The sequence below is a fragment of the Aotus nancymaae genome, unplaced genomic scaffold (assembly GCF_030222135.1).
Source record: "Aotus nancymaae isolate 86718 unplaced genomic scaffold, 86718_ANA_hifiasm-v0.15.2.pri h1tg000004l, whole genome shotgun sequence".
Classification (NCBI taxonomy): Eukaryota; Metazoa; Chordata; class Mammalia; order Primates; family Aotidae; genus Aotus; species Aotus nancymaae.
The window spans coordinates 15,928,204-16,216,561 of NW_026988415.1; the positions used below are offsets into that span (position 1 = coordinate 15,928,204).

Here is a 288,358-nt window from a genome sequence, read left to right on the forward strand (position 1 = left end):
CAGCACACTCCCGAGGTGTCTGAGGCACTTCTCACCCTAACCTCTTAAAGCAGATTGTAACAATAACAATGATAATGACAAGTTCTCGATCTGCACAGTTCCCTTCATTTAAGGAGCCCTGGGAGCTTCAAAAAACACTCATTAATGGAAACTGACAAAGCTTACAAGATGGGAAGACTCGCCCATTTCCAGTTCTCTGGTGGAAAAGTGGGGATTGAGTCTCAGAGGGGTGTCAGTCTCTCTCAAGGGGCTTGAGGGGTAGGGGATTTGGGGGTCCTGGGCTACCATTATTCCATGAAATTCGGGAGTCAAGAGTCCCGGGTTCTGGACACCCACTTCCCGTGCGTGCTATTAGCAAGTCGCTTCCCTTTTCTGGGCCCCAGTTCCCCCTACCTAATAGAAACAAGGGTTGAACCAAATGGTCTCCAAGATCTCTGCGGTCAACCCTGACTTTGCCGCCTCACCTCGCGGTTGGGGATTTCTCCCGCTTCAGGGTTCGGTTCGATTTGTAGTAGAACCGGGTGGGGGATGGGAGTGGCGTCGAGGGTTGTAGTGTAGCGGATGAGGGAAGAACGCCTGCCGGGGTCCTGGACAATTTAGTATTTCACGAGTACTGTCCGATGGGAAGCAGGTTTGGGAAGACCAGGTGAGGCGCTAAGACGAGCTCGGAGCCCCAAATCCCCCTGCTGCCTGCAGCGAAACAATGCGACTAATGTGGGCGCCTTCCCCGCCCAGCCCCGGAGCTGCGCGGATAGGAACGTCCGCGGGTGCGGGATGGCGGCGGAGAGGCGGATATCGCCGCGGAAGGTCTCCGCACCGCTTTTGCCCGCAGGCGGTGGGTCAGGTGGCCGCGCGCAAGAAGGCCTGCGGCTCAGACGTGGGCTTCGGGACAAGTCCCAGGCCGCCCAGTTCCCCCGGACCTGGGCCCTTCAGCCCGGAGTAGTTGGCGTTCCCTTTGCGGTTGGGGGGCGGTAGGCTGGCTCCCCGCCTCCGAGGAGGAGGGGAGGAAGGAGGAGCCGGGTGGGGCGTGTCGCGCGAAAGAGCGCCGGGCGCCCGGTGCGGCCCCCTAGGAAGTGGATTTGGCCGCTCCGGATCCAACCCCACTTCCAGGTTTTCTCCCGGCCCGGCCCAGCTTGCTCCCGCCTGTCTCCGGCCCCCCCGACGCCCGCCCCCTCCCCCCGCCGAGTGCCGCCCGCTTGGCCAAGTTTGCGAGCGTCGCCGCGCACGCCGGCCAGTCAATCAGCGGCAGAGCTGAGAAGGGCACAGCCGCGCGGCAGAGGGCAGAGGCAGCCAAGCCGAATCCAGCCGAACGAGCGGACCAGCGCAGGGCAGCCGGAGCAGCGCGCAGCGAGCGCCCGCCGCTGCCCACACCCTCCGCGGTCCCCGCGGCGCCTGCTACCTTCTCCTCCTTCCCTGCGTCTCCGCCTCGCCGGCCGGCCAGCTTGCCGGGTTCGCTTCCCCGCGGAACCCCGAGGTCACCGGCCCGCGCCTCTGCTCTCCTGGGCCGTGCGCCGCCTCCACGCCCTCCTTCTCCTCCTTCTCCTCTGGCCAGGCGCCTGGCACGGGGGACCGTTGCCTGACGCGAGGCCCAGCTTCACTTTTCGCCCCACGTCTCCTCCGCCTGCTTGCCTCCTCCACAACTCCAAATCCTTCTCCCTCTAGCTCCACTCGCTAGTCCCTGACTCCGCCAGCCTTCGGCCCGCTGCCGTAGCGACGCTTCCCGTCCCGTCCCAAAGGTGGGAGTGCGTCCGCACCATGGCACGGTTCGGCTTGCCCGCGCTTCTCTGCACCCTGGCGGTGCTCAGCGCCGCGCTGCTGGCTGCCGAGCTCAAGTCGAAAAGTTGCTCGGAAGTGCGACGTCTTTACGTGTCCAAAGGCTTCAACAAGAACGATGCCCCCCTGCACGAGATCAACGGTAGGTGGGCACCCCCGGGAGGTGGGTGCAGAGACCGACACCTCGGGAAAGGGGACCCGACCCCCTTTCCCCGCCCCGCCGCCCCCTGCGCCGGACGCAGGTACACAAGAGAGAGAAATGGGCAGTGGAGAGAGCAGGAGCGAGCGAGCGAGTCGGCCAGCCAGCCAGCCCGGGTGCAGGACGTTCCCCGCGGGCGCGGCGCTCCCCCCTCCCCCAGCACTGCGAGTGGAGGGGCGATGCCGGGTTGCCCGGTGCCACTGTCGCGCTCCACTCCCATCCTCCGCTTCCCCTTCCCCCGCACTGTTCGCGGTCCTGGGAAGCCCCTGAGGACTCTGGCCCTCAAAGTGCGTGTCACCGGCTCCCTCGTCTTTTCCGGGTCCTTACAGGACGCCCCGCTTTGTTGTATGGGTGACGAGAGGCCGAGGGGGGTGAGGGTCGCCAGTGGGGTGTGGTAGATGGAAATCTCCCGGAGCTTGCCAGATTCTGGGGGTCACAAAACGTGGAATTTGATGTTTCATTGATGTTCTTTTAAAACGCTCTCCCCGCCTCTCTTGCACCGCTGACACGGATTAGGAGTTTTAGTAGCTGCAACGGCTTTAGAAGTCGCCTTTAAAAAGCAAACGACTACCCTCACTCTCCACCCCTCCAAACCCTGACTTTTGGGAACTCTCTTACTTTCTGGGAGGTATCGGACCAGAAGGGTATTTTCCCCCTCTTTCTTTTTTCTTACCTCATTTTAGGGTTAATTGCTCTTTCAATTACAGACCTTTGAAAGGACTGATTACAGGAAACCTGAATCTCAGTTTGGAGATGGTTATGCAAATGGAGACGGCTTAGCCTGTGAAAAAGTTCACCGGATTTTGGCGCCAGTGGGGTGGGATGGGGGTGTATGGGGATATTTGTGAAAGCCCCTCTTAGAGCGCTGTGGAGGCAGCGTTCGGCGGGTGTCCGGAGTCCCTCCCGGCAAGGACGCCGGCGATGTTCGGCCGGGTCCCCTCCGAATCGCACTTACTTCTTCGCAACGGCCAACTGTTGCGCGCAGCCCCGCCGGCCGCTCAGGTAGCCCGTTCGCCCTGGAGGTTCAGAAAGCACCACGAATCTAGTTGGCTGGTGGCCAGCGTAATTTAACGGAGGAGTGAGAGATTCGAGCCCGGGAGGCCGAGCCTCCACTCCGAACTTTTCATGGAAGTGAGTGGAGCGCGCCTTTGCCTTGCGGTGCTGGTCGCCGGGTGGGGCGGGCAGGGGGCCGGCAGCCAGCAAAGGAAATACTGTAATTTCAACCAGGCGCTTCCAAAGGCCTAGGAAGAGTTGGGGATCATTTTTTGGAAGGGCTATTAATAACCTTGGAGATTAAGTGCAGTCATCAATTTCATATAAATTACAAAGGTAATTGAGGGAAGTTGCTGGGCACTTTTGGAGTATAACTGGCATCTGTATAGAAATAGAACCGAAGAAATAAATTGTTGGAGCAGCCCAGGTGCCCAGTGCACCTTGGCAGTTACCAAATAACATGCTCACTACTGATTAGACACTGTTTGCCCTTCAGCTGCCTGTCTTTTGGGGAGCTCAAGTACGTCCTCATAGCGGCACGATTTTATTGGTTGTAGAGCCCTGAAAAGCCCTCTTTCTTTCCCTTCCTCCAGCCCCGCCAGAAAAAGTGAAGTGAACCAGCAGCCACTGAAGCTTGGGGGCTCTGCAGGTCAAACCTGGGGCCTTTGTGCCCTGCACAGTTTGGGCCTGGGCACAGCGGAGATGATTGGCGTGAAGGTTACAGTTGTCATTCCCACATTTTGAAGGGGTAGATGCAGCTCTGCACTTAATGGAAATGTGACAAGGTTTCATCTTCTGCTCATGCGAGCAATATGTGCCTTTGATATTGACTGCAGGCATTCAGGGAGTGGGTTGTGAAATTGCCCTCCCCAGTTTCTCCAACTTTGCTCTGGGCAGTCTTTTGCCGTGACAGAGCATCTTCCCCAGCCAACATCTCAGGAAAAAGGAAGCTTGAAGGGTGCTCACAGACTCTGTCCTAGGTGTTCCCTTTGATTGTCATCATCCCCAGAAAACACCTGAGGGATATTTTGCATATATGTCTATCTGGACATTCCCTCATGCCAAAGATAGGGGAGTTATTAGTGACCAGCAGCAGGAAATGGAAGCTAATGTGCTCACACCCAAAACATTTGATTCTTTTTGTCTTGTCCTTCATCTCCCTCCCAGGGCTGCTGCTTTTATTTCCCCTTTTGAATGACCTACTGGACTGCATTCTCCTGAGGAACAAAGGAAGTGCCTTTTTAGCTGGAATCCTTGGAAGACCACCAAGGACTTTAGCTCATGCAGTGCAATTTCGCACCACTTTCAACAATAACAAAAATGCATGACTGAATGGCTCAAAAATGTGGAGTGTTAGAGGCATTCATTTGAGTCTAGGACACTGTCACAACACAGACAGACCCAAGTAAATACCTTTAGACGGCCAGTATAGAAATAGGCGTAATCTTTACCATCACCCTGGCCTCTCCAGATGCATATATTAGCCTTGTCTTCTCTGGGCTACACTAAGATAATTTTGGTCATTTTTTAAGGAGGATAGTCAATATAGTGATTTGTATTCAGCCTAGGTCTGAATGGATTAATTGCCCAGCACTTACCCTGGGATGGGGGATGTGCTTTTTTCAGTGTAAAACACCCAGTATCATTTTCCAGGTGAAGTATCACAAAGTCTGGGTGCCTAGCTCATTGAGCTCCATGCTTAGCCCAAGTTTAATGTTTTATTCCAGATGGCCTTGCACTTGCGTTCTAGAGGTTTGAACAGGCTTTTAGAATGCTCCATGTTCTGAAGGAGTCTCAGTCTTTATAGATCATAATTAGGATAATCTGATGTGCTCTCAAGGGTGTCAGGGAGTACATCATGCTGACAGGAGCTTCCAACTGAGGTTCTGCATTGCCTGTCTGCTTGACCACTGTACTTTTCAAATAATGCCGAGTCCAGCCAGGCACACACAAAATTAGAATGCAACACAGTGTGTAAGTACCATATGAGTGATACAGATGATGAGAAGGGAGTGCCCAGGCATTTCCAAGGGAGAAGGGATTTAGGACTCTAATACTATAGAATATTAACTAGTAATGCTGGTTCACTAGTAAAAATGAAAATGCTAGTGACAGTAAGTTTAAAAATCTAACCATTTTCGTTTTGCCCCCCCCTCCATAAAGACAGAGGGTAAAGGGTGTACAACAATGGGCATTTTATTACTCATCCATGCTGAAATTGTTTTGAAGAGTGAAGTGGTCGGGTGCGGTGGCTTATACCTGTAATCCCAGCACTTTGGGAGGCCCAGGCAGGCAGATCACGAGGTCAAGAGATCGAGACCATCCTGGCCAACATGGTAAAACCCCGTCTGTACTAAAAATACAAAAATTAGCTGGGTGTGGCAGCACGCACCCGTAGTCCCAGCTACTCGGGAGGCTGAGGCAGGAGAATCGCTTGAACCCAGGAGGCAGAGGTTGCAGTGAGCTGAGACTGTGCCATTGCACTCCAGCCTGGTGACAGAGTGAGACTCCATCTCAAAAAAAAGAGTGAGGCAATGGGTTAGAAATGTTCTTGAACTTGCCAAAGGTCCCCTTCACAATGACATTGAATGATACTCAGAACTTTGTGCCTTAGTTGCAATTTTGGAGTTTTTATTTCTTGTTCCCTTTTGCGTTCATGAGCAATGCACTTATGATCATGTGCCCAAACCCACACACTCATATGCATATACACAGAGGATTCCAGGACTCCTATAGGCTGTTAGGATTATATGGAAAAAGGTGTGCGTGTATGTGTGTTAGAGAGGTAGCAATACTTTCTAATAGTGAGTTGATTATATATGACACACACAGTATGTGTCTTTAAGATTTATATTCCCCCTTCCACACCTTAAGTAATGTGTTGGATTTTGCAATGAATTTGTGATTTCCTATTTTGTTGGAATCATCAGTTTGGCTCTGTGTTTCACTTGGAGAGGGTCTAATTGAGCCACAGGGCCTGTCACTATAGAAATTGTCCCAAGTATTTTACAGGAGGTATCCTCTGGGCATGCTCAAAAAAGAATTTAGTAGAAGTTCTGGCTTATGCAGCTCAATCTCTGGTTAGAACATATAAATATAAAATGTCTGATTCAGCATAATTACTGTTTTCCTTTTTTATTTGATTCACGTTGGGTTGCATGCAATTTCAGGATTAACTAGAGACTAGACTGAGGAATGAAAAAGGAAGTTTTTTGTTATCTGTACAAGGGAAACAACATTGGTGTTAATCTGAGGCAGTTGGAAGTGAGTCTCTCTGGCTCCCCAGTGACATTAACTGTTTTAGCACTGAGGTTTTCTTCTCATTTATGTTTTTAAAAAATGTATTTTGGCCTCATGATAAGAGTTCGTAGCTATTGAATATTATCTCTGGGCCTGGCCCCATACCAAGGAACTTACATGATTCTCTCATTTAAAACCCACAACAGCCGTGTGACATCAGAATTATCACCTCCATTTGACAGACAAGAAAATAGATTCAAAGGGATGACGAAATATGTTCACAGTCTTATAGCTAGTGAATAACAGAGGTGGGATTTGAACCAAGGTCTTATCTATTCTAGAGTATAGTTCGTGCTATGCTGTACAGATAGTAAGACAAGAAAGTACCTTCTCTGTTGCCATAGAGTTTGTTGAGATATAAGCTATGGGAGGACCTTCAACTAGTAAGGGACCATCATCAAAACAGCACAGTTTTCACAACATAGTGGAGAGGGTCCAGTCACATCTTTTGTAGACAAAATGTCAAACCCAGATATAGACAATCTAGTATTAATAGTAGAAGGAATATACATTGTATTTCCTGGACAATACAATTGAGGAGCCAATGAGGGTTTCTGAGGGAGGGGAATGTCGTCAGTCAAGCTGTTTTAGGAAGATAATTAGTGGCTCTTTGGGTTAAGGGTTGGTGAGGCAAGAGATAAAGACAAGGAGGTCTGTCAGCAGACTCTTTTAAATAGTTCTTAACTGGTCTACCTGCCTCTTGTCTGTTCTCTCCCCCACCCCACTTCCTGTTCTATCCTGAACATTGCCAGCTTAATTTCCTTACATCACCGCTTTGATTAGAGTCATTCCTGTGCTTTGAGCTTCAGTTGCTCCAAGCATCTCAAATGATACTTCTTTCATTGAGTCACTTCTGAACTCTCCAGGGTTATGTGTCGGCTTCTTCCTGATTCCCTGTTGAAACAAGATCCATGGTCTTTGTACATAACTGCCTTGTATTATAGTTAACTGTGTGTGCAGGCATATGCTTGTCTTCTCTCTTCAACTGGAAGCAACTTGAGGACAAATGTGGCAACTCCTGGTGTTGTCTGTGCCTAGCAGTACCAAGTGTGGGTAGGTCAGTGCAATATTTGTTAAACACGTGGGAGAATGACATAGACAATTCTATTGTGTTCTATGTCAGGATACTAGTGCTATAATGAGATTATATTGCCTTGATGATAGATTGTCATTCCATGGTCTGTTCTGTTGATCTCCTAGGAATCTTTTGGATCTAAACACCTTTTTTTTTTTTTTTTTTTTTTTGACAGGGTCTCACTTTGTCACCCAGACTGGAGTGCAGTGGCATGATCTCAGCTCACTGCAACCTTTACCTCCCAGGCTCAAGCAATTCTCCTGCCTCAGCCTCCAGAGTAGCTGGGATTATAGGCACAAGCCACTACCACCTGGCTAATTTTTTTTTTTTTTTTTTTTGAGATGGAGTCGTGCTCTGTTGCTCAGGCTGGATTGCGGTGACATGATCTCAGCTCTCTGCAGTGTCTCCTGGGTTCAAACAAGTCTCCTGCCTCAGCCTTCTGAGTAGCTGGGATTATAGGCGCGTGCCACCGTGCCCGGCTAATTTTTGTATTTTTAGTAGACACGGGGTTTCACCATGTTGGCCAGGCTGGTCTCGAACTCCTGACCTCAAATGATCCACCCACCTCAGCTTCTCAAAATGCTGGGATTATAGGTATGAACCACCATGCCCAGCCTGGATCTAAATACTTTGAAGTGAACTAAATTTAAAGTAAATCTGCATGATACGTTGGTATAGCTTGGAGAACGTTTTTATTATTTTGGGGGAGTGCTTGTCTTTACCACTTCATTAATAACTGAATGCTTATAGGATTTTTTTTTTTTTTGAGACCGAGTTTCGCTCTTGTTGTGCAGGCTGGAGTGCAGTGGTGCGATCTCAACTCACCACAACCTCTGCCTCCCAGGTTCAAGCGATTCTCCATCCTCAGTATCCCGAGTAGCTGGGATTACAGGCACACATCACCACACCCAGCTATTTTTTGTATTTTTAGTAGAGATGGGGTTTTGCCATGTTGGCCAGGCTGGAACTCCTGACCTTAGGTGATCCACCCACCTCGGCCTCCCAAAGTGCTGAGATTATAGGAGTGAGCCACTGCACCCAGCCAGGAATTTTTCAGAAAGATACAAAATTGTTTTTCCTAATGCCTTAAGATACACTTCTTTAAAGAATGAGCAGTCAAGAGTGTTGTGATTAGGCAATTTAGAGTATTTTTACCACATTAGATTCAGAACATAGAGCTTGTTCAGTGTACATCAGTTACCTTTTAAAACATAAAAAACCTTAAGTTTATTGTCTTTACCAAGAAGAACACAAGCTTTGAAGGGTATCAGAATATTTTATATAAATAAACAGACATACTAAAATACAAACAGGTAAAAACTAGCATTTTCAATTCTACTTGGTTAAACATCTGTTGCTTACTACAGAGAACATGAAAGTGCAGAAAATTCATGGAGCGATTCCATCCTGGAGGTAATTTGAAATATTATGCTTAAGTTCTGATGCATTTAATTCAGCAGTCTGGTGGGAAAGAAAAATCAAAGAGCTCCATCAGCCAGGTATTCAACTTTTGAAAAAGAAACTCTAACAAATGTTAGAAATTAGGGGAAAAAATTGAATGGGAGAGTTAAAAAAGTCAATAACCTCCAGGAAGCCTGGAAACTATGTAAAAACATCTTATTGGAAGCCCAGATAAATGTGTGCCAGACATCAAAAAGACCAACTGCTTGGGGGAGGAAAAAAAGAACCTGGCATGACTAACTGGCAGAGTAAAGAGGCTGCTTCAGGGAAAAAGGCATCTTTCACAAAATAGAAAGAGTTTAGGCCAGAAGAGGGAAGTCCACTAAGTTTGACAAGGCCCAGGTACAAACTAGAAATTAAGTGGGCTGACAGAGAATTGAAATTGAACCTTGCAAGGGATTTTGAAGATGGCCTGTGTGATAATAATGGTGAAAAGGGTAGGTTGAGTCCAACCTATCTGAGGAGAAGCAGTATGGCTTCTTTAAGGGTAAACCTCGTCTGATTGATCTCTTTCGGGTTCCTTGTGAGAGGAAAAAAAGCATGAGGATACAGGGAAACATATACATCATTTAGGTTTTTAAAAATTATGCAATGGGATTCTAACGCAAAGAATATTCAGAAAATATATCTACTTTGAGATAGTTGGGGATGTTGGAGAGAGAGGACGAGTGAGGGAGGGAAGAGACTCCACTTTCGTAGATGGAGTAGTTTACATGGAGAAGACATGGCGTTTTGGAATGAGTAGTTCTAGCCTAACTCTGGCAAATTAGTTGTTTGAACCTTTGGTGAGATTCTTCCCTCTTTGAAAAGCAGGGTGAAATTGAACCACCTGGCACCTGGGGAGCTTTTAAAATATACTAATGCCTGGGTACCACCCAATAGCAATGAAATCATACTTTATTCAGGAGGGAGTACGCCATGGTATTTTTTTTATTTTTGAGATGGAGTCTTGCTCTTGTCACCTAGGATGGAGTGCAGTGGCATGATCTCAGCTCACTGCAGCCTTCACCTCCCAGGTTTAAGCAATCCTTCCTTCTGCCTCAGTCTCCCGAGTAGCTGGGACTACAGGCGTGCACCGCCATGCCTGGCTAATTTTTGTATTTTTAGTAGAGACGGGGTGTCACCATGTTGGCCAGGCTGGTCTTGAACTCCTGGCCTCAAGTGATACCCCCACCTTAACGTCCCAAAGTGCTGGGATTACAGGCGTGAGTCACCATGCCTGGCCCATGGTATTTTTTTTTTTTAAATTTTTAATTTTTGTGTGTACAAGTAGGTGTATATGTCATGGTATTTTTAAAAGGTCTCTAGTTGTACTAATGTGCAGCCACAGTTGAGAGGCACTGCCCTAGATGATTGCCAACGTCCCTTCCATCTCTGAGATTCTGTTATTCTAAATTTTCCAATGAGAGTCATCAAAAAGTGTTGTCTGAGATAAAGGCTTTAGTTTAGACTCAATGCATGCTTATTTTAATTTTGGCTAACTTGGATTTAAGAGAAAGCTGTGTCAAACATGGAGGAAAATATTTTCAATTAAGATATGAATGTGAACCACAACTGGTGATGCTTTGCTGCAGGTAGAGACATAAGGCAAAGACAATGAGAATACTTTGGAAAGAATTAGAAAGGAATCCAGCCTTTCTGTCATTTATTGATTAAGTGTCAACATGCTAGATGATATTTCTTCCCTTTTTCTTTATTGGTGAAATTTTAAAAAAATCTCTTTATCCCTTACTTTAATGTCCCCTTTGCCATGTGTTTATTCTCTTCAAGTATCTTATCAAGAAATAGAAGTACAGTAAATCCCTAGGCTTCTAGCTGGTGCAACCATCCAGAACACAGCTGGGAATGTAAAAGTAAGCAGAAAAGCCAAATGATGGAAACAGCTGTCATAAAGCCCATGCATTCTACGTGGAGAAAAGGCCTTCAGAAGTTTATTATCAGTAATCATTGAATAGCTTCTGTATCCAGAGCACTGTGCTAGGTGCTGGGGATTACAAGAGGTATCAAGCAGGAATCAAGCTTTTGAGGAGCTTGCATTCAAATTAGGTAGATAGGGTTTATACATGAGATGAAGATAAAATGCTTTGGTTATCCAGTTTCCCAGTCTGTGGCAGATTAGAAATAGCAAGCGGTACTGGTTGGGGGCTGATGGGAACTCACAGGAAGGGATCATGTTAGAGGCAGGTAAGACTTGACATCTGGAAGAAGTGAGAGAGGACAATTTGAGGGTGACCAGAAGCTGAACGGGAGACCCAGAACTTGCTGATCTTGGCAGTTCGAGATCTTCTAGGATGGGCGAATGCTCAAAGGCACCTTTGTAACCATAACCATCGAGGGCACTAGTATATTTCATCAGAGTATTAAATAATGGTGTTTGGCTTATTCTGACTTAAAAGTTCAGAAAGTATGTTTTAGAAAGAGTTTCATTGGAAATATTCAAAATATGAAAACTGCCCTTCAAAAGGAGGAAATTTTAGTTAACTTACACATTTACCTATCTAGAACACCCAGTTTCCCAACAGTGCCAGATCAACAAGGAGTCATTCTATATGTCACTTTGTCTTTTTATTTTAAAAAAAGAGTTAAAGATTGTATATTATTAATTCAGTGCCTTTTTCACTTCAGAGTTTATAGTTCATGATTTTGTTCCTCTGCACTTTTTTTTTTTTTTTTTGAGACAGGGTCTTACTCTTGTCCAGGCTGGAGTGCAGTGGCGTGATCTCTGCTCACTGCAATCTCTGCCACCCAGGTTCAAGAGATTATTCTGCCTCAGCCTTCTGAGTAGCTGGGATTGTAGGTGTGTACCAATACACACAAGGCTGATTTTTACTAGAGACGGGCCTTCACCATGTTGGCCAGGCTGGTCCTGAACTCCTGGCCTCAAGTGATCCACCTGCCTTGGCCTCCCAAAGTGCTAGGACAGGCGTAAGCCACCACACCTGGCCCCTCTGCACCTTCTTTTGAAAGCCCTCTAGGACATCCAAGTTTGACTTTGTTCCTGATACTGTACTACCTTCTGTGGCCAGTTTAGGAAACTGACATTTTGACCTGAAGTCAACAACAATTGGTTCCTAGTTAGGGGTGACAAATGTTTACATTTCCTTGTAAACATTTGCCAAACTAGGTAAATGTATAATCATAAGAAATACTAGAAGTTAAGGATAGTCTCTGACTGTGTAGCTATTTGAACCTTAAAAAAGACGTGAAGCTTGGCTGGGCATGGTGGCTCTCACCTTGGGAGAGAGCCACTTTGGGAGGTCTGGGCAGGTGGATCACTTGAACCCAAGAGTTCGAGACCAGCATGGCCAACATGGTGAAACCCCATCTCTACTAAAAATACAAAAATTAGCTGGATGTGGTGGTGTGCACCTGTAATCCCAGCTACTCAGGAGGCTGAGGCAGGAGAATTGCTTGAACCTGGGAGGCGGAGATTGCAGTGAGTGGAGTTCCCACCACTGTACTCCAGCCTGGGCGACAGAGTAAGACTGTGTCTAAAAAACAAAACAAAACAGAAGAAGCTCTTTGTGCCCTATCATGCCAGATCTGAGAAGCCATGTATTCCCAGTTCCTATCGCATTGCATGGCATGTGGTAGGTACTCAAGAACCTTAAGCATGACTTTTTACTTCTGTATTCATTCCAGGAATATATATTTCTATTCATATCTGCTATGGTCTTACTATATTCTTCCAAAATTCATATTTTGAAATCCTAATCCTTAAGGTGAAGGCATTAGGAGGTGGGGCTCATGAATGTGATTAGTACCCTTATAAAAGAGGCCCCAGAGAGATCCCTTGTCACTTGTGTCACATGAAATTACGGTGAGAAGATGGCCCTCTATGAGGAAGCATGCCCTTACCAGAACAGAATCTGCCAGCATCTTGATCTTGTACTTCCTGGCCTCCAGAACTTTGAGCAAAAAATTTCTGTTGTTTAGAAGCCACCCAGTCTATGGTATTTTGTTTTTAGCAGCTCAAACAGGCTAAAACAATCCTTTTTAAATCTAATTATTTTGCCCAGTGCGGTTACTCATGCCTGTAATCCCAGCACTTTGGGAGGCCAAGGCAGGTGGATCACCTGAGGTTGGGAGCCTGACCAACATGGAGAAACCCCGTCTCTACTAAAGTAGCTAGGCATCGTGGTGCATACCTGTAATCCCAGCTACTCGAGAGGCTGAGGCAGGAGAATCGCTTGAACTTGGGAGGCGGAGGTTGCGGTGAGCCAAGGTTGCACCATTACACTCCAGCCTGGGCAACAAGAGCGAAACTCCGTCTCAAAAAAAAAAAACCTATTTTGAGCTATCTCATTTATTTTTAACTTTCACATACATTCAGTACTAGATGCCTAAGTAAGAAAAGGAAAAGGAAAATTCTTTTTTTTTTTTTACCCCTTAACCTAGAATGTGGTACTCTTTCTTGGCTTGCTTGGAGGTGGGTGCTTAGTATTTCATGTGGTTGGTTTTAATCTGGGTAGAAGACAAACAGTTGCTACTTCTTACATTGTTTCAAACATTAGCAGGAACACGTCTGTGCCTGCAGAGGTGCTTTTTCTTTTCTTTTCTTTATTTCCTTTTGAGACATAGTTTTGCTCTTGTTGCCCAGGCTGGAGTGCAATGGCACAATCTTGGCTCCGCCTCCTGGGTTCAAGTGATTCTCCTGCCTCAGCCTCCTGTGTAGCTGGGACTACAGGTGCCTGCCACCATGCTCTGCTAATTTTGGCATTTTTAGTAGAGATGGGTTTCACCCTGTTGGCCAGGCTGGTCTCGAACCCCTGACTTCAGGTGATCTGCCTGCTTCGGCCTCTCAAAGTGCTGGGATCACAGGCATGAGCCACCGTGTCTGGCCTCAGAGATGCTTTTAGAAGAGGCTACCTTTGCTCCTTTTCGTTGCATCAGCCTTTCTACTAGGTGCTCACTTCTGTCGTCTTCTCCTGGAGGTTTGGGTCAAGCTTTGATCTCTGCTTCATCGCAACCATTCTTTTCATGCTAGTTCTTTCTTCACACAGCCACTTTGTCAGTTTGGCTTTTGCAAGCCTCTTAAACCCTGTATTCTTTCTTGCCTGTTCACCTTCTGTCTACCAGAACAGGCTGGAAGTGGTTTCTTTTGGACTGTAGAGGTTTCCTTAGTTCACCAAACTCTTGACGTTGTCATCCCAGCAAGCATTAAGCCAGCAGAATATTTTTTTCCTTCAGTTATTGTTTCTATTTCACCACACATTTGTCTCCATTGAGTTTTCAGTCTGGTGTTTGGTCAGAGATGAAAACAAAGCACTGTGTCCTTGCAAACTGCAGTGTAAAGCGTGTGGTTAGCAGTTACTACTTGCAATGGTCCAGTCTGAGTGGGAGTACCATTTTTCTTGGCAGTGACTTCACAGAAAGTCCTGTTTTTTTGGTGCCAGGATAAGCAGTCATTACATTCCTTACAATTTCTAGTCAAATTATTATCTACTATTGTTTAAATTGCCTTAATTATAGAAGATTTCCCCATGCTAAGATTTTAAAAAGCAAAATAAGACAACTTTTCACCAGTGTACTTTATAAATGGTCCTTAAATATCACCCCCTCACCAGGATGTTGGAGGCTATGATGAGGATTAGTTCTTCGTGTTTATGGGGAGACTTTTTTTAAAGGGGAGTAGTGAAATAAGTTCACTTTAAACTGAATTTGAATTAAATGTCCCCAGCTGGCTGGATGGTTAATATTCTGCCTTGCTGTGTTTACCCCCAGTTTGGAACTAACTTTTCTTTCTGCCCTCTAAGATCTGATGGGCCTGGACACATTCTGGGAGGCTCTTCTGGTAGGAGGTCAATGGATCATTAAGCAGTGAGGCAATCTTAGAAGATGTTCTTGTATTCTTTAGGTTGGAGGGCAAATGATGAAATAACAACCTTCCAAAATAAGGGACTGCATCCATTTTCTTGTAATCTGAATAAAGATTTAGGTGACTGGATGGGATATGTTTCAGCTTAGCTAATATTTCATAATCTCTACCTTTGGGCTCTGCTTTCGAGATGTATTTAGAACTTGTTGTCTTACCATCTCAGTGACTACTATCCTGGTCTCAGTCCTCATTACCTCTTGCCTGCGTTATTGCAGTTGCCCACATCAGTTCTCCTGCTTTTACTCTCTGGCTCTGGCTCTCCCCAGCCTGTGTTCTCAGCATAGCAGCCAGTGTGATGGTATTCTCTTAAACTTAAATAAGATCATATCACTCCTTTGATCAAAATGCTCCAGTGGTTCCCTAGGCCAACCAGAGTGAAAATCAAGGCTTATGAGCCCATCTACCCTCTCCTGTGCCAGCCGACACGGTCTTCTCTTCTCAGGCTTTATCTTTATCTCAGGCCCCATCCCACCCTAGCCATGTTGGTCTCTCTGTTTTCCTTCAAGCACATCAGGCACGTTCAGGGGCCTTTGCACTTCTTATTCTAAGTGCCTTGAACACCCTGTTGCCAGATAGCAGCATGGTTCATTCCCTCACATGTTTCAGGGCTTTGATTACCTATCACCTTAATAGAGAAGCTTTTCCTGGTCTCTGCGTAAAATAGGATACAACCCCCCACCCCTCTGCACGTGCGTGTGCAAGCACACACATGCACGCGCGCGTGCACACACACACACACACTCTCATATACTTTGCCCTTCTTCCCTTCTGCTTTCATCTTCTTAGTTACCACCATCTGACCTGTGGGCAGGGGCTTTGCCTCTTTTATTCACTGCTCTATACCCAACGTCTACCACATTGGTTAACACTCAAAAATATTTGTTGAATGAATACATGAATGAGTACTTCTTGCAAATAGGTTGCTCTTAGGAAAAAAAGCTTTCAGAGGGCATAGTTGACTCTTTAGGGCTTGTGAATATGAGATTATACATATGAACTCCCATCTGTAGAAAGGGGTGCCTAAACTAGAGATTCATTCATTCAGCAGATATTTAGCAAGTGCCTATTAATTACAAGGCACTGGAGATAGAACAATGAACAAAAATGATATAAGCCAGGTCTCTCCCTCATGGAGCTCACAGTCTAAATGGTGAGACAGACATTGACCCAATAATTCTGCAAATTGGTAATTAGCTACAGCTGTGATAACTACTTCCAAGGAGAAGCCCTTGGTCTTGGGTAAGGGGTAAGGGAATGGCAATCAGGGTAAAACATAGTTTTCTTGAACATTATGGGCCTACAAGGCTTTCTCATTTTTCTAGGAGTAGTGCTTTTTGCAGCATCACAAGCTCCCACCCCCAGTGAAAGGCCAGGATTTGTGTTTCTGGCAGTGGATCCTGAGACGAGTCCTAGAGCACTTGTTGCAGTGGTGTAGGGAAGATAGGCCTGAGTTATCTTGGCTTACATGGAACACTTTCTCTTGTTGCATACTGTGAACAAAAGTTCTCTGAAAAGGAGTTTGGAAGAAAAAGACTTCATTCCAGTGAACAGTTTGTAAACTGGGGAGACACATCCTTCAGTGTAAAACAAAAGTGCATATTCTAGAGACCAGAGAGAAGATTCTGGTTTCTGGTTGGTTGTTTTTACTTTGGGACAGAGTCTTGCTCTGTTACCCAGGCTGTAGTGCAGTGGTGCAATCTCGGCTCGCTGCAGCCTCCACCTCCTGGGTTCAAACAATTCTCTGACCTCAGCCTCCCAAGTAGTTGGGACTACAGGCACATACCACTATGCCCAGCTAATTTTTGTAGAGATGGGGTTTTGCCAAGTTGGCCAGGCTGGTCTCAAACTCCTGGCCTCAAGCGATCTGCCCACCTTGGCCTCCCAAAGTGTTGGGATTACAGGCATGAGCCACCAAGTAGATTCTGGTTTTAGGGCAAAAGTTCTCTCCCAAGTTCCTAAGCAAGTCTGATATGCAAATGAAGACTGAAATTTGCTTAATTCCTATTGGTTGACTCAGCTGAGCCCCGATAGATTGATACAGCTGAGCCCTGATTGGTCAATACAGGTGAGCCCTGAAAGTTGGTGCAGGTGAGCTCTGATTGGTTGCTTCAGGGGAGTTCTGAAAGTCCCAAAGTTAAACAGAAGTGGGTGTTTTCTGGAAACTCAGAGTGAGTGCGTCACCTTTAGTTAGCAAATGACCACTTGGTTCTATTTTAAATTTAGGCCCAGTTAGCCACTTGGGATCCACTTTGAAGGATTGGCTCTTTCTGATTCACATTTGTTTACAGTACTGTGACCATCATTTTAAGGATTGGGTTTACAGGATCACTGGCAAATGCCAAGTTAACACTTGTGTCGCTTTGCACTGTTGTTTTCTGTTCTCAAGGTGGTCTGCAGAGGAACCAGACTATGAATGCTAAAGGCTTTAGGTTTTTATGAAAGGTGTGAGTCCACTCTCATTTTCAGAGACCACAGAAATACTGTCATTCGATTGGTGAGTGGCTCAAGATGAAGCCCTCTGGCCCAGCAATGCTAAAACTGTGGTTTAGCAAAATATGGATGGAATGCACCTGTCAATTGGTAACAAGATTCCTTCCCTCCTTTATCAATGGTGACCGAGTGTGCAGGTTGCCTCAAAGAGAGGAGGATCCTGGCTGTGCAGGGAGCAAGTGCAGAGCCTGGCCAGGGAGATTAGGACTATAAGCAAATGCAGCCTGAGTGATAAGTCTTAGCAGTTGTCGTAACAGGGTAAGAAGGAGCCTTCCTTGCCCCATGCTGCTGCTCTGAGAACAGAGTCTTCCGTATCTCGAGAAAGATTGTTTTTCAGAATTTTAGACGAACACTGTGAGAAGGTCCCTATTTATTTTCTTTTTTCTCTTTTTTTCCCTTGAGTTGGAGTCTCACTCTGTCACCCAGGCTGGAGTGCAGTGTCACAATCTTGTTTCACTGCAACCTCCACCTTCCCGGTTCAAGCATTTCTCCTGCTCAGCCTCCCAAGTAACTGTGATTACAGGCGCGTGCCACCACACCTGGCTAATTTTGTATTTTTGGTAGAGACGGGGTTTCACCCTTTTGGCCAGGCTGGTCTTGAACTCCTGACTTCAAGTGATCCACCTGCCTTGGCCTCCCAAAGTGCTGGGATTACGGGTATGAGCCATGGTGCCCAGTTGATAGGTACCTATTTCTTAGTTTGTTCAGAAATTCAAAGTCCTAATGAGGAACCCTGAGGCTGGGGTATGTATAAAGACACTAGCTCGGATGCCTGACAATTTTACCTAGAGGTACATGAGTAGCTGTGACATCCCAGTTTTTCTGGGTTACAAACAAGTGTTTTTAGCCATTTTCTAATGTGGACCCTTCTTCTGAAGGGCAGACTGCATAACCATGACAAAGGCTGAAGCCCCAAGCTCTCCATTTAATGCAGTGAAGTGACTGCATTGTTGTAAATTGGGAGCATAAGTTTGTAGGCAAGTGCCAAGTTGGCTTAAATATGAAGACTAAGGTGGACCATACTTTAAATATGAATTTAAATATAAAGATTATGGTATATTCTTTATTTTAAATACTGTAGGCTTACTATTTTTTGTTTGTTTGAGACTGAGTCTTGCTCTGTTGCCCAGGCCGGAGTGCAGTGGTGCAATCTTGGCTCACAGCAACTTCTGCCTCCCGAGTTCAAGTGATTCTCCTGCCTCAGCCTCCTGAATAGCTGGGATCACAGGCACCCGCCACCACCACACCTGGCTAATTTTTGTAATTTTAGTAGAGACAGAGTTTCACCATGGTGCCCAGGTGAAATAGTCTTGAACTCCTGAACTCAGGTTATCTGTTGGCCTCGGCCTCCCAAAGTGCTGCCATTACAAGTGTGAGCCACTGGGCCCTGTCTCAGCTTACTATTATTATTAGGATAAGTTTTCTGATTAAGAATAGAAGTGTTTCAGTTCTCTTCTAATGGTTCCAATGGTCCATATGCTAGGAGGCACTCAGGGTATGGGCTGAACTCCACAAGTTTATGGTGGGGCAAACCAATCCTTAACTCTCTAAACTTAGCTTTAAGTTTATGGGTATGTGATTAATTGTCCCTGCTTTAGTTTTATTTTTACTTTTTTGTTGTTGTTGAGACAAGGTCTCACTCTGTCACCCTGCCTAGAGTGTAGTGGTGTGATCATGGCTCACTGCAGCCTCAACCTCCCAGCCTTAGATGATTCTCCCATCTCACACTCCCAAGCAGCTGCGATCACAGGCACACACCACCATGCCTGGCTAATTTTTGTATTTTTTCTAGAGATGGGGTTTTGCCATATCACCCAGGCCAGTCTCGAATTCCTGGGCTCAAGTGATCTGCCTGCCTCAGCTTCCCAAAGTGCTGGGACTAGAGGCGTGTGCCACCACACCTGGCTAATTTATTTATTTATTTTTTATTTTTTGTAGAGACGAGGTTTTTGCCATATTGCCCAGGCTGGTCTTGAACTTCTGGGCTTAAGTGATCTGCCTGCCTCAGCCTCCCAAAGTGCTGGGATTACAGGTGTGAGCTGCTGCACCTGGCCTCTGCCAGTAATCTTTTAGTGTTTCTCTCGGAGTCCTAAGATTTTCTTGGTTGCTTCCAAGCTCAATAATTAAGTAATATACAATGAGATTCTGGGGATAAGCATACTTATCTCTCTTCTGGGTCTGTAATAAAAGGTTTGCTAAGAAAATACATGGTGTAAATATTTTAGGAAATGTTTAACACCTACATAAGGAAAGAGACTATTCCCAAACACCTCAGAAACAACCATTTAAATTGAAATCATTGTGTTAATTACAAAAATATCTGTTTATTAAAGTAGGTCTTTAAGTTGCTTTAGTTGTCAGTACTTCCTGGGGTCACTTTATGTTTGAAAGTGCTAAGTTTGTGTTTCTTTAAAAATACTGTATAATTCACACCATATTCCCTCCAATAAGTCAAATTTATAGAAGACATTACTGTAATCGACCATATTAACACGAGAGACTAATGGCCGCTCGGCTGTTAGGACAGGGTATTTGTTTTCCTTCTTGAAGTCCTAGCAGCTGTTGTATCCTTACAGTTTGCAGAAAGGAAAAACAACTAAAAAAAATTGGGATGTGTTTTTAATATGAGAGGAATGCAAGCTGATCACTTAATAAAGGGAAATTATTGCATTTGGCTCAGTTATTGATTTCAGAAATGTCTTTGAATCTGTGTTACGTTCATGAGTGTTATGCCAATGCTTTGTGGCTTCCTAGGGTGACATTTAGGGAATGTGGATTTAGTTCCTACATTTTGCCAAATATAAATTGCCTCAAATATTAAGTAATTTTCTGAACAGTAATTGGTTGTAAAGGAATTTCACCATTTTCAACAGATACTAGATATGTGATCAGAGAATTGTGTCAAATCTTGAATTTTTATGTTATATATTTGGTAGTATATGCTGTTCTTGAAAGTATAACGTCAACTGCAGACGGTTTTCTAGGGACTATTAATTTGTACTTAAAGTATTTCAGTTGTGATAGTCATTTTTTTTAAATGAAGGAAAATTTTGATCATTAAGAATAACAGCATTTTACACTTAGTAAATGTAAAGTATTGGGGATTTCTTCTAATACCATATAACTTAGGTTTCTTAGTTGTGTTGAAGTCTGTCCACTGAAGCAATTGACTTTGTGCCAGTGTTCCTTTTCAAACAATTTATTGTAACCTTGACATGTCCTTTCTCATCTCATATCTCTCTTCTTTTCCTAATATTTGTTTTCTTTTAATCAGTCAATATTGATAATTTTTTTCATTAAAAAATAAGGAGCTAACATGATTTCATCATCCCTCATCAGCTTTAGTAATAGAAGTCTATTGGTCTCTCAAATGGGTGCAGTTTTAAAAAGAGGTGGTAACTGATTCTTGAACCATGTCTTTAATTTTTATAGAAGAATCCAGCAGGGCCTGAAAATTAAAAAAAAAAAAATTCATACCATTCTCTTCCAAGATTAAAAAAACATTGTTTTTTATTTTTGAGATGGAATTTCACTCTTGTTGCCTAGGCTGGAGTGCAATGGCGTGATCTCGGCTCACTGCAACGTCTGCCTCCCGACCGAGTTCAAGCAATTCTCCTCTCTCAGCCTCCCAAGTAGCTGGGATTACAGGCATGCACCACCATGCCCAGCTAATTTTGTATTTTTTAGTAGAGACAGGATTTCACAATGTTGGTCAGGCTGGTCTGGAACTCCTGACCTCAGGTGTTCCACTCGCCTTGGCCTCCCAAAATTCTGGGATTACAGGCATGAGCCACTGTGCCCTGCCAAACATTTTTAATTATAAATCCTGTCTGCTTAAAATTATTTAATCATATTCAGTAGGATTCCTACAAATGTGATAATAATTGTTATTAATTATTATTTTAATAACAATAGGTAACAATTACTGAGCACTCACTATGGGCCTATTTTGAATGCATCATGTAGATTAATCCATTTAATGTAAGCAGAAAATAAAGATGGAGGATTGTGTGGAGAATTTTAAATAGAGTAAAGAATTTTGAAAGGCTATTACAGTGAAAGAATTGTGGGCTTCTGGGTAGCTGGGGTAAAACAGGAACACCAACTGGTTATGATGCATTTCTTTATCTGATAAAAAGAAACAAGAGCTCTTCAGGCAAGGTATTTTCTTGTTGTTGCTCAATCTAGAAAGAATTTATTATGGAGGCTGTTATGTAAACGACAATAAACAGCTTAATAATCAGTGTTGTCAACGTAATTTCACATGACCATTTCTTTTACTGATCTTCCGATAGAAGATCGACCAAAACAACAGGAGACAAAGTCAGGCTTTTGTGTCCATGGTGTTGTCTTGGGTCTTTAAACTGAAGAATCAAACTCTTCCTGTTTTTAGTGGTAACTGCTTCTTTCTTGTGTGTGAGTTCGTATCTCTTAGTCTCTGAGTCAGGGTTCTCCTGATAAGTAGCTACCAACACCATGATGACAATAATAAATACAGCCACCTCCAGGGGTCAGAAACCTGGGAAAAGTTGCACACTGGGGAAGCAAGAACCTGTGTACTGAAGCCACTTTAGATCTTGGAAGTGAAATAATTGGGGTGAGCTAGGCAACATCTTCTTCTTCAGCCCCTCTTTTCTCCTTGCCCTGAACAACTCTGCTCTCAGGACTTTGTACTTGGCACTGGAAATTGTCATACTGTCATTAGGCCTCCAGAGATTATGGTTTATTATAGGTTACATTTTTTCCAATTGAAGAGATGATAGAATAACAATAGTGATTAGAGTAACATCTGTATGCTTTGCATATCATGATGCAATCCTTATTTACCTGCATATATATGCATATATGTATATATGTGTGTACATATATACACATATATCTATATATATATATTTTTTTTTTTTTGAGGCAGAGTCTTACTCTGTCACCCAGGCTGGAGTGAAGTGGCACAATCTTGGCTCACTGTGACTTTCACCTCTTGGGTTCAAGGAATTCTCCTGTCTCAGCATCTCATGTAGCTGGGATTAAGGGCGCCCACTACCATGCCTGGCTAATTTTTGTATTTTTAGTAGAGATGGGGTTTCACCATGTTGGCCAGGCTGGACTCCAACTCCTGACCTCAAGTTATCTGCCACCTCGGTCTCCCAAAGTGTTGGGATTATAGGTGTGAGCCACCATGCTCTGCATGCATATGTTTTTATATGGCTTAAATTGTAGTTTGTACTATTTGATGTATCTGCTGTTTTTAATATAACAAGTATAAAAATGCTTTGTGGTTTTATACAGTTAAAAATGGCAAATGGCTGAATAATATTCCCTTAAGTTAATGTACTGTAATCTATTATATGTACCACAAATGGACATTTAGATTATTTTTGGTGTTTTGAATGTGTGTTTTTTTGTTTTTGTTTTTATATTGGAACACAGCAATGATCGTGTTCATTCCTGTGTGTTTGGCTTCTGTTGAATAACTTCCTTAAGTTCAATTTTATGATTCCTTCCTTCCTTCCTTCCTTCCTACCTTCCTTTTTTCTTTCAGAAGGTTGAAAGGAAGGAAACTTTTCCCTTATGCCTAAAGCCTAGTCTAACACCAGCACATGCCAAATTCCTCTCTTTACAGGTATGTAGGGGAGGGAAGGAAATGTGAAGTTGAACTCTGGACATTAGTTAGTTGTGAGAGTTCAGGGTTTTTTTTTTTTGTTTGGTTTGTTTTGTTTTTCTCTCTCAGCACTTTCCAGCTTCACCCTTTCTTAGTTCTGGACAGGAATCTGCATCTACTCTGATTTCTAAAAACCTAGTTCAGTAATATTCCCAGAAACAGCTAAACTGTTGGCTGGTGGGAGTGTGGGTTAAACCTGAACTACAAATTAGTTGCTTGAAGGGTGGGTAGTGCCTTTTCTTGTGGTTCTTCTGTCCTTTTGATTGGAAGGTTTCCCACATATCTGTGTGTCTCACTTTTAAAAATAAAGAAACCCCAAACAAAACCCTTCCTAAAACATTTGTCATCTGAACAGAACTTCCTAGAAAGCAGTGTCATTGTTTCTAAAAGGAGGAGCTCGTAATAACCCTCCATTCTCCCTCCTCTCCCACTTTTTTACAATGAAATGATTCTATGACTATTAGTTGTGAAATGGCTTAATTCAGTTTCTTATTCTTTATTGAAAATAACTTTGCTATGCCTAGTGTCTGTCTCTGGTCAAAGGGCGTTTCCTGTGTCATTGGCTTCCACGGTTTGTCTGCTTTCAGCTTTGTGATCCGGAGGGTACAGTCTCGCCTTTTAAATTGTCTGCCTCATCTTTTATCTTTCAACGAGTCCTGGAAAGAAATCATCCAGCGGCTTCTTTCCAGCGTCAGTTTTTGAAAGATCCGTGGCTTGCTTTATTTTGACAGGTGGTTGGTGAAAGAGGTGCTCAAAGGGTGAGGTAAAGGAGGAGGGACATATAAGCGGAAGGAGAGGAAAGAGTTTAGCCGCTTCTTTTGGGGCTGTCTGACAAATGGCAAGTGATTATTATGCTCTCCACTTTTTTTTTCTTTTTTGAAAAGGAGTTTGCCAATAAAGCCTGAAGTTGGAAGACAGCTGTATCCTTTGTAGGACCATTTCTGTGTCTTTCTTTCCCTTTTAGGCTGGGGCACCCCCTATGGAAACACAATTGGTACATACAAGATGCAGCTGTATAAATTAATTTCCTGTAATGAACAAGAGTGATGCGTCATTGAAAAGCTAGGTGTCCTTATCAATAGGAGCTGTCTCATTGGATAAGCCACAGAGTCCAGGCCACTGTGGTTATCTCAGATGGTTCCAGGGACCCTGGTGTTTAGGGATATCTCCCAGTAGCCCTGATTTGCTTTAGCCATGCTTTCTTTAGTTTATCCCACTTCTAGGAATAACAGACTGACTGTTGATTGGCTACTGGATATAAGATAGTGCTTCTCTTTATTGTAAGTGAATATTGATTTATTTATTTTGAGATAGAGTCTCACTCTGTCACCCAGGCTGGAGTGCAGTGGTGCAATCTCGGCTCACTGCAACCCCTGCCTCCTGAGTTCAAGCAATTCTTGTGCCTCAGCCTCCCGAGTAGCTGAGATTACTGGCATGTGCCACCACACCTGGCTAATTTTTGTATTTTTAGTAGAGATGGGGTTTCACCATGTTGGCCAGGCTGGTCTTGAACTCCTGACCTCAGGTGATTCGCCTGCCTCGCCCTCCCAAAGTGCTGGGATTACAGGCATGAGCTACCACACCCAACCTATTGTAAGTGAATATAACTCCTCTCCTCTTCTAACCTTTGCTTGGTAGCTTCCCTAGATTGTTGTTTTTAGAGTTATTAGGCCTTTATGATGCCACAGGAGTGAGAATGATGAATGTATCCCTTTAAGTCTTCTTTCCTGCACCAGACTTTTCTCACTTCTTATCCCACCCTTTCCCTGACTCTCCATAATGTCAGCTGCCCTCAGCTGAGCCCTCAGTTCAGCTTATGCCTTGCTTGATGCGCACAGCCCAGAATTATACAATAATGTTCCAGGTGCTTTGCAGAAAGGTAGGAGAATGTATTCTTTTCTGATTCCCATGTCCTGCCTCTGTTCAAGAAGCAATTTTTTGGGGTATTGTTGACTACAGTACATTTAACAGATTAAAGCCTGCTAATAATTAAGAACAATATGTAAGGTCCAAATCGATTTACAAAATTACCCAGAAGAAACCACGGAAGCTCCAGCAATACAGAACTAAAAGGATTTGGAATCCAGGCCACTCTTTTCCAGACCTTCTCTTCTTGTTCTATCTCCGTCCTGGTTTACAAGTGGCCTCTTGGGAGGAAAGGAAGTGATCAGTAAGGGTAGAAACAGGGAGCAAAAAGCAGCCCACATTGCCTTTTTGTACTAGAAGTGTTGTTAACAAAGACTTCTTGGAAAGAGGGCCATCTGCTGAGGCAGAGAAAGCTTTTTGTCATGAAGGGATGTTTGTTGAATGGTCTTTTTAGGAATTCACTGTAACTTATAGAACCCTCATATTAGAGAAGGTGTCTCAAGCTCATAAGTGTTGGCAGATGATATCAACAACAACAATAATAAAAATTTGATTCGGGACGGATTTCTAGAAACTTGACAGTATACACACCTTTTAATTCCTTTTACTGACCTTTTGAGAAGTTCTAAGATACTTCCTTTCTGATTTGATGTTACCAAATTTCAATATTTACACTAGACTCTAGGTTGATTTCTGTTTTCCTATTCTAAGTGGACACAAGCTATAGCATGAACACATAAACATCACTGCTGGGCAGGAGAAAGAGCCTTTGGGAGTCGGGAAGTCTGGATGCTAGTCCCTGCTCTGCTGCTGACCAGCTGGGGCATGGGCATTCAACAAGTGAGCACATCAAGGTCTTGTTCCTGGTATTCATGAAGGAGGGCGTTAAACTTAATTGTATTACTAGGATCCCTTCAAGCTATGATAGTCTGTGTTTCACTGCAAATGCCTTGAGCGCTGATGTGATGATCTGGAAAGATAAGGGGAATAAGAGGAAAGCTCTTTCCTCATTGCATATGTATTCTTGAATATAATAAAACCTTGAAATGAGCAGTTCTGGGTAACTGAGCTTTCTGAATGGTTTTTGTCTCCTTCCTTGCTGTCAGCTGTCATTCTGTACTGCTGTTAGCTTGCTTGCTTTTAGCAACTCCTGTCCCTCCTTCTTGGCTGCTTCCCTTGTGCTCTTTGGAACCATAGCATTAAGCTCATCAAAACTCTATGCCAAGTCAGTGTACATAAAGCTGTGAGGAGAGGGCTTCTCCTATGGCTCTGGTACATAGATTTTGGCTGATGAGACTCTTTGGGGGCTTATATTTAGGTTCCAGATAGGTAATGTGTTACTATGTCCCTACTTGTCTTAGGCTAGACATTAATTAATACGCTAATTCATTATGAAAGATGAGTAGGTGGGTGAGAGGAGGCAAGGGAGGCAAGTTATGTGTACATCAGAAGAGGCCTCATTTTAGAAAAGATCAAAAAAAAAAGTAGCTTTTGAGGTGAAGAGCTAGGCTGTGGAGCTTTTTTTTGAGACAGCTGGAGTTAGAACTGTCACTTAGATCCTAATGAGAACTCTGGCTTGGGTGTGCCTCTCTGACTTCAAGCTTCTCTGCTTGAAGTTGCGTGCTGGGAAGTACATGCTGCCTCAGCCAGTGCCCGGAATGTTGTACATGAACTTCTGAAAGACTGTGGAGACCCTGTTCCCCTTGTGTGAGCACATAGTTGCTGAGTGTGAATTTGAACCTAGCAGTTCTTCCTTCAGAAGGATAAATGTCAAGGCATTAAAATTCAGATATGCTGTCTTACTCGAAATTTGCTTTAGGATGCTCCTGTCCGAAATCTAACTCTCATGAGCACTCATTATGTTCAGAGAGTCTTTCAGACTATCAGGTCCAACAGCAGTATGTACCCGTAGTCTATGGCGCTGACCACACGTATATTTTGTGGTCACAACAGAGCCATCTTGGGTAGAGACTCTGGGTTATTTCCTCCCATCTTTCTACCTTTCCCAGTTTGATGTCCCCCTCTTCCCACTCCCTGTATTCTACATATAGTGAAACCAGATGACTCATTCCCCTGAAACAGCAGCGACTGTCTTCTTGCCCGCAGGCCTTTATACACGTGTTCTTCCTTTAGCCTAAATTTTTCCCTCCCTACGTCTACTGATTAAGAATCCTGCTCATCTCTTCTAGATCTTTGCATCTGTTTTCTCAGATACCCATCATTGGACATTGCTTTTGCCCCGTAGCATTTTGCCATGAATGAATGAATGGACATTAGAATGATTAATTGTTCATTCTGTAAGCATTTATTAAATATCTTCTGTGTGTCCAGCTAAGTGTCAGTTACTAGGAATATGGGAGAGAGTAAGACAAACGCAGTGCCAGTCCTCAAGGGCAATATTCTGCTGTATGTTAAAATTGGCAGCTGGGAATAGTGGTTCATGCCTGTAATCCCTGCAGTTTGGGAGGCCAAGGCAGGTGAATCACTTGAATTCAGGAGTATGAGACCAGCCTGGGCAGCATGGCAAAACCCCAACTCTACTGATAATACAAAAAAATTATTTGGGTATGGTGGCACATACCTGTAGTCCCAGGTATTCAGGAGGCTGAGGTGCAAGGATGGCCCAGGAGGTAGAGGTTGCAGTGAGCTGAGATTGTACCACTCCACTACAGTCTGGGTGACAGACCCAGACCCTGTCTCGATTAAAAAAAAAAAAAAAAAAAAAAAGGCTGTGGTAGCTGTGCTTGTGGTTTGTGCCTGCAGTCCCGGCTACTCAGGAGGCTGAGGCAGAAGGATCACTTGAACCCAGGAGTTTGGGGTTATAGTGTGCTAGGATTGTGCCTATGAATAGCCACTGCACTCTAGCCTGGGCAACATAGTGAGACTCCATCTCTTAAAAAGAGTTGGCTTTTGGTTTTATTAACTCTACAAGGATGTAAGCTCCTTGAAGTCATTAGGCATTATGTCTTGCTCAGTTTTATAATCCCCTATCATGCCTTACATATAGTACAGGGGCTCAATAAGTGTTTATTAACTCGATTTGGAAAATTCCCAGTTTCTTTTCCATTAAGAAAAGTCACACATTTCCAGAAGCCTATTCCAAGGCATCATCTTTGGTGTAGCACTTTGATCTAACAACAGTGGGGATGTTAGGATTTGAAGCATATTTTTCCCTCAACATGAAGTGGACTAAAAACACAGAAGGTTAAGACTGGTCATTGGCAGGTACGTGAAGGGTCTTTTCACTGTGAAGCTTTAAAAGTAAGGACTTCGCCCATTTGTGCTCCTAGGTATTCCAGCCTTCCACTCACCTTATGGCCAGGATTGCTAAAGTCCCTTTAGCAACAAACCTGTGTATCTGTTGAAAAGATTTGATGTCATCTGTGGCATAGAAGAGCCTTGCAGAAGACTTGTCCCATGAAGAATAAGGCTTTTAGACCACACAAAGTTGTGAGGAAAACAGTTCCTGAGCATCTAGTTTTTGAGCTTAAGTCTTAACATGAAAATAATACAGCTAGGAATGATTTACACTGTGCTGGATGGATGCCTCATGTTAGAAACTGAAGAAGTTACTGGGGAACTCAATTCAAGCGTTTGAGCCCTATCAGTGCTGTACTAGAGTTAGGAAAATAAAAAGCTATAACTTCCCAAGTCCGATGTACTGTGCGATTAATAATCAACAAACATTTTGAAGTATGATTATGAATGAAATCCAGCTCTCATCTACAGGAAACATTGCCTCTGTTACAAATGATAGACTTATTAGGTTTATCTGGCATTGCCTGTCCTTTAAGTCCTATATAATTATTCCTAAACCTTTCAGGAAAGAACTTGAGAATAATATTTTAAACTCAAAAGGTGTAATTCACTAACAAGGTTGAAATGAAATGTCATTTAGTCTTCTCTGCACTTTTCTTTCTTTCTTTTCCTTCCTTCTTTTCTTTTTTTCCTTCTGGCCTGCCTCCCTCCCTCCCTTCCTTCTTTCTTTTCTTTTCTCTCTCTTTTCTTTTCTTCCTTTTTCTGTCATTCCTTTTCTTTGGTGAAATGCTTCCAGTTCTCTACTGTTTAATTTCTGGTAGACAACTATAAATAAGAAGGAATTAATATCCCTGTAAAATGCTTTGGGACATTATTCACAGCATATAATTGAAACTTACTGTTGTTTTTCATGCAGCATTACTACAATAATAGGAAATACTGAGAGACCAAAGTAGAGCCTCTAAGCTCACCCCAAGGATAACTGTAGGCCTTTGTCCATAAAACCGTTTTGCTCTTGTGAACTGAGGCCGATATGCTTTAGCCGAGTCAGATTTAGTGGATGTATGTGAAAACAGGATCTCGTCAGGACACAGTTGAATCCTGTGTCAGCACAGATTGAAGCAGCCTGCTCACTAGCGGTGTAGATATTCCTTTTTTTATGTAGTGAAGATTCCAACTTCTTCTGACACCAACATATCAGGTCGTGTGAAACTCCCTGATTGAACACTCAGAGAGAAGAACTAGGGACTTCTGGCTGCCTCTTCCTTCAAGTATTAAGACAGAATCTTCCCTCTAATGGCCATGAGAATTAGCCTGGTGTCCAAAAGCATTGGGTGGATTAGCATGTGGGTTATTTATTTATTTTTCAAAACTCTTAATTCTGAATAAAATTGGCTCTAGTCTCAAAACCATAAAGTAAAGGGACTAGAAACTGGGGGTGGGGCTGTAGTCATTTGTACTCAGAGAATAGATACTTTTGCTTCAAGTATGTAAGAGCGAATTAGGACCATTAATGCTCTAACAACACTGCTAGTTATTGAGATGGTCCTTAAAACAAGGGAGGCGAGGGGGTATCTGAATAGACAGCTCTCTGACTTAATAGCCACCTCTCAGGTTGTTCTTTAGTCTCTGAGAATATGCACCTGCCTCCCATTTCCATTAATATCATTAGGAGCTGCATATCGTATATAATACAGGATCATCAGGGTCTTTATTGCTCTTCTTTGAAAGGGAATAAAATAGTGTCCCTTTCATTCTGTCTGAAACATTTTATATTAAAATTAGAAGCCCCTATGCTTTGCCCAATTACTTTTCAGATAAAGTTTCCTGATAACGTGCCTAGATCAATTTTAATTTAAACAAGCAAATATGTCTTCTTTGTTTAAACATTTTCCTATACCCTTTGTGTCCCTGGTAGAATCATCTGAAAGAACTGCTTAGATTTTTTTTTTTTTTGAGACAGGGTCTCTCTTGCCCAGGCTGGACTGCAGTGGGGCGATCATAGCTCACTGCAACCTCGACCTCCTTGGCTCAAGTGGTCCTCCCACCTCAGCCTCCCAAAGTGCTGAGATTACAGACATGAGCCACTGCGCTGGGCCAGAGGTGGTGGTGGTGGTTGTTTTTCAGTTAAAATGGACTCCAGTGCTTGCTATTAAAGGTATTTAAGAGCCCCCTCCTCCCTACACCCCCACATAGGAAAGCTGCTGCACAGAAAACAAATATCAGCAAAGCCTCAATCCCATTCCTGTCCCCATGCCTAGCTGGTATTTTGGGAATGTCCTTTCATTTTAGCATTAGCCTAATAATATGTACACATGCATAATACACCCACAAATCAAACATGAGTTTTGGCTGCTTCACTGTTGGGTTGGTGATGTGGGGAAGGAGAAAAAGCTCAGCAGTTAGATGACTTGCATTTTAACTAGTATTGGAATGCCTGTTCTGGGTTAAGCTTGGGGCCAGGAACTTTAAGTACTTAATTTTGATGAATCTGTTGCTAACTTGACAAGCATCTCAGAGAGGAGTATTTTTATCTTCATTTTTCTGATCAGACTGAACCATAGTTTCTTTACTGTAAAATAGGATAATGCCTTCACAGGTTATGGTGAAGACAAAATAAAATGATAATATACATGAAAATGCTGTAAGCACCGTATGTATGTGAGGCATTGCCATTATTAGGACAGTTACTTCTATTCTGATGATAAATACTTTCAAGTAAAAATCAGAAGTGAATTAGCCACACCTTTTGACTGTTCCCGATGTTTAACACCTGAATTCTTTGGTGTTTCTGACATTTCTTCTAAGACCATCTAGATTATGAATACTTCTATGCTCTTTTCCCCACCTTCCCCAACCTGACAACCCATAAAAATTGCCTTGAAGAGTATATGGCTTGCAAATATCACTGCAAGTCACCCTGTTTGCAACCCCAAGCGATACTGAGTCCTTGAGCTGAATGCTCTACTACAAGTCAAAAAGGATGCCTTCCTGTGATACAGAGGCTGTGTTGCACTCAAATATACTTACTTTATTCACTCACAGCTGGAAAGTTGCAGGACAGTGATAAAGAGGTAATTTGAGACTCTTGGGGGCATCAGTTAGTTACTGGTATTAAGATGCATTTTAATATTTTTATACAAACAGATATGAGTTCATTATGAGTCATGATATAGGATTCTCTGGCTCTGACCTGAGGCCTGTGGAAATTTCAGAGGGCTTCTACAGAGATCCCAAAGGGCAGTGCTTTCCTGCAGGGTTAGAGACTATGGCAGAGAGAGTATTTAAGCTGAGTCCACCTTGACAGCTATCACAGATATTCCTTCTGTTGTGTTGGGAGCCAGTGGTGGGACAGAAAAGGGAACACTGGCTAGTAAGAGATTTGCAGGAGGGTTAGGGGAAGGGTTTACCTGAGATCCGACATCTGTGCTGGTAGCTTCTTAACACTCCTTTGGTAGCTTCTTAACACTCCTTTTTACTCTTGAGATCTTTGATGACACCCTTGGGGAATGATGCCCGACCTGGGACCTTTCAGGGTTCCTGTTTGTACCTGTCATGCTATAGCCCAGGACCTGAGCCTTCTGGAGCCTTCCGGAAATGCTGCACAGAAATGCTCCACATCTACCAGGACAATGCCCAGTGTCTGCTTTTGGCTTAGACTCTCACTCCTACTCAGGTGCTTGTGTATCCTTACGTAACCTTTCAAACTGAAGACAGACATTTATAGCAACCCTAAAGTTCCTCTCATCTCCTCTTTCCTCTTTCAAAGTTTGAACTTTGAGATTCTCAGGGGGAAAAATGTTTAAAGAAATGACTTTAATTCACTGAAGGCTTTAGCAACAGGGTATGGCCCCACTCCTGTTTTCATCTGAGGGAAATGGCTTTGACAGAGATCCTTAAAACTTATTAACTTTTGAAAAATCAATAGCACTATTCCTTCCAGGAAAAAAGAAAAAGGCCATTATGGCTCCTTTTTACAAAGGAGTCAAAATTGTCAGAATTTGTTAGGCCTTTTAAATTTTTATCTTGCGCATGGCCATTTGATCTGGGTAGTGGGGATTGTCTAGTTCATTTGGACACATTAAAGTGCTGTCTTTGTGCATTTCCAGTTCCCTGAAGAAAATTCTCATGTTGTATTGTTAAAATAGTACAGAGAATTCTCATGTATTTTCCGCCCCAACACATGCGTAGCCTCCCCCATGATTACCATCCCCCACCACAGTGATGCGTTTGTTACAATCAGTGAACCTACATTTGCACATCATCATCACCCAAAGTCTGCAAATTTACAGTAAGGTTCACTCTTTTTTTGAGACAGTCTTGCTCTGTCGCTTAGGCTGGAGTGCAGTGGCGTGATGGCAGCTCACTGCAATCTTCACCTCCCGGGGTCAAGCGGTTCTTCTGCCTCAGCCTCCCAAGTAGCTGGAACTACAGGTGCGCACCACAACACCCGGCTAGTCTTTTTATGTTTTTAGTAGAGACAGGGTTTCATCATGTTGCCCAGGCTGGTCTCAAACCTGTGGCCTCAAGAGATCCACCCACCTCCACCTCCTAAAGTGCTGGTATTACAGGCATGAGCCACTGCACCCAGGCAGTAGTAGGGTTCACATTTGATGTTGTGCATTCTGTGGGCTTGGACAAATGTATAGTGGCATGCATCCATCATTATTGTATCAGACAGGATAGTTTCACTGCCCTAAAATTCCTCTGTGCTCCACCTATTCATCCCTCCCTTCCATCAGCTCCTGGCAACCACTGATCTTTTTAACTGTCTCCATAGTTATGTCCTTTCCAGAATGTCATATAGTTGGAATCTGTATGACATCCCATATGTCATGTAGTTAGAAACAGTATGCAGCCTTTTTGGATTGAGTTCTTTCACTTAGTAATATGCATTTAAGGTTTCTTTATATCTTTTCTTGGCTTGATAGTTCATTTTATTTTAGTACTATATAATAATTGTCTGGATGAACCACAGATTATTTATCCATTCACCTACTAAAGGACATCTTAGTTGCTTCCAAGTTTTGGCAAATTTCTGCAATTAGGAATAAGCTGCTATAAACATCTGTGTGCAAGGTTTTGTATGGATATGTTTTCAGCTCATTTGAGTAAATACCAAGGAGCGCAGTTGCTAGATCATGTGATAAGAGTTTGTTTAGTTTTGTAAGAAACTGCGAAACGGCCTTCCAAAGTGGCCGTACCACGTTACATTCCCACCAACGAGAGTTTCTGTTGCCCTACATCCTTGCCAGCATTTGGTGTTGTGAGATACCATTACATGCCTCACTGTTGTTTTCATTTGCAATTCCCTAATGACATATGATGTTGAGCATATTTTCACATGGTTATTTACCATGTGTATATCTTCAGTGAGGAGTTTGCTGAGACCTTTTGCCTGTTTTGTAATCAAGTTGTTTTCTTATTGATCTTAACACTTTTTCATCCTATGACAAGTGTTAAATTGGTTAGCTGGATATTTTGGTTTTTATTACATATTCCATTTAGATATGTAGGGCTTAAGTCAGATCATGCCTGGTATATGTTCCCTTGGGCTTGCTGAAGGATTCACTTTTATTAACATGATTCTTTAGAAAGGGCATGTAAAAAGTGAGAATGACCAACTAAATGTGCCATTTCACCCACTGAATGCACAAACCTTGCAGGAAAATATAATCAGTTTAGTCAGTTCGCTATAATACAACATATTCATTCCTAAAAATCACCATGCTACGCCAGATTGTATGGTAAAATAACAATAGGGACAATGGGAAAATTGCGGTTAGGGCACAACACTAGCAAACTTCTCCATTGACACATTGAGAAAGTAAAAAGGAACCTAAGAAACTCAAGAGCACAGTTTTACACATGCTAAATGGTTAAGAAATACACAAATATTGCAATAAATATGGCACGTGACCTTGAAGACATCTGAAGTTTGCCTGTGGATGGGGGAGTCAGAAGGGTTCCAGCTTGTGTGAGTTGTTATGAAGTGGTGGTTGGACAGTTATCTGAAATCTGATGGAAAGTTGTAGCACTAACTGTGGAGGAAGGGGGTGGCTCATACCGCTGGACTGAGGGAGCTGATGGATGTTTGTTGTATGTGTTTTGTGTATTTCTACATGGCTGGGTACAGCTGGTTGCAGTTTTCTGCATTCACCTCCTATTTCTGGAAGACAGACTCACACATTAGCGAACGTGAAATTTTCATTATGCCAACTTGTTTCTTAATATATCAACGGCATTGAAACAAATTCACATTTTCAAAATAAATGTGATAGCATAATAAACTGTAATTAATTTCCTTTGTTGCATTCTTGAGCATATGTTCTTTTCATCCTCATAGTAGCTGCTCACATATGATCTCCTTTGTGTGTGCTGCCCAGAAGTGTTGGGATCTGGGGCCCACTAACCACCGGTTCTTTTATTACCTATCCATTTTTTCTACCATGTGTCTCATGTGCTGCTTAGGAGGGCCAGTTAGTATGCAAAGAGTAGACTTCTGGTTCTATATTGAGGGAGGAGTGCTGGGCTGGTAAGAGCTATTGCTTAATAAAAATTGCTGGTGTGGATGAGGCATTGGGCAGGGGTGAGCTCTAGAAGGATGCTTATCTGGAGCTGGTCTAACTAGGGCTCACTGCATATTTGAGCCCTCAAACGGACTGCCTTTATAAACTAATTAAAAGCATATTGGAAGCACATCTTCTTTCTAATATCTGGCATTGGATCTTAGCAGGACTGTATTCAGTTGTGTCTACATCTGTTTTGTGTACAGTCTGCCCCTCGTGGATTATGAAAACCATCTCTTGCTGGAGAAGCTTTCAGTCATGTTAAAGACTCATTTACCAATGGAAAACAACACCTTAGAAAGGAATTTACTTTCAAAAATAGACATTCACATTGCATATAAATATATATAGACAAGTGTTTCAACAACAACAACAAAATGCTGCCCTTCTGTTCCAGGAAATAAATACCTTATCCTTTAGTTTGGCGGGAGGGATTCTTCTCAAACTAAACCATCTTTTTTATGTATATCATTTCCTGTAATCCCCTCACTAAAGATCCTCTGGATTCAGAGGGGCTCTATTATTCTTGGAAAGCTTTGGGGTTTTTCAAAGATTCGTTGAGATAGATTTTTAGCCTTACAACTTCTTGCCATCCAGAACTGCATCACATTTATTTATTTATTTATTTATTGGAGACAGAGTTTCAATCTGTCGCCCAGGCTGGAGTGCAGTTGGGCGATCTTGGCTTATTGCAACCTCTGCCTCCCAGGTTCAAGTGATTCTCCCACCTCAGCCTCCCGAGTAGCTGGGATTACAGGCACGTGCCACCACACCCGGCTAATACTGTATCTTTAGTGGAGGTGGAGTTTTGCCATCTTGGCCAGGCCGGTCTTGAACTCCTGGTCTCAAGTGATCTGCCCGCCTCGGCCTCCCAAAGTGCTGGGATTACAGGCGTGAGCTACCACACCTGGCCAGCATCACATGTATGGGGCTCCCCTGCTTGATTAGGAATGGGACCTTGGAGTTAGGATCTGGTACTTTTGAACTTTTTGTAAAGAAAATTCAGGATTCCCCAGTCTCCAGGTCAAAGCAGTCCTGTTTTCATGTTATTCTGTTATTATTCGCTATTTAGGATTGCTATAGTCTACAGAATGTAACTGTTTCAGGTAGAAAATAGGACATGTGGTATTTTTGCCTAGAGAGTGAGGGCAGTGGTTTTTATTCTTGGCTGACCAATTGTTTCTCTTTCTTAAGCACTTTTTATGTGCCAGCATTGTGATTTTTATGGGTTATCACCTTTAATCCTCACAAAACCCTATAAATGACCCCTCCCCCACTTTCCATATAAGGGAATTGAGACTTCTGTAAGACTTGCACAGGATCAGTCACCATGGATTTGAACCCAGATCTTTCATTTTTAAACTATTTCATTTTTTTTATTGAGGAAAAATTCATATAACATAAAATTCACTTTAATCAACTTAAAGTATCAGTGGCATTTAGCACGTTCATAGTGTCATGCAACCATCAACACTATCTAGTTCTAGAACATTTTCATGACTTCAAAAGTAAAATTCTGTACCTATTAAGACACCACTTCTCATTCCCCCCTCCCCCCAACCCCTGGCAACCACTAGTCTGCTTTCAGTCTCTCTGGATTTGCTTATTCTAGACATTTCATATAAATGGAATCATACAATATACGACTTTTGTGTTAGTTTCTTTCACTTACTGTATTTTACTGACACTTTATTCCCTTCGTGGTAGCTGAAGAATATTGCATTGTCTGGACATACCACAATTTCATCATCTATTCGTCAGTTGATGAGTGCTTGGGTTGCTTCTGCCTTTCGACTGTAGTGAATAGTGCTGCCGTGAACATTTGTATACAGCTTTGTATTTTTTTTGGGGGGAGATGGAGTCCTCTGTTGCTCAGGCTGGAGTGCAGTGGCACAATCTTGGCTCACTGCAACCTCTGCCTCCCAGGTTCAAGCAATTCTCTGCCTCAGCTTCTCGAGCAGCTGGGATTACAGGTGCTCGCCACCATGCCTGGCTAATTTTTGTATTTTCAGTAGAGACGGGGTTTCACCATGTTGGCCAGGCTGGTCTTGAACTCCTGATCTCGTGATCCATCCACATCAACCTCCCAGAGTGCTGGGATTACAGGTGTGAGCCACCATGCCCAGCTGTATACAGCTTTGTATGTGAACACCTGTTTTCAGTTTTCTTAGATTGGAACTATTGGGCCATATGGTAATTCTGTGTTTTGCTTTTTTTGTGCAAATGCGAAAGCATTTTCCATAGTGGCCACTACAGTTTACATTCCTACCAGCAGTGTATGAAGTGAACCCATGTCTTTTGACTCCAGAGTCTGTGCTCATTTTCTTAGGCCATGTCATCTCCTAATTACTCCTCAAGGCCCCCAGCAGTTGCCTGCCAAGCCTCACCTCCAGCCAACAACAGAAGAATGTTTCAGGGTGTCTCATGTTGTGAGGGGATGGTGTTGGTAATAGGACTTTTTGGCTTGGTGAAATAAAAGAAGAACATGTGTTAGAGATTTGTCAGTGGACAACCTCTTCTTCCTATGTGTCAGGTAGGAGTTAAGAGTATGGGCTGTGGAGCACATTTTGTATGATTCCAATTCTTTGAAATATTCAGCATAAGAAAATTCACAGACAGTAGGATCAGTGGCTGTCTAAAATTTAGGCAGTGATAGTTAAGGTGTGAGATTTCTTTTTGGTGTAATAAAAATGTTCTAATAATGCTTGTGGTGATGGCTGAAGAGATGGTTCAACTTTGTTAACACGCTAAAAATCACTGTGTGGACTGGGCATGATGGCTCACACCTGTAATTCCAGCATTTGGGAAGCCGAGATGGGCAGATCGCTTGAGCCCAGGAGTTTGAGACCAGCATGGGCAACATGGAGAAACCCTGTCTCTACAAAAAATGTAAAAATGAGCTGGGTGTGGTGGTGCACACCTGCAGTTCCAGCTACTTTGGAAGCTGAGGTGGGAGGATCGCTTGAACCCGGGAGGTTAAAGCTGCAGTGAGCCATGTTCACACCACTGCACCCCAGCCTGGGTGACAGAGCGAGAGCCTGTCTCAAAACCAAATTTTTAAAAAAAAAAACACCAATGTATGGTACGCTTTAAACAGATGAATTGTATGGTATGTGAATTATATCTCACAAAAGAATTTTTAAAAGTGTAGGCTCTAGAGCCTCACTGCCACTTACTAACTCTGAACTTGGACAAGTTCCTTAGTGACTCTGTTCCAGGATTCATATGTTTAAAGGAGGGGGAGGGTAAGATAATAGTTCTGTGCCTACCTCATTGAGTTGTGAAGATCAAAGGAGTTAATATAGATAATATAGTGCTTGGCATGGTGCCTGACATATAACAAATGCTCAATGCATGTTGTTAACTATTAATATAAGCATCATAAAATATTTTTTTGAAGTTCCAATTGATGGATGGTGTTCATGATAGGGCAGCAAAGACTGGAAACCCATAGCATTCCTCTTAAAATTTAAATTCTTTGTTCATCCCTGCTGCCAAGGGAAATGAGCACTACAGCACAATGTAATGGGACAATAATTTGGATAGTACTGGGAGATGAGGTCATGTTGGGTACACCTAAGGGCCGAAAAAAGAACTGGTGCTGATGCATGTGAGGAAATTGCATTAAAAAGGCTGCTCTGCCCTCACTGACAACAGATGTTGGGAGGTCTTAGGCTCTGGGCTCCAGGGCCTCTGACCCCCTCGAAATTCTCTCCAGGTCCTTTGGAGGTCATGATCCCACAGTCAGCGGAGCCCTGGTGTAGATTAACTTCCTTGGATATGTTTTCCTCTCTCTTTCCCTAATGCCTCCCATCCTGAGGGTCTCGAGGAACTAGAGGTAGGTGCTTATGTTAGTTAAACAAACTAGCAGCTTTTCAAGGGGAGTGGAGGAAAAAGCTGGGGCAGGATGAAAGGCAGGAGTCTGACGCGTGGATCTAGGAGTGAAAAAAGAACAAAATACCAAGCTGTTCTGCTTGTCCAGTTGCTCTCAGGTTGAAGGCTTTTCAGGAGAAGCGTCCTCACACTTGTCTGTGTCCATGTTTGCAGGCCGTAGACATTGAGTATCTGCCCGGTGCCTCCCTGTCAGTGTTCCATGTTTGGGAGAGACAAAAGCAAAGACAGCCAGCCTTCCCAGCTCCTCCAGGAGACAGAACCCAAAAGCCAACACATGAAGGCATGGAGGAACACTTCCAGAGAACCACCTCACAAGTGCAAGGGGATGGGGTTGTCAACCCCGTGTGTATAATGCCGAGGCAATATGGGTCACAGTTATAGAGTGCTTTACTGCCATTTTTATTGCCTCCTTTCAGTAAACCACTGCAGTGCATGAACTGGTTATGTTTTACAGCTGGGAAAACCCTGAGCTACCAACACGTTAAGTCACTGGACACTGAGAGAACCCTCAACATGAATATCTTGTATCTTCAAGGATATTTGTGTTAGATTCCATCATGAAGGTAGGAATGCTATGTCAGCCAAAGATGCATGTGCACACATGCACACATGAACACAGATGCATGCACACATGCCAGGGGATAATCATGTCAGATATGGGAACTTAAATACTGGAAATGAATTTAAAATGCCATTGGTGAAGGCTGGGGGACAGATAGAACAGCCCTGTGACACTGGGTGGCAGGAGAGAGCCCGGGGTGGGTTGTGTGCCCCCCTGTTCAACATACACACTGCCCTTCTCATCCTGCCTTCTGTCCATCAGTTGCACGGCTGCTGGCCTGAGCACATGGGCTCTTCTTGGCTTTGAGCCAGTGGCGAGCTGGGAGCCTGTGACTTTGAGACTTGGCCCTTTTCAGTTTTCTTTGTTCAGAAAAAAGTTTCATCCTGGCTCTCTTCAGTGGCTGCCGAGGATTAGGAGAACCCTGGGGAGACTTGGCTATAGGACAGCTCTCAAAGCTTTGCTGGGAAATTTGAAGAGGGCCCATTTCTCTCTGTCTTATTTCAAGTTACATTCTTCTCTCCCTTCCTAAACGAGTTTTTACTGTTGCAAACCCTACTGCATAATCCCCTAGTGCACTTTTGTGATTCTGCTGCCATGGAGGGGATTAGACCAGTATCAGGACCAATAAAATATTTTAAGGGCTGTTGAAATGGACAATATGAAGTAAAGTTCAAATATGGGCACTCATTTTAAATAGTTGCACAAGTTAGAGCCACCACATGCTTTCCTGGGTTAGCATTTCTCATTCTTAAAAAAAGAAAAAAAAAGTATGCTTTTCAGTGGCTGGAAAAAGAAAGGAGGAGGCTTGGCTCCTCTGTGCAGAGCCTGAGAGTTGGATTTCTAAATGGCCAGAGACTATGGTATTCCCAGATACAAGTGGTTCGTTTTCAAAATGTCAAACTACTTACAGTTTTGCTCATTTAATATTGTTAAGAAATGGAAATTGCCTCCATTGTAAAGTGGTTTTCCTATTTAAGGATTCTTTTTTTAGTTTTGATGGTTTTTACCTTTTAAAAATATTTATTCTATGATTTTGAGCAAATTATTTTTGCAAATCTGATTGTATTACAATAGATAGGTAGGTGTTTGGATTTTCCATAAACTACCCATTAGTGTAAATGTACAAAAATGCCTTTATATGTCTTTTTACCATGTTCCTTGTGGTACTTGGGGAGGTCTTAACTCTGAACTGCTTCCATTAGCATTGGTTCCCTGAGGACACATTAACAAATCAAAAAGCTATAGACTACTACATATACACATACCAGGGGTGCGCAGTTCAGTTTCTGTAATCCCACAGCACGCAACTGTTGGCAGAATTTCAATGATTGTATTAATCCTGTGAGATACTTTGTCATGCATGATAGATGATATTTACAAATTGAGGTTTGAAATGGTCAGAAGCTTTGAAGATGCTTTATTATGCAGTATGTGGAAGTGGAAGTGTTTATATTACTTGTTTTAGACAATATTGGCCAACCAGTCAGCAAAAAATATACAGTCTCATAATAGACTGCAACAATTTCATAACAAATCTGAAGGTTGCTGGAGAGTTTCTCCAGCCTAAACCAACAAGGTTCATCAAAAGTTTTGCCAAGGTCTTAAAACCCTATGGATAATTGGAGCATTTGGATACCTCATGTGAAACACAAATCCATTTAAATGCCATCCACATTCCTGTGAAATGACTTTCTCAATACATTTCTGTATTGTAGACTCAGAGCAGAATATGATAGCCCTGCTATGAGGAGCTCCTGGTTCTTTAAGGGCTCCACTTGATTAATCAGAGAGGATTTGAGCATAATTAAGAATCACATTGCATTTGAAGACTGGGAAGTGGAAGCCCAAGAAGGGTCACTGATTTTTTTCTCAAGGTCATACACTCAGATCCACTCACGAGATCTCGTTTCCTCTCTACATGTATAACAGACTGTAGGTTGCTTTTGCCCCTTTCACCACTACCCCCACCCCTGCGATTTAACACTTAAATTTTGAAAGGTTTCCTTACTTAAAGAAGTTCTTGGTTCACTCTGGCCCTACTCTTTGTGACTTTGCACATTTCCTTTCTGTTTCCCTCCCTGCCTTCCACCTTTAGCCTGTTTCTCCCACTGGGCTTCTCCCATCCTATTCCTTTAACTTTTGCTGCCCTTCTCTAAAACTTTTCTTCACAGTGTTCATGAGTTTGAGAATAGCATGTGGCACTCTAAGGACAAGCAAATTACCCTCTTGTATAAAGAGTAGGCTTGTTTTATCCCTTTGGTGGCTATGGGGGGTTTGTTTTGTTTTCTCAAAACCTCCCCCATGTTGCCAAACACTTGCAGCCTCAGCACTCTCATGGATTGGTGTCTTTCCCCCAACTTTATTGATATGTAATTCATATACTATAAAACTCACCTCGTTAAAGTATACAATTCAGTGGTCTTTAGAACATTCATGGAGTTGTGCAACCATTACCTGAGTCTATTTTAGAACATTTTTATCACTCCCTCACAAATTAGCTCTGTACCATTAGCAGTCACCCCTCATCTCCCTCTCTCCCTTTCTGCCCTAGGCAACCACTAATCTGCTTTCTGTCTATGGATTGATATTCTGAGGGCCCAGTCTACAATCACTTCCCTGTGATAAGAGGAATCATGTGGCTGCTCACTTGTTCACCTTGACAGTGGCCTGCCTGATGTTTGCTCATTTTCCTCCTTTAATTTGACATGTCACTAATTACTTCAGTGTCAAAGTTGGAGATAGGTTTACCTCTCCATTCCTATTCTAGAGACTCCAGAAAGGGACCTTGGACAACCACAAAGTGATTTCTGAACTCTGACTTTCTGCAACCCCATTTTTGGCAGATGATCAACTACCCTTTGCCCCTGATCCCTGGTGATGAGAAACCCCAAGAACTGGAAGTTCCCTTGAAGTGGGGATTTTGTAACCCCAGCACTGAGCCTGATGCCTGCCTGCCGCATAGACACTCAGTGTCACTGAATGAATGAACTTAAGCAGTACTGTTAAGATGGAATTACCATACCTTTTTGATACAGCTGTCACTATGAACTAATTGAGCTTATTTATGCTCTGTGTGTATGTGTGTGTGTGTCTTCAATAACCCAACTGTAGAAGCACTTAAAAAATAGCAAGGAAAGCTGATCTCAGAGTAAATTCTAGGTGCATCCCATCTTGTGTATGTAGCAGAAATGGATACATTTCTCCCTACTTTTTGTTTCTTGTTTTGTAAGTTCGATTCCTGTCCAGGAGAAAACACAATGAGGCTTTATGTTTTAGGGAAAAAAATAGAAGGTTTAGAGAACATGTTTTTATTTATTCTTTTCTAAAAATGCTATAGAAAACAGTACTCCAAGTAGCTGCTTTGATTGTTTTTAGCTCCTTTTTTCTTTATCTGAGGATGAACATCTGGTAGGGAATGCTTTTACTTGCAATCCAGTACACTCCTATTGTCAGTCCAAAAATATGTGGAAGTAAAGAGATTCCATCCCGAACCCCTCCAATTGCCATAACAGTGGGCCTGATACAGAAGTTGAGAAGGTGTCAATAAAGTGTTAATGGAGATACTCAATGAGTTCAGAGCATATCAAGGCACAGCACATGTTCACATCCCTCTGGTATCAGCAGAAACCCAAAAGTGAAACCTGTAGGGTCATTTGGCTTATTGCTGCCAACAATAGTACTTTAAAAGCTACACACTAAGGAGCAGAATATTGAAAACTGCTTTGAACTTTCAAAGCTAACTATCTAAAATATCCTGGCAACTTTCAAAAAGTGTGATAAGCAGGAAGTGCAGCAGTTCGTAAGACATGTGCATGCTCTTAAGCAGAAGCCTAAAATGCTCCTAATTTGTACCAGAGACCTTATCAAAGGGCTTTGCAAAACTTCCAGTTCAGCAATTATGAGTATTAGTTGAGCTTAACCTCTGAATCATAGGGTGGGGAGTGGAGAATTGTCATTTCATTCTATTTTCAACTATTAAGGCAGGTGGACTTTTCTAAAAGATAGTGGGTGAGTAGAAAAGGAATTGATAAAAGGAGGGACTTTGAAAGGGCTTCTCTTTTCAGAGCTGGCATGACTGTCTCTCCTAGAGTACTGTCCCTACTACACGTATTTCTGTTTTGTGAGAAACTCCCAAAGATACATATACAGATATCATTGGGGGTTCCTCACAAAACAAATACCTTTGGAAATTTAAAAGAAAAATTGGGGTTTTCCCATAACCTCTTTTTTTTGTTTGTTTTCTGACATGGAGTCTCGCTCTATTGCCCAGGCTGGAGTGCACTGGTGCGATCCCGGCTCACTGCAACCTCCAGCTCCCAGGTTGAAGTGATTCTCCTGCCTCAGCCTCCCGAGTAGCTGAGAATACAGGCACCCATCACCGCACCCGACTAATTTTGTAGTTTTAGTAGAGACTTGGTTTCACCATGTTGGCCAGGCTGGTCTTGAACTCTTGACCTCAGGTAATCCGCTTGCCTCAGCCTCCCAAAGTGCTGGGATTACAGGTGTGAGCCACCGTACCCAGCCTCCCATAACCTCTTTTAAGTTGTGGTCCCAGGGTCTGGGTGGAGTGGCTTGTGTTTGGGATAGGAGCAGCACTCATTTCTATGAAACCACCTGCAGACCTTGGCTCCATTTTAGAATGACTTAGAGTGTCCTGGGAAGTAGATTGCTTATCTTGGGACCTCAGTTTCTGTTGGATGAGTTAATTGCCTCTCCCTAGGAAAAACATTATAAGTGGTGTAATGGCCTAGGGTTTGTTATATTTATATTAACCAATTTGGACAAAGAAAAATCAACTCAAGCCTATTTTTTTTTTCTGTCAAAGAAATGCTATACCCATTAAAGACAAATTTTTGTGTATAAAGATGGCTTTATTTATATTTAGAAATGATGGCTGCAGGCTTTTATTTGATGAGTTTGTTTAGATTACAAAACCTGAGCATATTTTAGTATCAGGGTAGGGGGACTGCTGGTCTCTTCAAAAAGAAAACAGTGATTTGAGTAAAGCAAGAGTTTGTAGTAATATATGTGCATGTGAGTTTTTAAGTTCTGAAACAGTAATTTAAAATAATGAACATCAGAATTCAAAGGACTACATATTTGCCTTAAGAATATAACACAGAATGAATTGCTTCTTAGCGATTTGTAGTTATACTCCATCTTGTTTGTTCCACTGGTCGTGGCAAACTCTGAGAAGAGCTACTGAGGCTAGTCTGAGCCCTAGAAGTCAAGAATGAAAGTAGACTTTTAGTTAACAGTTTTAAGCTTTGCCATAGTTTCCAATTATATTTATATTTGGACAGGAAGGAGTCTTAGGACTTTTCTTAATTTCTTAATGGTGCTCATAAAACATAGTGAATGGGAATTTGCTTTAAGACTAATTGTATGTGCGTGTCTAGGTGTGTGTCTGGGTCTGTACACACACACACACACAGACGCATGTTAACTAAGTTGGGATGCCGTAGTTGGATGAGTTTTCAAATATTTTAGCAAAGGTTTCTGAGCACTCATGAAACAAAAGCATTAAGGATTGCTTGTCATAGCTAATAAAGTTTTCTTGGATCTCACTTAATTTTTCTGCTTCACTTCACAAAGTAATTGAAACTTCCTTTTTGCTTTGAGTTCCCCCCACCCTACCCCCAAGAGCTACAGTCTTAAAAGAACATCTCTTTTGGTTAGCAGTTCTATGGATTTTTTTCTGAATGTAGAACTAGGTCCTCAAATAGTTATGCTAGTGGTCATTCAATCCTTAGAAGGGAAATTAGTTAAATCTGTAAGTAGCTTCTGGAGGTCGAAGAACATCCAAGGAGAATAAAGGCTTATTACAACTGGAGCATTTCAAGCATCTGTTGTGTAAGCCTGGAAATGTGATCCAGGTTGAAAAGTAGAGATGATGGAACTGCTCCATTGGAACTGTGAAGGTATGAAAAAATAAACTCCAACCTCAAAAACAAACAAAAACCCTGAAGAACTTCATAGGTGTAGGAACTATCAGTTGATGCAGATTAGCCAAAATGATGAGGTTTTCCAGTGCTCCATCAATAGTTATTTACTTCTTTATTTCAAATCGTTCTCTAGAACATTGTCTTTCTCCATAAAATGAAATAACCTTGGAACTCTTAACCAGCTCTTACAAAATAGCTCCCCTTTCTCTTCCTTCCAGCCATGTTTTGTTTTGGGTTAACAGGAAAAGACAAAACAGATTGTTGACTTCACCAGAAAATTTTGGGGACAGATTTTGCCGCTGTTGCTTCTGACGTGAACAAAAACCTCAGATTGCATATCTTCTATTCTCAGGGCAAAAACTTATTTTTGAAGCGATGTGGGTGGGTTTTGAGGCGTGCTCTTCTGTTTTTGTTTTAAAGCATTTGGTAAGAAGACACTTGACTTTGAAATTTTTTTTTCATATGTACTGGCTTGAGAGAGCTGACCTCCCACCTCCACTCAATCTACCTTGTCAACTTTCATTTTTAACAAAGTAATCAACTAGTTGACATAACTTGCTTATTTTAAAAGCAATCATATGGAAATGATTTAGCCTTTTTTTTTTATATCAAGTTGAGTGTTAATTATTTTGATCTGCCTCTTGAATGGTGGGTTGTTAATAGTAATATTAGTCACAGCTGGTATGTGAGTGCTCAACTCCAGATTCCTTGGTTCAACATTTCATAGGTCATCAAACAATTTTCTGATGAAAATGATTTATTTAAACTCTATTTCTCAACCTCTTGCTTTTCTCAATCCCTTAGGATAATTAAATGCCTAGTACTGCACCCCTAACTACTTACTTGCTGTTCAAGAATCCTCACTGAAATAATCATATCATATGCAGAAATAATTATCCTGCAAAGAAAGCTTTGTAAATACTTTGGTGTTTAATTCGATTTAAATTCATTTAGAAGAGAGTAGGACAAAATGGCTGCTTTATAATTCATATTGTGAGCAAAGTATTTTTAAAATATTTTGACATTCTTTAGTAGGTTTTCATGTCACTCTTTATCAAATGCATTGTACTACTATATTAGGTTTCTTTTCTCAACTTGCACTGCCTAATGGGAAAGAGTTCAATATCATCTAAGACAGACTCTAGTTATGTCATCTGAGTGACAATTGTTCTGGGGAAACTGTAACTTAACAGAAATATAAGAAAAACAGGAACTAGGGCCAAAAGCCCCACAGGGTATAAAAGGGTCATAACCTCTCTCCGAGGAGGCAAATGTAACTGATATACTAGTTTTTAAAGGGTACTTGATTACATGAAGGAATGCAGTAACAGGATTTAAAGCAAACATACAGCACTAACAAAGATTAAATTGATGGTGTGTCTTGCTTCGGGGGCAATTAAAAAGGTAGTTTTATATAAAATTATTGTGAGTAAAGTAACATTAATTTCCTGATTTTTCATGTCATAAGGTACTGTAATTTATGATATCTGCTGTGATTCCTGTGTTTAAAGTAGGACCTATACTTGGATATGCAAACAAAATTAAGAAACCACGTCAAAGTAGAAAATAATGTTACTTGGCCGGGCGTGTTGGCTCACATCTGTGATCTCAGCACTTTGGCAGGCCAAGGCAGGCAGATCACCCGAGGTCAGCAGTTCGAGACCAGCCTGGCCAACATGGCGAAACCCTGTATCTACTAAAAATACACAAATTAGCCGGGCGTGGTGGCACACACCTGTAGTCCCAGCTACTTGGAAGGCTGAGACAGGAGAATTGCTTGAAGCTGATAGGCAGAGGTTGCAGTGAGCCAAGATTGCACCACTGCACTTCAGCCTGGGCGACAGAACTAGACTCTTGTCTTAAAAAAAAAAAAGAAGTAATGTTACTCAATGTTATATTGAAGTAATTTTTCCATATGTTCTTAGATGATAAAATTACCATGCTCTTAAAAAATCTTAAAAGTGAAGTTCTAAGTGAATCAACACATTTTTTAGATGATATGTCATGAGGACACAAAGCACATGGAAAAATGGTAAACTTTTTTAACAGTACTTTTATGAATTGAAAACCTTACCTTAGTCTTGGATGTGGAGGCTAGAATGAATTCTACAGTCACTGTGGATGTTTGGAGTCCTGGGAAATTTGCTGCAGAGCTGTGTAAATGAAGTGTTGCCACCTCCAAGGTGTCTTGGGCCTAGATTGGCTATCCACATAATTGAGATTAAAGTTAAACTTCAGAGCCGGGCGCGGTGGCTCACGCCTGTAATCCCAGCACTTTGGGAGGCTGAGGCGGGTGGATCACGAGGTCAAGAGATCGAGACCATCCTGGTCAACATGGTGAAACCCCATCTCTACTAAAAATACAAAAAATTAGCTGGGCATGGTGGCACGTGCCTGTAATCCCAGCTAATCAGGAGGCTGAGGCAGGAGAATTGCCTGAACCCAGGAGGCGGAGGTTGTGGTGAGCCGAGATTGCGCCATTGCACTCCAGCCTCGGTAACAAGAGCGAAACTCCTCAAAAAAAAAAAAAAAAAAGTTAAACTTCATACGCTGCCAAAAAAACGCCACCACATCCAGCTAATCTCCAATTGTATTTTAAGATGATTCACAATTGGAAGATAGTTAACATGGTGTTTAACAGATATGCCATGTTTTTACCCTTTTATTCAAAAGAATCTCAGCAAATAGATAATTTTCTTTTTAATTATTATTATTTTTTTGAGACGGAGTCTCGCACTGTCGCTTGGGCTGGTATGCAATGGTGTGATCTCGGCTCACTGAAACCTCCACCTCTTGGGTTCAAGCGATTCTCCTGCCTTAGCCTCCTGAGTAGCTGGGATTACAGGTGCCCACCACCACGCCTGGCTAATTTTTTGTATTTTTAGTAGAAACGGGGTTTCACTATGTTGACCAGGCTGGTCTTGAACTCCTGACCTCGTGATCCGCCCGCCTTGGCCTCCCAAAGTGCTGGGATTACAGGCATGAGCCACCGTGTCTGGCTTTTCTTTTTAAATTTTTAGAAAAGAGATGGGGTCTCACTTTGTCACCTAGGCTGGAGTGCAGTGGCGTAGTCATAGCTCACTGCAGTCCAAAACTCCTGGCCTCAAGCAGTCCTCATGCCTCTGCCTCTCAAAGTGCTAGGCCACTGTGCCTGGCCACTTTTCTTGAAAAATTATAGGTAAGGGAGGGTAGCTCATTGTTACAGTTTGCCTAGCACAGTTCAGGTTTACACCTGTTGTCCCAGCATACTTGTTGTTTGGAGACAGGATCTCGTCTGGCTTTGTCAATCTACCTGGATTGACAAATCAGTGGCACAGTCATGGCTCATTGCAGCCTCGACCTCCTGGGCTCAAGTGATTCTCTCATTTCAGCCTCCTAAGGAGCTGGGACTACAGGCAGCCACCACCATGCCCAGGTAATTTATAAATTTGTTGTAGAGACTGGGTCTGGCTCTGTTGCCCAGGTAGGTCTCAGAATCCTGCGCTCAAGCATTCTCCTCGTTCTGCCTCCCAAAGTACTGGGATTATAGGCATTAGCCACTGCACCCAGCCCTCAGCATAATTGTTAATGGCACCGTCTTTCAGTCTCCAATGTGTCCTGGTTTGGCCTATAATTTATGGTCACCCTAAGAGCAGAAAACAGTATATTCACAAAAAGAACTTGATAATTAAAAATGATTTAAAATAGTTTTGCTTAGGAAAAAATGGTTAAAAGAACTTTACATTTTTTCCTAGACATAACTTAGCCTAAGGTTGAGGAATAAGATACCATCAAGTCGATCTTCTGGCTAAGCAGGTTACATATACATTGCAAGAACACTTTGCAAAGAGGCAAGAAAGCCCTGTACCCCAATGTCTGAAAAGGATCATGCAGAGTAGATTTTAATCTGATTCTGATGGTGTTACCGGTGGAGGGTCTTGACTGCAAGTTGTCCAGGTTCTTAGCATTTTGAACAAAGAATTGGACAAAACGCACAGCAAAACAAGGAATAAATGAAGCAACGAAAGCCAAGATTTATTGAAAATTAAAGTACACTCTACAGGGTGGGAGCCGCCCAAGCAGCAGCCCAGGGGCCGTGGTTATAAAATCTTCTGGAGTCCAAATTCCCCCTAGATGTTTCTCGTTGGCTACGTGGTGTACACCCCATGCAAATGAAGTAGTAGCTCGCAACCTGAAGCTGAAGTTACAAAGGCTACACCCTGTGCAAATATCTGATTGGTTGCAGAAAGCAACCAATCAGAGGCTAAAGTGAAGTTACAATGTTATACTCGTTTGCAAATTAAGTCTTGACTCCCAATCTGATTGGTTGTGGAAGCAACCAATTAAAGGTGCTTTCAATTTTCCATCTGCCACTCTGTAAGGAGGGGGGTTTAGAAAGAGAGTGACCTGGAAAATTGGGGTTTTCCTTTTGATTTAGTTCTGGGAAGTCACCGTGAATCAGCCTTAGGTTGCCTGCCTCCAGACTCTATTCTCCTGCCTCAAATGGCACCTCAGGGCCATCATTTCCAATATCACTTACTGCCCTGGCTACACACACAGATGCAGTAAGAGGCCAGCCCCACACTCTAGAAAGAATTGTGTGGACAAAGTCCCATATATCTGCCTCCCTCCCTATATTGCTTCTGTGTGAAAGTTGAATGCCGAATGTTTAACTGCATTTTTTCAGGGCCTGTCGATGTTTTTGTTTTTGATATGACTGATAAATTGAGTCTCATTCTTTGTGAATCTTTTTCTAGGAAGCCACAAAAGCAGCAAAGAAGCACTCTTTTCTATTTTATTGGTGCATTTTGTTTTTTAAACTGGTTATGGTGTTATAAGCTAAAGTATGGATTATGGTTTGGTGCATCAGCCTACGGAACACCATAATACTTGAGTTGTACAGAAATGTCCAAATAGTGTAGAATGAGTATTTTGGAATTGGATTTATGTGTTGATTATCATGGCACATGGTTTGGTGGACTTGGAGCTAGGAGACTGATTCCTGGGCTGTAGTGGATGGCCTTGGGTAAATTACTTAATCACTTTGTGCCTTAGGTCCCTCTTTTACTTTCTGGGGCTTAACAAGCCCACAAGAAATCTCTCTTGGACTTAAAGAAGTGAGTTGCTTGCTTCCTGGAGATGTATTCACTTACTCTTGTATCTCATTTGATAAAATAGGAGAGGTCATGGAGGGCTTTATAAGTGCCTCCACTCCAACCCTTGCCCCAAGCTGGAGCATAATGAGACTTAGAATATAGTTGTTTCGCAAGAATGTGCAAGCTAAGTCTAGTGGGAGGTAAGAAGGCCTGAATACTTGCTCTTCCAGGCTGGAACTGGCCAGCCTGCAGGCGTGCAGGCTTATTTTTAGTTCCAGGGGCACTAGGGTGGCTCAGCTCCCTTTTGAAGGTGGTGTATTAAACTGGAGCCTTGAGTGGCAGGGCCCTCTGGTAAATAAAGCTTTAAGGCAGGCCAGGATGTGGTCCCAGTCCAGTCCTTGCTGAGTATAGTAAAACCCAGTTATTTGGGCACTAGTGGTTAGGGCAGTTAGGTTGCTTGCTTACCAGTAGATATCAGTAGTCAAGATAACTGCATTGTATTGTAGCAGTTAGTTGGTAAATGCTTCTTAAGCAATCTCATTTAGAGATACAGTGATAAGAGAATAAAGCATGTAGCAGTGATGGAACCATGAATCCTTAGGGTTAGAAAGTACATTAGCTTTTAAAGTGTAGATTTGGTACCTACAAGTTTCTAGACCATCTAACCATGCTTTCTGTGGTGCTCTATGCCCTTGCAGTTCATGGTCCAAGGGATCCAGGTATGGTCTTTACAGTAATATTGAGCAGGTTATGTTAGTTTTGCTGACTTTCCCTTTCAGTGGTTATTCAGACACTTGCTTGTTATGATTTCATTGCCTTAATCAGTCGCAAGTGATTTTCTCTAGAGTACTGGATTCTTTTAAATAAAAACTTAAGTAGCAAAGATCATAGTACGTTAGAGCTGGAAGTAGTCTACAAGACATCCAGTTTGCTGGGGAAACTGAAACCCCAAGAGGTAAGTGCTTTGCTTAAATACAGTTTATGAAGTTGGTCCTGGGAACTTCTGTTCTGCCAGGCCTGTGCTGGGGATGGGTTAGTCTGCCAGTGGCCATGGGAACAATGTTTTACTTTAATTCATTGCTGTTTTTCAAATATCCTTGCATAGAACAGGAATCATATTCTGTTTGTCAGTGGTGTAAGTTTAAATTAGTTTCCAAAGCAAAAGTAGTCTGTAGAGGGGTCCATTTATTATCTTTAAAAATCCCTCCACCCCATTATCTTTGGCAGGACTCCAGCCCTGCAGACGTTATAGATGGAAAACTCTGCTGGCTCCCAGCTTTCAGCATCCATAGATTGTAATGTACAGACTGAACCACCCTGCAGAAGTAGACATAGAGTTAGTCCCATAATTTACAAAAATATAGCTAACTTATTTGGCCTGCTAACTAAAGACAGAATGCAGAAATCACCCAGTGAACTTGGTAGAGGCAGAGTTTGGGAAGAAAAGTGCACTGCAGAAGGAATCAGACATGATCAGAAGACCTTCCTAAGGACCTCTGAAGATCTCAGTTGATAAAGAAATGGGTCATTGGTTGCCCTGAAGGTCCTTACAAGCCCTCACATTCATCTGACAAGTATTTACTGAGAGCAACTGAACCAGGTACTGTATGGGTCTGAGGATACTCAGGTGAATAAAAATAAAGCCCTGGCTACTGGAGGAGCACCCAGTCTTGAAGCTCATTTGGGGGCTGATCATCAGCTCTCCCCTCCCATAGTACGCTCCTGGGTGCCCCTTAGACCCATAGTCATAGGAACCTAGCATCTTGGAACTCTTATCAGTGTTGGAGCCAGAGAAGAACTCAAAAGTCGTTTTACAGATGAGGTCATTAAGACCCAGAGAGGAAAATAACTTTCCCCAAAGTCACCTAGCCACTTTTTGGCAGAGTTAGGTTGAGGACCAAGGTTTCTGATCTTCTTTGCCATTCTTTTTTTTTTCCAAAAATATATTTTAAAATTGATACATATACATAATGTTCATATCTGTGGAATATATGTGATATTTTGATACATGCATACAATAGGTAGCGATGAAATCCAGATAATTAGGATAGCCATCACCTCTGTTATTTCTTTGGACTGGGAATATTTCAAATCTCATTATCTTGAAATATACAGTAACTTACTGTTGAGTTCAGGTATATAGTGGCTCATGCCTGTAATCCCAGCACTTTGGGAGGCTGAGGCAGGAGGATTGTGTGAGCCCAGGATTTTGAGACCAGCCTAGGCAACATAGCAAGACCTCATCTCTAGAAAAATTTAAAAATTATCTTGGCGTGGTGGCATTCACCTACAGTTGTAGCTATTCTGGAGGCTGAAGTGGAGGATTGGGTTGAGCCCAGGAGTTCGAGGTTGCACAGAGTTCTGATTATGCCACTGCATTCCAGCCTGGGTGACAGAGTGAGACCCCATTTCATAAAGAAAAAGACTATTGTTAACTGTAGTCATCCTGCTGTGCTATGGAACACTTTAACTTATTCCTTCTATCTAACTGTATTATTGTTCTTTAAATGATACTGTGCAATGTTGCATTCCCTCTTTTTGGCCCCGACAGTGTATTTGGTTTGGTGTCATCTATGGCAGTGGTCCCCAACCTTTTGACACCAGGGACCGGTTTCATGGAAGACAATTTTTCGATGGACTATTGGTTCGGGGGCTGGTTTCAGGATGATTCAATCACATTACATTCATTGTGTACTTTATTTCTTTTTTTGTTTGTTTGAGATGGAGTCTTGCTCTTTTGCCCCAGACTGGGGTACAGTGGTGTGATCTTGGCTCATTGCAACCTCCACCTCCCAAATTCAAGTGATTCTTCTGCCTCAGCCTCCTGAGTAGCTGGGATTATAAGCATGTGCCACCATACCTGACTAATTTTTGTACTTTTAGGAGAAATTGGATTTCACCATGTAGGCCAGGCTGCTCTCGAACTCCTGACCTCAAGTGATCCACCTGCCTTGGCTTCCCAAAGTTCTGGGATTACAGGTGTGAGCCACTGTGCCCAGCTGTGTAATTTTTTTCTATTATTACATTGTAATATATAAGGAAATAATTATGCAATTTCATGTAGAATCAGGTGCCTTGAGTTTTTTTTCCTGCAACTAGATGGTCCCATCTGGGGGGAATGGGAAACAGTGACAGATCATTAGCCATTAGATTCTCATCAGGAGTGTACAACCTAGATCGCTTGCATGTGCAATTCACAAGAGGGCTTGTGCTCCTAGAAGAATCTAATGTCACCTGTGATCTGACAGGAGGTGGAGCTCAGGTGGTAATGCGAGCAGTGGGGAGCAGCTGTAAAAACACATGAAGCTTCACTTGCTCACCTGCTGTTCACCTCCTCCTGTGCAGGCTGGTTCCTAGGAGTTGGGGATGCTTGACCTGTGGTGACTATTTGCTGAGTCCATAAGTGGGAAGTGGTCACCATCCTATTATAAATCATTTTGACAATTTGTCTTAAGCACACTGGCTTACTGAGGTTTACCTGCCACTTTCTCTGCCCACAAAGCCTCACAAGCTGGCTTGTGTTCTATTCTCTGAAGATCCCATGCGTTGTAGTGTTTAGTGTTGGCTATAGTGGAGCCCAACCTTTTGTAGTCTGAGAAAACCAGTGATGTGCTCTATAAGTGAGACAGTATTCAGTGTGCAGAAGGCACTTGGCAGAACTATAAATCCATAGACTTTTGGAAATATCGCTGCGATCCACAGGCTGGGAATCACAGAACTGAACCATTGAAAACATATGTGTATGCTTTTATGTAATGATAACATTTGGAGCTTTGGTCTTGGAACTTGATATTATGATCTGACATGCTTTTACACTTGAATCATCTCAGTGCGTACCTGATTCATGCCTTCATTACATACTTTTGACCTCTGAAATCCATAAAGCTGATAAGGACTTGGGAAGGCTGCTCTCATAGCATGTAAATACTTGGAGGGCTGATGAATGTTCTGCTGTAGTGCTATATATCCTTTCTGTCCAGCCCTTGAGGGATTGCTTATTAACATTTCATTATCCAGTCATCTGCCATTTCTGATCTTACTGACTAAAAAGTGTGCCCTGTAACGTAACATCTAGTAGAGGATGTTTCTCCATCTTTTTACAGAGAAAAGCATGTGAAACAGCTGCAACTATTTAGGAAAGATGAGTAATGCAGAAAATAGTGCATATTTGCAGGTTTTAACAGTCTTATTTCCTCTTCTACCAAAAACTAAAGAAAAATCAGTCTGCAGGTTTAGATCTTTGAAAATAAATGTATTTTAACTTTTATTTCTTCAGTAGAGATTCCTAAGATGTTAGTATTCTGAAGCATTTTTACTATCATTGCTTGCATTCAGCATCAGAATAAAAATCAAATAATTTGAGTATGATAGAACCGTTAGTTGGAGGGTCTGCTTGAGGGTAGGGAGGCTCAAGAGACCCAGATCTGAAACTCAGCAGCCTCTCAAATAGGTAGTTTTGACTTGGAGGCTTGGTAAGACATTGTCATAACTGGAATGGAAATGGAAGTGAGAAGAGGTGGATTTGTGGCATGATCCACATTAGACTCTAAGCTCCTTGAGGGCAGAGAATGTGCTCATTTTTATCTTTAGCATTTGGCACTGTACTTGATATATTCTAGTTACTCAATAAATGTTGGCTGAGTGACTAGAGAAAAGAAAGCTGGTAGAGCAAACACAGTAGTGGTGAAAGGTTGATGAAATTGTCATAAGAAGGTGAAGTTTTAAAAATTAGGTGGAAACCACAGGGTGTGTCTACAGGCAGCCACCAAAACTGCAGTTGCAATAAAACAAAACATTAAGAAAAAAAAATTTGAGAAGCTTTAACAAAAAAACTTACTTGGCTTTGGAGCTAAAATTCCACAGCTGTAATGAGGGAAAATGCTCTGCCCAGCAGCCTGAGTAATGAATAAAAAGAATTTTCAGAGTGAAAAGAAATCAACAAGCTCCATGACTCGCCCCAGAAAGGCCAATTGCTGCCTCCCACCATCTTTTGACAAGAATGACATTTACCCACCCATGCCAGGCTTCTAAAATAAATTGATAATGTTTGCACTTACTGCATTAGTAGAACGTCTTGATATAGAATGAAAGTGTCTTAAATTTCTTAGCTACTAGGAAGCACATTTTTTAGCTGTGTTTGGAACAGTGAGTATTCTTAGATTTTCATCAGCATTCGTGTCTAGATATCTTTGGAATAATTTGTTGTGTTCTGATCCTGAGAGTTGATTATGTGTTCCCTTTACCATTTCTGAAAGATGTAATTCACATGAAAGCTATTAAACAAGGAGGGTTATCTGATTCTTATTTACTATTTCATTCCACTTTTCCAATTATGTGTGTATATTGAAGTTCAGAATGCCCTGTCTAAATTTTAGGTTGAAAACAGGAAGTAGTGACTAAATTTAAGTGTGTTTTCTTATTTGAGGGATTAAAACCCTTGTTTTGGAGTGTGTTTTGTTTTGTTTTGGTCATCACTCCCAATTTAAATGCTATTGTTGTCTCTGGTGGCCTGAGCAGTATGAAATGTCAGCTTGTGGAGACCAATAACTTGTGTTAAGCATATATCTGAGGCCAGTCCCGATGTAATTCTTCACTCCAGAATGTCTGTGAATGGCATTTCCTCAGAAAGCTTAACATAGAATTTTTGGTTCATATGATCCAGCAATTCCATTCCTGGGTATAAACCCAGGAGAATTTAAACATTATGCTGGGGTGGGAGTTGGGACTCATTCTAACTTTGGAAATTCTTGAGATTTTAGTGTTCTTAAAAGGGTCTATATCAAATATATCCAGCATCAAAATAAAAAATAATGTAGACATATTTGTAACAGCATTATTCACAGTTGCCAAAAGGTGGAAACAACCTAAATATCAGTATCAACTGTTGAATAAACAAAATGTGGCATACCCATGCAATGGAATATTATACAACCATAAATAGGAATGAAGTACTGATACATGCTACAACACGGATGCACCTTGAAACACTAGTTTTATGAAAAAAGCCAGTTCAGAAATACTACAATATGCATGATTCTTTTTATATGAAATGTACAAAATAGGCAAATTCATAGAGACAGAAAATAGATTATGCTTGTCCAGGGCTGGTGCATGTCTGTGGGGAGGGTTGGACGGGTGACTGCTGATAGGCACAGGATTTCTTTTTAGGGTAATGGAAATGTTCTGGGATTAGATAGTGGTGATGGTTGCATAGCCCTATGAATATACTAAAACTCAGTGAAGTGTACACTTTAAATGAGTGTATTGTGCAATATGTGAATTAAATTTTAATTTTAAAACATAGGGGGCAGAAATGTCTGGAGTAGGGAGCAAGCAACATGCCCAGCGGGACATTATTCTCTTGAGTTTCAGATTTGTAGTACTCTAATGCTAACAGCATGGTTTGCCTGGCTGATAAGGGATAGGGAAAAAAAAAATCAAAAGCTGGACCACAGGAGAGCAGGCTTCTCGTCCTAACCAAATGCATTTCTACTGTGCAACCTTGTAGGCTGGGAGGAGAGGAGTAGGAAAAACTGTAAATTCTTTTCATAACAAAATGATTGAGTATTTGGGGAAGGATGAGAGAAAAAGTTCTATGTTTAAAAACAGAAATAGGCCAGGCAGGTGTAGTGGTTCATGCCTGTAATCCTAGCACTTTGGGATGACTGAGGTAGGTGGATCACTTGAACTCAGGAATCCCAGACCAGCCTGGGCACCATAGTGAGACCCCCATCCCTGCAGAAAAAAATTAATAAGAAAAAATAAGAAAATATTTAAAAACACAAAAATAAACATTATTCCTTAGGATGAGGATGTACATGTATGGTTAATTCCAAATACTGAACCAGGCAGGGTTTTGACTTCAGCTTAGCTAGACACCCCTTGGCCTCTCTGCCATGGCATTCCCAGCTCTCTGTCAGAACAGCAAATCATAGCTGACATTTGCTTTTCCAGAAAGAACACTCTTTTGCCCTATTCTGCTGTCAGCCTGGCTTTTTTGACCAGATTTACCTGTTCTTTGTAGTGGGAGACAGCTGTGCAATGGATGGGAGCTTGAGGGAGCCCAGAAACCTTTTCGAGGACCACAGCAGCACTCATTCATCACTCAGAGAGGAAACAAGCAGTTTACAAGCTTTCACTGAAAAGTCATCATTGTGTAGGTTTTCATGAAATAAAGATTGTGTGAGCTATCACACAGGACTGTTTTCAGGACAACTCTCACAGAGGATGTTTGTTCCTTCCAGAAATGCTGGCAATATTGTAAGCCTTTCATCCCTTCTTTAGCAGAGCATTACTCTGGTGCTTTTAGTGTCTGATTCTGCTAAGAAGTAGGAAATGTTAAGAAGACATTGTTCTAAAGAAATGATCCCCAAATATCAGTACTAAGTGCCATGTATGACCACACACATTTATAAAATGCCTTATAAAACTGGGAGCAGTGCTGGGTTTATATCAAAGTTCAGTCTCAAAATCAATGCCATTTAAAATTGTAAAACCACTCTTAACTTGTTCTTTCAAATGCAGAACATTTGTATTGTGTTTGTTACATGTAGGGTACAGATATGGCATGTGACATTTGGTACATTGGCATTTTTAGAATGAAATGAGTAACCCACTGTTTTTTCTTGCCTCTTCTCTTCCCTTCTCTGTCTGTATTTTTCTTTTCTTTTTTCTTTCTTTCTTTTTTTTTGTTTTTGAGACAGAGTCTTACTCTGTCGCCCAGGTCGGAGTGGAGTGCAGTGGCATAATTGCAGCTCACTGCAGCCTCAACCACCTGGGCTCAAGTGATCCTCCTGCCTCAGCCTCCTGTGTAGCTGGGACCACAGGTGTACCCCACCATGCCCAGCTAATTTTTAAGTTTTATATAGAGACGAGGTCTCAATCTGTTGCCCAGGCTGGTCTCGAACGCCTGAACTCAAGCAGTCCTCCTGCCTCAGCCTCCCCAAAGTTCTGGGATTACAGGCATGAGCCATTGCATTGGGCCTTGTCTGTATTTTTCAAGGTCTTCATTTCTATTATTGTATTTAATTTGTTTTGGAGTTTTTTTTCTTACTCAGAATCCTGCCTCATCATTCTTTCTCTTTTGTGAGAGAAGAGCAACTTTTGTTTTCGGGCACTCTAATTTACAGGAAAATGAATGATACAATTTATGCAGTTTTGTTTTCCAGAAAACTTTTATTATTTCAGCGTTCAAGGTTATGCAGGTTTTGTGTCATTTCATTTCCCTGGAGCACTTAACACATTTAATGACAAAGACCAGCAATGGTGCTTTTCTGGTGTATGCAGCAGCTTGTTCTAAGGCATATGGTTTGAGAGTTGGCTCTACTTCATCATCTTATTTTTGTTTTTTTCTTGAGTGTTTTGGATCTATTTCCTCCATTGAGTCCAAGTTGTCTTGAGAGAAATCAAGAATGGTGTGAAGTATATTTAGCAGAGTCTCTCTTCCCAAACGGCAAAGTATGTGTTTGAAGAAATAAATAAGCTCATTCTAAGATATAAGCCCTATTTTTATGTTTACTTAGCTCTTTTCTTCTAAATCTTCTGGGATTGATATTTTCGGTAATGTGAACCAGCTGTTTGATGCCCTTTGAAAGTAACCGCCTTGCTGCATGGGTCAGTTTTCTGGTAGTGTATCATGAGCAAGGACATCACACTCAGGTGGAAGGAAAATGAATGTTCCTTTTTGGAACATTTCAGAGGTTATAAATGTATACCAAACAAACCAGTTTTCCTTAATAAATCACCTCATAGATCTGTTTTCTCTAACATCTAGAACTTTTGTGAAGTTCTTGAGTTGCAACCTATACCAACTGTTGACCTTTTGTTTGTAGCTTTAAGATAATGTCTTAGTTATCTTGCTTTATCCAAAAAGAAAATATTATGAGTAAGAGATTTTTCCTTTACCTATCAAACTATGTTTTAAACATTTCAATGAAAATGTTTCTAAAATATTTATTCTCCTACCTTATTAAACAGAACGATAAAAACTGTAATCAGTTAAAGAACAGTCAGGGTCATCATTATGAGAATCATTTAATAAATGGTGCTCTAATGCAGCGATGTCCTTAGGGCTCTTTGAAGTATGAGGAAGTATTTGCCCCTAAGCTAAATGGCCCCAGACTGTTCTGCTGCAGTTGCTTCTGCCTTCCTTTTCAGCTGTCACTTCTGCTGTCATTGATTTGGGTTCACTCTTTGACCCTTTTTAACCCAGGGCAGAACTGAATGTCTAGAAATCAGACAGCAGAGTTGGTTAAATATGCAACTGGAGTATTTGTGTACAAAATAAAGGCTACGTCTCAAAGGGTGGCTTCAGTCTTCTACAGTAAATTTCATAGACTTTGAATGTTTCTTCTTTTTTGGCAAACTAAGGCTTTCCTTGCTTATTGGGTCATCCCACAATTTGAAACAATGTATAAGCGAGCCAGTGCTATACTTCTAGGGTTGTTTATTGAATAAATGTAGTATATCAGGAAGTGATAAAAGAGAACCATTTTAAAGCCTCTCCATATGTTTGATTAAAAGAAATAATATTCCTGTCTTTGCACACTGAACCTTAATCTATTTTCATTTATCTTCCTAACGTCTCATAAAGCAAATAATTGCCCTGACCTTTTTATCTAACATCTGAATTTTCCTTATCTCATTTGTTTGTGTCCTTAAGATTCAATGACAATACACAGTAATGTAGACTAACATGATAATACTTTCTGTTGTGATTTTAGCACACTGTATAAATTAAATCCTCAGGGTCCCCTTTATTCATATATTCTTCTTGCATCACCCACCCCAAGAGCTCTATTTTATTAGATGAACATGATTTTTCTCCTTTGCCAAAATACTTGGTTTTCTCTCCCCCTCCCCATGGGCTTTATTTTCATAAATGTGTAGTGATTTCACCTTTCCTGTACAGTTGGCCAGCCTGCTTGATATGTAAATGAGCTTTACTGGTTTCTACTTCTCAGGGTCCCTTCTAGAACTTCTCTTATGAATAGGAATCGCATTGACAAGCACCAGTCTCTTGGGCACAGTGGTTGTTTGTAAAGACAGCCTACACATGTTAGCCAAAACAATTTCACCCTTGAGTTACTTCAGAACTGGCTGGTGGATACCATCTGGTCCCAGTGATTTATCTACTCCTGGTTTGTTGATTAGATGCAGGGCATCATGTTTACCACTATTTGATCTAGTACCTCTGACCTGCGGAGTTCAGTGTACTGGTTTGGAAATGCGCATCTCCTTACAAGACAAAGAATTCATTCAGTCTCTCCACCATCTCCTTTTTAGCCCTGTGACTGTGATTAAGTGGCTCCTCTAACTGGCTTCCTCCCTTTCATAGAGCAAAAGAGCCTCTTACTATTTGGCTTTGCAATCTCTTGCAAGTTGCTCCTGCCTAGATTTTATTTTGTGTTTAACCTGCTGTGCCTTATAAGATATTTTTCTCTATTCCTTCTCTGGACTATTTTTTTTTTTTCTTTAATCCCCTTCGCTGCTTTTTCGTCTTCCTTTTAACCACAATGAACGTTCTTTCCTCTCTCCAGTCCCGCCCCCACCTCCCTCCCAAATATAAGTAATTATTCTGGGGCAACTATAAGTAAGTTTTTTCTTTCCCCTTTTAAACCAGTCTCCAGGCATCCTGAGGGTTGTTTACTTTCTGAACTCCCTCAGTAATGCCCTGCTTTTGTTACAGCTTCTTACTCTAATAAAGCAAAAACTATGTAATGGGTTTTGTACTTTTCTGTTCCTCTCTCATCATGCTGTTGAATTTAATATAGCTCTGTGATCACCATTAAACATTTGTTTATCCACACTTCCTTGGTGTCCTAAGTCCTATATACTACTCAGGACCAAGGCCAGGTATCTCTTGGGATACCTGTTCTTTCTTCCCTTCACCCCTTCACCCCTCCACCCCTTGTACTCCCATTCTAGGAACACTTGTTCAGGAAGTAATCATTTTTTATGTCTCCAAATGTTGGCTGCAGATCTTGGCAGGTAAGTATTATGTTGATGATTTTTTTCATTCATATCTGTGAATCTAATGCACAAATATAGGAGGATAATGGAGAGAAATCTATGGTACCAATCTAAAGCTGAGTAGAGGGAGACCTATTTGACAGAAATATTTAAGACATAAAGAGAATATAAGGAAGGTGATCTGGTGATAAACTGACAGACACTGTAAGGTTAATATACTCTCATCAGCAACATCAAAAAATCAGCACTTAAATGCATCACAATGGTACAGAGAGCTGTCATTTCCATCTTTGTTCTTCCTTCCTTTGATGTGGTAGGGAACAAACTCCCTTCATCTCAGGGTGGATTTTTTTGTTTTGTTTTGTTTTTATTTGACATACATTTATCCTTAGACAGTCTAAATTTCTGAAGCATCTGCCTTTATTTCATAGAGCAGAGAGTTCTTTCAACACAATGATTGGCTATTAGGAAGAAATTGATCATTTTTCAGGATAGGGCAGCAGATATAGTGCATATTCTGGGCACACAATATATATATATTTAAGTCAGTTACATATCTACTCAAGCAAATAGTATCTTGTTTTAATCTTTTGAATTTTATTCATGAATGTAGGTATTCTAGGATGCAAATGAATCATTTATATGTACAAACCTTTGGATATTGTTGCTAAGTTGATCCCCCAAAATATTTGGTCAGACTATGTGAAATTGCTGATACTTGACCTATTTGGCCTAAAATAATGGCACTCGTATAAGAATCAACCTTTAATACTTTGTTTTTATTTAATCTCAAAGCTTTTAACAGAACCATTTCAAAAACTAAAGAAAAGATTCTGTAGCTTGTAATCCCAGAGCAGTATTGCAGGCTGTAGCCGGAATTTTTATCAAGGGACTGTTTTGTCTTTCTGCTAAATAAAGCTAAATTTCCATTTGGTCTGTAATTTTTAGAAATACATATTTCCAAAGACTAAAAATAATAGTAATGATAACAGCACAATAGCAACAACAGGAAAACAAACACTCTTCCACTGGTTAAACATAGCTGAACTCTGAAACATAGAAAGGACCCCTTTTCTGAGAAATATATAGCATCTTCTGATATCAGTGTTCATAATAATAGCTATTGTTGATTGAGGAATACTGTATACTTTTAATGTTTCCAACAACTCTCTGAGGTAGGTTCTATTCTTGCCCTCATTTTACAGAAGATGAATTAGTCTCAGAGAAGTTGGGAGAGTGGCTCAGACTTGCACAGTTGGTAAGCAACAGAACTGAGCATAAGCTGGGCATGGTGGCTCCTGCTTGAGGCTAGGAGTTTCAGACTAGCCTGAGCAACACAGTGAGACCCTGTCTCTTAAAAAAAATGAGAAAACAAAAAAAAACAGGCGTGATAGTCCTAACTGTTCAGGAGGCTGAGGTGGGAGGATCATTTGAACACAGGAGTTTGAGGGTACAGTGAACTACGATCATGCCACTGCAGTCCAGTGTGGGTGACAGAGATATCTCTAAATATTTTTTTTTTTTTTTTTTTGAGACTGTCTTGCTCTGTCGCCCTGGCTGTAGTGCAGTGGCATGATCTCAGCTCACTGCAACCTCCACCTCCCGGGTACAAGCGATTCTCCTGCCTCAGCCTCCTGAGTAGCTGGGAGTATAGGCATGCACCGCCACGCCTGGTTAATTTTTGTATTTTTTGTAGAGATGGGGTTTTGCCATGTTGCCCAGGCTGGTCTTACTCCTGGCCTCAAGTAATCCGCCTGCCTCAGCCTCCCAAAGTGCTGGGATTACAGGCATGAGCCACCACACCCGGCCCTAAAGAGTATTTTTTTAATTAAGAAAGAACTTAGTCAGAACTTGGGCTTTTTTACCTCTGAAGCTGTTATGCTTTGCATATAACATGATGCCTCCCTGCCTCAAAGACTCAGAACAGAGATTCCAATCAGAACATTTATAGCTCATTTCCCACATTGTTCCGACATGTACACTGTACTATATGTAGATAGTGAATCATGCTCCAGACAAGCTTTTCTATTCTTTTGCATTTCCCACTTTTTGTGACTTTATCCATTTTTTTGCACTGAACTGTTCTGATTGAGGATCCCTGGTGATGTGGAATGTCTTAGTCCATTTGTGTTGCTATCAAGGAATGCCTGAGGCTGGGTAATTTATAAAGAAAAGAGATTTATTTGGCTCATGGGTCTGCAGGCTGTACAAAGAAGCATATTGTCAGTATCTGCTTCTGGTGAGGGCCTCAGGAAGCGTCCAGTCCTGGTAGAAGGGGAAGGGGAGCAGGCATCACATTATGAGAGAGGAGGGGCCAACCTCTTTTTAACAACCAGCGCTTTTATGGGAACAAAGAGTAAGAATTCACTGCTAGGCTGAGGATGGTGGCTCACACCTGTAATCCCAGCACTTTGAGAGGCTGTGGAGGGTGGATCACCTGAAGTCAGGAGTTCAAGACCAGCCTGGCCAATAAGGTGAAACCCCATCTCTACTAAAAATAGAAAAATTAGTCAGGTGTAGCGGCAGGCGTCTGTAATCCCAGCTACTTGGGAGGCTGAGGCAGGAGAATCACTTGGACCCAGGAGGCGGAGAATGCAGTGTGCTGAGATCGCGCCACTGCACTCTAGTCTGGGCAACGGAGTGAGACTGTCACAAAAAAAAAAAAAAAAAAAAAAGAAGAATTCACTTCTGGGAGATCCAAGCCATTCACTAAGGATCGGTCCTCCTCGATACAAACATCTCCCACCAGGCCCCACCTCCAACACTGGGGATCAGATTTCAACATGAGATTTGAAGGGGCCATACAAACCATGTCTACACCATAGCACAAAATAACCTAAAGCTCTTGGTTCTTGAAGTGCCTGACTGTGTTAGGCCATTTTTGCATCAGTATAAAGACATACCGGAGGCTGGGTAATTTATAAAGAAAAGAGGTTTAATTGGCTCATGGTTCTGCATTTTGTACAAGCATGACTCCCGCATCTGCTTCTGATGAGGCCTCAGGAAGCTTCCAATCATGGTGGAAGGAGAAGTGGGAGCCAGCATGTCATATGGTGAGAGCGGGATTAAGAGAGAAAGAGTAGGGAGGTGCCGTGGTCTCTTAACCAACCAGATCTCACGTGAACTCAGCAAGAACTCACTTTTCACCCAGGGGACAGTGCTAAGCCATTCATGAGGGATCCACCCACATGATCCAGTCACCTCCTACTAGGACCCACCTCCAACATTGGGTCCCATTTGGACAGTGCACACATCCCAAACATTATCACTGATCCTTCTTGTTCTAAGTTGCTACTTACTGGTGGAATAAAAAGAAGTTTGGGTTCTGTATGTGGTCCCAAGGCTATCAAATGTGTTAGTGTGGTATACCAATAAGCAAAATGCATCATGATTATTTCTTAATATAAACTAATTTTATAATAGTCCCTGACGTAATTTGTGTTATGTTTGTAGCCACAAATCATGGAGCTATGAAGATTCGTCTCATAATAATGAAACAATGCTTTTTTGTAAGAGTATATATCCCACTTGCCCATACCCACCAAGTCATTTGGTCAAATGGAAGCTCAGACTTGGTGCCACTGAGCACCTTTTCCTATGTATATTTATGAAACTTGAGATTGAACTATTGTTCTTTTTCAAGCTCATGCAATTCTAGTGTAGTCATTCTGTATGACTGAACTTACTCTAGTCCATTAAATTTGGGTTAGGGTAGTTCGTCTTTGTACTGGGCTATGTTAATTGTCATATATCAAAAATATATAATAGAAACACACATGGACAAAACATAAGCATGTTTTCTGGATAATCTGGTGGAACTCATTCTTATTTAGGCAATTCATTTGCAAAACTCAGGTCTTATAATGCTGGATATTTAGTTTGGCTTCAGCTTTTGAAATGGCCTTTCTTCCCCACATTGAAACTGATTTCAGAATATGATTTAATGTATGTGCTGCTGTCGCACTGCATACAATTTGGGATTATGCTGTCTTGACTCAGAGTTAAAACCTAAGCGTAGCTAGATTAAAAAAATAAAACATGACCTTGCACGGTTTATGATCCAATGAAAGATAAAGAGAACAAAGTGGGTTGTTCTCTGTTCCTTCATACCTCTAGTTACTGATACTTTTTAAAGTACACTACGGTGTTTACTATTTCAAACCGATAAGTACAGCACTACCAAGTATTATCTTTAAAACAAGACCGACATTTAATTCAGTTGTCATTTGTTCTCATCCTTGAAGGCAGTTTAAAAAACAATTACCTCTCATTGGTTACTGTGGGATCAGGAAAAACTAGGAGCTTATGTAAATATGTGTGTATCTGAAAGGAGAAGGTTACTTTTTTTTTAAATTTTCCTTTGAAGTACCTTTAAGTATACTCTTAAAATATATCCTGAACTGCGTATCATTGTTTGTTTCCCACATAGGATGAAACATCCTCAAGCAGTGGGGCCAAAAACAAGTATATTAAAGTGACTTACTCTTTTCTGGCAGAAGGTCCTGGTATAAAATTAGGTCCTTGAATTTTCCAAATGAGGTTGTATTTCTTTCCCTCCTCTAAGAAAGGCTATTTTAATAATTTTTGCTATCACATCAAAGACTTTTCATGATAATTACAGTCAATAATTGCAGTAGTAATGCTGCATGCCATCTGCAGGCTCTGTAATGGAAACTAGGGAGAAAAACGTGTCCCTCTGCTTGATGAGAGTTACCATAGAACCAAAGGCCCAGGTGCCAGATCACCACTTGCATCAGTTGTAGGTGACTCCCACTCCTGGCTCTTGGTCATATAGACTGTCTTCTTTTTCTCCCTCCCTTCTTTGGCCCATTTCTTTCCATTTCTTTCTCTCTCACTCCTGTCCCTTAGTGGCACACCTCTAAGCTGCAGGCCTCTAAGAGGCAGGAGTGAGAAAGAACCTCTCCAACTCCCATGTTTGTTGCTCATCCTAAAGTAGCTGACAGGCCACATTCTAGGAGTAGAGGAGTAATTGGAAGCTCTTTGGGATCAAATGTTTGACCAAATTAATTGGTTTACCAGTGAGCAGTTGGGCCATTATCAAAAATGGTTAGGGAGGGCAAGCTAGACATATTGAAATAACGGAACGAGCACCCACTCACCCAGTTGCACCAGGTCTGAGAAAGCTGTCTCGTACTTTCAATTTGTGAGCATCAGGTCTCAAACTTGTCTGTGGGCCAGATTTCTGGAGCACTGGTGTCTCTTTTAGGTCCTATGACAGTCATCACATTGTATAGTGACTCCAACATCAGCTCAAATTAGAGTGGCTCCTATCCTTTCATCCATACCCAAAGCAAAAATGGTAACAGGCAGCTGTTTCATTCTTGGTTAGTTCTGCAGTAAAGAAGGCCAAGACACTTGCAATGCACTTTCTGGAGCATTCATATCTATCTCTTTGATCCAGTGGTGCCTACGAGGCCCCTGGTATGGTTAGAGGTATCTGAAGATGGCCAGAAATTGAACAGGCCTGACTTGAATGCGTAGTAAATGACTGGTTTCTCTCTTTTCGGTGTTACTTGCTGACAAAGAGGCAATAAGTTTAACATCTTCTCTAAGGAAGTACATTGTTTTATGTCATGAGTAGATACATTAATAAGTAGACACATTAATGTTTTAGGGCCTAAGATCTGGCTTTATTTTTCCTTCCCTGTGGTACTTAAGAAACCAGAGGAAAATGGTGGCTGGCTGCATGGCAGCCCAGCTGAAGAATTGGCTAATCAATACCTTGCCTTTGATTTCAGGCACCTTTTTATCAGAGTTTTACAGATCCCAGAAAAAAACAGGGATTATTCCTAGCGTGTGCTGGAGAGGCACTGGGTGGTATCTCAAATCGTTCACTGTTCAGTGCATATCAGTCACTTGAGGGCATAGATGCTGTCTTCTGCTGAGACCTCTGCTACAAAAATTGAACGGAGCGATGCCAATGATTTATTGACTATCCGAATATAAGTTTAGGGAAGCTTGTTATCAAGTAACCAGGTTAAGGCCTTTAAAAATCAAAGCAGTAAGATTGTCTGAGTTTTTTTTTTTTTTTTTAAAGGAGATTTGAACGTTTAGTGACTTCTGATTTGTCAAGCCAAATAAATGAAACAGCATGTGTGTGGGAAGTCTTTGTTCTGCGGATTTTGCTTTGTTGACCAAGAAAGGCAGCAGAACTAGGTCCCCAAGGCGTTTGTTTATTCACCCTTGCCTTGTCAGATTTTGCTCTGAGTCCGTGCTAATGTCTTCAGTAGTTTTGGTTGACTCAAAAAATAGACATAGTACATATGGCAATGTATAGGTTATATTTGAGTTTGCAACTCTCTCCTACTTTGTCCAAAGGCACCTCCTATGGCACATCTGTTGAAGTCCCAAAATGAGAAGAAACATGGGTTGTATTGATTTGTCTGTTTAGCTTCATCTCTCCTCCTGTCTTTTGGACTTGAGCTGTTCCAAGATAAGATTAGAGGACCTCAGAGATCTTGTGGTGGGGAGGAGGTTGGAGGACTTCACATCATAGAGTAAGAAGGAGAGAGAAAAAGCCTAGAGAACAACAATAAAATCCGTGTCTGTTCATCTTGTAATTTTCAAGAGGGCGGAGACCAAGCCTTTTGTATTTTCTGCACTGATGGATGGCATCTGGCACATAAGAGGTACTTGATAAATACTGCATTAAGCACCAACAATGTTTCTGTGTTGCCAAATCGGGTCAAAGGTTAGTTTGGGAGAAGTGAACAAATCTTTGACTTAAACTTGGGGAAAATGCTAGGGCAGAGTTCCATTTCCAGATAATCTCTTGCAGTGGTCTAGTTGAAGTGACTAGTTCAAGAAGTGGAAAATATACTGGATTTTCTAATCCTAATGAATAAATCAAATGTAGCTAATTAACAGGTCTGATTCTAAAGGAAAGGTTCTGAAAGGTGAGATTGGAGAATTTAATGATGTCAAGAAGCCACTAGGATAAGTCCCAGTCAGACCTGGAGTGCTTCACTAATAAAGGCAAGCTAGTAGAATCTAATAAAGGCTGAGGACACTGAAAACTTCAGCACACTCAGTCTTCCAGGAAAGGCAACTTCGTTAAATAAGGGGAATGTGTGCTTTGCTAGTGACCTTGTGCTTCTCAAGTGGCTGATGCATATGTAGAGAATGGAAAACCAATGCATGTTGTAAGGTCCGTTCTCGCCGAGTTTAAAAGGAAAAAAACTGAGGCCAGCACAAGAAGATCTGATGCGAAGGAATTTATTCAGGCTCCCGGACCAGGTTCTGCGGCCCGACAGGAGGGGCCGGAGAAGTCGCACGGACTCCTCTCAGACGTGGGGTTTTATAGGGAGTGAAGGAGCTCGATTGGTTGTGGGAGAGCAAGACTGTCACTGGGTAGAATTACAAGCCTTCAGCTAGGACTTGGCTTGCCGTTGGTTAGAATTACTCAGCTGCCATTGGCTAGAAAGGCTCGGCTGCTATTGGCCAGAAAGACTTGGCTGCTATTGGTTAGAAAGACTTGGTTGCTATTGGCTAGAAAGAGGCTAAGGTTGCAGCACCTTGTTTGCATACTGGGCTTTTTAAGGGAAGGTGAGGCTGTGTGGGCATGGGAGAAGGGAACATGCCTGAGCATGTCTGAGCTTGCCCGAGCTTGTCCAAGCTTGCCTGGGCGGGCGGGCAGGGTGCATCCGAGCTCCCGGCAAGGCAACCGACCTTACACATGTGATCTATTTAGGTTTTCAAAAAGCTTTCTTGGTTGGGGAGTTCATACCAAGCCAAGGAAACTCAAAATAACTGGCACACTATAGAAGTGTGGGACTGTTTTGTCAAATATTATGATTGACTTTGAGGCAGGAAACAAAGGATAAGGGATAAATACAGGTAGTTCTCTGGATAGCAACATCAATAGTGGCATTCACTCCAAAATTAGGACTGAGACAGGTTTTACTTAAAGCTCCAAGAACTGACCTAGAAGAGGAAGTATACATTGAAATCTTTACATTTGTCAACAAAACTTTTCTAAATAACAAAGAGCCTATTAAATGGTAATAAATTGTAGGACATGTGCCCCAGGTGCTAGAGTATTAGAAGAGTATTTGATAATGGGGGAGGAGAAGTTTTGTTTTGTTTTGTTTTGTTTTGTTTTGTTTTGTTTTTTGAGATAGAGTCTCGCTCTGTAGCCCAGGCTGGAGTGCAGTGGCACGATGTTGGCTCACTACAACCTCTGCCTCCTGGGTCTCGGTTCAAGCAATTCTCCTACCTCAGCCTCCCAAGTAGCTGGGATTACAGGCACGAGTCACCATGCCCAGCTAATTTTTGTATTTTTTAGTAGAGACGGGGTTTCACCGTGTTGATCAGTTTGGTCTTGAACTCTTCACCTCATGATCCGCCTGTCTCAGCCTCCCAAAGTGCTGGGATTACAGGCAGGAGCCACCTCACCCGGCCTACGTTTTTGTTTTTGTTTTGCTTTTACTGAAAATGGTATGCTTCATATTGCATAACATGCTGATTGAAGACTTTTCATGGCCAATTGGGAGGGTTGTGGAAACTCAGCCTTGCAAAATGATGGGGAGTTTGAGGAGGGCTCTGCCCCCTCCCTCATCTGCCCATTCTAAGGTTCAGAAGAATTTTTCTTTCATATTATAAATTTAACCTCTGGTCAGCTGTGGCTCATGTCCATATCCATGGGAAATGGAACTGATTGGAGTAAGGAGTAACTTAACTATGACCTTTAACAAAAATTTTGTGGAAGTGAGTTTTAAGGGATGTAATTAAGCACGAACATTAAAAATGTAAATCTTTGTTTCCTCTGCACCATTTTATTGATGCCTAGCTAGAATTTTGAGGAATGGTTAGCATGGATCGTTATTTTTTGTTCTTCTGTTTTGTTTTCAGGATGAAATACTGCCCCCGCCCCGCCTCCGCCCCGCCCCCTCCCCACCCCCGCCCCGCCCAGGCTTGAGTGCAGTGGCATGATCATGGCTCACTACAGCCTCAGCCTCCTGGGCTTAGGTGATTCTCCCACCTCAGCCTCCCTAAGTAGCTGGGACTACAGGTGTGCACCACCATGCCTGGCTAATTTTTAAATTTTTTGTAGAGACAGGGTCTCACTATGTTGCCTATGCTGATCTTGAATTCATGGGCTGAAGAGATTCTCCCACTTTGGCCTCCCAAAGTGCTAGGATTACAGGCATGAGCCACTGTGCCCATCCCAGAATCATTTTTCTTTATATGAGGAAGTGGACTTTGCCATCAGTGGGTTTACATAAAGGCTTTCTTTTGGAGAATTCATGATGAATGAATGTATTATTCTTCTGTTGTATTTTTTCTAGACAGTAAATTTACTGAAAACCTCTTATCAGGCTGTATTTAGGGTTGAGGAATTTTGGGTGTATTGTGAAAAGGAGGGTTAAGAGAAGCTAAAGATGGATTTTACCTTCCATTTAAGCTGAGAGCAATTATTAAAAAAGAGAAAATAATTTGATGTTAAAAATTGTCATGACTCAGCCAAGTGAGGTGGCTCGTGCCTATAATCTCAGCACTTTGGGAGGCTGAGGTTAACATGAGCCCAGAAGTTCGAGACCAGCCTGGGCAATGTAGTGAAACCCCATTTCTACAAAAAATACAAAAATTAACCAGGTGCGGCAGCACACGCCTATAGTCCCAGCTACTCCGGAGGCTGAGGTGGGAAGATTGCTTGAGCCAGGGAGGTCGAGACGGCAGTGAGCTATGCTCATGCCACTGCACTTCATCCTGGGTAACAGAGCAAGACCCTGTGTCTCAACAACAACAACAAATTGTCATGACTCACACAATCCATGAAATGTGTAAAAAGGCAGTCTTTAATCATTTAATTAGAGCAAGTGTCTGAAATGTCTGAGCCTCCCCACCCACCAACTGTATTTTCTTCTACACTTGCAGCAAACTCAGCTGTTGACCATTTTGGATATTCCTGTGAATTCTACATGGCTGTGGCAGGCTATCTGAGAATGAGGTTTCCAGGAGCTTCTTTAGAGATTATTTGGAAATAATAAGGAAAATTACCTGCTGTTGGAAGTCAGTGTTGAGTCAGCCCCTGGGGGAGGAGGAAAGTGGTGTCTCTGATGCCTTCCTGAGGATACATTCCTCCTTTTGCTTTCTCTGAGGTCTTCTGTGATGGTGTGCAGGAGACTGCCCACTGGGGCAGTCACTGGAGATGCAAAGAAAAGGCAAAGTGCTGGTGGCTAACCCTCCCCTAGTCCAGGAATCACCATGACCTTTCAAGCCAGGTCTGATCAGCTGTCTCAGAGATGGCCCTGCCAAGGCCTTGGTCTACCAGTGATTATGATGTGTGCCTTGGGGGTTACAGGTTCCAGAGGGGAAAATAAATCCTCACCAATGGCATTTCCTGTCTAGGCTGCTTTTTATTCAAGCTGAATGTATCACTGGGGCTCTAATAGACGTGATCAACCCTGGGAATCTCAGTCTCTATACCATCTCTCATTCTGCTCTCCTTAAAGAAAACCTCAGAGTTGGGGGAGTGGGAGTATGAGATAAATTCACCAGTCAAACAGGAAGGACTTTGAGGAGAGTTGTGGAAATCTTAATTTTGTAGGCACTATGTAACAAACCCTCAGAGTCTATGTATTTGTTTTTCTCTTAAAGAGCTTGAAACTCACATGTGACTCCTTCAAGTCACTTGAATGAGTCTGAAATCCATAGAGGCATTTGGAATCATTTATCCCCAGGCCTTCTGTTAAATTATGAGTCTAGTGAAAATCAGAATTGCTATTTAAGAGAAGTTCTTAAATGATGCTACCAAGATATGTGCACCTGAATTATTGACAGAAAATATCTCCTTTGTTAATTACAAAACAAGTAAGAGAGCTCCATGTTTTCCTGTCTGTTTCTTGCTATCCCCCTAGGGTCCCCAGCATAATTCTGTGAGCCTTTTATTAGCACTGCTTACAAAGTATTTATGGGAGCCTCAGAATTGTTGGAGAGTTTTTGGTTTATCACTAGTGGCTTTACTATTTCTTTTGAGTCCTGGAGGTAGTGGTTGTAAATGTGCAAAATAGATGCAGTTGCTCTAGCTGCTTGGAAGTGATGGCAACACAAGATCAAACTGTGCATTTCAGCCATTCACTCAGTTTGATTTGGTGTGCCTTACTTAATAAACCTTTGGTACAGTTAAAATGGGGATCTAAGATTGTCAGATATTAACCTTGGTTCACAATTTGCTTATCATTTAAAAAGCAATAAGAAGCCTTGCTTGATTTCTATCTGGAGTGCAGTTTAAAGCTGTTATAAGTTCATTGAAATGAAGTGTAGAGTTTTAAAGTAGCAACCCTAACTCTTCTGACTACACTTACATAAAGTTATTCTTAGAAAAATATAATAAAACTGATTATTGAACTATATGTGTTTCTGACTGGCCTTCTCTATCCTACCTTGCAGGATTAGTGGACCTAGAAATAATTGGCAGTCTTAAGCCCTCCAGAGCTATATTTTGGCAAGGTTTTGCAAAATGCTAACTGGCTGCATTTCTCCTACTGATTGGTAGGTGATCTCAAATCATACATCTGCATAATGACGGTAATTTATGTGCTTTGTTATTAAGGTCAGATGACTCCAGGCTTTGGATGCACATAGCACATTTTATGCAGTAATTTCACTGTTTTTTGGAAGGAGGGAGGATGGATTAATGTATACGTCCCCCCACCTCCCTGGAGTTATTAAAAACCTTTAGAGATTTTCTTTCTTTGTTCCCATGAAGCAGAGCATTGTATGTTCCTCATGGGGTTCTTAGGTAGCTTAGAGGGGCTGGAGTTATATAGCAACCTGCATTTTAGTTCACTTTGTGGCTGCATGGATTTAGATCTAAGAAATGAACAGAAACTATTTCGGTAATGCTTTAGACCAACAGCAAGGAATTGTTTTACTTTCAGAACAATAAAAATTAGGAAAAGAGTAAAGTAGCAATTGAGGGATTAGGAAAATTGCTTCAGCAAATAATAGCTTAATACAGCTCCCTAATATTAGAATTACATCCAGTATTTATATTTTTGAAAGCACGATGAAAGTTTTTCCCCATTGGCCACATGTATTTATGCTTTTTACTTTGAAAGCCAAGACTTGCTTTTCTTAAAAAAAAAAATAACTTTTAAAAGAAGAGTTTTAGATTTACAGCAGTTGGGAAGATAGCACGTAGACTTTCCTGTATCTCACCCCCAGTATCCCCTGTTATTAACATCTTACATTAGTGGTACATTTCTCATAATTCATGAACCAATATTGATGCATAATTATGAACTGAAGTCCACCTTAATTCTGATTTCCTGAGTTTTTTGGTAACTGTCTTATTGGAATATAGTTGATATACAAATAATTTACCTATTTGAAGTATACAGTGACTTTTAGTGTATCTACAAGGTTGCACCTCCATCACCAAAATCAATTTTTCTTCACCCCAGAGAGAAACCCCATACCTTTTAGCTGGCACCTTCACTTTCAACCTATCCCCTCTCCCCCAGCCCTGGGAAACCACAGACCTACATTCTGTCTCTAGATTTGCTTATGCTGGACATTCTATATAAATATGGATATTTCACTTAGCAGTGTTTTTTGAGATTCATCCATGTTGTAAAATCCAAATTTCCTTCTAATGGCTGAGTAATATTCTATTATACAGATACAGTAGACCACATTTTGTTTATCCATTCATTTATTGATGGAAATCTGGCTATTATGAATAATGCCGCTGTGAACATTTGCATACAACTTTTTGTTTGATTTCCTTAGTTTTTTTCTCCTGATGTCCTTACTCTGTTCCAGGATCCCATCCAGGATATCACATTATATTTCTTTATCATGTCTCCTTAAGCTCCTGTGGCTTTTCTTTTGATGGTCCTTTGAATCCTTTGGTTGATGGCTTCCTCGCCATCAGTTCACCATCACATATGTGTGCCATTCAGCTCCTTGATGTGCTCTATTTCCACATCTTGCTGAAGTAGCTAGAAGAGAAAAGCTTGTTAAAATAAAAACTTTGGACATGAGGCAGGAGAATAGGGTCTGGAGGCAGGGAACCTGAGGCCGATTCATGCTGACTTCCTAGAACTAAATTGAAAGGAAACCCCCAACTTTCCACACTTGAGTAACAAAAGGACCAGAAGCTACTTCCAAGGACCAGAGGCTACTTCCTTTGCATCACCGTGTCCAGCCCCTTCTCCCTTTTTCTGCATGAAGGAAGGAAAGAAAATTGAAAGAAAATTGCAGATAGCAACCAATCAGACATTTGCATAGGAGTGCAACTTTGTAACTTCACTTTAGCCTCTGATTGGTTGCAGAGGCAACCAGTCAGACTGATTGCAGGCCACTACGTCATTTGCATGGGGTGAACACCAAGTGGCCAGTGGAAACCTTTAGAGAGTATTTGGACCCCAGAAGATTCCGTAACCAGGGCCCTTGAGCCGCTGCTTGGGTGGCTCCCACCCTGTGGAATATACTTTCATTTTCAATAAATAATCTGCTTTTGTTGCATCATTCTTTTCTTGCTTTGTTGTGCATTTTGTCCAATTCTTTGTTCAAAACACCAAGAACCTGGAAAACTTGCAGTCAAGACCCTCTCCCGGTAATAGACAAATTAATTTTAACAGAATTTAACTGAGCAAAGAATGATTTGCAAATTGATCACCCCTCCCCACAACCAGAATATGTTCAGAGGGATTCTAGTACTGCCATGTAGTTGGAGAGGATTTATGGACAGAAAAGGAAAAGTGACGTAATGAAAATGAAGTGAGGTACAGAAACAGCTGAGTTGGTTACAGCTTGGTGATTTCCTTATTTGAACATGGTTTGAACCATTGGCCACCTGTGACTGGTGCAAGAGCAGGTTACAGTCTGTTTACACACCCAGTTTAGGTTACAGTTCACTATGTAGGGAGAAACCTTTAGGCCAAACTTAAAATGTGTAAGGAGGCATCTTTAGGCTGAACTTAATTTGTTTTCAAAGGGCTTTTTTTTTGTTTGTTTTAAGGTTCCAGTAGGTAAGTGACTTTCCCAAGAGTCTTTACCAAAAGCTTCTAATCATGCAGAGCTGGACTTCAAACCCATATTCCTGACTTCTAGATCAAACTTCTTATTCCTAGACTACTGTTACCTCTGCGGAATAAAAGATCCAACTAGTTTTAAGTATTTGGAAGCTTTTAAACTCAGTCCTTAAAAACCCATTGTAAAGACCTAAGTTTTCTTCATAACTCGAGGCAATCTTCAAGAAAGGCCAATGCAAAATCGTAGTCTCTTAGGTTTGCAATTTAAATAGTGCTTTCAAGTTTGTTCTTGTCACGTGTTCCTCACTGCAGTTCTTACCTTAGGGCACAGTTTGTCTGTCTTATTTACCAAAGACATTTGGTTGCTTTATTGGTAAAGTCAGTCTGAGTACCGAGAATGTCTGCCTTAAAAATCCGACTGGTGCAGACAAAGCCTGGGTTCTCTACCAGTGTCTTGCAATGATTTCCAGCTGCCATTTTCTCCATTTAGGACACTGGGGGAGTAAACACTAGAGATTTGCTTTGTCCTCTGCAGGTACAGAAAGAAAGCTGACCCCTCAGTGGTAACTACCAGTATTCCTCTATCACTACCCCATCCCCCAAAAAAGTATGAGAATTGGAGAGACATTTTCTTGGCATCTAGTTGGATTTCAAAATGTATTTTCTGAGAGAGATATAGAAAATGGTTGTTAGACATAGTTGAAAATAGTCAAGTTAGTAGTGAATAAGCTGAGGGCTGGCCTGAGAACCTATCTATCATTTACAACATTTTCTATGGGAAGCTGAGTTATGAGCAACTGAAAATAAACTAACATTAGCCGCACCCCATTTGTACATCAGAGCCAGCCTTTGGTGAGAGGAGTAAATGAGATAAAATGAGAAAGCACAGTTTCACAGATTGTTTGCCTCAGAGCATCGTTAAATGATGGAATAGATTCCTCATATTCAATGCCTACTTCTTTAACCATTGATTTGAAGTGCTTCAAAAAAAAAGAACCAATACACACTCAGCAGGATTGAGAGTAATTTATTGTGATTGTCTTTGTTCAGCTTTGAAAACTAAGGCATTGATATTAAGACTAAAGAGAAATTACATAGAGCTGGTGTGATTGAAAAAAGTTTGGCTCTTTCGAGTGATTTTTTTGTTTTTAATGCCAGAGAGTTAAGCTTTAAAAGCACGCTTCATTGAATCCCATCCAAGCCTCCTAGGACAGGGCTGGGGGACCTTTTTTCTATTGAGGGCCACTGACCCACAAAGAAAAAAACTAATCAAGGGCCATGTACAAAAAGCAACTTAATTTAGGTGCTTCCTTAGAAAACCATAAAGCATTCAATTCACCTGCTTTTTAAATTAAGAAAAGGAATTCTCAACAAGTACAACAAATTAAACCCTTCAGTTTCATATTATGCACCATTTAAGAGGTTGGGTAGGGTAAGACCGAACTATATAGGTAGAGTAAAAAGAGAGTGGAAAGCAGACAGGAGAGTCTTAAGGGACTAGAAGAGATACATGAAGAAGGAACTATATATGTCAAGAGTCATGGAAGCAGGATATTGAATTGGGGAAATGGGGAGAGAAGTGGCAGTTGTAGATCGTAATCTACTATTCACTAAGCTAGGAGAGTAGTAACTGGTCAACTGCTATACCCAGCTGTTCCACAGCTGGAATCCAGAAGCCTTTCTAGCAACAATTCTTAAGGAAGGGTCAGAAGTACCTAGAGTCCTTGTTACCAATGCTACCCCCACAGTGGCTGTGTACCTGTCCCATCTTGATTCTGTTGTCCCCATGTTCAAGGAAAAATTGTGGCATCTTTCTTAAATGAGAAGAATATAAGATCACCAGGCTTAGAAAGGAAATCTCCAGAAAGAAAAGATATTTCTCACCGAGACACAGCATTTTAGAAGCAGTCTCAAACATAGAAGACAGAATGCCTTTCAGATAATACGCACACCCTGACTTTCAAAATAAACCATTTTGGGTGCTTAAAGTAGAAATATTCAACTTTAAAAAAAAACAACTGAATTAGTTGCTTGAGTCTTCAAAGATTCTTACCAGAACATGGAGCTATAATTTAATTTTCAAATGTACCCAGACTTGTCCTCCTTTTCCTCAGTGTGCTTCTCATTAGCACTAACTAGTTAGGGCACTGAATCCCCAGTAACCCAAGTATGTCGTGGTGTTTAATTTGCAAGTGCGTCTTGGACTACGTGTGTCACAGGGCTTTTGGCAAGAATGTCATATTACATTTTCAAGTAATGCTTTTTAGAAATGCAGACAGGATAAGTGGTGCATCCGGGACTATATGGCCCAAAGTGCAAACTTTGCACTGAGGGGCAGACAACTTTGCTAGCGGAAACATTAGCCAAGTATCTACCCTGTCTTTGTCCTTTACATAAGGCAAGCCTTTCACCATTAGACAAAATCTTCCTAGAAAGTGCAAATTTTTTTCTTTTTAAAATTAGATATTGTAGGCCGGGTGCAGTGGCTCATGCCTATAATCCCAGCACTTTGGGAGGCTGAGGTGGGTGGATCACTTGAGGTCAGGAGTTCAAGACCAGCCTGGGCAACATGGTGAAACCCCATCTCTACTAAAATTACACAAATTAGCCAGGCATGGTGGTGCGTGCCTGTAATCCCAGCTACTTGGGAGACTGAGGCATAAGAATCCCTTGAACCCGGGAGGCGGAGGTTGTAGTGAGCTGTGATTGCGACACTGCACTCCAGCCTGGGCAGTGTAGAGTGAGACTCTATCTCAAAAAAAAAAAAATAAAAAAAAAAAAAAAAAAAAAAAAAGATATCACCAAAACAAAGACATGCTGCAGTATTCAAATATCGGCAACTTTCGATAAGTTTCTGCTTGAAGGTCCTTGGTGGAGATGAGATGGGTGGAGTGTGCAGGCCACACTGGGCCTTTTGTGTGTGCCAGTATAAATGGTACTGTCTACTCAGACCAGGTTACTAGGAAAACTTTTATTTCTGCTACCCATTTTTGAAGGGTGTATCCTTAGTATAAATTTCCTATGGGAGAGTTTAAACCTCTCACTGTCTAGCACCTTCTTCAACAGAGAAAATTATTATTTGCTGCTGTCTCTTAATATTGTCTTGCTTTGAGGTGTATGTGTGGGTGTGAGCATGTGTTTGTACATGTACCCATGTACATTGTGGGCAGGGAAAAGGGGTGGGTACTTTTCTGTGAACTTAGAAGTCTATTTGGATAGGATCCAGTAAGTGACCCTTTATTATGTGTGAACCCTGTTAACATTAGGTGAGCATAGTTTATTTTCCAAACTCATGAGTTATTTTGCTCTGAAAATTCATGCATACCACAATGGAATCTTTGCAGGTGCTTGAAGAAACAGCCTATCTGTATGATGAATTTTAGCTTATGACAATCTTTAAAAATCTTAAAATCTTTATTATGAAGTAATTAAATCATCCTATGTGGGTTAAGTTCTCATTCTGAGCATTCCAATTCATTTTCTATAGGGGGCATGAGTGTAATATGTATTATTTAATACAGCGACAGCACTGTACTATTTGGGGACCTTCATATTGTTTTATGTGTTAAGACTGTAATGGAAGGGAACCCTTACCTCAACCCTGAAACCAGGAGACAACTGAATCTCTCTGTGTTAATTATGTGTCCCAGTACCAAAAGCCTGCTGTGAACTCGTTAAGTCAGTGAAGAGGGAGTTTTGTTTTTGGTTGTAACAAAGGTGTTTCCATAAAACCCAGCCTTAGCAACCCCTCTTCTGTCACTAATGAGATCTAAGATATTCTGCAGCCTCGCGGCTCGAAACTCGAAACTTTTTTTTTCCTGTTAGTAGAATTATCTGTTGACCAAGGTTTTCAGAAATGCCAAAAGCAACTTTTAGCAGTTTCTGGATGGAGAAGTTATTTCAAGATTGTTGCCCTTTCTGCCTTCCTTACATAGTCCTTTAATGCTGCATACTCCCCTTTTTTTGGGCAGTAACACTCTCCCTACTTTTTAATTGCCAGGAAGGAAGAATGATCAGAACATATATGATTTTATAATTATTTGCATATGCACAGTTGGCAATCTAGTGTTAGTCAAATAAATTGCCAGCTCAATTGTATCTGAAATACCCTGCTACCCTAAAGCTGCTTTGGTATCTCCATTAGGTGAAGGCCTGTTTCCTGTAAGTACACATGGCCAGGAAGCAGCAATGGCCAGCTCATGGACCATTTTGTTTTCCATGATTAGTGTTGTTTGAATGATTGGCTTTTTATTCCCCCTCCCTTTGTTACTGGACACACTTACCATTGCCAGGTTCACATGTCTATTGAAGACATATACTCATTCCTGAGTTCCTGAGATCATCTCTCTTTTCAGACCCCTTTTGATTTACATAGAAAATGGACAGCAATAGCAGAAGAAACAGTGAAAGTGAATCCTTGTAAACATATGTACAAAATTATACCACACCAATTAATATTGGAGAGACTTAAGTGATAGTTGCTAGTGGGGCTTATTTTTGAGTGGCATTGCATCTCATGGTCATTATGAGGGAAGAGGCATTATCTCATCAAAGCACAATTTTTATTGGTGTGACAGAGGAGAACAAGGGGGGAGCTCTGGGGCATATAGGAAAAAAACCCCGCCCAACCCTCACCTCCAAACTGCAAGCCAAATGCAGTTAGTATAAGGGAGGGAGAAACTTTGTGGGTTGGGCTGCTATGGAGTAATGTGTCTTTGGCTTTTCCCTTGTCTCTTGGGGCTGCATCACTATATAAAGATGTTTATTAGAAGTTGTTGGTCTGTACTGGGATGATACTATGTGAACAGAATCGTGGGTTAGATATAGTCTCTGACATCTGCACAGAATACAGTGGATAAAAAAAATTAAAATTGAGGATTGAGGATTACCATCACCCCTTTGTGATTTATCGTAGGCTCAGATTATCCAGCATGAACCCCCATAGTTTCCTCTTTGCTGACAACCCTTGAAATGCACAAATCCCTTTGTTTCCCCACAGTATAACTATTGCACATGTATTTGCTCAGTTTTTAGCTGCTGTTACATATTTTATAAATCATTCATCATTAAGAACAATCTCTCTTGGAGTGTCAGCTCCCAAATCTGGAAAAACTATGTCTCGTTTGCATGACTTCTGCAGTATTTAGCATAGAATCTGAGAATCTCTGGGAATTTATAAGAGAGACTTCAGTTGACATGGAATATATTTTGTTTATTGACTACACCTATTTTCCTATGGTTTAGCTGTCTCCCTGGTTGGAAATTTCTTTTGCTTTTTGGAGAGGGCTTTATTATTTTATTTTCTCAAAAAGGGAATGAATATTTTTAGGCTTCCTGAAACTTGTTAGATATACATGATGCCTGGGCCTTTGCAGGAGCCTCACAGGTTGAAATGATCAGTGTGTGTGAACCTAAATCAAACCCTTCCCTTTTGGACTTGATGAATGATGATAGACATTGACTGTCCTACTTTTTATCTTGCAGGCGATCATTTGAAGATCTGTCCCCAGGGTTCTACCTGCTGCTCTGAAGAGATGGAGGAGAAGTACAGCCTGCAAAGTAAAGAAGATTTCAAAAGTGTGGTCAGTGAACAGTGCGATCATTTGCAAGCTGTCTTTGCTTCACGTTACAAAAAGTTTGATGGTATGTTATTCAAGTCATATGTAAGAGCCGACAGTTGAGTCTGTACCGTAGCTTTTTCGCAGCTCCTCTGCTCCTTCAGCGCTTAAATTTTCTCCCGCGATGTTGTCCTTGTTGGATACCAGAGACAAGTTAGCCCTGTAGCTTTATGGCTAGAACACTTCCAGATGCACTGGAATCTGTATGGTAGGCATTATGGAAATATGGTCACAAGGAGCCAAAAAATAGATTATTTTAACTTAAATGCTTTCATTTATTTTCTTGGGTGAACACAGAATAGTGTTGTTGACGCAAGTCCCTTTAAAAAAAAGAGACTTCCTAATAAAAAGCAGGCATCTGAAAACTGTCTTAGTCAAAATAGCCAAAGATAATTTACAGACGCTGGACTTCAAATTAAATTTCAAAATGGATCCCCAAAGACAACTAGAATTCCTAGAAGTTTTGCAGAACACAGATAGGATTAAAGTTCTTGAGTTTCCATGCAGCAGAGACCTAAAAGTAGCTATTTTACTATAGTCTTCATTAAGCTGGGCTCCACCCTCAGCCTCACATTAGCTGAAGCTCTGGCATACTCTTTCTATGTGAAAGCCATGATAGAAGAACCCATTCTAATCACCTGTGCCAGACATGAGTTCTCACAGGCACACTTTCTCTTAATATTGAAGAAAGAGCCAATATGAGCTAATTGAGAGTGCACTTTGATCCTATCTGAACAATGGTACAGATAACAGACTTTAAAAAGAATATGGAGTCCAAAACACCTCAGGATTCTTTTACTTGGTGCTGTTCACTCAGTTTGAAGATTGTTATGAAGTAGATTTAGTTTTAAGAGAAATGATTTCCTTTGTGCCTGTTTTAAAGGCCATTCTAATTACATAGTACCTTTGAAACATGCTTTTCTTGACATTATGTGTGGTGAAGAAGTACAAGACAAATTTTCTAGATATGAAATGTCTCTGAGTATTTCCGCAAAGTGCTTGTTACCATGGCAAGAAAGTTAGACTAAATTAGATTTGATATAACTGATAAGGCAGTCCTCAGTTAAAGAACAGGTTGTATTTCAAATGTTGGCTTTGAGATTTGTTATTTCAAACTTATAGCCAATTTAATAAGTGTTAGTTAGGTTCCCAGGCAAGACCACAAAAGCACATTTAATTTATAATGTAGTTGAACTAAAACACTGTCTATGTAGTATACTATTGATCCTACCTATTTTTTGAAACACATTGTATGCAAAATTGTGACTTAGTTCTATCTCCTTTCCCTGGATGAGTGGGGACAATTTAGATATCTATATATTCTTCTTATTACCCATATTCCCCTACATATATGCTGTAACTGTTAAGAGTATTTAACAGTGTGTTAACACCATATGAAAATGGGTGTTATTGGCAAAATATATCATTAGTCCTCCCTGTCTCTCCTGATCACTGAATTGTTATTGAAAAGAATGGTGTTTTCTTGACTATGGCATTTCTCATTCAAGATAATAACCTAAGTCTTTTATTTTACTTTGAGGAGAAAACTTAGAAAGATAATTAAATGGTCATCTTTGAAAACGTAAGTTGCTGATATTTAAAAATCACCGCTTAGGGGCTTCATAATGGAATTTAGAAGGAAAAAAATTCTGCTCTTTAGAAATGACTCTTCTGTTGGCAGCACGATGTAGTGGAGATAAAGTTGTTTCCAAGTTCCAAGGCCTTCTACTGCAAGTCACCTCATTGCTTCGTTAGACTTGTATCTTCCTGGCATGGAGCCCATAGTCATTGCCTATGGGCCTGCTGGTTTAGCTATTCTTTTCCCTTCTCGCTCCCCATGGTTTTATAGCACTACTCCTATGAGTCCAATGTGTAGTTTTTTTTTCCTCTTAAACCATGCAGAGAAACTTTATCAGTAAGTGTTAACATATGTTTTTTTAAAAAGGATAGAAAAACAGTTTTTCTTGCTCTTCCCTACCAGGCTTCACATTCAATAAATATGTTAACACTATGCCTTTATCAGTTTCAAAACATTAATGTTTATGAAACTCCAGTTTGTTTTTTCTGACTTAAAATTAAAATACGGCATAGGCTGGGTGTGGTGGCTCATGCCTGTAATCCCAGCACTTTGGGAGGCCAAGGTGGGCAGATTGCTTGAGCCCAGGAGTTCAAGACCAGTCTGAGCAACATGGCGAAACCCCGTGTCTACTCGAAACATGAAAATTAGCCAGGAGTGGTGGTGTGTGCCTACGGTCCCAGCTACTTGGGAGGGTGAGGCGGAGAGGATCACTTGAGCCTGGTAGTTCAAGGCTGCAGTGAGCCAAGATTGTGCCACTGAATTCCAGCCTAGGCGACAGAGCAAGACCCTGTCTCAAAATAAATAAATAAAATAATATAAAATATGACATAGTCAATAAAGTTAGGGAACATGGATAAAAGTTTTCTTTTTTAAGAGGTAGTAGCTGAAATGTATTTGATCTGGAGATGAGTATACTGAAATGCTGGAATACTGGAATGCCGGAATACTTTGCACATTCTCTCCAAGTTAGGTTAAAGAAATGATTAGATAATTTTAATTTTATATGCCATAACCTCAGTTGGCCCAGCAAATCATAGTCCCCTAGTGGGTACTGCATTGATTGACTATTTTATTTTTTTTGAGATGGAGTCTTGCTCTGTTCCCCAGGTTGGAGTGAAGTGTCACGATCTTGGCTCACTGCAACCTCCACCTCCTGGGTTCAAGCAATTCTCCTGTCTCAGCCTCCCAAGTAGCTGGAATTACATGTGCACACCACCACGCCTGGCTAATTTTTGTATTTTTAGTAGAGATGGGATTTCACCATGTTGGCCAGGCTGGTCTCGAACTCCTGACCTCAGGTGATCCACCTGCCTTGGCCTCCCAAAGTGCTGGGATTACAGGCATGAGCCACCACGCCCTGCGATGATTAACTAATTTTTAAGGCTGTCAATTAGGACTTGCCAGTACTTCTCAAGGCCTGACAATCCAAGGGCATTGATTAACAGGCTATAGAATATATCCTGACTCTCAGAAATTCAAGGGTGGGTGCTTTGGTCAAAGAAGTATCCAAACCCTTATAATAGCTAAACCCTGGATCATTGGTGTGAATGGAAGAGAGAAAGTTGGGCAGACTAAAAAGATGGTGGTAGGGAACGGGAACCAAGATGGAGCAGTGAGGTTGCACAGAGACAGCTGGGGACATACAGTAAGCAAATAGTAAAAGGGCACATGGAAACATTTTGGGTCAAGCAACTTCAGAGGAGCACCTTTTGTCATCTCCAAGCTTACAGTGTAAATTCAAAGGGGTGATCTTGACTCCAGACAACTTCATCTATCATCAAAACCTGTCTACGTCTGTGAGATAATACTTCTTTCTAAGGTAGAAACAATTACTTTTTAAAAAATAAACTTCTCAACAAAAATAAAGTTTGGGAGCTTGTAGAGAGTTAGCCTTCTGTTACCGGAAATCATCCCATTATCCCAGTTTTTCGTAATTCTTCCTCGATTGACACTGATCAGGGTTCTAGTGTCAACTCTGGCATTTTTGGAGTCATTGGATTTGAGGGATGAATCTCTTCTCCAGTTCCCTTACCTCTAAGGCCTTTTTTGTTCTGTACTTTTAATTTTCTATTGTTTGCACATCTCAAGAGACTGTACAGTCTATATCAGTTTTTAAGATACAAATGTGTGTGTGTGTGTGTGTGTGTGTGTTCAGACTTGGGTGAAATACAAGAGAACACTTCCTCCCCCTCTAAAATTATCAGGTTTCCCATATTTTAAGTATGTATTACTGAATTTAAAGACTGGCCTCTGTGTTTTTCTATGCTGTAATTTTTTTTAAACCTACTTTTTAAACTTAGGATGTTTACCAGAAATCTGCTATCTGCTGGCGACATAGAGCCAGGTCGTGGTAGTGACAGAGCTAGCTGCTCCCCCTCTTGGCCAATTCTGGGAATTTTTTTGATAGTAGAGCTGCTAATTAACATAGCTGAATCAGTCCTCTCATGAATATGCTAATCACCTACTTAATTCAGGAGGAAGTTAGGGAAAATTGCTTGGCAAAGGGAAAAGAAATAGAAGTGGGGCATAATCCGTGTTTTGGGACCACAGCATAAAGACCCACCCCCAAATGCCTGGCATTTTGTGAGAAAATAGTTGTTTTTAAAAGAAGCATAGTTAAAAACCCAAATAGGTTAAAGTGATTAGAGCTGCCATGTTAAATGTATTTCTGAATTTCATAGTAAAAATGTTATAGCTATGAAGTAATATTGCTACATAACTGCCTGTATCAAACTGTAGGTATTTTGCATGTTTAAAGAACTAAGGAAATGGATGTTGTCTGATGCTAATCTATTGGGAAAACTCCGTTAATTTGTCATTTTTAGAGCAAATTTTGGAACTTTGGATGGCAGGCAGTACACAGGGAATTATCATCCTAGTTCTGCAGTGAACCCACAGTGACTGTGACCTGTGGCAATTAACTGAGTCTCAGTTTTCCCATCCATAAAATGAGGGGGTTGAGCTAGATGCTTTCTAAAACCCTTTCAATTCTACCAATTCTGTGAATCTTTTAAACATGTGACTAGACCAGCTGCTTTAGTGAAAGGCCTTACAAGATGTTAATTACCGTCTGTATGGTACCCTCTATTTTCCCTCTATCATTTTTTAACTCGCAGCTACTTTCACCAGGTCTTTGAAAAACCCTCCCATGAGCCTGAAGCTTGTTAACTTGAATAATAGTAGAAATTTTCTGAATTAGCTTAAAATGCACATGAAAGAAATTATTGTCTGTCCCATCTATCTGCATGGGCCAAGTGTAAACCAAGCAGCTACCCTTCCCTGAAGCCCTAAGGCCCCTTGTTTCCTATCACTTCACAGAAGCAGGGCACAAAGCACTCTTCAGACTTAGCCGAATCTGTGTTTTAATCACTGACTGCAAATTTTCTGTAGTTCATATTAGCCATTAACCAGTGTAGAAGCTCAGTGAGTGGGAGGCATTAGAATTTATAGGCCCATGAGAGGCATGACTTCAGTGGAAGCGAGCTGTCCAGTCACCGTAAAAGACAAATACGTCCAGCTAAGCTTCATGGCCATTGACTAAGCTGAAATTTCTGGAATTTCCTGACCCCTGACTTTATTTTCTACCTATATAGATAATTATCATTTATCCAGACACACTTACTTACTAAAGATCCCCTGAGAGGGTTTTAGGTTGGAAAAAGTCTAAAATATCCTCAAAGTAAGTGTGTCACAGAAATGTACAGCCTAATATATAACATTGATTGGTTTTTAATCCTCACCTCACATTTCATTAAGACATTTACAAAATTCATTACTTTCTAAGACCTCTGCTACAGTGCAGCAGGCGACATTTCATAGGCTGAGTAGTCTCAAAAGTACAGAGAAAAGACATGAGGCCTCCTGGCCTTCCTGCAAAGGTAGTGTTCCTTCCAGATTATGCCAGTGGTCGTTGATTTAGTTTGAAAGCACTGCTACTCTTTCCTTCATGATTCTATTTTATTTTCCTTCCATACGAAAGAGACTAAAAAGCTGGCTATTTTTGCTAATTCTTTTATAATCTCTGTGAAACTTGACCAGAATGAGGCACTGCCAACCTACTGTAATCAAATCAAGAGCTCAGACAAAATGCACACATTTCTCTATTGACAAAGGTTTTCTGCCTTTTGAGTTGTTTTCTGAAGTGCGACCAGTTGTGGCTCTAGCATTGGCTATCTCATCGGATTGAAAATGCTTGTGCAGCTTCTACAGAGCCCAAAGCACTTTAACTTTGGGCCTCTCCTATCAGCTTTGACTTCTTCAGAAGGCATGCCATTAGCAAGAAGCAATGGATCTGTCTGGAGGGAAGTAAATACATAGAAGAGCTTCAGATGGACTGCTTTTATCAACTCTGTTGGTTCATTGCTCTTTGGGCCTGGGAGTTTAAAATGTTGTTCATCACTGCTTGCTCTACTTCTGTGTGTCTGTCTGTCCAGGCAAAGAACAGGACTTAATTGATCTAGCACTGACTCCAACTAATTGACTGCGAGAATTCCCTATCCAGACGGGCTTCGGCCCTTTCTTGTTCATTGTCCACACCCATCTTCATCACCCTCTCTCTTGAAAAAATTACCAGAGCAATGGAAACTCTTATAATAAATATGACCCTAACAGCAAGGATGGAACATGGACACACCCTTTCTGCAGATAGATTTGGCAATGTGTCAGCAGTTTTGAATATGTTCATACTCTTTCATTTAGTAATTCCACTTCTGGGTGTGTATCCCAGGGAAAAACAGATCTGCATAAACACGTATGTATGACGTTAATAGGATATTCACCACAGCATTATTTCTGGTAGTAAGAAATTGGTAATAAGCCTACATGCACCACAATGATTATATTATGCTCCATCCACTTGGTGTCATTGTATGCAGTCATTAAAAAGAATGCTTCTGCCAGGCTCATGCCTGTCATCCTAGCAGTTTGGGAGACCAAAACAGGTGGATCACTTGAGGTCAGGAGTTTGAGACCAGCCTGGCCAACATGGTGAAACCCCATCTCTACTAAAATACAAAAATTAGCCAGGTGTGGTGGCATACTATGCCTGTAATCACAGCTACTCGGGAGGCTGAGGCAGGAGAATCAGTTAAACCCGGGAGGCAGAGGTTGCAGTGATTTGAGAAGGCACCACTGCACTCCAGCCTGGGTGACAGAGCAAGACTCTGTCTCAAAAAAAAAAAAAAAAAAAAAAAAAACAAACAAACAAAAAAAAAAACAACTGATGCTTCTGAAGAAGTTTTAATCACATTGAAAATACTAACCATATAGTGTTACATGAGAATAGGGTGTAAATACATTCTGATTTCAACCATGTGACCACATGTATTTTCATAGGAAAAAGGCAGGAAGAAAATTTGATAAGTCATTGTTACTGCCTTTTAGCAGTGGGGATTATGGGTAATTGATATTTTCTTCATACTTTTCCAGATTTTTCAAGTTGCTACAATGAGGAATACGTTTTAGGAAAAAAATTAAATATGTCTGTATGAAAAATATGAAAACTGCTTTGATGAAGTTTTAAAAATAATGTTTTTCTTTTTTATTAAGTATTACAGTGCTCACTGTGGACAATTTGGAAAAGTAGAAAAATATATCAAAGCCTCCAGCAATTAAATAGAGTAAAGGGAATAAAGGGAAATAAAGTTACCTTTGAAAGCATGAAGGTATATCACTTTTCTGATTATAAAATGTCACTGAAAGATCTGGGGAAACAAAATCAAGAAAGATAGAATGAAAAAAATTACCCTTGATCCCCAGCACCCAACCATCACTCCAGTATTTACCTCATCTTTTTGCATACATAGATAATACATACACATACATGCAAATTGGTATCATGATGATTTGCTATTTTGTGTTCTAATTTTTCTCTTGGCCCCCCCACTTTTTTTTTTTTTGAGACAGAGTCTCGTTCTGTTGGCCAGGCTGGGGTGCAGTGGCTTGATCTCAGCTGCTCACGGCAACCTCTCCCTCCCAGGTTCCAGTGATTCTCGTGCCTCAGCTGCCCAAGTAGCTGGGACTACAGGCACATGCCACCACACCTGGCTAATTTTTGTATTTTTAGTAGAGACAGGGTTTCACCATATTGGCCAGGCTGGTCTCGAACTCCTGACCTGAGGTGATCTGCCCACCTCGGGCTCTCAAAGTGCTGGGATTACAGGCGTGAGCCACTGTGCCCAGCCTGATTTTTCTCTTGACATTAGATGATTAACAGACGGACTCTATTATCAGGTGTGTATATGAAGCCATGTGGTACCTCTCTGACTGATTCACTGATCCACATAGAGGTTAGTTGTACATGGAGCACTTGCAATGGCTGCTCCAGCTCCCTAGCTTACTTGTATGTGCCTGAAGCCTTCTCTGGGCATTTCTGAATGCACAGAACTCTGGGCATGCTAAAGCCACCTGCCTAGCTGGTGCTGAGAGTGCCCTTAGTAGAAATGGAATGATGCCCAGCAAAAGGGACCTTACAATACTGAGCCTGTGTCCCTGGCCACGTTAGCCAAAGACGGGGGCCATGAGTAAACATCGTACTTTTTTCCTTGGAGCCTTAGCATTCAAAATGCATTCACGAATAAAAGCAACTTTGGGAGGAAAGGCTGATCTTATTTTGGCAGAATCCCCTAGTACTCTGTGATATGCTAATAGCTCCTAATAAGAGCTACAGCTGGTGATTGGCCTGTCCACCAAGGAGCAGCGTTTTTTTTTTTTTTTTTTTTTTTTTTTTCCCCTTAGGGTCTCACTCTGTCGCCCAGGCTGGAGTGCAGTTGTGTGATGATAGTTCACGGCAGCCTTGAACTCCTGGGCTTAAGCAATTCTCCCACCTCAACCTCCCTGGTAGCTAGGACTACAGACATGTAGCACCATGCCTGGCTAAGTTTTTAAATTTTTGTAGAGATGGGGTCTCAATTCCCAGGCTGATTTCAAACACCTGGCTTCAAGCAGTCCTGCCACCTTGGCCTTCTAAAGTGTTGGGATTACGGGTGTGAGCTGCTGCACCTGGCCAAGAAGCAGCATATTGATTTGCTATCAGTTGATAAACATAAGTTGAGTATACAATCTTTTGGTATACCATGCCGTAGCAGGATTGTTGAGGAGTGAGATTATGCCATGCTCGAGAAAAATGCCTGTTTAAAAAAAAAAGCAAAACATAGACTTTATCAAAAAAGCAAGACAGAATGAGATAGTCATAAACCAAAGTTTCAGGTTGTCAGTAAAATGCTTGCTGCTTCTCCTTTTTTCCCTACATTTTTAAATGCTTATGTTTGCTGTTCTTCATTAATTACTTGATCTTGGGTGAAAGAATCAATGGGTGTAACTGTTTAAATTTTCTTAGCAGTTTGAAAGGTATGATTTGTAGCATTTACAAGGAGGCTTCTTTTTTTCAGTAATTTTGTTGATCTAGTAGCTTAATGCTTGCATGCCATACCAGGGGTATGAAATATAGCATTTATAGTAAGAGAAAATCAATCCTTATATGTAAAAGGCAGCTTCCTAATAATGTAAATGCCAGGTGGTAATTTATAGCACCAAGCAAATGGATCAAATAAAAAGGGCCCCAATCTCTTAAGGTTATGGGTTAATTCTAGAATGCATTCTAGTTCATTAATCAATAGCCAGTTGATTATTTATAAAGGAGTAACTAATGTGGCATTTAATAGCAGAACTGGAGGTTGTTTGGCCTATTTCAAGAATTGTGATGTTTATTTGATGCAAGACAAGTAGCTGGGGATAGAAGTTCCAGAAGTAAAGTTCCAGAAGTACATGATGCTCTTCTCTTTTTTAAAAGGCAGGATATTTACATAGAAAACCTTTGTATGGAAAAGTTTTGCATTTTCACTCTAATTTTTCCCATGTTAAATTGGTAGTACTACTTACATTTAGAATGATTAGATTTTAGAATTGGAAAGTACTTAGAATCCCCTAGCTCAGTCCTTATACCAAGTGGACTTCTGGCAAAGAAGGTCATATGCAAATGAAATACATGGGCAGGGGGTGTTGACATGCTGATTAATTCTTATTTTTTTATATGTGTGTGGTGTGTATGGTATTCTCTTATTTAATGTAAACTCTCTTCTCAAGGGTGAGGTTTCCCCATTCCCTATTTTTCACCCAGCAGTCACTCCCACCCTCATAGATGTCTGGGATGTTTCACAACCTTGGAAGGTAGAATCATTAAGCATTTCCCTTAGGATAAACAGCTCCCAATTTTATAAAATCTTGAGTCTTCTTAGGAGACCTCCAGCAACTTTGGCTTCATTTATGTCCCCTCAGATGGATAATGTTTGACTCCACTAGGAAAGATAAAAACCATTCTTTAAAGATTGTTTAAAAAATGATTGTAGATACAAAGAAACTGTAAGAGTGACAACACTGTCATCTCACATATTAGTAATAATGTTTATTTATTGTGCATCTACTTTATGCCAAGCATTAGCCATATGAGGTGAGTGATAATAGCCCCATTTTCTGGAGGGGATAAAAGAGGCTCAGAGAGATTAGGCCTTTTGCCTAACCAGGGTCATACAGCCCCTGAGTGAGAGATCTCATTTTTCCCACTGTGTCCTGCTGCTTTAGATTCATAGCATGTTACAGTGTCTATTTCCATCCCTGTGTTGAGTGGCCATTCATGAGTTCAAGGAGTAGCAGCTGCTTTATCTTTAGAACATATATACCCAGGCCTTCAAACTGAAAATTGGAGGGGAAATAAACCCTGATCACAGGCACTATATTTCAAATGCTTGTAAACCGCCACCTCTCTAACTTTCTTTCAGACACTGGTAGCTTTACTTAAAACAGATTCCCTCAGCAGCATTTTTTCATGAATACAAGCAATTGCTGCACGGGAGATCTAACTTCCAATTTGTTTGGCTTCTGATTGTTGTGGAACCCTGGTTTACATTGCTCTTGGCTGGTTCTTTCTTAGTCACCAAATGTATTGTAATTAGTTTGAAGCATAATGATTATGAGCAATGATTGCTAGGTGTCTAGGGCCTGTACAGCTCTTCTTCAACAGTTAAGATCTGACCCTGATTAGGAGTTGTGAGAATAATTGAAAAAAAATGGAGATGAGCATTGCAGCGATTGCTGAAGTTGCCATTGATGGCTGTGGAACAGGATCTGAATGGCTAATTTATGCTTCATTCTTCATTGTAGAAGTAAATGTCATGGGAATAGAAAGGAGGATGGGGATGTGAAAGAAGTATGCAAGAACATGCAAGCTGCTAGTTTAATAGGAGGAACAGATGCAAAAGGATTTTTCCCCTTTTTTCTAATAGCAAATTATTATGCTTTAGTTGATATTGTACCTAATTGGTATGGATTTTAAAATTTAAATGATGTCTGCCATCCTTATGAAGTCCCTTTGAGGCAAAAGGCAAAAGGCATAGGTTGAATAGTCCCATGTAACAGGGCTAGTAAGAATCAGTCTAAAAAGAAATGAGTCTGGGTCTTCTGGATCCCCTGATTTTTGTTTGATTGATTCTCATAGATTAAATAGATGAATATTTAGGAACTTGTTATATGTAATGAAAGATTAACAATTTTATAGATGTTTAAAAAAATCTCTGGTGTTCTCATAAAACCGTACATGGAGAGTGGCAGTGTATAGTAAAGGTGAATTGGATGGGGGAAATTTATCTTACCAGAAATTTTCATTATGGTCTGATTGGGCAGGAAGAAGGTTAAGATGCATGGTAAAACAACATGTACTTTGATTTGAGCCCATAATAGCCATTCAGTACATACTTGTCAAATTGCATAGCCATTTGGAGAAATTACATTGTGACGTTTTAACTCGTTTTATCAGTTTTATAGAATTTCTCAAGCATTTATTAACCACATGCTCACTCAAATGGTCTTTATATTTGCAACTTATATAGCCACATTAAAGAGTCTTTTAAAATGTGAAGGAAAGAAAATAAATTTTCTGAATGATGAAATGAATTAGGATTAAGGATGCATATAGCACCAAGCTAGGCTCTTAAAGTATAAACTAACATACACACACAGACACACACACACACACACACACACACACACACACATTCTTTCTCTCTCTCTCTCTTTCCTAGGCATAATGTGAATTGTGGAAGCCAAAGTATGGTTCATGGTGGGTGTTGGACAGGGGCATGTCAGTTTCAAATTAGTCTCCTCTTGATTAGGCCATTTCTCTTGTACTCTGAAGTAGCTTAACCTGAATGAGGAACTCTAAGCTAGATAATGTTTTGTTTTTTCCATAAAGTGTTCAGTGATTTAGTGTTTGACTTGCAGCACTTTGTCAAAAGGCTAAAACTTGACATTCATTCATTAATTAGAAGTTTTAAATTAAAGCTAAGCTAGAAATGCCACACTGTACGCTACCCCACCCCTAAAAACTAACATGACTCTAGGTGACATTCATTAAAAATGCAAGTGAATTTTGAGAGTTACCTACTAAATAAGTATGAAAGCACAAGTAGAATAATTCTGAATGTCTAGTTTCTTCTGATGTGTGCCAATTTTATGAGCAATATAGTAAAAATTCAGTATAAGGAAGGACCTGTGGTTACTGTTGGAATCCACTCTTTTTAGTCATGAAATATTAATAGCACTGGATTGACACAAGGCTTGCATATTGTTCCCAATGATGACGAGGCTTTATTTTTCCAATATGTGATAGCTATGTGTGCAACACACTGGTCATGTAATAACGCAACCCACATGTGCCTTCTTTTATGTCTTCCATGAGCAATCACCACTGGGCAAGGATGCTAGCAAAATTGAAGCATGGTGTGGAACATGGACCAGATGGCATTTAAGCTCCCTTCTCAATTTTGAACTCTAGAAAAGTGCTGCATACATTTAATCATCTATGTTAACACTTAGTTGAAAGAGTTCTACACAAGAAAATTTTTCCCCAAGACAGTAAGAAAATCATTCCTAGGAATGTAACAAATTTATTAAAAAACACAATTCATTGGAAAGACATTTTCCCTTAATTAAAACATTAATGCTTACCCTGACTGCTTCACACTCAACACAGCCCCTGAGTTGTTGGTGATTGCAACTGACAGGTGAAATGGGAGACGTTTCAGCGGCTATAGCAGTTGTTCTCAAACTTTAGGATATATCAGAATCACAGATGGCTGAAAATTTTGGCCTATCTACCAAGCCATTCGGCATGTGGACAAGCCAGTTACCTAGCTGGTGCTGAGAGTGCCCTTAATAGAAATGGAATGATGCCCAGCAAAAGGAACCCTCCAGGGTTTCTGATTCCCTAAGTCTGGGGTGGGGCTGAGAATCTGAATTTATAGCAAGTGCTCAGGTGATGCTGATGCTGCTGGTCCCAGGCTCACACTTTGAGAACCACTCAGGGGATTTTGGAGAGAATAAAAGGCCATCCCAGGTAGCTGATTGGTGTGCTTCTTATATTGTTCCCCTAACTCTGTGCACTTTCCGACCTCTCACTTTCAGAGAGAGAACTTTGGTAAAATGGCAGGCTGCACACTTACAATGAGGATGAGTTGACCTGCCTATTTGTTTACTATGCAGAGGGAGTCAATTTCCCTTTCTTTCTCTGAAGAAAGCCTAGTAAATAAAAGACAAGCAATAGTAGGGAAAAAAAAATAGATAAAAGGAAAAGGAGAGAAGCAAAGAAAAAAAAACCCACAAACCATACGTACAATGTTTGAAAAGCTGGAACTAGAGGGAACTGTGGACTTCAGCCTCAGGCCTCAAAGCAACCACTAAATGATGAGTTAGGGCCTGAGAGGCATAGGTATAGAATCTCCTGGCATGTCAGGAAAGTCACGCACATATATCTCCCTGCAAAAGACTTCAGCTTCCTCAGTCCAGGTTTTGAAAAGCTATTTGGAATTACTGGCCAGTCTCTGAATTGCCCGCCCAATGTGAGAAGAGAACAGTTTTGTTTCTTAAGCTCGCCAATATTCTGGCTTTGAAGTAGGTGTCATATTTTCTTTTCTGCTCCATATTTACTCAGAGACAGTTTCTTATTTGATGTGGTTCTTATATTTTGCTTTGGTATTTGTTATATTTCCTGCTTATAAACTTGATATCACGAGGTGTTTATTTTTATAACGTGCAAGAAATTCTTTAAGAATGATTAATGTTATAGATACACTGTTGGCTTGTTTTTTCATTGAAGTTCCTGAGGAAAGCTTCAGACGTAAACTAGTTTGCCATTTGTAGTTAAGAGATTAAAATCTCTAATACTTAGGCTGTGGCTATATGGTAGTCAAAAAATTGATCTGAAATATACTGTATTTATGATTAAGTCCATTATGCATTCTTCTCTGTCGCACGCGCACACACACACGGAACATTGAAAATAGTCACATGATGTTATTGTATGAATCCTTTAGAAACACAGATCACTGGATACTCCCAATTTGTACTACTGTCACAGAGAAACACCCAGGAACTTATATTCAGAAAACTCATGTGCCTGCTTGTAGGGGTGTTTGAGTATGTTTCCTGGCCTCAAGCATTTTCCAGGCAGCTATAGTGCATGATTGTATAGATAAGTAAAAAGGAGAAATGAAAAAGAAATTTATGGCCAAGTAAAATAACAACTTTTGAAAACACACGTCCTGGTCTTAGGTTACAATTAGGAGGCATGATTAAATTTGGCTTATATTCTGAAGTAAAAAGTTCTGGGAAATCTCATGTTTTAGACTTAATGTGCCCATTTTTTCCCCCAATTTTTCTTTATCCACCTATGACAGAGAGAGAGAGAGAGAGAGAGAGAAAGAATGAGAGAATGAGAGAATGTGTGTGTTGTACTGACTCCTGAGAAGTTGTTGGTTTACATTTTCATTTTTTTTCCTCTCTCAGACACCTATGTAAGTGACTTTGTGACATAGTTTTCCTTTCATTGACAAATGTTTCCTACAAAGAAACATGTTTTCTAGTTTAGTTATGTGGGGTTTTTTTTTTTTTTCAGTTTACAAATTTACTAGAAAAGCAGTTATTTAAATACTGAAAACTCTTTCCTTTTTCCTCTTTTTTTTTTTGGTTTTGTTTTTAGAATTCTTCAAAGAACTACTTGAAAATGCAGAGAAATCCCTGAATGATATGTTTGTGAAGACATATGGCCATTTATACATGCAAAATTCTGAGCTATTTAAAGATCTCTTCGTAGAGTTGAAGCGTTACTACGTGGTGGGAAATGTGAACCTGGAAGAAATGCTGAATGACTTCTGGGCTCGCCTCCTGGAGCGGATGTTCCGCCTGGTGAACTCCCAGTACCACTTTACAGATGAGTATCTAGAATGTGTGAGCAAGTATACGGAGCAGCTGAAGCCCTTTGGAGATGTCCCTCGCAAATTAAAGCTGCAGGTTACTCGTGCATTTGTAGCAGCCCGTACTTTTGCTCAAGGCTTAGCAGTTGCCGGAGATGTTGTGAGCAAGGTCTCCGTGGTAAGCACTCTTGTCTTCTCTGTTTTTGTTTTTGTTTTGTTTTGTTTCATGTTGAAAGAATGTTTGGGAAAGGTAGAAAAATAAATCAGCAGAATTCTGTTGGCTCAATAGCAGCCTTTTCTTCCTCTCTTACCTCTTCTCTCCTACACTTTGTCCTTATACAGGTACATTTTAGAGTTACTAAACAATACTGTGATCAGACTCTTCACGCATCATTATTATTGTGGTTTCTTTTCTAGCTATTCTTAGAAAGGGAAATGTATGTTTACTCAGGAATCTTCATTTTAAAAGTGGGTTAATACTGCCGTACCCATTTTAGCTCTTATTCTACTTCCTTTCTACAGAAAGAAGCATACACACACAGGCTCCACATTTGGTTGTTTCATGTGACTATGAGCCTACTAGTTACAGTCTAGGAAAACATTTGATCCCCATGAACATGTGTTTCCTTGTTAGGAGGTGTACTCAGCTCTTTGGAAGATAGGTTTCTATGGCAATTAGTGTGGACAATACTGCTGTTGACTCATGATTTGTAGGATTACTAATACAGAAAGTGAAATTGTAATATTTGACCAGGAGCTGATGAAATGAATCTGTTTCCTCATTGGTAAATTCAGTGAATTGGTCTAGATAGACTCTGTTCTTGAGCAGGATCTTGCTCTAAGGGCCTCCATGAGAAGAAGCAACAGAGAAGGAAGTCTTTTGTGGGTGAGACCATGCAACCGTGCCTTTACCTCCCAGTTCCACCAGAGAATCTTTGCTTTCTTTGACTTCACACAGTAGGGATCTGAGCAAGATTTCAAGGGGAAAGGGGTTCCCACTGCTCCTTCACTGCCACTCCCCTCCCCCAAATGAAATCTGAAAACTTCTCTAAGACCTTACCACCTCTACATTTCCAAAAGTCGATACCAGGGAAGAAACAGAAACATACGGGGGCAAAGTGATCTTTTCAAGGCTGTTAGTGCTGTCAACTTTAGGCCCTCAAAGGGAAAGCCAAATTGCAGGCCGGTGCTAAAAAGCCGGGATGCACGACGACAGCAGATTCTGCTGAGGCGATTTGGTTGTTTTGAGGACTGGAAGAATGGACAGCATAAAAACTGGACAGCACTACAGACATGAAAATAGCCACCTGATTGCCTCTCAGAGTTCATCTACAGTTAGGGTGACCATATAATTTATTGTCCAAACAGGACACTTATTGTCTAAACCAAGAGGTGCTTATTAACAAATTAGTCTCAGGTGTCACTAATTGTTTTTTGAGATGGAGTCTCATTCTGTCACCCAGGTTTGAGTGCAGTGGTGAGATCTTGGCTCACTGCAACCTCCACCTCCCGGGCTCAGACGATTCTCCTGCCTCAGCCTCCCTAGTAGGTAGGATTACAGACATGTGGCCACCACGCCCAGCTAATTTTTGTATTTTCAGTAGAGACAGGGTTTTACCATGTTGGCCAGGTTGGTGTTGAACTCCTGACCTCAGGTGATCTGCATGTCTCAGCCTCCCAAAATGCTGGGATTACAGGCATGAGCCACTGCGCCAGCCAGGTGTTGCTAATTGTTAATAAGTAACCATGACTGTTGTGGAGTGGCCAGGATACATGGCTCACTCTAGTTACAGAGAAAACTTATGTTCACCAGAGTGAAGATAAAGATTCTAAAGAATGGTTTATTATGAAAAATAGGTGTTCATAGGATTGTTCATATTAGAATTGGGTGATAATAAGGATTAGTTCACTGATTGCATACATTATGTTGGTTGTTCTCTCTCTCATCTCCAGGCCATAAACTGTCAGGAAACAATTTTTTCTAGTATGTTTTTGTTCACTCCTTATTTGATATTTTCATCATAAATTACAAATATTTGTTGGGGCATATGAGGGTGGAGTTGAGGGTAGGTGGGGAGATGATTGTTATAATTAAGGGAATAATATCTGATTCTTGAACCTCTGCCAACCCCAGCAACCATTGTTAATCTTGGACATACTTATGTCAGAGTCCCTAAAATAGTGCATAGTGAATCCAGATCAAAGATGTTTGCATTGTGGTACACCCAGCACATTTGCCCTCCTTCAACAATTCCTCATGTTCATCCTCCACTGAAAGGGCAGAAGGACACTGCCATGTGATTTGGACATCTGTGCCTGCATGTGCACGTGTGTGTGTGCACTCGTGCCAAAGAGAAGGGCAGAGAGTCAAGAGCTCTTTGCTAGTGTTTGAAAAGTGCTTTCTTTATGTTAACCCTCTCCCCTTTGAGTTCAGTGCTGACTTGGAGAAAAAGGGCCAGACACTGACTCAAGCCTGCCTTGGTGTTAGCCTCACTTCGCAAGGTTGGAGCTCTCTTGGAGAACTGAGATTCTGAGATTCTGGAACCTGTAAACATGGATGGGAAGGGTAGCCAAACCTAAAAGTTTAGAGACAATTGATTGCAGTTAGAGGATTGAAGGCTAGAAAAGGCTTGCCTTTGTTTCACGTCTACCCACCTCCCAGGTAAGGGGAAGTATGCAGCTGGGCCTTCCCTGTGTTGCATTCTTCTGGACATTGTTCTCAGAATTAACTGTGGGTAACCAAGAACCTTGACTTCGATATGTAAGATTCAGACACCCTTACTGATGCAATAAAGATATGTGACCCAATGTGAAATAGTCACAATCACTTTTTCTTTATCCTTTCTTTTTAAAAAGACGCAGGATCTCACTCTTTCACCCAGGCTGGAGCACAGTGGCATGATCATAGCTCACTGCAGCCTCGATCTCCTGGCCTCCAACAGTCCTGCTACCTCAGCCTCCCGAGTAGCTGGAACCACAGGCATGTGCCATCACGTAATTTTTGTTATTTTTTTATGTTTTATTTTTTGTAGAGACAGAGTCATGTACTGTGTTGCTCAGGCTGATCTTGAACTCCTGGCCTCAAGTGATCCTCCCACCTCAGCTTCCCAAAACACTGGGATTACAGGCATAATAACTCTCTGATGTTGCTTTTGGTATGAATTTTTCTTAATAGAAAAAGATTCCCTGTCCATCTTAGTATTGTTAAATTCTTTGAGAAAGTTACTTTTTTTTTTTTTTTTTGAGACAGAGTTTCGCTCTTGTTGCCCAGCCTGGAGTGCAATGGCGCAATCTCGGCTCTCCACAACCTCTGCCTCTTGGGTTCAAGCGATTCTCCTGCCTCAGCCTCCCGAGTAGCTGGGATTATAGGCATGTGCCACTGCACCCAGCTAATTTTGTATTTTTAGTAGAGATGGGGTTTCTCCAAGTTGGTCAGGCTGGTCTTGACTCCTCACCTCAGGTGAGCCACCGTGGCTGGCCTTGAGAAATTTACTTTCTAAATATAACCCTAATGATTTTTTTTTAGGCTTGATCTCTATTCTATAGTCGTTGTATTCTCATGTCAGCCTAAGAGATACTTGTGTAGTTTTATGGGTATACAGTGAATAGGAGCAATATGGCTGAGTTTACATAGAGTAAAACATAACTTGTCAATTGTTTAGTTGAAAATAAAGTTTTTTGGCTACTTTAAATATTGTGGTCACAATTGGGAATGTCTAAAAAAGATAATGTTTTTGCTTCACCACTGAGCTTCTAAACTTAAGGACTGACATGAAATCAAACCCTTTAAGTTATATTATCTAAATGAATAAGGACCATAGGCATCAAATCAGTTTATAAAGGTGCTGAATCAAGAATTCTATAAATATCAACCATCTGTTGAATGCATCTATATACAAGCACGCAAGGCATACTTGCATACCTGAGAAAATATTTATTACATTAATTTTTGGAATATGACAACCAGGTAAAAAACTTGAGATACAGTGGTATAGGAAAGACAATAAAGGATCTGGCTATCAAAAACATTTCAAAATGAACATGTTGCAAAATTCGTTTGATTAATTTATAAATAAGATTCTCTACCAGTTTGGATACCCAAGTAAGGTTTCATATACATATATATACATATATATATATGGGTTATCATCCCTGCTAACTCCTGCCCAAGAAGCATAGTTTGCAGGTGAATCTAGAACAACCCAAGAAATGAGTTTCTTCTTTTGCTGCCCAATAAAACTAATTGCTTTGGGCCTGAAAATAGACCTTTCAAAGTAAGGGATGTGTTCCCTAATTGAAAAGAGCCACGTCATCACCCGCTTCGTCTACAAAGAGATCTTTTTACTTTTCTTTTCTTTTTCTTTCTTTCTTTCTTTTTTCTTTTTTTTTTTTTTTGACACAGAGTCTTGCTCTGTCACCCTGGCTAGAGTGCAGTGGCACAATCACAGCTCACTGCAGCTTTGACCTCTGGGACTCAAGCAGTCCTCCTGTCTCAGCCTCCCAAGTAGCTAGGACTACAGGCACGTGCCACCACACCCAGCTAATTTTTCTTTCTTTCTTTTTTTTTTTTTTTTTTGTAGAGATGGGGGTCTCACTATGTTGCCCAGGCTGGTCTTGAATTCCTGGCCTCTAGTGATCCTCCCACGTCAGCCTCCCAACGTGCTGGGATTACAGGCATAAGCCACTGTGCCTGGCCTACAAAGAGGTCTTTGAAGTGAAATATGAAAAGCATCATGGTCTTGTTTGCATACATAGAGATGTTCCCACTTTCTCTTTATGAGTGGATGCCCTGCTTTTCCAGTTTACTTTTGCAGCAAAAGGGTTGCAGTTAAAAGTTGATCAATGATGTGATTATCACTGAGCCTTTGCAAGGCCATCAGCCACCAGCAAGCTTAAGTTATTTCAAGAGAAAGGCACTTCATAGTTGAAGTACACTTGCCTTGCTTTTGGTTTCTCTGGGCCCAAATCGCCAGTGATTTTAGCTCCATTGAGCTTTACAATTCAAACTTCCCCAAAGCCCCCTTAGTTAGTAACAGATGTTTCAAGAATACCCTTGTACTACACATCTTTGTATTACTTATTCCATCTTTATTTGTCATGCTTCATGATACATTTCTTATTTACCTGCTTGTAGCAGCAGTTTTGCCTGAAAGGATGAAGTCTGTTGTGGTCTTTCAGAAATGCACAAGTGGTTACATGCACTATGAAAATTAATAGCTCCTATGCCAAAGAGAGCTGCATTCTCATGGTTTCAATTAACACTGACATAATGGGACTATGTCTATATCCCACTCCAAACTACAGAAGCTATAATTAGAAATCAGTACCTCACCATAGGGATGTCTAAATGACTGTCCTGTCTTGAAAACAATTTTCATTGCTCCCTCTTTATTTCTATTTGCCTTTGTTTCGCATCTCCCCACCTCCCAGGTTAAAAGGAAGTACGCAGTTGTGCCTTCCCTGTGTTGCATTCTTCTGGACATTGTTCTCAGAATTACCTGTGGGAAACTGAGAAGCCTACAAGAGTACTAAACAAACTATTTTACTACTTCCCAAAATCATTATAAATACAAATTTTAGAAATAGTCAATACAAAAAGCTTTTAAGAAGCAAAGTGTAGACAGGTATGCAACTCTTAATTCTTTTTTACTCACAATCTTAAAATATAGAATTGCAAAGAGGAAGATAGGACTCAAGCCATTATGAGTGGGGAACGGGTGAAGATGGTAGGAGTACAGGAGATGTCAAATTGAATAAATCGAGTTTACATACTCATAAAATAAAAATAGAGCCCTTTTCAAGAGGTTTGACTTACTAGTGTTAACTGAGTCTAATCATTTAAAACAAAGACAAGACACACTTTCAAGTATTTATGAAGCTTCAGTTTTATCTACTAACATTGCCAGATATATTCCCAAATGAATATTTTGTTATGCTTTTCAGATTTTATTATTAGAGGAATCATTAGGAACTTCTCATCCTCCTTTCTTTGTGTATATGCATTGAATTCAAAACTGGCTAGGAAATTGTTTAAAAACTCATCACGGCCGGGCGCGGTGGCTCAAGCCTGTAACCCCAGTGCTTTGGGTGGATCACAAGGTTAAGAGATCGAGACCATACTGGCCAACATGGTGAAACCCCGTCTCTACTAAAAATACAAAAATTAGCTGGGCATGGTGGCGTGCGCCTGTAGTCCCAGCTACTCGGGAGGCTGAGGCAGGAGAATTGCTTGAACCCAGGAGGCGGAGGTTGCAGTGAGCCGAGATTTTGCCACTGCACTCCAGCCTGGTGCCTGGCGACAGAGTGAGACTGTCTCAAAAAAACAACAACAAAAAAAATCACATCCCATGGCAAGTATGGATTCTCTATCACTCTTACCATAATTTTGGGAAATAGTTCTGTTATTTCTATTGGGTGATTCTGTTACCAAGCAACAGATAAAATCTAGACCTTTTCTGCTTATTTGATACTATTGGCTGCGCAAAAAAAAAAAAAAAGGAGCAATGAATTTATGTTAGGAGGTGAAATAAACTAAAATGAAATGTATTTCTAGCTTCAGTACAGTGTGTTGACTGCCATCACTGTGTAATGTGGCTTAAGGCTCATTCTAAATTAATGAAATGAAATCCAGGCTGTGTGAAGAGTTCTGTTCCAGCATTTTTATTTTCAGGCTGCTTGTAGTATTTTTTAATGTGGTGTTTGGAAAATGCAGGTCATTGGGTAGAAAGTCTCAATGTATATGAAAAGAGTCTTTGCAGAAAAGGTGGGTTTTTCCAGTTCTGTGAAGAGGGTCATTGGTAGCTTGATGGGGATAGCATTGAATCTATAAATTACTTTGGACAGTATGGCCATTTTCACAATATTGATTCTTCCTAACCATGAACATGGAATGTTTTTCCATCTGTTTGTGTCCTCTCTTATTTCCTTGAGCAGTGGTTTGTAGTTCTTCTTGAAAAGGTCCTTTACATCCTTTGTTAGTTGTATTCCTAGGTATTTTATTTTCTTTGTAGCAATTGTGAATGGCAGTTCGTTCTTGATTTGGATCTCTTTAAGTCTGTTATTGGTGTATAGGAATGCTTGTGATTTTTGCACATTGATTTTGTATCCTGAGACTTTGCTGAAGTTGCTTATCAGTTTCAGGAGATTTTGGGCTGAGACAATGGGGTCTTCTAAATATACAATCATGTCGTCTGCAAATAGAGACAATTTGACTTCCTCCTTTCCTAATTGAATACCCTTTATTTCTTTTTCTTGCCTGATTGCTCTGGCTAGAACTTCCAATACTATACTGAATAGGAGTGGTGAGATAGGGCATCCTTGTCTAGTGCCAGATTTCAAAGGAAGTGCTTCCAGTTTTTGCCCATTCAGTATGATATTGGCTGTGGGTTTGTCATAAATAGCTTTTATTATTTTGAGGTACGTTCCATTGATACCTAGTTTATTGAGAGTTTTTAGCATAAAGGGCTGTTGAATTTTGCCGAAGGTCTTCTCTGCATCAATTGAGATAATCATGTGGTTTTTGTCTTTGGTTCTGTTTATGTGGTGGATTACGTTTATACACTTGCATATGTTGAACCAGCCTTGCATCCTACTTGATCGTGATGGATAAGCTTTTTGAAGTGCTGTTGCAATCAGTTTGCCAGTATTTTATTGAAGATTTTTGCATCTATGTTCATCATGGATATTGGCCTAAAGCTTTCTTTTTTTGTTGAGTCTCTGCTGGGTTTTGGTATCAGGATGATGTTGGTCTCATAAAATGATTTGGGAAGGATTCCCTCTTTTTGTATTGTTGGGAATAGTTTTACAAGGAGTGGTACCAGCTCCTCTTTGTATGTCCAATAGAATTCGGCTGTGAACCCATCTGGACCTGGACTTTTTTTGGTTGGTAGGCTATTAATTGCTTTCTCAGCTTCAGCCCTTGTTATTGGTCTATTCAGGGTTTTAACTTCTTCCTGTTTTAGGCTTGGGAGGGTGCAAGTGTCCAGGAATTTATCCATTTCTTCCAAGTTTACTGGTTTATGTTCATAGAGTTATTTGTAGTGATCTCTGATGGTGGTTTGTATTTCTGTGGAATCGGTGGTGATATCCCCTTTATCATTTTGTAGTGCATCTATTTGATTTTTCTCTCTTTTCTTTTTTATTAATCTGGCTAGCAGTCTGTCTATTTTGTTGATGTTTTCAAATAATCCAGCTCCTGGATTTATTGATTTTTTGAAGGGTTTTTGTGTCTGTATCTCCTTCAATTCTGCCCTGATCTTAGTTATTTCTTGTCTTCTACTAGCTTTTGAATTTTTTTGATCTTGCTCCTCTAGCTCTTTCAATTTTCATAATAGAGTGTCGATTTTAGATCTTTCCTCGCTTCTCATGTGGGCATTTATTGCTATACATTTCCCAGACTCTAGACACTGCTTTAAATGTGTTCCAGAGATTCTGGTATGTTGTGTCTTCATTCTTGTTGGTTTTGAAGAACATCTTTATTTCTGCCTTCATTTCATTGTTTATCCAGTCAACATTCAGTTCAGTTTTCATGAAGTTGTACAGTTCTGAGTGAGTTTCTTAATTCTGAGTTCTAATTTGATTGCACTGTGGTCTGAGAGACTGTTTGTTATGATTTTTGTTTTTTTTGCATTTGCTGAGGAGTGATTTACTTCAAATTATGTGGCCAATTTTAGAGTAAGTGTGATGTGGTGCTGAGAAGAATGTGTATTCTGTGGCTTTGGGGTGGAGAGTTCTGTTGATGTCTATTAGGTCTGTGTGGTCCAGATCTGAGTTCAAGTCCTGGATATCCTTGTTAATTTTCTATCTCATTGATCTAATATTGACAGTGGAGTGTTAAAGTCTCCCACTATTATTGTTTGGGAGTCTAAGTCTCTTTGTGGGTCATTAAGAACTTGCTTTATGTATCTGGGTGCTCCTGTATTGGGTGTGTATACATTTAGGATAGTTACTCTTCTTGTTGCATTGATTGTTTTACCATTATGTAATGCTCTTCTTTGTCTCTTTTGATCTTTGTTGATTTAAAGTCTATTTTATCAGAGACTAGGATTGCAACTCCTGCTTTTTTTTGCTCTCCATTGGCTTGGTAAATCTTCATCCCTTTATTTTGAGCCTATGTGTGTCCTTGCATGTGAGATGGGTTTCCTGAATACAGCACCCCAATGGGTCTTGACTTTTTATCCAATTTGCCAGTCTGTGTCTTTAGATTGGGGCATTTAGCCCATTTACATGTAAGGTTAATATTGTTATGTGTGAATTTGATCCTGCCATTTTGATGCTAGCTGGATGTTTTGCCTATTAGTTGTCGCATTTTCTTCATTGTGTTGATGGTCTTTACCATTTGGTACATTTTTGGAGTGGCTGGTACTGGTTGTTCCTTTCCATGTTTAGTGCTTCTTTCAGGAGCTCTCATAAGGCAGGCCTGGTGGTGACAAAATCTTCAGCAATTGCTTGTCCATAAAGGATTTTATTTCTCCTTCATTTATGAAGCTTAGTTTGGCTGGATATGAAATTCTAGGTTGAAAGTTCGTTTCTTTAATTATGTTGAATATTGACCCCCACTCTCTTCTGGCTTGTAAGGTTTCTGCTGAGAGATCCGCTGTGAGTCTGATGGGCTTCCCTTTGTGGGTAACTCGACTTTTCTCTCTGGCTGCCCTTAGCATTTTCTCCTTCATTTCAACCCTGGCGAATCTGACGAATCTGTGCCTTGGGGTTGCTCTTCCTGAGGAATATCTCTGTGGGGTTCTTTGTATTTCCTGTATTTAAATGTTGGCCTGCTTTGCTAGGTTGGAGAAGTTCTCCTGGATAATATCCTGAAGAGTGTTTTCCAGCTTGGATTCATTCTCTCCATCACATTCTGGTACACCTATCAAATGTAGATTAGGTCTTCTCACATAGTCTCATATTTCTTGGAGGCTTTGTTCATTTCTTTTCACTCTTTTTTCTCTGATCTTGTCTTCTTGTTTTATTTCATTCAGTTTATCTTCAATCTCTGATATCCTTTCTTCTGTTTGGTCGATTTGGGTATTGAAACTTGTATATGCTTTGTGGAGTTCTCTTGCTGTGTTTTTCATATCCATCAAGTCGTTTGTATTCTTCTCTAAGCTGTTTATTCAGTTAGCATTTCATCTAACCTTTTTTCAAGGTTCTTAGTTTCTTCGCATTGGGTTAGAACATGTTCTTTTAGCTCAGAGAAGTTTGTTATTACCCATCTTCTGAAGCCTGTTTCTGTGAATTCATCAGACTCATTCTCCATCCAGTTTTGTTCCCTTGCTGGTGAGGAGTTGTGATACCTTGGAGGAGAAGAGGCATTCTGGTTTTTGGTGTTCTCATCCTTTTGCGCTGGTTTCTTCCCATTTTCATGGATTTATCTACCTGTGGTCTTTGTAGTTGGTGGCTTTTGGATGGGGTCTCTGAGTGGACATCCTTTTTGTTGATGTTGAAGCTATTTCTTTCTGTTTCTTAGTTACCCTTCTAACAGCCAGGCCCCTCTGCTGTAGGACTGCTGGAGGTCCACTCCAGACCCTGCTTCCCTGGGGATCACCCATGGGGGCTGCAGAACAGTAAGGGTTGCTGCCTGTTTCTTCTTCTGTTATCTTCATCCCAGAAGGGTACCCACCAGATGTCAGCCTAAGCTCTCCTTTATGAGGTGTTTCTTCGGATATACAGGGTCAGGAGCTGCTTGAGGAAAGAGGTTGTCCCTTATAGGGGCTCAAGTGCTGTGCTCAGAGCTCTGTTGTTCCATTCAGAGCTGCTGGGCAGGTACGTTTAAGTCTGCTGCAGCACAACCCATAACTGCCTCTTTTCCCAGGTACTCTGTCCTGGGAAGGTGGGGCTTTATTTATAAGTTCTGACATGCTGCTGCCTTTTTTCAGAGATGTTCTGCCCAGCAAGGCGGTAGCCTAGTCACAGTCTGCCAGCAGAGGCATTGCTGAGCTGCCACGCGCTCTGCCCAACTGCTGTGTACACTTCCTTGTGGTTTTGTCGACAGAGGTACAGTTAGAACTGCCTCGGTAATGGTGGTCTGCCTCGGTAATGGCAGACTGTCTCGGTAATGGTGGACTGCCTCAGTAGTGGCAGACTGCCTCAATAGTGGCAGACTGCCTGGGTAGTCGTGGACTGCCTCGGTAATGGCGGATGCCCTTCCCCCTACCAAGCTGGACCATCCTGAATCCATCTGCGTTTGCTGCAAAACATTTCAGATTGCTGGTCTTTGTGGGGGTGGGACCTGCTGAGCCAGATCACCTGGCTCCCCGTTTCAGCCCCCTTCTTTTTCAGTTGAATGGGTGGCTCTGTACCTCAGTCTTTCCAGGCGCCAGTTGAAACAGCCACCCAGATTTGTTTGAGTTTTTGTGTGGAATCCTGTGGTGCCGGCTGAAACAACCGTGCTGGAAACTTGAGGCACTTTTCGACCCGGAAATCTCCTGGTCTGTGGGCAGTAAAAACTCATTTGGAAATACGGTGATCACTCACTCTCTGCATTGTTCTTGCTGGGAACTGCGCTCCAGAGCTGTTTCTGTTTGGCCATCCTCTGATTTTGACATTTGAGTTAATATGGAAGTACTCGGTCCAGATGATGTTCCCTTTCTGTCATACCACCCACAAAAAAAGTAAACGAATCAAACCTCATTCTTATGTAAATAGTGTCAAACCCCTTTTATACAAATTATATCCTCTTTTATAATAGGAATTTATCATCTCTGCTACATTTGATATATTTCTTTCAGAATGTTAAAACTTTGACGAAATATGTAATTGCTTTCTGGTTGGTTTTGTTCAAGTGACTTTTTTTATCTCCACATCCAGCAGTGTTTTCTTGAGACTTTGAATTCTTTGTGAGCACAGTTGATGTCTAATATACATATATATATATATCTTTTTTCTCACCCATGGCACCTTGAATAGTTGTAAAGACATAGCACTGGCTCAGTAAGTCATTATTGTTTTACTAAACAATATGTCATGTCATCCAAGTATCCGAATAGTTGCATCCTAAATTACCCTCCAACATAAAAATTGATTTATTTGGTCAATAAATGTTGAAAACTGAAAATTGTCACTAGAAAACACCCGGCTCCATAGTGGAATGTATGTTGTACATGGAGATGCTGCACTAGGTCTAGTAGCTCTGGCAAAAGGATTAGATTTATATACTGTCATCAAGGTTCCTATAGTCTGTTACTCAAAAGAAGTTATTTAGATACATATCATGGAAGTCAAGAACACGTCTTCTGAAACCAAATTGCCTAGGTTCAAATCCTGGTTTGGCTGTTTACTGGAAGACCTTGTGTGAGTCCCTTAATCTCTTTGGGGCCCTACTTATCTGTGAAATGAGATGATACTACTCACGTTGTATGATTATTTTGATGCTTAAATGAGTTAATACATGTAGAGAACTTAGAACAGAACCTGGCACGTACTAAATATTCTGTTTGTATCATAGAAACTAATAAAATCCAGTAAAATCTATCAGTAGTAACTCTGTCATAGAACAGAAAAATTTTCTCTTGAATCTTGACATCAAAACCCTCATGACCATGAAACCATAAAAGCTAAATAAGCATTTTCCTTAAGAGCTCATTAAACCATTCCTTTTGTTTAAAGAGGGAAGGGAGGAGTGTATAGCTTTTCTTTTCCCATTTCTTTATATGATTTTAAGAAATAACTATTAAATCACTAAGAGAGGTCTGAAAAATGTGACTTCCGTAAAAAGCAGTCATAACTCCTACCCCTGCCTTTACCCTGGCCCCAAGGATTCTGCAACTTACTAATATCTAGGCTCAACCAACCCTTCTAAATAAAAGAAAAAAACATATCAAATGTTAGTCAACAGCTGTGCCCCAAGGTAAAAATCAAATTGAATAATTTAAGTGGCACGGCATGTCATGCCATGGAGAATAAATACATAACTGAGGATTAAAGGAAGACCTCTTTGTTAATCCCTGTGTGGCATGATCTACTGCTTGGTTCTGGGTCTTGCGGAGTAAACCTACTTCAGCAAATAAGTTTTTGAAGACTCAAAAGAAGTAATTGATTTTGAGGGTTACCAGGGAGTAGAATGTGAATGAACTTGAATTTCTATTCAAAACGAATAAAGCCCCAGAACAAAGTCTGACTTAGTCCACTGTTATATTTGCCAAAGGGTGAAAGGTTTGCCCCTAATAGTGTGGCGAGACCATTGAGAGCTTATGAAAGAGCCCCCAGCAGTGCCTGGTATATCACTATGTGACAGTAAGTGCCGCCACTGGATCCAGGAGATCTTGGACTTTCACCAGAAGCTCCATGAGACAGCTTAAATTGAAGTTGCAGATTGAACATGCCAAATCTGAAAATTTAAGATTCAAAATGCTCTAAATCAGAAACTTTTTGAACATACCACCATGATGCTTAAATGCTCATTGGAGCACTTCAGGTTTTGGGTGTTTGGTTTAGGGATGCTCAAACCAGTAAGTAGAATGCAAATATCACAAAATCAAAAAAAGAAATCCCAAACACTTCTTGTCCCAAGCATTTTTGATAACAGCTACTCAACATTTGCCATATACTGTGTAGCTTTTTCTTACCTGCTGGTGGCACACTTTTGGCTCTTACACCAACTTACATTGCTTCTTACTAAGATGCCCTTAAGACTCCAAAAGAGAGGCAGCTATTTTATTTACCCACTAGGGTAGTCCAGAGTCCTTGGTACTCTGGGCCCACCGTTGTGAGCCTGGGCAGGTCAGCAAGGGTGGGGTCCAAAGGCCTGGGAATTGCTAGCATTATTGCTGTTTTTTCTAGGGGGATGAGACTTTGCAGGGAAACCTGCTTCTTTAGGTCTCATGACTGTTTTTAAACTCTTCCCTTTATGTTAGGGCCTCATCCCACTCCAACAGATTTGCTTCCCAGATTCTGAATTCCTTTCATGTGAAACAGTACATAGTGGTCTGACCAGTGATTATGAGACAAAAGACAATTTTTTTTCTAAGTTTGATATTTTATGTGTCCTTTCTCTTTCCATTTTTTTAAAAATAATTTCTTCATCTCTCTTTTCAGTTCTGGTATTATTTAGTGTTTTCATAGCATGTTATAGCTGAGTTCCTTGTGATCATTTTTAGTAGTTACACAACAAATCATGTATACAGCATGAGCCAGCACTTAGCCAAATAATGAAATGGAAGAACTCTGCCAAACCCAGCATCATAATTTCCCTTAATAAAACTCTACTGTGTCATTTAATTTGGTCTCTTTTTAAAACTTGAGCCTCCACCAGCCTATTTTAGGGAAGGGTACTACAAGGTCTATTGCCTAAATTATTTGACTTGCAATTGAGCTAAGAATACAGTGAGCCACTTCCTAGAGTTATTTTTTAAAAGAATGAGAAAGGACTTCTTTGAAAAAAAAAGTGTTTTCTGAATATAACTATCTTGGGTCTAAATTTTTTGCTCGTTTCCTAACATCCTGTATCACTTTGGAATTGCTTTGTATTTTGTAGAACAGGTTTTGTATTCTAATACAGAAATTCTTAACTTGCCTTGCTACCTAAATTCAAATGCATTCACGAATAATCCCTGGCACGTAATAGGTGCTCAGTAACTATTTGTTGACCCCTTAGCTTTCTACATTTCTTCTTACTAGGACATCGTCTCCTCTTAAGCATAATATTCAACAAATGTCACGGGCTATTCTGTGATTTTTCATTCCATACTCACTTGCATACATTTTACCTCTTCAAAATCTAGCCATTTTGCAATCTCATCAATGTGGAACCCAACTAAAACTAAAGTAGAAATTACCTAGTGCCTAAGATCAGAGTTTCCTGTCATCTGGCAGGGAAACGTGATACATCTGGGAAATCTTTTCATCAGAAATGCCTGATAAGGTATAGTACTGGAATCCACTGTTGTGAGGTGACTGTCAGCCAGTTGCTTAATCACTTTGGCTTTGGCTTTGGTTTTCCTGTCTATCAAATGTGAGAGCAACACTCAGTGATCTCTCAAGTCGCTTCCAACTCTAAGACTTCTATGATCCTATGCTTCTCAGGCCACCTTCCCCTCCAGTCCTGTCTGTTCTCTTATAAAAGGAGACTGGGACATGTAGGGAAGTCTTACCAATCTGTGACTTTAAAGGAATAAACTTTTAGCTGTCCAGCAAATCTGGCTATCCAGAAAAGGCCATTCCTCCAGGGTATATCGGTTAGCCAAAATTTTACTGTACATTAATACATACTTAGAAGGACTAATTTACTGCTTAGGAAAACATTTGGGAATGGTTAAAACTGTGGAAAAATCTTAATTCTTGGTTGGGAATGTTGACTTTAGTGTATACAATTACCATTTTGTTGTTACACGTATTCCCCCCTTTTAGGCTAGAGCTTTCTTTGGGATGAGGGGGATGGGTGTACACCTGTGTCACATAGGAGCCTGACTGTTAATTCTTTCTCCTGACACTACTAATCCCTTGTTCCTGTTCCTAAGGGCACTGTTGATAAGTGTTATCCAAAGTAACACTCCAGAGCAGGTGAAGTACATTGTCAGGCTGCCCTGCATCCCAGCATCTGTTCCCTGTGGTGTCCAAAAGTCCATGTTTGCAGAACTGGTGGACTTATACAAAGGAATGTACTAATCCTCTGATACTCCAAACGAGGAGGGTGGGACAGAGAGAATGAGGAGACAGGAACTTTTAATTAGCTGCTAGAATGCAATACCTAGCCCCAATCCTTTATAAGCATTGAGGAAAACAAGTGACCGGATGGAATTAGCTCTTCTACACCCCAAATAATTCTACCTTATAAAACTAGATGAAATGAAGTCCCATTTCTCTGGAGAGGATGGCCAGCCCAATCTGACTTGAGTAATGTTTCCATCTTTGTTCCTTTCCTTCCTCACGATCTTCCAGTCACAGCCCCGTGTGTCCTGCCATATGGTGTTCCATTTTCTGCCTGATATTTAAGCCCCTCTAAATTCTGGCTACACACATACTCCCGCACACCTGACCTTATTTCCCATAATTCCCCAACACCATTCTGAGATGCACTGATACGTCCTGTACTCTCCTACAGGTTTTGTTCATTTCATTGTACTTACTCAGGATGCTCTCCCTTCGATTGACCACTTAGGTCCAGCCCCTTTCTTAAAAGCTTAATCAAAGCCCCAACTCTTTCATTGAGTGTTCCCCAAACACTCTGTGCTTTAGTACTCCCAAGCCTTGGAAAGCCCCCCAAGTTTAAGATTACTCATATTCCGTCCTGTAGAATATATTAACTTTGCCTCCTGCACAGCTCTTGGCACAGAACAGAAGACACCCTGGGTATCCTTCTAAACCTTGATTGGGGGTTAGGTTTCAAAGGACAGCCTTGTAGTCAGTGCGATTCAGAAGATGTGGTTCTGTTCCAGTCTGGCAAAGACAAACACTGATGGTTGAGGCTATAGCAGGATGTGCATGGTGGGCACATGAAGGTAGCCTCCTCCACTGCATTTCACAGCTCACCCTGGATAGTTATTTGTAAAAGGATTTTGAGATAATTGAGCAATTTATGTGTGTGAGGTACAGAGACTCCAGGAGGGAAGGGGGTGGGGAATGAATGGGTGTTTACAGGGTGGGAGATGTGTCCACCTTGATTGTTTCGGGTCATGTGATGTTCATCTCCCTCCTCTCCCCTGTCCCAATGTGTATCTTTTATCTAATCTACTTTTTCAGGAGGCAGTTAAGGTCTACTAATTATGATCAATCACAGCTCATACTTAAATTAAGTTCATGGCCAAGCCTTCAGTGTCAACATGATAGAAACAATTTCTGTCTCTATTTTAGCCCCACCACTACGGTCTTTTTTTTTTCTTTTCGCACATTAGGTAAACCCCACGGCCCAGTGTACCCACGCTCTGTTGAAGATGATCTACTGCTCCCACTGCCAGGGTCTTGTGACAGTGAAGCCATGTTACAACTACTGCTCAAACATCATGAGAGGCTGTTTGGCCAACCAAGGGGATCTCGATTTTGAATGGAACAATTTCATAGGTGAGCAAGTGATTAACATCTTTGTGTTGCTGGGGATAGTTTAGCTTCCAGTCACAAGGAATGTTGTAATTGGCAGCTGTGAAATTTGTTTTTTTTAGTGTTATTTAGTGTTTGTCAGAATCCTGACTAACTATGCTCAACTACTTTGAGTATAGTAAAAACATTACTACACGTAAATGTCCCCTTGAACTAACGGTGACATTTCTGAAGATAATAGATACAGTGGCTACCAGGTTTTAATAACAAGAGAATGCCTATTTCTCGGAGACAGGGTCTCTTTCTGTCACCTAGGCTGGAGTATGGCAACACAGTCATAGCTCTCTGTAACGTTAAACTCCCAGGTTCAAGCCATCCTCCCACCCTCGGCCTCCCAAAGCCCTGGGATTATAGGCATGAGCCACTAGTCCCCAAGAAAGGGCCTTTTTATGTTTTCCCCCTAAAAGTCTGTTGTTGTGGTTATCATTAAAGGCTTGTATCCATGTAAATGCTGGAGTACAGTCCTCATGGAGTTGTGAAAGTGGCTTTTAAAATGTTATATCTGTTACACTGCAACCAAATCTTCTGCAAACCTGCCAGATATGCATTTGTTACTTGGATCAGGTGAAATCTGATTGAAAAATTTAGGGATTCTGTTTCTGTACATGAGTTAGCAATAGTAGTCTGCTCTGGTGAGAGTGGAAGGACTTTTGCTCCGAGAATTTAAGAGATACGTATTCCTGCATATATCTTCCACCTAGAAAACCACTCTTGGAACCCAGACAGCAATGTAAATGAAGTGGCCAGTTGCTGAGAGGGTTAGTTATGATTTTTGGGAAAGGACAAATTAGGGAGAATTTAAATGTCCAGTTGTCAGTTACCTTGATGCCTGAAACAACAGTGACCAGTATTGAAGTTCCTTGTGCTGAGTATTAGTAGGACTGCACACACATACTAACAGCTCACAAAAAGAAACTCACATTTTCCCCCACTGCAGTCACCTCTGCATAATTGCCGAATTTGAGTGTCTTTATAAGCACCTATTTTTCACTTATTTGTCCAAATCATGGGAACATGCATGCAATTTGCTGGCTTGTTTTTTTGTGTTTTTGTTTTTTTTTTTTTTTTGGCGGGGTGAGGGGTGTTAAGGTTGGGGAATGCTTTTTAGTCTGTGTGAGAGCTAATTACCATATTAACTCCGTTTGAAAGTGCATCAATAAATTGGCTCCAACAGATTCTTAAGAACACTGACACAGGGGAAAAAAAAGATGTGAATATTAAGCACTTCAGCACAATTGTAGCCTAAATAGCTCAAAGCTAGAAGACCTGAAAAAATCTTCTACACACAGAAAAGCAGAATCTCATGAAAGGGAAGGCATAAGACCAAATGGCACATCATGCCCAGAAGGAAGCCATGGGAGAAATTGTTGCCTCAAAATATTTCTCATGGAAGTAAAAACCCATAGCATTTACAGATCTAAAGTTGCTGTTTTTTTTTCCTCTCTCTATCTGTAATCCCACATTCATCCCCACACCCAGATGTCAAGTTTGCAGTTCACTTTTGCTAAAATGATTTTTTGAAGAAAGTTGGTGATTCTTTTCAGTTTCACCAAACTATAATACACTGTTTCTCCAGGCAAAAGAGCAGAATTTGCCATATGGTACAAAAAATGTGACAGTGATCAAGTTTTGCTAACTTTACGACAGACACATTGGGAATGGAGTGCAGAAGGGCATGGCCCTTGCCATCATTTTGATATTCTAACGTATCTAGCAGCAACTATAACTAAACTCATATTCCTGTATTAAAATACAAATGCTCCTACGTATTTTTCCTAGAGTATAAAGGTCCATATCAAATCAAAACCACAGTCTGACTTTCTTAATTGATGTTTTAAATCAGTTACTCTAAAACAAAGAGGACTTAAGTTGCTGTTGTTGGTTCTTGTTGTACATTTTTAAAATTATGCTTGTCATCTTTGAAGAAACAAAATTAAACCCAAGTAGAAGATAGGATTTCTGAATTGATTTTTTCCTAGTTATTTTAAACGATAACTTTTTGGAGGAATGAGGTAGATAATTGTATCTAAACTGCTTTTAATGGGTATATTATTCTTTATTTCTGATAACCAGATATAAAAGACCAGGAGTAATAGACATTGTTAATCTCCAGTGCTTTTTCATGAATTTTTCACAAGGGTTTAATTAATCTGCTTTGTGGTTGAAGAATTCAGTCCCAATTTACATGCCTCTGCTGTAAATTCTTTTTTATTTTCCTCTTTGCAAGGAATTTTTCTTTCCCCTTTAAATGACTGCAGCTAATGAACGGTCAAGGGCTTTTCCCCCCTTCTTTAAATCAGATCTTGGGGTTAAGTCAGGAAACTGCCTTTTGTTCTTTCAGTCAGGTCGCAAGGCAGAAGATGTGGGTTTCTGATTATTGGCGGCACAATGCAAAAGGAATCGCTTTCTCTAGTGAGAAGGGGATGCTTTGTTGCTGGGGGTGTGGGGAGCAACTTGGTGCCAGTGTCTTGAGCACTGAAATCATGCAGTTGGACTAGACCCTTTAAGAGACTAAGGATGAACCGATTTTCCAAATCTGTCTTCTTGTTGCCAGTGCCCTTCCTCTCCTCTCTTAGCTGCGTTTGTGCATGGCCATGAATTGAGACAATGTTGAAGTCTTGTCAACCTTTTATCACGATGAATCCAAATAGTTAAAACACCTTGGAACTTGGTTTTATAAGAGGCTGGTTTATATGAAACCTTCACTTGGAAAAATAAACCAAATACCTCCCTTGCCCCCACCAACAACAAAAGTCAGTTTCTGGAGAATCATAAATTATGCTAAGGTGCAACTTGTTCTTCATCACATACTGTAGCTGTGTTAACACTCATTTGACTCAGAGCCAACCCTATTAATGTCACAGGTTGCTGCCAGTGGGAATTTAGTATTGGGATTGCTGGCGGGGATACCAGCCAGGTCCTGGCAGGAGGCAGGAGCCAGTCGGATATCCCACAAACAAGGGCCCCAGTGGCTCATATCAGCCAGAAGAAAACCCAAACTCCAAACCAATCATCTTTGGCTTTCTCTTGAGGCTTCTTATCAGGGCTGGCTGCTGTTACAGAAGAGCCAATTGATAGCCAATCATGGTTTCCTCCAGGGGTTAGAGGCAGCTTTGGCTCCTGGGCTGCAGACTGCAGGCAGAATGCTCTCCAGTCGCATTCTTCAGCCGTGCAACATGCAACGCCATGGCACCGGCCCCAACAAAGGCCCAGCTTCCCCCTCCATTCCCAGGCCCTTGTGTATAGCCGGCTGGCTCAGAGTTTACAAAGACGCCAAACAGCCAGAAGAATTGGGGTTTATGTTTCCTTTCAGTCTTTCACAAACACGTTACTGATCTGGCCATTCCTCACCACTAGGGGAATGAGGAGTTACGAAATGCACTGGGTTTTGTTGTTGTTGTTGTTGTTGTTGTTGTTGTTATTTAAACATCTCCATTTTAGATGTTTATTATCTGTCTATTCGTAATATTTTTATTTGGAGCAGGTGATTTCTTCTCAGCTTACAAAGGAATGTATTTCCTGTACGTGTCAGCCCTGATGATTTGACAATGAGGAACACAATTAAGTTGTGCTCCACTTGTTTACAAAAATCTCCTTTTGCTAGCACATCAAAAGCATTTTTTTTCTCCTAGTATAATGGTATATTCATGCTTTTAGCCCTTACTTAGAGGTTAGAAACATCACTTGATTGGCGCTTACCACAATGCAATCTGAAACTTCATTTGTTATTAACTGTTTTAAAAATTGCATTTCATGGAAATCTGTTTGTGGTTTGTGACACTGGAATTGTAGTTTAGAGAAATGACCCCGTACATTAGAATGTTGCATAGCATTTGTTCTAGGTTGAAGGTGAAACGTTGATGACCAGATTTGGTTTCATTGATATGCTGATGCCTATGCTCCTTTCCAGTAGAAAGCTTAGGTAGAAGCTCAGCTGGGGGCTGCAGCGGCGTTCTTTGGGAGGGACACAATCTTCCGGAAACTAGCCCTTCTTTCTAATAGCCATCCTTGTACAACCTGAAGGTGATAGATAATGTGGGTCTAACTCCTTTTTTGCCATGCACTAAGCACTAGAGTGTAAAGGGGGGATAAGCAAGTTTAAAAGTTCACTGTCATTAGTGAAGCATCCTTTTTGTCATTTGGGGTTTTCATTTCCAAGTTCTTCTAGTTTTGTACAACAGGTAGCAGGCAAAATTACTAAGCCTCATAATCCTAAGAAACATCTATGGCAAGAAAACAAAGACAATGTATTTTATTAAAGTGATTCAGTGCTTACTGGAAAATGCTACGCTACTCCAAAGTCTAAAAGTAACTTGCAGGATAATCGGTGAGATGTATACTGTGAGCCAACTAATTTTGTGTACTGTGTCTTGTGTTATCTTTTCACTTAGGGAAAAAAAGGAGGTACATGCTTTACTTTAAGATAAATTGAGACCCTTGTATTTGAAATGAGAAGTTTTTCTTCATACAAAAATTGCATTATTCAAAGTTTCATTATTTGAAAAGTCATTAGAATTCCTAGGAATCCTTTCATTTGTATTTTCCAATGGAACACTCAAGGATCTGAGGTGTTTTATTTTTATAAATGAAAGAAAAGAATTACTATGCCAGCATCTTAACTGATTGATGTTTTTGACTCTTGTAAATTTAATCTGAGATGAAAAGATCTTAGGGAAGTCTCTGGGAGAACTGGCATGTCATTTTGCCTCCAGCCTTAGGTTTGTCATCTGGGAGCTAACTATAAGACCCTTACAGTAACAGTGGCTGACACACAAATAATAGTATGGAGGAAGGTTCCTGATTGGGTTTCCTTGCTGTAGAACTAAGCCTTCATCTGGCCATTTCACACTTTAGAGAGCTAGTGATACATAGTGACTAAATGCAGTTTGGTGTAAAGGAAATAGATATAAAAACAAGAATTCATTATGCTGCGTATCTTACTTCCCCTGCCCCCATGCAGGAAACAGACAGGAACAAAATAATCAGACTGATTTACCTGAGGCCAAACTAATGATTCACTTTTTATGCTGTATTGTTTTTCCCCAAACCTCATATTAGATGCTATGCTGATGGTGGCAGAGAGGCTAGAGGGTCCTTTCAACATTGAATCAGTTATGGATCCCATCGATGTGAAGATTTCTGATGCTATTATGAACATGCAGGATAATAGTGTTCAAGTGTCTCAGAAGGTAATGAAGGCAGGATGCTGGAAAGGGGAGCTGGAGATACCCCCCACCCCCCTGCCTTGGGATGTGACTTCCTTAATGTGACCACATTTACTCCAATGCAGGTTTTCCAGGGATGTGGACCCCCCAAGCCCCTCCCAGCTGGACGAGTTTCTCGTTCCATCTCTGAAAGTGCCTTCAGTGCTCGCTTCAGACCACATCACCCCGAGGAACGCCCAACCACAGCAGCTGGCACTAGTTTGGACCGACTGGTGAGCATTTTGGCAGGAACGGCCGTGTTTGATGACGAAGAACTGAAAACTCTTGCTCAAAATGAATTTTTAGCTGGAAGCCTGACAAGTGTGGGTCTTTCAGGTGTCACTTTTTGAGCAAATAGGATGTGGATGTCAGTCAATCTGCCTGTCCCATTTTCTAGCTCAGAAAGTTCCTGGGTAGTCAAGGAGTTGTGATGCAATGAATCTTGTCTCAAAACTTCTCTTTAGATTCACTGTGCATTTACTGAACATCTATTATGTGCCCATCACTGTGCTAGGCACAGAGAAGCTTAGAGAAATAAGGCAGGTCCTTGTTCTCAAAGGGCATCAACAAGGAGGCAGAGAGGGAGAAGTAGGTGTTCCAGGCTTATTAACATAAAATGATGTTTAGTAAATGCTGAAGTGGGAGAAGAGTGAATAACTGTAGGCAAATTGCTTTATCCACAGTAATATGCTTCAAAAATGTACATAAGTATTCCTACAGTAGTAGGAACACAGAAGAGGGAGCCTGAGGAGACAGGGATGGAAAGAGCAAGAGCAGCTATGTTTGCCAGAGTGCATAATATAAGAGCTTGATCCTGACTCTAAAAGCCTTGGGAGAAGAGACCACATCTTATCTTTGTGCCTACAGGGCATGGAACCTGGTGGGCCTCAGATAGTACTTACAATAAAGTTGAGTGGACAAGGGGTCTAGGCCACTCCTTCGGAGCTTGCATTTCAACTATTCATTTGAGTGGTTTTGTACTTCTAAGATATAAATTGGAGCTGCATCTTCCTCTTCTAATTAAAGTTGAAAATGAATAGCATATCACTCTGGAGATACTTTGGAAATGATCAGAAGGCACATTTGTAGATAGTTTTGTGTTGTCTTACAATGATCTTTTTTTGTTGTTTCATAATTAGGTTACTGATGTCAAGGAGAAACTGAAACAGGCCAAGAAATTCTGGTCCTCCCTTCCGAGCAATGTTTGCAATGATGAAAGGATGGCTGCAGGAAACAGCAATGAGGATGACTGCTGGAACGGGAAGGGCAAAAGCAGGTTAGTGTCTGTTGAATGGATTTGCAGTTTCTCCCTTCCTAGATGCCTGCGTGACCTTCAGAGATGGTTCTCTCAATTGTCAACCAAGGCATCAGGAAGCAATTCGCAGTAGGTAGCAACAACATGGAAGGCTTCTAGGGGTTCTTAGGAACTGGCTTTGCACTAGGATTGTTGAGAAGGCATCCAGCTACTTACAAAGAGTGCTGAGTCCAAAGTTTGACAGTCTTTATAGTCTAGTATTAGGGCTGTTCCAATTGTGTCATTATTTTAAAAATATTTAATGCCTGTGGCTCTTTGCCCAATGGCCTAGCCTCATAAAGTACCAGTTCTCAAAGGTCCCATTCTCTGACTTGATGCCCTGTGTCCCTCCCTTAGACACTCAGTTAACTTAGAGAAGTACCTATACTTCTTTACTTCAACCCACCAACTTCCTCAAAAGGGATAGGTTTCCTTCTTTCCTTTTTTTTTTTTTTTTTTTTTGGAGACAGAGTCTCACTGTCACCCAGGCTGCTGGAATGCAGTGACACAACCTCTGCCTCCTGGGTTCAAGCAATTCTCCTGCATCAGCCTCCTGAGTACCTGGGATTACAGGCACACACCACCACACCAAGCTCATTTTTATATTTTTTTCTAGAGACAGGGTTTCACTATGTTGACCAGGTTGGTCTTGAACTCCTGACCTCAAGTGATCCACCCACCTTAGCCTCCAAAAGTGCTGGGATAACTTTCAAGAAGGTTTCCATCAAAATGGAGAAACGAGACATCCACAGGAACAGGAAAGATTACAGTTCATTAGGAATTGAAGAACTTCCATCTAATTTTGCTTAGTGGAAATACTAGAATCTAGCAGAAATATTTGATAATACTCTTGCTTTTTGCTTTACAAATCATCTTACTGGGGTCATTTGACATTCCAGGTACCTGTTTGCAGTGACAGGAAATGGATTAGCCAACCAGGGCAACAACCCAGAGGTCCAGGTTGATACCAGCAAACCAGACATACTGATCCTTCGTCAAATCATGGCTCTTCGGGTGATGACCAGCAAGATGAAGAATGCATACAATGGGAACGACGTGGACTTCTTTGATATCAGTAAGCATTTGCAGTTTGAAAGTACAAATTGCTCTTGTATGCATTCTGATGAGAATAAGTGGAATGAAATCTCTATTCCGTCTTTTTTTTAACTAGGTGATGAAAGCAGTGGAGAAGGAAGTGGAAGTGGCTGTGAGTATCAGCAGTGCCCTTCGGAGTTTGACTACAACGCCACTGACCACTCTGGGAAGAGTGCCAACGAGAAAGCCGACAGTGCTGGTGTCCGTCCCGGCACACAGGCCTACCTCCTCACTGTCTTCTGCATCTTGTTTCTGGTTATGCAGAGAGAGTGGAGATAATTCTCAAACCCTGAGAAAAAATGTTCACCATCGAAAAGTTAAAAGGCACCAGTTACCACTTTTCTACCATCCTAGTGACTTTGCTTTTTAAATGAATGGACAACAATGTACAGTTTTTACTATATGGCCACTGGTTTAAGAAATGCTGACTTTGTTTTTTCATTCAGTTTTGGGAGGAAAAGGGACTGTACATTGAGTTGGTTCTTGCTCCCTCAAACCATGTTAAACGTGGCTAACAGTGTAGGTACAGAACTATAGTTAGTTGTGCATTTGTGGTTTTATCACTCGTTTGTTTGTTTGTTTGTTTCTCATTTCGTTTTGGGTTTTTTTTTTCCAACTATGATCTCACCTTGTTTCTTACAAGCAAACCAGGGTCCTTTCTTGGCATGTAACATGTACGTATTTCTGAAATATTAAATAGCTGTACAGAAGCAGGTTTTATTTATCATGTTATCTTATTAAAAGAAAAAGCCCAACAAGCAGTAACATTTCCATTTCTCCCTGTTATTTTAGTTGCCTTATCTGGAGAGACGTGGAGGTGATGTTGGTTTTTTTAATTATTATTAAGTTAGGACAGAATGTGAGGGCACAAGCAGGCTTCTGAGCCACTTGTCAGATTGTATTCAAAGCATCAATCCAAGAAGAAGGTTATACGTACTTCATTTATAGCTGGTAATTGGAAGAGACTGCAGACTACTGCTTTGAATGAGTTGAATTATGTAAGCTAAGATTACTATAGGTCCATTTCTTGAACCCACTTATACTTAAAATGTAACCCATTTAGAAAAAGATTCTAGATATCATCCCCCTTGAAAGATAGAAGGCATTCAGGATATCCCAGTTATCACATGTTCACACTTGGGTTTGGGGGTGTTTTTAAAAACCAGGCAGGTTAGCTAGTCCACCGTGTGCTAGTTTTCATGTTCACACTGAGTCTCTTTGAATTAATATCCCAATGGCATCAGTAAGTGACCTACAATCTCCTTTGATCCCCCTTGTTAAAGTGGTTTAGATTTCAAACCCACCTCTGTACAGGGAGCTGTCTGGGAGCTAGCCAGAACTGGGGTACAGCCTGGGCTCAGGGAATAGCTGTCAACACTTGGGCAAAGTTTTTGTCTGTGTATGTATATCTGCATTTGTTTTGGGAACCCAGTCTTTGTTTTAAGAGAGTATAAGGTGTCTCATTTGAGTCTTTTTCTCACCTAACCCCCTGTTATCAGTAAAACAAGGGAATTGCCATGGTTCACAGAAATGTGTTTCGATCCAAGGTATCAGCCAAGGAGCCCACTTAGGGGAGAACTAGGTGTCCAGATTTTTGTATGTGTTGTTTTTCTTGGGGGGTGGGGTGGGGTGGGAGTAGGTAGAGCTGAGAAGACTACATCTTAGCAGTGACCTTTAGCCACGTGGGTGAACTGGCAAGGGTCATAGCTGTATCTGTTGTCCCAGGCCAAAGACTAACAACTGCCTTGGGCCCTTGGGAACCCCTGCCTTGTGTCCTTACCAGATGATAGCTCATAAAACTGAGAATGTAACAAATCACTTTCAAAGGAGTTCCCAGAAGTCTTCAGAAAGACTAAAATTCTGCAAGTCTCTTCCTGCTTTAGACAGCCATTAAGATCCCAACTGATTTTACCGAACCCACAAAGAGGTTGTTTGTGTTATTGTTCAATTTCAGTTGTAAGAGTAATTCTCTATTTTTATATTGAAACATAATTACTTGATAGCTCAGGGTCTACATTTCATTCAACTTTTTACACCAAATTCTGCAGAGTGGTCAAAATGGAATATTGGGGGCTGTTGTAAACAGAGGCTTAATTTTATTAGAAGTAGCCAGTTATTTATTAAAGCATGATGTTAATAAAATAGGCATATTCTGGCTGGTTCGTATAAGTGGTTTTTTTTTTTTGTTAAACGAATCACAGAAGACATAAAATTGAAAAGGCACTCCATTTATATATGAGGAAAAATAGATTGTAAATAGCTACGGGGCCTTGTGAGAACTTGGAAAATGTGCTGATACTTAGTAACTACCTCAGTTGTGAGGAATTTCCTTTTTAGCTTAGACTGCTATTACTTTTACTTGGTGGAAATGAATCTGGTCTCCAAAATATGGCTCAGAGAGTTATCCCCATAGACCTTGTTAGATTGTTTTTAATTTAAAACCTTGAACTCTGCCCAGCTGTTTTCTTTCAGTCAGGTTCTCTAAACCAATAACATTTTCCGAATTAAATATTCTTGAAGGTTCTTCTGGACTCTTACTGAATTGTTTTCTTTCTTTGCATTTTTTCCTGTTACTCTTTTATTATTTAAATTGTCTCTTGCTTTTGAACTTGAACTATGAAATAAACAAATCATAGATTTTTCCATTCAGGTCTGACTGGATAACTCTTGGCTTCTAACCAGCTGGCAAGCTCACACTCACTCCCTAAAAAAGAAGAAAGGCAAGTTGAATATTTTAAAAACTTAAGAGTTTGGAGTATGAGGTAGAATAAAAGCCTTGTTAGGAGAAGACCTGACTTTTCCAAAGTTAACAGCATGTGAAGGGCTTGTGTTTTACAAGTCATTTATAAATTATTTTTCTTTGAAACACATCACCTACTCTGTACCTTAAAGAAACATTTTACAACTCTTAGATTTATATTTTATTTCAAAAATCGTAACTAACACCTGTAATTTTCATTAAAAGACACTGCGAAGAATTGACGTAAATTTCTAAAGTTTTAGTTACTGAGTCTTCAAAACCTAAGCGTTCACATGAAGTAAAAATTGTCATTTGTGATTACAGAATCAAAAATAGGTATGAATGGTGCTACACAAACTTCTGCTTGCCCTTTGTTAGCAGAATCTATTTATGTGCATGGCTAAAGGGTAGATATCTATTTACATAGCTAAAAGGCAGTAAGTTATTAGGTTGGTGCAAAAGTAATTGCGGTTATTGCCATTATTTTCAATGGCAAAATACTAATAGTTATCTACTAGAGGAGGGTGTGTGTGTGTGTGTTTGTGTGTTTGTGTGTACGCATACACATGTAATGTCACTGCAAAGCCAAATATAACTTTCTACCTTTTTTGAAACAACAAAGTACTCACAAATCTCTTCTGACTTTGAACTTCATGGGAAAAAACATAACTGCATGCCATGATACACTTCACAAATTCAGTTTCTGCGTTTTAACTCCTAAAATTTTTCTAAAATTCCTTTTTATGCATGTGAAAAATATCTGAGACATGACATTTGGTAACAGGAATTCTATTCCATCAATGAGCCACATGCCAAATAATATTTACTTGTCTACTTATTTTTTAATTAGGTAATATATTGACAGGGTTTAAAAACCAGAACGTATATCAAGAGACTGAGTGAATTTTCCTCCCATTCCTGCTTCCATCTGCCAAGTTGTCCCCACAACCCGAGTAAGCTCTTATTAGTTACTTGTATATGTCTTCTTTCAAAGTTTCTTTATGCATATGCAAGCTAATATAAATAGAAGTTTACCCTTTTTTGTCATATAAAAGGTAGCATTTTGTTTTGTTTTTTGAGACAAAATCTCCCTGTGTCCCCCAGGCTGGAGTGCACTGGCACAATCTCAGCTCATGGCAACCTCTACTTCCTGGCTCAAGTGATCCTCCCACCTCAGCCTCGTGAGTAGCTGGGATTGCAGGTGTGCATCACCACACCCAGCTAATTTTGTATTTTTAGTAGAGACAGGGTTTTGCCATGTTGGCTAGGCTGGTTTTGAACTCCTGGGCTCAAGTGATCCTCCCACCTTGGCCTCCCAAAGTGCTGAAATTATAGGCATGAGCCACCATGCCCAGCTAAAACATAGCATTTTATGCTTATAGTGTCCAATTTAGTTTTTTTTAAATTTTTAAAAAAAATTATACTTTAAGTTCTGAGATACATGTGCAGAACGTGCAGGCTTGTTACATAGGTATACGCTTGCCATGGTGGTTTGCTGCACCCATCAACCCATCATCTACATTAGGTGTTTCTCCTAATGCTATCCCTCCCCTAGCCCCCCACCCCCCGAACAGCTCCCGGTGTGTGATGTTCCCCTTCCTGTATCCATGTGTTCTCATTGTTCAACTCCCACTTTTGAGTGAGAACATAGGGTGTTTAGTTTTCTGTTTCGGTGTTAGTTTGCTGAGAATGGTGGTTTCCGGCTTCATCCACGTCCCTGCAAAGGACATGAACTCATTCTTTTTTATGGCTGCATAGTATTCCATGCTGTATATGTGCCACATTTTCTTTATCCAGCTATCACTGATAGACACTTGGGTTGATTCCAAGTCTTTGCTATTGTAAACAGTGCTGCAATAAATGTACGTGTGCATGTGTCTTTACAGTAGAATGATTTATAAATCCTTAGAGTATACACCCAGTAATGGGATTGCTGGGTCAAATTGTATTTCTGGTTCTAGATCCTTGAGGAGTTGCAACACTGTCTTCCACAATAGTTGAACTAATTTACACTCCCACCAACAGGGTAAAAGTGTTCCTTTTTCTCCACAGCCTCTCCAGCGTCTTGTTTCCTGATGATGTCCTATTTCTTTTGGTTAGTTTTTTGAATACTGAGAATAGGAGACTCTAAGGATACAGATCAGTAATAAAGTTTAGGATACCTATTCTAAAGGCGTGGCTTCTCAGTGGTAGCAAACTTTGTGTTCTACTACATTTTGGCCCAGATTAATCTAAGTAGTTTTTCAAGAAACAAACATTGAATAGAGTGAGGAACAGTTTGGCATTATAGCACTATAACCCCAGAGTGCACCATTTGAATGCTCTCTGTTTGTGTTAAGGTTTATTTCTGGTAGTTTTTCATATCATCACCAGTGCAGAAGACATTGGCCAAAGCAGTTGGGAAGATCCTCTCAGAACACAGCACATTAGTACCACCACTGTTCATGCTTAAGAATGGTTCACAGGAGCTAATGTCATCTGGAATTTACTCATATTCTATTAGAATAAAGTATTCTCTTTTTTTTGAGACAGGGTCTTACTCTGTCACCCAGGCTACTCAGGAGGCTGAGGCATGATAATCGCTTGAACCCAGGAGTTGGAGGTTGCAGAGCTCACTGCTTGGACTCCTGTGCTTGAGTGATCCTCCCACCTCAGGCTCCTAACTAGCTGGGACTACAGGCACATGCCACCATGCCCAGCTATTTTTTTAATTTTTTGTGAAGACACGGTATTGCCATGTTGCCCAGGCTGGTCTTCAACTCCTGGCTTCAAGCAGTTCTTCTGCATTGGCCTCCCACGGTGCTGGGATTACAGGCATGAGCCACCACACTGGCCTTGAAGTACTTTTAATGCTTCCAAAAGCCCAGATGCCTTGAAGCAGCATCAACCACCACAAAGGATGGAGATGAGGGTACTAGGAAAATGTGTAACTAGATCTAGGTTACTGCGTCCAATGGTTGAGTCATGAGAATATGCAAATAAATCGTTCCAACTTCAGTTTTCTTGTAAAGTTGAATTTTTATGAATCAGTGTTGGAAGAGACTTCTGAGTTCAGTAAAATCTAAAGAAATGAATTCCTCAGCATGAGTGTCCACATGTGCAATTAAATGGACATTCCACTCTACTTTTGACATTTCTTAGATGTTAGGAATTCTGAAAAAAAGCACAGGGTTGTTGGAAAGACAAAGATCTTCACACATCAATCTCTAGGTAAAAGCTGATGAAAGATAACTAGTGTGGTTAAAGAGTAAAGATAAAGGTATGTGTGTGATGACCCCAGGAGGCTTTTATGATCCTGTTCTCTGGTCTTTGAGGAAGCCTTTGGCAGTAACTTTCTTGCCAGTCCATGTTATTCTTAATTCCTGTGCTTCTTGCAATTAGGATTAGAAGACCTCTGTGTGTGTGTGTGTGTGTGTGTGTGTGTGTGTGTGTGTGTGTGCAGACCTACATACAGATTTATTGATTGATTATGTATTTTCAAACACTCAATACCAGGTAGATCTTACCCTGTCACTTATGGGCTGCCTTCCCTTGGCTGTCAGTGGGGTGTGCTTGGGGAATGTAGACTCATTTTAATAACAGCCTCAGGGAAATATAATTAAGAAGGTAAGTTTCCTGCCAAGAAAAAGAAAATGCACATATATAAAATACATACCAGAGCCCAAATAGAATGTCTTAGATTTACCACTGCCTGGGTGTGCTTTTCTGCATCACCATAGATAACCTAAAGCTGACTGTAACCTACTGTTCATGGTGACTCACTGCACAGGGTGGTGCTAGGCCAGCCACAAAGAACTAATCACACCCAGTGGGTGCTTTCTGAACACACGTTAGGATCCGGTCCTGTTTCCGTGCATTTGTCTTTAAAAAGGTCTTCACTGCCCCTGCCCTCACTTTTCTTTTAAAATGTAATGACTAATGGTTTTTACTCTGCTGTTTCAGTTTGGAACACTTTGCAACAGGATCTGGCAGCGGTAATGAACATTTAGACATTTGTTATTAAAAAAGAAACTATGTGCTGTTTATTTACTTGTAACTTCCTGACTGAGAAGTGAGGCAGGGGCTGGGCCCAGTGGCTCATGTGTGTAATCCCAACACTTTGGGAAGCCAAAGTGGGCAGATCAGTTGAGGTCAGGAGTTCAAGACCAGCCTGGCCAATATGACCAAACTCCATCTCTACTAAAAATATAAAAATTAGCCAGGTGTGGTGGTGGGCACCTATAATCCCAGCTACTCGGGAGGCTGAGGCATGACAATTGCTCGATCCCAGGAGTTGGAGGTTGCAGTCAGCTGACATCACGCCACTGTACTCTAGCCTGGACAACAGAGCAAGACTGTCTCAAAAAAATTTTAAGAAAAGGTGAGGCAGGAAGAACCTGTGTGCCCGGCACTAAGGCTGCGCCACATTGATTCCGTTACCGAATTCTGCAGAGTAGAAGTCAGTCCATTTCACAGACGAGTCAAAGGATGCAAAGAAGTCAGGTAACTTGGCCAAGGGTGACACCAACAGAAAAAATGCAAGAACTAGATTTGAAGCAGAAGTGGGTCTGCCATCAGGCTGAGCCTGCTCAAGTGCTGCTTTTCCTTCGATTGCCCCCTTTCCCTTACCCCACATTGTCTGAATCACTAGGAAGGGACAAGGCTTGTCAAGATTGCCACATAGAGAGCTGCCCTGGCCCTGAGGAAGGGTCAGGTTAATGGCCATAGGAGGCACTGATTAACTCGACTGACCTGAGTATGGGCCAAGGAGTCTGGGGCCACCTGGAGGCAAGTGTTGATGAAGAGCGTTTTGGACTTTACACAGTTGCTCCTTGCTCTGTAGACTTAAAAGCAGTAAGAACTCCAGTGCATGCAGATTATGTGCCATCACTGATGTGCTGGTTCTTGAAGAACCTATTTATGAGACGTAGAATCTCACTCTGGCGCCCAGGCTGGAGTGAAGTGGCACGATCTTGGCTTACTGCAAACTGCCTCCCTGGTTCAAGCAATTCTCATGCTTCAACCTCCCAAGTAGCTGGGATTTCAGGCGTTCACCACCATGCCCAGCTAATTTTTGTATTTGTAGTAGAGACAAGATTTCTCCATGTAGGCCAGGCTGTTCTTGAACTCCTGACCTTAAATGATCTGCCCACTTCCGCCTCCCAAAGTGCTGGGATTACAGGTGTGAGCCACTGCGCCCAGCCTGAACATCCAGCTTGATTACCCTCTCCAGGACAGCCTCATATAACACTGGTGAATTGTTCTGGGGGTGCTCTTGCAGCGACAGTGCTGAGAAGGTGGAACACTTAAGGAAATACAGTTTGTTGAGAAAAGTATCAGGGTTTACATAGGGAAAATTCATATCTGCTGAATCAGCTGGGGCTGTGTGGGAGGTAAACACATCTTGGGATAAGTAGGGGCCAGTCAACATCATCTGGGCTTCTTAAAGAGTCTTTGACAAGACTCCATCTTACAGTTTACACCTGGGTCAGAGATCAGACACAAAGCAGGGATGAACAGGCACTACTTCACACGGGCAGTGTAACAATAGGTTTTTCCTGCAGCACCAGTCTTAGTGCATATTGGAAAAGACATCTAGAGACAAAATCTGTGTGTTAGAAGAGATTTTAACTTCCCATTTCCTACCTGGGAAAGAAACCCAGAGCTTTTTGTTGGTTGTGTGCTGAACACATGTGCCAACATTCCCATAGGGCAGTATATACAGAACAGAATGGGAAAGGTCCTGATCTAGGAGTGCCTTGTACGCTGGTGTTTGACCTCCACCTTGATATAACGTCCAGAGTGGAGCAGCAAAATCAGCAGGGACTGAGGGCTCTACCCTCCAAGTGAAAGACAAGTGATGCCTCACTAGTCTGCAAAGACAGAGACTCAAACCGATAGAATTGGGGCTGTGGGGAAGGTGAATTCCTAGAACTAAAGGCACACTACCCCATCGGAACAAGTAAATGATCCATTTTGAACAAAAAGTTCTGTCTTACTCAATGAGCAGTGATTTATGTAATTGCTCCAATTAAAGATGCTGGCCAGGTGTGGTGGCTCACACCTGTAATCCCAACAGTTTGGGAGGCCGAGGTGGGCAGGTTACTTGAGGTCAGGAGTTTGACACCAGCCTGTGCAACATGGTGAAACCCTGTCTCTACTAAAAATACAAAAATTGGCCAAGCGCGGAGGTGCATGCCTGTAATCCCAGCTACTCGGGAGGCTGAGGCAATGAGAATCGCTTGAACCCGGGAGGCGGAGGTTGCAGTGAGCTGAGATTGCACCACTGCACTCCAGCCTGGGCGACAGAGTGAGACTCCGTATCAAAAAAAAAAAAAAAAAAAAATGCTGTAGGCTGCTAGTGATCAGCAGATGCTGAAAAAAAATCCATGGACTCAAAAGGTGAATCAGAGTGGAATGGAAAGCGGGCAGCACTATCTGAAGTGGCCATTGGAGATAGGTATGCATTACTCTTCAATCCACCCTTTGGACCATCAGCCTGCACGTAAGTCAGGGCTGGATGAACCCCTGTGTGCCCCACATTGCAGTTTGTCAACAAAGGTTCCTTTTGGGGAATTGTAATTTATGTCCAACTGAAGAATTTGAAGGTGCTTGTCATGTTGAAACAGAGACTCCAAAAATAAAGTGACCAGAGAGGCCAGCCCCTGGCTAGCAGTCATGTGGCTCTGGATGTGTGGGCCTCCAAAACCACAAGGAATTTGAGGCAGTCATATGATTTATGACAGGTCTGGCCCTGGCCTTTGCATAGGCGGGCAGGAGGAACACTTGACGTAAGATGGGGCTTCTGTCTTCACTGGGGAGACAAGGCTCCCCAGGAAACATGCCAGTGAATGCATGAGCCCTGAGCTGTCCTGCAGTCAAGGGAGAGGGGTGCACGTTGGAAAGGTCAGGGTGACTTCCTGGAGAGGCAGGGCTAGAACCGGGACATGGTTGGAGGGGAGAATTTGACTAGGCAGGAAGGAGAGGGGAGGAAATTCTCCTAGGAGCTCTCGTGGGCAGGGCCTGTCATTAGTTCTTACAATTCCTTGGATGCTACAGGTTGCTTTCCACACTCAATAAAGCACTGGCTGGTTTGGAATTGTAGGAGTAAGGGCAGGGAGGTGGGAGTAAGTGTGGTCTGGGGGTGGTGGTGGGATGGATGCGGGGAGCGAGGGAGCAGAAGGGAAGTGTGTCTGAAAAGCAAAGGTGATGGGTTTCCTGTTTCCTAGTACAGGACTGGTGAAGGATGAGATCAGACTATGAAGCCCTCAAAAGCCAGGCAAGGCAATTTAGCATTCAAGTAGGCAGGCCCTAACACAGTTTCTTGAGCAGGACGAGACATGATGCACAGGGTGGGTAAAGCAGAACTAGGTAGGCATGTGTAGCATGGATTCAGTGGAGTCGTCCTTGGGCTTGACAGTGTGCTCAGTGCTGTACTATGCAACCCAAGGGACTTCAGCTCCGTTTACACCTAATACATGCCAGCTTCCCCCCAACAATTTTGATTTGGAGCTTTCCAGTGAAGATAATCCAGTTCAATACAAGGGGTAGTTTTTGGATGTCCAGGTTTGGAATGTAGTAAGACATATTTTAAGTGGTCCTCCCCATCTCCCACCCCGTCACATCTTTGAATTCTGGCCAGTCATATGCATACATCTTCCCCACGTCTTCAAACATTGCTTCTAGGTGCCCCATCCACACCACTACTGCCAGAGGCATTCCAGAGATCCCAGATGTCTTAGGCCACTCTAGTCTGCTCTGGCCTCCTAGCTGATGAGAAACATGAGCAGTATCCCTGGGGTCTACTTCCCCAGCCACCATCCTGCACGGACCTGGGGATTTCATGGGAGTTGGAAAACCTCTTCAGGCATTAGACAGCCAGCTGGTGGGTAGACGGCCCCAGCACAAATCAGGTTAAGGAGCAGCCACTCTGGTGAGGGGTAGGAGGGACAAACACCTGCCTACTTGCCTCTCCCGTCCCCAAGTGGCTTATGTCAAATTACCACTTGGGTACCCTAGATCACAGTTGGAAAACTACAAAGCAGCTGTTTAACTTTGGGGGCTTTCCTCTTAAGGGCCCTGTCTACTGCTGGGATTGTTATAAGGAGATACTGGGAAGATGCACACATACAATGGTGTTCCAAGGTCAGGAGTGTCCTTCCAGGGATTAGAGTGACAGAAGCTGCTCCATCACAGGTCTTTGCCCAGAGCAGTGGCGATTTTACAGTGCCTTGCTCACCGGGCTCTCTGGCCACTTGGGCCCTTGGATGAGGGCTGGCTCTGAGACCTGGCCACTGAGCCCCACCTCCTGCAGTTGGCACAGGTTGGAGCCTGGGCAGGGAAGAGCTCCTGATGTAGGGACTTTGAGATGGATCTCAGTCCATCTGCATTACTGGTGCCTTCTCTGTGGGCTATGCACTGTAAACATGTAGAATGGAGCTTGCATGCAAAGGCTGTGTCTCTGTATGCCTGTTATTGCCAACTGATACCGGGAAGGGCTCCATTTAGATGAAATCTGCATGGCTGAGGTTCTACAGAAAATGGGCAGATTGGCGTGTAAAGCCTGGTGCTTTCTATCAACAAAAGATTCTAAATCTCCAATAATGACATATTCTGCTTTTAGGGATTCCAAACAGGAAAAGCTCCCAATAGTACCTTTACCTGGCCTTTTCACCTTCCTCCATCCTTAACACTGTCTCTTTCTACTCTTTTCTATCAATGCAACTAGAGGAAAATAATTCCACACATAAAACTCTCCCCTAGGAGGCAGACAGGGCGCTCAGATGAGCACCTCTCAATTGCCCATCCCCAACCCCATCCCTCCCACCAATTTCCTAAGACTCTGATTTCCTGGGGAGGTGCCATCACTTCCGTAAATTAAAGCTCTTAAATCTCCTGGTTACATAGCAAAGCTGCACTAGCTCCTCTAGTTCCAACAGAGTTGACAGGGAGAAAGGAGAAAGCTATGCATAAGTGTTTCCTAGTACCTAATTTCAATTTGTTTTTCCCCCAAAATCCATGTGGTCTTGGAAGGGCATGGGGGTGGGTGAAGAGGTGGATTGGTGCCAATGAAAGGACATCTTGGACCCCTTAGGTACTATGCATGTTTCTTAGACTGGCTCTTGGATCTTTAGTGTTCTTCAGAGTCAGGTCTTTTGCAAAAACAAAGGAAAGTATCCCTCAGGACACAGTCTATAATGGACAGTGGACAGTTGTTTGAGTGGAAGTCACATTCTGGAATAATATGAAGTTGTCTTCATTATGAGTTCAAATTGAGAATACCTGAAACAATTTATCAGTTGTACCTATCTTGGACAGTGGTATGGTTTAGCTATGGTTTTGGTTTCACCAAAACTCATGTTGAAACTTAATTGCCATTATAAGAGTGTTAAGAGGTGGAACCCTTAAAAAGTGATCAATGCCTTTATTGCAGGAGTAGGTTAATTATTACAGGAGTTGACTCTTGCTCAAAAGGATTAAGTTTGGCCTCCATCTTGCTCTCTGCACCTCATGTGCTCACTTTGCCTTCTGCCTTTTCAGCATGTGATGACCTTTGCCAGATGCTGGCGCCTGCTTTTGGGCTTCCGAGCCTCTAAAACTGTCAAAAATAATTTTCTTTTCTTTTCTGTTTTTGAGACATGGTCTCACTCTGTTACCCAGATTGGAGTGCAGTGATACAATCACAGCTCACTGCAGTCTCAACCTCTTGGGCTCAAGCGATTCTCCCACCTCAGCCTCTCAAGTAGCTGGAACTACAGTCATGCACCACCACACCAAGCTAAGATTTGTATTTTTTTGTAGAGACAGGGTTTTGCCATGTTGCCCAAGGTGGTCTCAAACTTCTGGGCTCAAGCAATCCACCACCTGAGCCTCCCAAAGTGCTGGGATTACAGGCGTGAGCCACCGTGCCTGGCCAATACTTTTATTTTCTTTGTACATTACCGAGTTTGTTGTATTTTGTTATGGCAGCAGAAAATTGACTAAGACAAAGAAAACATATTATACAACTTGGAATATTTTAACTAGATAATTACCTTAAGCATTTGATGAATGTAGTATGGAGCAAAATGTGCAATCCAATAATTAATGTGGCCCATGAGGGCCCTTTTTAACCCATTCCACAAACATTGATTGAGTACATGCTATGTGACAAGTATTGTGCTAGGCACTGGGGATACAGTGACGAAGAGAAATAGTCTTGGTGCCATTCTGGTGGAGCTCACCACTAGGGCCAAAGATAGACAATCAAATAATGAGAGCAATGAAAGTATAATTAAGAGTCAGGCTGGGTGCGGTGGTGCATGCCGGTAATCCTAGCACTTAGGGAGGCTAAGGTGGGTGGATTACTTGAGGCCAGGAGTTTGAGACCAGCCTGGCCAACATGGTGAAACCCCTGTCTCTACTAAAAATACAAAAATTAGCTGGGTGTGGTGGTGCACACCTGTAATCCCAGCTACTCGGGAGGCTGGGGCAGCAGAATTGCTTGAACCCAGGAGGCAGAGGTTTCACGGAGCCAAGATCATGCCGCTGCACTGCAGCCTGGGTGACAGAGTAGGACTCTTCCATCTCAAAATAAAATAAAATAAAATAAAATAAAATAAAATAAAATAAAAAATTACAGAGTCAGGTGGGACTCTCTCAGTATAAAATAATCTACTTAGAGCCCTTGGAAGTCTTCACACTCACAGTTACAAGTCATGGCAGTAGCCAAAGTCTATGACAGTATCCTAGAGGGCTTAATAAGACACAGTTAGCCAGGCCCGATCTGCACAGGTTCTGATTCAGTAGGTCTCTGATGGGGCTCAAGTATTTGCATTTCTACCAAGTTTCCATGTGATGCCGCTGGTCCAGTGACTACCCTTTGAAAACCATTGGCCTAAGGAAAGGGATTTTAAGTCTGGCCTTTGATGCAGGACACAAAGCCCTACTGGGCAATCAATCAGGCTTCCTCCAGAGAAATACTGGGAAAAAAGGAATCAGGTGAATTGCTTCAGACTGCGATGATCCTGTCACACTGACAGGTTGGGCTTTAGTTAGAAGTATTTCTAAACAGAACTGGAGCTATGTCCACCATACCCCAGGATCCAGAAAAGGTCAAGCAATTGTGGAGGATGTGGCTGGGCGCAGTGGCTCACACCTGTAATCCTAGCACTTTGGGAGGCCGAAGTGGCTGGTTCACCTGAGGTCAGGAGTTTGAAATCAGCCTGGCCAACATGGCGAAACCCCATCTCTACTAAAATTACAAGCATTAGCCAGGCGTGGTATTGCATGCCTGCAGTCCCAGCTACTCGGGATGCTGAGTCAGGAGAATTGTTTGAACCCTGTAGACAGAGGTTGCAATAAGCCGAGATCACACCACTGCACTCCAGCCTGGGTGATAGAGCAAGACTCTGTCTCAAAAAAAAAAAAAAAAACGTGTGGTGGGTCTCATTTTCTAAGAAATCAAGGAGTCACTCTGAGCATGATTACTCCGCAATGGAAAATCAAGTGAGGATACAGAGGTTATGGGGATGCTTATAGATCAGAGTTGAAGGGAACGGGGATTTCTGAGTACTTCTCCTGTCCATTTAAAAAAGAATCTCTGGCCCAGATCCCATGGATTAAATGAGTGGTTTCACATCAACATTGCTTCAAAAACTATAGTATTAGTTACAATGCTTTTGGCTGCAAGCAATGATGAATCCAACTGAAAATGATTCAAACCATAAGGGACTTATCGTCTCACGTAATAAAAAGCCATGATGTAGAGAAGCTTCAGGGATGGTTAATTCTCAATATAGTTATCGAGGATCAAGGTTTTTTTTTCCATCTTTCAGCTCTGCTAACTTCAGCATGTTGAAGCTCCTCATGGCTGCAAGATGGCTGAAACAGTTCTAGTGAGAACACATCTCCACATACCACTTTCTGCTGGTAGCAATAAGACTATTTCCCTCAAGTTTGATTTGAAAAGCTAAACAATTCTTTCCCAGTACATACTGTAAGGTCTGTTCTCGCCGAGGATAAAATGAAGAAACTGAGGCCAGCACGAAAATAATCCAATGCAAGGGAATTCATTCAGGCTCCCGGATGAGGTTCTGCAGTCCAACAGGAGGGGCCCGGAGAAGTCGCGCAGACTCCCTTCAGGCACGGGGTTTTATAGGGAGTGGAGGCGTTTGATTGGCTGTGCCCAAGGTGAGTGAGACAAAATGGTGGGGAGTGGGGCCCAGATGGAACAAAATGGCAGGGAGTGGGGCCCAGATAGGACAAAATGGTAAGCAGGAAGACAAAATGGCAGGTACGGAGTGGGGCCTGGATAGGACAAAATGGTAGGTAGGGAGTGGGGCCTGGATGGGACAAAATGCTATCAGGTAGGTCCTGATGGGGCTTTTTTTCCTGGGCTCCCGGAGTGGGGGAAGTGTGTCTGAGCTCCCAGCAAGGGAAGGAGGCGTGTCCGAGCGCCCAGCAAGGGAAGGAGGCGTGTCCAAGCTCCCGGCGAGGGTAGGGGGCGTGTCCGAGGTCCCCGCAAGGGAGGGGGGCGTGTCCGAGGTCCCCGCGAGGGAGGGGGGCGTGTCCGAGGTCCCCGCGAGGGAGGGGGGCGTGTCCGAGGTCCCCACGAGGGGAGGGGGTGTGTCCGAGCTCTAGGCAACGCAACCAGCCTTACACATACCTTCTTCCAGCAGATGTCCCCTCACCTCTTCGTGCTTAGCATCAGCTCACATGCCCTAAACTGCAGAGTATAAATATGATCCAAGATTTGTGCCAGGAGCTGAGGCCAGTCCTACCAAATAGACATGGCTGCAGGAAGGAGGATGAACACTGAACACATCAGAAGATAATTGACAAGTAATAAGGGAGGAATGGCTATTGGGTAGGCATATAACTGGGTTGGCTACACCTATGTACTATCAGAGGGTAATGCTAGTAGGAATATAGGGCACTCTTGCTACCACTGGGATGAAGAAATGGAGCACTATATGAGTGCATTAGCCATTGGCAACTTTGGCATGAAAAGGAAATTTCATTGAGTTTCAGGGATTCCGGAAGGTAAAGTGACACAGAACTTTCTAGACGTACACCAGCTCAATTCAACTCCCACAGTCCTTTAAAGGTCATCCAAGTCAATCTTGAATCCTTTTTTTTTTGAGACAAGGTCTCACTCTGTTGCTCGGGCTGGAGTGTAGTGGTATGAACACCGCTCGTTGCAACCTTGACCTCCTGGGTTCAAGGGATCCTCCCACGTCAGCCTTTCAAATAGCTGGAACTACAGGCACGCACCACCACACCCAGCTAGTTTTTCTTATGTTTTTGTAGAGACAGGGTATCGCTATGTTGTCCAGGCTGGGCTCAAGTGAGCCTCCCATCTTGGCCTCCTAAGTGCTGGGATTATAGGCTTGAGCCACCTCGGCCAGCCAAACTTAGATCCTTAATAATTGGTTGTCCTCTGCAAAAGTCCTGCCAAGTGGTTGCCCAATCAGTGCTTGAACACTTCCAGTGACAATGAGATCCACAGGATCTCATTGCTTACAATGATACACTATCTTAGGGCAGCTCTCAATATTAGAAAGATTTCTCTGCAGACTTCAAAGTGTATGCACATGTTCTGTTTGCTCAGTGATTAGGTGGCAAAGCCTTTGAAGTTTCCGTTAGTATTTCCACTGGAAATGGACATTTTCAGAAGTTGCTAACAAAAAGGTCCTTGCAGAATCATACGTGTTGCCAAGAGATACTTAAAACAAATAAATGACCAAATAATTCTATGAAAAAACTGGCTTTTCTGCGTTAAGATCTGTAGATATTTTTCATACTCCAAACCCATTTTTAGTTTGAATGCTTTAAATTTTAACAACAGATTAGACCATAGCATAACCCAATTAACATTTTGGGAGGAAATGTTTTCAGGAACTGCCTTGTGGCATTAGCCTTGAAAGTAGTGATTGTATGTTGGCCCCACATGGCCCCCTCTTCAATTAAATTGGAGAAGCCTAGCTGAATTCCTGGTTATCCCTATGGGAGGAGGAGAGCACTTCCCTTGGTGCCACCACACACAGTGAGAGCTGTATGGTGTTCACATGAATCCAGGTGAGTGGACAATAACAATGGTTCCCAACCTTGGCCAAGATTGTTCAGGGGCTGGTAGTATTGACTGTCTTGTGCTGCCATGGGTTGGGAGTTGGGAGCAGTACCCAAGGGAAGGCTTGGGGTAGAGATCAGGAGACCATTTGTGCCCCAGTGACTGTGTGCTTCTCTGGCTATATGGATCATCACTGCCTGGCCAGACCAAAGGGAGGAGCCCAGATTCACCAGAGTCATGAATTCTAGTCAATTGTTTTTGAATGTCAGTATGTTACTATGGAAAGATTTGTTTTATTTCCAGCTGGGATGAGTGCCCTTAATTATTCCTGCATTGTCAGGGCACTTTCTGTCTTTCAAAGGACATATTACGTATTTTTTCCTTTTTTTTCCCTCGAGGCAGAGTCTCGCTCTGTTGCCCAGGCTGGAGTGCAGTGGTGCGATCTTGGATCACTGCAACCTCCTTCTCCTGGGTTCATGGGAGCTACAATTCTAGATGAGATTTGGGTGGGGACACAGCCAAACCATATCAGATGGTCTTTAGACCCTTGTCATGACCAGCTGAGGGGAAGATGGTTTCCATTTAGTCTATGCTTTTGGCTATTCCTCAGAGGGAAGATGTGGCTCATCCCATTCACTGTTTTCATAACAGGCAGGAATGAGCCTGTCTGGTGATGTGGCCAGACTTGTCGGGTGGCTATTTGGATAGCAGATACTCTGAGTGAGCACTCCGGCTCGAGGGCACCATGAGTGGATGCCAGCCAGACCACCATGGCCCAAGCAAGCTGATTATACATGTGGATCCCTACTCTGGGGAGGTCTGGGCTGGTGGGGAACTGGAGGCCTAAGTAAAAATGTGTGTTTGGTAATGGAGAAACTCATACTGAAAACAGGTGGTGTTTGGGCTTTTGCCTACTCTCTAAAATGGATCATCTGAGGCCTACAATAGTTTTCTGTCTTCAAAGCCTCAGCCCTGCTGTGAGATTGGATCTCTACTAAGGGCAAGGCCTACCTCTCCTACCTTATGGATGATCACAAAGGACATGGGGTTGGTATGAAGTTGCATACCTCGTCTAGGGGTGAGGAGCAGGATAAGAAATGGGGGCTGCCTTTATGAGCATTGGGAAGCTCAAGTTCTGTCCCATCTGTCAACATATGGGCCCTATGCTCAATGGGGAGAAGTTACTAAGCAGCTACAAAAATTACTATGAGCGCCCACTGTATGCCAGGCACCGTATAGACAGGTAGGAGAGATGCAGCTGGGCTCCCATGCTAATACAGTATGTAAATGTGGCCAGGTGCAGTGGCTCATACCTGTAATCCTAGCACTTTGGGAGGCTGAGGCAGGCAGATCACTTGAGCCCAGGAGTTTGAGACCAGCCTGGCAACATAATGAAATGCTTCCTCTACTAAAATTAAAAAAAAATTAGCCAGCCTTGGTGGTATGCACCTGTAATCTCAGCTACTTGGGAGGCTGAGGTGTGAGGATCGCTTGAGCCACGGAGTTGGAGGCTGCAGTGAGCTGTGATTGCACCACTACACTCAAGCCTGGGAGACAGAGTGAAAACTCTCTTTCGAAAAAAAACCCACATAAATGTACAAAAAATGATTACAGTCAAAGGTAACACAGCTACAAGCCAAATGGTACAGAGTTTTTCATACTCTTTTTATTAGACCATTTTGGGGTCTTAAGGGTTCATGAAATTAAAAGGGTCTTTTTAATTTTGTTGTTGTGTTATTTGGATAATTGACTTAAAAATTCCATTTTGCTCTGGCTAGGGATTCATGCTCTTTTTTGTTTGTTTCTTGAGGACTGTACTGGATTTTCTCACTTAAATCCTATAAAGGTGCTCTTCACTGTGTCCCTCAGGGACTATTCTCTGGCCATGTTTTCTGATACCCTAGTAAACAATGGAAAAGTATTGTTCCTCATCAGTGACTGGAGAGTGGGGCCCTTTTGGTCACTGTCATGAATCTTGCAATTGACTCTCCTGTAGAGTTAACCCAAACTGGTTCCTGGAGAACACCTCCTTGTTAAGGGAGGACCAGAGATCTGAAGTTAGTCTCTATTTTATGCGACCAGAGGGAGGAAAAGATGGGAGGTGCTTCATATACCCTTTGGGAAGATTTCCTTTTGCAAATATGTGTGTGTAAATGTATACATTGTGTAGTTAATGGGTACAATGTACATTATTCTGGCGACGAATACCCTAAAAGCCCTGACTTGACCACTATACAATCTATGCCTATAACAAAATTGCACATGTACTCCATAAATTTGCACAAATATAAGTATAGAGGGTTTGCCTTCTCTAGCATGAACTCACCTAAGTAACCTATGTAACGAACTACATAGAGACCATTTGAGACTTTTTATGATGTCTTTATACTTTTTTTGAAATCTTCATATAATTAGACATTCATTTTTTTAATTAAGGAGAAGTTAGTCATATTTATAGTTGAAAACTTTGAGAAACAATGAGTAAAGAAAAATGGTAGCATAATAGCAGGTATAGGCACTGTGGGCACATTACATTTTTTTTATTTTTATTTTTCCCGAGACTTTGAAAAGAGAAATGCAGCATTGCATTTACTTCTGATTTCAGAACAGGGTAAACTAGGTTGTTCCTACCCAGTTGTAAGTCAGAATTTAAACTAAGGCCAACCTTGTTTTCTTGGACATAGAAAGTATTTTCCAGGCAGAGTATTTTAAGGCACAACTTTCCTTGTAACTGATCAGTGTACACAAAAATGTTGTAACAAATGCCTTCCTCATGCCATGGCAAATAAGTTGCTGATAAAATACAGGAATAAAAATATTACCACCTGTTCAAAAAGGAGTTCCAGGAAAGAGAGAGGAAGAGAGAAAGAGAGAGAGAGAGGGAATGTATGCTTCCGTGTGTTCTCAATCCAAGGACTTTCTAGACCAAATGATCTAAGTTACTTAAAGAAAAGCTGGTAGGTCCGTTCAATATATTCATACAGTTTGCTGCTTTCTTAGCAAGAGGTTGCAACCACACTGGGCAATGCTTCTTGGTTTGGACAGGCATCATTCATGGACTACTTTCCAAAAGCAAAGTGAGTTCATGGATTATTTTCTAAAGCAAAGTGAATATGTTGCTTGAATGCTCTTTAAAAAGTGCTAAGTAGGCCAAAACTTCAAGAAATTTTATTAAGGCACCTTCTAAAACTAAGGAGGAATGTTATATCCAAATTTTATAAATCTAGGGTATTTGGGCTGGAAGGCAGCTGAAGGTCAGGCCATTTTAGAGACGCCAGCACCGTGTGTTCACACTTTGTCCTTTGCCTGCATCCTCAGCAATGGATTTGTCAATGACAGGATTGACCTAAAGAATCTCCCTAGAACAACATCTTGTTATTGAACAAATAATTATAGTAATAATGCAAATATTTGTGTTCAAATTGTATTTTGTTACACTGACTTCCTTTCGACCTAAAGTGAGACTGCTATGTACAGCTTTAACATGAAGTGAGCTCTACGAAGAATTTCATTTTCCCAGGATCTTCAAATGAAATGGATACCTATGTGGCATTGTTTTCTCCCAGGGCTTGCTTGGAGTGAGAACAGAGGGGCTATAGAAGTGTGTATGCCTCTCTTTCTTTGGAGTAGAGATCAAGCAGATAAGAGCCAGAGATCTTCAACCAGCAAGGACTCCCCTTCATAGCAGGAATTTGAGCAGCTCAATTCTTCCAGCTCTTGATATCCCAATGTCTCAGGTTAAGGGCATGGGTTAGGAGTTTTTGTGATTCTGTGAATAGATTTAGACAAGCTCTCCCTCTCCACTTGGGTCATGAGCATATCTGATCGAGACTCTCTGCTTGCACCTTTCCTTGACAAATAAATGTTCATCAGCACAGAGTTGGAGATCCGGAGTGCCCCACTCTTTGCTCCAGCCTTAAGCTGCCATTGATGAATTCCATACGCACAGTGTTCTTCTACCTGCTGCAAATCTCCTTCAACATTATTATCCAGCCCAAGTGTCGTCATTTTTATTTTGACAGGAGTACCATCAAAGACAACACAATTTAGAACACGCAGAAGATCAGCTGAACTTAGAACATGCAAGAGAAGAAGAGTACTTACTGGACCAGAAAATCTGGAGAAGGGGCTTCAATACCGTTTTGTGAGAAAGTAATTAGAGGTATTAAGAAAGTAAACTGAAGCACAATAATATTTTAAAGAATTTATTTGAACAAACAATTCCAGAAGTGGCTCAGGAGCTCCACCAAGGAAAGGCAAGAGGAAGGCTTTTATAGGACAAACACAGAAATAAAGCAAAAAAAATTCTGATTGGTTAACAATTATACAGTTGCCTTATTTGATCTATCCTGTTGGAAAATTCTAGTTATGTAATTATGTGTGTTGACTTCCTTTTTTTTTTTTTTTTTTGAGACAGTCTCACTCACCCAGGCTGGAGTGCCTGGCTAATTTTTTTTATTTTTAGTAGAGATGGGGTTTTGCCATGTTGGCCGGGCTTGTCTCAGACTTCTGACCTCCTGCCTGTCTCTGCCTCCCAAAGTGCTGGGATTACAGGCGTGAGCCACCGTGCCCAGACTGACTTTCTTTTTTTCCTTTTTAAGACAGAGTTTTACTCTGTCGCCCAGGCTGGCATGATCACAGCTTACTGCAGCCTTGACTTCCCAGAGGTCAAGCAATCCTCCCAGCTCAGGCTGCCAAGTAACTGGGACTACAGGCGCATGCCACCATGCCTGGCTAATGTTTTGTTTATTTTTTGTAGTGGCAAGGTCTCACTATGTTGCCCAGGCTAGCCTTGAACTCCTGGCCTCACGTGATCTCCTTGCCTCAGCCTCCCAAAGTGCTGGGATTACAGGTGTGAGCCATCATACCTGGCCAAGTTTGTTGACTTTCTGATTGGTCTAGAGTTTACATTCTGATTTTCTTTAATATAGACATTTACAATAGATAGCTCAAGTTTTGCTTACATATGCAACTGTAGCAAGATTAAGCTCACTTATGAGGCCTAACTCGCTTTGTCTACTCAGGGATTCCTCAGGCCAGATCTCCATCTTAACTTACTTTAACAAAGGTCAGTATCAGCAACTAACTATAATGTAGTCTAGCTTGTCATTTGCATTTTTGTACAGGTTTACCATTGCAAAATACAATCCATACTGTAGGTTGTTATTCTCAGGGCTGTCATTGTCTTTACGACCACCTGAATTTAATACCTCCTCCAGGTGACATTAACGATGGCTCTCCCTGCTTCTCATCATCAAGCATCCTTCCTTGACTGGAACTGCTCAGAGGTTTCCTCTTTAACCTTTTAAAGTCCAATAGTGTGTGGGCTCCACATTCTTTTCTAAATATGCAAAAGCCACCTGTTTGATCACATGGTCCAGAATTTTGCTGGGGCTCAGCGTCAGGTGCACCGCCTTGCAGTTTCCGGAATCCACCCATATGCGCATTTATATTTAGTTGCCACCATCAACATTTTCCATCTCTTACATGTTTAACCGACTTCTGTGTAGGCTGTTGCTTTGACCTTGCAGTGAAGTTCTAAGCATGCATGGGACCCAAAAATAAATAATTAAAGAATCACCTGTTCACTGCAGACAGCAACTTCTTTGACCTGTCATTTCAGCTGTGGTTGGGGCCCAAGTTAGGCATACTAGAGAGAGGAACAGCTCCTCTCCTAATGTCTGATGGGCAGCAGTGCCTTTTGGCAGATCCACAGCAGAGTCCCATTCTCTCTGGGAGTGGTGCAGGCAATGGGACTGGGGACTAGTTATGAAGGCCTGGGCCATAGCATTCGAGAAAAAGCCCAACCCTCTAGCTGCTTGAGTGGGACAGAGATTAGTGATAGGGTCTATTCCTGGGAGATGCAGAGTGGGGAGGAAATTACACTGTGTAGGTTTCTCTTGTTTAATAACTTCTTTCATCAAATTTGCTTAAAACGAATATCCAGGGCAGATTTGCAAAGAGAGGGGATGTTATAAAAAATGAAGGGCACGGGAAATGTGATGAGAAGGGCCTGTGGATAACTCCATGACAGTAGAATTCTTGGCTTATGTACTTAACTCTGCATATGGACAGCACTATGTTAGCATCCAGTGCTAAAGCCCTGTTTAAGAGGCAGAGTAGGAGAGTAGTAAAGCGAGCCCTGTATTGTAAACTGTATAAAGGAGGGGCCCATGTCTGTCTTGTTCACAATTATAGTCCCAGTGAGTACCTGGAACCGTACCTGCCACACAGAAGCAGCTCAAGAAGTATGTGATGATGAATGAGTGGTGGGAAGTTGAAGGGGAAGGGTGCAGCTTGACAAGCATGCACGTGCTCAGGGACTGGCCAAAGCCACAGGGCAGCAGGACTAATTTTAGTCCCCACCTGCTGGCGGAAATCGGGCTCCAAATATTCTGCCAGGTTTGATTGAAATTGCATTTCAAAGCTGCAAAAAAGAGATGGGAAGTTTTGAGAGAGTAAAGACCATGTCTGCCTTATTTGCTGTGCCTAGGAACAGCCTGAGACACATAGCGAGTGGTCTTAAATATTTGCTGAGCTGGGAGAGCTGGATTCTCACTCTGTCTGTGACACCAATTTGTTGAGATAGGCAAATGATTCCTTTTTCTCTGGGCTTTCATTTCCATACAAGTGCAGTGAAGCAGCTGAGCTCAATGCTAGCAAAACCACTTCTAGTTCACATATTCTATGATTAGAGAAGAAGCACTTGATTTCCCAGAAATCTGACCAAGCTTACACCTAGATCAATCTATGGGAAGTACTGAAGTAACATAAACCCCATGACACTTCCTGCGTTATACTCTTCAACATCTTCTTTGGCCACAGGAGAAAGCAAACAGCCTTTTTCCAATCATTCCGCACTGATGGGACTTGGGTTTTCTTGTGAATTTAAAGTTTTCTTTCTGTTAATAGAAAAGGGGCCATATTGACCTAGAAGCATTTCAGTTTGTTTCCCTCCAGGGAACCGGCTGAGTGTTTGTGAAACTCCTACTTGCCACGGTGCCAGGTTTACTGACTGAAGCTCATTAAACCACGGGGCAGCCCTTCAGAGTTTCCTGAGCTACAGAACAGCTGAGTGAGTTCATTCTGACCCAGGAAGCATGCTTATAGAGGCTTCCTATCCAAGCCTCAAGGTAAGTCTCACTCTGTACTCAGAAGCAGCTTCCTGGGCCTCTCTAATCAGAGGAGCTCCCAAGGAAGAGTAGGGACCACAGAGGCCTGGTTTTCCCCATTTGTGTAAACAACTCCAAGTCCCCCATCCTACCCTGCCAGCAGGTTACCAGCTCCTGGCTCCGTATTATTCATGGGCTGGGAGAAGGAGGAGGAGGGCACAGTGATCTGAGCGGACCCCTTGAGAAAGCAAAGCTGCACTTTGGTGATGGTGGTTTAACTGCACCCCATGTGGAGGCTTAGTCAAGGTCAGTCATCAAGTGACCCAGAAAATAATATTTGTAACTTCCAAGGTTTCTGTTCAAGAATGTGCTGTGGGATCCCTCTGCACTAAGGCTTGGGGTGGCTGCAGCATGGTGAGTGGCCCAAAGCTGAATGCTGTGCTGTTAGCATTGTTGAGAGTCAAGGGAAGTCAGACTTGTGAGTCTAAAAAGGAATATTAAAGTGGGAAAAGATGTCACCCTGAGATGGCCAAGTTCATTGGGAAGCTCATGCAAAATTAGGAGGGGAGAAATGTGAAATGTGCTTAGCAAGTGATTGATCCTGACCCCACTTATTAGGGTATAACTTTCATAAGGGTTACCTTTGAGTTTCGATGATGGAGTGCCATATTAATTTCTGAGTCCCGCTCGTTCCAAATTGAATTACCTCATTTGCTTATTTATCATTTGATTTCTACGCTGTCGATCTGCTTCCTCTAAAGGATCAGAGGCAGCTTTCATCCCTAGTTAATTTTCAAAGCAGGACCATTTTGAAAGACCTTTTCACACTGCTAGCAGCAGCAGGAGGCGGCCTGGCTGCAGGAGGAGGGCTGGGCCCCCAGTTCTGGTTACTGAACTATTCAATACGACAAGTATTTATGGGGCACCTGTGGGCATAGCTCTGTGGGGCTACAAAAGAGAGAGAAAGGCTGTCTCAGTCCTTTTTGCTGGACCCACTCCACTCCCAGGGCCTTGAGAACTTTAAGGGGTAAGAGGGAGCAAAGGTGAGAACCTCAGAACAAAAGGGGACATGTGGCAATTAGGAACTCAGGAGCCTCCAATAGAAACCGCAAAATGGAAGGGCCCATTTAGAGATCACCACCTGTGCTTCCCAAACTGGGGTCTGCAGACCCCCAAGACAGTATGCTGGCAGGGGGTGTGAGGCTTGAAATGACAGAAAAAATATTATTATGTCTTTTTACTTAAAGAGTTCAGTTGGAGAATGGAGGCAGAGAGAGAACCATGTTTCTTTCTTTCTTTCTTTTTTTAAATTTGGACCTGTTACTTTTGTAGCAAAACAATCACATAAGCATTTTAAAACTGAAAACATGAGATTTCAACGGAACTTCATGCTTATGCCAGGATGCTTCAGATTATGTTCTGAACCAGCCTCCCCTACCCGCTTCAGGGGTACTTGGGTAAGCTATTAGTGATTTTTCAATGGGGGAATTTAAGAAGTTCTAAGATGATTGTGTAACCCAGTGCTGTCCAATATAAATACAGTGCATGCCACATGTATAATTTAAGTTTTCCAGTAGCTAGGCTAAAATGGGAAAAAGACAGGTGAAGTTAATTTTAGTAACATATTTTCTTTAACCCAATATATTCAAAATATTATAATTTCAACATGTAATCAATATTTTAATAATTAATACTGAGCTATTTGAAATTCTTTTGTTCATAATAACTCTCCAAACAGCAGTGTGTATTTTATACTTACCACACATCTCAATTCAGATGGGCCACATCACAAGTGCTCCGTAGCCACATGTGGTCAGTGGCAACTGTGTTGAACACCACTGGCCTCACCTGCTCACTTTACAAATGAGGAAATAAGGCCATGCCCTGAGGTTCCCATTTCAGGTCTGCCTTCCTAAACTTTCCTCCACAAAACTTCAGCTTCTTATCCCAGCTCTTTCCCTTGTCCTTTCTTTATGATGTGAACATTCTCATACTTTGGCAGACAGACAGGCACACGTGCACACAGAGCATTTGCTCATATGCTTTGCCTTTTACCTTCCACAGCCTCTTCAGAGGCACTTTCTGAGCCCCACAAAAACCAATGTGTTCTATCTTGTGGCCTGCTGCACCAGGGCGCAGTCTCCCAAGCTTGCAAACCAGACAAAATAATCCCTGGTAAGAAACTAATGGGTGCTGGCCAGGCATGGTGGCTCACACTTGTAATCCCAGCACTTTGGGAGACCGAGGCAGGTGGATCACTTGAGGTCAGGAGTTCGAGACCAGCCTGGCCAACATGGCAAAGCCCTGTCTTTACTAAAAATACAAAAGTTAGCCAGGTGTGGTGGCAGGTGCCTGTAGTTGCAGCTACTCAGGAGGCTGAGGCAGGAGAATTGCTTGAACCCGGGAGGTGGAGGTTGCAGTGAGCTGAGATCACTCCCTTGCACTTCAGCCTGGACAACAGAGTGAGACTGTCTCAAAAACAACAACAACAAAATAAAAACAAACAAGAAACCAATGGGTGCTAATGGGTCCCTGTGCTACACCTCCTCCCACTCCTCATCTGCACCCCAGCTCATTCCATATACATTTATGCATTTTAAAAGAGGCCTTCCGGAGATCGAGAACCCTTATCCCGACTCTTGCCTGTGGGAATTTTCTTTTCTTTCTTTCTTGTTTCTTTCTTTGTTTCTTTCTCTCTTTCTTTCTTTCTCTTTCTCTCTGTTTCATTTTGTCTTTTTTTAATCCACACACAGGCTACAGCAATGGGACCAAGCCTTTAAGGGTGGGCTGTTAACTGACATCCCACAAGCAATGATTAAAATAAACGAAAAATTACAGGGAATGTAAGAAAGAAGAGGAAGGTCACCCATCATCTCTCTACCCAAATATAAGCACTGTTCATACTATTTCCTTCCTGCCGGAGGCCTTTTGATGGCCAAGAAACACTAACAAGGAGGTCCACCTGCGATCGGGACCATGGAGCAGTATCGTGTATAACCCACTGCCTAGGGTTTTTTACAAAAGCTTCCAAAGGAAAGCTAACCCTCTCAGCCCCTTCCCAAAGGCCCCTCCTAAAAAACATGAAATAAAATAGAATTCTGCCCCTCTCTGTTTCCTTCTTGGTACCTCCAGTGCAGCCTGGGCTGTCCCCTCCTCCACAGCCTAGGAGCCCCTTTCACTGGGTAGTTGAGCACTCACAAACCCAGGCTGCTGAAGCAGGAAGTGCTGCGGTGGGGGCTTACATTGTCCGCCTAGGAGGCAGAGGCAGCCCGTGGAGGTTCCTTGACCCCAGTGGCCCCAGGCTGACCCCCTGCCAGAGGAAAGGAGCCGGACTGCCAAGAATGCAGTGGAATCCCGCTGAGGCTGGAGCCTTGGTAGAGAAAATGTGCGGAATGCCATTTGTTAAAACACACTGGCCTTTGCACAGAAAAGCTCTTTGGGCTTCAACAAAGGTAGGGCGTATTGTTTCAGGACTAAGGGTCTGATCCAAGTTCACTTCAGTCTGTCTCAAAAGGAGGACGCCAGCTCATTAAAAACAGGGCAGAACAGCGGTGCTGCAGAGATGACTTGAACTTGACAAAGTTCCCACCCTGTCTCGGTTTTGAGTCGGATGTCAAACCTTATGTAAAATAACAGAAACCCTTGGGTGTTGACAAAATGGGTACTCTAAGGATAAGTCCACTGCAATGTACAGTGTAAGCGAAGTATTTAGAAAGTACTATTATTTAGAAAAGTAATGTTTTTATTTAGAGATTACTATTAATTTTCATTTACTTCAGGAGATCCCATTTTGATGATGGGGGTGTATTGCTCGAGGTAGGCATATGGTAAGTAAAATCAGAATGGGACTGGGATAGCCTAACCACTTGCCTAATACTACTTTTTTTAAAAAAGAAATATGATCTCACTATGTTGCCCAGGCTGGCTTTGAACTCCTAAGCTCATAAAATCCTCCCTCCTCGATCCCTGGAGTAGCTGGGGTTACAGGTGCGTGCCACCACGTCCAGTGCTAAATATTTCTAAATAATCATTTTTCTTTTCTTAGATTTTAAAGTAAAGTGTAACCCTGGAGATTATCCTCAGAGGTTTGAACCATTATTACAGTGAAATGGGAAAAACAAAGCCAATAAGAGGAGAAGGGTCTAGCCTGTGCCAACAAGAATTATATGGTAAAAATAATGCTTTTAAACTTATTTACGTATTTACCTATTTATTAGATTCAGAGTCTTGGTCTGTCACACAGGCTGGAGTGCAGTGGTGCAATCAGCTCAGTGCAGCCTTGAACTCCTGGGCTTCAGTGATCCTCCTCCCTGAGCCTCCTGAGTAGCTAGAACTACAGGCACATGCCTACATGCCTGGCTAATTTTTTAATTTTTGGTACACATAGGGTCTTGCTATGCTGCCCAGGCTGGCCTCAAACTCCTGGCATCAAGTGATCCTCCTGCCTGGGCCTCCCAAAGCCCTGGGATTACAGGCATGAGACACCACTCTAAGCCAAAAATAATGTTAATTATAATAGCTGGCTGGGTGCGGTGGCTTATGCCTGTAATGCCAGCGCTTTGGGAGGCTGAGGTGGGAGGATTGCTTGATCCCAGGAGTTTGAGACCAGCCTGGGCAGCATTAAAAAAATGCTGTCTCTACAAATACAAAAAAATTAGCCAGGCATGGTGATATGTAACTGTAGTCCCAATTACTTGGGAGGCAGAAGTGGAAAGATCACTTGAACCCGGGATGTCAAGGCTGCAGTGAACCGAGATCATGCCATTGTGTGCCAACCTGGCAACAGAGTGAGACCTTGTCTCAAAAAAGAAAGAAAGAAAGGAAAGAAAGAAAGAAAGAAAAGACAAGAAATAAAAATAATAATAGCTAATGCGTGTAGTGCTTACTTAATACCAGTTACTGTGCTAAGGGCTTTGAACATATCATGCCATTACACTATGGTCATGAAGGAAGGTATTATCATTCTCATTTGACAAATGAGGAAACCACAGCACAGAGATGCTCAATACCTGGCCTGAAGTTCACAGCTAGTGTATGCCAGAGCACATATTTGAACGCAGACCTCTCCAACTCCAAATCCTGGCTCCCGTTACCTTTTCTCCTTAGCAGAATTGCAAGAGCACTGGTCTCCTTGCTGTGCTATCATGTTTGACCCTAATACGCATTAATTCTTTCAGCACTTATTGAGTGACTACTATGTGTATGACTGTGTGTGTGTGTGTGTGTGTGTGTGTGTGTGTGTGTGTGTGTGTGTGTGTGTAGGGGCAATAGTGGTGGCGAGAAGTGAGAGGTGAGATCTTCAAGAAATTTATAATATTTTTCCTGGCCTCATTGTGCGTATGTTCTAGGGTGATAGACAAATATGTAAACATGTAATGAGGCGGAATATAAAAAGGGCTCAAGGGAGGTTTTGGCAATCAACCGGGGGATCCAGTGCCTCAGTTTAATGCAGGAAGGGGAGGAAGGCAAGTAAACCTCCCCCTTGGGAACAACCTAAGCAACCACTGGGGAGGGTGCATGGGACTACATACAGCATGATCACTGATATGGTTTGGCTGTGTCCCCACTCAAATCTCATTTTGAATTATAGCTCCCATAATTCCCACATGTTGTGGGAGGGGCCCAGCGGGAGATAATTGAATCATGATGGTGGTTTCCCCCATACGGTTCTCATGGTAGTGAATAAGTCTCATGAGATCTGATGGTTTTATAAGGAGTCTCCTCTTTCACATGGCTCTCATTCTGTCTTCTCTGCTGACATGAAAGACATGTCTTTTGCCTTCTGCCATGTTAGTGAGGCCTTCCCAGCCACCTGGAACTGTGAGTCCACTAAACCTCTTTTTCTTTATAAATTACTGAGTATCGGTATTTTTTTTTTTTTTTGAGATGGAGTTTTGCTCTTGTTGCCCAGGCTGGAGTGCAATGGCACAATCTTGGCTCACTGCAACCTCCGCCTCCTGGATTCAAGCAATTCTCCTGCCTCAGCCTCCTAAGTAGCTGGGATTACAGGCACCTACCACCATGCCCAGCTAATTTTTGTATTTTTAGTAGAGATGGGGTTTCACCATGTTGATCAGGCTGGTGTCAAACTCCTGACCTCAGGTGATCCACCCTCCTCAGCCTCTCAAAGTGCTGGGATTACAGGTGTGAGCCACCACACCCAGCCAGTATGTCTTTATCAGCACTGTGAAAATGGACTAATACAATTGGCAAGAGCATGAAGCCATATGGATTGGAACATAAGGTGTGGGGAGGCTTGAAACAGTAAAAGGCGAATCTAGAAAACCAATGAGGAGGCCAGGCGCAGTGGCTCATGCCTACAATCCCAACACTTAGGGAGGCCGAAGTGGGTAGATCACTTGAGGCCAGGAGTTCAAGATCAGTTTGGGCAACATAGCAGGATCCCTGTCTCTACAAAAAATAAAAAAAAATAGCCAGGCCTGGAGGCTTGGACCTGTAGTCCCAGCTACTCCGGAGGCTGAGGAAGGAGAATTGCTTGAGCCTGGGAGGTGGAGGCTGCAGTGAGCTGAGATTGCGCCACTGCACTCCAGCCTGGGGAACTGAGCAAGACCTTATCTCAAAAAAAAAAAAAGAAAGAAAGAAAAGAAAAGAAAGGCAACTAGGGCTACATGTTTGAATGGAATGCTGACAAGTTTACTTTTTATCCTGCAGCCAATGCGAGACCATCCAAGGATTTTGAAGAGGACAATGAGAGAATGATGTGATACGTTCTGCTTTTTAAGATAAAGTACAGGAGAGTACAGGAGAAAAGCAACTTCATTTGAAGTCCTGAAAGATGGTCCTGAGTTCAAAACTGAATAAGAGACGTCAGATGTCTCCTATCAGCTACAATATGTGCTCCAGGCCACCATCTCTGCAATTCCAGAGAGGTAAAATCATAGAAATGGTCTGTGAACTTATTGTTTTGAACAGTTTGTTCTTGAAAATGACCTTGCACTGTAGCCTGGGATCTGGCATTTTCTTGCCAGCCCTGGAGATGTGGGAGGCAGTAAGGAGCTCACAGGTAACCGTGAGCAATTGGAGCTGTAATGTGGTCCCTTGGGAAGGTTAGACCTCGTAACCGGGATATTTTTATCTGTTATTTTAGCCAGCAAGGAACTCTGGACTGTGAACTTGTTTTCTTGTTTCACCTAAAGAAAACAAAATATGGAAGGCAAATGGGATGATGAAAATAAAAATTCACTGTCAGTATCCCTGAAAGAAAGCAAAATGCTTTTGGCACTCTCTGTGAACACTCCTCCTCCTCTATTTAGGGTGCTAACTAAGAGTTGACTAGATAAATATCTTGATTGTATGGTATACCCTCTCATTTAAATCCTACCCATTTGAATTTCAGACAACGGTTGAGTTAAAGCTGCTTTCGCTCTAGCCAAGAATAAAATGGTTTGCTGAGCAAATTAATAGTGTAAGCTCAAATGCATGGAAGAATGAAAGAGAACAAATGTCTCAATCCCCCTCAAGCACTACAGATGTATATACGGACATTTAAAAAGCATGCTGGCGAAAAATCATTCTTACTCATTCAGTGGATCCTCCAAGGAATTCTACGCAGTCACGTTGTTAGGCTAAACCGAACTGTATGAAATGCTTGTGGGGTCTGGCATACACCCCACCTCTGCTTTAGATCACTTTGTGTGTGCATATAATAAGCTTTAGAGCTTTAGCATTTCTTGACATTAGTTTAGTTATTTTATCAAGTGTTTTCAAAGGGGTCTTTAAGACTTCTTCCTCCCTCATATTTCATGGTATTATTTGAGCTAAGTGTGTTTTAGATATATTGCAGCTGAAGGTTTTGAATGGTGTGGTCTCTAGGGCCTAGACTAGCCTTCCCCCAGATAAATACCTACCTGTCATTGGAGTCTGACACCAAATGACCACCCCCACCATGAGTCCTTTTCTGCTGGCCCAGGAGGAACAAGTTGCTCCTTCCGCAGATTCACTGCACCTGGTGCCACCACGCTCCCCTGTCCCGTGCATGCTTTGTGTAGATGAATGTCTCTTTCACTAGACTCTAAATGCCTCCAGTGTAGGGGCTTTTTCTGATTTTTTTTTTAAACTTTAAATGAGTTCAATTACCCAATTAATAACTGAGAATAATTTCAATGTTAAAAAAGAGAAAAAAAACAAAAGTTTTCCTTTGACTCCCCCGTTCCAGTTCCCTCTATATCTACTCAAGTCTTTGTTTTGTTTGTAATTTTTATTTTATTTTAAATTGTGGTTACAAAACATGACATGGAAATAACTATCTTAAGTGTGGAGTTGAGTAGTATTAAGTATATGCAATTTGTTATGCAGCAGATCTCTAGAACTTTTTTATCTTGCAAAACTGAAACTCTATGCCCCTTAAACACAAATTTCCCCTTCTCAGTCCACCCAGACCTTGGCAACCACCTTTCTATTTTCTGTTATTGTGATTTTGATATTTTTAGATACTTTATATAAGTGGAATCATACATTGTTTGTCTTTCTGTGACTGGCTTATTTCACTTAGCATGTCTTCGGGGTTTATCCACATTGTAGTATGTGTTAAAAGTCCTTTCCTTTTAAGGCTGAGTAATGTTTCATTGTTTGTGTATGCCACATTTTCTTTATCAATTCATCTTCTACCTCTTGGCTACTGGGAATAACACTGCAATGAACATGAGTGTGCAGATATCTCTTTGAGATACTGTTTTGAATTATTTTAGATATATATTCAGAAGTAGGATTGCTGGTTCATATAGTCATTCTGTTTTTAATTTTTTGAGGAAGCTTACTGCTGTTTTCCATAGCAGCTATACCATTTTACATTTCCACCAACAGCGTGCAGGGTTCCCTTTACTCCACACTCATGCCAATGCCTGTTATCTCTTGTTATTTTGATAATGGCCATCATAACAGGTATGAGGTGATATCTCGTGGTTTTGATTTGCATTTCCTGGATGATTAGTGACGTTGCGCATCTTTTCATATTTCTGTTGACTATTTGTATGTCTTTTTTTGAGAAATGTTTAAGTCCTTTGCCCACTTTTAAATTGAGTTATTTATTCTTCTGTTATTTTGTAGGAGTTCCTTATGTATTTTGGAGATTAACCCCTTATCAGATACATGGTTTACAAATATGTTCTCCCGTTCTGTAGGTTGCCTTTTCACTCTGTTGTTTCCTCTGCTGTGCAGAGGCTTTTTAGTTTGATGTGGTTCCTCTTGTCTACTCTTGTCTATTTTTGCTTTTGTTGCTGGTGCTACAAAAAAAACCTCACAAAACACACAAATAATTTTTGCACGTTGATTTTGCATCCTGCAATTTTGCTGAAATTCTTCATTAGTTGTAACAGATTTTTTTGGTGAAATCTTTAGGTTTTTTTTTTTTCCATAAAGTATCATGTCATCTGCAAACAGAGGTAATTTTACTTACTCTTTTCCAATTTGAATACATTTTATTTCCTGCCTAATTGCTCTGGCCAGGACTTCCTGTATTATGCTGAATAGAAGTGGCAAGAGTGGGCATCCTTGTTTTAGTCCTGATCTTAAGAGGAAAAGCTTTCAGTCTTTCATTATTAAGTATTACAGTAGTTGTGGGCTTTGCATATATGGCCCGTATTTCCTTCTATTCTGAGTTTCTCAAGTGTTTTTGTCATGAAAAATTATTGAATTTTGATTTGAGTGATGCTTTTTCTTCATCAGTTTAGATGATGATGTGGATTTTGTTCTTTACTTTGTTAACATGATTTATCACATTGATTAACTTTTTGAGACGAGTCTTGCTATGTTGCCCCTGCTGGTCTCTAACTTCTGGGCTCCGGCAATCCTCCTGCCTCAGCCTCCTGAGTAGCTAATACCACAGGTATGTGCCACCACACCAGGCTCACATTGATTGATTTTTGTATGTTGAACTATCATTGTGTTGCAGGTTGTATTAGTTCATTCTCACACTGCTATAAAAAAATCTAAGACTGGGTAATTTAGAAAGAAAAGAGGTTTAATTAGCTCATGATTCTGCAGGCTGTACAGGAAGCATGGCAGCATCTGCTCAGCTTTTGGGGAGGCCTCAGGAAACCTACACTCATGGTGAAAGGCAAAAGGGGAAGCAGGCGTGTCTTATGTGGCTGGAGCAGGAGGAAAACAGGGGAAAGGTACTATACACTTTTAAAATAATCAGATCTTATGATAACTCATGATAACTCATGAGAGCAGCACTGAGGGTATGTATGGTGCTAAAGCATTCATGAGAACTCTGCTCCCATGATCCAGTCCCCTCTCACCAGGCCCTACCTCTAACACTGGGATTACAGTTTGACATGAGATTCAGGCGAGTACACAGATCAAATCCATAGGTATAAATTCGACTTGGTCATGGATACACATACAATCATTTTAATGTGCTATTGAATTCAGTTTGCTAGTATTTTATTGAGTTTTAAAAATCCTTATTTATCAGGGACATTGGTCTGTTGTTCTCTTGTTTCTTTATCTGACTTTGGTATCAGAGTAATGCTGGCTTCATAGAATGAGTTTGGAAGTGTTCTTTCCTCTTTAACCAGGCTGTTTTGATGCATTTACATAGGAATATGGATGTACAGAAATCTACAGTTTTGTTGAGAGTGTTTTCTTAAAGCCTAAATGATATTAAACTAGGCAGATTGTTCGTCTTTTGTCACACAATAGTCTCACTTGGAGAGTTTTCCATGGTGATATATATTGAGCCCTCCCCATTCTTTTTTTTTAATGGTACCAATTTAAATAGTTTTATTTAAGACATTGCATTTTCCACTTACAATACAGTGTTTATAAAGTGTAATGTTATTTCCTTCCTTCCCCTGTGCATGTGTTCCATATTCAAGTATTGAGAATGCCCAGTAACTTACTATAGCAGCTGAACTTTTAAAAACTGCCACAGAATTTGCTACAAATTTATGTCCTTCAATGTTTTACATGTGTGGAACAGTGCTACATCTATACTTGGGTTGGCTTAATCAACCTCTTCAATGGTGGGCCCTGAGGAAGCACCACCAGAGGGAGACGCTCCACCACCAGGGAATCCCCCAGGTGTCCCTCCTGGCATGCCTCCTACACGCATCATCACCAAGCTGCACTCTGGTACAGCTTGGTGATGAGGGAGTTGCAGACTTTCTCCAGCTCTTTCTGCTGATGTTCAAATTCTTTCTTCTTGGCAATCTGATTCTTATCGAGCCAGTTGAGAATTTCATTACACTTGTCCAGAATCTTCTGTTTGTCCTCATTGTTAATCTTGCCTTGAAGTTTCCCATCTTCGACAGTTGCTTTCATGTCGAATTCATAGGACTCAAGTGAATTCTTAGATGACACTTTGCCCCTCTGCTTCTCATCTTCCACTTTGTTCTTCTCAGCTTCCTGGACCATGTGTTCAATGTCTTCCTTGTTCAAATGACCCTTGTCATTAGTGATAGTATCTTGATCTCTTTTCCTGTACTCTTGTCCACACCAGAGACATTAATGCCAATGGCATCAATGTCAAAAGTGACTTCAATCTGAGGAACACCTCAGGGTGCAGGAGGTATGCCTGTGAGTTCAAACTTGCCAAGCAGGTTGTTATCCTTGGTCATGGCACGCTCACCTTCATAAACCTGAATAAGCACACCAGGCTGGTTGTTGGAATAGGTAGTGAAGGTCTGTGTCTGCTTGGTAGGAATGGTAGTATTACGCTTGATGAGGATGGTCATGACTCCACCAGCAGTTTCAATACCAAGGGAAAGAGGAGTGACATCCAAGAGCAGCAAATCTTGAACATTTTCAGACTTGTCTCCAGACAGGATGGCGGCCTGGACAGCTGTACCATAAGCAACAGCTTCATCAGGGTTGATGCTCTTATTCAGTTCTTTTCCATTGAAGAAGTCTTGGAGAAGCTTCTGAATCTTGGGGATGCGAGTAGAACCACCAACCGGGACAGTATCACGAATCTGCGACTTGTCTAGTTTGGCATCTCGAAGGGCCTTGTCTATGGGGTCCAGGGTTCCACGGAACAGGTCAGCATTCAATTCTTCAAATGGGGCATGGATAATGGAGGTATAGAAGTCGACTCCTTCATAGAGAGAATCGATCTCAATACTGGCCTGGGTGCTGGAAGACAGAGTACGCTTAGCATGCTCACAAGCAGTACAGAGGTGTCTTATAGCTCTCTTCTCACTGATGTCCTTCTTATGCTTGCGCTTGAACTCAGCAATGAAATGGTTGACCATTCGGTTATCAAAATCTTCTCCACCCAAGTGGGTGTCTCCGGCTGTAGACTTGACCTCGAAGATTCCACCCTCAATAGTGAGGATTGACACATCAAAAGTGCCACCTCCCAGGTCAAAGATTAGCACGTTTCTTTCAACTCCAACCTTTTTGTCTAAGCCATAAGCAATAGCAGCAGCAGTTGGCTCATTAATAATTCTAAGTACATTGAGACCAGCAATAGTTCCAGCATCTTTGGTAGCCTGATGCTGAGAGTCATTCAAGTAAGCTGGCACTGTGACCACAGCATTGGTAACAGTCTTCCCAAGGTAGGCTTCTGCAATTTCCTTCATCTTTGTCAGAACCATAGAGGATACCTCCTCTGGATAGAAGCTTTTTGTTTCTCCCTTGTATTCTACTTGGACCTTGGGCCTGCCAGCATCATTCACCACCATAAAGGGCCAATGCTTCATATCAGACTGGACAACAGCATCATCAAATCTGCATCCAAGCAGACGTTTGGCATCAAAAACCGTGTTGGTAGGGTTCATTGCAACTTGATTCTTTGCGGCATCTCCGATCAATCGTTCAGTGTCCGTAAAGGCTACATAGCTTGGAGTGGTTCGGTTTCCTTGATCATTGGCAATTATTTTTACTTTTCTGTGCTGGAAAACACCCACACAAGAGTAGGTGGTGCCAAGATCAATACCAACGGCAGGTCCCTTCGACATGGTTGCTGGCGTGCAGGCCTGGCCCCGACAATGAAGAAAACCACAGTATTCCCGAGAGCTGCAGGGGAGTTCAATGAGCCTCCCCATTCTTTTAAGCTGCTGCACAGCCTCCAATCAATATTTCTTATCTTTTCTATACAGACTCTGTGCTAACCTCTAGGTTTCAGAAAGGAAAACATAGGTATTGGAATATAGCTGTGGATGAGACAGGCAAGACTCCTGTCCTCAGGAAACTTACATTCTAGTTGGAAGAGAGAGACAGTAACTCTATCCATAAGAAAATTTCTGATTATGGCAAATGCCCTGAAGGAAATAAAAGGGTCACCTGACTGCAGGGCTGGAAGGTTGGTGGGTTCTTTAGGTGGTCAGAGAAGGTTCTTCTAAAGTTGTGGCATTTCAGCTGAATCTTCAAGGAGCCATCCATGTGACATATAAATGTTTGTTGAATAAATGAATGAATGAATTAAAGTAAAATATTGACAGAATGAATAAATACAAGTAAGTTGATTTCTGGTATGAACATAGATTTATGATTCCATAGTGTATATAGCTGTCTATGGCTATAGCTCTCGCTCTCCGTATTAGGCTGTTCTTGCATTGCTATAAAAAATTACCTGAAACTGGGTAATTTATTTTTGAAAAGAGATTTAATTGGCTCATATAGGAAGTATGGGGCTGGTGAAGCCTCAGGGAACTTTCAATCATGGCAAAAGGTGAAGTGGGAGCAGGCACTTCACATAGCAAAAGCAGGAGGAGGGGGATGTGTTACACACTTTTACATAACCAAATCTCATGTGAACTCAGTGTGAGAGCTCACTTATCACCAAGGGGATGACTGAAGCCATTGATGAGGGATCCACCCCATGATCCAAACACCTCTCACTAGGCCCTGCCTCCAACATTGGGGATTACATTTTAACATGATATTTGGGTGGGGACAAATATCCAAACTATATTGCTGTCTATAGAGGGTTAACCATCCACCAACTATCACAGAGTGCATATTTCAGATGCCTCAAGGTTAGATACTGCTCTGCCTCAAGAAGTAGCCCACTTGAGTCAACGTTGAAGATCAAGATTTTTGGTATTGCGTAACTTGAGTCTTTGAAGCTCACAGGCAGGTGCTCTTCTCGTAAGTGGAGAGTTTGAGAAATGAGGTGCCATGAGTTTAGTGTGGATATAATCGCCTGATCCGCAACACCTGGCATCAGCAATTATATGATGTATACCTGCAGGGAACGTTGATCTGAGAAGGCCAGGTAAGTTGAAGGGTACAGGAGAAAGTGAGGAGGAGCTGGTGTAACATCAGACCTTCCCCAAATAGGGCCACCAATGGAGATCATGACGTGAGCTCCCTTTCTCTATCTCATGCCGACAAGGGTGAGAAGTACCCATTAAGACTTCATCTCCTCCCTCACTGAGAGGGAGACAGAAAGGAGTAGCTCTGTCAGGAATGTCGGGGACCTGGGGAAACGGGTGGAGACAGAGCTGATGTCAGAGTCAGATATGCCATCCTTAGTGGCACTGTTGGTTTTTGGTAGGCAACACAGATAGGATGGCTATGGGATTTGGGTGCGCATCCCAGAGAATATCCTGTGGCTTTATCCCCAAAAGAGTGATAGCAGTAACTTTTGACCAGAGATAAAATGTGTTGTTTGTCAAGGTCTTATGTAACAACTCACAGTGCCCATGGTGATTTGGTTGGGTATTCATGAGTCACTAACCTGACAAGGAGTTCTGATGTTTTTTCTTTTGATCCTAAGTGGAGATTACATGTCTATTGATATGTGTATTGTCACATACACACTCATATCGGAAAATACGTTGCATGACCATGGCCCCTTAAACACATCCATAATCAGGCATGGATTCAAACCACTTTACCTTGAAATGTAGTGCCATTAAATAATTTGGATTGGGAGTTGGGAGTTTTGGGTCTCAGTCTGAGACATTTCACATGTCTCCCAGTTTCTCTGGGCAGCAGATTCATCTGTAAAATGATGAGGCTGGATGAGAATGATCTCAACTGCCCCTTTCGGCATGAGCGTCAATGATTATGTGATTTTTGCAAATGTCGATCTTCCTCGGGGGGCCCATGGTGATTTTGTGTAAACCACAGAGGTCAAATGGGCCCAAGCCTCTTGGGTTTGGAGGAGGAAACAGTGCATTATTTACAAGATTCCACAGATTCAGTAGTTGGCTTTGTCAAATATGCAATGAAGAAGGAAATTAAAAACACAAGATTAAATATGAAGGAAGAATAAGAAAAGATCAAAGCCTTGGAGTTTTATTTCCAAGTTGCAAAGTGCGGCTGTTCAGACTTCCCCCTGACCTCCGGTTGCTCCTTGGAGACAGGGACTGAATGGGACACTGAATGAGGGCTGCAGAGCTGGGTCCTATTCAATGGCCCTTCCCTACCCTTTAGCTTTGCCAGCGGTCATTCAGAACCTTGGACATAAGTGAGTCTCCCATCCAATTGCTGCCTATCCTTTCTTTGTCTCTGACTTTGGAGGACCAGCCTTCATTCCAGGCAAAACCAAGCAGAATAAGTCAGTGACACTACTCCAACATTTGAAATATTTTAAGTTTTTCCATGTTGGACTCATTGGCTCCCAATGGTGTGAAAATCTACTTTCAGCAAATTTTCCCTTGAATGTTCTGTAGCAATAAGTGATAGCTACAGAGCTGGATCTGTTTTTCTCCTCTGCAGATGAATCTAAGGTAACATTCGATGAACAATTTTGTTAATACAACAAAGCAGAGAAACTAAAGGGATCTATTTCCCCCAAGCAGCCGCTGAAATTAAGAACAGGGAGTAGAAGTTAGGGAAAAAGTTTTTTAGAGGTTTTTTAAAACATTGCAGATTTTTTTTTTTTTTTTTTGAACAGCAGTTTGGAATGTTCTGCTTTTTTACTTGTTTGTTTTGAGATGGAGTCTCACTCTGTCACCCAGGCTGGAGTACAACGACGCAATCTAAGTTCACTGCAACCTCTGCATCCCAGGTTCAAGTGATTCTCTTGCCTCAGCCTCCTGAGTAGCTAGGATTACAAGTGCCTGCCACCCTGCCTGGCTATTTTTTGTATTTTTGGTAGAGATGGGGTTTCAGCATGTTGGCCAGGCTGATCTCGAACTCCTGACCTTATGTGATTGACCCGCCTCAGCCTCCCAAAGTGCTAGGATTACAGGCATGAGCCACCACGCCCAGCCTAGAATGTTCTGCTTTTTAGTTTGATGTCACTTGGTCCAGAGCAGGCAGTTAATGGTGGGGCCCTCAGCAGGACCCACATTCCACATAGGCCATGGAGCCTATACTGCAAAATTGTTGAGGGGTTGCCAAAGCCCGGGTTGTGGAACTGCAAGTCTTGCTCCTACTGAAGTTGGAGGCCTGGACCCCCAGACCACACAGTGACTCAGAAGACTGGGTCCTGCTGAAGCCACTCGACTCGCCAGAGCAAGCTGTCTTTAGGGGAGGCCCTGCTGTCTGGGGCATGGTGGCCACAGGAAAGGGGAGGCCAGGGGAGAGGAGTAGGTTGTCCTTCAAAGAAGCAACTATGAGGGTCAAGGACCCTGGCACCGCTGATTCCACAGCTATAAGAGAGCAGCTACTGGAAACTCCATGGATCAGAAGGTGCTTTTGGAGCTGCCAGATGAAAGAACAACAACAACAAAAAAAGATGAATAGATGCATGAAGACGGCAGGTTAACAGAATGACGGAACAGGGAAGGGAAGGAGATTCACAAAGAGAAAAAGAGTGAGACAGAAGATGGTGATATAGCTCAAAGAAATGAGAATATTTACAGCAACGGAATACTCATTCGTCTTTTTCCTTAATCCTGCTGGGGAGACTTGATTGGCAGGTATGGCTTGAAGGCCTGGGAGGCCTGGCAGATATCTGCCTCCTTCCCCATCTTGCTTGGGCCTACCTTGACCATGAGCCTGTGGTTGGAGGTCTCTCTCAGTTCTGACCTCTTGCTCTGGTGTCCTGTGTGCCCTTCCTCCGCCCTCCTCCACTTCTGGCTGGCTCCCTCCCTCGCTCTTCTCTTCCCTCCCCATCCTCTCTCTTTCTTTTCTTTTTCTTTTGTTCTCTTCCTTCCTTCTTTTCTTTTTATCTTTCTTTCTCTCTTTATTTTTCTCCCTTTCTTTTTCTTTCTTTCTCTATTCCCTTCCTCCTACCTTCCTCTTCTTTCTTTCTTTCCTTTTTCCTTCCTTCCTTCCAACAGAGTCTTGCTCTCTCATCCAGGCTGGAGTACAGTAGTACAATCATAGCTTACTGTAATCTAAGCCCCCTGGGCTCAAGTGATCCTCCTACTTCAATTTCCTGAGTAGCTGGGACTACAGGAACACATCACCACACCTGGCTTATTTTGTTTTTTTATTTTTATATTTTGTAGAGACACGTATCTCACTATGTTTCTCAGGCTAGTCTCAAACTCTTGGCCTCAACTTATCTTCCTGCCTCAGTCTCCTGAGTGGCTGGGACTACCAGCATGTGCCACCATGTCTGGCTATATTTTTTAATTTTTGTAGAAATGGGATCTCTGTATATTGCCCAGGCTTATCTTGAACTCCTGAGCTCAAGTCATCCTCCATCTTGGCCTCTGAAAACCCTGGGATTACAGGCGTGAGCCACCATGCCCAGCTCCTCTCTTTCTTAGTCTTTTTTTCCCCACTTTGACAGTACCACTTCGTCTCCAGCTTGTCTGAGGTCCCCCATTTTTAATATCTGTAACAAAACCAAGGGTTAGGCAGGACCCAAGAGCTCCACGTTATGGTGACAGAGTTCCAATTAAGGACATCGGGTATGGTGTGTGGTCAGCAGAAATGTTGGCTTTTCTCTGCAAAACTGACAGGCGATTCAGAGCCTGTGGAGTTTGTCAAATGCAGCTCTCACCTCCTGGAGATATCCTTTGGTGCCTTCCATGGAGACACTTGTGGCGACTGGCTCCCTGTCTCACTACAGATGTAGGTTTCAATAAGGTCATGCTGATGGTATTTCATCTGTTGTAGTAAGATTTGCAAATTGCCCAGATCAGCATACACAGAAACAAAAAAAAAATTCAGATCCATTTTATGTTTACTAGCCCAAAGTGAATATGCTTTATAAGCTCCAAATGTGTAGATCAAGGTTGCCAGCTCTTCAAGCCTCCAGCTGACTTTGTAAGCCCTCACCCTATCAGCAACCTGTGGCCCTTCAGGCCCCGTGGGAAATAATAACAGTAAGTTGGGAAGTTTGTCAAAGGGTGGCAGAAAGGGGAGTCCTCCTTATTAGACCTTGGCTCTAATGGGATGGTGAGCGTATTTTCCAAGCAGCCCCCTTAAAAAAAAAAAAAGAACAGAATCCATAATGTGACCAGGCCAAGTGTGCTTACGTGAATGACAAGGGAAACTATTTGAAATTGGAACTGTTGTATAAAATACAGGGCACGTGTTTGCCAGAATTATAACAACCACTACTTTCTGTAAATCCAGAAAAGGGCCATGGCAGGATTGTCAGGGTCCCTTTGGAAAACTGGACTTCATTCCTACAGCTCTGTTCCCTGCCGCCACACCCTCTCCAGTCGTAGCTCAGCCTTTGGTAACATTTAGAAGACCTTGGTAACTACTAAAGGCAAGTGATAGAAGACAGATTTTAAAAGGACAGCTTTGTTGTTGCTAACATCATGGGCATTGTTTTAGGGGGGTTGTTGTTTTCGGAGGCGGGTAGGAAGAGGGAGGAAGAATTCAATCAAGTCCTTCCAGCTAGAACTCCTGTGAGCTGCACAACCTGGATCCTGCTCGCCAGAGATAAAACAGGCCCTTTCTTGTGCATTCTCTGCCTACTGCTGCAGCCACAGAGGGAAACAGAGATTCTGAATGGTTTAGGCGCCTTCTGGCTTTCCTGCCATATATTTCAGATACGTTCAAAGAAAAAAATAAAGAGCAAAGTCGATGTCCCATGAGGCTCTTGTGAAACACTGCATTGTAAACAAGGGTTTCCTGGCACAACAGTGGGCTGGGGTGTCGACTAAAGGTCTGGAACGTCCCTTCTACCATGATCATTCTAGACTTCTTTGATGCCAGTATGTCCTGTAGACTAGGGGTATCCAATCTTTTGGCTTCCCTGGGACACACTGGAAGAATTGTCTTGGCCACACGCTAACACTAATGATAGCTGATGAGCTAAAAAAATTTTTGCAAAAGAAATTGTTTTGAGAAAGCTTACGAATTTGTATTGGGCTGCATTCACAGCTGTCATGGGCTGCATGCAGCCCGTGCATGGGCTGTGGGTTGGACAAGCTTGCTATAGAAGAAAAAAAGTCAATGTTTTCTTCAAGGGGAAGGATTGGGTCATATGTGTTAGTGTTGAAGATCATCACAAACTTTTCAGCCAGTCAGGATGTCACACAGAGTATGTCTAACTGAGTTACTGCATGAACAGGATTGGGGGACTTGCTAAGAATCTGGCATTTCTTCAGATAAACACTAGGTGGCATGGAGAACTTAATAAATAGAAAACACTAATATCACAAATGGGAAAATAGAGGAGGACCTTCTTCTCTCACTTGCAGCAATTTTTAAATCTCCGTCAAAGTTCAACAGAAAACAACAGCAATATGGCTATGGTTGTTTATTGAGGCATTCACAAACAGAACCGGGCTGGAGGAATTATTTCACAAAATCTCCCCTTCTAATCTTTTCTGGAATATTGTTTTATAAACATGATGATAAATTCAAAAATATAATTGTTCCCATGACCAGATTCCTTAATAGAAAACAGTCTATTTCTGTCAGTGTGGACGTGTTTTTCATTTGCAAAATCCTGACAGACTCTTCTTCCTCCCCCTTTTCCTTTGTGAAATGAGCCAAGGGGGGGGGGGTTGGGGAGGGAAACAAAGCTGACCGATCATTCTTCTTCTCCAAACATCCCTTTGGATTCAAAGGCATGATTTCTCCTGCCGTTTTGACATTCTCAACATACTCACTTTTCTGTGTTCAGGGTTAGAAAAAGGAGTGAGTATCTTTCCCATAATGCTGAGTACAAAAACTTAGGGAGAAGGTGTCCTAGTGTAATCGCCCAAGGGGTTCTTCCTGCCCACTGCACAAACAAAATCAATTCACAGAGACCATGTCATTGCAGTAAAGAAAGTGTTTAACATGAGGCTGGCCACACCACGCAGAAGATGAAGTTATTATTCAAATCAATTTCATGGAAGTTTCAGATGTTAGGGGTTTTTCGAAAATGGTTTGCTGGACAGGGAGCTAAGGTATGGAGAGTGCTGACTGGTTGGGTCAGAGATGAAATAATAAAGAGTTGACGCTGTCCTCCTGGACGGATCCCTTCTGGGTGGGGCCACAGAAGCAGTTGGTGGGTCCAGGTGGAGCCTTCAGTCAGACATGCAAAAAACCTGAAAAGATATCTCAAAAGTCCAATCTTAGGTTCTACAATCGTGATGTTATCTGCAGGAGTAATTGGGAAACTTCCAGAATAATGGGTGGCAATCCTTGATGTCTACACCTTAGCAAAATTCAGGTTTTTCCAGCCTCCTAGTCTGGTGGTTTCTCATGAGCTTTACAAAGGCAGTTGAGTTTGGGAAAGGGCTTTTATCGTTTAAACTATAAACTAAATGTCTCCCAAAGTTAGCTTGGCCTAGGCCTAGGAATAATTAAGGGCACCTTGAAGGCCATAGGCAAGATGAGGGTTGGCTAGATCAGATCTCCTTCACTGCATAAGTTTTTCACTGTTACTGTTTTTTGTAAAGACAGTTTCACTAGCTACAGTTCAATGACCAGATCATTTCTGACAATACTACATCCTCTCTTTTGCTTAGCAAATCCTGTAGGAGAAGCAGAGCTCTATCACACGAAGGCATTCTTGACTCACCAGGTACTGACTATTAGAGCAAAGCTTCTTTAAGGGCCTCTTCTAGCCTGGCAGTTGAAAGTCCTAAAACATATGAAGTTCTCAGCCCTGCCCGTGCCAGACAGACAATAGCCTAGTCAAGGCAGAAGCAAAGGTTATTGCCACTTAGAGTAAAAGGAAGCTGTGCCTTCCAGGTGTCATTTCTAAGAATAAGAGTCAGGCAGAAAAGTCAGTACTTTGAAAGGCTTCAGCTGTCTTAAGGAATGCTGTCTTGGCATAGCTGAAACCTATGTTGGAATAGCTCGAAATCCTACGCCTAGTCAGAGTACTTGAAGGCATCAAGACACTCAGGTTCAATCTCCATAGAGACAGTGATCAGGTGCTAAGCAATGGGAGTTTGTGTCCCAGCCCTAGCCTTTACTGGCTGTGTGACCTCTTTGAGTTTCCCTGAGTCTGTGTCTCCATCCGTGAGATGAGAATTACAATTGCCACTCAAATTCTCAGCACTGTATGGAGAAGCAAATCAAATGGGAAGGCGCTTTGTAGGCCAAGCCATGATTCCAAGCAGAAGAGAGAGAGAAAACCCAGACTGTGCTTTTCTTGCCTTCTTTCACTACAGTCAGCAAGAACAGGACAGTCCAATTATGTAGACTCATTCCAGCAGCAAGAACCTGAATGACCACCCTCTCACCCCATATTTAGAAGGTGTCTCCTCACCTAATTTTTGTGCATTTGTTTTTGATCCCTCATTGTTTCCTTATAAAGGAAATTCTGCACATAAGATCTCTGTCCAACCCCCTTTAACTCACAGATCTGTAATGATGAAACAGTCTTGTTTTCTGGGGTGCCACCCAAAGTTCTTTGTCATGGCCAAGGAAATCAAGGATGCAGACACTCTAAGGGTGAGAATGGAGCAGAACTTTAATAAGTAAAAGAAAGGTAGAAAGCTTTTTGCCATAGAGAGGGGTCCCAAAAAAGGTTGCCATTTCACATTTGAATACAGAGGCTTTTGTAAGAAACTCATGAGGGCTGGGTGTCTCATTTGTATAAGGTGCAAAGTTCTGGTAGCTCCACCCCATCCTCCTAGTGCTCATGTGGGCCCTTTGCTTGAGTTACTCCATATTGCATTGTTCCCCTTACTGCACATGTGTCAGGGGATGGAATTTTCCATTGTAGGGATGTCTAGGCAAGTATCCTGTGTAGTCTCTCTTATTTATGTGGCTGTGGGCATATCTCAGGCAAGTACCCCTGTGCAAGTTACCTTATCTGTGTCTGTAGGCTGTTCTTTTGTTTGAAAGAACTCAACCGAGGACCCACCCTAACTGCCTGCCTGACCGGTTTCTTCCTTCCTCCTGCTTCAGTGGTCCACTTTTTATTAATTAAATCATGTTAATTTCTACAGAATAGAATTAAAAACACACACACACACACACACACACACACACACACACACACACACACTCTTAAACAGAATTTAACCTGCATTTTAAACTGAGGGAATATTTCTTTCTTGACGTTTTTGGGGACACTGTTTAAAAAATCATTATAAACTGGTTACATTTGCACTGAAATTTTGGACATCTCTATGTTTTTCATGTTCCCTCTCTCCCTGGAAATGAAGAATCTGCTAATACAATTTCAGCGAGGATGACATCCTCATTTGTGTACTGCACTCCTCAGAAGTGATGGGCTTGTTTAAAAGTTAATCAGGAAAATCCTTTTCTAGAAAAGTGTAACATGCCCTAAATGATCAGTTTTGCAAATGTGGATTTCTTTTTCCCTTAGGGAGAATCTCTTGCCCCTCCACTATTCTATTATGAAAAATTTTAAACATGCAGTAAACTTCAATATTTTTACAGCAAACATCCATGTAGCTATTGCCCAGATTTTGCCACCAAGTTTTGACTATATTTGTTTTATCACATGTCTGTAGATCCATCCAACCCTGTACCATTCACTATTCCATCTTATTTTCCTGATGCACAAATGTGGACTTTGGCCTAGGGAATTTGCTTAAAATGATATCTATTGTTCGGACTACTACACAGCTTTCACTCTTTTCCTACTTACTTGAAAAGAACAACCTATATTCACCTAGAGACTTCATTTGCTCTGGTGAGCTTGTGCTGCTTCAGTCAAAGGATGAAGCATGGCTCTGCTGATGGACTGTCAGCCATGGCTCAGTGAACTCAAGGCCACACTGACTCAATCTTGTGCTGTGCCTGTGACTTGGGCTAAATGGAAGGTGTTCTGGAGTCCTTGTGGGTTAGATCATCATGAGTGATGGTACCATCATGTGCATAGTGTCCTTTCCTCTCCTTTCACTGTTTTCCTTGAAGTCAAATTAATATTCAGTCCCATTGGCCAGGTGTGATGGCTCACACCTGTAATTCCAGCACTTTGAGAAGCCGAGGTGGAAGGAGCCCAGGAGTTCAAGACCAGCCTGGGCAACATAGTGAGACCCAGTCTCTACAAAATAAAAATAAAAATAAAAAATAGCCAGGCATGGTGGTGCACACCTGTAGTCCTAGCTACACAGGAGGCTGAGGTGGGAGGATAACTTGAGCTCAGGAGTTTGAGGCTGCAGTGGGCCACGATTGTGCCACTGTACTCCAGTCTGGGTGACAAAGAGATCCTGTGTCTAAAAAAGAAATATGAAATACAATTCAGTCCCACCATCATTTCTCTAGATTAGGCATTGGCCACCGACAGTTTGCATACCAAAATTCAGGTCTTTATTATTTTCACTTGCCTGTAGGAACAGCTGAGAACATACCCTGGGTCTTGTCGTGTCCTTCATCTTCCATTTTTGCACTTTGATCCTGCTTCCTGGTGGCCCTTCTTTGCCTTACCCACAGAAACTGTGTAATATACTGCTCTGACTGTCCACTCTAAGCCGCCCTTCCCCAAAGCATACTAAACGTTAAAACTACTCTTCAGTCAAAATATTTATTCTTACATTATAACAGATCTCAGATAGGAGAACATGACTAAGGATTAATTAAGACACTTATACTAAGGTGTAAGTAGATGATAGACCTTATCTTCACAGAGACTGCATTTTATTTATTTATATTTTTTTGAGACAGGGTCTCACTCTTTCACTCAGGTTGAAGTACAGTGGCGCGATCTCACTTCACTGCAACCTCTGCCTCCCAGGATCAAACATTCCTCCTGCTCCAGCCTCCCAAGTAGCTGGGACTACAGACACACGTAACTGCACCCAGCTAACTTCTGTATTTTTTGTGGAGACCAGGTCTCACTATATTGCCCAGGCTGGTCTCAGACTCCTGAGCTCAAGCGATTCTCCCACCTCGGCTTCCCAGTGTTGGGATTACAGGCATGAACGACCACACTTGGCCTCAGACATTGAATTTTAAAAGAAAGAGGTGCTTATTGGGCAAATGGATTTTAAAATAGTAGTATATGTGAGATATTATCCCAAGGGAGGCCGATCCAGACTAGTGATCTTTGTCTGTCTACTTCCAGACCTGTGCTTTCTCTGTTCCCTTCACCCTAATGTATACAGAACAGGAATTTGTTATATCTGACTCTTCAGAGAAGTTGCCAACCCCTGCTGTAGACGTTCAGCACAGAAGGCATTGTCCTTTGATTTGAGCTTGTTTCCCATGCCACGGCATTGAGTAAATAACATCTTAAACTGTCTTAGGTAGTTTCTGGAAATTCTAGGAGTTTTCTAAACATGGGACAGATGCAGAGAACATCTGGGTGGTGGGCTTTTAGCAATGCTTCAAGGGTCCCAGTATCACTCACAGCTGGGCGCCATCTCCCGGGGTGGGGATTTGGAAGCTCCTAAAGTAAAAAAGTCTCTTTTATTATTGGTTTATCTCAAGTCATAGATTTCCATGTTGTGCCCAAACTTGCTGATTTCCAAGTTTTACAGTGTACCTAATGCTTGGTTTTTTAAAAAATGTATTATTTTTGTATTAGAAATTGTTATTTAGGTTTTGTTGGCAACATAACCATAACATACCCTACAAAACCAAAGTAATCATAATAATCTCTTATACTTGATGTAAGTTATGATTTCCAAAGTACTTTTCTGTATGCTATCTTATTTGATATAGCAGTACTGACCCATACACAGGGCAGATATATAGATGCCTACTTTGTAGATGAGAAAATGGAGACTCAGAGAATTGAGATGATTTTCACAGAGTCTAACTGCTAATGAGGGTCAGAACTCAATGTCTCATCTTCCAGCTCCTAGATTATAGGACCACACTAAATAGATTGATGACAAAACCAATTTCTGAGAGGACTGATTGTATGAAATGGAAAGATCTGCATTGGGGGCCAATTGATATATGATCCCTAAGATTGAGCTTTGTATGGTGGCCTTTCCATTCTTCCTTAAGCACTGAGCTCAATAATTATTCAAACTTGGTAAAATGCTCTAGCTAAGAATTATTACAGAAAGAGAGCGTGTTGAGCTCTGGGGCCATGATGTTATGTAAGATCTGGGTGGAATCTTTGCGCTGTCCTTTCCTACAAAATAGGATTAATCATACTCCAGCAGATGACTCACTACCACACATCTGAAGACAGCAAGAATTAATACCAGTTCTAGCCACTTGGCCAAAGAAATCCTCAACTTGGGTCACCTTGTGAATCTTTCAGACCAATCCCTCCACCCTTCTTAGCTATCCCAAGGGTTCACATCCTTTCTATCTTCGCCTCTATGAATAAGTGCCAACTCTGATCAGCAACAGAAGTTGGATGATAAAAGAAAACTGGAGAAGTCCCAATTTCTAAAGTCTTCTTTGAAGACTGTGTTGCATCCTGCCTTCCCAAGAACCTCTCACCTGCATCCAAGCCAAACATTACCAACAGGGCCTCTGTGTCTTCAAAAGAGAACTTTAAAACCAAATCCAGTATCTTATTGATGACCTTTGAACCGTTAGCCACTGTTGGGTAGTTGAAGTGGAACAAGTACAGGTATTATTGCTTATCTTCAGGTTGGATCTACTCATCACAATCATTAGTTGAAAAGTAAAATAAAATAAAGAAGCCAAAGCAGTTTTTGGTGTCATGTAGACAAAAATGTGCAGAAATAGTCTGTACCTGCACATAGAATTCAGGAAGCTGATTTGTATGAAAACAGAAAGACTAGTTTTAGAATGTGTGTAGTCCATCAAATAGGATGTTCAAAAGAAATCTACTCTTTGGGGAGGGTCAGACACAAATGATAGATCAAACTAAAGAGGAAGATCGCTATTTAAAGAGATGGAGGCAGGCATGGTGGCTCATGCTTATAATCCCAGCACTTTGGGAGGCCAAGGCAGGAGGACTGATTGAGCTCAAGAGTTCGAGAACAGCCTGGGCAACTTAGCAAGACCTCGTCTCTACTAAAAGTGAAAAAATTAGCTGGGCATGTTGGCTCATGCCTGTACTCTGAGCTAATTGAGAGGCTAAGATGGGAGGATCACTTGAGCTCTGGAGTACAAGGCTGCAGTGAGCCATGATTGTGCCACTGCACTCCAGCCTGGGCAACAGAGTGAGATCCTGTCTCAAAAGCATAAAACAAAATTTAAAGACATGAAGTTATCAAAGCTAACCAGAAGAAGAGATTTAAGCATCATGCTCAACTCTGAAGCCCAACTTCTGTCACTTAGTATCAGTATCTGTCTTTGATGCTGAAAATCCACATGATTGGAGATAATTCTGTCTTGGTGCTGAGTGGCTACCATCAAGTCAACCAGCGATCTAAATCATTCAGATACCATGCAAGAAACTAGTCATGAGAAGCTTGATATTTTTTTCATGAAAAGTGTCTCAACTTCATTTGGACAGAAATGGAAAATGACATTTGAAACTTTAATCCATTAATATGTAGTCTGGTTATTTCCAAAGGTTGCGAGGTTTCCAAGTTCTGAAACTCATGACTAACCAACCATATGGAAACAGGATGTTCTACAAATCTTGGCTTCCCGAATATTGTCAGAGTATGAGTGACTCTCATTGACACAGTGCAGGAACATACATGCAGGCAGTCATCCTATTTGGCCAAAGTCCTTGACAGGACAAGCCCTTTCTTCTCATAAGATGAGTCTCCTTAGTAGGACAAGACCAATGGCTGTTACATTTCCACCACCAAGCCTTTGCTCTTGCTGCTCCCTCACCCCATACAAAGTGCTGGCCTTGCTTATCTTTCAAGATCTATCTCTAATTCCACCTGACTTATGGTGTGAGTCTGTGTCCTCACCCAAATTTGATGTTGAATTGTAATCCCCAGTGTTGGAGGAGGGGCCTGGTAGGAGGTGACTGGATCATGGGGGCGAATTTCCTCCTTGCTGTTCTTGTGATAGTGAGTTTTCATGAGATCTGGTTATTTAAAGGTGTGTAGCACCTCCCCCTTCGCTCTCTTTCTCCTGCTCCAAACATGTAGTGACATGCCTGCTAATAATTTAGAATATATATAGTTATATGTATATATATATATAAAACTCTAAATTATTCCTATGCTTTTATGCCGGTCAAATTCACTTCTGGTCAGTACATAATATACCATGATTATAAGTTTCCTGAGGCCTCCCCAGCCATACTTTCTGTACAGCCTGCACAACCTTGAGCCAATTAAATCTCTTTTCTTCATAATTACCCAGTCTCACATAGTTCTTTATAGGAATGTGAGAACTGACTAATACACCACCTTCCCATGAAACTTTCTGTGATTACTCCCCCAGTTGGGATCTCTGCAATTTCTCATAGCCCTTGGGACTTATCATTGATATAACACAAGTTGAGATTCTTGTTGGTCTTGTTGTCCCTGCTTACTACTCTGTTCTAGTCCATTCTCTACGTATATCCTAATTGCCACAGCTCAACTCTCAAATGAGTCCCTCAGAAAACAAGAGTGAGCTTGAAAGTCAGATAGATGTGTCTTCAGTGTGGAGCCCTTCCACTTTTTCTAGGTCTGAGAATGGTTAAAATACCCACTCAGAGCTTCTCTCACTTTCTTCATACACTAGGAACAATGGTATCCATATCACGGGTTATTGTGAGAGACATTACGTATTGTAATGTGACAGTGGCACAAGGCATGGTATATACTAAGCAGGTTTAATAAATGGTAGATATGTCTGTACTTCCCCATGCACCGTGCAGGATATAGAATGCGTAATGGGTCGTAACTTGAATAATGAATATATTTTCAGTGCAGCATCCCTGATTTTATAATCATTGGATTATGAAATGATAATTCTGGAGTTATAAGGCTGGGAAAGCTTATAAAACATCATCTTACTATGATGTATTTTTTGATATCAAAATATGTTCACGAGCTATCATTAAACCAAAAAAGCATTTTCTTAAATAGGAAACTTGGGGTCTTGTATGCATTTGGCCACATGTGTGTGCACTTGTGTGCATACGTATCTTTATCTATACCTATATAGTTAGATTGAGAAGTACACATTAAATGCTAACAGTGGTTAATCAAAATGTTAACTATGGTTAGCTCTGATTAATAGGAAGCATTTCCTTTGAAAACTGGCACTAGACAAGGATGCCTGCTCTCAGCATTCCTATTCAGTATAGTATTGGAAGTTCTAGCCAGAGCAATCAGGCAAGAAAAAGAAATAAAGGGTATTCAATTAAGAAAAGGGGAAGTCAAATTGTCTCTATTTGCAGATGACATGATTGTATATTTAGAAGACCCCGTCATCTCAGCCCAAAATCTCCTGAAACTGATAAGCAACTTCAGCAAAGTCTCAGGTTACAAAATCAATGTGCAGAAATCACAAGCATTCCTATACACCAATAACAGACTAACAGAGAGCCAAATCATGAGCGAACTCCCATTCACAATTGCTACAAAGAGAATACCTAGGAATACAACTAACAAGGAATGTAAAGGACCTCTTCAAGGAGAACTACAAACCACTGCTCAAGGAAATAACAGAGGACACAAACAGATGGAAAAACATTCCATGGTCATGGTTAGGAATAATCAATATTGTGAAAATGGCTATACTGTCCAAAGTAATTTACAGATTCAACACTATCCCCATCAAGCTACCACTGACCTTCTGCACAGAACTGGAAAAAACCACTTTAAACTTCATATGGAACCCAAAGAGAGCCCGTATAGCTAAGACAATCCTAAGTAAAAAGAACAAAGCTGGAGGCATCATGCTACCTGACTTCAAACTATACTACAAGGCTACAGTAATCAAAACAGCATGGTACTGGTACCAAAACAGAGATATAGACCAATGGAACAGAACAAAGGCCTTGGAGGCAATGCCACACACCTACAACCATCTGATCTTTGATAAACCTGACAAAAACAAGCAATGGGGAAAGGATTCCCTGTTTAATAAATGGTGTTGGGAAAATTGGCTAGTCATGTGCAGAAAGAAGAAACTGGACCCCTTCCTTACAACTTGCACTAAAATTAATTCCAGATGGATTGAAGATTTAAACCTAAGACCTTAGACCATAAAAATCCTAGAAGAAAACCTAGGCAATATCATTCAGGACATAGGCATACGCAAGGACTTCATGACTAAAACATCAAAGGCGATGGCAACAAAAGCCAAACTAGACAAATGGGATCTAATTAAACTTAAGAACTTTTGCACAGCAAAAGAAACAATCATTAGATTGAACTGGCAAACAACAGATCGGGAAAAAATTTTTGCAATCTACTCATCTGACAAAGGACTAATATCCATAATCTACAGAGAACTAAAGTAGATTTATAAGAAAAAACCCATTCAAAAGTGGGCGGAGGATATGAACAGACACTTTTCAAAAGAAGACATTTATGAGGCCAAGAAACATTTGAAAAAATGCTAATCATCACTGGTCATTAGAGAAATGCAAATCAAAACCACATTGAGATACCATCTCATGCCAGTTAGAATGGTGATCATTAAAAAAATCTGGAGACAACAGATGCTGGAGAGGATGTGGAGAAATAGGAACACTTTTACACTGTTGGTGGGAATGTAAATTAGTTCAACTATTGTGGAAGACAGTGTGGCAATTCATCAAGGATCTAGAAATGGAAATTCCATTTGACCAAGCAATCCCATTACTGGGTATATACCCAAAGGATTATAAATTGTTCTACTATAAGGACACGTGCACACGTATGTTCACTGTGGCACTATTTACAATAGCAAAGACCTGGAACCAACCCAAATGCCCATCAATGAAAGACTGGACAAGGAAAATGTGGCACATATACACCATGGAATACTATGCAGCCATAAAAAAAAACAATGAGTTCATGTCCTTTGCAGGGACATGGATGAATCTGGAAACCATAATTCTCAGCAAACTGACACAAGAACAGAAAACCAAATACCACATGTTCTCACTCATAGGCGGGTGTTGAACAATGAGAATACATGGGCACAGGGAGGGAAACATCACACAATGGGGTCTGTTGGGGTGTGGTGGGGTAGGGCAGGGATAGCTGAGGACAGGAATAACATTGGGAGAAATGCCTGATTGTGGGTAATGTGGGGATGGAGGCAGCAAACCACCATGGCATGTGTGTACCTATGCAACAATCCTGCAATATCTGCACATGTACCCCAGAACTTAAAGTACAATAAAGAAAAAAGAAAATATGGGTTTGTCCATTTGTCAGTTTTCTTTGGTGAGGGGCTGTGTCTGTGTGTGTGTGGGGTGCTATATTCAAGAATATAGAGAGATGTTTTGTTCAAAGAACATGGCCTGAAGCTTATGACAATGCTTTATTGAACCCCCTGGCACTGGAATCCAACCAATGATTTTTATTAAACTTTGGCGCTTTTACAATTCTCACTGAGATGAGGTCAGAGCTGGTGAAGTACTGCCCCACTGCATGCTCTGATAACCACAGCCTCTTGGTATATCATCTTAATGGCCAATGGAACCTCCTCCTCTTCCTCCCCACCGTGACTGATACTGCTTCAGAAATGCCCCAAAATGGCACTAAACGATGTGCAAACACACCAAATGGATTGCTAATCTCTTTTCGAGGTTTTCTTAATGGTGCATTCATAGCCCCTTGGAGCAAACTCAATTTCTCTCTGTGCACTCTATTTTCACTTTTACAATTTTGGAAGAAATCATTTTGGCAAACATGTTTTGTGACTTGGATGAGAGGTAATTTATACAATTGCTTTACCTAGCACGACAACAAGCAGCAACTCCAGTCACAGGAGGATGGATGGCTATTCATCAATCGCAGCTGAGACACATAAATGGGCCTGGAGCCTTTTATGTGGCTGAAACCATGAACTTCGGGGCTACGTAAGACAAATTTTGTTTCTTTTGGGGGAGGCCAGTGCAGATAAAAACAGAAGTCAGCTGTTTGGATCTTGACCTTTATATTGATCACCAGATCTTAAGAGAGGCTCAAATGAGCCCAAAAGAGAGGATAACACTTTAATGGTACAAATGGCACAGTGCTAAGGGTGGGCGCTGCCAGGTCATCCATGCCAGGGATGTACCTGTGGCTCAGATCCTTGAGAGTGATTAGGCAACTGAGTGATGTGACATGATAATTTCTTCCAATGAGCCAGTCAGCCCACCCCATATTTTTCTTGGGGGCACCTGTGGTCACCCCCAGTGAAATTCCCAAATCTGCCCAGAGGATATTGCTTTACACCTCAGGCCCAGCAGAAATTTTAACGTTTTTGAACACACACACACATACACACACTCACACAATTACACAGAAAACACAACATTGGATGGAGGAGCTCTTATCTAGGCAGCTGCATGGGTTTCCTCTACACCAGTGGTTTACAACTATAGCTGCACATTAAAATTACCTGGGAAGCTTTTAAAATTCTCAAGTGTCGAGGCCCACCACAGACCAATTGAATCAGAAGTGCTAGGGGTGGGACCCAGGAGCCAATATTTTTCTCAGGCTCACCATGTTATTCTGATGTGTGGCCAAGTCTGGGAACCACTGCTTTAAGCAGTTAAGGCTGATAAAGGAAATGGGTCTCTAACTTTAGTGCATACTGGAATCAACTAGGGAGCTTGTTAAAATGCAGATTCAGTAGGTCTGGGCTTGGGGCCTGAGATTCTATATTTTTAACAAGCTCCTTAGGCAATTTTGAGGATGGTGGTCCATGGACCACATGTTGAGAACCCTGGCTAGAGAATTCTACCCTGGAGCTTGCATGTTTCTCAAACCTCTTTTATTATTTAATTTCATAATGATCCTCTCCTCTTGAACAGCTTCTTCTTCTGCCAGTGCATATGTGGGAGGTTATAGTCCCTGGAGAGATAATCAGGTCAGTAATTTCAGATACTTCACCTTGTAGTATCCAGAAGAGCCAAGACAATACATCAAAGGGATGCTGAGCATGGGGTTGAGTTTGGATATGGACAGAGCAACAGGAGAAAGGAAAGGTGATGGTTTTAGTCTAGTAGGTACTGGAGGTGGAATTCAGATTTGGAGTTAGGAAGTCACTCTTGGCAGGGTGCAGTGGCTGATGCCTGTAATCACAACACTGGGAGGCCAAGGCAGGAGGATTGCTTGAGGCTAAGAGTTCGAGACCAGCCTGGGCAACACAGTGAGCCCCCATCTCTACAAAATTTATTTTAAATTAGCTGGGCATGGTGGTGTGTGGCTGTAACCTCAGCTAGTTGGGAGACTGAGATGGGAGAATTGCTTGAGGCCAGGAGTTCAAAGCTGCAATGAGCTATAATCACACCATGGTGCTCCAGCCTGGGCAACAGAGACACCCTGTTCCAAAAAAGAAGAAAGAAAGAGAGAAAGAAAGAAAGAAAAAGGGAAGGGAAGGGAAGGAAAAAGAAAAGAGAAGAAATGAGAATAAAGAAGGAGAAGGAGAGGAAACAATCCCTGTCTTGGATAGTCAGAGTTGGGAAGATCAGTCCCTGAAGCACACCGCCCAAAATGTAGGATGTAGTTAGCCTGGGCCTAGACGAAGATATCCTACCAAGGGTTCCCAAATGTGCCTCTTTAGTTACCCCTCCTACCTATACAGCCTCTACCTGTACAGCATTGTTTTCTTGTCCAGCTTTTCTGTTTTTGCTGAACCCCAGGAGAATATTCTGAGTATTGCTGCTGCCAAGCAGCCATAAGAGAAAGGGAAAGGGATGAAGTGGGGAGGCACCATAGCAATGAGAAAGAGATCTTAAGTGTATCTTGCAATTGCATATGCTCACTAGATAGTTATCCATTCTTCTGTGTATTTTACTGCCCATTCCACAGACTCAACTGATGTTGTGTGCACAGCCCTTAATGCCAGGTAATAAGCAAAATGCTCAATGGAAAGAGCATGGATTTCGCAGGTAGACTAGGGCTCCCATCCCACCTCTGCCACTTAAAAATGGTGTAGCCTCCCCATGTCCCCATCCGATAGTAACACCTCTGTTGGCTCTCTCTGTTAGGGGTGGGAGAGCATGAAATTATAAAAGGCTTCAGAGAGGAGGTCAAAGAGTGGAGTAAGATTTCCATGGGCACAGATAGAAGGAAAGAACTTCCTAGGAGGAGGCAAGGATATGCAAAAGACTGGAAAGGATGCTTGCTGTACCGTTAGAATTTATTACTGGGATCAATCCAGGTGGCTGCTGTACGGTACTTTGTTGTTGTTTACCATATTTGTTTTCAACTTGTAGTTTGCATTTAGCTTGCTCTGACTAATCAGGAGATGGGTATGAGTTACTTTGTTATTTCCTTGCACTGGACTTTGCAGAATATCTGCAACCTGACAAGTGCAAACCCCCAAGTACAAATCTGGATCCTTTCGACAACATCCAGCCCAGTACTAACTGATCCCAGTGTTCTCAACACTACATTGCACCCAACTCTAATGTTTTCCCATATTCCCCACCTGGTAGCAGCAAAAGAGAACCCATTACCTGTTAGAGAAGGAAAGGATCAGTGAACACATGATCACTGATGATCGAGAAGGCTGCATGTGAGCTGGATCCTGACAGGTGGGCAGAGATGGAGGTAAAGAACATTCCAGTAGGAGGCTGATTACTCTTAAATAGTAGTCTACAGCACAGACATTGGTGCCAGAGGATCATGGATACAAACTCTAGTATGGCCATTTCCTAGTTCTACTCATGATCCCTTTCCTCAGTCCTCTATCACCCCACATCTGTTCTTCTAGTCATATAAACTCTCTACTAATTGCCCAAGCTCAGTTAGATCTTTGCCTATCCTGTGTATCTGGTCTTCAATGGCTGCACAATCCCCTTCCCGTAAACCACTTATGTTACATGGTCAGAACAGTCAGACCACGACTTACTATCTGAGAGTTGTTGAGTAAGTTGCTTAACTTCTATGAGCTTCAGTTTCCTTATTTGTAAAATAAGGATATTAAAAGCACTCCCTTAGCCAGGCATGGTGGCCTGCTCCTGTTGTCCTAGCTACCCACCAGGCTGAGGTGAAAGGATTGCTTGAGCTCAGGAAGCAGAGTTTGCAGTGTGCTGAGATCACACCACTGAACTCGAGCCTGGGCGAGAGACCCTGCCTCAAAACAAACAAACAAATAAACAAACAAAGCACTCCCTTATAGGATTGTTGTAGGAATTAAATAAAATGCCTTGTATAAAGTTCTTAGCATCATATCTGCAACACGGTAAACTCTTAGCATATTGTTTAATATCTCACTATACTGAAGCTGTTACTATTACCCGTACCAAGAATTATGCTAAGTGCTGGGAACACAGTGAACAAGAAAGACAAAGTACCACCCTACACCACATGGAGCTTACACTCTAAAAGAGGGAGAGAGTCAATAACAAGCCAGTAAATATACATGAAGTCAAGAGGCAACAAGTTTTAAAGAAAAATTAAGCAGGGTTGTTGGATGGGGACTTTAGGGGTGTGAGACATTGAGTGATTAGGGAAGACCTCACATGGAAGTGTCTATTGAGCTGAGACCTAAAAACATAGGAAAGCGAGAGTGAGTAATGGAGAGATGTGAAGAAAAGAGCTTTCCATGTAGAGGGAAGAGCAAGTGCAAAGACCCCAAGGCAGAAGAATTCTTAATGTGTTTATAATAGCAAGGAAAGTTTATTAATTTAGTGAACACAGGTGTTTACTTAAAGGGGTTCATGGTTGTCCATACCTGTATGTTTATCTGAAAGTCCTAAATGCTGAAAGTCATGGAGAAGAAGGTAATTGTGAAATCTGATGGTCCTTCCTCGATCCTTGGATGCTGCTCCACTCCCGTGCTGTGGACCTTTGGGTCACACCTGCCTGTGCTATACATGTTAAGCTTCAAGTACCCAGAGAAGGGAAGAAGCCTTCCTTTGATTCTCAGTATAAGGTTGAGAATAAGGTCCCAAATCTATGTACCAGATTTTTATGGGTCAATGACTCATCCTGTCTTCACTCTTCCACTCAATAAGCATTTATGACTTACTTTTTTTAGGTATAACTACACTAAATTCTGTGAAAAATACAAATAATTCTAGGACAATGGGCCCAGCCTTTGTAAACATGTGAGATAGGTCATAATTTGTAGAACTATACAATCTCGGTCTTTAAGAACTAGGAGTGAGAAGACATACATATATGAACAGCTAAGAAAATGTTGATTAGTGTTAATCACAACCCTAGACAATTATATAGAAACAGCACAATGTAGGGAATGATGGCATGTGAGATGAATTATGCAAATAAGGAAAACTATAGCAGTTGGTCAGGAGAGGCATCCTGGAAGTAGAGACTCAGGTTGGGCCTTCAAATCTATGCAGGGGCAGAGAGGAAGAAACAAAGAACAAGAGAGCAAAGTGCCAACCGTTTTGAGATGACCACTCCTGATAAAAATGTATGCTAAATCAGTCACGCTAGGCAGCCCCACTCTCTCTGCCATTATGATTCATGATCCATCATCTGTAGTTGTCAAAACTTCTGTAACACATTTGTTCTCTAAAATCCTACGTATTTATACATTCCCCGTGACAAGTGAACTCTAATAAAATAATAGTATCCCTGATTTCCTGAGAACCTGGGCCTAAGGTAGCAATTGGTTTCAGACTTAATGTGCTTCTAGCTCATTCAAATAATTCCAAATTGCCATAAGAACATGGATGGTGTTTTCTAACTTGGGTAGGCTTTGATGGCAGAGGTGACTAAGGCATCTTTTTCAAAGTCAGGCATAAAAATACCTGCAAAAGCCCAGACACCGAGGCCAAATAACTTTGGTTGGCCAGATGAAGTTGTTTCTCTTGTGTGCTTCCAGGCACAGTGGGTGTGGTGGCTGTATCTGGTGAGCTCAGCTCTGGCTGTTTTTTTTCAGGTAGAATAGTATAATCTAGTCTCTTGGACTGGGCTGGATGTTTGATTTTAATTACAACAGCATATTGAGAATGGACTGGATTTTTGCTTTTGCTCTTTAGTTAGGTTAACTCAAACCATTCCTTTAGTTTCCTTCCTCTCTCCCTCCCTCCTTCCCTCCCTCCCTGCCTCCCTTCCTCCTTCCTTCCTTCTTTCCTTCCTTCCTTCCTTGAGACGGGGTCTTGCTCTGTCATCCACGCTGGAGTGCAGTGGCACAATCACAGCTCACTGAAGCCTCTACTTCCTGGGCTCAAATGGCCCTCCCGCCTTGGCCTCCCAAATAGCTGGGACCACAGGTATGCACCAACATGCCCAGCTAGTTTTTTTTTTTTTTTTTAATTTTTTGTAGAGAAGCGACTCTCACTGTGTTGCTGAGGCTGGTCTCAAACTCCTGGGCTCAGATGATCCTCCTGCCTCGGTCTCCCAAAGTGCTGGGATTACAGGTGTGAGCCACTGTGCCCAACCCTTCCTTGTTCTTCTTTTCTCTGAAAGATAATTTTCAAAATTCAAGTTCTTAAGATGGTGCCTAGGATAATAAAGTCCAGAGAGTGGCAGTAACGCATATGCATTAGCACTGTTAGTATTTGTACCAACTGGTTGGCAACTGTCCAACCTGAGTGACAGAGCCAGGATGTATTGATGCCTCCTAAAGGTAGAAGCCATAAGGCCTAGTGGTGAAGTATGGTTGAAAGATGAATTAATACAGAAACAGTGGGGAATGTATTCTAAAATTATAAAATGGAATATTATTTGGCCTTAAAAAATAAGGAAAGCCTGCCAGTTTCAACAATACGGATGAACCTGGAAGACACTATGTTAAGTGAAATAGGCCAGACACATAAAGACCAATACTCAATGATCTCACTTATATATGGAATCTATAATAGTCAAACTCATAGAAGCAGAGAATATAATAGTTGTTGCCAGGGGCTGCAACATGGGGAAAATGAGGAGTTCCTGTTCAATGGATATAGAATTACAATTACACTAGATGAGTAAATTGTAGAAATCTGCTGTAAAACACCATGCCTATAGTTAACAATACAGTAGTGTATACTTGAAATTTGCTAAAAAGGTACATTTTAAGTGTGTACATCACACAAAAAAGGAAGTGGTAACTATGTGTGGTGATGGATATGTTAAACAGATTAATTGTGGTGATCACTTCACAATGTATACATATATCAAAACATCAAGTTTTGGGCCTGTAATTCCAGTACTTTGGGAGGCTGAGGCGGGTAGGTCATTAGAGGTCAAGAGTTTGAGTCCAGTCTGGGCAATATGGTGAAACCCTGTCTCTACTAAAAATATAAAAATTAGCTGGGTGGTAGTGGCATGTGCCTGTAAACCCAGCTACTCAGGAGGCTGAGGCAGGAGAATCGCTAGAGCCTGGGAGGCAGAGGTTGCAGTGAGCCAAGATCATGCCACTGCACTCCAGTCTGGGTGACAGAGTGAGAAATTGTCTAAAAAAAAAAAAATCAAGTCACGCACCTTAAATACATACAATTTTTGTCAATTGTGCCGCAATAAAGCTACAAAAATAACACTGATGATAGTTACCATGTACTGAGTGTTTACATGGTACTAGGCAGTCTGCTAATCTGATCTTTCCAACAACTCTGTGAGGTAGGTATTATTATTTAATATCCTCTTTTTATAGATGGGGAAACTGAGGCTCAGGAAAATTAAGTGACATGCCCAGGTTCTTATAGCCAGTAAGCAGCAGTCCTTCTGGTGATTGCTCAGATTTAGGGTGTGAGTCCTAGCTTAGTCTTTCTGATTTATTTAATAATTTCATCTGTTTTCTGCAAAATTGAATAATAAAAGCCCATACGTAACAGGGTGGCTGTGAAGATGGAATTAGATAACGTCTACAAAGTGCCTCATGGGGCCTGGCATATAGTAATTGCCTATAAATGGTAGCCGCTCTTGTTATTAACCTGGTCTCTGGGCTATGAGACCTAGAGTTGCATTGTCTCTGTTCTGGACAACATGCAGGTTTTGCTGAGCTGCCAGAATACACATGCATTTGTATCTACCTCATTTGATCAAGCAGTGTGCATGCTCCAGTGCAAATACTGCAAAGGGTGCCAATTCTATTAGTTCAAGTAAATTGGGTGGGGAGCTCTTGACAATTTAAGGCATTCATGGAATATTCCTATTGGAATTTGCTGTGTGTTTGCAAATTAGTCCTGTGGAAACATATCTTCAGAAATCCAGTGGCTGATACAAAAGACACTGGGCTGTGAAGTGCATTTGGTGATTCACATTGCATGCTAGAAAATGGTACTTGCAATGAGTCATAAACACCTTTCCATATATTGGGTTTGATTACTCTGATGAGCAGCTCTTTGCCTCCTTAGTATTAAGTCCTATGACTCATTCAATATGAAAAACCTGTCATGTGGCATATGGCTCCAAATCCAGGCCCTGTGATAAGGAGCTAATGCAAAATCTAGTACATGGAAAACGGAATGATGATTCACAATTGCTCTCTTTCTTCCATCCAGCACTGAGATCTCATTTGGCAAAAATCATAGAAGTGCTACATGACACTAGGGAAAGCAGAACAAACCACCGAAATCTTCTATTCCCGAACTCCTTGCCTCTAGTATCTCCTTTATGTCCAACACATTTTCCTAAAACACTTTACTTACCAAGACACTCTTCTGCTCAAGAACTTTCAGTGACTTTACTGATGCCTTCAGCACCAAGTCCAAACAAACACCTCAGTCTCTTTTTTTTTTTTAACAACTGCACTCCCCACATCACAGATTCATTTAATTTTTTTCATCCAGTTCATGTTTATTGTGTACCTACTACCTGCTACACACGAGATAGGTGCTGGGGACATGCCTGTGAACCAGTCAGATGCCCTTACAGACACTCTGCATTCGTCAATCTCTTCTGCTTCCTGTCATTTGCCCAGAACATGTTATTCTATTACTGCATCTGTGCAGACTCCAAGTCCTCTATTTCAAATGTCTTCCCTTTTCCTCTCTGCCAAGGTATACCTCTCACCACCTCTAAAACCTTGATCGAAATGCAAGCTTTCTACACATGCCCCACACCTAGAAGTAGCAATCAAAAGCCGAGGAGAGCCTGCCTTGCTCAGAGGCTAGAAGATCTGCCACAGCAACCATCTGCTTAAAACTCCTGGATGCAAGTAAAAGGGAAAAAATATCCAAAGACTTTATATGTGCTGGTTGATTGCATAAAGGATCATAAAGTAGGCATAAGGAACCCAGTTCTAGGCTAGAACAATCCTTGAAGGTGATAAACAGAAAATACAGCAAAACTTTTATCATGGGTGTTTGTGTGTATTCGGGTAGTGGTAGTGGGAATAGGCAGGTTAGGTTGATTAACCAAAATGTAGTCATCTTTAGTATGCCATTATCAGTGATATGAATTGCTCTGGAATAAGTGGATTGGACTTACTCATGCAATCACATTTAGAGCCAGTGGTAGAAATGCAAATCTGAAATGAGAACAGCAGCCCATGCTATCCATTTAACTAATTGTGTATTGAGTAGCTACTACATGTCAGACAAGCCTGCTCATAACATATGTGGGGCCCAGGGCAAATGCACAAAGGGACTCAGTTCCACCTACCATATGTCTGAAGATTTGCAAGTTATACATTAACAGCATTTAATAAAATGTGTTCTGTTCTCCTACCTTGACAAATAAAGCATATCTTCATAATGATCTGGAAGCCAGGATCAAATTTTCAATTCTTGAATTTCTCAGTTTCATGCCAAAACATGACAGGACAGATGGGATGGTCCTAGGCTCCCAGCTCCAAGCCTGACTTCCTGACCCCCTTCTCTTCCACTCCAACTCCATCTTGTACTAGGAGGGGCCTCTCACACAGGCAGGTAAACACCCCAGTCCTCCTGTCTAAGGGGTTCCACCCTTGGGAGGATGAACTGGGGACAGAGACCCACACACGCCCTGGAAGCAGGCACAAGGCCATTTAGCCAGAGAATTCCCAGGACCCTGGTAGCCAGAGCATGGACTAGAAAGGAAGGGAATGGACTCTGGTTGGGTACATTCTTTTGGTCCAGTGGATTCCTGCTTCTATGAGGGCTACATCCAGGGAAGGGCCCGAGTAAGATCTCTAAGATGTGGGACCAGGTATCTACCATGTACTGGGGATAAGATGATTACTATGTGCTCCCTGTCCTCCAGGAACTTACAACCTGGTGAAACAGACATACAGGTGCACAGCCCACACTACCATACTATGATAATAAATGCTGTCTTTGTTAGAACCCACAACACAGAAAAGGATAAAATATGAGATGATGGATCTGAGGAATGACAGATAGGGGAAGAGGAGCCAAAGATGGAGATATCAAGTATGATGCCTTTTGTTCCTTTTGAAAAAGTATGAATTGTTGTTTATGGAGTCCAGTTTGCATTCAGTCAAGTACTCAAATTCCACCTTACAGCTCCACGAATTGTGATAATTCCAGAAAATCACAGCCCCTCCATCAAGTCAACACACCCTGCCCAAAGATAATCTCCATTCTGCCATCCATCACCAGAGATTAGTTCTGCCTTTTTTTGAACTCCACATAAATAGAATCATATAATATGTGTCTTTGTGTCTTGTTTCTTCCACTCAGTGTCTGTGAAATCCATCCACCTTGTGTAGCTGTACTTTGTTCTTTTTTCACTGCTGTTTAGCATTCCATGTTATTGAAATATGACACATTACTTTTTCCATTTTACTGTTGATGGATATTCAGTTTAAGACTATTATGAATAGTGCTGCTATGAACTTGCTTGTTCATATATTCTGATGAACATTTATAGCATTATTTTAACAAATTATATTTTGAAATAACTTCAGACTTAGATGCAAAAATATTTCAAATAATTCCTATATTCTTCACTCAGATGTCATTCCTTTTAAAAACAGCTATCTAGTATTCCATTATAAATACTTAAAAACTTTTTTTTGCTAGGAATATACTTTCATTTGTCCCATTCATTTTTTTAAATTGTACTTTAGGTTCTGGGGTACATGTGCAGATCATGCAGGGTTGTTGCATAGGTACTTACATGGCAAGGTGGTTTGATGCCTTCCTCCCCCTGTCACCTATATCTGGCATTTCTCCCCATGTTGTCGCTCCCCAACCTCCCCACACCCTTCCGTCCCTTCCCTGCCCCTCCAACAGACCCCAGTGTGTGATGCTCCCTTCCCTGTGTCCAATATTTACCTCTAATTTCCCTAAAACATTAAAAGATTTTTAATTTTCCCATTTTCTATTAGAGAAATTTAAGCAAAATATATACTTAACCTGTGATCTGTATTTATTCTTTGAATGAAAAGATACAGTCATCCTTCAGATTTTTCATTTTATCAGCACCTTTACAAATCTGTGGTCCATACTTTCCAATTGCTTGACTGATTTTCTAAAACGGTTCCAGTTCCTTACAACTTGAATTAAATTTTCTTATGGAAATCCATTTTAGTCCTCTTAGATTCTTGAAACCAGTCTGCTTTCTGCCCCTTTGAAGTGTAGAAGAAACTATTTGATTTCTCCCAAGCCTGCCTCTGCTCCAGAGGTGGCCTGGATTTGGGTCTCCATGAGCCTCTTTCCAAGTGAGCCAACACTAGGACTGACAGTCTGGTTATAAGACTGACAACTTGTGATTAGTGAAGGGCTGTGTTTATAAACATCCCATGATGAATGATCAACCAACACACACATAAACACACACACACACATCCCCACACATGCATGCCTTGAGAGACTGAACAAGCACTTTTATTTTTTAAGAGACAGGGTCTCCTTCTGTCACCCAGTCTGGAATGCAGTGGCACAGTAATAGCTCACTGCAGCCTCAAACTCCTGGGCTTAAGTGATTCTCTTGCCCAGGCCTCCCTGAGTGCTGGGACTACAGGCATGAGCCACCATATCCAGCCTTGAACAAGGCATCTTTAAGGCCTCTGATATAGCCACTTTTTTGTTCCAGTTAACTTTAATGTAAAAATGAATTATTTGTAGACAATCAGAAAAGTAAATTAATAGCAAGCCATTTAATTGAGGTGTCCCTGTTCATATGTTTTCTGCACCTCCCATACCCACCCTTCCCACTCCAACCCTGTATTGTAATACTCAGTGTGCACAATGGAAGTTTTCTCTATTTCCCAGAAGACAATGGGGTTCACAGTTAATTGCAGTTTGGACCCTTGACGTTCCTTGTAGTTGCATGTCACTAGACCAGGTTTAGCCCGTAGGATATCTTCTTCAGCATAATATGACTATCTTACTGAAAACCTAACAATTCTTGGCCTGCTTTTTGTTAACTACCACCCAACACAGCAGGTGCTGAAAACACAATAGGCCCTCATTACACAGTTCTTGCTTGATGGAGGCAAGATAGCTAGGATAGAGGGAAGACAGAATCGATAGTCAAACATTTAGAACTCCCTTCTATCCCATTATTCTAAGATTCTCTCATTGTTTGCCAATCCAACAGCATCCCACGTTTTTTTATATCCAATCCATATGTTTCTGATGAATGTGTGTTTAAATTTCTAAAAGGCGAATTTAGAAAAGCAATTCATTGTCACAGATCCCTTAGGATCCATCTTCTTTAACTACAAACCAGATGTCTCATTTTCCCGGTAGGAATTAGACTTTGAACTTGGAAAGTCCACATTCTGTTTTCTACTCATCTCAACACAGTGAGAGGATTTCCAAATTGGTCAAGTGAGCCTCTTCTATCCCAGAGCAATGGAGCATGTTTTGCATTGTGAGGGCTGGCACTGGAGTTGGGCTGTGAGTCAGGAAACTTGTGTTCTGCTTTAAATTCCCCCACAAATTCAGTATGACCCCCGGAAGTCACATCTTTTGGGGACCTTTGTTTCACAATCAGTAGAGAATCATGCCTTGCTTACAATGCCAGATGATAGAAAAGAGACACATAAAATGTTTTGAGCTTGCTGAAGGAAATACAATGACATAATCCCAAAGTGGCATGCCATTGCAGTAATCAGATTTTTTAATTCTGTAAAGTGAGTCGAGGCCCTATGAGATTGAGCTGACTTAAATTTGATGTTGTCCCATGCATGCATAGACTCCTATGGTGTTAGAAGGATCTTTAGAAAGAACATTTATCCCAACTGTCCATCTGGCCAATAAAATTTCTGGTAGCATCCTAGCAGATAGACACACAGCCTCTACTTGAACACAAACTGCCCGGGGAGTTTACTGCTGCCTGAATAGCCCTTTTTTTTGTTGAACCACTTAAGTCATTAGCAATGACTTTCTTAAATTGAGCTGGAACCAGCATTTGTGTAACTTCTGCCTGCTGTTTCTAACTTTTTCCTCTGGAGTAACAAAGATCAAGTTTGTGCTTTCTGTTACAGGATGGCTTTTTAGTATTTGAAGACAGCTCTCACCATGTCTCTCCTTCCCCAGAGAAAAGTTATTTTTTGTAGCATCGAATTATTTTTTCGAGACAAAGTCTTGCTCCATCACCTAGGCTGGAGTGCAGTGGTGCAATCTCAGCTCATTGCAACCTCCGCCTCCCGGGTTCAAGTGATTCTCCTGCCTCAGCCTCCCAAATACCTGGGACTACAGGTGCCACCATGCCTGGCTACTCTTTCTATTTTTAGTAGAGATGGGGTTTTACCATATTGGCCAGGCTGGTCTTGGCAATATCAGAAAACATTCCCAAGGTCCCAGGAGTCTCTGGGATTGGTGGTGGTCAAGGCAGGAAGGGGATAAGAATTTGATGCTACAGGCCGGGTGTGGTGGCTCATGCCTATAATTCCAGCAGTTTGGGAGGTCGAGAAGGGTGATCAACTGAGGTCAGGAGTTCAAGACCAGGCATGAGCCACCACACCCGGCCTGTAGCAACTTTCCCCAAGCCACACAGCAAGATTTGGAATTCATGTGGTTGCCAGGCCACCCTTTGTTGTTCCACTAGGACAAACTACCTTCCCTTTTATTGGGCTAAAATGTGTGTGATTCCTTTGCCATGAGAGGTTAGGAAAAGTCTCTTCCTAAATCTGTCCTCCTCTCTTCTTCTAGGTACTGAGAGGTTGCTTTGCTCTATAGGACTAGATAAACCTTTACTTTGCTGAGCCATGGGAAAACTCCTGGGTGCTATTTGCATCTGTGGGTAGTTATCAGATCATTGTTTTTGTGGGGCAAGGGGGGCTGGATTTCCTACTCTGCCATATTGCTGATGTCATCCTACATTTTATGTTTTACTCATTTAGCTCAGGGGTATGGCCCACAAGTGGACTGCCTATTTTTATAAATAAAGTTTTATTAGAGCACAGCCACATCTATTTGTTTACATAGTGAGTATTATAGCTTCTGTAGTACAATGGCAGAGTGTAGTTGAAATAGAGACTGTCTGGTATCTGCAAAACTTCAAATTTTTACTATCTATCCCTTAACAGAAAAAGTCTGCTGACCTCTGCTTTGGATCATTACTGAAAATTACACTTTATGTAAAAATTTACTATTACAGAAATGAATAATACATACAGTGATTTTTGCTGAAGGTGACAAAATTAATTTTATGGAATACAAAATAATTCCTGAAATATGTATATCTTTACATTATTATTCATCCATATATTGCTAGCCCATAAGAACACTCAGACGTGCAGTCATAATTAAATTCAGTCATCTTTGATATTGTGCTGACTTTCAATAGTTTTAAAACCATCACTTTACAGATATTTATTGATTTTGCTTTTATAAATATATAGTTGTCAAAATGGAAGATAGAGACATATTTTATTTAATAATTTTTTTGCTTTGACTTATAATTTTTAATTATCAGGCATATGCCTTGTTTTTATTCTTGCTCTGTGCCTCTCAAATGTTAGAGTGGGAAGCCTGGATGAGGCTTGGTAAGCATGTCAACACTTAGATGTCAGGAGCCATTTTTTGCTCTGTTGGCGCCTTACATTTTGAGCAAAGTCTCTGAGAAGTTCTGCCAATGCTTAATGAGCTCAGCAAAGCCTACCTGTCTGCAGCTACCACAGGGTACTGAGAAAAAAACCAGTAGAGCACCTGCTATGAACTAAATTGCATACTCTGAAAATTCTTATGCTGAAATCCAAACTCCCAATTTAACTATATTTGGAGATAGAGTCTTTAGAAGGTAATTAAAATTAAATGAAATCGTAAGAGTGAAATCTTAATCTTACAGGACGATATCCTTATAATAAGCGAAATCTCTCTCTCTCTCTTTTCCTTTATTTTCCTCCTTTCTCTTTCTCTTTTTCATGTGAGAACACAGTGAAAAGGCAGCCATCTGCAAAATACAGAGGGTGCTCACCAGAGACCAACTCCTGCTAGAAGCTTGGTCTTAGACTTTCCCGTCTCCAGAACTGTGAGAAAATAAATGTATGCTGTTTAAGCCACCAGTCTACAGTATTTTGATATGGTAGCCCAAACACAGTAAGACAGATTTTGGTACTGAGAAGTGGGGTGCTCCTGTAAAAAAATACCTAAAAATGTGGAAGTGGCTTTGGAACTGGATAACGGGTAAAAGGCTAGAGTCTTGTGGCACATACTAGAAATATGGACATTTAGCGTATTCCTGGTGAGGTCTCACAGAGAAATAAAGAACATGATATTCAAAACTGGAGGAAAGGTGATTTCTATTATATGGTGGCAAAGAACTTGGCTGAACTGTGTCCTAGTGTTTTGCAGAAGTTAGAACATGCAAGTGAAGACATTGGATATTTAGCTAAAAGGAGATTTCCAAGCAAAGTGTTGAAGGATTGGCTTGGTTTCTCCTAATTATAGTAAAATGCAAGAAGAGAGAGAGGAATTAAAGAAGAAATTGTTAACCATAAAGGAACCAGAACTTAACAACTTGACTATCCATATTGCAAAAAAATAAAACTTGTTCTAAAGAAAACACTAACGCTACAGCTGAACAACCATTTGATAAAGAGATTGTAGGTGGGACTCATGCATTTAATTAGCCATCTCAGCAGACGCCAGAAATAGAAGTGGGATTATATCAGCAAAAAACACAAAACACTGCTAGTTTGAACTAAAGGAGATAGAGAAAGCTACACAGAATGAAGGAAGACTTTTGAAGTTCTTGGATTCTCAGGAGCAGACCATTTAGCTATTTGGCTGCTAATTGTACTGTTCTTCAAGGAAAAATGAGAATAACCATGAAGGCGTTTATAGATAATCAGGGCTGACACTTCTGCCACAGGCCCAGGGGGCAAGGCTGTTTCTACCTCAGTTTCAAAGGGTGATACCACCTTTCCAGTTTCAGTGGGCCAGGATGACCCTGCCCTGTGTCTGAGGAGCAAGGCAGCCTTTATAGACAATCCTTTGGGCTGGACCCTCCCTGATAACTGAAGGGGCAGGGCCCTAGCAGAGCCATGAAGGTGGCACTGCCACCCAAGTGGTGGGTAGAGTGATGAACCAAAGAAGATTATTCTTGATCCTTAAGATCTCATGGAATTCGCCTTGCTAGGTTTTGGACTTGCATGGGACTCATTACCATTTTCTTCCTTCTTTCTTTTGGAATGGGAATGTCCATCCTATGCCTCTTTCCCATTGTAGTTTGGAAGCACATGACTAGTCTGGTTTCACAGGTTCACAGCTAGAGAGGAATTTTGTCTCTGAATGAATCTTACCCTGAGTCTCACCAATATATAATTTAGATGCTATTTAGATGAGACTTTGGACTTTAGACTTTAAGGTTGATGCTGGAAAGAGTGGAGACTTTGGGGACTGCTGGAATGGAATGAATACATTTTGCAAGTGAGAAAACATAAATCTGGGGAAACCAGAGGGATTAAAACTCTCTCCTTAACTAAACTTTAGATAGGCTCCTGTAAGCTCTCTTTTTGACCCCATCCTTGCTGAGTCTAGTTTTAGCAAGAGTTTAGTTTAAGTTACTTTAGTGAGAATCCCCCGCTCTTTATATCCAATCACCTTTAATATCTGATCAGACTCTTCATCCTGACCCTTGATATCTGATCACCCCAGCCTGCCTTTAGCAAGAATCTTGTTAAGTTGGTTAAACAAAAATTCACCTACCCTTGATGTCTCTTCTTAGTAATTTTTCATCCATTGACCACTTCACTCTGCTCCTTGGCTACAATCCTCTTGCCTCTACTGCATTTAGAATTGAGCCTACGCCGGGCATAGTGGCTCACAGCCAGGTGTGGTGGCAGGCACCTGTAATCCCAGCTATTCAGGAAGCTGAGGCAGAAGAATCGCTTGAACTGGGGAGGCAGAGGTTGCAGTGAGCCTGGACCGCACCACTGCACTCCAGCCTTGGTGACAGAGTAAGACTCTGCCTTAAAAAAGAATTGAGCCCAGTTCTATCCTGAGGTCTCTTTGCCCCATTGCAATAGTTCCTGAATAATATGTTTTACCTCTTTCACTACCATCCAGCTCTGGTTCTGTTAGGCAAATGTTATAGACTGAATTTTGTCCCTCTACCCACTAAAATGTATATGTTGAACTCCTAATCCCGAATTTTATTATTCTTTCACTGTTGTCCAGCTCTGGTTCTGTTTAGCAAATGCTATAGACTGAATTTTGTCACCCTACCCACTATAACTCATATGTTGAAGCCCTACCTTCCAATTTGACTGTTTCTGGAGATTGGGTCTTTAGGAGGTAATTAAGGTTAAATGAGGACATAAGGGTGGGTCCCAAATATGATAGGACGTGGTCTTATAAAAGAGGAAGAGATATCCCCAAGCCCCACTGCCATGTGAGGACACAGTGAGAAGGCTGACTTCTGAAACCCAGGAAATGAGCACTCACCAGAAACCAACCCTGCTGGAAACTTGAACTTGGACTTCCAGCCTCCAGAACGGTGAGAAAATAAATGTCTATTGTTTCACTCACCCAGTCTATGGTATTTTGTTATGGCAGCCCGAGTTGAGTGAGTCAGCATCTCTGTGTGTTTGAGGCTGAGGTGTATGCATGTGTGCAATTACATTCCTATTTCCAGAGCTGAGGTTCTAGAGGAAGTTGGTGAGAAGCAGGCCTAAAGACACAGAGCCTTTGTAGCATGGTTATTAGGACTCTTGGTGAGTGAGGCAGAGTTGAGACCAAGGGAGGGTGTGAGAAAGAGACTGTCACAGGCGTCTGCTTCTTCTGGGCTTTGTCCTGTTCTCGCCTTAGATCTCTTTCTCATTAGCAATGTGTGTAGCTTCTGAAGTGAGGTGAAGGCTGTGGACTTAGTCTACTGATTGTACCACAGCCCGACAAATTAATGATACTGTCTGTATATTGTTAACTTCCTTTCACCATCTCCACTCTATCTAATCAGGAAGGCTTAGTGTAGCTGTTTGGGTAGAGAGACAAAAACTTGATTCTTCCACAGGAAGCTTCTTGACCAGGAGGTGAAAATACAATCCTTGCAAGAGCCTAGATCCAGCTTCTTGTGAGACAGTGGCTGGGAAGAAATGATAGATGGGCCTGCAGAGACCTACACATCTGATTTTCATCAGTCCCTTTAGGATGTGCTATGCTTTAAATGTGTCCTCCAAAACCTCATGCATTGGAAACTTAATTACCATTGTAACAGTATTAAAACATAGGGCTGGAGGAGGAGGGACTGAAGGGTTAAAAAGCCACGCAGGCGCACTGCTCGGAGGGCGGCCTGCCGCGCACGTTACGCCATGCACCCCACGCCGCGCACGTTACGCCACGCACCCCACGCCATGCACCCCACGCCGCGCACGTTACGCCACGCACCCCACGCCGTGCACGTTATGCCACGCACCCCACGCCACGCACCCCACGCCGCGCACGTTACGCCACGCACCCCACGCTGCGCACGTTATGCCACGCACCCCACGCCGCACACCCCACGCCGCGCACGTTACGCCACGCACCCCACGCCGCGCACCCCACGCCGCGCACGTCACGCCGCGCACGTCACGCCGCGCACCTCACGCCGCGCACGTTAACGCCGCGCACGTTAACGCCGCGCACGTTAACGCCGCGCACGTTAACGCCACGCACCTCACACTGCGTACCTAGCGCCGGCCCGACTTCCCGACTCTCGGCCACAAAAAATCGTTTTTCTTCTCTGGGACGGTGAACATTTATAGCATTCATTTCCCAGATCTGGCAACATGGCAGAAGATATCAGTATAACTGAAGCTAGCAAAGAACTCAAAGTCTTAACGGACCAGAACCAGACCAGTGGCCCCATGGAGGTTCAGCCCTACACCCTAAAACGGCTCTGGAGGCCGCTCTTACCAAAACCCTTTGGAGAGTCCATTGTTAACAGTGTGCAGCAAGTGGTAATTGGTACGCCTCAGGGACCGGCAACATCAAACATCTTTGTGGTAGGAATCCCAAACCCACCCAGCACTCACTTTGCCTCTCAGAACCAGCCTTTCAACTCCTCACCTTGGTTGGTCAGTCAATGCCGCAGGAAAGTAGAGAAGAATGGCATAAGCCTGCAACATTTCTCCATGAAGGTCTGGGAGAAGGTGCAGAAGAAAGGGACCACTTCCTATAAGGAAGTGGTGGGTGAGCTGCTCGCCGAGTTCAAAGCTGCCAACAACCACCTCTCACCATTCAAGTTAGTTTGTGACCTGAAAAACGTAAAACGGCGCATCTATGATATCTTAAGCGTGCTGATGGCCGTGAACATCATCTCCAGGGAGGGGAAGATGATCAAGTGGATTGGTCTGATTGGTCTGTCCACCAACTCGGCTCAGGACTGTCAAAGCTTACAGGTGGAAAGAGGGAAAAGACTTGAAAGAATAAAGGAGAAAGAATCTCAACTTCAACAACTTATTCTACAGCAAATTGCCTTCAAGAACCTGGTGCAGAGAAACCGGTATGCGGAGGAACAGGGCAGCCAGCAGCCGCCGCCCAGCTCAGTCATCCACCTGCCCTTTGTGACTGTCAGCACCAGCAAGAAGGGCCTCGTCAACTGCACCATCTCCAATGGCAGATTTGATTATCTGTTTCATTTTGAAAACTCATTTGAAATCCACGATTACACAGAAGTGCTGCAATGGATGGGCATGACTTTAGGACTGGAGTCTGGGAGCTGCTCTGCCGAAGACCTTAAAATGGCCAGAAGTTTGGTCCCAAAGGCTCTGGAGCCGTATGTGACAGAAATGGCTCAGGGAACTTTTGGAGGTATGTTCACGATGGCAGGTTCCACGTCTAATGACATGCAGCTCTCTGCCAGTGATCCGACCAACGCTGCAGATGAGATGCTGGCCGCAAGCTCCAGTGGGATTCAGTACAGTGGCTTCAGGGTGGAGATCCCGGTGGTTGAGGAAGAGGATGACCGCAGCAATAATGACTTCAATGATGATGACGAGTAAGACTGACGTCCTCTCCCCTTCAAATTTAGCTTCAGTAAAACATTTAGGACATTTAGGGAAAAGAAACCTTTTTTTTTTTTAATACGAGGTTTTCTGTTTCTTTTTGGCCTACTCTCACGAAGATATTGGTAAGCTACGGAATTTAGATAGGCACCTCTGATAAGCAAGGATTGTTTCCTGTATGATTAAGATGTGCTGTTGATGAGTGTTTTCATACCAGTGTGCTGACCTAGAGCCTTTATTTACTTTTTAGGATTTTGTGTTTTCATTTTCTGTTTTTCTTTAAATGCAGAGTTCATTGTTGCCCCTTAACAGTTTTTGCTGAGTTTGCTGAAGAAATTGTACTTCATCCACGTCAATGAAAATAAAATGCTCTCCTGTTGTGCACAGTGAGTACCGAATGCCATTTATTTGCTGTGGGTTTGCATGGCACCCCCACTGGTGTGTAGCGAGACTCTGAGTTTTACATTTATTCAGTTGTGCAGTGTCCAGAGCCCCAAGCAAACAGCAGAATTCTATTTTCTAAACAATTAACACCATCAATCTTAAAAAAAAAAAAGAGGTAGGGCCTTTAAGAGTTGATTAGGCCATAAGGTCTCTGCCCTCACATCAATGATTAATTCTGATATCATAGGAATAGACTCTTTTTTTTTTTTTTTTAAAGAGAAAGAGAGAGAATGGGGAGGAGGAAAAAGGAAGAGAAAGAGAGAGAGAGAATGGGGAGGAGGAAAAAGGAAAAGAAAGAGGGAGAGAGAATGGGAGTATTGCTTTCTTGCCCAGGCTAGAATACAATTTAGTAACGGGTATTAAAAACCTCTTGTATACTGATAATTATATTTAATAATGTAGTCAGGAAGGAATAAGGGAAGAAGATAACAAACAAACAGCCAACCAATATTTCATTTAAACCTATGAAATGCTATGCGATTACTGAGGAGTGATTTACTTCCAATTATATAGTCACTTTTGGAATAGGTGTGAGGTGGTAATGTATGTTTTGTGTATTTGAAGTGGAGAGTTCTATAAATGTTTATTAAGTTTTGTTGTTCCAGGTCTGAGTTCAAGTCCTGAATATCCTTGTTAATTTTCTATCTTGTTGATCTATAGAATCGTTAGCTATTCTTGTTACATTGATCCTTTTGCCATTATGTAATGTCCTTCTTTGCCTCTTTTGATCTTTGTTGCTTTAAAGTCTACTTTATCAGAGGCGAGAATTGCACCTCCTGCTTTTTGTTTATTTGTTTATTTTTACTCTCTGGTTGGTAAATCTTCCTCCTTCTCTTTGAGTCTTTGTGTATTGTTGCATGTAAGATGGCTCTGGATGCAGCATACCGATGGGTTTTGGCTTTTTATCCAATTGCAGTATATATAAGTTTAATACTGGCGTTTGATGCTAGCTGGTTGTTTTGCCCATTAGTTGATGTAAATTTTTCATTGTATTAATGTTCTTTGCTTTTTGATATATTTTTGGAAAGGCTGATATTGGTTGTTCCTTTATATGTATAGTGCTTCTTTCAGAAGTTCTTGTAAAGCAGGCCTGGTGGTGGTGAACTCTCTAAGTACTTGTTTGTTTGCAAAGGATTTAATTTTTCCTTCGCTCATAAAGCTTAGTTTGGCTGGATAGGAAATTCTGGGTTGAAAGTTCTTTTCTTTAAGGATGTTAAATATTGGTCCCCACTCTTTTCTGGCTTGTAGGGTTTCTGCTGAGAGATCTGCTGTAAGTCTGATAGGTTTCCCTTTATGGGTAACCTGACCTTTCTCTCTGACTGCCCTTAGTATTTTCTCCTTCATTTCAACCCTAATAAATCTGGCAATTATGTGCCTTGGGGTTGGTCTTCTTGAAGAATATCTTTGTGGTGTTCTCTGTATTACCTGTAGTTGAATGTTACCCTGCCTTGCTAGGTTGGGAAAGTTTTCCTGTATGATATCCTGAAGAGTATTTTCCAACTTGGATTCATTCTCTTCATCACATTCAGGTACACCTATCAAACGTAAATTAGGTCTTTTCACATAGTCCCATATTTCCTGGAGGCTTTGTTCATTCCTTTTTATCCTTTTTTCTCCAATCTTGTCTTCTCGTTTCATTTCACTGAGCTGGTCCTCGACTTCTGATATCCTTTCTTCTGCTTGATCAATTCGACTGTTTAAACTTGTGCATGCTTCGTGAAGTTCTCGTGTTGTGTTTTTCAGCTCCATCAATTCACTTATATTCCTCTCTAAATTGTCCATTCTCGTTAGCATTTCATCAAACCTTTTTTTAAGGTTCTTAGTTTCTTTGCATTGGGTTAGAACAAGTTCTTTTAATTCACAGAAGTTTCTCATCACCCACATTTTGAAACCTGCTTCTGTTACTGGAACACACTCGTTCTCCATTAAGCCTTGTTCAGTTTCTGATGAGGAATTGCAATCCCCTGTAGAGGGAGAGGCATTCTGATTTTGAGTATTCTCTGCCTTTTTAGGCTGCTTTCTTCCCTTGATTATATATTTATCCATCTGTCGTCTTTGTAATTACCGACTTTCTAACTAGGTCTCTGAGCGGACGTCCAACTTTTTGATTCCCAGCGCTGAAATCTGAGCAATCCACTGCGCCGGCCAAGACAGCGGTGTTAAGATTGATGGTGCCTTTCTGCCCAGGAATCTCTGGAGTCTGCACCAAGAACTGCTGCTTTAAGGCGCCAGCAAAACCGCTGCGCCGGCCACAAGAGTCGCTCTGGCGACCCGTGGAGCTCCTCCGCTGGGAATCTCCTGGTCTGTGAGCTACAAATATTCGTCTGAAAGTGTGGCGTCCTCTCGTTCTCTGCGCTTTCACTGGGAGCTACGTGCCCGAGCTGCTAGTGATCAGCCATCTTGGAACTCTCCTAGACTCTTGATAGAAGGATGATTTCAGCCCTATTCCTCTCTCTGTCTTGAATGCTTGCTTGCCCTTCTGCCATGTTAGGACACAGCAGGAAGGTCCTCACTGGGTACCAAGCATACACTGGCACTATGCCTTTGGACTTCTCAGGCTCCAGAACCATGAGCCAAATAAATCTATTTTCTTTATAAATTACCCAGTCTGTTATAGGAGCAGAAAGTGAACTAAGACAGAATGGCTGAAGGCTCCCAGCTGGCAATCAAGGCATATCTATCTGTTCAGGAATCATTTGCTGGCTGCAAGCAACATGAGTAGGTTTTCTTCTTTCAAACTTGTGAGATAGAATAGTGGTAGAGCCTATAGCAATATCATGGTATGGTGAGAAGAAATGGGTCAGAATTTAGGTAGGGAGATCTTGGCTCATCAATATGAAAAAGTTGTATCAAAATTGTGGCTGGGGGCAGCAGAGGGAGCTGTTGCTTTCTTCAAGCACCGTTTCACAAAGGGTCGTCTTTCCAACCATACGCAGACCTGTCTAGAGTTCCAAGAAACAAATAGACACTAGGGTAATAACTGTGAAAGTAAGACCATAAGACCCATAAAAGAGGGCAGGTAGTTAATTACAATGAAATACCACTTCACACCCATTAGGATGGCTATTATGATTATTTTGAGACAAGGTCTCACTCTATTGCCCAGGCTGCAGTGCAGTAGAAAGATCATGGCTCACTGCAGCCTCAAAATCCCAGGCTCAATCAGTCCTCTCACCTAAGCCTCCTGAGTAGCTGGTATTACAGCTACTCTGTACCTAGTTAATTTTTTTTTGTATGTTTTGTGAAAATGGGGTTTCACCATGTTGCCCAGGCTGGTCTCGAGCTCCTGGGCTCAAGCAATCCCAAAGTGTTGGGATTACAGGTGTGAGCCACCACACATGGACCACTTTTTGTTTATCCAGTCATCTCTTGATGGACAGTTGGGTTGTTTCCGCCCTTTGACTATTGTGAGTAACAATGCAGTGAACATTAGTATACAAATACCTGTTCAAGTCTCTGCTTTCAGTTCTCTTGAGTATGTGTATAGCTGGGAGTGGGATTACTGGGTCATATGGTAACACTATATTAAGCCTTTGAGGAACAGATGCCCTGTATGTTGCTGGTGAGAATTTCACAGTTCTCACCAGCAACATTCAGGACATCTAAGAGATGGTTTTGAGTAGTCTTGGGAGTAGAGAAGACACTACCAAGGTCACCTGTGTATAGTGATGGCACTGGCTGGTCCTTGTTTTTGAGTCCATTCCCTCGTGTCCTGTCTGAATACTTTTCCAAATCATGCTGAAAAACACATGCCTTTTTTTTTTTTTTTTTTTTTTTTAACCTGCACCGAGCCTTACCATAGTTGCCCCACTTTGGAACATTGGGTCACTGAGAGGGCTGCTCCTCACCTCCAAGGGACATGTCACGTAACTCCACTTTCCCTGCTTATCAGATGTGGACTCCATGAAGGGGTGGGCACTGCCATAGCCAGTGTTCAGCCTTTGGCCTCGCCTCTTCTTGGTGTTGGCACCTAGAGCATTGAATGAGCAGTCTCCTAAGGCCTGCAGCAAAGCCTTCCCAGCCAAGTGCAGCCAGCAGCTCCAGACTGTACCTCCTTTTGCCTTCTGGCCTCCTAATATGCTTTGCATCAAAATACCCATTTTGGCTTTGCCTTTGGGTCAATTCTCAAGGGAGCAAATAAAAGATGAGCCATTAACATGTGGTCCATGGAGATGTAGCAGACAGAGAAATGACTGCAATTCATTTCATTCAGGTCCTTTCGGCATTTTTCCCACACACCAGCAATGCCTGGCACTGATATGTATCCTAGTCCCAGCTCTGCCACTAACTGGAGGTGCAATTTCAGCAAATCCCTTCCTTCCTCACAGTCTCAGTTTCTGCATCTACTAAATGGACAGGGAACCTCCAAGAGACCCTTCCAACTCTAAATTTCATTCTATGACTAACATTCAAGCAGAGCCTGACTCTAACAAGCGCAATGGGCATCCTTTCTATGCAACAGAATGTTAGTCAATACTTTGGAAGATATTTGCTTTCCTGGCAAAAATGGTATGAAATAAATTTCTTTTATGATACTAGTCTCAAGGCCTCCAAAACAGAGCTCCACTCTTGAAATGTTATAGGATAAGTTTTTATTTGGAGAATTTGAGTGTGACCTTTGCTGAGGCAGAACATGGTGTTGGGGGAGGGGGAGAGGCAAATGGGGGTGGGAAATACTGGATCGTGATTCACCAGATAATGAACCCCATCTGCTTTTAATCAGCCACTTCCTGTTCTCCCAGACCTCTAAACTTTTAATATTAATGGAAACAGATTTGAATTCTGGAAAGAGCTATTCTGGAAAATAATTGGATATTTACTAGGTGAAAAGTGAAATTGCACAGGCATTTCATAGGGTTTGGTATTTGACAGGTGCCATTTTTCTTTCCAATGTGTTGCATACCTCTGTTTTATAAACCAATATGGATAGTGGCATAAAAGATTACGGGTTTACATGGTGGAAAGGCCTGGGAACACGTTCGGGGGGTTGGTGGGCAGGAAGAGAGAACTTCAACTGGGGACAAGGCTGAAATGTTGTAATTAGTAGGAAAGAATTATTTGAAGGCAAAGAATATTTATTTAAAAGAAATATAACCATGTTCATAAATGGAGATTGTACAGAGAGAGATGTTGGCTTACCTATGGATGTCTGACTCCATACAAGGAGGTAACACCTCCCTTGACTTCATAAAGAACTTTGTAGTTAGAGAAGGTAGGAAGGCACTGGAAGAGAGTGGGGAAATTTTATTAAAACAAAGCACAGAGCTCTCCAGGGTTTTAGGAAAGCAGAACAAATGGAAAGCAGATCTGCCAGAAAGCAAAGGAGGGCTGCTCCAGTGGGGTGACTTAGGCTCTCTGGGTTCTTTCCCTTGAGGCTCTCTCACTTCAGTTGTTACTACTGTGATCATTAGGATTCCCCACGTGTTTCTTTTTTAATGGTCTGACCCTAATGTGGACAGTGTGGAGAGAGCTCCCCCTCTCCTTTTTTTTGAGATGGGGTTTTGCTCTGTCACCCAGGCTGGAGTGCAGTGGCACAATCGTAGCTCACTGCAACCTCGACCTCCTGGGCTCCAGCAATCCTCCTGCCTACCCTCCAGAGTAGCTGGGACTACAGACACATACCACTACTCCCAGGTATTGGGTTTTTTTTTTTTTTTTTTGTACAGGTGGGATTTCACTATGTTGCCCCAAGCTTGTCTTAAACTCCCAGGCTCAAGCGATCCTCCTGCCTCACCCTCTTAAAGTGCTGGGATTATAAGTGTGATCCACCACAACTGGCCAACAGAGCACTTTTTAGGGGGGATTCCTTCAGAGACAGCTGAAACTGGCTGATTTTCTTTTCTTTTCTTTCTTTATTTTCTTTCTTTTTTTGAGACAGAGTCTCACTCTTGTCACCCAGGCTGGAGTGCAGTGGCACGATCTTGGCTCACTGCAACTTCTGCCTCCCAGGTTCAAGTGATTCTTGTGCCTCAGCCTCCTGAGTAGATGGGATTACAGGTGACACCATCACACCCAGCTATTGTTTGTATTTTTAGTAGAGACAGGATTTTCACAGTGTTGGCCAGCTTGGTCTTGAACTCCTGACCTCAAGTGATCCACCCACCTCGGCCTCCCAAAGTGCTTGGATTACAGATGTACACCACCACCCCTGGCTAATTGTGTGTGTGTGTGTGTGTGTGTGTGTGTGTGTGTGTGTGTATTTTGAATAGAGATTGGGTTTCACCATGTTGATCAGGCTTATCTCAAACCCCTGACCTCAAGTGACCTGCCTGCCTCAGCCTCCCAAAGTGCTTGGATTACAGGTGTGAGCCACTGTGCCCAGCCTGATTTTGTTTCTTTCTTTTTTTGTGTGTGTGAGACGGACTCTCACTTTGTCACCCAGTCTGGAGTGCAGTGGCATGATCTCGGCTCACTGCAACCTCTGGCTCCTGGGTTCAAGCAATTATCCTGCTTCAGCCTTCCGAGTAGCTGGGATTACAGGTGTGTGTTACCACATCCAGCTAATTTTTGTATTTTTTAGTAGAGATGGGGTTTCACCCTGTTGGCCAGGCTGGTCTCGAACTCCTGACCTCAAGTGATCTGACCACCTCAGCTTCCCAAAGTACCAGGATTACAGATGTAAACCACCTCGCCTGGCCTGGGCTGATTTTCTTTAAAAAAATTTAAATTTAAATTAAGGAGAAAACACAAAGGAAATGCTTTGCAGAGAATACATGCAACACTCAAAACAGGCTTCCATAGTGGATATTTTCCTGATGCTGCCATAATTTACCTGTAGTCCCAGAGAGTGGTCTAGTTTTACCAGAATCTTTGCTGCTTTCTGGTCCTGCTAGTTCACTATAAGTCTCAATATGGCAGTCACCATCTTATTTCCCACCAGAAGAGTGTGAGCACCCAGTTATCTTTTCCCTTTCTAACCAGGGTAGAAAGGCTTGTTTCCCCAGCCCTGTGTTTTCTCTCTCCAATCTGTGGTTCTAGTTTTCAGCTGAAGGATGTTCCTTGTTGACCATCAGTTGGTAGGTTGAGGTGTGTCTTTCATCTGTGAGTATAATGTTGGTCATGGGTGAGGCTGGCCAGGGAAGTCTGGACTGCTCAGTGCAAGCTGAGTCACTGGTGGGAGAACAATTGAGTCCCCCACTTATAGTTGAAGTAGCATATTTAGGTCTCAAGGGACAGACAGAATTACTTTGCAGGGCTTTATCCATATCCTTTGGGAAGAACACTGTAGGAGTATTAAAGAAGTAGCTTAATCATATAAAAAGCTTTCTTCTGAGGAGGAGTCTTGGATGGCCATATGCGCCGTTCCACCTTTTCAATTTCTTTAGATAGTTACTTGGAGAAAAAGATAAAATGGTTTAGCTTTCTCAAATTCATGAAGAAAATGGTGCGCTTAACCTGAAAACTAACTTATCCTGAAAACCAGCTTCTCTTGAAAACTGGGGCTTGTAGACCAATGTTTTTGCAGATGAGGAAACTGAGGCCAATATAGAGGAAAGGACTTGTCAAGGTCACTCAGTAAATCATGAGAACAACCAGAACTAGCCTCTAGGCCACTTGCATGCCAGGCAGTGCAATGCCAGGATAAGAATTATCTCTAAGAAAAACCTCTCTCTCTCTTTGGGGAACCAAGTTAAGAGAACTAAGGTAACTGGGTGGCACAGAGACCAAATCCAGGACCAAGGGCATCTCAACAGTGCTTTCTAATTAAAGTTTTTTTGTTTTTGTTTTTTTTTGAGACTCACTCTGTCACCTAGTCTGGAGTGCAGGGGCGTGATCTTGGCTCACTGCAAACTCCACCTCCCAGGTTCAAGCGATTTTCCTGCCTCAGCCTCCCAAGTAGCTGGGACTACAGGCACGCATCACCATGGCTGGCTAATTTTTTTGTATTTTTAGTCGAGACATTTCACCATGGTCTCGAACTCCTGACCTCAAGTGATCTGCCTGCCTCGGCCTCCCAAACTGCTGGATTACAGGCATGAGCCACTTGGCCCACACTGAAAGGTCTAAAGCTCCCCAAGTGGTACAGGAACCCAGAGCAAGCAAAGATCTCTCCATTCCCACCAGCTTCAGTCCCATCCTCTGGTCTCTTTGGTTGTAGCTAAAAGCTGGTGCCTGGTGGAAAATTCCTGTTACTTTCTCTCCCAATAATTGCTTCCACTTATACAGGGTACTGTGTTGATTCCAGAAACTCACAGAGATATGCCTATTATGCTGTTCTTGCATTGCTATAAAGAAATACCTCTGATGTGCCTGTTCCCCCTTTGCCTTCTGCCATGATTGGAAGCTCCATGAGGCTTCACTTCTCCTAGTCTGCAACTTGCCTGCTCCACAAAAACACAGCTGAAGAAACCATTGCCCATTTTGTGGTCTGAATAATAATATAGTTTATCTGCGTGCCAGGTATTCACTTTATGGAACATCTACGGTGATTTTATTTTTTACTGATGTGAGATTCACATGCATAAAGTGAACCATTTTAAAGCGAAAAATTCAGTGGCATTTAATACATTCATGTTGTTGTGCAACCACCACCTCTATGTGGTTCCAAAACATTTCATCAACCCCCCAAATAACTCCATACCCCAAAAATAATAACACTCCATTCTACCATCTCTAGCCTCTCCCAGCCCCTGGGAACCACCAATCTTCATTCTTTCACTGTGGATTCACCTATTCTGCATATTTTATACCATATAATATGTGGCCTTTGGTGTCTTCTTCTCTATAATATTTTTAAAGTTTCATCCAAGTCGTAGCATGCATCAGTACTTCATCCCCCCCGCTTTTTTTTTTTGAGAGAGTCTCACTTTGCCGCGCAGGCTGGAGTGCACAGTGGTGTAATCTCGGCTCCCTGCAGCCTTCGCCTCCCAGGTTCAAGCAATCCTCCCACCTCAGCCTCCTGAGTAGCTGGTACTACAGGCTCATGCCACCAGGCCTGGTTAATTTTTGTATTTTTTGTAGGTAGGGGGTTCATCATGTTGCCCAGGCTGGTCTCGAACTCCTGGCCTCAAGTGATCTGCCTGCCTTGGCCTCCCAAAGTTTGGAGATCACAGGTGTAAGCCACTGCACCTGGCCTGCTTCATTCCTTTTTATAACTGAAAAATATTCCATAGTATGGGTATACCACAGTTTTGTATATCTATTCATCTGTTGATGAACATTTAGGCTATTCTCACCTTTTGGCTATTGTGAATAGTGCTGCTTATGACTATGTGGTACATGTATTTGCTTAAGTAGCTGTTTCTAGCCGGGTGTGGTGGCATGTGCCTATAATCCCAGCTACTCAGGAGGCTGAGGTGGGAGGATCACTTGAGCCTGGGAGGTTGAGGCTGCAGTGAGCTGTGATTGCCCCACTGTACTCCAGCCTGGGTGACAGAGTGTGACCCAGTCTCAAAAAAAGAAGTAGCTTTTTTGCTGTTGTGTGGAGCATATATGTAGGAGCAGAATTACTGAATCACACTGTAATCTACGTTTAAGTTTTTGAGGAACTGTATGGCAAATTTTTAATATCATTTAGACTTCTTCTGACCACTTCTCAAGCTCCATGATCATATTCTCCCACTCCACAGCTGGTAGATTTAGATTGTTTTCAAAATCAATCTAAATCAAATGCAACTTTTCAAATACATTTTACTGCAAATTTATTATGAAATGCTTTTCAAAACCAAGCAGAAAGTTATTTTTGGATTATAGAGCAGCATTATCTAATACAACTTTTTGCACTGTCCAGTATGCTAATCATAATTAGGCATATGTGATTATTGAGCACATCACATATGCTAGTGAGACTGAGGAAATAAATGTTAAATTTTAATTTATTTTTATTAAAAATAAAATTTAAGTTAAAATAGCCACGTTAGGTTAGCAGCTACTGCTGTTACAGAGTGCATTGTCAATCTTTTCAGCAGAGTATAAATCTGAAATTTTTCCCCAAGTATTATTTATTTTTCACATTAGTGGGGAGAGATAGCCTTGGGTATGCTAAAAAATAAATTTTCTTTATATAAATCAAGCATACTCACTCTGGTAAGGTTGTACAAAAATGATATTTTCTTTTTTTTTTTTTAATTGCATTTTAGGTTTTGGGGTACATGTGAAAAACATGCAAGGTTGTTGCATAGGTGCATACGTGGCAGTGTGATTTGCTGCCTTCCTCCCCTTCACCCATATCTGGCATTTCTCCCCATGCTATCCCTCCCCAACTCCCCACCCCCCCGCTGTCCCCCCCACTCCCCCACAACAGACCCCCGTGTATAGTGCTCCCCTCCCTGTGTCCATGTGTTCTCCTTGTTCAACACCCGCCTATGAGTGAGAACATGTGGTGTTTGATTTTGTGTTCTTGTGTCAGTTTGCTGAGAATGATGGTTTCCAGGTTCATCCATGTCCCTACAAAGGACGCGAACTCCTCGTTTTTAATGGCTGCATAATATTCCATGGTGTATATGTGCCACATTTTTCCTGTCCAGTCTATCATCGATGGGCATTTGGGTTGGTTCCAGGTCTTTGCTATTGTAAACTGTGCTTCTATGAACATTCGTGTGCATGTGTCCTTATAGTAGAACGATTTATAATCCTTTGGATATATGCCCAGTAATGGGATTGCTGGGTCAAATGGAATTTCTATTTCTAGGTCCTTGAGGAATCGCCACACTGTTTTCCACAATGGTTGAACTAATTTACACTCCCACCAACAGTGTAAAAGTGTTCCTATTTCTCCACATCCTCTCCAGCATCTGTTGTCTCCAGATTTTTTAATGATCGCCATTCTAACTGGTGTGAGATGGTATCTCAATGTAGTTTTGATTTGCATTTCTCTAATGGCCAGTGATGATGAGCATTTTTTCATATGCTTGTTGGCCTCATGTATGTCTTCTTTTGTAAAGTATCTGTTCATATCCTTCGCCCACTTTTGAATGGGCTTGTTTGTTTTTTTCTTGTAAATCTTTTTTAGCTCGTTGTAAATTCTGGATATCAGCCCTTTGTCAGATGGGTAGGCTGCAAAAATTTTTTCCCATTCTGTTGGTTGCCGATTCACTCTATTGACTGTTTCTTTTGCCGTGCAGAAGCTGTGGAGTTTGATTAGGTCCCATTTGTCTATTTTGGCATTTGTTGCCAATGCTTTTGGTGTTTTGGTCGTAAAGTCCTTGCCTACGCCTATGTCCTGAATGGTTTTGCCTAGGTTTCCTTCTAGTGATTTTATGGTGTTAGGTCTTATGTTTAAGTCTTTAATCCATCTGGAGTCAATTTTAGTGTAAGGTGTCAGGAAGGGGTCGAGTTTCTGCTTTCTGCATATGGCTAGCCAGTTTTCCCAACACCACTTATTGAACAGGGAATCCTTTCCCCATTGCTTGTTTTTATCAGGTTTGTCAAAGATCGGGTGGTTGTAGATATGTTGTGTTGCCTCCGACGCCTCTGTTCTGTTCCATTGGTCTATATCTCTGTTTTGGTACCAGTACCATGCTGTTTTGATTACTGTAGCCTTGTAGTAGAGTTTGATGTCTGGTAGTGTGATGCCTCCCGCTTTGTTCTTTTTGCTTAGAATTGACTTGGCTATGTGGGCTCTCTTTTGGTTCCATATGAAGTTTAAGGTGGTTTTTTCCAGTTCTGTGAAGAAGGTCATTGGTAGCTTGATGGGGATAGCATTGAATCTGTATATTACTTTGGGCAGTATGGCCATTTTCACGATATTAATTCTTCCTAACCATGAACATGGAATGTTTCTCCATCTGTTTGTGTCCTCTCTTATTTCGTTGAGTAGTGGTTTGTAGTTCTCCTTGAAGAGGTCCTTTACATTCCTTGTTAGTTGTATTCCTAGGTATTTTATTCTCTTTGTAGCAATTGTGAATGGCAGTTCGTTCTTGATTTGGCTCTCTTTAAGTCTGTTATTGGTGTATAGGAATGCTTGTGATTTTTGCACGTTGATTTTGTATCCTGAGACTTTGCTGAAGTTGCTTATCAGTTTCAGGAGATTTTGGGCTGAGATGATGGGGTCTTCTAGATATACAATCATGTCGTCTGCAAATAGAGACAATTTGACTTCCTCCTTTCCTAATTGAATACCCTTTATTTCTTTTTCTTGCCTGATTGCTCTGGCTAGAACTTCCAGTACTATATTGAATAGGAGTGGTGAGAGAGGGCATCCTTGTCTAGTGCCAGATTTCAAAGGGAATGCTTCCAGTTTTTGCCCGTTCAGTATGATATTGGCTGTCGGTTTGTCGTAAATAGCTTTTATTATTTTGAGATACGTTCCGTCGATACCTAGTTTATTGAGGGTTTTTAGCATAAAGGGCTGTTGAATTTTGTAGAAGGCCTTCTCTGCATCGATTGAGATAATCATGTGGTTTTTGTCTTTGGTTCTGTTTATGTGGTGAATTACATTTATAGACTTGCGTATATTGAACCAGCCTTGCATCCCCGGGATGAATCCTACTTGATCATGGTGGATAAGCTTTTTGATGTGCTGTTGTAATCGGCTTGCCATTATTTTATTGAAGATTTTTGCATCTATGTTCATCATGGATATTGGCCTGTAGTTTTCTTTTCTTGTTGAGTCTCTGCCAGGTTTTGGTATTAGGATGATGTTGGTCTCATAAAATGATTTGGGAAGGATTCCCTCTTTTTGGATTATTTGGAATAGTTTCAGTAGGAATGGTATCAGTTCCTCTTTGTATGTCTGGTAGAATTCTGCTGTGAACCCATCTGGACCTGGGCTTTTTTTGGGTGGTAGGCTCTTAATTGCTGCCTCGACTTCAGACCTTGTTATTGGTCTATTCAGGGTTTCGGCTTCTTCCTGGTTTAGGCTTGGGAGGAGGCAGCTGTCCAGGAATTTATCCATTTCCTCCAGGTTTTCTAGTTTATATGCATAGAGTTGTTTGTAATAATCTCTGATGATGGTTTGAATTTCTGTGGCATCTGTGGTGATATCCCCTTTGTCATTTTTTATTGCATCTATTTGGTTATTCTCTCTTTTCTTTTTTATTAGTCTGGCTAGTGGTCTGTCTATTTTGTTGATCTTTTCAAAAAACCAGCTCCTGGATTTATTGATTATTTGAAGGGTTTTTCGTGTCTCTATCTCCTTCAATTCTGCTTTGATCTTAGTTATTTCTTGTCTTCTGCTAGGTTTTGAGTTTTTTTGATCTTGCTCCTCTAGCTCTTTCAATTTTGACGATAGGGTGTCAATTTTAGATCTCTCCTTTCTTCTCATGTGGGCACTTATTGCTATATATTTTCCTCTAGAGACTGCTTTAAATGTGTCCCAGAGATTCTGGTATGTGGTGTCTTCATTCTCGTTGGTTTCGAAGAACTTCTTTATTTCTGCCTTCATTTCATTGTTTATCCAGTCAACATTCAGGAGAAAGTTGTTCATTTTCCATGAGGCTGTGCGGTTCTGGGTTGGTTTCTCAATTCTGAGTTCTAACTTGATTGCACTGTGGTCTGAGAGACTGTTTGTTATGGTTTCCGTTCTTTTGCATTTGCTGAGGAGTGATTTACTTCCAATTATGTGGTCAATTTTAGAGTAGGTGTGATGTGGTGCTGAGAAGAATGTATATTCTGTGGATTTGGGGTGGAGAGTTCTGTAAATGTCTATTAGGTTTGCTTGTTCCAGGTCTGAGTTCAAGTCCTGGATATCCTTGTTAATTTTCTGTCTCGTTGATCTGTCTAATATTGACAATTGTGTGTTGAAGTCTCCCACTATTATTGTGTGGGAGTCTAAGTCTCTTCGTAAGTCATTAAGAACTTGCCTTATGTATCTAGGTGCTCCTGTATTAGGTGCATATATATTTAGGATCGTTAGCTCTTCTTGCTGCATTGATCCTTTTACCATTATGTAATGTCCTTCTTTGTCTCTTTTGATCTTTGTTGCTTTAAAGTCTATTTTATCAGAGATGAGAATTGCAACTCCTGCTTTTTTTTGCTCTCCATTTGCTTGGTAAATCTTCCTCCATCCCTTTATTTTGAGCCTTTGTGTATCCTTGCATGCGAGATGGGTTTCCTGGATACAGCACACTGATGGGTTTTGGCTTTTTATCCAATTTGCCAGTCTGTGTCTTTTGATTGGGGCATTTAGTCCGTTTACATTTAGGGTTAATATTGTTATGTGTGAATTTGATCCTGTCATTTTGGTGCTAGGTGGCTGTTTTGCCCTTTGGTTGATGCAGATTCTTCATTGTGTTGATGCTCTTTACCTTTTCGTGTGTTTTTGGAGTGGCTGGTACTGGTTGTTCTTTTCTATGTGTAGTGCCTCCTTCAGGAGCTCTTGTAGAGCTGGTCTGGTGGTGATGAACTCTCTGAGTTCTTGCTTGTTCACAAAGGATTTTATTTTTCCTTCACTTATGAAGCTTAGTTTGGCTGGATACGAAATTCTGGGTCGAAAGTTCTTTTCCTTAAGGATGTTGAATATCGGCCCCCAGTCTCTTCTGGCCTGTAGGGTTTCTGCTGAGAGATCTGCAGTGAGTCTGATGGGCTTCCCTTTGTGGGTAACCCGACCTTTCTCTCTGGCTGCCCTTAGTATTTTCTCCTTCATTTCAACCCTGGTGAATCTGATGATTATGTGTCTTGGGGTTGCTCTTCTAGAGGAATATCTTTGTGGTGTTCTCTGTATTTCCTGGACTTGAATCTTGGCCTGCCTTGTTAGGTTGGGGAAGTTTTCCTGGATAATATCCTGAAGAGTATTTTCCAGCTTGGATTCATTGTCTTCGTCACATTCAGGTACACCTATCAAACGTAGATTAGGTCTTTTCACATAGTCCCATATTTCTTGTTGACTTTGTTCATTCCTTTTTACCCTGTTTTCTCTAATCTTGCCTTCTCGTTTTATTTCATTGAGTTGATCTTCGACCTCTGATATCCTTTCTTCTGCTTGGTCAATTCAGCTGTTGAAACTTGTGCATGCTTCATGAAGTTCTCGTGTTGTGTTTTTCAGCTCCATCAATTCGCTCATATTCCTCTCTAAGTTGTCCATTCTTGTTAGCATTTCGTCAAGTCTTTTTTCAAGGTTCTTAGTTTCTTTGCATTGGGTTAGAACATGTTCTTTTAGCTCACGGAAGTTTCTTATTATCCACTTTCTGAAAGCTGATTCTGTCATTTCATCACACTCGTTCTCCATCCAGTCTTGTTCCCTTGCTGGTGAGGAGTTGTGATCCCTTGTAGGAGGAGAAGTGTTCTGGTTTTGGGTGTTTTCATCCTTTTTGCGCTGGTTTCTTCCCATCTTTGTGGATTTATCCACCTGTTGACTTTGTAGTTGTTGTCTTTCTTATTTTGGTAATTTTAAGTCTGCTGTTGCAGAACTCATAAACCCCCTGCTCTTCTCCCCAGGTGTTCTGTCCCAGGGAGTTACGGTTTTATGATGTTCCCCTGTGCAGTTGCTGTTTTCCCTGCCCACAAGGTGGCAGCCTAGTCACACTCAGACTGCAGAGGCTTCGCTAAGCTGCTGTGGGCTCCACCCAGCTTCCGTGTGAACTTCTGGGTGTAGTTAGAACTGCTTCCGCTATGTTGGCCCGCCCCTGTAGTGACGGAGTCTCTGTAGTGGCGGGTTGCCTTGGTAGATTGCGCTGGGAACAGCAGGGTGCCTATGGAGAACGCCCCTCCTCCACAGAGCTGGACCGTCCCGGTTTCAGTTGTGTTTGCAGTGGCGCTTTTTTTTTTTTTTTTGCTCGGGAATCTCCTGTCTTCACTCCCTGTTTCAGGTCTTCTTGCTGGGTAAGAGGGGACACCGTCTCATCTGATCTGCCTCCGGAGCCGCTGCGTTGGCTAAAGCCGCGGCTCTGAGATTCGTGGCGCTGGCCTGGCTCCCCGTTTCAGCTCCCCTTGCTGGCTTATAGGGGACTCAGACTCTCTCACTCTGTACAGTGAGCCGTTGCCTCAGGGTGCCAGCCCAGCGGCTGCGCCGTTCAAACCAGCGGCGCTGGCGACCCGTGTGGCTCCTCTGCGTGTGAATCTCCTGGTCTGTGGGCAGTAAAAATCAGTCTGGAAATATGGCGTCCACTCACCCTCTGTGCTTTCTCTTGGAGCTGCATTCCCGAGTTCCTCCTAAGCAGCCATCTTGGATCGATCAAAAATGATATTTTCAAACAGTGCTGGTGGCAGTGTAAAATCATTTTATTCATTCATTCATTCATTTATCCATCCATTCATTGAGTGTTTTAGTGGAATGCTTATTGTGCACTAGGCACTGTGCTATATATAACCTAGGGAAACAGAGATAACCAAAACATGATCCTTCCTCTCAAAAGCTTACAGTCAAGTAGCCAGGTAAACACTGAATTGCAGTACACTGTGATGATAACAATGGTTTCCATTTTTAAAGCACTGACTACATGCCAAGCACTGGGCTAGGGCTTGTGTAGGCATTATCTCATTTAATCATTCCAATAGCTCTGTAAGTTAGATATGATTATCCTCATTTTACAGACAAGGAAGCACATCTCAGTGACTGTAAGTAAATTGACTAATGTTGCCCCATGATTGCCACAAATAAGGTATATCCAAGGTATTGTTAATGCCCAAATACGGGAATAAGTGACTATGCCTAGAGTGTACGTAGGAGTAGTGGGAGGGAAAGTTTGCACTAGATCTTGAATGATAAGTAAGAGATAAGCCCCACAACGATCCATTTGATTCTACGGCCTTACACAATTTTCACATAGTTTTACCCAGTAACTCCACTTCTGGGAATTTATTGCAGGGAAATATCTAAAAATATGGAGAAAAGAACCCTGCCTGAATGAATTGTTCATTTCTCTGTTATTTATAATTCTGAACAATTGGAAATAACCTATATGCTTAACAACAGGGGAATGGTTAAATAAATTATGGTTCCTCTCATCTACAGACTATTGATGACGATCAATGAAAAATTTGTAAATAATAATTGAGAAGACTGTAGCAACATCAAAAACATTTATGGTATGATGTCAAGTGATAAAAACAAAATACCACATTGCATATTTCCTATGAATGCAGTTATGGAGAACATGGTTACATATGGGTAGGCCTAAAATGGAAACACACAAAAAAAGGAGTTGTGTTCAGGTTGTAAAATCAGAGGTAAGAGTATTTCTTTTTTTTTTTTTTATAAATGTTCTTTAGCATTATTTTATCTTTTGCCATAGAATAAGTGAAAAATTTAAAAAGAGACATCAAGACTTTTTTTCCCCTGGTTTTAATGTGACTTTTACTTGTTCCAGATAGTCATTTTCACTGGAAAGTTTGAGATTCCTTTACAAATGGATTGAATATGGAAAACAGTATATGGTCCATTCTGTTTTAGCCAAATCAGAAATCAGTCAGTCTTGAGTAATTAAAGTAAGTTGAGAATTGTTCTTTGTACATGTTTCAGTGGTCTTGATTTAATTGTGATATACAACAGAAATCACATTTCTGTCAAATATTTGCTAATGTTTACGGGGCCAAGTATTTGAAATAAAAGAACTAAAGAGTGACAGTCATTTCATTTTTGAAGTGCCTGTCTCCTGGGACCCAAACTCAGGTTCTGAGTATATTTCTTTTCAATTTAGACGATGACATTAATATAAATCCAAGTCTTTATTGTGATAATGGGTTGCTGCTGATAGATTAAACGTGGAAAAGAGAGGGAGGTGTTTGTTTTTCTTAAGTTGTTGGGATGATACAGCTGCACAAATAACAATCTCAATAATGCTGTTGCCTTCTTGTGATATGGGGTAAGATCTTCAGGCACAATTCTCTTTAATAAAGGGACTGTCTCAAGCCTGAAATAAGCAATACAGAGGGATCATTTTTGTTCAGTGTTTGTTTCCCAACCAATACATAAGGTCCACTATTAGACTCACCAGGATATAGTAACTAAGAGTCACACAGACCAAGCCTCAAATCTTATCACTCCTGTTTGCTAGCTGTGTGACCCTAGGCAAGTTACAATATCTTTCTATGCCTCAGTTTTATCATCTGTTAAAAAAAAAAGTAACAGTTATAGAACCAACTCATAGGATTGTTTTGAGTATCATCTGAGATAATACCTAGCTCAGTATCTGACATATACAAAGCACTTAATAAGTGGCAAACACTGTTGTAGCACATAGAAGATACCACACTGAGTAATAGGTTGTTTACTTGTCTGTTTCCTCTGGTACATTTTAAGTTACTTAAGGGCGGTGAGTTGTTCGTTATTGTAGCCCCAGTCCTCCAGCACATGGTCTGGGACACAGTAGTTTCTCAAGAAATATTTGTGGAATGAATTTAATGACAGCCTGGTGATTTATGGAAATTCCAGGAAGCATGAGATGTAGCAGCTCCTGCCCTTCAGGAGCTTATAGACATAGCAGGTGAGTAGGTGGGTGTGGGGAGAGAGACACACAGCTATCTGGGGGTTTGCAAGAACATATACTCAACTGAAAATCAGAAAACCAGGTTTTGAGTACTAGTTCGGCTTGCTAGCTGTGCAGCCTTTGAAATGTCAGGTAACATTTTTGAGCCTCAGTTCCTTAACCTGAAATGGGAATCATCAATATCATCATCTTCACAAAAGTATTATGCATTTATATGATAAATGTATATGATAGTGCTTTGTGGACTGAAAAGCAGTATATAGAACTAAAGAAGTGTTACTACTCTAAATCACATCAATGCTATGCTGGAAATTATAAGTTCCAGACCTTATTATCTTTAGGAGCCATAGGAGCTCTGAAAAGAGAGAAACTCCAGACCAAGGGTTAATTAGATGACTATTATCATATTGTCTTGTCTGTGAAAAAATAATATTCATTATTCAGCTTTGAGATAAGGCCTATGGAATGGTCTGCTTTGTATTATTTTGCCTAATCCAGGATTGTCCAATCTTTTGGCTTCCCTGGGCCACATTAGAAGACAAAGAATTGTCTTGGGCCACGCATAAAACACACTGACATTGACAATAGCTGATGAGCTAAAATAAAAATTGCAAAAAAAAAAAAATCTTACAAGGTTTTAAGACAGTTTACAACTTTTTGTTGGACTGCATTCAAAGCCATCCTGGGCCGCGTGAAGTCTGGGTGGGACAAGTTCGGTCTAATCTTTGTGCAAATTGCTTCAAAGATTGAAGCATTTGGTTGGGAACTCTTTTGAGATTGCCAAATTTTCCTTCTGCTGAGGTAATGAATGATGTAAAAACCAATTTGGAAGTGTGGTAGTGAATTGAAAGTCTGGAGTTTTCCACAACATACACTTTGAAGTCCCTCTCATTGCTCTCATCTTCTGAAATGGCTCTTCAAATTCTTTCAACCATTGAGCTGTGCTCGAAATACCAAACTGATTTACCTGAAGAGTGTGTATGGAAAGTGGATAGATGGGCACAGAAAGGTTAATTCTCATATTGATTTATTACTGAAAAAGGAAGATACTGTATCACATGACAGATAGCAGGCTCTGAAAGAAAGCAAAGTATTTTACAGCAAATATATTTCTTTGACATATTTTGAAATAGCTGTGCTAAGCTGTCTCTTGGCAGGGGAAATCTACATTCTGTAGAGAATCCCCTTCCTTTTCCAGGTCTTTCCTCTGATCCTGGAAAGAATTAACTGAGAATCTGGCACTTTTTAATTTTTTTGAGGCAAGATCTCCCTTTGTCGCCCAAGCTGGAGTGTAGTGATGTGACCATGGCCCACTACAGCCTTGACCTCCGGGCTCAAGTGATCCTCCTACCTCAGCCTCCTGAGTAGCTGGGACTACGGGCACACATTACCATGCCCAGCTAATTTTTGTGTTTTTTGTACAGATGGGATTTTGTAGTGTTGCCCAGACTGGTCTTGAACTCCTGGGCTCAAGTGATCTGCCAGGGTTTTTATACAGTTTAAGAAAACAGCTTGGTCTCCCTATCTTCTGCCCCTCTGTTCTTCAATCCATTCTAAACAACCCTGGCAGATAAATTGTCCTGAAGCACCAAGTTAAGAGTGGCATTTCCCTCCGTACTAGAGTCTGGTGTCTCCCCATTACCCACCACCCTCAGAGCTTCCCAGCCTAGCAGTCAAGACCATGGCTGAAGTCTTTGTAGTTTTTTGTTTGTTTGTTTTTGAGACAGAGTCTCCTTCTGTTACCCAGGCTGGAGTGTGGTGGCGTGATCTCGGCTTACCTCCACCTCCTGGGTTCAAGCTATTCTCCTGCCTCAACCTCCTGAGTAGCTGGGACTACAGGCGCCCACCACCATGCCCGGCTGATTTTTGTATTTTTAGTAGAGACAGGGTTTCACCATGTTGGCCAGGCTGGTCTATGAACTCCTGACCTCAGGTGATCCACCTGCCTCGGTCTCCCAAAGTGCTAGGATTACAGGTGTGAGCCACCATGCCCGGCTGGAAGTATTTGGAGTTTTATCTTACAGTGTTCTATCCTAAGGGATCACTAAATGCTAACAGCCAAAGTGGCTCTTCTGTTATTTCCTGAAAACAACATTTACTTTATGGGAAAGTACTTTGGAAGGAAAGAATACAAGAGAGGAAGAAAAAAATGGAGAATTACCAGGGAGATTTCAGTACGTGTGCATGCAAGTGTGTGTGTGTGCATGTGATCCAACCAACTTTTCTGATGTTCTGAGAGGACTTCTGCCATGGACAAATAGCTAGAAAGAGCCACTTCTGTAGTTCGTGCTGTTGCCAGTTGAACTACCATTATTCCCTCCACTTGCTTTCCATTGTTCTGTCCTCCGCCCTTTGGCTCATATTAGCCCTTCTGCCTCGGACATTCCATTTTCTCCCCAACAATTCTCATGTCCACCTATGAACTTCTTACCTAGCCCTAGCCTTCAAGGCCAGGTTCAATTTTCACCCTGTAGGAGATCCACGCCATGCTCCTTCCCTCCCTTCTGAGCTCTTTTTGTACTGCACATGCAGCATCAATCTTTTCTAATCCTATATTTTTGCATTGTTTTTCCTCTACTGGCAGGGTCACCAAATTCAGTTGTTCTAGTTGTGCCTGGCATAAATGTGCCTGGCTAAGGGGAAGAATAGGGGCGGAAATCCACCTGTCAAGCCACCCTCAGAAGGAGCATCTTTCCTAATGTACACGAAGACACAGTATGTGACAGCAGCTCTGCCTCTTAGATTATCAGCTCCTTGAGGGCAGTGACTATATCATAAACATCTTTGTGCTCCTCCCAGTGCTTGGAGCAGTGCTCACTGGAGGGCTCCTTGTGGGAGTCAACCTGGATTCCCCTCTCTCACTCAACATATCCAATCAGCCACTCTGTCTTTTTATTCTACCTTTTAACTATTTCACAAATCTACCCATTTCTCTCTCTTTACTTTGCTGCCTCCCTAAGGTGTTCTTGTCTTGCTTGGAATTCAGTAGTCAAACAAGTTTCTCAGGCTTCTGTCTTGCTCCCTTCCTACAGATTCTCCTCGCAGCTGCCAACTAATCTAAAATAGAAAGCTGACCATGTCATTCCCCTTCATCATGGCTTACAGGATCCTTCATGGTCTGGTTCTGCCCCAGCCTCATTTCTCCCTCCCGACAAGCCACCCCTTTTCCACCCTAGGTTGCCCAATCTTTTTCAGTTCCACAAAGATCTTATATCCTCTTGCTTTTGTCCATACACTTCTATCTGCCTGGAATTTTTCCTGCCAGCTCCTGCCTTTAAAAGATATAAATGGCCAATAGGCACCTGAAAAGATGCTTATCATGATTAGCCATTAGAAAAATGCAAGTCAAAACCACAATGAGATACCATTTCATAACTACTAGGATGGTCATAATAATAGAAAATAAGTGTTATTGAGGCCAGGCATATTGGCTCACACCTATAATATCAGCACTTTGTGAGGCCGAGGTAGGTGGATCACCTGAGGTCAGGAGTTCCAGACCAGCCTGGCCAACATGGTGAAACCCCATCTCTAGTAATAATACAGAATTAGCTGGGTGTGGTTGTACGTGCCTGTAATCCCAGCTACTTGGGAGGCTGAGGCAGGAGAACCGCTTGAACCCAGGAGGTGGAGGTTGCAGTGAGCTGAGATTGCGCCACTGCACTCCAGTCTGGGCAACAAGAGGGAAACTCTGTCTCAAAAAGGAAAAAAAAAAGTGTTATTGAGTATGTGGAGAAATTGGAACCCTCCTGCATTGTGGTAATGTAAAATGGTGCAACAACTTTGGAAAACAGCCTTGGCAGTTCCTCAAATGGTTAAATGCAGAGTTAGAACACAACCCAACTATTCCACTTCTAGGAATGTAACTCAAGTAAAAAAATATATTTGCACAAAAACTCATATGTAATGATAGAAAACGTTATTCATGATAGTTAAAAAGTGGAAACAGCCAGGTGCGATGGCTCATGCCTGTAATCCCAGCACTTTGGGAGGCTGAAGCGGCAGATCACGTGAGGTCAGGAGTTCGAAACAACATGGTGAAACCCCATCTCTACTAAAAATACGAAAATTAGGTGTGGTAGTAAACGCCTGTAGTCCCAGCTACTCTGAGGCTGAGGCATGAGAATCGCTTGATCTTAGGAGGGGGAGGTTGCAGTGAGCCGAGCTCATGCCACTGCACTTCAGCCTGGGCGACAGAGTGAGACTCCATCTCAAAAAATAAAAAATAAGTGGAAACAACCCAAATGTTTATCAACAGATGAAAGGATAAACAAAATGTGGTATATCCTCACAATGCAATATTATTGTGTCACAAAAAGGAACAAAGTACTGATACATACTACAGCATGGATGAACCTTGAAACACTATGCTAAGTGAAAGAAGCCTGTACAACAAGATCATGTAATAATGTGTAATTCCATTTGTATGGAATGTCTAGAATAGGCAAGTCCATTGAGATAGGAAGCACATTAGTTTTGCCAGGCCTGGGTAGAGAGAGGAATGAGAAGTGACTTTTAATGGGTGCAGAGTTTGTTTTTGGGATGATGAAAATCTTCTAACATTAAATGGTGCAATGGTTGCACCGACTTCTGAATGTATTGAAAGCCACTGAATTGTGCAATTCAGAAAGGTGAACTTTTTGATTTATTTATGATTTCAATAAAGCTTGTATTTTAAAATGAAATGAATATAAATGTCTTATCACCGCAACTCCCTCCCAGTCCTTGTTAGTGCTTATACATACACTTATGTTTAGAAAACTACAAATCACATGAATGAAGCTTGGGGAATTTTCCCAAAGTGGGTATACCCATCCGCTTGTTATTTTAAGTAGCAAAATGAATTGTGTCATGGTGCCATACCATATTTGTATACCATAGTTGGCTTGGCTATTTCTCTATTTTACAGGGAGCTCCTAGTTTCTGATTTTTCAAAATTATAAAGAAATGGTACTGTGATAACTGGCTAGCCATATACAGAAGATTGAAGCTGGACCCCTTCCTTGCACCACATACAAAAATCAACTCAAGATGGGTCAAAGACAAATGTAAAACCCAAAACTATAAAAACCCTGGAAGACAACCTAGGCAATACCATCCTGGACATAGAGATGGACAAAGATTTAATGACAAAGATACCAAAAGCAATTGCAACAAAAGCAAAAATTGATAAGTGAGATCTAATTAAACTTGAGAGCTCCTACGCAGCAAAAGAAACTATCAACCAAGTAAACAGACAACCTGTAGGGAGAATAGGAGAAAATATTTGCAAACTATGCATCTGACAAATCCAGCATCTATAAGGAACTTAAACAAATCTACAAAATTAAACAACTGCATTAAAAAGTGGGCAAAGGACATGAACAGATACTTTTCAAAAGAAGACATACATGTGACCAGCAAGCCTATGAAAAAAAGCTCAATGTCACTGATCGTTAGAGAAATGCAAATCAAAATCACAATGAGATACTGTCTTATACCAGTCAGAATGCCTATTTTTAAAAAGCCAAAAAAATAGCATGTTGGTGAGGTTGCAGAGAAAGGGGAACACATACACTGTTGGTGGGAGTGTAAATTAGTTCAACCATTGTGGAAAGCAGTATGGTGATTCCTCAAAGAGCTAAAAGCAGAACTACAATTTGACCCAGCAATCCCATTATTGGGTATATCCCCAGAGGACTATAAATCATTCAACCATAAAGACAGATGCACTTGAATGTTCATTGCAGAACTATTCACAATAGCAAAGACATGGAATCAACCTAAATGGCCATCAATGACAGATTGGATAAAGAAAATGTGTTACATATATACCATGGAATATCATGCAGCCCTAAAAAAAGAATGAGATAATGTCTTTTGTGGGAACATGCATGGAGCTGGAACCTATTATCCTTAGCAAACTAACGCAGGAACAGAAAACGAAATACTGCATGTTCTCACTCATAAGTGGGAGCTAAGATGAGAACTCATGAACACAAAGAAGGAAACAACAGACTCTGGGGTCCACTTGAGAGGTGAGGGTAGGAGGAGGGAGAGGAGCAGAAAAGATAACTATTGAGTACTGAGCTTAATACCTGGGTGATGAAATAATATGTAAAACAAATCCCTGTGACACGTTTACCTATGTAGCAAACCTTCACATGTACCCCTGAACCTAAAATAAAAGTTTAAAACCCCACAAAATTGTAAAGAACAATGCTATATAACCATCATTATATATATATATATACACACACACACACACACACACCACACACATCACCCCTGCCCCATGTTATTTCTATAGAGTATATTCTCCAAAGCAGGACTGGTGGATCAAAAGAACATCAAGGCCAGGTGTGGTGGTTCATGCCTGTAATCTCACAACTTTGGGAAGCTAAGACAGTATTGCTTGAGCCAAGGAGTTCAAGACTAGTCTGGGCAACATAATGAGACCTTATCTCTACAAAAACTGAAATAAAACTCATTTTAAGATTACATCAAATACCAGTAGACTGCTTCTTCTGAAAACAAGTTAGTATACAGTTCCAGTAGTAATGTGCCACCGTACCTAATTTACCATAGCCTCATAAACATCAAGTTTTAGCGTTTTAATCTTTCTCCCTTTGTTTATAAGGTGTTGTCTTAGTCCGTTTGGGCTGCTATAGCAAAATACCTTAGATTAGGTAATTTATTTATTTATTTATTTTATTGCTCTGTTTTGGGACAGGATCTCTCACTGTTATCCAGGCTGGAGTGCAGTAGTGTGATCATGGCTCACCACAGCCTTGACCTCCTGGGATCCAGTGATCCTCCCGCCTCAGCCTCCTGAGTAGCTGGCAATACAGGCGCATGCCACCCCCTCAACTAATTCTAGTTTGTTTGTTTGTTTGTTTGTTTGTTTTGTAGAGCCAGGGTCTCATTATGTTGTCCAGGCTGGTCTCGAACTCCTGGTCTCAAGCATGGTAATTTACAAACAATACAAATTTTTTGCTTATCATTCTAGGGGTTGGGGAATCCAAGATGAAGTTACCAGCAGATCTGGCATCTGGTGAGGGGTTGCTCTGTACTTCAAAGATGGCACCTTATTCCTGCACATCCTCAAGAAGCAGAAGGGTAAAAGGCAGCTCCCTTCAACCTCTTTTAGAAAGGGACTAATTCCACTCATGAGGGCAGATCCCTAATGACTTCATCACTTCCCAAAGTCCCCACCTTTATTTTTGAGACAGGGACTTGCTCTATCACCCAGGCTGTAGTATACTGATACCGTCATAGCTCACTGTAACCTTGTACACCTGGCCTCAAGTGATCCTGCCACCTCAGCCTCCTGAGTAGCTGAGACCACAGGCGCACGCCACTGTGCTCAGCTAATTTATTTTTATTTTTGTAGACATAGGGTCTTCCTATGTTGCCCAGCCTGGTCTTGAACTCCTGGCTTCAAGCCATCCTCCCACCTTGGCCTCCCAAAGTGCTAGGATTACAGGCCTCTTAATACCATCACATTGGGTATCAGGTTTCAATATATGAATTTAGGGAGGGGGAAATACTAACATGCAGACCATAGCAGGCATTTAAATCTATTTTAATTTCTACTCTTTAATTGCTAGGGTGACTGTTCATTTTTCTATGGGATACTTTATTGTGTGTAGTGCGTAAGTATGAGCTGCCCATCTCCTTTGACCACTTTTCCAGTGGTATCTGGATGTTAGTTTCATGTAGTTTTCTGAATTCTAAATACTTTTCAATAGTATAATCTCACCAACTATGTTTCACATTTGCTTTGTCTTGCAACTTTAAAAATATTTGTTTTCTTTTATGTCATTGTAAAAATATATATTAAAATGTGATAAATGATAGTCTCCATTTATGTGATAAAAGAATGGTCTGCAGCTAAAGTAAAAATGTTAGTGCATTTTCTTCTTGATTTTTAATTAAAGTATTTTAATCACATAGGATTTACTGTACTTTTTGATTCAAGCTACAGATCTCAGTTAATTTTAACCATACTGAAATCCATTAATTAAGTAGTAATTTCTTTTTCTATTATTCTAGTGTTTCCGGTTTTCTGTATGTTGACTTGTTAAATAACCAAATCTATTCTGAAATATTAATGTGTCCTTGAAAGTTTAAAAACCAAATATCACATAGTTTTGACAATCGTCACTTTTAATTTAAAACTCTTAAAGGATGAGTCTACAATCATCATCTTCTTTCAGGAGAATTTTCCTAACAACTTGTCACATTCTATAAAAGTTCTCTCAGTGGTTTTCATTTGGAGTGCATTACATTTATATGTAAACCTAGTTATCTTTGTGATACTTGGTCTCTCCAGTATTAATTCATCTTGGTAAATAGCATCATTTATTCATGCCTTCCTTTCCTTCTCCCATTGGTATTCTATGATTTTAATATATCTTTATTCTTTCAAATTAAGGGAATAACCAAGAATTTAACATTTTGTCATTATTCTGAATCTCCTTTTTCATTATATTGTCTATCTCTGTGTCACTCTTATTAGGTATGTGACTAACTTTTGTTATTAATCTTATATTATGCTTCTTTGCTGAACATCTCTATTATTTTTAATGATCTTTGTGTTGATGCCATGGACATCTTTCTTATAGAATCCTGTCATTTGAGCGAGTGACATTTTTATTTTTCTTTCACATATTTATAACTCATTTCTTTTTCTTCAGTCTCATTTTATTAAAAAGTTAAGACTGATGAAGGAGACATCTTTGTTATTATACTTATGTTCTTATTAGAGTCTCCAGTGCCTCTGGCTCTTGAATTTAGGCTTGCGTAATGCTCCTGCTAAGAAAACTTCCAACGCCTTTTTATTTTGTTTAATCAATGGAAGTTTTAAACTCTAAGAAATGTTTTCTCACCAGCATTTTTTTCTTTTTCTTGTTTTTCTTTTGAGACAGAGTCTCACTCTGTCGCCCAGGCTGGAGTGCAGTGACGCAATCACAGCTCGCTGCAATGTCAACTTCCCAGGCTCCAGCAATCTTCCACTTCAGCCTCCTGAGTAGCTGGGACCGCAAACATACACTACCACACCTGGCTGATTTCTTTTTTACTTTCTGTAGAGATAGTGTCTCACTATGTTGCCCCAGCTGGTCTCCAACTCCTGAGTTCAAGCAATACTCCCACTTCGGCCTCCCAAAGTGCTGAGATTACAGGTGTGAGCCACCACACCTGGTCTCAACAGCTTTTGAAATATCAAGCATCAGCTGAAAACACCTTTGGTAACCTTATGTAATATGAATCCCCACACACCTGCAGTTACACTCTATCGTGTCATCCTATCTTACTTTCTTCAGAGCACTTGTCACCCTGTAAAACTATTCTAGTTAGTTACTGGCTTGTTAGCTGTCCACCATGAGATTAGAGACTTCAAGAGAGTCAGGCTCGTTGCCTGTCTTGTTCACTGTTGTATATCCAGGGTCTAGAACAGTACCCGATAAATACTAGGCTCTCAATAGATATTTGTTGAAGGCATACATGGGTAGGATTTTTATATTTTGTCCATTAATATGATATCTTACGTTAACAGTGTTTCAAGGCTGGGTGCGGTGGCTTATGCCTATAATCCCAGTACTTTGGGAGGTGAAGGTAGGTGGATCTCTTGAGCCCAGGAGCTTGACACCATCCTGGGCAACATGGTGAAACCCTGTTTCTACAAAAAATACAAAAATTAGCCAGGAATGTTAGTGCACACCTGTAGTCCCAGCTACTTGGGAGGCTGAGGTGTGAGGGTTGCTTGAGCCCAGGAAGTCAAAGCTGCAGTAAACCATGATCATGCCACTATACTCCTGACTGGGTGACAGTGAGAACCTGTTTCAAAACCAAAATAAAACACAAAAAACAGTGTTTGTAATATTATACTATTTTTGTAAGGCTTCTACCAGGTCACAGCAGTATTCCATTCTTGTTGCTACATATTTTTTAGAAGTTATGTATTCATATTCACAGGACTAACCTACACTTTTCTTTCTTTATGTTGTTTCCTTATATATATTTAAAAGAAACACATTTGCCTCATAAAACAAGTTTGGTAAGATACCCTTTTCTATATTTTTTAACAGATTGTTTAACAGGATTGTTCCTTAGAAAAATTCTCTAGTGAATTGATCAGAGCCAGGTACCTGATTTTATATTATTTTAATACTCCTTTTTCTATTGTTTTTCTCTATGAATGTCCATTCATGCTAATTTTCCCATGCCATAGCTGATATTGTGTATATTTGTGCATGTTCTCATTCATAGCTACTTAGTTATTACTTTTATCAGCATGTAGATGAAAATGATAATAGCTCACTCATTTAATCATGTCAATAAATAGTCATTGAGTCATTGCCCCTAAAGGCTGGTGGCATAAAAATGAACAAGGATACATTCTCTGGGCCAGGCACAGTGGCTAACATCTGTAATCCTGACACTTTGGGAGACTGAGGCAGGAAGATTGCTTGGGACCAAGCGTTCAAGACCAGCCTGGGCAAGATAGCAACACCTCATCTCTACAAACAATTTAAAAATTAGCCAAGTGTGGTGGCTCATGTCTGTGGTCCCAGCCACTCGGGAGGCTGAGATGGGAAGATCACCTGAGCCCAGGATGTCAAGGCTGCAGTGAGCCATAATGTTACTACTGCACTCCAGCCTGAGCAAGAGTGAGATCCTATCTTGAAAAAAAATAATAAAAAAAGATATAGTCTCCATTCTCATAGACTTTATAGTCCGGTTGTAGTCTGTGCTGGTTGGTCTCTGTCAGTTTCCCCCTTAACCCTACCCTAACTCATTCTTTGCCCTGCTCTGCCCTAGGAGGCTGACCTCTATGGACTCAGTCACCAAGGCTCTTCTGCCTTCTGGCTTCAAGTAGGAATTCATCTTTGGAAGGAATGGCAGGAAATGAGAGGCTTGCAGGAAGTAAGAGGTTGGGAGGTACAAGAGACTGGCATATTTATCCCCTTGGCTTCTTGCCTTGCAGGCTGTGTTTTAGTAGTGACTTCATTCTTCTACCCATTGCCATAGCTTCTGGCAGGCAGCCCCTCTCTACAAGCTTCAATTCTTGCTATGTTTTCCCGAAACCATTCCTGCTGCTTACCTATTCAGGCTGGAGGTGGTAGAGACTAGCCACTGTTGCTAGCCCCAGGGTGCTGCAGCATCCCTTGTTGGTTCCCTTAACCGTGTGCATATTATTGCAAATAGTCCCTTTATTGGATTCTTCTCTGTAAAACCTTTTGGAGTGTTCCATCTGTTTCCTGCCAGAAGCCTGTTAATATAAGGAGATGGACAAATAAACATACAATTAAAGTATAATGTGATAAATGTTTTAACAGCAATATACAGAGTTCTATAGAAACAGAGAAGAGGGGCACATAACACCAAGTGTTTTGAATTTCTGTCTTATTGTTAAATCTCTTTTCTTGTGTCATCTAATTTATTACATTCAATGTGTTTTTAATCTTTTGTAAATCATTTGGCCAGTAGTCATTACTTCCATTGATTTTTCAAATAAACAACTATTGGGATTTTGCTTTTTTGTTTAACAAATGGTTGTTTTTATCTTTTCCATTTTATTGATTGATTGACTGAGACAGGGTCTTGCTCTGTTACTCAGGGGCTGGAATGCAGTGGCACGATCACAGCTCCCTGCAGTCCAAACCTTCTGGGCTCAAGCAATTTTCCCACCTCAGCCTCCCGAGTTAACTGGGACCACAGGCATGTGCCACCACGTCCAGCTAATTTTTGTATTTTTTTGGTAGAGACAGGGTTTCACCATGTTGCTCAGGCTGATCTTGAACTCCTAGGCTCAAGCGATCCACTTGCCTCGGCCTCCCAAATTGTTGTGATTACAGGCATGAGCCACCGTGCTCAGCTCATTTTGGTTATTTTTATTTGGTATTTTCTGTTTCTATATTTTGGGAGGTTGCTTTATTCCCTTTTAAAGGGATTTAGAGATTTAGTTCATTCTGTTTCTGTCGCTCTTTCTTACTTATTCATATAGGCATTTACAGTGCTATGTTTTCTTTTAAATGCTGCATTGGCAGCATTCCATGTATTATGAAATGTTGTATTTATATTTCATTAAAAATTAGTCTGTCATTTTGCTTTACATTTTTTTCCTGACCTGGGAATAACCTGAGTCTCAAAAATTCTACATTGTTGTTTACTATTTAATTCTATTCTTGCTGTATAATTTTAATGTTATGTTGTTATAGTCTGAGAATGTAGAATTTAAGAAATATTTACAAAATTCATTTGCATTCTCTGTATATGATTGACTTTTGTGACATTTCCATATTAACCAATAATAAAATATATTTCCATTGCATGAACATGAAGTTGTCTCTACGTGGTAATGTTGTCTGGAGGAGCTCTCTGGGTACATCCCTTCTTTGTTTTTTGAGGTGGAGTCTCACTCTGTTGCCCAGGAGGCTGGAGTGCAGTAGCACAGTCTCAGCTCACTGCAACCTCAGCCTCCTGGGTTCAAGTGATTCTCGTGCCTCAGCCTCTCGAGTAGCTGGGATTTCAGGTGTGTACCACCACACCCAGCTAATTTTTGAAGTTTTAGTAGAGATGGAGTTTCACCATGTTGGCCAGGTTGGTCTCGAACTTCTGACCTCAGGTGATCCACCTACCTTAGGCTCCCAAAGTGCTGGGGTTACAAGCATGAGCCACTGAGCTGGGCCCATGTCTCAACTTTGAATCACAATGTCTTTCTTTTTTCTTATTTTCTTTGCCCAATTGTTGTTGTTGTTGTTATTATTATTATTATTATTATTATTATTACTTTTTTGAGACAGGGTCACCCAGGCTGGAATGCAGTGGTACCATCATGGATCACTGCAAACTCAAATTCCCAGACTCAAAGTGATCCTCCCACCTCAGCCTCCTGAGTAGCTGGGACTATTGGCATGCACCACCACACCTAGCTAATTTATTCTTTAATTTTTAAAAATTTTAGTAGAGATAAGGTCTCGCTCTGTTAACCAGGGTAGTCTTGAACTCCTGGGCTCAAGTGATCTTCCTGCCTCAGCCTTCTGAGTAGCTGGGAACACAGACATGTGCCACCACACCTAGCTAATTTTTTTATTTCTATTTTTTTTAGAGATGGAGTCTCACCATGTTACCCAGGCCGGCATTGAACTCCCAGACTCAAGAGATCCTCACACCTCGGCTTCCCAAAGCACTGGGATTACCAGCCTGAACCACCATGGCTGGCGAGTTTTCTTATCTATTAAATGCTACCCAAATATCAGAGGATTGCTGTGAGAATTAAATGCAATTAAAATGTGGAAAGTCTCTGTGGTACTCTCCTGACAACTTGTTTCAATTTTTCTCGAACCTAAACCATATTGCTTTCCAAAGAAACCTCAGTTTGTTTGGATTCTTGTTGTAATACTTCCAATTCACTTAATTTTGCTTAGATTTTCTTCTCATTTTTTTCTTCTCCAGAGCATGAGGGACAAGCTTTGGAGGCATCCTTTAAATATTTTCTTAATTTTCCTTGAACACCTCAATAGTGTCCTTCATTTTAATGTGTAAATATTTGCTATATAGGTAGCAGGCTTTGAAACCAGACTTTTTTGACTCTTGAATCCAATGCACTTTAAAGCGCATTAGGATTGCTAGGAGAAGATGAGGCAGGGATCCCTCCTCATCTCTCACCACCACCACCATTAACACAAAGCCACTAAACCAGTGACCCTTTACATAACTGGAAAAATGAAAGGTAGGCAGGTAGTTTAGGGACAGTGAGGTTTATTGAGTTCTTGGATTCTTTTCCCCTTCAATTAACTTGGTAATCCCTAGGTATAATAGTTTTTTGGACGATTAAGAGATTTGGAAACAATGATACAACATAAGTCATATGAGAGACAATTTTATAATGCTGCTGATTCATTATATAATTGTCCTATGTCTGCATGCTGGTGGTACAAAACAATGCTTTGTTTTCAGAGACTTTGAGAGAGCAACTCTGGCATAACATCTTTCACTTTCCAGAGAAAATATAGCTTTCAGTGAGCAATCCAATTGTGGGTTTAGGAAGAATATTTTCTGGGGACAGAGAATGAGTATTCAGTGTTGTGGTTTTGCAGTGAGATGCATAATTGTGTGTTCCCAAGGGAATGGGTTCAAGAAGTGCATCTCAGAGGGAAATTTCAGCCCTTCTCTGTGGCTCAAGTATGAGAATGGGAGATGAAACATAGATGTTTGAAAAGAGGACAGCCAAGACTGGCCTTCCAGGAAGACAGACACTTGCCTGTTGTAATTTGAGGGGTACCAGAAAGCCTCTCCCTCACCACATACTATCTGCTCCCAGCATTGATGCCAGCAATTTCACCTGAGCATTCTTGTGTTAAGCATGACCATCTTTAAAAACACAAATCACCTTGGTGCCAGTTCCCATTACTCCTCCAGTACAGTTGAATTTCTTAGATATCTTTCCTTTCCTTTCTGATCACAGAAACCAGGTTTTGGTTGCTCTGGGAGGAAGAATAGGCTAGGAATGCAGAGAGGGCTTGTACCTGTCCCATTCACATCTCCCCAGCCATTTGGAGTCAGTTCCCTTGGCAATGTTAAAAAGCTCCCCCGCACAAATCTGCTCCACTTAAGCTTTCAGGTTCCTGGAGCCTTGGGTCTCAGCAGGAGCCCCAGAGGCCCTTGCAGGAGTTGTTCTTTGTGGCAAGATTGGTTTAAGGCCCTCAGTGGGCCCCATGTCTAGGAGCCCCTGCTACGCTGTTAGCAGAGGTAGGTGAGAGGTGGCCCTCTGGCTGGGGACAAGAGCTGGAGCTGCTCTGCCGTAACCCAAATGACCTGCTTGAGCTCTCAGCCAGGGCTGTCTTTCTAACCCATCTGCTGCTCAGCCCCAGAGGGAGTCCCTCACTCATGGGAAGAAAGGGCTCTTTTGGCCTTCCTTAAAGGTGCTGACTGAGAAGAAGGGGAGAAGTGCCAGGAAATGGAAGACAAAAGCTCACATTCCAAAGGGGAAGGGTGGAGCTCAGCAGAAGGAAAGCACTGACTTCTGTATCTCATGCAGACAAGAAAAAATTTACCTGACTCACAGCTGGTGGAGGGGAGAAAGGAACTGGGGTACTCCTGGGGAAGGAGGGGTGCTTCCCTGTCCTAACTCCTGAGTTGCAAAGGCAGCTGGCCTGTTTAGTTTCCTTCCATGTTCACAAGGCTCAGGACTTCTAGGGCTGGGCCACAGACTGCTAGGAAGGGCCTAAAGCCAAATCATGAGGTAGGTAGAGTGAGCTTTGCTATGTCCCTCCTGACTTCTACCTTCAGTTCCCATCCTGGGCCCCTTCCCCTCTTTCCTTTTAACATTCTGAGTTGGGTTCTTCTGTGGTCTCTCTTCCCTCTCAGGAGAAAGAACCGAAGGCTTCACTCAAAATGTAGGGGTGATGTCTTTAAGTGGCATCCTACCCCGTGGAATTGCCTCTTTAGGAGGATGGTAGAGGCCGAGCACAGTGGCTCATACCTGTCATCCCAGCACTTTGAGACGCTGGGGTAGGAGGGTTGCTTGAGCCCAGGAATTCAAGACTAGCCTGGGCAACATAATGACACCTTTTCTATACAAATAATTTAAAAATCAGCTGAGCATGGTGGTATGCACCTGTAGTCCCTGCTACTTGGGAGGCTGAGGTGGGAGGATTGCATGAGTCCATGAGTTCAAGGCTGCAGCAAGCCATGATCGTGTCATTGCACTCCAGCTGGGGCAACAGAGTAAGACCTTGTCTCGAAAAAAAAAAAGAAACAAAGAAAAAGGAGGATGGTAAAGACAGAGGAGACCACCTCACCATTAGACCTGAGTCTCTATGGGGAGAATTTCAGGTCAGGGAAATAAGTCTGTGTCTCTGGAATGGAGGGGCCTAGTGTTGTGAGCCTTGAAGAGAAGCCCAAGAATTGCCATCCTCAGAAGAGAGAATTCTGAGTTCATTTCCAGCCTGTGACTCTGTGTCCTGGGCTCTCTCCCACCATGCCAGAATGCACCTCTCAAGCATTTTGGCAACAGCAGCCCTTTTTCTTTCTGTCTGACGCTTATTTCAATGTACACAGTGATTCTTTAGGCTGAGGCTATGTTTGAATGAAATTCAAACAGACAGCCCTGCCTTCAATTAGAATTCAGACACACAGGAAAACTCCCAAAGCCTCACCTGTTTGTGGTTAATCTGCACCAATCACAGCTCTGCACTATGAAGGCAGTTACAGAGAATTCAAGTATTCAAATGGAGGTGAGAACCTCCTAGTCACCCTTTCCCAGGCCCAGAACCAGAGAGCCCGGCAAAGAAGACAGCTTTTAATGGAGTCTGAGGGGTTTCTAAACAAATATGAAGTTTAACATTAGTGTGTTTAGAAAAGTTACTCAAGATCATTCTTTTAAAATCTATTTTATAAACTGCCAGCTAGCAGGCCTCACAGGATCATTTTTAATTTGCCAGAGCTCATATATGAAAACTGTCCCCAGAGACCCGAGGCAGCCAGCAACATCCTCCTAATGATAAGCAAGAAAGAGGCATCATGAGGAGAGAATTTTGGAGCAAGAGCTAAATGTATTCAAAGGCAAATTAAAATTAGGCATCCATCTGAAGAAACATATGGTTTTAAAATGACCATTCCTACCTCCATCAGGGAGTTTTTCATTCCCTACGCCAGCCCTTTAAGCGCATCCCTGTGGAACGAAACTGGAGTTCCCAGGCCCCGTCTTCAGGCAATTGTGTGAGTCAATTGCCTACTTGTTCGGTGAAGAGAGTAAGCCATTATTTACAGTTGTCTCTCAGAAGCCTCCGGGAGATGCAAAATAATTGCAGTTTCCCAGCAAGGTGATTAAATTGTGCTTAAGAGATGCCCTGCAGCAAGTACAGAACAGGAAAGTGAGCAAGTATTTTGTTCCAATGGATGTTTAAATTGGAAAAGCTTACACATGACTTTCTAGCCAAACAAAGGAGGAAACTTGAAGGACATCTTTCAAATACATTTTTTTTTTTTTTGAGACAGGGTCTCACTCTGTCACCCAGGCTGGAGGGCAGTGATGTCAACATTGCTCACTGCAGCCTCAAATTCCTGGGCTTAAGCAATTTCCCTACCTCAACCTCCAGAGTAGCTCATACTACAGGTGTGTACCACTATGCATGGCTAATTTTTGTATTTTTTGTAGAGATAGTGGTGGGAGTATCTCACCATGTTGCCCAGGCTGGTCTCAAATTCCTGGGCTCAAGCAAACTCACTATTTTGCCCAGGCTGGTCTCAAACTCCTGGACTCAAGTACTCCTCCCACCTCGGCCTCCCAAAATGCTGGGATTACAGGCATAAGCCGTTGCACCTGGCCCTCAGATACATTGTTAAAGCATGTTGGGGCAAATGTCTTTCTTGGATTTAGGGAATCACTTCAGATTGGAGACCACAGAGCTGATTGGAGCCAGGGAAAGCCTGAGCAATGTGATTTATTGGCCTACCTTGTGTCTAGGAGAAATCTGATCTTAGAGTGGGCCCTTTCAGATTTTCTGAACACACTGCAGATCCAGGAAGGGAGTATCCACCCAGGCCTTTCCCTGAAACCTTCGGGGGCCCTCAGGAGTTGGACATGTGGAGAGGAGAGAAGGGCATGGGGGAAACAAGAGGACAAACATTCCAAAAGGTGTAAGGGAAGGCCCCACATAGTTCCTGTTTTCTCCTAAATCTGCTACTTGAAATTTGAGTGTATGTGCATTTTTTTCTTTCCATAATTTTTAAATTAGAAACTCGGGCAAATCCGTTTACTAGGAGCTGAGAGCTCAGGCTTGTCAATTACAAAGAACACCTGCATCAGGGCGGGGGGTGGGGGGGAGGGGGAAGCACATTTCCTTCCATCTTAACATTTGTCTTTTATTTGGGCAAATGAGGGAAGGAATTCCGCTCAACCCAACGGATTCTGTGAAGGAAAGGAAAGCACTGGGACGGTCAGGAAACTTAGTTGCTAGTCCCAGCCTTCCACCTACTTCGAGTTATATTACCTGGGATGAAGCACTTCCCTGCTCATGGATTTAGTTTTCTCATCTTTGTTTCTTTTTTGAGATGGAGTCTCGCTCTGTCGCCCAGACTGGAGTGCAGTGGCATGATCTCAGCTCACTGCAGCCTCTGTCTCCTGGGTTAGAGCAATTCTCGTACCTCAGCCTCCCCAGTAGCTGGGATTACAGGCACATGCCACCACGTCTGTCTATTTTTTTTGTTGTTATTGTTTGTATTTTTAGTAGAGATGGGGCTTCAACATGTTGGCTAGACTGGTCTCGAACTCCTTACCTCAAGTGATCCACCCGCCTTGGCCACCCAAAGTGCTGGGATTACAGGTTTGAGCCACCATACCTGGGCAGTTTTCTCACCTTTCAAATGAAGAAATTCATCATCTTTAAAAATCCCTTCTCATTCTAGGTATCTCTGGGTCCTGAGGATATGCGCTGTCATCTCAGGTGCTATGTGTTTTGCTCAGGTTCATTTTCCCATTTTCAAGGGTAATGCTTTAAGCAGTTTGGGGCCTATACTCTATTCCCCCTTTTATTCCCTTCATCCAGTAGATTTCCCTCAGCAGTGAGCTCCTCTTGAAGACACCAAGAATGTGAACCTATTAGTATTCCAGACCAGCTGATGTCTCTTGGTTGGGTGGTAGGCACAGATGTGTTTGGAGCATGGGCTTTGGAGTTAGGCAGACCTGAGTTTGAATCCAGGGGTCTCTGTACATCTTACTAGATGAGTGATCTTCGACGTGTTACCTAGTCACCCTAAGTATAACTTTTCTCATTTGTGAAAAGGGTTGTGGTAAAATTCTCATAGGGTGTGTTGAGAATTGAACAAGCAAACACATAAGAAAACACCAGCACAGAGCCTGGAGCATAGTATTCAATCAATGCAGCCATTGTTATTATTTTACCTGGCTAATATTGACCACCTTCATGTTTTGTACATTATGTGGTTCGAAGCACCCACTGCACCCACTTCTTTCAAATTGCTGAGTGTTTGCTGTTGAATTTCTCTGCCTCTCTCCTGCTCCTTCCCCTGGCCCTGTCCATCCCTTTTCCCATATTATGTTTCTCTTCCTCCCTCCTCCTTGACCTGTATGTTTTCCTCCTGTTTTCACCTTCCCTATCACCCTACTCCTCATCCACTCACCTTCACACAAACACCCTTTGTACCTGTCTTGGCAGCTTTCCTAGTTCAGTCTAACTCAGGATGTAACCTTGAAGTCAATAACAACAGCAATTAACTCATGTAAGTCCACACTATGTGCTTGACATGTAAAACAACTCATTTAATCCTGTGAGGTGGCTACTATTAATATCCCTGTTTTATGGATGAAGGCAGGAAACACAGAGGTTAAGTAACCTGCTCAAGGTCATATAGCTAGTGAGTAGGAGGAATGAGATCCAAGCCCAGAGAATTTGGCTCCAAGATCTCTGTTCCAGGATTTGCGCTCTTAGTCACTATGGGACACTGCCTCTGCTCTGTGAAGTAAAGAGATGTGAGACTCTCATGTCCCCACAGATAAGCCAAACAATGAACGAAGCACTAATTGATCACTGAATAGAGCTTGACTGTCCATAGTTTTAGTGGTTGTTATGCACTATGAGTTGAACCTTTGCTTCCCTAGGTCATAAAAGCAGGAAGGAAGGGGAAAGATAGAGTGGTGTAGTGCAGTGGGGTGTGAATAACGGTCACAATGAGAATGAAAGTAGCCCTGCAGTCCAAACGTTCCCCAAGTTGCATCCCTGAGCAGGCCCTGGGAGCTCAGCCACAGGTACCAGGTGTAAGGCTGGTTGCATCGCTGAGAGCTCGGACACACCCCCTCCCCTCGAGGGGAGCTCGGACACACCCCCTTCCCTCGTGGGGAGCTCAGACACAACCCCCTTCCTCAGGGGGAGCTCCAACACAGCCCCTTCCCTCGTGGGGAGCTCGGACACACCCCCCTCCCTCGCGGGGAGCTCGGACACACCCCCTTCCCTCTCCAGGAGCTCAGACGCTCCCCCCTCCCTTGCGGAGAGCTCAGACACACCCCCTTCCCTCGTGGGGAGCTCGGACACACCCCCTTCCCTCGTGGGGAGCTCGGACACACCCCCTTCCCTCTCCAGGAGCTCAGACACACCCCCCTCCCTCTCCGGGAGCTCAGACGCTTCCCCCCTCCCTCGCGGAGAGCTCGGACACACCTCCTTCCCTTGCCAGGAGCTCGGACACACCCCCCCCCAGGAGCTCGGGAAAAAAGCCCCGCCAGGACCTACCTAAGAGCATTTTGTCCCATCCAGGCCCCACTCCCTGCCTACCATTTTGTCCTATCTGGGCCCCACTCTCCACCATTTTGTCCCACTCACCTTAGGCACAACCAATCAAGCGCCTCCACTCCCTATAAAACCCCACGTCGGAGGGAGCTCAGACACACCCCCTTCCCTCGTGGGGAGTTCAGACACACCCCACTTCCTCACGGGGAGCTCCGACGCTCCCCCCTCCCTCGCGGAGAGCTCGGACACACCCCCTTCCCTCTCCAGGAGCTCAGATGCTCCCCCCTCTCTCACGGAGAGCTCGGACGCTCCCCTCTCCCTCAGAGAGCTCGGACGCTCCCCCCTCCCTCGCGGAGAGCTCGGACACACCTCCTTCCCTTGCCGGGAGCTTGGACACACACACACAGACACACACACACACACACACACACACACACACACACACACACACACCCCCGCTGGGAGCCCGGGGAAAAAAGCTCTGCCAGGACCTACCTAATAGCATTTTGTCCCATCCAGGCCCCACTCCCTGCCTACCATTTTGTCCTATCTGGGCCCCACTCCCCACCATTTTGTCCCACTCACCTTAGGCACAACCAATCAAGCGCCTCCACTCCCTATAAAACCCCACGTCGGAGGGAGCTCGGACACACCCCCTTCCCTCTCCAGGAGCTCAGATGCTCCCCCCTCCCTCGCAGAGAGCTTGGACACACCTCCTTCCCTTGCTAGGAGCTCGGACACACACACTCGCCCCCCCGCCGGGAGCCCAGGAAAAAAGCCCCGCCAGGGCCTACCTAATAGCATTTTGTCCCATCCAGGCCCCACTCCCTGCCTACCATTTTGTCCTATCTGGGCCCCACTCCCCACCATTTTGTCCCACTCACCTTAGGCACAACCAGTCAAATGCCTCCACTCCCTATAAAACCCCACGTCTGAGAGGAGTCCGCGCGACTTCTCCGGCCCCTCCTGTCAGACCGCAGAACCTTGTCTGGGAGCCTGAATGAATTCCTTCGCATCAGATCTTCTTGTGCTGGCCTCAGTTTCTTCACTTTAAACTTAGTGAGAACAGACCTTACACCAGGAAGCTGAGGCTTCTACTTCTGAGGCTACCTTTGCTGTTGTTGCAGGACTTTTCCTTAGTTCAGCTAAAGATGGGTCCTTGCCACACGGCCACAAAAATTTAGGCTTGTAGACAATTTGAAGGGTAAGTAAGGCAAGGTTTTATTGGGTTAGAAGGAAACAAAGGGGAAACAGGGACGCTCTGCAAAGCCAAGAGTCTCTGCTGGTGTGCTTCCTGCCTCTCAGTTTGAGTCCCAGGTTCCACACAGGAAGAGGAGGGCCCAGGCTCCTTGCCACTGCAAATGGCATGAACCTCCTCCTGTCCCACCCCAGTGTGCATTCCTCCTAGTGTGCAGGCTGATTGGAGTTTTGCCAGGGAGCCCCTTACACTTGGCTGTCTCACTGTCATAGCTTGAATGGACCTTGCTCTTCCCATAGCTGCTGAGGTGGGTCTTCCTCAGGTAGCTAAGAGCTCTCGTTCTGCCAGAGTTAAAGCTATTTTAGTAGGTTTCTTGTACCATTCAGTTGGTTTCCCCATCTATAAAGTGGGAATTTTCATATCTACCTTGTAGGGTAGAGTTATAACCGGAATAGGTCTGTTGCAAGTCAATACACCAAGATACCATGTTGCAACAGAAAAAGAGGTTTAATTGTAGGGCGGCCAAACAAGGAGATGGTTGGTCGAAGAGTGTAGGGTAAAGTCATGGGACAGGGAGGTGAAGAAACTGGATTCTCATACTGATTCTGTTTCTCTGTGGGGTTCTTCAAACTATAGACATCAGCTGTTTTGCTGGGATTCAGGATCTAAAAAAAAACATCATAAGCAATTCTCAAACCAAAGCCTTATGATTTTGATATCAGGGATCATACCTATAGGAACAATGGGGATGCAAATGTGACTTTCAGTTACAAGGAAGTGGGTCAAAGTGCAGCCAGATTTATGCTTAATTATAACTATATTTCTATCCACAATTCTTGTTACCCTTTGAGAATGGCTTCAGAATAACTGTGGGATTAAAGAAGATGGGGTGTATAAAACACATTTAATACTATTCCTGGCTCAGAGTAAACATTCTTAATAGGCATCCAAAAGGATGACTTATACCTTTCTCTACCTGACACCACCCCACTCCCAATCCCTTGTGAAAACTGGGTAACTCTGCTACCTGGGGAGAATTCCTTAACCATCTGGGGCATAGTTTTCTTCACCTTCTCCAGCCCCAAGGCTAGAAATAGTAGTCTTTGCCCTTTTTCTTTGTTTGGGACCTAAGTGCAAGTGTTTCTGCAGCCCCTCTCTAGGACAGGTGTGTGACTTTGTGCAGGTCATTTCCCTTTAATGGGTTTTCATTCCCCTTATATTAGAGGAGAGGGTTGGACTTAGGGCATGATTCATAACTTAGGGTCCCTGAAGGTTGTCGGGAGATCCGTGCACACTTGTCTGCAAAGGATAACTCAAACATCTAATGTCTATACTGAGACGTGTCTTACTGGAAAGTTACATGCATCTTTCAACACGTTAGTTGCTACAGATTTTGGAATGTTTTCCCATTGGTTTTGTAAAGTAGTTCAAATCCCGTCCACTCTGTTCAGTGAGTTGTTTCTTAGTGTATGAGTCCCTAATTTATCTGATGATAGAACTTACCTCATTCATTCTTCAAATTCATTAACCTCCAAAAGTAGAGAGAGGAGTTGGAATTGGAAGGCAAAATTAATATTGCTTTCATAGCAATTTAGCCCTTTAGTTATCTGATGTAGTCAGGCAATTAGGAATTCAAGTTATCTAATGAGGGGTTGATACTTCTCTTTATGCAATGAAACAATTGTGGAGGAAAAGTTTCCTTGCATAGGGGTGAAGCCCAGGATCTCAGGATCATCACTCTCCACTGTGCCTCAGCATCTTTCAAAGCCCAGATGTTTTAAAATTTTGTTTGTTTGTGAAAGGGTCTCACTGTAACCTCAGAATCCTGGGTTCAAGTGATCCTCACATGCTCAGTCTCCCTAGTGGCTAGAACTACAGGTATATACCACCACACTTGGCTAATTAAAACAAAATGTTTAAGAGACAGGGTCTCACTATGTTTCCTAGGCTGGTCTTGAACTCCTGACCTCAAGTGATTCTCCTGCCTTGGCCTCCCAAATTTCTGGGATTACAGGCCTGAGCCACTACACCTGGTCCAAATTCCAGATTTTCAATCTTGTAGCTAGACCAGGGCTTAGCAAACTATGGCCCATGTATCAAATCTGGCTCACCACCTCTTTTTTGTTTAACTGTTTTAGTAGCTAATACGGTTTTTCAATTTTTAAATAGTTGAAAAGAGGACTTATTTTGTGAAACATGACAATTATGTAAAATTAAAATGTTAATGGCCATAAATAAAGTTTTATCAGAACACAGCCACAGTTATTCATTTACATATTGTCTATGACTACTTTTGTACTCCAACAGTGGAGTTGATTAATTGTGAAGGAGCCTGCATGTCCTATAAACCTAAACATTGACTAGCTGGCTTTTCACAGAAAAACTTTGCCAGCCCCTAAGCTAGATCGTCAGCCATATGGTTGTAGACTGGGGAACAATTTCATGAGGACCCAAAGTTCTGGCTGCCTCTGGCCTAGCAGAATAAGCCTAGAGGGGGTCTAGCAAACCCCTACTCCTTCCCAGCACTGATTCCAAATCTCAGCACAAGTTAGAAGGCAGAATACAGGGCCAGGCATGGTGGCTCATGTCTGTAATCCCAGCACTTTGGGAGGCCAAGGCAGGTGAATCACTTGAGGTCAGGAGTTTGAGACCAGCCTGGCCAACATGGTGAAACCCAGTCTCTACTAAAAAGACAAAAATTAGTTGGGTGTGGTGGCAGGTGCATGTAATCCCAGCTACTCAGGAGGCTGAGGCAGGAGAATTGCTTGAACCCAGGAGACAAGAGATTGTGGTGAGCTGAGATCGCACCACTGCACTCCAGCCGGGGCCACAGAGCGAGACTCTGTCTCAAAAAAAAAAAAAAAAAAAAAAGGCAGAAAGTACTAAAGTTATTCATATTTCCAGGGTGGCCAGTTGTTTTGTAATATTCTGGTTTGAGGCTCAGAACAGGGGAGGAGCCTCTGGCCTGTGAAGCCCACCTCTGCCTTTGCTCCCAGGGACAGACGAACTTGAGGGATCCATAGTGTAAACTTCTGAACACAAGTGAGACAGCCTCAAAGAACAGATTGGAGTTATTCTGACAGCTGCCAAATAGCCAAAGGACTTCCAAATGGAGTTTGTCAATTTGCTGATATTTTTCACCTTCTGAAGCACACATCTAAACCCCAAGTCATCCCTTCACCTGTGTGCAGGTATAAAACCCTCATCCTTTCATGAAAAAATTAATTTTATTTCAGAACATAATGTTGAAGTTTAGAACATAAGCAGTAAAACTACTTCTAAGAGCCAAAAAAAGGCAATATATTTCAAAAGGCGGTGACAACTTCCTCTGAAGGTCAGAGTTGAGGGAAATGGGAGGTGATGGTAACTCGCACACCGAGCACCTGCTCATCACACGGCTCTCTTTCGTCTCCTCCTTTCCCTGCTGCCTGTCTTGGCTGCTCTCTCTGGTTCTCCTTCCAGACTGATTTTATCCCCTCTGCTGTCTCCTACACCATGTGTCTGTAATATTAAATGTAAGAAAGCTTTTCATCACTTGTAACTAGTATTTATGGTTTCAACTCTTAATTTTAATATCAGTTAAGTGAAATAGTTTCTGTTTTTCAAACTAAACAAAATTCCTATTTACTCTTTGGTGTGCTGTGGTAACAGTACTAACAGCTACCATTAATTGAGCACTTACTAAGTGCTGACACTCTATTAGGCACTTAGATTGTTATAAGTCATTTAATACAAGTATCCTATGCACTATTATATCATTCTCATTTCAAAGGTGGAGAAATGGAGGCACAGACACTAAATGTATTGTCCAAAGTCCTCTGGATTGTAATTAGCAAAGAGGTCAAAACCCAGGCAGTTTGGTTCCTGGGCCCACATCCTCAACCACAGACTTAACTAATGGCCTTCTGTTGTTAAATGTCCCTTAGCTTAGAGGAAGCACAAAAGCTCCCATATTTATCATTTCAGATTCTTCTGGAGAATTTTATTCTTTGGGTATGTGGCTCTCCAATGGATGTAACAGCCTACTTTTATTTTCCCAGAAGTATTAATAGAGATGGAGAGGAAGGCCTGGAATCCTCACACTTCTCGCTCTAACTCAAAGATAGTTGATTTTCTCCTGTTTCTGCCTCTCCATGCCCCACACTCACTGCAAGCAAAACCCTCTGCTTTCCATACCTTTTCAATTTCACATGACGTGAAAGAGGTGGGGTCATAATTCTCTTCTGCCATTTCTAGGCTATTATTCCATGGCCATTGCTCACCAACCCCATTGATTTTGAAGCCAGATAATGAAAATAACCAAAGGGAATACCTGGAGGGGATAAACATTAGTCCAGAGTCATGAGTTTCTTACAGTGGAAATATCAGTATTGTGTGGTATGGGGTCTATAGGCTCTGGGCCCCTGAAAGGTTCTCAAAAAATCACTGAAATGAGGTGGACTGGTTAATAGGAGAAAAAGTATACAAATTTATTTAACATGCAGACATGGAAGCCTTCAGGATGAAGACCCAACTTCTCAGTGAGTCACAGAAACTTACGTGCCATTTTCAGGTTACAGAAAGAGCGGGGGCTTAGATTCTGGTAAAACAGGTTATGGGAGGGAGAGAAGAGGTTTCACTAGCAAAGTTGGGCTTGTTGTGTAGATGAAGCCTCTCTCAGGAGAATAAATGGTAAATGTTTCTGTATTATTAGTCTATTCTTGCACTGCTATAAAGAAATACCTGAGACTGGGCAATTTATAAAGGAAAGAGGTTTAGTTGGCTCACAGTTCTACAGGCTGCGTAGGAGGCATAACAGCTTCTGCTTCTGGGGAGGCCTCAGGGAACCTCCAATCATGGTGGAGGGCAAAGGACGACTGAGGTGTCTCACATGGCAGGAACAGGAGCAAGAGAGCAAGGTGGGGAGGTGCTACACACTTTTAAACCACCAGATCTCAGGATAACTCACTCATTCACTATCATGAGGACAGTGCCAAGGGGATAGTGCTAAACCACTCGTGAGAAATCCGCCCCCCAGATCCATTCACCTCCCGCCAGGTCCCATCTCCAATACTGGGGATTACTATTCAACATGAGATTGGGGGTACACAGATCCAAACCATATCCATTTCTTTTCAGACTTTTAAAGGGATCAGACCTTCAATTTCTCCCTGGATCTGGGGAAAAGCATAGGAAGGGGAGAGAAGGCATGGTTGCATTAATGGGGATTCTCTACAGATACAAATTTTCCCCGCTTAAGAAGCTATGTTAAGTGGGTAAAGAAGGGGCCTTACAAAGCTTTGTAAGGCCACTTTTGTCAAGATGGCTAAGCAGCAGCCATTTCAAAATATGTGAAAGAAATATATTTTGGTGTAAAATACTTTAATTTCCTTCAGTGGGAAATATTCTCTATCTGGGAGGACCTTCTTGGAAATTAGAGATGTTAGTGTTTGTTAAGCATTTAGTACTTGACAGACTTTGTTCTAAAGACTTTATAGATATAATCTCATTAAGCCTTAAGATCCCTACAACAACTTTGTGAGGGAGACTGAGTGACAGATGAAACAAAGCCCAAAGAGGTCAAGAGACATGAACAAAAAGTCACACAGCTGGCGAAATATTGGACCCTGGTTGAAACCCAGATCTGTCTGACTTTAAAGCTTATTCTTAGAAACCAATTGCTAAATTGATGATTGTTTTGTAGATGGGGGAGTAAGCCCCCTTGTGGGGTCTTTAAGGATCACTCCAACAGGGCCATAGAAATTGCACTCTGAGAGGCATCTGAAATTAAAGCATTTATTATACTCACAGGTCCTAGAGAGGGAGGCACGCCATGCAGAGGACCATATGGGAGGAGTACCAATGGAGTGGACCCAACTAAGCCGATAGGAGTGGGAGGGGGTTTGGGGTGGGGTGGGGTGGGGGGAGGGGAGGGAGAACAAAGGCAGGTGCTTTCATTGGGAGTCAAAGTGCAGCATACAAGCAAAAGGGAATTTCACTTGTGCCTTTGAAGGTCACAGTCAGGGGAGGGCAAGAAGAGGAGCTTTGTAGCAGCGACCGGCTTTATGACCTTGGCGCAACTGGTCACCTGGGTGGGATGCTCACAGCCTGTTTGTAGGAATGTTGAGACATTGAGAAAATAGGAAGTTTAAAAACTTTCCAATACAGTGACCTGCACATTATACCATGTAGATGAGCAGGTCTTGCTCACGGCTACCTTCAGTACTAATTCCCCTGCCAAGGTTCCAGGGACCATCACTTACTTAAGTAAATGATATTCGTCCTCAGGCAGACATCTTCCTTTCCCATAGGCTGTCTGATTTGGTTGGCTTGATCTGTTTCTTTCTCAGTGGAGAGTGAGGGACTTGCCTGGAGCCAGAATCTTCTTAAATTTTTTTTCTGCCTCTTTTGCTCATTTCCTGAAGGCTAATAAAGTTACCTTTTCTCTGAAGAGGATATTGTTATTGTTTTTCCTTTTGAGAATCGTTAAAAAGCCTTCTTTCTTGCTTTGGGTTCTGCTTGGCAATATTTATTTTGGTTTTAATTAATCAAACAATTTGCCAAATATTGAAAGTAAATATAACTGTGATAAACATTTGGAAAAGAAAAGAAGGCGTCTGAATTCTCTCACCCTGACACAACCACTGTTATCATTTGGCAAAAGAGCAGTAGAGGAGGGGCCGGGATCTGAAGTCAGACTGAACCAGTTTGAAGCCCCAGCTGTGCTCTGCACTTATTAGCTTTAGTAAATCAACCTTTCTCCCCTCCATGTTTTTAATCTGTAAAGTGGGGGTGGCATAATATCAGTATGTGGATTTGAGAAGGTGTGAAATGCTTAGCTCTGCACAGTGCACAGAATAGGCACTCAATAAGTATTCATCGGATAGACAGTCTATTTCCCTCCAGTCTGTTTTGCTAAGCAAATTCTGACTAGTTATATAATAATAATAATGTGTGCAATTTCCATATTGTGTTTCTTCACCAAACCCAGGTTTTCATGCTGTTACCTACTCTTCATCAGTCTTCTTGGCCGTCATTTTAATGACTGTTCATCAAGTCAATGAACCATAAATTACTTAATTTCTCGCCTACTTGGGGGCACTTGGGTTGTTTTTTATTTTATAAATAACATGCGTGTGTGTGTGTGGTACTTAGAATGTGAGTTTTTCAGTTTTATTGTGGTGGTGATTCTTTAATCCAATTAAACATATTAAAGCCATGTAAACATAACCAGACTAAAACCACTCACTGGGTACCGAAAGGGTTTCTGGGTAGTGGGGGTGAGGGAGGTACTCAAATCTTCCTCTGTGCTATTTGTTCTGAGCCCTGTAGCAGTGCTTTCTGAACCACATGCCCAGGCCCAGAACGTATCCATCAGATAAAGAAATAGGGAAAGAGATCATCCCCTTAGTTTACTACTTTAAGCTTTCCCACGTGGAGATGGGAGATTGGAAGAGTGAGGTCAGTGTATTCATTCACCTGGCTTTCTCCTTATTTCATGGCTGCAGTTTGCCTGCATCCCTTTCCCAACAGCCACTCACAGATGCTTCTTTTTTCTTTCTTTCTTTCTTTTTTTTTTTTTGAGATGAAAATTCATAGCTTTTTTTAGTCACAGATGATCTAGGCTACACTCCTTTGCTTCCTCAGTCTAGGGGTGGTAACAGCTCCCAGCTGATGCTAGATTCATCATCTCTTGCCAGTTACCCTAACCCTGTCCATACCTTTGTAAACAGTTTCCTCATTAAACTCTCCTTCTTTACGTGTTTTGAATGTGCCATCTCTTTTCTGCAATATTTGGCAAATAGTTAGTGCTCAATAAACCTTAGCCATTATACTATACTACCTAAGTAAAATGTTCTATGGTGATGTCTCCTGCAGGAAGTCTCCATCCAAAGAGCCTTTGCAAAGGTCTGCCTGGAGGCCTGGGGTTAGCCTATGTATCAGCAAAATAGAACAGCTCTGCCGGGGTAAATGTCAGGACTGGTTTCTCCAACAGCCTGGCTCTGTGTTGCCAGCCAGATAATTATTCTAGGCAATTTCTCCTGCCTTTGTCCCCTTGGATGGGGTTCATCACATTGTCACCTACTTCAGAGGCTTCAATGAGCAGTTTATCGACATGCATTACAAGCGGCTGTTTCCTTTTCAGTTTTTGTTTCTGTCTTTGGATTAGTGCAGGTTAGCCACTTACTGAACTCACAGTCTGTAAAATGAAGACCTTGGCTGAGGCTGCCTCCTCCCACCTCATATTCACTGATGATGAGGCTGAATGTGGAAGTGCCACACAGTCAGGCTCTGCCAGTCAGTACCATCAGGCATTATATCAGGGACCTGCCTGGAGGGATTTTTATGCTGTGTTGATCAGTCAGTGGAGAGGAGTTTTATTTCTGAGAACATTGTATAAAGCCATAATCGAGTGCCTTGGCAGAGACATTGCATTGGTTTCCTTTTCCCCCTAAAGATGCCAGGAATCCCAATCTTGTCTCCTCTCCCTTCATTGCTGGTCATCACTGAAGACACTGCTCAGAGAAGGATGCCTCGGATTTATCCTGTAAGTTTACAAAGGCTACAAACATTGCTCTGGGAAGATGTGCAGCAATTCTTCTGGGCAATTTCACAGTTGCCTATGAGATGTGTACTTAACACCTACTACACAATGATGCTGAGAGACTATTATTGGTGTGTGTGCTTTAGTGCTTCTCTCTGATGCAGAACACAGTGACCTTGGATAATTGGGAAAAGTAGAAAGAAAATAATGGCGCAAATGATCTAAGCCACAAACAAGGGGAGGGTATGTAAATTTGACATGAACTTAGCCCACACCACCCTAAACTCTCCATTGAACTAACGAAATTCAATCCTCAGATAAAGTGCTTAGAGAATCTGGCAAGTCCTGCCCTGGAGAAACCACATAGAACTTACTTATTGCTATCCCAACTTATGCAAATAGTCCAAGGCTCCATATGGCGCCGCCACTGCTATGAAAAGGGGAGGACCAGCTACAATCCAGATGTGGTCACTGCATTTCCTCTCCATCCTCTTTGCTTTTAGTAAAGGTGCAGAAGAAAATGGCCAAAAGTTGGGGGGAAAACAATTGCAAAATGGATAAGCAAGTGCAATATGGCTGGTGCGTAGGCATAGCCACATGTCTGCCCAAGCTACTTGCAGAGAGGACAGACATGTCCTAGCAGTGTGAGGAGCAAAATCAAGGCTTCATTGCCATTGCCGCCCCCGCCAGCAAGGGAGTCTAGGTAGGCGGTGTCTTTGGTGTTGCTGCAATATCTTGCCCTCCACGTCTCTCCGGTCTCATAGTTCTCTAAGAGGGCCTCCATTCCCTGCTCTAGAGACAAAGCCAGGGCCTTAAAATTTTGGCCTACCACTTCTCTAGCAATTGCAATGCTTCCTCATGTCCATTTGAAAAACTGATAGCTACATACATGATTCGAAGTGCAGGTGTGTGAAAAGTAAATAGTCTCCCTTAACTGTTGGGAAGGGAGTACTGTTCAAACAGAATGCATACTGCTCGAAAATATCCAGCTAATCTACAGTATCATTAAAATTCTGCTGTAGCCCATCGCTGCCTCAGTACTGTGTTTCTAAGCAGGTCCCTTTGTTTGCTGTGTCACTATGTCATCTTTCTACTGTTTGCTCTCTTTCTGGAGTTGATAGACTTGGATTTCAGTACGCGCTTCACTACTACACAGGTTTAGAACCACAGCAGTGTTTTTCACCCATTACATTTATTTATTTATCTTTTTGAAACAGGGTCTCTCTGTTACTCAGGCTGGAATGCAGTGGCATGATCATAGCCCACTGTAACCTTGAACTCCTGGGCTCAAGAGATCCTCCCACCTCAGCCTCCTGAGTAGCATTTATTTTTATTGTGAGCTTAAACAACTCTACTGGTTTAAAAAAAAAAAAGACTCAGAATGTCATGCATATTCAATTCTATTTCTGTCGCTCCATGTTCGCTTATGATCTTGGCTGATGTACAGACTGGGTTCCTGCAGGGCTGTAATCAATGTGCACACACTGTTTCACTTAACACTGTTGTGCATACACATTTCCATAGATCAACAAAGTCCACATACGTGTCATCTTTAATGGCCGTAGAGAATTCCACTGTGGAACCGCAGCACTTTAGAAGACATCGCATTTGCATGTTTTCTTGTTTGTGGGTGGCACTTCAAAATGTGCTAGCTGTAAAGAGAGCTTTGCTTCGCTCTTGCCACAAATCAATAACAAGGCACGATATGAATTAAGTCATATTAGAACTAAACCTCACCGAGTTGAATTTAATTAGTATATATTGTTATGGGGTAGTCTATTCTCTCTTGGGTTCAGCCCCTGATGTTTACAGGTTCCAGTTATTATTCACTCAGTTGTGTATAGAAGACATGATTTCAAGCAAACCTTAGCTGTTTGGGACTGTGGTCCTAAGTGAGCTTGACTCTCATGCATCTTCACAACCCCAACATTTTGCTAGGTTCCTCTGCTTAGATCCTTACATTTATGCCACAGGGGACTGGATCTGTGTTGCTTTCCTCTAAGAGTTCATGCCTTTCTGATTTCCTAGCTATTGTGGTCTGACAAAGCTTCACTGACCTTAAGCCCTGTTATAAGCTGGCAAGATCCCACAGCACTTTATTTATTCATGTTGCCGCTGGTTGGTCTAAAGATAGTGTAGGAATAGTTTGCTATCGGCGTTATGGTGCTTTCTACTTTAAGGGAACGATTTTCACTTTCAGAATCTACTTGTTTTGTATCCCTTACCAGGGGTTGGTACTGGGTTCATTTTTCTCTCAGTCAGGAGTAAGTATATGACCTCCTGCTGAGGATAGACTGATCCTCTGGACATGATCATTTAAGGCTGTTCAAAACCCTTTAACTTATCTGCCTTTCTCAGCAAAATTTAACTCTGGGACGTTACACTTTCTATCTATGGCAAATTCTAGTGCAGTGACATCTCTACCATCTTGAAATAGCCATGGGACAGACTTTATCACTTGCCAGGCAGGTCTGGTGGATGAGAGAGGCCATTGATGGGTCTGCTCAAAAGAAACTGTGTAGTAGCCAGGGGCTACGCCACCTCCATAGTGCCTGAGCGCTTCACTTCAGAGCAGTGGAAGTAGTTGAGTGCGGCAGTTCCCTGTGCTGAGAGTGGCTCCAAAGGATGCTCAGCCCCACAGTCATCCCAGGCAGTTTTCTTTATACCTGGTACTCTCAGGGAGCCAGACCTAATGTGGAGGGCTTGGAGTCCTGTCCCAAGATGAAACTCCTGACAGACCGTCAGCAGGACAGGCAGTTTTATCCACAGCCTTCACCAACTTCTCCAGGCTTATACGTGACAGCCCCTTGTAACAACTGGCTCACATTGACAAGTTCCCTGGCTAGAGTTGGGGATGCATTCTATGGGCAGACTACAGAATTAGCCGAACCTGCCTGTGTGAAAACCAAGCCCACGAACCCAGCCTCCTTTTAAACTATAGTCCAAGCAGCTAAACTTACCAGTTACTGCTTATGAAGCCATCTTTGCTACTGGAAAAACAATTCATTCACATTTCCTAGTGATAACAGGATGTAATAAAGCAGTACAGTGGGTGGTCCCGGAAATTGATCTTTGCAAGTCCGAAGAGGCAATAACCAGCATTGTAGTCCTTTGGATATTTAAGAAGCTGTTTCACATGCATAGGAACCTGGCACTAACAAGATTTAATCCTTTGTTTGTCAATTCATGAATTCATTTATTTAATCACTCACTCATTTACTCACCAAATATTTTTAAGTACCTCATGTGTGCCAGGCATTGCACTAGGCGTAGAGGCTGCAGAGATTAATAAGGTAGCTTTGATTCTGGAGTGCCTCACATGTAAATTAATACTACCACTAGTAATAATTAGAATGTATTTATAATACTAATTGTTATTATCATAGGATTATAGTGTGATAAATGCAAAAACCAAGGCATATACCGGTAGTATGGGATCACAGATGAAGTGTCTAATTCAATCTTGGGGGAGATGATGGTGAGGGAGATGTCACAGACCTGTTAAAGACTACATAGGAGTTCACCAGGCAAAGAACGTTAAGGATTCATCCGATTATTGAGATCAAACTTCATTTTCTTTTCTTTTCTTTCTTTCTTTCTTTTTTTTGAGATGGAGTCTCTTGCTCTGTCACCAGGCTTGAGTACAGTGGTGTGATCTTGGCTCACTGCACCCTCTGCCTCCTGGGTATAAGTGATTTTCCTGCCTCAGCCTCCCAAGTAGTTGGGATTACAGGCATGTGCCACCACACCCAGCTAATTTTTTGTATTTTAAGTAGAGACAGGGTTTCACCATGTTGGCCAGGTCGATCGTGATCTCCTAACCTTGTGATTGCCCGCCTTGGCTTCCCAAAGTGCTGGGATTGTGGGTGTGAACCACCGGGCCCGGCTGAACTAAACTTCATTTTCATTTCTAATTATGTTCACTCACTCAGGTGACAGAGCGAGACTCCTTCTCCCCACCCCAAAAAAGAAATTTCTCTGGATAAAAAGTAGGAGAGAGATATAGGGGATGGGGCACCTACCCTTCAAGGAGGTGGTAAGAAAATGTTACCTTGCTGAGAAATTAAGAGGTTTTCAACTCTAAAAAGATGAATGAAAACCTCTTAAGTTTTACCTTTGTGAAAGTTATTTAAGGATGTTTTTAACTCACTTTTTATAAGAAAGCTTTTGAAAATATATTTTCTTGTTTACATTGAAACTATTAATGTTTACTCCATTGTAGGAGTATCCCAAAAATCTGAGAGTGGAATTTACAACCAGTGTCCATGATGTTATTGTTTGTAATGGCTTCTTGTATCAGAGCAAAAGCCAGACACCTTACTGTATTTTACAAGGTTCTCCATGGTCTGACTTCTAGTTACCTCTCTGATTTCCTTCTAATGCCCCCTTACCACCCACCCCTGTTCTAGCCATACTGAGTAGACTACCTGGAACACTCTTCCCTTATAGCCTCATGACTTGCCCCTTGCATCAAATGTTTTCATTCAAGTCATCTTTTTAGAATTGTCTTCCGTAACTCAGTTTTTCCCTTTGTTATGACTTTCTCGTGATTCCAGTGCTCCTTATACTCTTCCTTTACCCCATATTTAAAAAAAGCTGAGTGAGAGATTACAGATGGCCTAATAAGAGTATGGGAAGTGCACCACTGAAACACTATCCCCAAGGAAAGGGCAGAAAGGAACACACAGTGAAATGACAGGGAGGGGAGTTTGGGGGATCTTGAGAGAGAAAAATCTTGCAGAAGAATCCTTCAAGTTCCTTCTGAACCTCTGCAAAATATTCATGAGAATGTTAAACAAATAGGTCAAAGAGCTGGACAATTTCAAGATCCTATCTTTGACTGTTACTTCTTAAAATTTAGTAACTCTAACATAGATTTCAGCATACTTAAAAAAACAACAAAGAATGTAATATATAGTTCGAGCATTTGTATTTGGCCCTCCCTAGAAAACACTGGAGAGTTTACAGAAGTGGCAGCTCTCTTCTGGATATTTCTTCAAGTGGCCACTGAGTGGCAGTCCAGGTAAAATTATCACAAAGCACAACCTTGTTGAATGCACATTTATTAAGTGGAACTAATATAGTGGTGAGTGTGAAAACATTTTCTGTCCCTGTACTCTTCAGCTCTCTCAGTGCTGCTGCCATGGACCCACTGGAGACAAAGACAGGGTTATTTGTCAGGGACCTGCCAGTAGCAAAGGCCACATATCTTTCACAGCACCTCCGAGAACTGTATGAGGGTATTGTAACCAGGTATGTGTGTGTGTGTATGTGTGAATCATGAACATTAATCTGCCGATGCTATTCAAATGGCACCTATTTGAGTTTAAAATAGCACCTATAGTGAAATTTTCATTTAGCTGCGTAACATACTCTTTAAGTAGGACTAAACCAATTTAGAAATGTAGCCGTATTCAGCAATTTGGTGGGGTGGTAGTGATAGAGAAGGGAAATAAATAGTGCTACCAACATTTAATAATTGAGATGGAAACAGCAGGGTCTGAGAAATGGCATGGAGGGGATGACATGGAAGCTATCGAAATATACCATTACTAACTTCTAGAAGTTAAGTCTACTCCTAGTTGCATTAGCTGGTCCCTGATACCCTGTTAAAATTGTTACATCCTATGCTTTATCTCCAAGTGCCAATCAAATACAAGCATTCCAAACGTTTCAATACTTGGCCCTTTTATCTTCTTCTATAGTCTTTCTCTGGATACTGCTGTTTACTCTTTGCGGGAGACTCCCAACTCCAACCCTAGCCCATTTGCCGTAAGAGATCTCAACTGGACGTCCCACAAACATCTCAACCAATATGATACCTGTTGTGAGTTGAGTTGTACTGCCTCAAAATTCATATGTTGAAGTCCTAACCCCTCGTACCTCAGAATGTGACTGGATTTGGAGATAGAGTCATTGTAGAGGTAGTTAAGATAAAATTAGGTCACATGGGTTGGCCCTAATTGAATATGACTGATGTCATTATATGAAGAAGAGATGAGGACACAGACACACACACACAGAGGGAAGACCATGTGAAGACACAGGAAGAAGAGAGCCATCTACAAGTCATGGAAAGAGGTCTCAGAAGAAACCAAACCCACCGACACCTTGATCTCAGACTTTGAGCCTCCAGAACTGCAAGAAAGTAAATTTCTGTTGTACAAGCCACACGTTCTGTGGTACTTTGTTATGGCAGCCCCAGCAAACTAAAACAAGCCCCAGACTCAACTCAGTTTTCCTATGTCTTAGTTGATGATATTGCTATTTATATTTCACCCAGGCAGAGTCATCTCAATGTTCTGCCTCTTCTCCCTCCAATTCTCTTGCTACCCCCATATAATGGAACCCCAAGCTCTGTGGATTCAGTCACTGAAATGTCTACTGAATCTGTCTTCTCCATTCACTCCTCATTTCCACTGTCTTAATTCAATCCACCTCATCTTCCATCTTAACTGTGCAAAAGTTTCTTAAAGTATATTTTGGTCTGTCATCCCTCTCATCCTCCAACTATCATTTCCTCTACCAGGGAGCATATTAAATGGGAGAAACAATAGCAGGATTGTATACTCATGGGATAATCCTGTGGAGAGGGAAAATATCAAGTCAGGAGAGAGGTGGTAGAAATTCTGTCCTACTGACATGGAGTATGTGAGTTGGGAAGGAATCCAGTAGACAAGTGTGTTGTATATTAGCACACAAGAGTGGTCACGAATAGGAACACAGCTCACTTATAGTGTAACCCTCTGATGAGCTCTTCTTACCCGCTGCACAAAAACAGACCATGGCATTGTAGTAAAGAAAGAGTTTAATAGACACGAGGCTGGCCATACCACATGTCAGACAAGTTACTCAAATCAGTCCCATCCAAGGCTCATAAGTAGGGGTTTTTCAAAGGCAGTTTGGGGAAGGAGTGGGAGTTGCAATGCAATGGGTTATTGCTACTGATTGGTTGGCATGGAAATGAAATAATAGGGGGTCAAAGTTGCCTTCTTGAGCTGAATCTTTCCTGGGTGGGGCCAACAAGAAAAGTTTGGCAGGTCCAGGTGGAGCCATGGGTGTCAGGCCAAAAACCTGAAAAGGTATCTCAAAAGGCCAATCTACAGTACTGATATTATTTGCAGAAACAGCTGGCAATTGTTTAGGTCTATACCTTAGCAGAATCAGGCTCCTTTCCTCCCCATAGCCTGATGGCCTTTTCTTAGCTTTACAAAGGCTGTTGAGTTTTGGGGACGGGCCATTATCTTTTAAACTATAACCTGAATGTCTCTCAAAGTTAGCTTGGCCTCGGGAATAATTCAGGAAAAGGCAAGATGGGGGTGGGGGAGGCGTGTTAAATCAGATCTCTTTCACTGACATAATTTTCTCACTGTTATAATTTTTGCAAAGGAAGTTTCAATAGTAACAGAAAAGAAGGTAGGGAATACGGTTAAGCAGTAGATACTGTTGTAGATTTAGTGGTGGTAGCATGTAGAAGTTCTCTTCTGACTGCTGTCATTTTCCTGATGAAGAGAAAGCAAGGTTTTTTTTTTTTTTGAAGTAGGAGGTACTTTATTAAGGTGTAAATAAACCTGATCAGCTGTTTCTGAGCCTGGTTGAGTCACCAAATCACTTGGGGTACTTTTTGAAATACACATTCTCAGAAACCCAGCCCAGAGATTCTGATTTAGTAGATACAATGAACTTGACTATCTGCTCCCAAACTTGCTTGAAAAAAACCCAAAGTATGCAAGCATTTTCAATTTTAACTGAATCCTTGAAAATAAGATTGTATATTCTTTTTTTTTTTTAATTGCAGGTTAGGTTTTGGGGTACATGTGAAGAACATGCAAGATTGTTGCATAGGTACAGACATGGCAGTGCGATTTGCTGCCTTCCTCCCCATCACCTATATCTGGCATTTCTCCCCATGCTGTCTCTCCCTAACTCCCTACCCCCCGTTGTCCCTCCCCTATTTCCCTCCTACAGACCCCAGTGTGGGATGCTCCCCTCCCTGTGTCCATGTGTTCTCATTGTTCAACACGCGCCTATGAGTGAGAACATGTGGTGTTTGATTTTCTGTTCTTGTGTCACTTTGCTGAGAACGATGCTTCCCAGATTCATCCATACCCCTACAAAGGACACGAACTCATCATTTTTGATGGCTGCATAATATTCCATGGTATATATGTGCCACATTTTCCCTGTCCAGTCTATTATCGATGGGCATTTGGATTGGTTCCAGGTCTTTGCTATTGTAAACTGTAGTACAATGAATATTCGTGTGCATGTGTCCTTATAGTAGAACGATTTATAATCCTTTGGATATATACCCAGTAATGGGATTGCTGGGTCAAATGGAATTTCTATTTCTAGGTCTTTGAGGAATCGCCACACTGTCTTCCACAATGGTTGAACTAATTTACACTCCCACCAACAGTGTAAAAGCATTCCTATTTCTCCACATCCTCTCCAGCATCTGTTGTCTCCAGATTTTTAATGATTGCCATTCTAACTGGCATGAGATGGTATCTCAGTGTAGTTTTGATTTGCATTTCTCTAATGACCAGTGATGATGAGCATTTTTTCATATGTTTGTTGGCCTCATGTATGTCTTCTTTTGTAAAGTGTCTGTTCATATCCTTTGCCCACTTTTGAATGGGCTTGTTTGTTTTTTTCTTGTAAATCTGTATTAGTTCTTTGTAAATTCTGGTTATCAGCCCTTTGTCAGATGGGTAGACTGCAAAAATTTTTTCCCATTCTGTTGGTTGCCGATTCACTCTAATGACTGTTTCTTTTGCCGTGCAGAAGCTGTGGAGTTTGATTAGGTCCCATTTGTCTATTTTGGCTTTTGTTGCCAATGCTTTTGGTGTTTTGGTCATGAAGTCCTTGCCTACGCCTATATCCTGAATGGTTTTGCCTAGATTTTCTTCTAGGGTTTTTATGGTGTTAGGTCTTATGTTTAAGTCCTTAATCCATCTGGAGTTAATTTTAGTGTAAGGTGTCAGGAAGGGGTCCAGTTTCCGCTTCCTGCACATGACTAGCCAGTTTGCCCAACACCATTTATTAAACAGGAAATCCTTTCCCAATGCTTGTTTTTGTTAGGTTTCTCAAAGATCAGATGTTTGTAGATGTGTGGTGTTGCCTCCAACGCCTCTGTTCTGTTCCATTGGTCTATATCTCTGTTTTGGTACTAGTACCATGCTGTTTTGATTACTGTAGCCTTGTAGTATAGTTCGAAGTCAGGTAGTGTGATGCCTCTTGCTTTGTTCTTTTTGCTTAAAATTGACTTGGCTATGCAAGCTCTCTTTTGGTTCCATATGAAGTTTAAGGTGTTTTTTTCCAGTTCTGTGAAGAAGGTCATTGGTAGCTTAATGGGGATGGCGTTGAATCTGTAAATTACTTTGGGCAGTATGGCCATTTTCACGACATTAATTCTTCCTAACCATGAACATGGAATATTTCTCCATCTGTTTGTGTCCTCTCTTATTTCGTTGAGCAGTGGTTTGTAGTTCTCCTTGAAGAGGTCCTTTACATTCTTTGTTAGTTGTATTCCTAGGTATTTTATTCTCTTTGTAGCAATCGTGAATGGCAGTTCATTCTTGATTTGGCTCTCTTTAAGTCTGTTATTGGTGTATAGGAATGCTTGTGATTTTTGCACATTGATTTTGTATCCTGAGACTTTGCTGAAGTTGCTTATCAGTTTCAGGAGATTTTGGGCTGAGACAATGGGGTCTTCTAGATATACAATCATGTCGTCTGCAAATAGAGACAATTTGACTTCCTCCTTTCCTAATTGAATACCCTTTATTTCTTTTTCTTGCCTGATTGCTCTGGCTAGAACTTCCAGTACTGTATTGAATAGGAGTGGTGAGAGAGGGCATCCTTGTCTAGTGCCAGATTTCAAAGGGAATGCTTCCAGTTTTTGCCCATTCAGTGTGATATTGGTTGTTGGTTTGTCATAAATAGCTTTCATTATTTTGAGATACGTTCTGTCAATACCTAGTTCATTAAGGGTTTTTAATATAAAGGGCTGCTGAATTTTTTGAAAGGCCTTCTCTGCATCAATTGAGATAATCATGTGGTTTTTGTCTTTGGTTCTGTTTATGTGGTGAATTATGTTTATAGACTTGCGTATGTTGAACCAGCCTTGCATCCCCGGGATGAATCCTACTTGATCATGGTGGATAAGCTTTTTGATGTGCTGTTGCAATCGGCTTGCCAGTATTTTATTAAAGATTGTTGCATCTATGTTCATCATGGATATTGGCCTGAAGTTTTCTTTTCTTGCTGAGTCTCTTCCGTGTTTTGGTATCAGGATGATGTTGGTCTCATAAAATGATTTGGGAAGGATTTCCTCTTTTTGGATTGTTTGGAATAGTTTCAGAAGGAATGGTACCAGCTCCTCTTTGTATGTCTGGTAGAATTCAGCTGTGAACCCTTCTGGACCTGGGCTTTTTTGGGTGGTAGGCTCTTAATTGCTGCCTCAACTTCAGACCTTGTTATTGGTCTATTCAGGATTTCAACTTCTTCCTGGTTTAGGCTTGGGAGGATGCAAGTGTCCAGGAATTTATCCATTTCTTCCAGGTTTACTAATTTATGTGCATAGGGTTGTTTGTAGTAATCTCTGATGATGGTTTGAATTTCTGTGTAATCTGTGGTGATATCCCCTTTATCATTTTTTATTGCATCTATTTGGTTATTCTCTCTTTTCTTTTTTATTAATCTGGCTAGTGGTCTGTCTATTTTGTTGATCTTTTTGAAAAACCAGCTCCTAGATTTATTGATTTTTTGAAGGGTTTTTTTTGTGTCTCTATCTCCTTAAGTTCTGCTCTGATCTTAGTTATTTCTTGTCTTCTGCTAACTTTTGAATTTTTTTGATCTTGCTTCTCTAGCTCTTTCAATTTTGACGATAGGGTGTCTATTTTGGATCTCTCTTTCCTTCTCATGTGGGCATTTATTGCTGTATATTTTCCTCTAGAGACTGCTGTAAATGTGTCCCAGAGATTCTGGTATGTTGTGTCTTCGTTCTTGTTGGTTTCGAGGAACATCTTTATTTGTGCCTTCATTTCATTGTTTATGCAGTCAACATTCAGGAGAAAGTTGTTCAGTTTCCATGAAGCTGTGCGGTTCTGGGTTGGTTTCTGAATTCTTAGTTCTAACTTGATTGCACTGTGGTCTGAGAGACTGTTTGTTATGATTTCCATTCTTTTGCATTTGCTGAGGAGTGATTTACTTCCAATTATGTGGTGGATTTTAGAGTAGGTGCGATGTGGTGCTGAGAAGAATGTATATTCTTTGGATTTGGGGTGGAGAGTTCTGTAAATGTCTATTAGGTTTGCTTGTTCCAGGTCTGAGTTCAAGTCCTGGATATTCTTGTTAATTTTCTGTTTCATTGATCTAATATTGACAATGGTGTGTTAAAGTCTCCCACTATTATTGTGTGGGAGTCTAAGTCTCTTTGTAAGTCTTTAAGAACTTGCCTTATGTATCCGTGTGCTCCTGTATTGGGTGCGTATATATTTAGGATCATTAAGTCTTCTTGTTGCATTGATCCTTTTACCATTATGTAATGTCCTTCTTTGTTTCTTTTGATCTTTGTTGGTTTAAAGTCTATTTTATCAGAGACAAGAATTGCAACTCCCGCTTTTTTTTGTTCTCCATTTGCTTGGTAAATCTTCCTCCATCCCTTTATTTTGAGCCTTTGTGTATCCTTGCATGTGAGATGGGTTTCCTGGATACAGCACACCGATGTGTTTTGGCTTTTTATCCAATTTGCCAGTCTGTGTCTTTTGATTGGGGCATTTAACCCATTTACATATAGGGTTAATATTGTTATGTGTGAATTTGATCCTGCCATTTTGATGCTAGCTGGCTGTTTTGCCCATTAGCTGATGCAGTTTCTTCATTGTGTTGATGCTCTTTACTATTTGGTATGTTTTTGGAGTGGCTGGTACTGGTCGTTCCTTTCTATGTTTAGTGCCTCTTTCAGGAGCTCTTGTAAAGCAGGCCTGGTGGTGATGAAATCTCTTAGTACTTGCTTGTTTGCAAAGGATTTTATTTTTCCTTCACTTAGGAAGCTTAGTTTGGCTGGATATGAAATTCTGGGTTGCAAGTTCTTTTCTTTATAGATGTTGAATACTGGCCCCCACTTTCTTCTGGCTTGTAGGGTTTCTGCTGAGACATCTGCTGTGAGTCTGATGGGCTTCCCTTTGTGGCTAACCTGACCTTTCTCTCTGGCTGCCCTTAGCATTTTCTCCTTCATTTCAACCCTGGTGAATCTGATGATTATGTGCCTTTGGGTTGCTTTCTTGAGGAATATCTTTGTGGTGTTCTCTGTATTTCCTGGACTTGAATATTGGCCTGCCTTGCTAGGTTGGGGAAGTTTTCCTGGATAATATCCTGAAGAGTATTTTCCAGCTTGGATTCATTGTCTTCGTCACATTCAGGTACACCTATCAAACGTAGATTAGGTCTTTTCACATAGTCCCATATTTCTTGTTGACTTTGTTCATTCCTTTTTACCCTTTTTTCTCCGATCTTGCCTTCTTGTTTTATTTCATCGAGTTGATCTTTGATCTCTGATATCCGTTCTTCTTCTTGGTCAATTTGGCTGTTGAGACTTGTGTATGCTTCGTGAAGTTCTCATGTTGTGTTTTTCAGCTCCATCAATTCACTTATATTCCTCTCTAAGTTGTTTATTCTCATTAGCATTTCATCAAATCTTTTTTCAAGGTTCTTAGTTTCTTTGCATTGGGTTAGAACATGTTCTTTTAGCTCACAGAAGTTTCTTATTACCCACCTTCCGAAGCCTGATTCTGTCAATTCAGCACACTCATTCTCCATGCAGCCTTGTTCCCTTGCTGATGAGGAGTTACGATCCCTTGTAGGAGGAGAGGCCTTCTGGTTTCGGGTGTTTTCATCCTTTTTGCACTGGTTTCTTCCCATCTTTTTGGATTTATCCACCTGTTGTCTTTGTAGTTGTTGACTTTCAGATTGGGCCTCTGAGTGGACGTCCAGTTTGTTGATGATGAAGTTATTTCTTTCTGTTTCTTAGTTTTCCCTCTAACAGTATGGCCCCTCTCCTGTAGGACTGCTGAGGTCCACTGCAAGCCCTGCTTGCCTGGGGATCTCCTGTAGCAGCTGCAGAACAGTAAGGGTTGCTGCCAGTTTCTTCTGCTGTCTTTGTCCCAGAAGGATACCTGCCAGATGTCAGTCCGAGCTCTCCTTTATGAGGTGACTCTTTGGATATATGGGGGTCAGGGAGCTGCTTGAAGAGACAGTCTGTCCTTTATAGGAGCTCAAGTGCTGAGCTGTGAGCTCCGTTGTTCATTCAGAGCTGCTGGGCAGGTACATTTAAGTCTGCTGCAGCAAAACTCATAAACTCCCCCTGGCTTTTTTTTCCCCAGGTGCTCTGTCCCGGGAGTTAGGGCTTTATTTATGAGCTTCTGTTGTGCTGCTGCCTTTTTTTCAGGGCTGCCCTGCCTAGCGAGGAGGCAGCCTAGTCACCGTCTGCCTGCAGAGGCTTTGCTGAGCTGCTGTGGGATCTGCCCAGCTGCTGTGTAAACTTCCCTGCAGTCCTGTTTTTAAGGGTGTAGTTAGAACTGCCTCAGCAATGGTGGCCCACCTCTATAATGGAGGACTCTCTCTGTAATGGCGGGCTGCCTCAGCAATGGCAAACTACCTCCGTAGTGGTGGACTGCCTCGGTAATGGCAGACGCCCCTCCCCCACAGAGCTGGACCATCCCAGGTTCAGCTGTGTTTGCTGTGAAACTCTCAATCCAGAGTGTTTCTGATTGCTGTTTTTTTGTGGGGGTGGGACCAGCCGAGCCTGATCACCTAGCTCCCTGACTCAGAGCCTTTTTGTTTTTTTTTTAGTTGAACAGTCGACTGTCTCCCAGGTGTTCCAATCACCTGTTGAAAAGGTGCCAGGATCTGTGTGATTTTCCTTGCAGCGACCCACTGCGCTGGCTGAAACAGCGGCACTGAGATTCGTGGCCCTTTTTTGCCCGGGAATCTCCTGGCCTGGCTCCCTGTTCCAGTCGCCTTTTTAATCAGATGAATGGGCAACTCTGCCTTCCCGGAGCTCCAATCGCCAGCTAAAATGGTGCCTGGACCCATGTATTTTATACAGAGAACCACCGCGCCAGGGCACTGGCAAAACAGCCGTGCTGGTGAAAACAGCTGCACTGGCCAAACCAGCCGTGCTGGCGACCCGCTTCTAATCGGCCATCTTGGCTACCTCCGAAAGCAAGATTATTAATCAGAAAATGAGAATTGCATAGATGAGTAATAAATTTGAGAATAGAGAAGGTGTGTGATATGGTTTAGCTGTGTCCCCATGCAAACCTCATCTTGAATTGTAGCTCCCACAATTCCCATGTGTTTTGGGAGGGACCCAGTGGAAGGTAATTGAATTATGGGGGTGGTTCTTTACCATGCTGTTCTCGTGATGGTGAATAAGTGTCATGAGATCTGATGGTTTTATAAAGGGGAGTTTCCCTGCACAAACTCTTTTCTTTTCTGCTGCCATGTAAGACGTGCCTTTCACCTTCTGCCATGATTGTAAGGCCTCCCCAACCATGTAAAACTGAGTCCATTAAACCTCTTTCTTTTGTAAATTGTGCAGTCTCGGGTATGTCTTTATCAGCAGTGGGAAAGTGGACTAATAGCATATGAAATCACGATCTGGGAGTATGGGAAAGTAACTGGCCTGGGGAAAGACAGCATGATGCTGGAAAGCATTCTGGGTCCACTGGAGTTTTGTGGGCTAGAAGGTAAAATGGGAGCAGTCAGCAGAATTTGGTGCTTTTCTCCAGTTCCAATGGGTTCCATGGGTACAGATCCAGTGCTGATGGAGAGAAGGATTTAGCCAAGTTGGGGCTTTGTCAGGTGAGAATAACAAAGGAAGATGGAGACAAGGGAATAGAGTGTGTAAGCAAGGGAATGCTATCAGATAAACCATCAAATTTAATGCCAGAGGGGAAGTGAAGATTTGAGGGGCTGAAGATTGGTGAAAAGATGGTAAGAGCCCTACACTCAAGGCCCTGTGACTGAGGGATTGTCACAGTTGAGATTCTAAGGCAAGTGAGCTGGAAAGTTAGGAGATGGTGCTCAGAGTAGGAGGTTTGAAATTGAGTTTCTGGTGGGTGTGTTGGTAATGAAATTCTGGGGTGAAAGACTAAAGCAGCATGGAGGACAAGATAATTGGTAGGGAGGAGTTCAAGAAATTGAGAGGTCAGGTTATAGGAAGGATCATCTATGTGTATATTAAATCCATTAAGAATGGGCTGGGTGTGGTGGCTCGTGCCTGTAATTCCAACACTTTGGGAGGCTGAGGCAGGAAGATTGCTTGAGCTTAGGAGTTTGAGACCAGGCTGGGCAACATAGCAAAACCCTGTCTCTACAAAAAAAAATATTTTTTTAGAAATTAGTCAGGTGTGGTGGTGCACACTTGTAGTCCCAGGTAGTTGGGAGGCTGAGGCAAGAGGATTACTTGAGCCTGGAAAGTCAAGGCTGCAGTGAGCCAAGATTGTGCCACTGTATTCTAGCCTGGGTGACCGAGAGAGACCTTGTCTTTAGAAAAAAAAAACCATAAATAAATAAAACAAAAAAACTCCACTAAGAATGGTGACAAGTATAGACTTTTAGAGACATAGTGAGCTCAGAGCTAAAATTAAAATTGGAAATAGGTAGTTTGGGAACTTTTTAAAAGATAGTACCTATCCAATACCCACTAAAGCTGTCTGCAATTTTTAACAATGAGGCTTTCAGTGTCGGTCACACTCCCCTATTCTTACCACCTCTTGACTAAAGCCAAGATCTGTTGGCTTTACTGTTCTGATGCATACAGCTTTAGCTAAGATGTCTCTAATTTCTAAAGCAAATGCCTTCAATAAAACAGTTTCTCCTTCTAAATTCTCATAAAATGTCAATTCAACTTTCTGAAAACATTTAAGTATTTTTAAATATAATGTGCCTTTGGCATTCACAGACAACGTTTAAGATCTCTACCTTTAGGAGAAATCCGGGATGTCCACATCAATGTCGTGATTTGCAGTTTTGCTGAGGCACAAATTTGAACTTCATTCCCTACCAGGCTGATGTACAGAGTGAGACACCCGTTGATCTATACTCATTGAGCCTAGTTAATCACTCAGCGTCTACAGCTTAAAGCCGGAACTCCTATGAAGTCAACATAATTTTGTCTCCCACCCCATTGTAAAAAATGCCAACTAAAAAGAAAGCCAACTGCTAGTACTGGCAATGAAAGTGAGCAGAAATAAAGGGAGTCTAGGAAGGTAATGATTCCTTTGCAGAACACACAGCTTTTATGAGGAAAATCACATACTACAGTGATATTTGAGAATTTCAAGGGATTATGTACAGTCATTTAGAAGAAAGACAAGTCTGCATTTTTTTTTCAAACATTTTTGTTCCAGCTAGGAAAACCATTTCCTTACATACATACCCTCCCCATGCCCAGCATCCCCAGTGAAATGTACCGTTTGCAAATAAAGTAATAAACATGTGCTTCATGTCAAAAAAATAAAAACCACAAATGGTTTGCTCTTCTCTCTACCCTGTAACAGTAGGTTTCCTTCTTATGAAGATAAGGATAAAACTACTAATTTTCGTGTCTTGTGAAGCTTGTTAAAATAGGATTCTACCTGTACAGGGAAAAAAATTTCACAAAAGCCAAAGAAAGATTTAGGTCAGATGGACGATGACTTTAATTATCAGCTGTGTACATTTTTAGCCTTTTGTGAAATCCCCAGGCTGCCTGCCCCAGGTAACTACTCTATTATTGAAGTGAGTTAGAGAGGCCCTCTTCAGTGACAAATTATAATTGGAAGTGTCACTTATCCTAGACTTCTATCCTAAAAGACAAGGCCCTGGGCATAAATCCAAGAACCCCATATATTTAGAATATTTTTCAAATGTTCAAACAAGGATCTGTGCTTTGGTATGAGTGTAATGTTCAGGGTTCTCTTGAGACAACATTTTTAAAGGAGGGCAAATAATAGATACTTAACTTTATTTCAATAATATCTTTGTGGAAATCTCTAGTGTCCCTTCCAGCCCTGAAATCCTGTGATCCTATGTCTGACAAAACTATTTTAAAGGGCTCGCTCAAGGGACAACTACAGATGAGATACCTTGGGGGCATTTTTGATGATCAGTAGATCTGCATTGTAAGAAAGGTAAGACCATACTTGAACTACTTTGGTGTCCACCACAGACTTTATCAGGAGTTTTTATATAGAATTTTATCTGGATATAAAAATATATCTATAAAAATATACCCATTTTATATAGAATTTTATCTATGTAATCCTCTTGTTGAAGAGTTCTTTAAGAATAATGAACTTGGGTGATATTCTCAGAGAAACAAAAGCTAAAGTTCATTACCACTAGACCTTCCATATAAGAAATGATAAAGGGAGTCCTTCAGATTGAAATAAAAGGATGTTAGACACTAACTCATACTCACATGAAGATATAAAAATCTCCAATAAAGGCAAATACATGGGGAAATACGAAAAGTCAGTTTTTATTGTAATTTTGGTTAGTAACTCCACTTTATATTTTCTATGGAATGCAAAAGACACTTGCATAAAAATTATAAATTTATGCTAATGGTACACAATGTATAAAGATATAATTTGTGATATCAATAACATAAACAATATGGGGGGTAGAGCTCTATAGGAATAGAGTTTTTATATGCAAGTGTGGTTAAGTTGGTATCAATTCAAAGTAAGTTTTTATAACATTGCAGTATTAGATGTAGTCCTGTAGTAACCACAGATAAAATATTTATAGAATATACACAAAAGGAAATGAGAAGTGAATCAAGATATGTCATTACAAAAAAATTAGATAAACACACACGAGAGAGATCCAAGATGGCTGATGATTAGCAGCTCGGGCACGTACCTCCCAGTGAAAGTGCAAAGAACAAGAGGACGCCACACTTTCAGACGAATATTAGTTGCTCACGGACCAGGAGATTCCCAGTGGAGGAGCTCCACGGGTCGCCAGGGTGACTCTTGTGGCCGGCGTGGCGGTTTTGCTGGTGCCTTAGCACGCCAGTTCTTGGTGCAGAGTCTGGAGATTCCCGGGCAGAAAAGCACCATCAATCTTAACACCGCTGTTTTGGCCGGCTCGGTGGATTGCTCAGATTTCGGCGCAGGGAATCAACAAGTTGGACGTCAGAGACCCAGTTAGAAAGTCGGTAATTATAAAGACGACAGACGGACAAATATATAATGAAGGGAAGAAACCAGCGTAAAAAGGTAGAGAATACTCAAAATCAGAATGCCTCTCCCTCTACAGGGGATTGCAATTCCTCATCAGTAACGGAACAAGGCTTAATAGATTACACGTGTGTTCCAATAACAGAAGCAGGTTTCAAAACGTGGGTGATAAGAAACTTCTGTGAATTAAAAGAACTTGTTCTAACCCAATGCAAAGAAACTAAGAACCTTGAAAAAAGGTTTGACGAAATGTTAACGAGAATGGGCAATTTAGAGAAGAATGTAAGTGAATTGATGGAGCTGAAAAACACAACACGAGAACTTCACGAAGCATGCACAAGTTTAAACAGTCGAATTGATCAAGCAGAAGGAAGGATATCAGAAGTCGAGGACCAGCTCAGTGAAATGAAACGAGAAGACAAGAATGCAGAAAAAAGGATGAAAAGGAATGAGCAAAGTCTCCAGGAAATATGGGACTATGTGAAAAGACCTAATTTACGTTTGATAGGTGTACCTGAATGTGATGAAGAGAATGAATCCAAGTTGGAAAATACTCTTCAGGATATCATTCAGGAAAATTTTCCCAACCTGGCAAGGCAGGGTAATATTCAACTCCAGGTAATACAGAGAACACCACAAAGATATTCTTCAAGAAGACCAACCCCAAGGCATATAATCGCCAGATTTATCAGGGTTGAAATGAAGGAGAAAATACTAAGGGCAGCCATAGAGAAAGGTCAGGTTACCCATAAAGGGAAACCTATCAGACTTACAGCAGATCTCTCAGCAGAAACCCTACAAGCCAGAAAAGAGTGGGGACCAATATTTAACATCCTTAAAGTAAAGAACTTTCAACCTAGAATTTCCTATCCAGCCAAACTAAGCTTTATATTCGAAGGAAAAATTAAATCCTTTGCAAACAAACAAGTACTTAGAGAGTTCACTACCACCAGGCCTGCTTTACAAGAGCTTCTGAAAGAAGCACTATACATATAAAGGAACAACCAATATCAGCCTTTCCAAAAATATATCAAAAAGCAAAGAACTTTAACACAATAAAAAATTTACACTAACTAATGGGCAAAACAGCCAGCTAGCACCAAATGCTAGTATTAAAGTTATATATATTCTAATTGGATAAAAAGCCAAAACGCATTGCTATGCTGCATCCAGACCCATCTCACATGCAACGATACACAAAGACTCAAAACAAAGAGAAGGAGGAAGATTTATCAACCAATCAGAGAGTAAAAATAAACAAATAAAAAGCAGGAGATGCAGTTCTCGCCTCTGATAAAGCAGACTTTAAAGCAACAAAGAGCAAAAGAGGCAAAGAAGGACATTACATAATGGCAAAAGGATCAATGCAACAAGAAGAGCTAACGATTCTATAGATCAATGAGATAGAAAATTAACAAGGATATTCAGAACTTGAACTCAGACCCGGAACAAGTAAACTTAATAAACATTTATAGAACTCTCCACTTCAAATACACAAAACATACATTACCACCTCACACCTATTCCAAAGGTGACTATATAATTGGAAGTAAATCACTCCTCAGTAATCGCATAGCATTTCATAGGTTTAAGTTAAATATTGGTTGGCTGTTTGTTTGTTATCTTCTTCCCTTATTCCTTCCTGACTACATCATTAAGTATAATTATCAGTATAAAAGGTTTTCAATACCCATTACTAAATTGCATTCTAGCCTGGGCAAGAAAGCAATACTCCCATTCTCTCTCCCTCTTTCTTTTCCTTCTCCCTCCTCCCCATTCTCTCTCTCTCTTTCTCTTCCTTTTTCCTCCTTCCTATTCTATAAAAAAAAAAAAAAAGTAAAAATCATTGACCTCTCTGCCACATCCATGACTGAAAAAAAAAAAAAAAAAACCACACAAAAAAGGCAGTAATGAAGGAAATGAGAAACAAAAAAGCTATGAGACGTATAGAAAACAACAAAATGCCACAAGTAAGTCTTTCTCTACCAGTAATTACTTTATGCATAAATGGATTAAACTCCCCCATAGATTGGCAGAACAGATTTTTTAAAAACATGATCTAACTATATGCTGTCAATAAGAGACTCACTTTAGACATAAGGACACAAATGGATTGAAAATGAAAAAAGATACTCCATGCAAATAGGAGAGAGAAGAGATCAGCAGTGGCTATATTAATATTAGACAAAATAGAATTTAAGTCAAAAACTATTATAAGAGACAAAAAGTACATTATATGTTGTTTAGAAGGTTATTTCATGAAGGAATAATAGTTATAAACATGTAGGTACCAAACATCATAGCTCAAAAATATATGAAACAAACATTGACAGAAGTGAAGGGAGAAATAGATAGCTCTACAATGAAGGTTGGATATTTCAATACCCCAATATCCCACTTTAAATAATGGATAGAACAACCAAGCAGAAGATCAATAAATAATGAGAGGACTTGAAAAACATTACAAACCAACTGGACGTAACAGACATATATAGAACACTCCACTCAACAACACTAGAATACACATTTTTCTCAAATATACTGGGAATGTTTTCCAGGTTAGACCATATGTTAAGCCACAAAACAAGTCTTAATAAATTTTAAAAGACTGAAATCACACAGAGTATTTTTTCTGATCACAGTGGAATGAAAATAGAAATCAGCAGAAAGAAAACTGGAAAATTCACAAATACATGGATATTAAAACACTCTTAAATACCCAATGTGTCAAATAAGAAATCACAAGAGAGATTAGAGCATATCTTGAGACAAATAAAAATAAAATACAACATGCCAAAAATTATGGAATGCAGCAAAAGCAATGCTAGAAGAGAAATTTATAACTAAATGCTTACATTAAAAAGGAAGAATGGTCTCAAATCAACAACCCAACTTTATACCTTAAGGAAATAGAAAAAGAAGAATAAACTAACCCTAAACCTAGCATAAGAAAAGAATTAATAAAGATTAAAGCAGCAATAAATAAAGAATTGGAAAAAAATAGAGAAAAATCACAAACTACAATTTGGTTCTTCAAAAAGATCAACAAAATTGACAAATCTTTAGCTAGATTAACTAAAAAAAGATTTGGTACAAATTATATGTTGGGGCTGGGTGCAGTATCTCATGCCTGTAATCCAAGCACTTTGGGAGGCTGAGGCAGGAGGATCATTTGAGCCCGGGAGTCTGAGACCAGTCTGCGCAACATAGTGAGGCTCTGTCTCTACCAAATTTTGTTTTTTTTTAAATAGCAGGGCATGGTGGTGTGCGCTTGTAGTCCCAATTACTTGGGACAGTAAGGTGGGAGGATCATTTGAGCCTCGGAAGTCGAGGATGCAGTGAGCTATGATCAAGCCACTGCACTCCAGCCTAGGTGACAGAGCAAGACTCTATCTCAAAAAGAAATTATTTGTTCACAGAGGGCAGAAAAATATTTTAAAATTACTAAAATCAGAAATGAAACTGGGGACATTAGTAATGATTTTAGAAAGATAAAAGGATTATAAGAGAGTACTGTGAACACCTGTATGCCAACAAATTGGATAACCTGGATGAAATTAACAAATTGGTATAAAGACACAACCTGCCAAGACTGAATCATGAAGAAATAGAAAATCTAAATAAACTTAGGAGATTGATTCAGTAGTCAAAAGCTTCCCACTAAAAACATCCCTGGATGAGATGTTTTCACTGGTGACTTCTGTGAAACATTACAAGAAGAACTAAATCCAGTCCTTCTTAAACTCTTCCAAGAAATTCAAGAAGAGTAACACTTCCTAAGTGAAATGCTGACCCTTGAGTTTCATTCCAAATTTCTTGAGTCAGAATCTCTTGTAGGCTGCATATCTAGGTTTTTTAAGCTTCCCAGGTGATGCTGATACAGCCAGATTTTCAGCGGTCTCTGATTTGGCATTTATGAGACACTGGCCTACACTGCATGCCTACCAAGTTACACGGTCTTGCAGCTTCTGCTTAAGCCTTTCCGTCAATATTTGTAAGAGATACTCTTTTTTTTTTTCTTTTTCTTGTAGTGTCTTTGTCTGACTTTGATGTCAGGGTAATGCTGGCCTCATAGAATAAGTTAGGAAGTAATTTATAGATTCAGTGCTATCCCCATTGCCACATTTCAAAGCTCCTGGGGTGATTCTGAGGCAAAGCCAGGTTGGGGAAGTTCCAGGTAGGGGATTCAAGCATCAGATTTGGACTAGAGGCCTACAGCTCAATGTGTGGTCCAGAGACAAACAGCATTGGTATCACTTAGAAGCATTTTTGTTTTCTTTTAAGTCAATACATTTATAGTCAAGGAATTTCATGTTGTGATTCCTTCTACTGTCCATCAAGATCACTTTAGATCCTCTAAAGAACTGGAGTCGATTTATCTTCAAAATATTTATTAATATCTTCAAGTTGGCCCCTTTTAATAGAACTGATGCTTAATCCAATTGTCCTGTCAGCCCATGATTCTTTTATTTTGGTTTCTTACATCTCTTTTTAATATGGATATACAGATGAAGATGTCAAAATTCAACAAGAATCTTTGGGATCTAATTTCTTCAACCAATTTACTTTAGGGTCAGAGTTGGTGGATCTGCTTCATTCTCAATTTGACACCTTAGAAAAAAAAAGCATTGCTTACCATTTTAGAATATATCAAACTGAAGAGTATGAGAAACCTATACAAATGCTGTACCAATAGAAATACCAGATTTAACAAGTACAAAGCCAAGAATACCAATAAAGCCAGATACTGAATTTCTATGGCACTGACCTTTGAACACCCTAGCAGGAGTAAAATGTTGAGTGCAGATACCATGCAGTGCATCCTGGAAGCTTTTAAGGAACAAAGACTCTAAGGCCTCACCCTAGACTTCCTGAATTAGAACTTGCATTTTATTTGTATATATATATTTAGTTTTTAGGAGACAGGGTCTCACTCTTTTGCCCAGACTGGAGTGTAGTAGTGCAATATGGTTCACTGCAGCCTTAACCTCCTGGGTTCAAGGGATCCACCTGCCTCAGCCTTCTGAGTAGCAGGGTTTACAGGTGCATGCACCACCATGCCTAGCTAATTTTTAAGTTTTTGTAGAGATACGGTTCCACCATGCTGCCCAAGCTGCGTCTCAAACTCTTGGACTCAAGTAATTCTCCCAGTATGGCCTCTCAAAGTGCTGAGACTAAGTTGTGAGCCACTACGCCTGGCCAGAACCTGCAGTTTAAAAAAATTCCCAAATATTTCTATGCACATTAAAGTTTGAGAAGCAGTGCATGACATGATCTTTGAGGTCTTCTAATCCTGAGAAACTAGGGTGCCATGATCTTTTGTTGCTGTATCTGGTAACTGTGTTACTAAATGATTATTAAATGCAAACTATATTACTGGAGAAAAATTTCCTATGTCTGTGGCTCAACTTTCAAATATAGTTATCCAGTGAAGGTTGTTCAGGGAATAAGGAGAACCCTGCTCACTGTAAGGAGTGCTAAGCTTGCTCTGACTGGCCATTTAAAGACCCAGAATTCTTCAGCCGGGTGTGGTGGCTCACGCCTGTAATATCAGCAATTTGGGAGACTGAGGTGGGAAGATCACTTGAGCCCAGGTGTTCGAGATGTGCCTGGGCAACATGGCAAGACCTTTATCTCTAAAAATAAATAAATAAATGAAATTTAAAGACCCAGAATTCTACTCTAAGACCAGGACCAACCACAACCGCCTACAATAGTGGTTCTCAAACTTAAGCCTGCATCCAAATCGCCTGGAGGGCTTACTAAAATAGATTGCTGGGTCCCAACCACAGTTTCCAACTCAATAGATCTTCGATGGGACCCCATAATTTGTAATTCTAACAACTTTTTAAGTAATGCTGGTGTGCTGGTCTGGGAATGACACTTTTGGAACCATTTGCCCAGGTTAAAAGGCTTCAGTCCATAGAACTTTAGATTAACAACCTCCTTTAGGCTGAAAGTGGCCTGACTGCAATTTAACTTGCTTGCTTGGAAATGTGCTGAGCTTTCTAGCATGGTATGCAGCCTGGCTGCAAATTCACTTGGAGCGAGTTTGACTAGCCTGCCGTGGCTGTGAAGCATGGATCTAAAGGGCTTGATGTGTCAGCCTGGGATTTGCTGAATCTTACTCAGTGAATGGGGTCTGTGTTGGTTTTATGGTTTTCCCAGATCAATTGTGGTATGAAGATGACCACGCCACCCCTGCCCAGGCTTTTATAGCTTTTATGTATACAGCGTTTCCAAAAGGGAATTATTAAATTGAATTCACTTATAATCACAGGTGAACTTGCTCTTTATTGCATATCACCCTGCTGAAAGCCAATCACAAGTGTCCCTGATCTTTTTTACTATGTGGTTTCAGAGGCCCTAGACTACTTTCTATAGTAGTCTGAATTCTAAGATAAACTGTCTTTTGGTGGAAAGCTGCCTTTCTGCAACTCTCCTTTAAGAAACAGGCCAATCTTTGGGAGCATTTCTCTGCCATGTGATTTTGAAGTTTTAGATTTTCCTTGGGCACGTCTCCTTCCCCAATGTCTTCCTGAGGCGAGTCTGTCATCTGAGCTCTTTTCTGCCTGTCTGTAATAGAAGCTTGTGGTGAGGCCACTCTGCTTCTGTTAATTCTAAGCAAGCCCTTCAAGATGAAACTAGGCAAATAACATGGCCCATTGGTCTTTGAAAGGTCCAGGTTTATAAATGATTGGTGCATGCTGGCTTTAAACAAATTTAACCATGCAATGATTCTAAAAGCAGAGATTTTTTTTTTTTTTTTTTTTTTTTTATGTTTGGAGCAGGGCAAGTACCTTGTTCTCATTAAATGGTAGACCAATTAACTTTTGCTGTGTAAGAAGCTACCCAAAATAAGTGACTTAAAACAATGCAGTTCAGAATTTCCTGGGTTGGCAATTTGGACAGGGATCATTTAGTGGTTTACTTGGTCTTGGCTGGGTTTTCTCTGACAATTGTGCCCAGCTGTTGGATCAGCTGTGGGCTAGCTGGTCTAAGATGACTTGCCTCAGCTAAAATGGCACATCTCCATTCTGTGGTTTCTCATCCTCCAGTGGGCCAATCCTGGCTTCTTCACATGATAATTCTGCAGAGTTTCAAGAGGAAAAAAAGTGTGTAGGGTGTGTTGAGGCTTAGGCTCCAAATTGGTACACTGTCACTTCTGCCATGTTCTGTTAGCCCGAGCAAGGTACAAATCCAACCCAGATTCAAGGGGAGTAAAGATAGTTTCCAACACTTGGTGGGAGAAGCTGAAAAGTCACATTGCAAAGAGCCTGGATAGAGTAAGAAAAGATAGATTGTTCCTATTTTTGCAATAGACTGCAAAGAGCCACCTCAGGGTCCTTGAACACGCTGGTCTCTTTTCCTAGAACCATTTTATCCACTTTTCCTATGGCTGGTACTTCTCATCTTTCAGATCTCAGCTTATATATTATGTTTTCTGAGAGGACTTCCTACCAGCATGTCCTGTTATTCTCAATCTAAATCCCTGTTTTTCTTCTTTCATATAGTTCTCTCATTTTATAATTGTTTTGTTTGCGAGATTATTGGTTTCTCTTGATTATACCCATAGAACAAAGATTCCATCAAGTCAGGGAATAGTTTTGTTTTGTTTTTAAGAGACAGTGTCAGAACTTCTGGACTCAAGTGTCTTCCTGTCTCGGCCTCCCAAAGTGCTGGGATTACATGCATGAACCACTGTGCCCAACCAGGTTTGTCATTTTTAGTTACTTATTATATTAACAGTACTTAGCATAATGCCTGACACATAGTAGACCCTCAATAAATATATATCCAAAGAGTGAATTGAATGAAAGATGGAGGTAATATAATCTATTTGATTAAGGAAAAGATTGAGCATTTCAGAAGAGCACAGAAGAGTTGGTCTGGCCATGTGATAAGTAGGACACAGAAAAGAATCCAGGGAGACCAATAAAAAGGTCTGGGGAGCTCTTACTACCTGCACAATATCTTTAAAAGGCCCCTGGTAAAATGCTCCCTCTCCCACATGACCTAAATACATGGAATTAAAGCATGTTGAGGCTCAGCAATGACCTTGAAACCCAAGATAACTTATTTCCAAGTAAAAATTAAGGTACATGGTTTTCCAAGGGATCATTTCTCTGGTTCATGATTGTGTTAAAATAAGAGTACCAGATGTATAATAGAAATAGCAAGTTTTTTTTGAGACGGGGTCTTGCTTTGTCAGCCAGGCTGGTGTGCACTGGCATAATCATGGCTTACCATAGCCTCAGTCTCTCGGGCTCAAGCAGTCCTCTCACCTTGTCTTCCTGAGTAGCCGGGACTACAGGTGCATGTCACCACACCCAGCTATTTTTGTATTTTTTTGTAGAGACAGGGTTTCACTATGTTGCCCAGGCTGTTTTTGAATTCCTGGGCTCAAGCAATCCACCCACCTCGGTTTCCCAAAGTATTGGGATTACAAGTGTAAGCCACCATGCCCAGCCAGCAATTTTCTATGTTTCACAAATCATTATCATCAGAGGAATAAACTGATGAAAAATCAAGACTTTCGGAGGATGGGAGGGAAGCGGAATATTTAGTTACCATGGTTCAAGGCCACCTAGAGCTGGAAATTTTAGCATCAAAGTGTCAATCCTTTAAGTCTTGAGGCTTTTAGCATTCAACCCACTGCAAATTTACAGTTTTCCTGAGAATCAGCCCTATTTCCAGCCCTGCTTCGTTGGACTCTAACTCTAAGGAAATAGTTCTTACGTAGGCTGACTGATTTTGCTCCCCAGGTGATTTTGACAATGTCTGCACATAGTTTTGGTGATCCTAATTGGGAAAGTGTTATCAACATGTAGTGATTAGAGGCCAGAGTTTGCACCATTACATTCTAACCTGGGGACAGAGCAAGACCCCGTCTATTAGACCCCTCCTGAGTAGCTGGGACCACAGACACATGCAACCATGCCTGGCTAATTTCTTTCTTTTTCTTCTATTTTACATATATTTTTTGAAACAGGATTTTGGCTCTGTCACCCAGGCTGGAGTGCAGTGGCATGATCATGGCTCACTGCAGCCTCAATTTTCCAGGCTCAAGTGATCTTCCCACCTCAGCCTCCTGAGCTGCTGGCACTACAGGCATGCATCACCACTCCTGGCTAATTTATTTTTATTTTTAGTAAAGGCGAGCTCTCACTATGTTGCCCAGGTTGGTCTCAAACTCCTGACCTCAAGCAATCCTCCGGCCTTGGCCTCCCAATCTTTTTTATTTTTTGTAGAGGCAAGGTCTTCCTATTTTGCCCAGGCTGGTCTTAAAGGCCTGGCCTCAAGTGATCCTCCAGCCTTGGTCTCCCAAAGTGCTGGGACTACAGGCATGAGCCACCACCCCCAGCCTATCACTCTTTGACCCATTTGTCAGTTCCCAAGAAAGCTCCATTTTCAGAATTTGCCTTTATTTAACCTGGCTCAGAGATTACTCTGTACAAACAGTCTTATCCCTAGATCATTTGTGGAAAATAAAAAGTGACGATGGCTTAATATCATAGTCATTGGAGGTGGTGTTATCAGTGGGGACTAACAAGAGGCTGACCAAGAAAGTTAAAAGGAAAAACTAGGGAATGAGATGCCCAAAAGGGTCTTTGAAAAGCTCCAGTATATTCTTGGGACACAAAAATTCACTGGCATCTGCAAGATTTGTGCACGTGCTGAAGAAAGGCCTATAAAGGCCCTAATCTCTCATCTCTGGCTGACCTTGAGGCTATGCACATGTGGGAGATGAAGGCTAAAGCAGAATTGCAAACTGCCTGGCAGAGTGTTGAGCTATGCCCCAATTCACACAAAGAAACCTTCAGCAAAGGACCAGGCAGGATGGCTCATGCCTGTAATCTCAGTACTTTAGGAGGCTGAGACAGGAGGATTGTTTGAGGCCATGAGTTCAAGACCAGTCTAGGCAACATAATGAGACTGTCTCCCTCAAAAATGTGAAAAAAAATTAGCTGGGCATAGTGGTGCATGTGCCTGTAGTCCTAGCTTCTTGGGAAGCTGAGGCAGGAGGATTCCTTGAGCCCAGTGATTTGAGGCTGCAGTGGGTTATGATCCTGCCACTACCCTCTAGCTTAAGTGACAGAGCAAAACCCTGTCTCAAAAAAAAGACAAACCAAAAAATGAAACCTTCAGCAAAGACTGAGAGACTTACTGGTTGAAGGCATTAAAGGAGATTTCTGTCCAATTATTAGCTGACCACTAGGTTAAGCAAGCAGAGACTTTGGTGGCCATACACAATAAAAATTACAGACAGGCTGCGCATGGTAGCTCATGCCTATAATCCCAGCATTTTGGGAGGCTGAGATGGGAGGATTGCTTGAGCCCAGGAGTTCAAGACCAGCCTGGGCAACATGGGGAAACCCCATCTCTTCAAAAAACATAAAAATTAGCTGGGCATGGTGGTATGTGCCTGTGATCCCAGCTATACAGGAGGCTGTGATGGAAGGTTGACTTGAGCCTGGGAGGTCAAGGCGATAGTAAAACATGATTGCACCACTACATTCCAGCTTGGACAACAGGTTGAGACTCTGTCTCAAACACCAAAAAAATTTAGACATAACATAATTAATTCTGAAAGGTTATTAAATAAACAGCAGCAGCAACAAGAACAACAAAGGGAAACAACAAACCCTGCAGGAGAATATGATTTCCAGATTTGCCATATAATTTTAAACATTGCGTTTTCAACAAAATTATAGGGCACACAGAGAAACAGGAAAGCACAGCCTTTACACGTGAAGAAAGAAATAATAAGTGAATTCAGCAAATTTCCAGGGAAAGAGGTTGGTTACTATTAAAAGAATGAGAAAAGTATCTGAATAGATTTGTATCTAAGGAAGAGATATAAATGGCCAGTAAACATATAAGACTCTCAACTTCAGTAGTCATTAGGGAAAAGTAAATCAAAACCACATTGAGATACTACTTCAAAGCCAGTAGGATAGCTAAAATCAGCAGCAAACCAGAAAAGTGCTGATAAGGACATGGAGAAAGTGGAATCTTCATAGCTTCTGCTGGAATTGTAAAATGGCGCAGGCACTTTGGAAAACAGCCTGGCAATTCCTCACAAAGTTAAACATATAACTACAAAATGATCCAGGAGTTCCACTCTTTGGTATATGCACCAGCAAATTGAAAACATATCTACACAACGTGCGCAAATGTTTTACAACCGCATTATTCCTAATAGCTAAAAAATAGAAGCAACCTAAATGTCTATCAACTGATGAATAGATACAAAAATGTGGTACAGTTGACCTTTGAACCTTGAATAACATGGGTTTGAACTGCATGGATCCACTTATATGTGATTTTTAAAAAATAAAATGTATACTCAATATGCATGCCTCTCTTACCACCTCTTCCACCTCCTCCACTTCTGCCTCTGCCACTACTGAGACAACAAGACCAACCCTTCCTCTTCCTCCTCTTCCTCAGCCTACTCAATGTGAAGGCAATGAGGATGAAGACATTTATGATGATCCACTTCCATTTAATGAATAGTAAATGTCTTTTATCTTATGATTTTCTTAATAACATTTTATTTTCTCTTGCTTACACATCGTATACAAAATCTGTGACAATCAACTGTTTATGTTATTGATAAGGCTTCTGGTCAACCGTAGGCTATTAACAGTTAAGTTGGAGGAGTCAAAAGTTACATTTGATTTCCTTTTTTTTTTGAGACAGGGTCTCACTCTGTTGTCCAGGCTAGAGTGCAGTAGTGCAATCCTGGTTCACTGCAGCCTTGAACTCCCTGACTCAAGCAATCCTCCCACCTCACAGCCTCCCAAGTAGCTGGGGAGTACAGGCATGTATCACCATGCCTGTCTGATTTTTGTATATTTAGTAAAGATGGAGTTTCACCATGTTGGCCCAGGCTGGTCTCAAATTCTGGGCTCAAGCAATCCTCCTGCCTGAGCCTCTCAAAGTGCTGTGATTGTAGGCATCAGCCACCATGCCCAGGAGTTTGAGGTTGCAGTGAGCTATGATTATGCCACTATACTCCAGCCTAGGAAACAGAGCAAGACCCTGACTCAAAAAAAAAAAAAAGTGTTGGTATATATGGTGAAGAAAAAGTTCAAGACTTTACCAAAGATATAGAAATCAGTGTTGAAATACTTGAAAGACGGGATGAACTGTAAATGAATAACTTTATCAACCTGAAAGCCTAATTTACTTGATCTTATACAAAGCAGATAAGATGCTAGGTGTAGACTTTAAATGCAAGATAATGCAAATTGTATTAGATGTATGTCCAGACAGACAGACAAACAGACTCTTAGGGGAAGTACAGCTTGGCTAGACCCTATCCATTGACTTGCACTATCTTATTTTAAAAAGCCTTATGAATATACATATATTCACACACATATATGTATATATATTATCCAAAGTTTATGTGCTATATAACTATATATGCACTATAAAAGTACAAACACATGAATGTATATATGTACTTTGGATCTACTTGCTGTAAACACAATGAAAAAAATATAATTGTTACCACAGATGAAGAGAAATAATCTTTTAGCCAAATACTCCTAGAGAACATATCTCCCAATTACAAAGTCATCATGTTTGTAAGCAAAAAAGTTGTTTCTGATGACTTCCCAAGTGATCTGACTGACCCAGCCATACCAGGACAATATCTTTTTTTCTTTTTTTGAGACACAGTCTCATTCTGTCATGCAGGCTGGAGTGGGGTGGCATGATCTTGGCTCGCCACAGCTTCTCACTCTTAAGCTCAGGTGATCCTCCTACCTCAGCCTCCTGAGTAATTTGGACTACAGGTGTGCACCACCATGTCTGGCTATTTTTTTTTTTGACTTTTTGTAGAGATGAGGGTCTCGCCAGGTTACCCAGGCTGGTCTCAAACTCCTGGGCTCAAGCAATCCATCTGCCTCAGCCTCACAAAGTGCTAGGTTTATAGGTGTGAACCACCACACCTGGTCATCAGGACAATTTCTTTATGTCGATAGAGAACAGAGAAAGGAGGGTAAGCATTAAAGTGCTCTAAAAAAGGAAAAGTGACAATACTGATTGCTACCAGTCTAGCACCCCAAGTTCTTATTGTTCATGATGTCACACTCATCTACGACTTCACCGAGAACATTGAACAATAGGTCCAATGAGTGGGGTGTTCCAGAAATGCAGAAATGACTGGAATATCTGTTACTTTTATCACAAAACATGATTGGAAGATTGCCACAAAACTATTTAAAATTCTGGAAAGAAAAGTTAGAATATCTTGAATGGTCTTGTGTCCATAGGTAAAAAGCATAAGTTATATAAGCAAATAAGCAAAAAGGAATAGAAAAAAGATTAGTAAAACTTCAAGGAAAAACCAAGAAGTTTTCTTGATGTTTATGTTCAAACGTGGATCAGGCCATTGGAGAAGTCAAGATTTCTATTAAAATACATAATATTTAAGATATATTTGGAAGTATTGGAGACATATTAGCAGTCTGAAGAGATCTGAGTAACAAGAGTGAAACTAGTCTGCAGCACTCAGGCATGTGAGGAGAGCATGAGTGATTAACTGGCATCTGAACATTGTTTTCTGCAAAGAGCATCCATGAGCATCCATGAGCATCCAGTGCTCATGGATGCGGGGAGGCTCTGCTGCATAATCAGTTTTGTGAATGGGTCTAAGACTAGTGTTTACGCCTGACTGATACTAATACTCAGTGTTTTGGTGCTTTTTATTTTTTATTTTTTTTAGAGGCAGAGTTTTGCTCCATTGCTCACGCTGAAGTGCAGTGGTGTGATCATGGTTCACTGCAGCCTCAGTCTCCAGGCTTAAGTGATCCTCCAATCTTAGCCTCCGAAGTAGCTGAGACCACAGGTGCATGCCATACTACCTGGCTAATTTTAGTATTTTTTGTAGAGAAAGGGTTTCGTTATGTTGCCCAGGCTGGTGTTCAACTTCTGGGCTCAAGCGATTCTCCTGCCTCGGCCTCCCAAAGTGTTGGGTTTACAGGTATACGCCACCACTCCCAGCCCGTTTTGGTATTTTTAAGAGTTGTTTCTGTTCTTCCACCTTTAAAATAATGCATACTGTTTGCTTCAGAGAGCTGGAGGTCTTCGTTGGGATTGCCTCCAGCTCCTCATTTCACAGACAAGGAAACCAAAGCCAAAATGGAGTCAGCGGTACTTACTTCCTAACACAAAGCTGAAGCAATAGCCCAGGTCTTCTTTTTTTATTATTGTATTTTAGGTTTTGGGGTACATGTGGAGAACATGCAAAATTATTGCATAGGTACACACATGGCAGTGTGATTCGCTGCCTTCCTCCCCTTCACCTATATCTGGCATTTCTCCCCATGCTATCTCTCCCAACCTCCCCACCCCATGCTGTCCCTCCCCTATTTTCCCCCAACAGACCCCATTGTGTAGTGCTCCACTCCCTGTGTCCGTGTGTTCTGATTTCCAGATCAGCACGTGTACTACATTGCCTCTGTTTTGTTGACATCTTTCTAAAAGCCACTTACACACTTTTTAATTTAAAAAACTTTGGGAAACAATCCCTACAGTTACATTTCCGTCTGCCGTTATTATTTGGGAGGCAATAGAGGAGGAAGGAAGTCAAGATCCACAGGCCTCAGAAAGAAACCATTTTGGATTTTCTTCCTGGCTTTAGCCATTGCTAGGTGTGCACCCTTGGGAAGATTTCTTAAAGTCTTTGAGTCTCTGTTTCTGCATTTTTCAATGGGGTAGTAACAGGACTTACTTCATAGGGTAGTGAAAAAGTAAATTAATGCATGTGCAGCACTGGGAACATAACATTCACCAAGGTACATCTGTGATCATAATGACGCTGACCATCATGATCATTGGGCTGTTTTGAATCAGGCTATACCTTTTCGCCAGCCGGGGGCCTACTGAGAGGATCCTGGTGCTGGGATGTCACTTAATATTCTTTGAAAGCAACTTTTCAGTCCCCCTTCAAAGCTCCCTGACACCCCAAAACTGCTACTCCCTAGCTCTTCCTCTTCACAGCTCCCACATCTAGTTTACTGCTGGCACAACCAGTTTGTTTATTTTAATTTTTTAATTAATTAATTAATTAATTTTTTTTGGCACAACCATTTTAAAGTCCTACACAGCCTATGGTAATAGGGAGAACCAAAATATTTCTCGTTCAAACTTCTCTCTCTCCTTCCTTCCCCAACCTCAAATACCACCACCTCCCCTAATAGATACTCCTCTCTGTCCTAGGCATTACCAGCAAGATGGAACTGGGGCTGCAACAGCCTCAGGCTTTTTCTTATGAAAAGAAGTACAGAGGTGATTTTTCACTCTTGAACTCTATATTTCACCCTTCTTCCTTTATCTCCAGTAGTAAGTGTAAGGTCTGTTCTCGCCGAGTTTAAAGAGAAGAAACTGAGGCCAGCACAAGAAGATCTGATGCGAAGGAATTTATTCAGGCTCCCGGACGAGGTTCTGCGGCCCGACAGGAGGGGCCGGAGAAGTCACGCGAACTCCTCTCAGAGGTGGGGTTTTATATGGAGTGGAGGCGTTTGATTGGCTGTGCCTAAGGTGAGTGGGGCAAAATGGTGGGGAGTGGGGCCCAGATAGGACAAAATGGTGGGGAGTGGGCTCCAGATAGGACAAAATGGTGGGGAGTGGGGCCTGGATGAGACAAAATGCTATCAGGTAGGTCCTGGTGGGGCTTTTTTCCCCCCGGGCTCCCGGGGGGGGGGGGAGAGGGGGTGTGTCCGAGCTCCCGGCAAGGGAAGGAGGTGTGTCCGAGCTCTCCGCGAGGGACGGGGGAGCGTCTGAGCTCCCGAGAGGGAAGGGGGTGTGTCCGAGCTCCCCACGAGTGAAGGGGGTGTGTCTGAGCTCCCCGCGAGGGAAGGGGCTGTGTCCAAGGTCTCGGCGGCGGCACAACCAGCCTTACAGTAAGGCCTTGGAATCAGCCCGCCCATGTCTCTTTCTCTCTCTCTCTCTCTCTCTCTCTCTCCCCCCCCCTCTCTGTGTATGTGTGTGTGTGTGTGTGTGTGTCTGTCTGTCTATCTGTGTCTCATTAAAGATAACATATGGAAGGCAACTATTTGCAAGGCCTAATACCCTACTTTTATAAATAGTCTCATAAAAATAAAAAGAAAACATCTTTTTAAAAATTCTTTAAGCATGCCTGGATGAGAATTCCCAAAGCAAGATTTCTGGACAGGAAAACACACACCTGCAGCCATAGTAGAGAGTTACTGATTGATTTAAGGAGGAAAACCAAAACAGCCTGAGCCACTGCTTTCTGGGGTCACTGGAGCCCAGCAAAGCTAGTGGAAAGAAGTAGCGATGTCTATATGCATGAGACAAATAACTTTTTTTTTTTTTCGAGATGGAGTCTCACTATGTCACCCAGGCTGGAGTGCAGTGGCACTATCTCAGCTCACTGCAACCTCCACCTTTTGGATTCAAGCGATTCTCATGCCTTAGACTCCCAAGTAGCTGGGACTACAGGCACACGCCACCACGCCTGGGTAACTTTTGTATTTTTAGTAGAGACAGGGTTTCACCATGTTGGCCAGGCTGATCTTGAACTCCTGGCCTCAGATGATCTGCCTACTTTTACTTCCCAAAGTGCTGGAGTTACAGGTGTGAGCCACTGTGCCTGGACTGAGACAAATAATAAGATGGAGTATACTTGCTCTTCACATTTTTTATGGCACTCCTTATTTCATTTTGGTAAAGGAAAATGTGATGGTACGGTATCAGTAGAGTGGAATGTGGCATTAGTGGGCAGTATCACCTGGTTGCCACTAGGCCTTAAGAGATCCATTGTATTCAGGCCATACCTGTGCTGGGGAAGAATAGATAGAAGAGAAATATATGAAGTATAAGAGTAATGCTAACTTGACTGCAACCATTTACTCATAGAAACCAGGTGAGAGTCACTACAGTGACAAATATCAAAGAAAAGAGGGACAATGGGGCATTGTACCTCTGATCCAATCAAGGCAGAACTGGCTCCTCTTTCCTGTCTTCCAAGAGTCTTTAAAGTGTTGGAGGATTTTTCTTGTTTGAAAACCTCTCCAAGAGTGGGGGCTATTCTCTTTTTCTCTGCTTCTGTCTTTGTCTGCCTCTGTCTCCCTCCTTTCTTTCTCTCTCCCCTCATGCCTGCATCTTTGTCTGTGCCTGTGTTTCCAGTGTATATTTAACTTGTAGGCAGCTATGCAGTATTACCCAAACCCACTGATTCATCTTACCTTTGGGACAGGGGACTGAACTGGGGAAGGGGGAGTACTCAGATAGGTTTTCTTTGTAGTTGATCACAACCATCCATGTGGCTTGAGTTAACTGCTGGAAACAATAAGTCTTCAGAGCATGACAACCTGGAAAACAGCAGAGGGCTAGCTAGCTTCAGAGTGCCATTTGCTCTTCTCTGTGGGCTTTGGAAGCATGCAGAGAAAATACCAGATGCAAGGCCAAATGCATGACTAGGAATACTAAGGGGGTCTGAAGCAGCAGCCGCAATATAGATGAAGTACAAATTCTGTCTGGAATCTGTCTCTGACATCCATGGGAGATAAATATTATATGCTGCTTTTCTGGCTGGCATAGAGTCTTAAAATGTATATGAAAATATGCCAGTGATTTGTTCTTGCTCTGCAAAGTATATAAAGTAATGCCAAAATCAGAACTTCCATTCAGCAGAAGATCCCTGTAATGGACTTTCATTAAAATGTCTTGTTTTATGTGGTTCCTTAAGTTCCCAGTTCCTGTGCCCATGGAAATCTGATAGATCAAAGGCATTAATGATTGTGTAAATACTGGGTGACCTCTTCTTGGTATTTCACGTGTTCTTGATTTGATGCATGAGTGCTCTACTGCTAGTGATCTTTAACAAAGACAACCCTATTAGAGAACCCCACCATGCTGACTCTAGCTATCTTTATCCCTGGCTATCTTTGCAGTTTGATCCAATAGTTGTTTTGGTTTAATACAGTTATGCTGTCACTGTTGATGGGAAGGTAAAATGGTGCAGCCACTGTGGATAACAGCGAGGAGGTTTCTCAAAACATTTAAAATAGAATTACCATGTGATCCAGGAAGCCTACTGCTGGGTATTCATCCAAAAGAATTGAAAGCAGGAGCTATGTTTGCAAACATATGTTCATAGAAGCATTATTCACAATGGCCAAGAGGTAGAAACAAACTAAATGTCCATCAGTGGATGAATAAACAAAATGTGTCATGTACATACAATAGAATATGATTTCATCTTTAAAAAGACTGTCACATGCTACAGTGTGAATGAACTTTGAGGACATTTTGCTAAATGAAATGTCAGTCACAAAAAGACAAACCCTGTATGATTCCATGTATCTGAGGTATCTAAAGTAGTTGAATTTATAGAAACAGAATATGGAATGGTGAGTGCCAGGGGCTGGGAGAAGGGAAAAATGGAGAGTTGTTGTTCAAGGGGTATAGTTTGTTTCATAAGATGAAAAATTTCTGGATATCTGCTACACAACAATGTGAACAGATTTAACACTATTGAACTCTACACTTAAAAATGGTTAAGATGGTAATGTTTTTTCTTTTTTTTTAACCACATGTTAATTGTGGCACTGTTTAAAATAGCAAAGACCTAGAACCAACCCAAATGCCCATCAATGATAGACTGGACAAAGAAAATGTGGCACAGATACGCCATGGAATACTATGCAGCCATAAAAAACGATGAGTTCATGTCCTTTGTAGGGACATGGATGAACCTGGAAACCATCATTCTCAGCAAACTGACACAAGAACAGAAAATCAAACACCGCATGTCCTCACTCAGGTGAGTGTTGAACAATGAGAACACTTGGACACGAAGAGGGGAGTATCACACACTGGGGTCCGTTGTCGGGGGTGGCTATGGGAGGGATAGTGGGAGGGAGGGTGGGGGAGGGATAACATGGGGAGAAATGTCAGGTATAGGGGATGGAGGGGATGGTGGCAACAAACCACCTTGCCATGAATGTACCTATGCAAAAATCTTGCCTGATCTGCACATGTACCCTAGAATCTAAAGTACAATAAAATAAATAAATAAAATAGGCTGGTGTGATGGCTCATACCTGTAATCCCAGCACTTTGGGAGGCTGAAGCAGGAGGATTGCTTGAGCCTAGGAGTTTGAGACCAGCCTAGGAAACATAGAAAGACCCTATCTTTACAAAAATTTTTTGAAAATTAGCCAGGTGTGGTGGTGTGCACCTATAGTTCCAGTTACTCAGGAGGGTGGGATGGGAGGATTGTTTGAGTCTGGGTGATCAAGGCTGCATTGAGCTGAGATTGCACCACTGCAGTCCTGCCTGGATGATAGAGTGAGACCTTGTCTCAACAAACAAATAAATATAAAACTAAAAACCTGTTAAAAATAAATAAAAAATAGAGTTGTACTGTGAAGTTTCTGTTTTTGTGTAGGTCTTGAGTTAGGTTTTGGTTTTTTTGTTTGTTTGTATTTCTGTTTTCTTTTTTTTTTTTTGAGACAGAGTCTTGCTGTGTTGCCCAGGCTGGAGTGCAGTGGCGTGATCTCGGCTCACTGCAGCCTCTGCCACCTGGTTCAAGCGATTTTCCTGCCTTAGCCTCCTGAGTATCTCGGATTACAGGTGCCTGCCACAGTGCCCAGCTAATTTTTTTTTTTTTAGACAGAGTTTCGCTCTTGTTGCCCAGGTTGGAGTGTAATAGTGTGATCTTGGCTGATCACAACCTCCCCTTCCGGGATTCAAGTAATTCTTCTGCCTCAGCCTTCCAAGTAGCTGGGATTACAAGCATGCACCACCACACCAGGCTAATTTTGTATTTTTAGTAGAGACGGGGTTTCTACATGTTGGTCAGGTGGATCTCGAACTCCCGACCTCAGGTGATCTGCCCACCTTGGCCTCCCAAAGTGTTGGGATTACAGGCGTGAGCCATTGTGCCCGGCCAGAGTTTTGTTTTAAAGACTCCTGCGGTGTACTGTTGTTGTGTAAGCAGGAACAGTAACAGTTGGGCTCTTCCTAATATGGTGATTATGTTGAGAGGTGGAGATAGCCCCTTAAGCCCTTTGTCTTGGCCAGCGTGGTGGTTCACACCTGTAATTCCAGCACTTTGGGAGGCCAAGGTGGGTGGATCACCTGAGGTCAAGAGTTCGAGACCAGCCTGGTCAACATGGTGAAATCCTGTTTCTACTAAAAATACAAAAAAAAAAAAAAAATTTAGCCAGGTGTGGTGGCAGGTGCCTGTAATCCCAGCTACTTGGGGGAAGGCTGAGTCAGGAGAATTGCTTGAACTCAGGAGGTGGAGATCGCCCGAGATCGCACCATTGCACTCCAGCCTGGGCAAAAAGAATGAAACTCCATCTCAAAAAAAAAAAAAAAAAAAAAAAAAAGATCTTTGCCTTCTTTTCCACTGTCCCTGGACCAGGTATGGCCTGGCAGACAGATCCTCCATGTATGTTCTACAGACCTGGCTTTCTGACAATTCAGGTGAAAAGATATGTGTATAAATCACCCCAAATCTGGCCAAACTGTTCTGATTTCCAACAGTGGCATCCAACACCATGAACAACGTTATGATTTTGTAACCACAAAATTGGGGTTTTATTTTTTCTCTCCTCTACTAATGTATACTAAAGTGTTTCAACAAATGACTCTTTTCTCCTCTTTGTTTTGTTCTAGGGGAGGAAGTGGCAACAGTTTACTATGTTTCTACTTGTTATTTGCTTGAGAGAGGCTTTGTTTCTACATCTTGGGGAGAATGTGGTAAACAGTGTTAAACACAAGTACAGACAGGTTCCATCTTAACGATGTTTTGACTTATGATTTGACTTTAGGATGTTATGAAAATGATACACATTAGGTTTTGTGTTGGATGATTTTGTCCAACTGTAGGCTAATGTATGCATTCTGATCATATTTAAAGTAGGCTAGGCTAAGCTATCATGTTTGGTAGGTTAAGTGTATTAAATATGACCCTATCTTAAGTCAAGGAGTATCTGTAAGTTCTTCTTTGCCTATATTTTCACCATGCTTTAGTTTCTTTTCTTTGTTTGTTTTTTTTTTTTTTTTAAAGAATCAGGGTCTTGCTCTGTCACCATCCTGGAGTGCAGTGGTGTGATCATAGCTAACTACAGCCTTGAATTCCTACACTCAAGCGATCCTCTCACCCCAGTCTCTGGAGTAGCTAGGACTACAGATGTGCACCACCACACCCAGCTAATTTTTTAAAACGTTTTTTGGAGAGATAGAGTCTCATACATAGGAGCTCATATACCAACCTATTGTGCCCAGGCTGGTCTTGAATCCCTGTCTTCAAGTGATCCTCCTGCCTCCACCTCCCAACGTGCTGGGACTACAGGAATGAGCCACTGTGCCTAACCCATATTAGTTTTTTAAAATGATTTGAAATAGTTTTACTCTTTCACTCCAATCTTTAATTTCAATTTGGGAAATCAGAAATTGCTTACCTCCCTTCTGTTTGTGCTCCTTTTCTTCAATATCCCCACTGTCTCCTGTTTTTCTTTGTTGTTTTTCTCCTTTATTTTTCTCTTCCATATAATTTTTCTCTCTTTTCTATTTTGTGTAGAGTGGGGTCTCACTACGTTGCCTAGGCGGGTCTCAAACGCCTGGATTCAAGCAATCCTCCAGCCTTGGCCTCCTGAAGGGCTGAGGTTACAGGTGTGAGTCACTGTGCCTAGCCTAATTGTTCTTTATCCATGTTTCTCACCTCTTTTAGTTTATTTCCTTTCATTCTCTTTCGCTTTCCTTTTTTCTCTCCCTATCTCTCCTTTCTCTCTTTTTCTATTATCCCCATTGCTCTCTCATCTCCTCCCTTCCCCATTTTCTTCTCTGCTTTCCCTTTCCCTCTCTTATCCTTTCCTCTTCTCTTACCCTTTAAATTTAGGAAGCATAAAGGAACTTTGGAGAGAAGTGGAACAGTCACTGACCCAGCCCCCATTGTACCCATTACAGAGAGACAGGCTGCCCAGGTATCGTGCTTCCTTCCTGGTGGCAGGAGGTACTTCAATTTAGAGAGGATATCCTAGCATGCTACAAACCACTAAGTATCTAGAAACTTCACTAATGTGGCATGTTCTCTGAATCTTCATTGTGTTTTTCTCCTACCCTTTGGATATGTATGTGTTTCACCAAGGTCTCCAGTGCACTTACTATTTCTTCATTATCTGGTCCAATTAGCATGATATCATCACTATAGCCTACCCATGCGAAGTTTTGAGGTCTGTCCAGATCCCTTTGGACTATGTTGAGATAGAGGCATGGAAAGTTAATATAGCTTTGGAACACAATCATAAATGTATGCTATTGGCTGGGCGCCGTTGTTCATGCCTGTAATCCCAGCACTTTGGGAGACCGAGGCAGGTAGATCACTTGAGATCAGGAGTTCGAGACCAGCCTGGCCAACATGGTGAAACCCCATATCTACTAAAAAAAAAAAAAAAAAAATTAGCTGGGCATGATGGCACACGCCTGTAATCCCAGCTACTCAGGAGGCTGAAGCAGGAGAATCACTTGAACCTGAAAGGCAGAGGTTGCAGTGATCTGGATCATGCCACTGCACTCCAGCCTGGGTGGCAGAGTGAGACTCCATCTCAAAAACAAAACAAAACAAAAAACGATGCTGTTGTCTTGTCAGTTACATGTGAATATGAACGGCCTCTGGTAATCTTTCCTGACTGGGGTGGAAAAGAAAAGTAGTATTTTTCTAATCTCAGTGACCACATACCATCGACCTAAGGCTATGTTAATTTACTCTAGAAAAGATACTAAATCTGACATAGCAGGAACAATTAGGGCTACTATTTGGTTGAGTTTAGATTATTCTATTGTCATTCTTCAGGATCCATAAGCTTTTTTTGTAGTGTTCAGTCTGGTGAATTAAATGGGAATATGATCAGAACAACAACCCCTACATCATTTAGGTGTGTAACTGTGACACTGATTTCTGCCAGTCATCCAGAGTATTTTAATTTACCATTTTTTTCTGGGGCTTAAAGAGTTGTTTCAGTAATGCATGCTGTCTTATAAAACAAAGGTCTTTTCATTGTCTGCAAGCAAGGGAGGAGGTATACTAGTTTTTCACAGGGAGGAGTGGAACATTTCTCCAGGCCTAGGGCGTTTAGAGGAATTGGAGAATAGAGATTTTTGAGTGCATCAACCCTAATTTACCAGCTGAAGTCTCAGCGTCCCATTCCTTCCTAACCAGGGCCCTGAGCTTAGCGAACAAGACTTGCTGTGGTTGGGGATTCAGTGTTCTCTGGAGATCTGCTACTCTTTTCCCCCCAGCTTGATTGCGGAATGATTGACAAATAAAAATGGAATATATCTACATTGTACAACGTGATGTTTTAATATATGTCTACATTTTGAAATTACCACATATCAGCTAATTTATAATTAAGTCTTCAACCTGATATTTAGCTGTTTTTCACACGGCAAGGAGCAAACATAAAGTCCTAGGCACCTTAATGTGAGTTAACCTGTACATAATATAGGTGCATCATGTATAGATTAACATCATCACATATAGATGTAGAAAGCGAGATAATGTACATCTCTCTGCCTAGTAGCATGATTCAGAATAGCATGAGAATGCTGAGTTTCAGACTGATGAAAAAAGAGAAAGTAGGGATGTGCATAAAGAAAGTGGAGGCGATAGAGAGGATGGTAGATAGAAAGTACACAGAAGAAAATCTTCATAAATTTGGCAATTTTTGTTCTGTTGCAGTGCTAGACTTCATCTGTAGCAGTGTGCTAAGGAGCCAGGGTATCACAAAGCTCCAGCTTTGATGGGTGAAGAAACACCAATCTGCAGCCCTGTTGGGGCCCTGTGGGAGAGGAAGATTTGTTTACTGAGCAATTTGGTAGCAGGGGATTCATACCTTCCCTACTAGAATTCTAGGCCTGAAGGTGTGACTGAGTTGTAAGTACAGTATGTTGTCCCTGACTCCAGTGCTGTCATAACAAATCATTTACCTTGGGTTGCTTTTTAAAATTTTCATAAATAAATAATTACTCTGGCTCTCTGGGCAAAGCCATCCTGAGCACTATTATGCACAAATGAATATCTTGAAATGCTTCTTTGAAATTATATACCAGAAAGAAAACAGCCAAAGTGGTAAGTTTTTCACTAGATTACAGGGACAGCTGGGGGACCACCATGTGCTTTAACTCCAAGTGATCAAGTAGGTTTATTATCTGATAAGGGTATGTATAGGTAGCCAAAAGGATCTGTTTATCCCATGGTGTTTTGCTTTTGTTTGTTGTTGTTCTAAACAAGAAGAACATGATATATCTGCTTAATCATTTATGGCATCCATTCCTATTTCGACTACCCCTGCTCAGCTCTCTCTCTCAGGCTTCTGAACCACTACAATAGTTTCCTAATTGATCTTCCTGTTACCAGTCTCATCCCCTCTGAATTTTTTCTCCCAATCAGCCCAGATAAATGTTTCTATACCTCAAAACTGTTCTATACCACCTCCCTTCCTTAGATCCCTTCACCTAGTATGTTGCAGTTTCTGTGGGTCAGAATTTTGGGCACAGTTTAGCAGGGCCTCTGCTAAAGGTCTTACAAGAACCGTTTAAGGCAGTCAAGGTGTCAGCTGGGGCTGATGCCTTTTCTGAGGTTTGACAGAAAGGATCTATTTCCAAGCTTATGTAGTTGTTGAGAGGATTCAATTCCTTGTAGGCTGCCAAATTGAGAGCCTCAGTCTGTTGCTGGTCATTGTTGGAGGCCATCCTCAGCTTCTACATGTGGCAGCCTGCTTCTTCAAAGCCAGCAAGAGAGAAAGTGTCACTCTTAGCAAGATGGGCATTAGAGTCTTTGTTTTTGCTTGTTTGTTTTGTTTTGTTTTGACACAGTCTCATTCTGTCACCCAGGCTGGAGTGCCGTGGTGCAATCTCAGCTCACTGCAGACTCACCCTCTCAGGCTCAAGCAATCCTCCCACCTTAGCCTCCTGAGTAGCTGGGACTACAGGTATGAACCACCATGCCTGGCTAATTTTTGTATTTTTTTTAGTCAAGATGGGGTTTTGCCTTGTTGCCCAGGCTGGTCTCAAACTCCTGACCTTAAGTGATCCTCCAGTCTCAGCCTCCCAAGTAGCAGGGACTATAGGCACATGCCAGCATGCCCAACATTTGCAGTTTCCTATTAGTTAGAAGTAGTCACAGGCCCTGCCAACACTCGAGGAAGAAATTACATAAGGGTGTGAGCACCAGGAATAGGGGTTATGAAGGCCAACCTAGAGTACATCGGCCACAGTATTTCACCACCTAGACATAGACCCACTATATTGCACAACTTCCTGGAGTTACGCATTATGACAATCCTTTACTAAGTGTTGGCTGGAGGAATAAATAAACCAGAGTTAGACCACCTTAGGCATAAAATTAGCTGAGGTGTAACATTATAGAAAGAGTTTTAATATGGGAATCCAGCATTTCCTCTGTCTGGGCCTCAGTTTCCTTATCTGTGAAATGAGTGACATAATCCAGCTGATCTCTAGATCAGCTTTCATCTTCAGAATTCTGAAATTCTGTAGCATCTGTTTGCTTTCACCTTCATCCACCCCTTCCTTCTTCATGAAATAATAATAGCTAACACTTACATAGCACTTACTTTGTGCTGGATATTTTTCTAAATGTTTTATATGTTTTAAATTCTCACAAAAATACTATGGACATAGGTTTTATTCCATTGGTCTATATCTCTGTTTTGGTACCAGTACCATGCTGTTTTGATTACTGTAGCCTTGTAGTAGAGTTTGAAGTCCGGTAGTGTGATGCCTCCTGCTTTGTTCTTTTTGCTTAGAATTGACTTGGCTATGCGGGCTCTCTTTTGGTTCCATATGAAGTTTAAGGTGGTTTTTTCCAGTTCTGTGAAGAAGGTCATTGGTAGCTTGATGGGGATAGCGTTGAATCTGTAAATTACTTTGGGCAGTATGGCCATTTTCACGATATTAATTCTTCCTAACCATGAACATGGAATGTTTCTCCATCTGTTTGTGTCCTCTCTTATTTCGTTGAATCTTTTCCACATTATATGGATGAGGCAGTCGAGATTCAGATAGTTAAGTAACATCAATATTCCCCAAGGTATAGACAGTAACCCCTATGCAGTACTATCTCTCTAATAGACACAAACAGAGGAGGGAGTGAAGGAAAGGAAGTTAGTTTATGAAGGTTGGCTGGTTATATTTAGGATTTCTTTTTCTTCAAGGTTCAAAGTTGAGGGTTAGGACCCATGGGATTACAAAAGGAAAACCAGAGAGTTATTGCAGCTCTTTCTCAAACCATCCCCCCAGAGCATAGAAGGGGCATTAGTGGAACCAAAGCTCAGTACTTCCAGCAGTGGGAAGGAGAATACTGAAAAGCTGTAACGGGAAATTAAAAGACTCCCTCCTCTCTCTCCTCCCCCAGGCAATGACAGGCAGGTGCCCTCTCCCTTATGTCCTTTCTTCATCTGTCTTGGCTGAACAATGCCCCTTCCATGTTGGGAATTTCCAAGGAGACAGACAAGTAGATAGGGGTCAGGCTGCTCCGGATGGTGGGAGGGAACTGGGTGAGAAAGGCAGTGAAGCAGAACATACCCAAGAGTGACAGTTTCTTGTTCATTAAATGATCAACTCCCCGACAGAACAAACTGAGTCAAAGTAAATCCTTATTAGGCCTGAACTGGACTGGCCTAGTCCTGGCACCTTGCTCTATAAGTCATTCTTTTATTTCTTCACTAGGCATAATCCTATATCAAGGAGCAAGATACATTCTGGCTTTTTATTACTTTCCTATGAAGTGGTAGTTTCTGGTGCATGGAAAGATATAAGGCTAAATCATGCACTGGGTTCTCTCAACCCCTTTCTATCTAAATTAGATAGAAAGTCAGATGCCTGGCAAGCTGCCTACTTTGTCCTACCCTTGGAGACTGCATTTTAGCTTTTATAGAATGGAATCAACAATTTAATTGAGAGAAATAAAAATTTATGACCTTAATGACTACCTTGGAAAGAATGAAAACTCTGTCAACCTCCTTGACCCAGCCTGCAGACACAAAACGGAATCTGTGGGCTGAAGATGCATTCAGGCAACATTGTGGGGTGTGGAGTAGGC

The 288,358-nt window shown here is 41.9% G+C and overlaps 2 protein-coding genes, 1 non-coding gene and 1 pseudogene across 3 annotated transcripts; 2 read left to right on the forward strand and 2 right to left on the reverse strand.

Annotated features, from left to right (window-relative positions):
- The first annotated feature begins 1,523 nt into the window (after positions 1–1,523).
- Positions 1,524–122,676, forward strand: GPC4 (glypican 4). Its single transcript, XM_012474342.2, has 9 exons — positions 1,524–1,915; positions 80,456–80,614; positions 95,196–95,587; positions 112,233–112,398; positions 117,493–117,623; positions 117,725–117,871; positions 118,778–118,914; positions 119,832–120,007; positions 120,104–122,676. The coding sequence occupies exons 1-9, from the start codon at positions 1,756–1,758 to the stop codon at positions 120,304–120,306; spliced, it is 1,671 nt and encodes a 556-aa protein (XP_012329765.1). The 5' UTR covers positions 1,524–1,755; the 3' UTR covers positions 120,307–122,676.
- Positions 122,677–154,877: 32,201 nt separating this feature from the next.
- LOC105732281 (heat shock cognate 71 kDa protein-like) lies at positions 154,878–156,831 on the reverse strand (annotated as a pseudogene).
- Positions 156,832–193,081: 36,250 nt separating this feature from the next.
- Positions 193,082–194,296, forward strand: TFDP3 (transcription factor Dp family member 3). Its single transcript, XM_012474309.1, has one exon. It carries the CDS (start codon positions 193,082–193,084, stop codon positions 194,294–194,296), a length of 1,215 nt encoding a protein of 404 aa, XP_012329732.1.
- Positions 194,297–265,922: 71,626 nt separating this feature from the next.
- Positions 265,923–266,061, reverse strand: LOC135269378 (small nucleolar RNA SNORA8). Its single transcript, XR_010337665.1, has one exon. It is a non-coding gene; the product is annotated as a small nucleolar RNA SNORA8 (small nucleolar RNA).
- Between the last annotated feature and the right edge of the window lie 22,297 nt (positions 266,062–288,358).

Coding starts and splice junctions, on each gene's coding strand:
- GPC4 (XM_012474342.2), top strand. CDS start 1,756: ATGGCACGGTTCGGCTTGCCCGCGCTTCTCTGCACCCTGGCGGTGCTC. Junction 1,916..80,455: donor CCCCCTGCACGAGATCAACG/GTAGGTGGGCAC, acceptor TTTATCTTGCAG/GCGATCATTTGAAGATCTGT. Junction 120,008..120,103: donor CGTGGACTTCTTTGATATCA/GTAAGCATTTGC, acceptor TTTTTTAACTAG/GTGATGAAAGCAGTGGAGAA.
- TFDP3 (XM_012474309.1), top strand. CDS start 193,082: ATGGCAGAAGATATCAGTATAACTGAAGCTAGCAAAGAACTCAAAGTC.